Below are 288,358 nucleotides of genomic sequence, written 5' to 3'. Positions count from 1 at the left end.
TCCTGCCTTCCTTACAGGATTAGGCCAGTAATTTCTTCTAACAACCGGTTCTCCAAACTGCTTAGAATTTTAACAACTGGTTCTAGTGAATAGGTGTGAACTGGTAGAATCCCACCCCTGGGTATTACTAATTATGACTTGGAAGTTATTCTTCCATTGATCCAGTCAGCCTCAAATTGTATTTGTTAGTTTGCTATTGGTGCAGATCTGATGCTAACTCATAATACCAAAAACACAAATGAAAAGCACAGTGGGGGTGGAGGGTAGGAATTTTGGCCCATAATCTCTAGACCAAGGGTCTTCAAACTTGGCAAGTTTAAGATATCTGGACATAAACTCCCAGAATTCCTGAGCTAACATGACTGGAGGAGGAATTCTGGGAGTTGAAGTCCACAAGACTTAAAGCTGTCAAGTTTGAAGACCCCTGCTCTAGACAATCCAATAACTAGGCTTTGTTTATTGGAAAACTCCATTTATATGCTGATTAAAATTTAAATGGATTATCTTGTTAAATTGTTAAAATCAATTCAGTTTGAATTCCAATATTAAGGTCTCTATGTCATCTTGGTGTCCTTGGAGATGTATATAACTTGGAAATGTGTCATCCACTGACACCAGTTTTGAAGTAATGGAATCCAAAGAAAAATAGCTTGGGAGACCTAAAAAAAGACCTTGGGTCATACACATAAAGAAGTCTACAGCTTTGACCAATGTTCTTGAGGTTTTCATATTATTTATATTTTTGCATATGATTTCCCTAAACATGCAGCATGAAGGAAAGCCCACTTAACAAATGAATCTGTTAAATTTAGCCAGAAGACAAGCAATGGACAATTGATAGATTTGCTTAGCCTGCATTTTGTGTGCTTTGATTTGCTACTAATATTATTTCTAGCAGGCATGAAAGCTCTGTGAATGTTTTTTGTTAGTTAAATTGTTGCACTTTTTCTTATAATATGATATTTAAAAGGGTTATTTGTCACAGTCTGTTATTATAATCACCATAATGAAAAAAGTTCTGCTTTTATAACCAAGCCTATTCAGCAAGCAATAACGCACATAATGCAAAATGCCCATCATTACCACCAAAGTCTCAAGGACAGTTGACCATTGGCTTATGTCAGAGCCTAATCGTGGTCTACTTGATTTCTAGGATGTTTTCACACTTATTTTTACACACAAAAAAAATCTATTTTACATTTTTTACTCTGCCTACATGTTTAGCCTCTTTCTTTGATTTCGTTTGGTCCTCAGTAGCAAACTTCACTATGTTGCTCCCATGATAATAAGGGAAGATTGCTTTTTTCTCATTTATGATGAATAAAGGCATGTGAACACATGAACCTGATTCCATGAAATCCCTGATGCTAAGAAAGAAAATGTTTCAAATTAATTCCAAAAGCAGAGGATACACAGTTTGTATCAAAATCAGTTGTTTCAGAAAATTTTCTATTTCTCAGATCTATACATGATATTTCTGCATTTACAAAGTTTTATGGGAAAGTCAGATTGACTGACTCACTGTCTCTCTATCTCTCTGTCTCTCTCTTTGTGTATAAATTTTAGGTCATGGTTTACAGATAGTGGGCTGAAATGGTATCCAAAAAAAGAATATTGAACAATGGCTTGGTTTTTTTTTTAAATCACTGCTGGATTCTTTTTCAGATTCTGAAGTTAAGTCATGAGAATCTTTTCACCATCTGTCACTTATTTGAGTTAACTTTCTCATTTAACTTTTTTTAATTTTCTTTTTTAGAAAAACTCTAAACTATGTTAAATGTGTGAGCAAAAATATACTTGAGCTTATATTATAGGAACATTATTACTCTATTTTTGTTTCAAGAGTAGGAAATCTAATTTAATATATTTTGTTTGTTTAAAAACCTTTTTACCATATTACTTGCAATACTAATTGTATTTCTTTAAAAATCCATCCAGGCAAAGAAATCCTATCTATGCATTCCAGCAGAACAAAAAACAAGAAGATATTATGATGCTTCACTTTGTATTATTACTTTTCAACAGCACTATGGATTTCTGCTAAAGAAAGGTAGAACGGTATCTGGGGAAAAGAAGGGGGATCTGTATTACTCCAGATGAGGCCTGAAATGGCTATTAAAAAAATTGTGGCATGTAGTCAAGATATCCCATCTTTTCAATAATGTGTCACAGTGCAAAGGCCATCCATGATTTCAGCTCATAAAAAAGTGAAACAAACAGACATAACTTGAAGGTTTCAGTTCAAAGAGGAAATTGCAGAGGAATAAGAAATATTAGAGTGGCTACTTCTCACTTATGGAAATATAGATTTACATGGGGATGTAAATATAAATACATGAAAGGGTACAGAAACTATCCAACTATCCACATTGAGCGACCTGGATTGGGTCACTTCTAAAATGGTTAATTTTGAATCTAAACAAAATATGAAACAGGGAATTCAATTCTATAATAGCATGGTATCTATAAAAGCACCACTTTTTAAATCTTTCAGGCAAATCTGCTTGTTTTGAGGAAAGCTTGGTGTGATAGAAATGAGTGGAGGGGTTTCCAAGCTATATTTGAAAATAGAATAGAATAATAACTTTATTGTTACTTTGAATGTACACTAGTCGGCATACATTAAAATGAAATTTCTTTGCATACAGCTCTCAAAGGGTCATCACCTCCAATATACACTACATAAACATGACAAAATAAATATATACAAAATTATGTATATACCCATATTTAATATTTGACACATTGTGAAACAACACAGTCTAGTTTGGATGTGTACATGTACATGGTGAGAAAAAACAAATCTTGTGAGTTTACTAGACGGAAAGCACAGGGAATAAAGCTGTTACAGAATCTGGTAGCCCTGCTAGAAATACTTCAAAACCTCCTCCCGGAGAGGGGCAACAGAAACAGACTATAAAGTGAGTGTGTGGGGTCTCTAACAATGCTTTGAGCTCTAACCACACAGCGCTTATAAGCAGTATGCTGAATAACAGGAAGTGAGCTTCCTATAATCTTCTCGGCTGATCTTACCATTCTCTGTATGACTTTCTATCTGTGGCACTGTTGCTACCAAACCAAACAGTGATGCAGTTTGTTAAAACACTCTCAATTGTGCCTCTATAAAAATTGGCCAGGACAGGAGAAAGATGTGCTCTCCTAACATTGTAGAAGTACGTTCTATGAAGTGTGAATGCAGGCAGTAAAACATCCTGTCTCTACTTACAAAGACAAGTACACATACATAGGTTGGATTTACACAGAATATTTAACTATACTAATTAAAAACCCATTGGCCATATTTATTCAATATACTAAGCCTGGTTAATTTTAACCCTTAGTTAGCTTTTGATGGCCTATTAGACTAGTTCAATATATTGTGTAATGCCATATAGCAATAGCATTTAGATTTATGTATAGTGCTTTACAGCACTTTCTGAACAGTTTACAAATTTCAGCATGTTTCCCCCAACAATGTGGGTCCTCATTTTATCAATCTTGGGAGAATGGAAGGCCGAATCTATCTTGAGACAGTCAGGATTGAAGTCTCAGCTATGGGCAATACTGCATTCTACTGCCCCACCATGAATTAACTGGATAACCAGATATGAGGGTAAGCACAACCCACCAGCAAATTTCCTGAGTCCATCTCTACTGCCTTTTTCCTGTTCCCTTACCAATGGCTGGAAGTGAGGAAGGATTGTGATCCAGGAGATGCATATTTTGAAACTTACATTGCTTAGATATGGGATAATACTTATCTTTAAGACAAAGAGCAGAACTGAATTGGCCCTTAGGACCTCCCAACTTCTCATCTATTTTTTGAATATGTGACACAATTTTCATAAATTGAATGAAGGTTAGCTGATGGTTAGTGACAGTTGCTGAGTCCTAATTGTACCTCCTGAATTTTACAATTGTTCCTTCCCTTGTTGGCTGTGTTGTGTACACATGGTGTATCCTGCACTCTTAATTATATGCTTACCTTAAACATTACATTAGTTACTTTAAATATTAGATTTTTTCTGATGTTGAATTCATTGACTGAATCTGTTGGCTTAGGAGGGATATATCACCTTGTCTTTTGCTCTAAAGGCAACAAAGAAAAAACTGGAAAGTTTAGGAACATATAATCAGTCCTGCTAAATGAGAACAAAAACCTGTCAGGTCCAATATCCTCTTTTTTTTTTATAATGGCCAATAGATTCCTCTAGGAAACCCTGTCACTGACCTAAGGTTAGGATTTTTGAATGATATTTGGCAATTTTTTTAGAGAATAGGAAGAGCTGGGTGTAATCATGATCTACATATACAGTAAATGGTGATCCCTAAGTTGACTTTAAAATCATTCTTCAGGAACCTTTACTCTCTGATATCTAGTTTATTATACCAATGTGCATTTGGGAAATAAAAACTGTCTCATCCCATCCTCACTTGATATCAATGAGATATTTTCTTCTGAAATCAATGGAGGTTGATAGGCCTCATAAATCACCATCTCTCCACATTTAAAAATGCTCTCTATGGGTGGTCCCTCTCCCCCCCCCCCCATGTGTGTGCATGTGAAACAAAGAGAAAGATTGAGAGAACAGTCTATCGTAACTGAGTAATTATTCTAGCTGGACTGGCTTTATTTTTCCAGTCCAATTAGAAATTATATTTGCAATGAAATGCTAGAAGTCATTAGTCCAATAATGGGGCCTTAGGGTGCTTTGGTAAGGAGTATTATGAAAAATAAGAGTCAATACACGAGTTTCAAAATAAATTTATCTAGCAACAAACAAATACACAAATATTATTAGATTTCTCAGCATGCTGTGATTTAAGGAAAAAAAGCACCTCTCTTCTATTTTTCATTTCCTGTTTCATTGCCCATGACTGAATGCTCACTGTTGAATCCAATGTTCCCCTTCTCAAGTATTCAGCAAATTGGTGTTAAAATTATAATTACTGTACTTTATGGAATAGAAATTTTACCTCAGTTTTCAACTTCTTCAATGTATTGTCATAGGAAAGCTTTTTCCCAGTTCAGTATTTTATAGTCTTTTGGTGTAGGGCACATTCAAAAGCAAATGCATTAAAACAATAGCTGCAGAATCATAATAAATAATAATAAAAAAATAATTCATTCGTTTTATTTCAGTCACTGCCCAGTAGAAGAGACCATTTAAACTGCAACATTCTATAGCCTATGAGTAAAGTAACTAAAATATTAAACTAATAGGACAAAATCATTATAAGACTAAAACCACAAAGAATTACAAGATTAATTATAATTTATTGAGAAAAACTATATATAGGAATATTAATATTGATAAATCAACCAATTATATTATAATACCATAATATCATCATTTTTAGCCATTGTCCTGAACTTTCTTTTGCCAATTAGGCCTGCAATACTTGCTGATATTATTGATCCATCTTGTTTTAAGTCTCTTTCATGGACACTTTTTTATCAAATGAGATCCATTCTATGACTGCCTTGGTCCACTGGCCACCAGATCTTCTTGCTATGTGACTAGCCCATTTCAACTTCAGTTCTTTTACTCTCTTGATCGTACACTGTAGTTTGTTCTCTAATCCATGTGCATATCTTTCTATCTTGTCTTGTAATGCCAGGCATGTATCTTTCAATGGTTCTTTGCGCCACTTGTAGCTTTTGTACTGATTGTAAGGTTAGTGTCCATAGAACAGTAGCATGCACCAATAGAGCAGTAGCATGCACTGATTAAAAACTTTTCTCTTCATAGATATTAGCGGTTATACTCTCTTTAGGGGGAGGTTGGTCTTGAAAATTATGCTTAATTTGCTGATTGGCTGCCAATCACATTTAACACACTATTCAGTTTCGTTTATTCTCTCTTTCTCTTTCTCCTGCATTGGAGAGCATGGTATCAGGAATGTTTTATGAGTTGCCACATGAAAGATTATGGTATCTTCCTTTCACATGCCAATAGCACAATAATATTTATCCTATAAAGCAGCTATAATTAACCTGAAAAACCAGGTTATCATGGAAGAAATCATCATGGTAGAAATGAATGTATCTGGTTATTAAGATTTTGACACTGACTTGATGGCACATGAGATCTATTAATCATAGCACACATTATATAATGTTATTGTTTTTCTTAGAGTGTCCTGAAGGATTGCAAGTTTCTTTTTCTTGTCACATTTAGATAGTTCTTACAGTGACCCTATGAAGGCATAATCTGATAAGAAGTTGTATCAGTTGACATGTCACTGACATTGTTTAGGGTTGACAGGGACCATCTGTCTCAAAGTCTGCAAGTTGGCTTCGGTGACTAAGGGAGGCCTAGGCCCCGGGTCTCCCATTTCCTGGTTCATCACCTTAACTACTATACCATGCTTGATCTCTATATATTATAATATAATATAGTATAATTACATTATAATTATAATGTAAAAATAAAAATAAAATAAAGCAAACTATAAAGCAACATATATTTTGTTAAATATATAAGGTAATAAATTGTATACTGTTATTAAAGTATACTATTTGTTGATGTAGTGTTTGCATTTTAATCCTTGTATTGTTAATTACATAAAACACTGTACATAGATATATTGAAAATAATAAGAAATTCAACTGAAATTTTATTTACAAAATGTGCATAATATGTTTTATTGCTTAGCCTCAGGCCAATATAAAATCAACTGATTCTCTGCAACAGTGATTAAAAAGCAGCAACATATGCCAACAAAGCAAATTCTAACATGCCCATTTTCAAAAAGAAGCATTTGAAATGCCAAAGAAGATAACTTGATATTACTTTATCCTGTTCGACCTGAAATTAGATTTTCTGAAAAATGGATTAGGATTCTACTATAATAATACAATTGATAAAATGTTTCATATTTTTCCTGATCCTACAATTACAGTTTCTGTTGTAATCTAACACACAATCTGCTTTGAATTATACTCAAAGATTTATCCTTGACACTGGGTGCACTTGTTTATCATATTTTTTCACACACTCTCAGTTATAGGAACTATTAGCAATCATTCATGAGCTGGGATTCTCATCCCACAAAGCCATTTCAAGCTAGATGGCTCATATATGAATGGCACCTGTATGGGAGACTAGTACTACAGACCTGTGGTGCACAAAGGGCAGGACTGTAGGAACAATAAGGAAGTACCAATAGAATGGAATAAATGTAGTTCAAGGTTGAATTGTGGGGTCCTTGGTACTCTTTAAGCTTGGTTGTTTTCTTATAGACATTTCATTAATCAAGTAGGTAAAATTGTCAATGCCAGAACTGAATGGGGTTTGCCCTCTCTTAGGTGGTTTTCTCTCTCAATCTTCTGACTTAAATGGGTAATTGTGTCCTTTAAGCATGGGCTATAAGCAAGAAACATGTTTTTTTTGTGTGGGGGTGTCATTAGTATGATGAACCCATCATACCAATTCCATTCCACTATCTGGGGCTATTGGGACATATCCCAGGGTTGCACATAGCCCAAGCATTTCCATTGCAGGAAAATGGCATCTTCCCTTGAAGATCGATGGGTGAAGTATTATCAATAAAATTGTTACTCAAGTTCTTATTTAAATGTGACTACAGTCTTGCAATTTCTCCAATTAGGTGGAAAATGTCTTGTATTACATAAAACATTCTAAACTCCTCTATGTATTAAATGTGCAACAGAGAATGAAAAAGCCATTTAGGACACCTTCTATACAATAAACATTTTTTGCCATTGTGTATTATACTTTCTAGAGGGTTTCCTTTTCCTGGCTTAATGCACAAAACTATAGGTTTTGGGACCCACCCAAACATAAATTGATCATCTTATTAATCTTTCCTGATTTTTTTAAAAAGTGCATTTCTTGTGCAATTCCAAACAACAGAATGATTTATTTTAATTATTTCCTGCTTTTCTCAGGAAACATGAGGGAGCTTATATGAGAATCCATTTTGTTTTATTCTTACAACCATCCTATGAAGTAAATGAGAGAAAGAGGAAGATAGATAGAATCAGGCAGACAGAAAGACAGAATAAAATAACTCAGCAAATTTTCATGGCTAAAAGTAGTCTGGAATCTTGAACTATTTAGTTTTAGACCAAAACCTTAACAATCATATTGTCTGAAATAAACAACCCCCCGACCATATTTATCCACTTTTCTATGTTGTCTATATTACTTATTTCATTCTGTCCTGAAAAATCTCCTTCACTTCTGCCGCCTATATTGACACAACAGAACCTATGTTAAAGGATATCTGCATATTACATTTCTGTATTAATCAAGAACAGGATGAACATGACATCGGACAGGTCAGTGTTAACAGTGTTAACCTTCACCAAATTAACTCTCCCCAAAGTTATTTTCCACAATTTTTCATAGTTGGGTTTCTGAATTTTTGCATCTGCTTTAGTTGCACTGGGCAGGAGATGTGTTGTTCATACCATCATTGTTTCTCCAAAAATCTGCATCCTCTAAAATTTCACAGATTTATGTGCCAAGAAAAATGCTCATGGGAGGGAGGGGATTTTTCCCATTGGCCTTTTTCTGATTAGATAGTGTGGATCACTAGGAGGCTGAAAAATCATGATAAAATTATGGTAGAGCCAATTTGGTGTAGAAGCTAATGTGCTGGCTTAGAAACCAGGAGAATGTGAGTTCTAGTCCAATTCTACCTTAGGCATGGAAGCTGACTGGGTGATCTTGGGCCAATTCCTCTCTCATTCCAGGGTGAAATCTTGAAAGTTCTAAATTGTTACAAATCAAAAATTTATAGTAAATATCTCCTTTTATCACCTGATTGAATCCTGTTACAGTGGAATAAAATTTCATTACTTTATCTTTTTTGTAAAACATTCTCATTTTTGCTCCCATATTTCTTTTGGCCTTAAAACACAATACAGTGTTTCTCATCTAAAAATGTTTCAGTAAGCCAATTCTGTTTTTTTATATATATGTTGTCTAATATTGCCTACAATTTAGCAGTTCTAACAGTTTTGCTCACACACATTTTCTGAGGGGGTCTAGGACAGCATGCGATAGCCAACTCGCCACTGGACAATTCAACATTGTATTGTTTCATTCAATTATTTTTATTATTGACCAAGACCATGTTTTTGTTGAAATTATTATAATTCTTGTATTTCTGGATTGATCTTCTTTCTTCTATTATTATTGGCCATGGTTCTGTCAAAATTAATTTAACTTTTGTACTTGTTGAACGGTCCCATGGCAAGCTGGCTATGGTGCAATGTACTGCGGTAAGTTGGCGAGTTGTCCAGTTCTGTTTTCTGAGAGGGGCATTATACAGTATACACAAGGTGAATGCTGTTATAAGTGGTGAATTCTTGTAAACAATGTCTTTGTCCAGCTACAGGAGTAATATAAAAATGTTTACATTAAGTTTAGTTCTACTGTAATAAAACATTATATACAATTTTAGCATTTCATACAGAGACGTCTCTTAGCTTCAGTTCAGGCTAGTTTTTCATACATGTAAATGAATAAACTAAATTCCCATTGGCTCTTCTTCTGTACCATTCAGAAGTTGGGCCTGAGCGGAAAATTTCAAAATTTAGTATTTATAAAATCCTTTTGGGGAGATTCAGATGTAATTTCACACAGGAGCTTTGCCTATCTAAAGTAAAGCTGGCAACAACAGTAACATAAATTGTTACAAAATAAGATTTGTAGAATCTTTATAAGGGCCGCAAGCATGAAGATAGGAAACAGTGGGTTTGAGAATATTGCTGACATTTCTTTGCCTCAGAATTCACAGGAGAACATGAAGGGCATATTGAGAATATGTTTTCCTGAGGGGAAAGTGAAAATGTGAAAAGATTTTATGATTATACCAAAGCAGAAAGGCAATTAAACATAATAAAAGGCGATAGGCATCAGCTACCAATGATTTATGTCTCAAGATTATTCTGTAATATGTGCATGTGTGTGTGAGGGGGGGGGAGGGTTATTTTTAGAAGTAAGAAGAACTTTTGATGATTTTCAAAATAGGTCATTGAGTCATAGTAAGAAAAATATAATCTCAGCAGCTATTTGCTTTGCTTACATTGATAGCTATTTATTTGCATTTTACTACAATATTTTACTTGACTAAAACAAATCATACCTGACACAAGTAACATTTGACACATTCTTTATTTTGGAAGAGGGTTTTCTAATAAATATTTTAAAGAACCATACATTTTTGGATTAGGTTTTTTAAATGCTTTTATATTCACGCTTTCTTTATAGGTTGCCAATGTGGAAATTTTATTTTTCTGTTATCTTTTACTTTGTTACATTTTCTTACCTTTTAGGCTAATATATCTTTAAGAGAATCTTTATCTTGTTCCTATTTTCCCTTGTTTTACTCATGACCATCTTGGGTTTTAGAAAAGTAAAAGCCTATTGCAGTCTTTATAGTTGCAATGCTAACATGAATTATAGTTTAATATTATGCTAACTCTTTTTACGTTAACTCTTAATTATTTTAAGTTATTCCATAGTTTTATATATATAAATCCAAACTATATATAGTAAATCTGTATTGTATTGTACCCATTCTTGTCTTTAATTTTAATCTTATAGTGCTAGTGATATCAGTGTCATCCTTTTATAGTTTGCACTAGTAACAAATCTTAGTAATTTCTTAGAGTATACTGACTAGACCACAACCACATTGGGATGGCTATAATGTTAACATTGAATGTTATTTTATGCTGATCCATAACTCAGATGAAAGTACCTTGATATTTTTCTTCCTTCTTGTTCAACTGCTTTGAATATCCTTCTTTTTCACTGTAATATGTCTAATGTATCCTTAATTCCACTAAATAATTCCTCCACCACTTAAGAGGCACTGAGAAGATTAAGTCTCTCAACTGGACTTCTCTAAGATCAACTTTTGCCTGACCACAGCTATACATCATTTGAATTCCTTCCTGACACTCTTCAAGACTTTTGTTAAATACCTATGACTCAGTGAGCATGGTGGATTGCTGGGTCTAGTGCTGGTCCTCATTGATCTTGCTTATTTAATCTTCTGATCATTGAAAGTATGTTTCCCCTGCGATTATTTTTTATGATTTCCTCTCTTTTGTTTTTATTTTTCTATTGATTTTAAGGCTTACCTGTGTATAAGAAAAGTTTTAAAAACTTGTTTCAAAATGCTATAAGTGGGGAAAGTCGTGTAACACTTCTCCCAATTCTGGAATTTAAAATGAAAATGTCACTGCCTTTGACATTGATATGTAGACAGAGATGGTGTTCAGCAGGTTCTGACCAGTTCTGGAGAACCGGTAGTGGAAATTTTGAGTAGTTTGGAATACCACCTCTGACTGGTCCCATCTCTATCTATTCTCTGCCTCCCAAGTCCCAGGTGATCAGCGGGATCTTCTTTTGTTGCCCTTCACAGAAGTACAGAGATAGAAAGCAGGTTAGTGGGTGGGGAGGGAATCAGGATTTTGCAGTATCCTTCCTCTGGAGTGGGGTGGGAATGGAGATTTTACCTTCCTCTGTCATGCCCACCAAACCATGCCCACTAAGCCATGCCATGCCCACCAAGCCATACCCATAGAACCGGTAGTAAAATATTTTTGAATCCCACCGCTGCATGTAGACAATTGTCCTATCTACATTTACAATTAATTTTAATAACATAATTGACTTAGAGTGATGAACTTAATTCCATTGCCCAAAGTAAGACACAAACTATTCAGTTGCATAAGACTCAGTGCAATGCAATAAAGATAATACAAATAGGGTTTACCCTTTCCCCTGCACGACCTGGATGAATGTACCATATACTGACTAAAACCCATCAGCATTTTCACTAGGCTTCTGATAAGAAGGGTTCTTTTTCAAATTTTCCCCAAGATTCTAGATAATCATCAAATGAGGAAGGGAAAAATCCCATCCCAGAGATGTCCATCCCATTTGATACGATTGTGTCATGGGCCAGATCATGACATATTGCAATTTTTTTCCTTTGCTGAGCCGGGATGGGCGTGGCCCGTATGTGACAAATCTGGATTGTGGGCCACCAGTTTTGAAAGGCCTACAGGATATTCTCTCAGCTGACTATAAGACAGGAATCTCACTGTTATTTTTACCAGATTATATGATTAAACTTTATCTGCATTGTCCTGGGTGGGTCAGAAATAAGCACTCAGAAGTAACTGTCTAAGAATGCATCTTCTTTCTTTTTCTTTGTGCTTCTGAAATTTATTTGTCATGTCATTTTTTTTTTAAACAAATTTTATTAGTTTTTACAAAACAATACACAAACAAACAAAACATAGAGTATGGTAACATAAAGGATCTTTTCTGGAAAGACCACTAGAACATCTTATTTAAAAACAGAATAAATCCAAATTATTACATAAAAACACAATTTAATATATATATTTACGTTATTTATTCAACTTCATATCTTATCCCAGCTTCTCTTTATTTCTCCCTTTCATTCTATTATTCAAATTATATTTCTTACTAAAAATTTTTTTTATTGCTTTTCAAGGACAATACACAAACAAACAAAACATAAAACATAAAAACATAGAACATCTTTTCTGAAAGTTGCTTGATCCCGGGTTAAAACTCTTCGTACAGTCACAAATTCAAAAATCATATTCATTTTATATACCATTCCATATCTTATTACCATTTTCAATTTTCTATATAGCTTCTTCCCTCTTTTAACTTTCTTAGTTTTATTTTATTTATCTCATCTCAATTCAAATCATAATACTTGTCATTCTTTGTCTGTTCTGTTTCCAGCTATCCATTCATCTTTTCTCTTTAAACAAAACTTCTCCTGTACACTGATTGGAGTATGACGCCTTTAACTCTTTCCCCTAACTTAATAATACTTAATATAACACATAACTTGTATTGGGATTCTGTTTAGTACATTCTAAAATTACACAATGTATTTTATAAGAAAAAACAACAACAACAAAGGAACAAATTTATAGGTATATAATGTAACTAGGACCACTATCAATACCATTAAAAATTAATCATACATATTAACACTCATTAATCCATCTTAAGCATTTTATTCTAAAGACACATATAAAAACACAATCTTATGTACCTTACAGAATCCCTTTTTCATTTAAATTTACCCATTGTCTCTAAATGAATTTTGTTTCTTTAAATCTTGCTTCCCATCATTGAGGCTTCTCATCCCTTCCTTTCTCCCTTGCTTATTCTTCTCCTTACCCTTTTTACCCCTTTGTCTCTCCACCTCCCTTTTCTTCTTCTGCTTTCCCCCTTTCTGTTGTTTTCTAACCTTGTATCCACCTTTCAACTCATTTTTCTCTTTTTTGGTTGTTTTTTCAAGTCTTAAAGTCCCCTTTTTCTTTTCCTCTTTCTCCTCCTCCCCAAATAGAATCACTTGTTCATCAAAGATGGCTTCTTCTTTATCCCAATCGTCCTGCTGCGCAGTGAATTTTTCATAAGTACATACCGCCATTTCTAGAAATTGAAAAAGAGTGCCCAAAGTATCTTTCCCTTCTTGTTCTTCTTTTTTGTATTTTTGATATTCAATTTTTAATTCATCCACAAACAATGCCATTATAAAGAGAAATTTTTTTCCAAAACAACCACCCAAGTGCTTTTGATCAAGAATAATTCCCAAAGGTTCCAAAGTCACCAAACAATCCAAATAAACTATTTCTTTTAACACTTTTTTCTTACTTCCATTTCTCTTTCTGGGGTTGCTGTTTAATCATAAAGTTCCACTTAAGATATATCTTTTTGAAGTCTTATTAATGTTCAATAGCTCTTTAAAATTCTAGGCAGTCTCCTCCTTGTTTTTAAATTCTACTCCAATTTTTTTCCTCTCCCTTCCCACTTACAGCAAAAAAGATTTTTCTTTAAATATTCAGAAATCCATATCCCTTTAGCATTAGCATTTAGCATTTAGCATACCTCCAGTGCGGGTTTTCCGATTTCTCATAAAGTTCTATCGCTGTTACGTTTGGAAGGAGAGTGAAAAGAAAAAAAGTTTTCCCTTTAATTTCCATTCGCCACTTAGCACAGTCTGGAAACGATGTATCTTTAGTAAGTTTTAAGTTCCAGGGTACTTTCACTGTTACTTTGTCCTGGTCAGCAAAGATCACTTTCATTTCTTCACAGCTCCTCCTGCACTTTCTTTTTCCAGCTGAGCTCTTCTATGTGGCGGCCATTGCTGACCACCGCTCAGCTGCCTTTGGAAAAGGGGGTTTAGCCGGCTAGAGAAGAGAGGTGCGATGTCTCTCGACCCTGCCAGAGCCACCCTGTCTTCGCCACCTTCTACGGAGGTGGCTTAGCCCCCAAGCCGGATGGCTCGGGGCACTCGGGCAGTGAACACAGGCAGAAACCGCATACAGTTGCGGATTCCTGCCTGCTCCAAAGTGCTGCAGACCGGAAATCTGTCATGTCATATTAATGTTTCTAAAATTGATATAGATAAATCATGCATGCATCTGTGTATGTTATTCTGAGAAATGTTAATATCTGTCATACATAAGCTATTGTATGAATAGATTGATATGATGCATCTAGTGTATTTAGTACTTAGTAGTGACTTCCTTCTATATAAATTCATAGACAGAGGAAGCAGAAGCACATCTGCTGAATCAAGTTTGAACTTCTTCATGGAATCAAACACATTATTGGAAGGGATCTCAACCAACTGCAATTTGGCAGATTGAATCTCACCAGGCTCAAGGTTGACTCCCCTTTCATCCAGTGATGGAGTTGGATGCTACTGGTTCTGCCCAGTTCTATAGAACCGGTAGCTCTGAAGAGCAGCAGACACCAAACTGGTTCTGTGTTTGCTGCTGTTTAGCCTACCCGCCCGCCCAGGCTCTTACCTGTCCTTTATTTCCTGCTTTTTCAACCTTAGCTGCTTTGCATGGCACAGCTGAGGTTGAAAAAGTAGGAAAAAAGAGGCTTTTCAAATGCTGCTTTTTAGCTGTCCGGGTGGCACAGCTGATTTTTTTTTTTTACATGCATGCGCAGCATGTGCAAAATGTAGTCACCGAACCGGTAGTAACCCTGGTTGAATCCCACCCCTGCTGTCATCCTTCCGAGGTGGGTAAAATGAGGACCCAAATTGATGGGGGTAATATGCTGACTCTGTAAACCACTTAGAGAGGACTGTAAAGCACTATAAAGCAGTATATAAGTCTAAGTGCTATTGCTATTGCTATCTCTAATCCAATTCCATGTCATTGCAGGAAAACTGGTGCATGCCCAAAGTCTCTGCTTAAAATCTTCCAACAAAGAAAATGCCATTGATTTCCAAGTTGATTTTTTAATATGATAATACAATGCTTCCTAAAATTTAGTTGAAATTCCCCTTCCCTAGATCAGACCTGATTAATACTCACGTAATTGATTGTCAGAAAAATATAGTACTGTGGGCCATAGTGGGAATCCAAAAAAATATACTAAAAGAAGGCAGTAACAAATCAGATCTTTATTTTCATGTGTATATTTATATATTTTTTATTTATTTTTTAAAAATTAAACTTTGGGCAGCTTCTGGGCAACATGTACATATTGTTGCTAGGAAAGCTACACAAACATGAGGAATTGAGCTTAATCTTTGGAAGATTTTACCTTGAATGTCTCTTTTCAACATTTTCTTCTCCAGGCTATATTTGTACAACTCCTTTAACTTGAGGCCCTGGATCTGAGAATCTGCAGCTGGAACCTATAGACATATAAAATTTTCTTTATGCAAATGAATATATGAATGTTAGGAGGAAATATTCACATATCCGAGGGCTTTTTGAATGAACCGATCTTTTGAAGGTGTAAAATAACATATTCAAATATGTTGCTATAGAATATAAGCAGATTATTATACAACTAAAAGCATTTTATACAATATTGACCAGTGAACTTAAGGAGGAAAGTTGTATTGCTGTTTCTTGATGAATTGATTTTATAGATTATGTATTTCTTTTATGGAAATGATTGATTCTGCAATCCCTTAACTATGTTTGTTTCCGGAAGTGGGGTGGTGGTAGTAGGATTTTTATTACTCGAGGAAGCCTAAGGATACATTATCCATTTAAGTTCCTGCTCTTCTTTTACTACATCCTCTAGTATGTCAAAGTAAATTGTTTCTTTATTGAAACCAACATCAAGTAAATGTGCTAGAAAATGGAAAATACTTAGTTTGCTATACTGCCTGGAATGAAAGGTATTGATGAGCTAAGGTTAGCTCCATCTCCCTTAGCCTTTTGAAAATGTGGTTTTTCCACCAGTCTTGGAGATCCCATGAGAAGCCTCCACAGTGATTATACTGTGTTTAGATAGATGTCGTCCCACAATATTGTTCTTACTATCTTATGTTTATTTACTTTTAAAAGTATTTTTATGGTTGTGATATTGTTAACTATTAACAATTAGTTAATTAACTATTAGTTGTATGTATTCAGAGTTAAGTTCAGGAGGCTATATAGACATGTTAAACAAATGAACAGATCCCATATCAATTCATAAGACTAGAATTTAACAGATTAACTAACAAGGTTTATTTAACCTCCTCTAAAACTAGGTCTACCATTTCAACAACAATAAGATTATGGAGAAAGTCAGGGTTTTTTTTTTTTTACGTGCAGGCCTGGAATTCAATAGCACTTCGAGAGCCTCTAAGGACTTCTTTCCACTTCTTTCCATGATTTCACTCATTCTATATGGCAACTGGTCCAAGTTCTAACTTTATTTATTTATTTAAAACATTTGCATAGCAACCCATCTTAAAAACAACTCTGAGCCACCTACTATCAATGAAACAGTACAAAACAATATAAAATATGTTAAAATAATATTCAACAATATAAAACCAACAACAATAAAATGAGAAATAGAAAAATATGGTGCCACCTTGGCTTGTGTACCCATATTCTCCTTCCATCCTGATCTCACCCTATTCCAATGCCTGGGGGAAGAGCTTGGTTTTAATTGCTTTCAAGTATGGCCTGCTGGATCTTGGCTGTAGCGGGTGGGGAGAGTGTTCCATAGGGAAAGAAGGAAACAGAAGGGAAAGACGGCAACAGAAAAGGAACATTTCCAAGGACTCACAAGATGGCAATGTTTAGGATAATTCTGATTACCTCTTCATCTGGTGGAATATTTTCATTTTTCCAAAATTTTGCATAGCTAATCCTATGCATGCCTATTCTTAAAAGGAACATTTTTGGTAATTTAGCAAGGCTCAATTTGCTTCAGTGAACAATACCTTGCTCTGCAGTGTTCTGGCTTTTTAAAATTCTATTTTATATACAGTATATTTAAAAGGAGCAACATAGACTGGAAAATAGAAAACCAGCACAAGAAAAGATCAAACCTGACATGGTTTCCCATAATGACCAGCTTTCCAAAGGATCATAAAATTGTGCTCATGAGCAGAAAACCATCCAGCCATCCTGCTTAAGGTGCATTTCTGATAGTCAGTGATGGGAGCGCATTTTGCTGCACATTGTAATGACTTGCCTTCCCAAACCAGCTCCTCTTTCGTATCAAATTGAGGGGGGAAAACAGCAGAGCCTTGCTTAAAACGAATAGAAATAGGAAACCTCTGAGTCTGCAGTAGCATATTACGGCTTCAAAGAGAAAAAAACAAACAACTAAACTACCATTGTGATGCCTGTATCAATGGCATTTTCTTAATCTCTCATCTTTGCCAAGATGCAAAAGCCTCTTTAGTGAGAGAATGTCAAGTTTGTTCTGAGTATTCATTGTAATAAATTATGGTATCAACCTTACATTTTCTTTCATTTTTTTTCTTTTCTGTGTTTGTGTGAAGATGATAAAAGAAAAGAAAATTCAACCTTTTTCTATAGCCTTCTCATCTCATGAAAGTGATTCATGAGATGATACTTGACACCCAAAGAAACACTGCAGCTCAGTTATCTTATGTGATATCAGGCCCCAGTCTTTAAACATTTAAAGGCTACCTTCTATGAGCTGTCACCGGGTTTTTATGTTAGTACAATTCCACTGGGTTTAGTTGTGTTAGAAACAATCCAATCCAAATGTTGATGTAGAATCCTAGATTTTGCCTCATGCCTGTGCAGTCAGGTTTTATTGTGACAAGTTTGGCATAAAAGAGCAAGGAACTAACACCTGGCAGGACTAAAGTCCATATTTGGTTGATTTTGCAGAGACATTTCTTATTCTCCTTCTACTCTTCTAATGTTACATCCAGAGACATCTGCTAGAAAGGTGGGAGGATACACACACACACATACACACAATTTATATGGTCACCAATCTTCCAAAAGTGACAGGAGTTAAAAACAACAGTGATTTAACAACCATAATATCCAAGGCCAATAACATTAACCAGTATTAGTCAATACAGCTTGCCTAACCATTTAGTACAAATATTCACAAGAATAACTAGGTCTTCAATGCATTATGAAAAGTTAACAAACTTGGGGCCATCTTAATCTCTGGAGGGCTGCTGTTCTATAGGAGAGGCAATGTCACAGATAAAACACCATACAAGGGCATCACAAGGTGATGAGAGATAATTGAAGAGATCTGGAGCATGCCTTCTATGCCACTTCTAGTAGGGTGAGCAGAGACCATTGGTGGTTCTGTAAATAGGTTGTCACATTGACATGTAATGTTTTATAACATTTATAATGTTTTAAAAGCCCACTAATAGCCAGTGCAGATTGTGGACCATTATAAGAAACACCAGAAACTGCCTAAGCCAATGCATTCTGGACTACTTGCAACTTCTAAATGCTTTTCAAAGTGGCATTTGAAGCATGTAAAAGGCATTGCATCATCTAAATAGAAGGTAACTTAGGTACGAATCATTATGGGCAAGGCCTCTTCCAGGTTCAGGAATAAAAGTTGTTGCATCAGATGAACCTGTTCAAAGATCCTCCTAATCTTAAAGCAGGAGTTTGAGTTCAGAAGAAACGCCCCCCAAAAAAAAAAAAAAAAAAGTTTTCACCAACTCTTAAGGAAATATCCTTCCTAGACAGAATTAAAAATGGAAAATCTCTGGACTGGAGGCTATTCAATCTTGCTAGGATTGAACCAAATCTATATCCCCCGTCCAACATCTACACTCTCCAGGCTTTGAGAAAGAATCTTGTTGGCATTATCTGGTCAGTCAGAGCAGATGCATGTCCATCAAAACTGGCTGTAGTATTCCAGGTGTGGTCTTACCAAGGCTTTATAATGTGAAGTATTAGTACCACTTTATAAAGCCTTGGTAAGACCAGACCTAGAATACTGCATCCAGTTTTTGTCACCACATTACAAAAAAAGATGCTGAGACTTTGGGAAAAATGCAAAGAAGAGCAACTAAGATGATTAAAGGCCTGGAGACTAAAACATACGGAGAATGGTTGGAGGATTTGGGTTTGGCTAGTCTAATAAAAAGAAGGACTAGGGGGGACATGATAGCCGTATTCCACTATTTGAGAGGCTGCCACAAAGAGGAAGGTGTCAACTTATTTTTCAAAGCACCAGAGGGTAGCACAAGAACCAATGGATGGAAACTAATCAAGGAGAGAAACAACCTGGAATTAAGGAGAAACATCATAACAGAACAATTAACCAGTGGAACAGCTTGCCTTCAGACATCACGGGTGCTTCATCATTGGAGGTTTTTAAGAAGAGGCTGGACAGTCACTTGTCTGAAATGGTATGGGTCTCCTGCTTAAGTGGGGGGCTGGACAAGAAGACCTCCAAGGTCCCTTCCAACTCTATTCTGACTCTGATTCTCATTCTGTTGATTCAAGCAACAGTTTTTTTGGAATTTTTATGAAAGCCCTTTTGTTTCCACATCTTGTATTTCCACTGAAAATCCACATTATTTTTTCAGCCAGATGCAACAGGTGTAACTGATCTCACATTGTGTACATTCTGATCACTGTGATCTCATGCTTGTTTTGTGAAACTAATTGTGTTACACTCCGTGTCCTCAGCCACCCAAATTTTCCTGGTCAAATTGCCCATAATACAAACTTTACATCTGTATCAGGTAACATTTGGCAAGCAAGATAAGTGTGCTCATTAAGCTGAATGTCACAAAATGTGAAAGTTCAAAGGTTATTCACTCTGATGGATTCATTCTTTACAGTACATTTTCCCTTTACGTTTAGAAAGAATCAGTCAGATGGAAATCCCAATAAATCACTTCATCTTTCATTTCCCAATTCAGCCAGACTTTTAACATGGCTATTTAGAGAATAAATAGTGAATGGCTGATATCTGAAAGCTTGCCAGATAGTTTATGCCAAATTATTTTCAAGTGAAGTAGTAAAGCAAAAAGGCACCATTTTTGGGGGGGTGGGGGTTAAGCAGAATGTTTGTGGGTAAAAAATATATATAGGACAGCCACAACACATGCAAAAGGAACAGGGCCGTGCTTGTGTGTCTCTGACCACAATTTTGATTTTGTGAACATTCCTGGGCTGAGGTAGGCCTACACTTGTCTTTGGGTGACATGCCAGGAGGTACTTTCCAAAGAATACTTGTAAACTTTGATTTAAATTAATTATATGCAGGCTAGGTAAACCATTTTATTTTTTGCTCATTAAAAAGTACAATATGGTGGCAAGTTTTGGGAGGGTTACCCAAATTCATGTGGTACCCAGAGGGGCCTCACTTTACTGGCACCATAGAAAACAGTTTGGATACTCACTTTAAAAAGAAAAAGTTACTTGCTGTCTTTAAACAAATGGTTTTACGGAGAGTTATCAATGAAAACAGCAAAGAATGGATAACTCATGTTGCTCTTTCTTCCCGATTCCTATTTATTTTTCTCCCAAGTCTCTTTGAGATTTTACATTCCTTGGAGGCAAACAGCTCTGGATGATGGTAAGAACTCTAATTGCTGTTTATGAGGGAAAAAAATATAAAATTGCATGTTTAAGCAAGCTGACTTAATTTGCATTTCCCAGATCAACATGTTAATGAGAATGCAGCGATTCTTTGGATGACACATACTTGTAATTTTGGCAGTACATCTCTTGCTTCCAAGTATTGCATAAAATGTGCATATATTAGGAGAAGTTGTGTGCAAAACTGCATACTGTATCAAAAACAGCATACAAGCCTGTATGTGTATATCCTGTTCAACAAGAAGCAGAGGTGTCTAGCTTCAAACTCATCTTCAAAATCTCACCAAGTCACTTTTGGCCAGTCTGCTAATTTTTAGTTTAACCTATATTACTGAGTTGCTATTGTGAAGATCAAATGGAGGTGAATAGTTAGGTGCATTGCTTTTGCTCCTTTGTAAATGATGCAATAAATATCTAATAAAGAAATGAAAATATCAAGTTGTGTCCAAAACTGAATATGTTGGTAAAAATTGCATATAAAAATCAGTGTGCATTTTCATGGGTTCATTGTATGCAGAGAAATTTAAATGATGCAAAAATTGGCCATAACAGCCTTGCAACTGAACACATATAAAACTGACATAGGTTTGAAATATAGACCCATCTGTCTCTCTACCTCTACCTACTTACAATATCAGCAAAAAATGAACACTAAGCAAGATATTTAAAGAGCAACAAGCCTCAAGACTCAATTTGAATTAAACATTTTCCTTCCCCATTACATAACTCATTAACCATTACTCACAAGCTGGGAAAACAATGGAAGACTTGAGCAAAAGCGTTTAAAAATGTCACTCATGGAAGCTCATTTTGTTGCACGTGAGACTATTTTTAAAAACCTACAAAGCACAGAGACATAAAACTGCATATTGTCTGCATCTGAATGCAGAGAGATTTATTGTTACTGGGGATGTTAGAGAGGGGGGAGAGAGGAAGAATTGGTTTAGTGATGTTTGATGTACTTATCAATCCCTCCCTACAATATGTTCTGATTACCAAATAGCACAGTGTGTCTATCAATGGCTACAAGGAAAGGAAGATTTTTTTAAAAGAAGGAAAACTGATTGGAATTCCATAAATGATATTGCACAAGTTGTAAAGGACAAAGAGAACCCAGAAGCAGGGACACAGATAATTCTGGTCTTTGAAAAGATCGGGGAAGGGGAAGGGAAAGGGAAGGGGAGAGAGAGAGGCTCAGTAAATCATACAAATAAGGTCTCAGCTACAGGACATTTAACAGGCAAATAGAAGCTCATAGCAAGAGGCTATTATGCATTTGTTTTAAACTGGTCACTTCTTCAATAAACTCAGACCCATTTCCAGACAGAAGATGGTCAAGGTGCCCTTACACTTTAATCTTCTTGAGTTGACCATTGGATGTTTTTCTGACATCTTTTAAAAATATATATTTAGAGCTCCCACAATTCTAGAGTGTTCCTCTTCATTAGAAGAAAAATCATTGAGGTTGTCTGGGGTGAGGTGTGAACCTCTAGCACTCTGGGTTGCATTTTTACTTTTGTCTTATGGACTAGGTGGCCAAGTTCTTAAACAAAGCACCAAGCTGTACCCATCCCACCATATTAGTGCCTTATAGAGTGCCCTTGTGGAAATCAGATGATGTGGGTTGAGTTAACAGACAGCAATTGGCCCAAAGTCACCCAGCTGGCTTTCATGCCTAAGGCAGGACTAGAACTCACAGGCTCCTGGTACTAAGCCACCAGCTTAAACACTACAACCAACTGGCTCTTGTTATCTTTAGCTAATTGGGATGCTGGAAAAATGAAATATCTCCTTATTATACAGTTGAAAATAATTGCTCCTTTTTCACTTTTTTTTTACCTCAATGCTCAAGCATGCTAGAAAGGTCTCCAATTTCTCACCAAGCAATTCATTAAAACAATTCATTTCCTAGTTTGTAAAAAGAGGTTGCCTATTTCTGAACTAGTATATTTATAGATGAAACAAAGAAACAGTCACTCTTATCAAACTTTGCATGGTGACAGGGTCTCATTTCAACTGGAAAGGAGGACTCTGCCTTGAAAAAGGTCAATCTCTTGGGTTTGCCACACTGAGCTTTCAACTACCAATTTTCCTGAGAGAATTAGGGATGTGGTGGAGTGGTGGGGTGGGGTGAAGAATGAAAAACAAACTCAATTTGCAGTCTGTATTATTTTTCCATCTAAACAGTCAAGCACACACCCCTTTTGTTTCATATAGCCCATTAGGAAGAGGAAGCCCAGCCCTTTCCCCTCATGCCTTTTGTGTTCTGTTGTGCATAACATTACAGGTGCTGCCAAATAAATAGGTATCATTGTAGAAATGGGTCAAAGCCCTGCCCTGGAGGGACTGTGAAGGGTGTATGTGAAATAAATGACTCCTGGGTGCATTTGGATCACCACTACTTCAGTAGTGATGAGGAGAGAGAAAAAGCAAAGAGATTATCAAGGTTTATAGCTTGTCCCTCATTAACTCTTGACGTGTTAAAGCAAAAGGCACAATTGCTCTGTGTTACACCTGTTGGTGTATCGGTGGCTTTGCCTTTTGTTCAAATCAAGGAAACCATGTAAATGCCTCATTTTATTAACAATTGGCTAATAACAATATTGCATTTTAGCTGTATTTCTCAAAATGTGGAAGTTCACCATCACAGATTTTTTCAATGCTGACTTGAGGGTTGGCCTAGCTCTCAGGCAGGTGGCCCTGGTAGATGGAATTTAAGTTACATTAAAGGCAAGCAATTGTAAATGATTACACATCATCTCACATTGTTATGTCTCATTACAATTGTCACCTTGGTGTTCCTGCTACAGACAGTGAAATGACTTTGGATTCTCTAGCTTTAGTATCATTACAAATCTTATCTTTTATTGGTTCGTTCAGTAGAGCAAAAGGTAAATGAGAAAGGGACAAAAACCACATTTTTTCCTCTTACATTGCCCCTCACAAACAGACTTTGAAAAGAACAATTTATTAATTATATGAGGAATTTCAACACTGCCTTCTTAGGTTCTGGCCGAGCATCTGCATTCAACTGTATATATACTGCACTTTACTGTATATATAACTGTATGTAGAAGCAGTAATCCTGGCTGCCAAGGACTATTTACATTGCTATATATCCATTTAATGAATACCGACTGTCTTAATCAAAGAAGAATATAAGCAGAAGAATTTATAAGAAAGATTACTGTATGAGTTACTTAACTGATGCAATCAGTATGGACAGGATTCAAATCTTTTTCAATCTTAATACTAATTAAGTGGAGACTGACTATGGAATCTGCATAGAAGAAAGCAGTTCATCCATTTTTATACTATTGGCCAATAATACAAACCATAAGGAATTTATCATGTCTTACACATATCTTGGATTGGAGCTCCCTAGATTCAGTGCAAAAACCAATTGTTTATTTCAAGAATTTTAGATCATTCTAGACAATGTTCATTCCAGGAGGAACACTGTGATATAGCCAACCAAATGTAAACCTCCCATACCATTAAGGGGCTGCCTTTGCTAATATTACAATAAATGCTGCTTCCAAATATCATGTTTAACCTAGCCAGACGCTCCCATTCAGAACATCTTATTGAAGTTCTGGTGTATGTTATTTATTCATTTTTCATAATGTTTCCAGTATCAATAGGGATTTTTTGAAGCTGTATACAACAATAAAATTGAAAAACAACTATTAAAAGCAAAACCTAGGAGATAATTATTTCAACTATTCAATAATTGAAAAATTTTAATGCTTAATGCCTCTTTCCTAAATGTTGAATGAAATGAGAGCTTTGTTTTTTTTCAAGTTTACCACCTTTCTAAGTCAGCTTTGATTGGCAGCAGGACTTGGATTTCAATTCCAGAAACTGTGACTAGTGCAGAGCATGTATTAACCTTTGATTTATAGCCTTTCTTCTTACCTTCCACTGAGACGAACTCTGAAAAACTGTTTTGCTTCCGGCACGGATCAGTTGGAACTAAAGTAATGCCAGCCATGGAGAATTGCAACTGGTTAGAAGGAAAAAAAAAACCCACACAGAAATAAATAAGGAAGTAATGGCTGAGCCAACATTCAATTTGCTGGTGCATGTTTCTGCATCCAAATGCATGTTTCTGCATCCAAATTTTCACTACAAATAGAGGTGTGGTAGCTCAGTAGTTTAAAGATGCTGGAGATAGTCTCTGCTCCAACAGTTTGAGCGTTAGCATTGCGTGGAGGACTGAGCTCCTATCACTTGCCTCAGCTTCTCTCCACCTAGCAGCTTGAAAGCATGCTACATGTGAGTAGATAAATAGTACCACTTTGATGGGAAATGTGGTGATGTTTTATATAGATGGTAGACCTGCCTGAATACAAGATGATATTGGTGGTAAGAGAAGGCCCTGAACCACATGGCAGGACATCATTCATCTTTCTGTGGTGCATCCTGGATAAGCATGTGAGTATGAACTAAACAGACTAGCACTCTTTGGAAACCAAATAACCATTATGTATTAACACTGTAATCTCTTGGCTTATTATACCATCGCTATACACTAAATCAGTGGTTCCCAAACTTTTTCAGTCCACCGCCCCCTTGGTGCTACAAACTCATCCTCGGTGCCCCCCACCCAGGGATGGGATTCAAATTTCTGTGGGTGTGACCTTATATGAGGACGTGGCTTGCTGGTCACATGACTAGCTGGTGTGGCTTGCTGGCTGGGCGTGGCTTGCTGGTCACATGGCTGAGTAGGTGTGGTTTGGTGGTCATGTGACTGGGTATATAATTGGGGGAAAGTAATTTTTTAGGGTGGAGATCTGGTCCAATGGATCCTCAACAAAATGTGAGAGCTTCCTGATAGTCTTGACCATGTTTCGTCCACAAAATCTTTAATAGAAGCCAAAGAGGTTTCAATGTGGAAAAGGGCCTCAGTCTAAACTAGGCCTCATTTCAATCTGATGCATCAGGTTTCTCTCTCTCTCTCTCTATCTCTCTCTCTTTCTCTCTCTCTCTATCTCTCTCTCTCTCTCTCTCTCTCTCTCTCTCTCTCTCCCTCCCTCCCTCCCTCCCTCCCTCCCAGACTGGCTTTGCTCTACTTTTCTGATGTGCCTGTGGGCCCAGTGCTTCAAACATGGATGGATGGATGGATAGAGAGAGAGAGAGACAGATAGGTAGGTAGGTAGGTAGATAGATAGATAGATAGATAGATAGATAGATAGATAGATAGATAGATCTATATTGGTAGGTAGATAGGTAGGTAGATAGGTAGACAGAAAGACAGGCAGGCAGGTAGATAGGTTGTCAGGAAGGCAGGCAGGCAGGCAGGCAGGCAGAACTTTTGGATGGATGAACAGACAGACAGACAGAATGCGACAGTGGCGGCACTTTGGGAAAGTAGAGCAAAGCCAGAGTGACTTTCCCAATGTGCTGCCACCACTATGTTCGATGCCATTGAGCCCCTTGCACTGCTCCAGTGCAACAGTCAATGGGATGAGCCTGCGGTGCTGGTGCCTCAAATGCCCCCTGCCACCTCTTAGTGCCCCCCCCTTCAGCAGCTGCTTCCGAGCAGAGCCCATCCCACCTCCTGTAATCCCTGACATCGCTTTGCACTGACTTCTAAGCCTTGGCCCACCAAGCAAAACCTACTGACACTCGACTCCACCAGGAACGCTCAACATGCCAAAAGGCCCGCCGTATGTAATTCCTGCGATACAACTACGAGGCGGTGCATGCGCTTTTACCTCGCTTCCTTGGGGAGACCTTCCTCACAGCTGGCTTGCACCTGGCTCGTGTGGGGACCTGTTGCAGCTCAGTGCAGGCAGTGCTTCCAGGATGGGAAGGGTGAATCCCATCTGCAGCGCTGCACTGATCCCCTGTGCCTGCAAAAACTTCCAGCCGCCGTGTGTTTTTTTTGGTACGGGTGGACCACCTCTTAGTGCCCCCCTGCCAGCCCCCTTGCCTCTTAGTGCCCCCCTAAAGCATCCCCCCCCCATGGGGTGGTACCACCCACTTTGGGAACCACTGCACTAAATTAATTCATTACAAGTGTTTTGTCTTTTGCATGAATTGATTACCAATCCAAATGCTGTTTGGTAGACCTCAATATCAATGTGTCTCTCTGACTGTCAGACTTCCTGAATGCAACAATATGCACTGAGCAACTTTGAACTACTTACTACTAGAACTATCTACAATACCCTAATTGCATTCTGAGCTATTGTGGACAAATAATCACTGTACCTTCTTGGCTTGTGTGGCTGCTGGCCTGGAAGTCTAGGCATCAAAGGAATGATATGGGGGCTGAGCTATTTGGGACAATATTGGGAACAAATGCCTGAAAACTGCTTGAGTTTGCCGCAACAAATCCCTCAGCACTGCCTTGAGTTTAGTTCTAACTAGAATTTTGCACAATCTGAAGCTTTTAGAATGTGGATTAGATCTAGGTTTCAATGGAAAGTGAAGAAAAGTGTTGGAGAAGCATATTAAAAAATCATAAAATTATTTATATGATTTTTCTTAGTGGCAACTTATTCATCAGCTTGAGCAATAAAATCCAAAATTCCAGGTTTTATCTTCACTAAATAATTATTTCTCCAAATCCAGAGGTGGTGTTCAGCAGGTTCTGGCCAGTTCTGGAGAACATGTAGCGGAAATTTTGAGTAGTTCAGAGAACTAGCAAATACCACCTCTGATTGGAGATTTTACAGTATCCTTCCCCTGCCATGCCCACCAAGCCAAGCCCACAGAACCGGTAGTGAAAAAAATAATTCAATCCCACCACTGTCCTAATCACTCAATGCAACATGAGACATTGACATACAAGATGGCAGGCACTCACTCATCTCGTGTGGAGTTTTGGGGTTGGAGGTAGGTGCGACTCACTTAAATCACTCACGGATTGGATGCTGCTTGAGTCCTGGCTCATTAGCGAGCTCCCAGCCAGAGCTCGACATGCAGCCCCCTCTACCAGGGGCACACCTGGAAGATAGGAAACAAAACAATGTGACATAACCCCCCGGCAAGCATTGGTACCCCCCGCCTTGCAGGGATACTGTCAATGGAACCTTTTGAGAAGTCGAGGGGCCCTCACATTGGACCCTGCCATCCATGATGCTTTGGTGGAGGGGTACCCTTTCCATTGCACTAGATACTGAAGGTTTCCTCTATGAATTTGGGAATCTAATATCTTTTCTCTTTCATATTGATCCCCCTCTACAGGCCGAGGCAGTTCCAGGGCTGGACGTATGTCTGTAGCTTTTACTAGTTTTAGTAGGCTACTGTGAAACACAGGGTGAATCTTTCCCATGAGTGAGGGGAGTTTAAGCTCAATGGCTATGGGATTAATCACCTGTACAATTGGGAAAGAACGTACATACTTTGGACCTAGTTTTTTTGCAAGGGTATCCCAATTTTAAGTATTTAATGGACAGATATATCTTATCATCGACTTTGAATGGTTTATGATCTGCTCTCTTCTTGTCTGCCTTTACTTTATAGCTTTCCACAGCTTTTTGCAATGCCAATTTTACAGGCTCCCATGTACCCTGTATCTTGTCAGCCCACTCCTTAAGGCTTCCCTGAACCTGGGGACCATTCTGATATGGGCACAAATTCCACCCCATTACTCTAAATGGGGTGAACCCCATACTACTATGTACTGCATTATTATAGGCGATCTCCACGAATGGGAGGAGACTTACCCAATCTGTTTCTTGGTAGGAAACATAGCATCATAAATATTTCTCCACTGCAGTCTTTGCTCTTTCAGAGGAGATGAATATCATGGCATCCTGCTGGGAGTGGATGCCGACCTACAACTGATCAGCCATTAGGTGACGGCTGAGGAGATCGATGGGCTGAAATGTCTTGAAGCGATACCAGCTTGTTGGTGATTGCTCTGCAAGTTTCAGATGCTAGATGGTGGCTAATAGCAGCCAGGGCATGGTTGCTGGTGACATGTGGGGGTGGGACTTTTAAAGAGTGCTGGGAGGTGGACAGTCCCAGCACGGACTTTTCACAGGTTGCTGTTACTCATCGCCACCTAGGATTGCTAGTATGCCTAAATGAGAAAATTAAAGCCAACTTTGGAGACACTGTCTGGTCTGTGTCTTTTCTTTCTTGCAGACTTGCCTAGGAGTGGCTGAAACCAGCCCCCAAACTATGTTGCTGTATTCCCATGTGTAAAGAGTTCAGAAAAGAGATGTGGTAAGAGATGTTTCTGTAGTTCAAATGCATGTGTGTATGGACTGAGGAACGCAGCCTTTAGGAGTTGTTTGGGCAATACAATGGATGTTGCTTTGTATCGCTGTAGAAATCTTGGTACTCTACAAACAATGGCGTGTTTGTACAATGGCATTGTTCTACAAACAATGGCATGGGTCTGATGCCCTACAGAATGTAAACCAATTCTTTTCCTAATTCTCCACAGAGATTTTAATACAATCTTACCCAAGATATAATTACCAAACAGCAAATACAGAGATGCAAACAAAAAACTGTATGTGTATGTGAGAGAAAAATGTTTCATATTAAGCATAGAGGCTTGGAAAAATATGTATGGTATAAAATGCATTTTAAAATGTACATATCTTTTTTAAAATATGAACATTTTTTTATACCGATTGTTTTAGAAAAATAATGCGAACAGATGCAAAAACAGGATTGAAATGAGAAAATGAGCAAAACAGAACTTGACAGATTTCCTACAGGTAGTTCTTGGCTTACAACCATTCATTTAGTGACCATTCAAAGTTACAATGACAGAGAAACAAATGACTTACGACTAATAACTTTTCCATAATAACGTGATCAAAATTTGGGTGCTTGGCCATCAATATGAATTTATGATGGCTGCGGCATTCCAGGGTCATGTGATCATCATATGTGACCTTCCCAGCCAGTTTCCAACAAATAAAGCCAATGGGAAAGCCAAATTCACTTAACAACTACATGATTTGCTTAACAATTTCTTAACAATTGCTTTGCTTAAAATTGGACATACCTTCATGACTTTTTTTCCACCATCACTGTTAAGCAAAGCACTGCAATTGTTAAGCAACCATCATAAATGCATGCTGATGGCCAAACATCCACATTTGTGCTTTGCTGCTTTGTTTAAAAATGGAAATTCTAATCCCAATTGTGGTCATAAATTGAAGATTACTTGTATTCCTCATTTTAAGATATTTTTCGCCAGAGAAAGTGATCTACGAAGTTGAGGAACCTTAGTGAATTTCAGGTGACACCAAAAAGGTGTTGCAAACTATTCTTTCCCACCAGATAATTTAAAGGCAGATGTTCTTAGTCTGCTCCAGACTTATCCTCAATGTTACCCAGCAAAGACCAAGGACCCAAATCACTTGTGCTGGTTGAGGAAGCCTGCTCCATTGTAAAGCCAGCATCATCTAGAAGTGCCCACAGAATAGAAACCAAAACAAACAAAAGCATTAGTAATATTTCAAATGCTATTATTCTCTTGACTATAGTAACAATGGGAACCTACCAACTGGGTAGGATAGAACAGTCTCCACTGAATGTGAGCCGTAACTCCAGAGGGGAAACGTGACTTCTCTGCACTATGCTGGCCTATAACTGTAATGAAGATTTGATTTGATTTGACTCCCTTACAAAAGATAGGGGTACTCTCTGGCAAATGCTGTTTTTGTAAAGGCTCTGCATAGAACTTGAGAAAGACATGAACAAATAAGAGCAGCTTCCTCACAATGGATGGTGACTGAAAGATAAATAGCTAGCAGGACTTCAAAGCTGTCTGGACTCCCCATCACCTCCCTAACCATCTGACAGTGCCTCAGGCAAGTCAAAAGCTGGCTGGATTAGTGCCCATCACAAAGACTAGATGGGATCTAATATTCTATTCTCTTGGAGCTGGATGGTTTATTCTCTGCTTTAGAAATTACAATTCTGAAAGAATTGCTGGAGAGAATGGGAGGGTGAGAGAGTGGCAGCAGAAAGAGACAGAAGCTTGTAAAACAAAATGGAGTTGTGAATTTCATTGTTATTCTAGCTTTCGAAAATCTTTGATCCTTTCCTTTAACTCTTGCAGGGAGAAACACCAAAGCGTGAAGAATCTGTTTTGATCTGGCACGTATTGCAGCAAGGAGTGGCAGCCAGTGCACAATTGTGTGTTCATGGCAGCTTTCACATGTTTGAGGAAGTGTGAAATAACACTTACCTCATCTTTAGCGATGAGTCTTGTTCCAGCCATATCATTAAACCTGCTGCTTCTCGCTTTGCCAACAAAGGAGCCTGTACAGACTTTGCTATGGATGACTGGAGGTTTTCTTCTCCTCTTTTTTTCATTAACCCTTTGTTTCCCGAGTGGTGGCTTTAATTTTTTATTGTATAATGTGGCTATTTTGAGCAATATATATTTCTCTTATTTGTCTTCCCAGAGCATTTGGAATTGAAATACAATGTCTATTGGGCAGTTTGGACCTTGGAGATAAGTCCGACCACATCCCCTAGAGGTCCAGCCAGCAGTACTAATGACCATACTCTTGGAGTGTTAAGGGAAGACAATGAAACAAGAGTTCAAAATATATAAGCTCCATGATCTGTCCTGGTTTTATTTTTTATAAACATGAGTCAATCAATAGAAGCAATAGAAGGCAATAGAAGCCTTGACTGTCCCAAATATTCACCCCAGTTTTGAGACTCAGAAACATACATGGAACGTCTATTGACATTCTCAATAGATTCACTTGTTCTAGTAAAAGAGTTCTGTTATGAACCCTATCTGCCAAGAAACTCTCGTTGGTGCATCTAGAAGAAAGCAAATCTACATTTGCTTTCCGTAGCAGTGTGTGTATGTGTATGTGTGTGTGTGTGAGTTTGTTTGTGAACACACACAAAGAAAAAATACGGGAATGTGGTGGCTTGAATTTGAAATTGTGCAACAAAATTCTAACAAAAATCTAATATATCTAGATACTTTCACACTGAACTCAGCCAACACGACCAATGGCAATCGAGTTCTTGTGGAAAAGAACTAATTCCTCCTGCCACACATTCTTCCTGCTGTAATCAGGAGAAAATATTCATAGTCATAAATTAGAATAGGCTCTAGATAAAGATTAAAATGCAAAGGGGAACGCCAATAGAATTGGGTCCACATTCCTCCCTACCTGAGCTTCACCTGAGTTTTTTTGTTCATATAGGAAAAAAGGTCATTTCCCCTAAGACAGGAGTGTCAAACTCAAGGCCAGGGGGGCAGATCTGGTCTGCGGGCTGTTTAGATCTGGCCCACAAGCCCACCCTGGAAACAGCAAAGGACTGGCTTGTGGTGCCTCTGCCAGTGAAAACAGGTGCCATTGCAGCTGGAAATGGAGGTGAAAACACAAGGGTTGTGTGGCCCTCTCAAGCTCTGTTTTTGCTGGCAGATGGTTGCAGGAGGCCATCACAGCTGGAAATGGAGCTCAGGAACCCGTTTTCGCTGGCAGAGTGCTTGGGCCATCAAAGGCACCCCCGACACAAATGATGTCATCTGGTCACGCCCACTCTGGCCATGACCACCCCGGCCCCTTGAGGTAAACACAACCCAGATGTGGCTCTCAATGAAATCGAGATTGACAATGTGCTCTAAGAGATTGCCATTTTCAATGTACGATCTACAAAGCAGAAACCAAAACACAGTAGAGTTCCTGGCTACAAAGTGGCCCCTCTCAGAATACAAGCCAAAGTGCTTTCTTGGAATTTCTAGATGTCACGCTTTCGCACTCTTTTGAGGAACAAAAGGTTTTTCAATATAAAAGGCTTTTGAGAAAGACTGCCTCTGACAGCTGATTTTGTATATTGTTTTCTCAGAATAAACTTCACCTTTCATTCAAACATCTGCCTGGTTCTTTATTCCCAACTTGTACTTGGTAACATTTATTTCCAACAGAATGATGGGATTTGTAGCTCAAAATTGGAAATAGTTTCACGTTTTCCTTCCTGTTCTACCATATGTATTTGGCAGCTCTGAAACAAAAAACCTTAAATGTTCTGACGGACCTCCGTTGTTCATCTAATTGTACTGCTAGGCTAAACCTGCCTGCATTCTGAGCAATTAGGAAACCTGTTCCTGCTGTGTCAGAGATCTTCAGATACATTTCACATCTTCCTAGGTAAACAATGCTTCAAAAGTCTATTTTACTGTTACAAATTCTCCTTGTTTCTTGGCAATAGTTCCGATACCTGGAATTTAGTGATTCTTTGGCATGACAGAACAATGAACTTCACTGCCTCAGGAGTTATAATATTTGAATTCAGAAATGGTGAGAGATGCAGGACAGCATTTGAAATTTGTTCTATGTATCATTTTTAGAAACTAATATAAAAATACAGTTTATCCTGAAAATCTGCAATCCTTTCTGTTGCTGCCACCCATCTCTTTTAAACAATGAACACATGCCTGTGTATGGGGGGAGGGACGGGGGAAATGTAAGACTAAGTGTGACCTCACCATCTGGTGATTCTTAGCATAATAAAGATGTACTGTTTTGTATATTAAATGGATGGCGTGTGAATGATGGAAAGACACCCTGTCAGTTAAACTAGAGGCCTGATTTTTTTCCCCCTTCCATTATAAACTGGTTGGAAATTAAAAGCATCCTACCAAAGTCAGCACAGTTCAATGTGCCAGGATAAATGACAGAACATGCTATTCCTCTTTCTCCCAAACACCTCTTACAGTCTCTGTATTTGAAATGCATTCTATATTGCCCAAGAAGTATTCGATAATAGATATAAATATGCCATTTCTGTTACTGCAAGATTTGCTATAGTTCTCACATTGTGTGACACAAGAGTCACATTTTCTGACTCTTAGTTCATATATGTAGAAATGCCAACTTTGGGGTTCGTCTTGCATGCTTCTACACTGCCTGGTTTTGTAACCAACTGAAGAGAAGTACTAATAATTGTGGTATCCATACAGTATTCTCTAGGGATGAGGACAATTAGAGGAACATGTTTTATGTCAAATAGACAATGGAGGGGCAAGCTTCAAAACCAGCAATGAACAATTCAACATGGTCATTATCCTACTCAAGAATAAGATCTAGAACCCTGAAAGTACGATTTCATTTGTGTCAGTCCTTGGTCATAGCTAAACTTCTAATTGATGGCTATCAAGCAAGCCTGGCGTTAGTACTTAATACATTCAAGCACTGTAATTTCTGCCCAGGACAATTTTCTTCCAGATCTGTATTGGTTAGCTAGATGTGACCAATGGCATTTTAATCTCTTTAATATCCCCAAGATTTTTTTTAAATTGAAGACTAAAGTTGCTTGATATCCATGCATAAACGGGCTGGAAAGGAAACCAGTTGAAAAAAATCCCTTTCTGGATTTCAGTCCTATCCTCTGTTTTGGCCATGGAGATGTCCTTTCTTGGCTGTGCTTATGATAGCCCCTGACTTGCAATTATCCCAGTTTCTTCATACCTTATTCCCATGCCAGGAAAGTGAGCACTGATCACGTTCTTTTCCAAGGGCAGAGAACATGTGGCTTCCACTGATAGAGGCTTTGCATGATCCCCACTCCACTGACTTGTGCTGAACACTTTTCCATCTGAATCATTCACTGTTGGACCAGAAAATGAAAATACATGTTTTAATCCTCTGTTGGGAAGGGAAGAAAAGAAAAGAAAATTTTTTTTGCAATGTACAGAGAATCCCAGAACACTTGTGAATTTTACCCAGTTATAAAACAAAATCAAGCTCATAATTTTTTTCAATCAACTAATTTTTATTTTGGTCATAGGCCAGCATAAAACTAATAGCATAACAGTTACACTAAAATATGAAGTTTTAAATTTAAATTTTTAACTTTTAATTTCCCTATCCTGAACCCAGTTTGTTTTTCTGCAAATCTAATCCTCTTCCAATCAGTCCACTCATTTCCAATAAAGATGTCTACTATAGAGCTAAGGATGACTATAGATAATTCTTGGCAGCCTAATTGGATGATAATTGGAAGGGTCCAACCTCTCCCACTTTTTAAAGTATAGGTACAATAATAGAAGTGGTCCATTCAGGGGACATTTTTAATATACAATTTATAGCTGTAAACTAGAATTGCTAGAATTCATGCCTGCCAGTCAGTGTTTACTTTAATCAGTTTTGGTCAGGTGATGTTTCTCCCAGGAGCTTGGCAATTCATGTGATGGAGTGTAGTCTGGATTCCCAGGAGGAACAAAGTACATTCCAAAGGAATAAGAAATAACTTGGTTCAGATAGTTAGTGTGAGAGAAAAAGGGTAAAAGAAGAGAAAAGAAGAATTAGGGGTGACATGATAACAGTATTTGAGAGGCTGCCACAAAGAAGAGGGTGGACAAATTATTCTCCAAAGAAGGCAGGACAAGAAACAATGGTTGGAAACTAGTCAAAGAATGAAGCAATCTTGAATTAAGGAGAAACTTCCTAACAGTGAGAACAGTTAACCAGTGGAAAAGCTTGCCTTCAGAAATCGTGGGTGCACTGGAGGTTTTTAAGAAGAGACTCGACAGTCACTTGTCTGAAATGATATAGGTCCTCTTGCTTGAGCAGGGGGCTGGACTAGAAGACCTCCAGTGATCCAAAGGAATAAGAAGTAACTTGGTTCAGATAGTTAGTGTGAGAGAAAAAGGGTAAAAGAAGAGAAAAGAAGAATTAAGGGTGATATGATAGCAGTATTCCAGTATTTGAGGTCCAAGGTCCCTTCCAGCTCTATTCTATTCTAATAGTAAAGAATTCCAAAAAGTTCTCAGAGTAATATGCTTTATGGGCATGATAGCATGCTTTAGTTTGGCAAGATTCTGTTTATAGGTGTGGAACAACAATGAAATCAGCTTGGAAGAATAACTATGTGTCTTTCTTGGATTTTGGAGCTTGATATTTTTCAGATATGCACTTAATTTGAAGATTTCACTTGGGATGACACGAGGCCAATATGGTAGGTTCTCCTGAATCTCTGTAATTATAGAGTTACAACTTTCAGAAGTGATTGGTAACAAAGTTTCCATGTGGAAGCCATAATTGGAAACTAATTTTGGGCTTGCTTCTGTCATATGGTCAGAGACGATATACCAAAATATGGTTTTATCTGCTATCTTAAAAGCCTGAATCATTTTTTCAAAGAGAACTTTCTGCATATTCTTTTTTTCTTTTTCAGCATAGTTTTATTGCCCCCCCCCCTTTTTCTTTTTTTTTTTGCTCCTGAGGAGATTTAGGAATTGTGAACAGCTTTATTCTTATATGATTGAAAATATTCAGTTAGGGAGTGCTTGGCTTTCATCAAACCAGAGCTGGGATTTTCTTTCACTTCTTTCACATTTAGTTTTACTGACTAGTATATTTTTGAATATAGTGATTAGGCTATAGTACAAATTATAGATCTTTTCTTGGGACATTTCATTAACTAATGAAATATATAAACTATGAACCTTACCTGATTTATATAGAAGCTGTATTGCTCTATCCATCTCCGCTGTCCATTTTACACGAATAGAATTAGCAGTTTGATGGGAGTTCTGCGTAGTAACAAATCTTGCATTTATGTATCTTCCTTTTAAAGCTAGACATAGCTTGAGAGGAAAGTAATCACTACGCAGGGATATCCCCACATTAAAATTAGAGACCATATTTGTTACCCATAGGAAACTATGAAATAATCAATTATACTTCTTATGAGGGGCCCCCAATAAGTGAAATCTCCAGAGATATTGTTCTCCCAACTACCATTTAAAATACTTATCAGGTCTCAATTATTAACCATCTGGGTACATACCATCTTGCATAATTTACTTGTCTGTCTCTGCAGTTGCACATTAATGAGATTATGGGGGACACAGTATTGCTCATAAGGAATATAATCATTTTTGTCAAATCTGGCATTTAAGTCATCAGCTAATAGTACCCAAACCTTTGGCATATGCTCTGTTTAGGATTTATTTTATTTTATTTTATTTATTTATTTGTCAATCACTTACAAGATAATAGGTATAAGGATAAACATGAGTAAGAATACAGGAAATAGATATGAATAAATGGGGACAATAGGACAGGGATGGTAGGCACAATGGTGTACTTATGTCACATATACAGTAATTCCGACATAAGGTTTTTTTCATTTGCTTTTGTATACTTGTGGAGAGAGGTAGGAGTTTATAACAACGTGAACCCAAAGGCCTACAGCCATTGTAAATTAACTACATGGATTCAGGTTGGTCACCACAGGGTGGGTTTTAATTGAAATGCCAGTACATAGACCACCTCTTGACCTCCAATTTCTCACCTGATGCCTTAACCACTATACCAAAATGACTCTCTTTTTGCCTGAGAAATTGTTAATTTAGATAAGCTCCTTTGCCTTTTTATAAAAGTCTACATACACATGGATTCTCTTCCTAGCAGAATGCAATTAACTGATACTAGGCCTCCCTTTTTCTAAAATGTATTTACATAATTATTTTTAAATAATTATTTGTAATTGAGAAATGCATGTTATTTCTATAATTCTCATAAAATGTGTGTAAGTATTGCCCAGGTCAGATTCCTGCTCTCATATAGAGTGATCATATCAATCCTTTCCAATATTTGACAAGATGATTACATTCACTAAAATATTTAATTTATGTCCATGTTGGATTTGGATGTAAGTGTGCTTCAGATTATATTAAAATATTTGCAAGTAAAGTTGAAGCAGTTCCCCTTTGTACTGGCTTCTCTTTGTCCAGCTGTGTTTCAGCCATCCTCCCCCCCCCCCAAAAAAAAACAGCTGGATAGCATGAGTATGTATGTGAGCAAGAAAAAAAAATGTATTAGGCTTGTATGATTTTTTCTGAGACCTTTGCAACTACCAAATCATCAATGTAGCTCTTTTTAAAAGTTCTTTAGTCTCCCATGAGAAAGAAAAGAATAAGTTTTCATGTCTTTGTTTTATACTTCTAGTCTTTTACAGTTGTTCATGGAGAAACCAAAAAATCCCTTGAAAGCCTGCCATATACCACATCAACTTTTAGATCACTATTACTTTCTCCCTATTTTCACAAACAATTTTATAGGCCTCAATGGGTGCTTGGCTTTCTCTTTTGTGCCTGCCTTCTCCTGCTGCTGAGGCCATATTTTTCTCTATAAAGAGATTTGACCCAGATGTTGACATGTCAGCAACAAAATAATAATTGTAATGGTGACCGACTTTTTTTAAAAAAATGAAATCCCACAAGTACAATTCCATATGAAGATAAACATGGTGTGCCTTCTATTCCTAAATCAAAAGCTGACAAAGAAAGCAAATGTTTATATTTCTTATGATGAAAGAGAAGTTGCTTCTTTATATATTTCTTTTTCCTTCTTTTCTATTTTTCTTTCTATTGTTTTTTCTGCACCTCTAAATTTTTCTTTTTATTCTTATATTTTCTTACTTTGTGTTAGCTTTTATTTTCTCAATTGCAAACTTTAATAAAATTATTATTTAAAAAAGAAAGCCATATTGTTGGTGTTAAAGGGTTGTAAGATTGAGAGAGGGCAAGAACTCGCTTAACAGATTAAAAGGCGTACATGGTAAAATCGGTGTGCAAAGCAATGGGGCTGTTAAGATGGAGAAGTGATTTATACTGCCAGACATAGGTTGGGCTGTGAGTTTTCACTAGCTACTGTCAATAATAAAATATACATATACTGGGGACTCCTTATAACTAGAATAATACCACCACCAGTATTATTTATGTTCTATCACCAGAACAAAGTAGACTCGAGACCGGAGTTGAGTTCAGCTCTTTATTAAACTGTCAGTAACTTCAACTAAACTCGAGCCGTGGCAGCCTCTTTTATAGCGGCTGCTCATGGCTTGTAACCAATGGCATCATTTTAAACCTCCTGCCATTTAGGCGGCCAATCATAATCTGTTGTTAACCACCAATCGCTAGGCGGTAGTGATTGTCCATCGTATTACGAGTATGCAAATGTCTATATACAACACCCCTCCCCTCTTGGTATGGTCCAACCTTACGTGATGTAGCCATGCAAATAGGTGGGGCTTTTGTTGGTCTTACTTGACCTGCGCAGTTCAGTCGGTGTGGTGTCTTCACTTGGTTCGGACGGGATCGATGTTCCTCCTGTTCTTCTCTCTGGAACCTTCTGGAAGGGTAAGTCAGTCATGCTGCTCCCGCCGTGCTTTGTTAGGTTGGTTAAGCAGGTGTTGTCGCTCCCTTCTGGCATACTCGGGCAGGTAGAGTCGGCTCGGCTGCTTCTTCCCTGGTTCTCCTCCAGCTCTCTTCTTTCAAACTCGCCTAATGGTAAGTAGTTTTTCTTTGTTCTTGGGCTTTCTGTTGCTGGTTGGTGGCCTGTTTTTAATCGTGTTAAAAGAGGGTCTTCCATTTCTTTATTATTTAAGGGTTCCCCCCCCCTCTGGTTTTATTATTACTTATTGGCTGTTTTATATGAGTTTGCTCTATGTTTTGGGGTGTGTCGGTGTTGCGTTCGAGGTATCGAGATCGTAGTTGGTCTATATGCCTTTTCCAGGTTCTGCCACCCATCATTTCTAATCGGTACGACCAGGGGCCTGTTATTTGTGTTATTGTTGCAGGTAACCACAACGGGTCTCCAGTAAGATTTTTCGTGTATACCAGGTCACCTGGTATAAACGTGCGGTACTTACTGGAGGAGTCTGGTGGCTTCTCGGGGTTGTAGGTGGGGTGTAGTCTGTCCAAATATGTTTGCAATTTTCTGCCCATTAAAAGTTCAGCTGGACTCTTGTTTGTTGAAGTGCATGGCATTATATGTTGAATTATGAGCATTGTATTTATTTTGTCTTGCATGTCGCCCCCTTCAAGTTTTTCTAATACTTCTTTCATGTATCGAACCATGTGTTCCACCCATCCGTTCACCACCAGATGAGCTGGCACTGTCAGCGCATGTCGTATGCCTTGTTCTGCGAGGAATTGTTCAAAAGCTAAAGCTGTGAACTGTGGGCCATTGTCTGAGACTAACACGTCTGGTAATCCATGAATGGTGAAGGGTTTCTTTAGTTGCTTAGTGACAGCTTCAATTGTTGTTGAACTCATGATGCTGACCTCCAGTAGGCATCGATGATGATTAAAAATGTATATCCCTTTGTGGGTCCAGCGAAGTCTATGTGGATCCTTGCCCAGGGGCCCCTGGGTGTCTCCCAGTCAAGGACTGGTGCTAAAGGCAGGGTAGGTCTGGATGACTGGCATTTATTACATGTTCTTACCCAGGTTTCAATGTCTTTGTCTATTCCTGGCCACCAGACGTAGCTTCTGGCCAGGGACTTCATTTTTACCATACCTGGGTGTCCCTCATGTAACATTTTCAGCACTTCTTCTTATAATTTTCTCGGAACAACAACCCTATCCCCGCACAATATGCATCCTTTTTCAATTGACAGCTCAGTTTGCCTGGTTCTGAACGATTTGAAAGTCTCATTTTTGTCATTTTCTGGCCAGCCCCTCCCCACCCAGTTCAGGAGTCAGGCCATTAGTGCATCTTTTGCGGTTTCTCTTGAGATGTCCGATGTGGTAATGGGCAGGTTTGATATTGTTTCAATTTGCAAGGTGCGTGTGGTGGGAGCTGGGTCGTTGTTGTGGTCTGGTAGGGGTGAGCGGCTCAATGCGTTGGCATGGGGTATGGCTTTTCCTAGTTGATAGATGAGCTTGTAATTGTAGGATGCAAGAAATTCCGACCATCTTGTCATCCTTGGAGACAGGATGTTGGGAGTGGCCCTGTCTCCTGCCAGGATTCCTAGCAGTGGTTTGTGGGATGGTAATTAAGGAAAATGTCCTACCATAAAGGTATTCGTGAAAACGTTTTACCCCCGAGGTAGCAGCCAAGGCTTCTCTGTCCAGTTGGCTGTAGTTTCTTTCAGCTTTTCACAGCTTTTTGGAATAAAAGGCGATTGGTGCCTCTCTGCCATCAGGTAGCGTGTGGCTAAGTATTGCACCTACGCTGAATGGTGAAGCGTCGCAGGTGACAGTCAGTGGTAGACTGTCGCTGTATTGGATTAATACAGATTTGGATGTTATTAAGTCCTTAATTCTTTGGAATGCAGCTTCTTGTCGGCCCCATTTCCAGATGGCTTTTTTATCGAGTAGTCTGTGCAGTGGTTCTGCTATTGTTGCCTTCCGCGGCAAAAAGACATTATAAAAATTAATGAGTCCCAAGAATGCCTGCAAGTCTGTTTTGTTTTTGGGTCTGGGTGCTTCTTTTATCGCTCGTATTTTTTTTTCAGTGGGGTGGATTCCTGCTTCATCAATAAGATATCCTAGGAACTTGACCTGATTTGTGGCAAGTTGGCATTTTTCTTTTTTGACCTTGAGTCCTGCTTCTCTAAACTTTTGCAAGACTGCCCTTAGCCGGTCCTTTAGTTGTTTTTTATTTCCGGCGGATATCAATACATCATCAAAATAGGGAACCACCCCTTTTAGTCCTTGGAGGAGGTGTTCCATCAGGCTTTGGAAAACGCCAGGGGCCACGCTGACACCAAATTGCAATCTGTTGCATTTAAAAGCCCCCCTATGTGTTACAATAGTTTGTGCCTCTGCCATCTCGGAATCAACCAGCAATTGTTGATATGCCTGCACGAGATCGAGTTTTGCAAAAACTTTTCCTCTCCCCAACGAGTGCAAGAGGTGCTGGACTACTGGAATGGGTTATGCGTTCTGCTGTAATGCATGGTTTAGGGTGGTCTTATAATCAGCACAGATGCGCACGGACCCATCTGGTTTCACAGGAGTCACAATCGGGGTTTCCTATCTTGCATGGTCGATTGGCTCTAGCACCCCTTGTGCGATGAGTTTGTTCAGCTGCTCATCGATTTTTGGCTTTAACGCAAAGGGGACGTGTCTGGCCTTTAGCCGGATGGGGACTATGTTCGGGTTTAGGCTAAATGAGATAGGGGTCCCACAGTACTTGCCTAGTGTCCCATCAAATACGTCCTGGAACTCCTTCATCAGGCTTTCTTCCCAGTCTGTCTTGGTGACGCTGTTGATTCCTGTCACTTCGATCCCCAAAGGCGTGAACCATTCTAAACCAAGCAGGCTGGGGTGGTCTCTGTCGACGATGGTCAATGGAAGAATTTCAGTATGTTTCTTGAATTTTACCTTGAAATGTCCAAGTCCAACTACCGGAATCTTGTTTCCTTGGTAGTTTTTTAACGTCAGGCTTTGCTCTTCGAGTTCTTTTCATCATATGTCTGGTATCAAGCTTTTTATTGTGTTCCATGATACCATTGACAGGTATGAGCCGGAGTCCACTTGCATTTCGCATGGCTCTCCCTCTATTTTGATGTTTATTCGAACCTTTTTAGCATCAGTTGCTCTGGCATTTCCAATGATAATTGTCTGGTGTGTTTCTTCCTTCTTGTTGAGCCACTGACTTCTATTTTCCCAGTTCCATTGACTTCCGGTTTGCTTCTCCTTAGTTCTGGGGGGGGAGTACTGCCTCGTCTTTCTGGACTATAGCTCTTTTTGTTTCGGCAGACCCTTGAAATGTGCCCCCGTTTTTCGCAGTGTCTGCAGATGGCGTCCAAAAAACGGCACTCAGAACGCGGGTGATTTCCTCTGCATCCGGCACACTGAAAATCAGGTTTCCTTCCTCTTTTTTCTCACCGGTTCCATTCTGACTAGAGCCTATGTACCTCTTCATCTTCATCCTCAGAGTCAGTTGATGACTCGATGTCTTCATGGTGGGTGGTTGCAGTAGTATGTTTCTGGGTACCTTCCATTTTCTTTTCTCTGTTTTGGCTTGGGCTATTGGCCATATTCATTTGTTTCATTTTAGCCGCAGATTTTTTCGCTGCTTCAGCTGCATTTGCCTCAGCGATGGCTTCATTTACAGTGATGTTGGGTCGATTTAGTAGTTTGCTCTGCAGGGTAGTGTCTTTCAATCCAAGGACCATGCAATCTCTCATGGCTTCATCCATGTTGAGGAATTCGCATGCTCCTCCAAAGTCCCTTAGTGCTGCTACGAAGTCCCCAATACTCTTGCCTTCTCGTTGATCCCGTTTATAAAATTCATGTCTTTGAATGAGGTTGGACACAACAGGCACATAATGGGCTCTCAGCATCCGGTTCAGGTCCAGCCATGCCATCTGTTTGACATCGTGCGGTTTCGCCAATGCTTTCACCATTTTAAAGATGGTCGGTCTGCAATGCATCAGGAATACGGCTCTCTTCCTCTGGTCAGTGATTCCTTGTAATTCGTTGCTTTCCAGGAACATCAGGAACCTGTCAATATATGATTCCCAGTCTTCTTCGGCTGGGTTGAATGGTGAGGGTGGCGAGTTGTTGCCGGCCATCTCGTTGATTTCTCGGCTTTCATTGCCATGTGCTTATGGTCTTTGTCCTCTCAATCCCATCCTCGTTGCCAGTGTTCTATCGCCAGAACAAAGTAGACTCGAGACCGGAGTTGAGTTCAGCTCTTTATTAAACTGTCAGTAACTTCAACTAAACTCAAGCTGCAGCAACCTCTTTTATAGCAGCTGCTTGTGTCTCATAACCAATGGCATCATTTTAAACCTCCCGCCATTTAGGCAGCCAATCATAAACCGTTGTTAACCACCAATCGCTAGGTGGTAGTGATTGTCCAATCGGAACATAGTATTATGAGTATGCAAATGCCTATATACAACAATTTACATCAGAAAAACTGCTTCTTACATGCTGGCAAAGAATGAGAGAAAGGAGGAGTTAGAGAAATTTCATTATAATTTCTTGGATGAAGAGACTCACCATCAGCAATGGCAGGATCCCTACTTTCTCTACTCATCCAAGGTTGCTCTTTTTTCTGCCACTACAAATTACACAGCAAATGTGTTTGTAGCTTGCCCACCATTTTATACCCTCTACAATGAGCCAGAACTGGTATCATTTGATGGCATTATAGGTTTCTGGAGGACAAGGCTTCTTTTTCATATATTTTTGCAGCAATGTCTTTGGATTCTGAAAGTTTTGTGCATTGTTTATTAAACAGACTAGTATGAATTGCAAAGTGATCACCACAGGCAACAGTGGGTCTCTTTGAAGTCACATTTTTCTTTGTTGAAGACACTGAGAGAAACAACACTTTTGTTTGCTTGAAATAGAATAGCTGCTTTGACAATAATATTTTCTGTGTGAGGAGGATAAACCAAATAGGAATTTGTTATTTATCTAAACCTACTATCACTGAAGTGAAGTGGTTGAGCTAGGTAGATCAGCCATGCCTCAACTCTCCATTGTAGTCACGTAACATCTCTTTAAAGAGAAACATCCCATTGATGCAGGTCTCAGATATTCCTCATAATCCTACAAGAAAGCAGGTCTGATGATTCAGGAGAGAAGATGTAATATAGAAATATTTTGCATATGATATCCTTTAGCTGTTTTTCCAATCACATGGGAATCAATTGTTCATTAGCAATAGTAATAGCACTTAGGTGTATATACCATTTCACAAGGCTTTACAGCCTTTTTCTAAATGCTTTATGGAGTCAGCATATTGCCCCAACAATCTGGATCCTCATTTTAACAACATCTTAAGGATGTAACCTTGAACTGGTGAGGCTTGAAATGCCGAACTGATGGCAGTCAGCAGAATTAGCCTGGAATATTGCATTCTAACCACTGCACACCTATGGCTCCTCATTGCTCTCATACTAATGGGAAAAGAATTAGGTGACCCAATTACATGGATGTAATTCCTTGCAGCCATCTGGTCATTAGGACTATTTCTGATAATTGTTGAGGCCATTTGGAGGTTTATCTATGCCCTCGGGGTCACCTGAATAATGGAAATGGAGTGGGATATAAATCCTTCCATTGCCCACCATTCAGTCAGAACTGAAGAAGCTTCTTGGATGAGAAGTGAAACATCTTCAGGGAAAAACAAAGAAAGTCCAGTTGCCTCTTGAAAAAGCACTTTTGGGACAACCATGACCTGGATGACTGAAAATCTCCATAGACATCATAGACATCCATAGACATCCAAAGTTGTGAAGAATTATCATGTATCTGTCTCTCATGTATTTTCTAGGTCTGTGGAAACTCTTCAGGGATCAGGGACTGCGTTCAACTGAATGAGCACATCTGTTTTACTTTTATGTTTTTCTTGTGGAAGATTGCAACCTTAGTTTCCAACTGAAGATTTTTGGGTGTGTAGCAGGAAATCTTGCTTCCCAATCAGGGCACAAGACCACGAAAGGTTGGAAAAATAACCAAAAAAGAGAAGAATAAGATGAAAAGGGGACACTATGTTGGAAAACAACAGAAAGGAGGAAAGCAGAATAAAAGGGAGGTGGAGAGACAAGGGGGTAAAGAGGACGAGGAGAAAAATAAGCAAAGAAGGAAGAAAGGGATGAGAAGTCTCAATGGTGGGGAGCAAGATGCAAAGAAACAAAAGTTTTTTAGAGATAATGGGTAAAACTTACTGAAAAAGGAATTCTGGAAAGGTACACAAGATTGTATTATTGTATTTTTACATTTGTACTTAGAAATAATTATAGAAAATTGGAAATAATATGCAATTTAAAATGTGATGATATATTTAGTATAACTTAGTGAAATTTTTGTTAAGAAAAGGGGAACACTTTAATGAAACAATGACTTAAGATATGTGATATGGAGGGGAAAGAATCATGAAGGAAAAGTGTTCCCATAAAGGTATGGTATTTAACTGAAATGGGTAAAATGTTTAAGATTGTTAATATTAATGATTAGACTATGTTGTCCCAGTGGAATTTTTTTTTTGAAATGAGAGATTTGGAGTAGGAGAAGGGGGAACAGCCTAATGAAATAATGATTTAAAATATGTGATGTGGGGGGGGGGGGAATAATCTTGGAAAACAGGTGCTCCCATAAAAGTATGTTATTTAATTGAAAAGTAATGTGCTAAGTGTTTAAGATATAAATGAACATTAATATTAATGAATAGACTTGTATTGGCATTGATAATATTGTATAATTTTAGAATGTACCAAACAGAATCCCAATGTAAGCTATGTATTCTATATTAAGTATTATAAATGTAGGGGAAAGAGATAAAGGCGTCATACTCCAATTAGTGTACAGGAGAAGTTTTCTTTAAAGAAGAAAGATAAATGGATAGCTGGAAGTAGAACAGACAAAGAATAATATCATGATTCAAATTGAGATGAGATAAACAAATAAAAGAAAATTAAGAAAATTTAAAAGAGAGGAGAAGCTATATAGAAAATTGAAAATGTTAATAAGATATGGAATGGTATATAAAATGAATATGAATTTGATTTTGTGTCTGTACGAAGAGTTTTAACCCGGGACTAAGCAACCTTCAGAAAAGAGGTTTTTTATGTTTTTATGTCTTGTGTCTCTGTATGTCTTTAAAAATTAATAAAATTTGTGTTTTTTTTAAAAAAAAGAAAGGTTGGAGAATACAGGTTTTTATTTGTGCACAAGGTTCAGAGCATTAGAATGGCAAATTCTGAACCCCTGGCTCTTCCTGGGGCGTCACTTTTATACATGTCATGACGTCAGCTTAGCCCGGGGCGTTACTTTTATTAAACTATACCAAAAAGGGAGAATAACATATATACCAGGAGAAGAGAAGTACATATAATTACTCATTTTATCTTACACCACCTGTTATTTTCCATATCCACCCTTGTTTACTGTAATATGGTTAGTTCCTTGATTCAGTAACCTTGAGGTTTTATACAATATTGTATTAAGCAAAGCTTTCAGGAATTGGGGGACTTCTTGCTAAATATAAAAGTGCTTTATATGTAATTTCCCTACTGCTTCATTCCCCCCCCCCCCCTTGAAACTACACTCAAATCTACTGATTACTGTGGAGTTTCACACATGGGGAAATAATCTTCAACTGTATTCAATTTCTCATATTCCCATAATACCATAGCCTTGGCAGTAGCCTTCTTCTCTACTAACACAGAAAGACTATTGGAGATTGTTCTGACAAAGATTAATGCTGTTGCAAAAGTAGGCAATTACAAACCCTTCTCAGATGAGTCGAACTTGGAAAAACGAACTTTCTTTAAACAATACAATTTACAGTTTGTTTTCCTTTTGAAGCATATTTGCGGTTTAGGTATTCTATCGAGACAGGGAAGGTTGACCACACTGAACAGGAAACTCTTCGCTAGGCAACTGAGCAAGAAACACGTTGTGGTTTCTTCAACTCAGATAAGTACTTGAAACATATCAGCTTTTAAAATTTGAGGCTCCTCTAGGTCATCTAGTCCAATCCCCTTTTTGATACATAAAATCCTTTAAAAGAATTCAAAAGAATATATCTTTCCACCACACACACTATCCCTAACACATTAACATCTGTTTTACTTGTTCTTAATTTCAGCCGTACATAGAGGGTCAGCTTCTGGAGTGACACCAGTAAGGCCTCTTCTGCCCCGTATGTTGCCTGCCCATTTCCGGTAGGGCAGTTATAGAGGGCGCTTCTTCAAGCGTACCACTCATTAGACTCACCCATGAATCCCCTCATTGACTTAAATCCCCTATATTATTTCTCAAACTAGTACTTATGACGGGGGTCTTCCAAACATCATTTCAAAAGGAGATAACCTAATTCCTTTTATTACTTTTGATCCTTTAAACGTTGATAGTAATATATCTCTTATAAAGGGAATCAAACAGGAGAGAAACATTAGAACCCAGAATCCTAGTACAGCAGACTTTGTTTAACCCTTCACCAACCCAATTTGCTACACTCCAAAAATTTTATTAGGGCTAGCTGGTTTTGCACAATATTGTTTTCCACACTTTTCTTTTTCTAGGTTCCCAAGACTGCAGTCATCTCTTTTAAGTTTGTAGTCAAATTTAATGGTATGTCCATTAGCTCCCAGAGTGCCATCCCCCACCTACGTGTAGGCCCTTTTAGAGTTTCAAGCATCCAGGGGCATCACTGGTATCTAGGGATTAAAGGGCTCTTTGCTTTCCAAGCCTGAATTCATTCCTTCGATAGGGATCCCCCTATGTTGCTTTATGAATCTCATTAAACAGGGTCCAAACCACCCAGTGGGGAGGCTAGTATAGGCATATTTTTCACATTCCCTATACATAACCTCTGGGGTAATCCAATTGCTGTTATTTGCTTCATGATTCTTACAATAACACACTAGTCACATTTTTTATTAGAACTTCACTCAGTCCAGTCCCATTGGGCAAAACACAATAGCCACCCACAATCCAAATTTGTTGGATTCCATTAATCTCCCATATTTGATTCCACACACATGTACGCAAAACATACAAATGTCTTGTTGAAGCTAATTTAGACAATTTCTTCCTCCTTTCTTCCTGTTGCACGGTGTTAAGGTTCTTTCGACACCTAGATGACTTGCAGTAAGATATATCTATCTCTCTGCAAAAAATGCTTTTGCTTTTAATAAGTTACATAGAGAGCTTATATTTCTACTAGTTATATTTTAAGCTCAGCATTTTTCCTAAATTCTTATCTTTTGCTTTACAAATTAATATTCAATTCCCAACTCTGGCTATTGATACTGGAGTTAGCTTTTCTGATTTATTAGGGGCTAGTTGCAATCACACTGTTGGTCTTGGTTTTGGTTGTGTTGCTTTTTCAAGGTTCCCAAATTGTTCATGTGTTCGTAGGCCACTTTGGTCACATACAAAGTTTCTCTCCTTCCCTTCTATTGAAAGTCCTCACTCAATGTAATTTTCCAACTCCCACCATCCAAACATTCAGTCTGTGGCTGTTATTTTATGTTGGGGAAATACATCGGCAACTACTCAGTCCTAAATAGAAAAGGAATGTACAGTTTGTTCCTTCCAGGATTTTATCAAAACCCACTATCCTGCCTTAAATTTGTGTACAGCAAAGTCCAAGGTGGTGTTTGTGCAAGGACCCCTTTCTGTCTTAAAAGAAAGACTGGGACAATTCAAAATATATTTTCTCACAATTTTGTCTGTTAGCTCAGTTATAGGCAAACTCTCCTTCCCACAGTATGGGATCCAACAACATCTCATCTTTCCTTCCACTACTTTGGCATTTCCATCTATAAAGTAGTGCTACACAATCATGTTGGTCTCCTATGAGGATTCCCTCATACTTTAGGATACGAGAATTGGTTAACCATCCGTGAGCTCATTGAGGCAGGATGTTCCTGATCTGATGTTGGGTTGTAACCAACAAAACCCTCTCCCTAAATGTGAGGTTTCTTTTTTCTTGTACTAAGAGAGCTATGGCGGCAATAGTTTGAATACATACTGGCCAGCCCAGTATTACAGGGTCCATTAATTTGGATAGGAAGGCTACTGGTTTTAAGAGACTTCCCCATATTTTTTTTTCTTCTCAATTGCCTAACAGACCCTAAAACTTTCTGAAGTCTCTCTTAGTCCCTCAATTCTAGCAGGAGAAATGTGGCATCCCAGAGGGATTATTCTTCAAGATGTCCAGGATGTCCCAGAATACACTAAAACTTCAATTTCACAATTTCTTGGTCCCACTTGCAATTTTATCCAGTGTTCTTGGTGGAATCTCAGATGCAATGACTCCTGACATATTTTATTTTTCTGTCATCTAATTTTCTCTGTGCCTTCCTCTCTCTCTAATTTTAGTAACTCACACACATTTCTCCATGAGAGCTTTCTCATTTCCTGGTACATGCAATTTCTTTATATGAAAGTACTCCGCTTTTTAATCTGGGATGGGGTCAACACACAGACATTTACACCAATGTTCTTTTTTTCTTCTTCATCATCAACGTACTCACACATTTATACTGTAATCAGACTGCTTGCATAACCAATTTCTCACACAAAAATTTCATTTCATTCTTTCATTCTTTCTCCAAGCAAATCAATCATTACTTACAATTCTTTTCTGAGAGCTTTTTCTCACAAGCCAATGAGCTCCATTTCTTTCTTTCTTTCTTATTTTTTACTGTTGTTAGAGGGGCTTATCCTCCAGGTTTGGAAATGATTACAAACAGACACATTCACACACACATTTCCAGACCTGGGGAGGTTTTGTCCCTTTAAATCTCCACTTTTTCTTTCTTTAGCAATGGGTTGTTGCCATTTCCCTTCTTCTTGAGTCAGGACTCCAGGAGCCATATTATTCTTTGAGTCCACATACAAATTGAAAGATTTCTCAAGGTTGGGAAGTCCCATAACAGGAGCTTGAGATGCTAATTATTTTTAAGTCTCAAAAAACTGTTTTTGTTCACACGTCCAAACAAAGGGTTCCCTTTCTCCCCCCTTTGTGGACTCATAGAGTGATTTGGATAGCAGGGCAAAATTTTTACAATAGCCTGCTGCTTAAAAAACTCCTGTCGGTTGGTTCTGCAATTCAGCACACGACTTCCTTTTTCTCATGTCCTATAGCTCTGTGGCCTTAACTTATAGTATAACCTAAGTATTTAACCTGAGGTTTCACTAACTGGGCTTTCTTTCTTATTGTTTTAGTGAACTTCTCACTTTTACTTGAAGTTACACTCATTGTTAAGCACTAGATTTTTACTACCTGTCTCTGCCCTGGGTGTTCTGTCCCTTATCTTTCTAGTTTGGATCTCCCAGACAATGCTGGCTTATTTTTAAAGATCCAAATTGTTCTCTATCTATCTTAGAATCTCCCAGACAATGCTGGCTTATTTTTAAAGATCAAGATCTATAGAGACCTTCTTTCACACCTCGTTTGCACCTGGCCAGGGCTCTCATGAGCAAGTTTGAACTCCACTTTTCTTTTTAAAGACAACTTTTACTGTTTAACGTGTCCCCATAGGCTCCATAGAGAACACGGCCCTAATCATACCAGTTCCAGATAGAAATTCCTATGCCTGTTTCCAAATATAACACTAACCTTACCTATTTCTCAGTCCTTAAGGAGTTTCACATTTCTTCTTCTTTAGCCAAAAGCATTTTACTATCTGCCGGGGGATCAAGTATTTCCCAATTTACGAAATACCAGGGTTTAAGATACGGTATTTCAATTTTTTATTTTTATTTTTAAGGTAGGTCTCTTGATTAAGTATTGTTCTAATTTACCCAACCAACATTTGCTTGTTTCCCCCAGATGATCCTACCTGTATTGTGGTTCCTCAATTATGTATTTTGCCATTTTTCAATGCACAAATTTATCATTTTGTTCTTGCTTACACTTTTAATCCAGGGGAGTAGGTTTTCCACACTCCACTGGCTCAATAACTATTCTAAAGGGTATTTTCATGCCCTTACGTGTTAGAGTCACCCCTAAGGGTTCGCTCTACCTCCTGCAGCAAGAAAGTTAGCTGCAACAACTATAAGAATTCCACATTCTTGTCGAGATTCCCTAACCTGTGTAACTGTCCCACCTCTTTGTCTTGAATTGCTTGTGCAATGGAGCGAGGGTAACTTCTCTGCCGGAGACAAACAGGTACTGCCAGAGGCTTCACTTGAATGACTAGTGGTGTTTCTAATATAGGCCAATAATTTCCTGGATTGCCTGTATAATATGGCGGGGGTATACCCATTGTCGAATTCTCACAGGCACCTTCATTGGTAATTCTTCCACTATGATAGGAGGGTGGTGGCCAGCAAAACCCGGGGATTATCTTCAGCCCACAAATGGAGAACATGGAATTGCTTCCATTTATCCTCATTCCCCTGTCCCTTGTCCCTGGCGACCATAGGTTCTGGGAGGCAATCTGAACCCGGTCAGCCTCAGTCCCATTCTTCCACTTCCACCAGGCCTATCAGAGGGGTTCTCCCCAGGCCCCTCCTATATCCTTGCCTTCCCCGTCCTCCTCCCAGGGGTCTTCGGAGGCCCCTCGGAAAGTGCCCCCCTCTTCCACCTGGCCTCTCCTCCTTGTTCCTTTCAGGACACTCACCCTTCCAGTGTCCTTCCTTTTTACAGATGGCGCACTGGTTGCATCCTAACCCTGACCTGTTGCCCTTTGCCTGGTTACCTCCCCTATCCTTAGGGGTCCACATCATAGCAGCCACCATTAATTCGGCCTTTCATTGCATCTTTTGGTCTTTCTTTCACTCCTCCTCCTTTTCCCTATTCACAAAGACTTTCCACTTCCATGAGCTCACTCATGGGTTTACCTAGGGCCCCCTCAAGTCATTGCAACTGACGACGTATATCTGGGGCACTCTTCAAGATGAATGCCATGGTTAGCATTCGAGCGTTTGCCGGGTCAGTGGGATCAATGGGAGTATACATACGGTAAGTGTCAATAAGACAGGTATAAAATGCTTCGGGGCTTTCAGTGTGCCTATGGGAGGCCACCCCAACCCAAATGTTGGCCACTCTCCCTCACAGAACACCTGCAGTTTATGCCTACTCCACACAAGGCCATAATCCTGAGATTCATACGCTTCCTTGAAATGTTTTAACATGGACCCCAGTAGGGTCTGGGGCTTACTCTCACCTCCACCCATGAACCACCCAGGTCACCAGACAAGACAATTGGGAAAAGGGATTGGAGAGGAGGGTATGGGGTCCCTCCTCTTCCAAAAACACCAGGGATTTGCACACATTCATGTCCGACCCAGGGAGCCGGATGTGCATGGTCTCCGATAAGAACTGTGGACGCCACTCGCTTTCTACTGGCCCATGGCACTGGACACTCAATCACCAATGGGAACCATAGTAGCCATTCACCTCAACCATTCCTGACAATTCCTCCCACCTTTGTCTAAGAGAGGGTGATCAGTCCTCTCCTCCGTCCCTGCTTACAGGGAGGGATTATTTCCCAAATCCAATACTTGCCTGCAGGCATCTTCCTTCTCCACTGGCCAACTGGAAGATGTCCTGGTCTCCTCACCTTTCACCTGTGGTTCTTGGAGGTGTCAACCGCTGCAGCCAGAACAGGGCAGTCTCAGGAAGTCCCTCGGATTCAAAGGACCAATGGCACCTGGGTTGTTCCCTTCAACTTACCCAGTGGCTGGCACCTGGGGTGGACCCTCCAGCAGGCCTCAGGGCCCCTAGTGTCCCATCTGGGTCACCATAAATGTAGCAGGAAATCTTGCTTCCAAATCAGGACACAAGACCACGAAAGGTTGGAGAATACAGGTTTTTATTTGTTCACAAGGTTCAGAGCACTAGAATGGCAAATTCTGAACCCCTGGCTCTTCCTGAGGCATCACTTTTATACATGTCATGACCTCAGCTTAGCCCGGGGCGTTACTTTTATTAAACTATACCAAAAAAGGAGAATAACATATAGACCAGGAGAAGAGAAGTACATATAATTACTCATTTTATCCTACACCATCTGTTATTTTCCATATCCACCCTTGTTTACTGTAATATGGTTAGTTCCTTGATTCAGTAACCTTGAGGTTTTACACAATATTGTATTAAGCAAAGCTTTGGGGAATTGGGGGACTTCTGCTAAAAATAAAAGTGCTTTATGTGTAATTTTCCTACTGCTTCAGGTGCAGAGTGCAATTTAACAATACCTTACAAATCAGTGAAGAAAATAATAAAAATATACACCTACATACTCACACGTATGTGAAAGTGCAGTATCACAGGTGATGGAAAAATTTTCTGGAATATTTTATCAGTACAACAGCTTGGCCTTTTGCTCATAAAAGCAATACCAGTTTATGAAAGGCAAAACAACTTTAAGTGTAGATTGAAATAAGGCCCTAGAATATGTAATGGAGGAATCTGTTAACAATTCCATTTTTTTTCATGCTAAGAATGGAGGAAATACTTAGATATTACAATCTAAATTTTGGGACCCAATGGATGCAATCATCATAGCAAAATGGTATAAACTTACTAGAAATAAGACTGACTATTCCTGGAATATTCTGCATGTTGCTTTGCAAAGTAATAAGTCTCCAATTGGCACCAAAGGAACATTAAAAGCCATTCATGGACCCTTTTTCTACAGAACCATCCAGGTAATATTATACTATAATCATAAATACACAAACAAAGCAATTAACCTTTCATCATTCAGTGGTGTGCAACAGTTATATGACCTGAGATTGCCATTATATAATGCCACATGCCATTACCTATTTAAAGATGTGTATAGTTTTTTTAAAGTCATATAGATAGCCAAGGCAGCATAACTAGTAATCAGAGAAGGGAGAAAAACTACCAAATTTAACAGCATCACTTATTGAGAAACTGCAGCCACTCCTTGCCTTGGGAACTCATTACATGCATCTTTTATTGTTTGGAAATACTAGATCTTCCCAAACTGATAATCACTTTAATAGCTTTCTCAAATGCTGATCATCAGATGCATTTATGGATTATCCATAAAGAAGCCTGGGGATCATCTTAGAATATTCTATTCAGCTAAGAATTATCTTGTGATCTCTTTCCAAGACTTTGCTCATCCAGTCAGGAAACAAAACTCAAAAGCTACGCTCAAAAAGCTACCCTCAAAACGATGCTATAGAGCACTGAACATCAGAACAAGTAGACACAAGGGCAGTTTTCCCCAAAATGGAATCACTCTACTAAACAACTAATTCCCACAACACTGTCAAACTATTTACTAAGACTGTATTACTATTATTCTTCTCATCCTTCCTATTACCTGTCTCCTCCCACTTATGACTATAACCATGTTTCTTGTATTTTTACGATTTATATTGTTCTGTTGTTTCCTAGTATGATTTGATTACTTATTAGTAACCTATGACTATCACTAAGTGTTGTATCTTATGATTCTTGATGAATGTATTTTATTTCTTTATGTACACGGAGAGCTTATGCAACAAAGGCAAATTCCTTGTGTGTCCAATCACACTTGGCCAAAAAACAATTCTATTCTATTCTATTCTATTCTATTCTATTCTATTCTATTCTATTCTATTCTATTCTATTCTATTCTATAAATGTAGGAAATAACACAGCAATATATTAAAAAAAAAATACAAGTTAATAGCAGAAGTATACAATGCTATAACAACAGGAGCGTCTTTCAGTGACACTGACAGCTTTTTGAGGAAGGAAAATGTCATTGGGAGTCTGATATGAAATAAAGCTTATATTTCCTTTTTATGCTTTGCAGTCCTGGTCTCTGCACTCCAGGCCCTTTGATTGTCTTCAAATAGTCTAAGTACATATGAGATTTTTGTATGTTTCCAAAGTATTAAACAAATAAACAAACAAGCACACTCTATGGATTCAAATAATAAGCAGGGTTATTTATAAAAAGATAAATAGAGTATAGAGGAGGAAATATTGAATGAGACAATTTACAAAGTAAGGAAACTCTATATCAGAAAGTTTGTATATTTAGATTCATATATCAAGATAAGCTACTCTGCTCAATGACTTTCACAGAGTTATGGATTCAATAACATTTCACACATTGGTTTTGATTTATTCAAATAGTAGCCAAAAAGTCAGAATACCCTGGATACAGCTTGGATGATTTTCATTTGAAAAGTGCATTTGAAAAATGCACTAGCTTAGTTATTCCTAAAGAGGGGAAATAATGCAGAGATCTTGTGACAATGCAATCAGGGCCAACCTTATGGATTATAGACTTTCCTCCCTTAACTTAGCAGCAATGATAATATTTAGCTTTCACCCTGGGAGGATAGAAAGAGACATGCTGTAACTACCTATGTTGTAGCTTAATGGCTACATGTGGGGGTGAATGCAAGGTATATGATACAATATTATTAAGTGAATACAGTTGCACAGGAACATGCTTTGTTCTAGCTTCTATTATTAGCCTTGCTCTATACTTTTTTTTAATAAAAAGGTTTTTAGTTTTATATTTTAAGAACATGTCTTTTGGTGAACAGAGTGGTTTCAGGTTTTTACATTTCTATACAAACATGACCTTAGTTACATATTCATCTTTCACATTTACATTTCATATCACATCATTACATTACAAAATATTCTTATATTCTTCGCTCTTATTGTATATATTGTCTATTCATATCTTAGCTTATTTCATTTTTTTTAATATTATCATATTTTCTTTATATAATGTTTAACATTCTTATTTCTTGTTCTTTATTCGTTATACTTTTATACTTTTAGCTGTCACATTTGCAATTTCATCGCATAATCTTATTTCATTATTCAAAACATCTTCATTCCATCTTCATTCTAATACCAAAAAACCCTCCCCCTTTAATTACTAATTTGAGTGTACCACCCCTTTATCTTGTACATCATCAATTAATTTCCCTTTAATTCATAATAATGATTTATTACAATATGATCACTTTTTAGTTATCCCTTTGTAAATTAGTAACAATAATCTCCTAATTATTACATAACACATATACATTTTAAGCCAGATTCCACATGGTATTTCCCCCTTTAATTACTTTCTATTACATTTATTATTACAAATACATTAATCTATTCAATTAATCATAAAAACTGATGTTAATCTTTTTATAACAATCCTCACAGTTCATTTTAACTATATTCTTAATTATTAAACTTATTTAACATATTTATCATAACTTCCCAATTTCACATTTATTCCAATTATATCTATGTGTAATTTAATAATAACAAATAATCCAATAACAAAAAACACATCAGTTCCAAACTTTTCATTTTTAAAGTCTATATTTTTATATGTCACAACAAATTACTATTACTTCAAATACATTTATATTACAACACGTTACCTTACAGAATAGAATAGAATGGAATGGAATGGAATGGAATAGAATAGAATAGAATAGAATAGAATAGAATAGAATAGAATTCTTTATTGGCCAAGTGTGATTAGACACACAAGGAATTTGTCTTGGTGCAAATACTCTCAGTATACATAAAAGAAAAGATACATTCGTTAAGAGTCAAGAATCATAAGGTACAACACTTAATGATAGTCATACAGTACAATAAGCAATCAAATCATACTAGGAAACAGTCAATATAAATGGTAAGGATACAAGCAACAAAGTTACAGTCATACAGTCACAAGTGGGAGGGGATGTATGATAAGGAGTGATGAGAAGATTAACAGCAATAGTAGTGCAAACTTTGTAATAGTTGAACAGCGTTGAGGCAATTATTTGTTGAGTAGAGTGATGGCTTTCAGGAAAAAACTGTTCTGGTTGTTCTGTTCTAGTTGTTCTCATGTGCAGTGCTCTATAGCATCATTTTGAGGGGAGTAAAATAATTTATGTCCAGGATGTGAGGGGTCTGTAAATATTTTCACAGCCCTCTTTTTGACTTTGCACTATACAGGTCCTCGATTGAAGGCAGGTGGGTAAGTGTTTTTGCTGCAGTCCTAATTATCCTCTGAAGTCTTTGTCTGTCCTGTTGGGTTGCAGAACCAGACCAGACAGTTATAGAGGTGCAGATGACAGACTCAATAATTCCTCTGTAGAACTGTATCAGTAGCTCCTTGGGCAGTTTGAGCTTTCTGAGTTGGCACAGAAAGAACATTCTTTGTTGTGCTTTTTTGATGACGTTTTTGATGTTAGGTGTCCACTTTAGGTCATCTGATATTGTAGAACCTAGAAATTTGAAGAATCCCCTTCCTTATTCCTAATGTATCCATTATCTCTATGTCTCCTAACTAAACAATTTCTTTTCATTCTTGTTCGATTTCCCTATCTCCTTCTTTTCTGGTCCTTTCTCTTATTGCCTCTTTTTTCCTTCATTTTGTCCCTCCATTTCTTACTCCAGTTTTTATCCCCCTCCCTCTTTAAAGTTTTCTTCTGCAATTCCCTTTTCTGCTGTTTACTTTTTCTTTGTTTGGTTTCCAAACATTTCCCTTTTTAATTATCACCTCAAATGTTTTCTTTTTCATTCTTTTTTCCTTTCACTTTGGTGTTTGTTGGTCTGTTTGTTCATTAGAGTTGGTTTCTTCTTTAATCGGCTCTTCCCCTTCTGGCACTCCTTGTTCTTTGTTCTCCAAAATTCCCATTTCTATTGTAAGGCAATACAGCATGTTTAATTTATTTCATGTAATATTTCCTTTATGTTGCTCTTGCTCTATAATTTGATGATGATGATCATGATATTCATTCAGCTGTGTACAATTTGGTGATTCTGTGGGTTAGGTCTCTCCACATCTTCTGATCTTACACTGCTTCTTTGAGTTTTTCTATGCTCTGGCTGGACAGCTTTGATTATGTCCAGTCATTATATTTTTTGGTGGCCGGGTGTCCTTTTACTACTAACTTTTCCCAATATAATTGCTTTCTCCAGAAGTTCCTCCACATGACATGGCTAAAATAAGTGAGATGCAGTCTTGTGATTTTTCATGCCAGTGACATGTGCTCCAGTGCTTACTTGTTGGTTACCTTTGCTGTCCAAGGCATATAAAGGAGCTGTCTCCAGAGTCACCACTCAAATGAGTCAATTTTCTTCCTGTTTTGCTTTTTTAAAGTCCAAGTTTCACAACCATTTGTTATCCGAAGAATAACAAATTCTTTCAATTGTTAATATTCAAAGCAAGCATTCACAACAAGTTTAAACATCTGTGATATGAAGCTTAGTTAATCCCCCAAATTTAGGATCCTGAGTTTGTAAAGCCTGTAATTTCTGTTTCATTTACTGTCCAGACAAATTATCAAGAACTGCCACAGCAGCTCCCCCATATCAGCCAATTCCTATTTATGTATTCATGGATCGGCTTGATTAACAGTCTGGAAGCTAAGTTTTGCATTTTTTCCATTGAACGAGTCTAGTGTACTAAACACTTAATGTTTCTGTCCTTCTTTTCCAATGTGCTTCAACCTTGACATCTGTGGGAAACCTCCTGCCCTTTTCTGACACTGATAATTATCCCTAGTTGTGGGGGAAGGTGTGTGACATGAACTTTTTTGTCTGCCAGGACCTGATAATAAACCAGCTCATTTCCCCAAAGGGTATCAAGCAGCTCTCTGAGAATAATGACTTTTTGGAACTACTGACCTAAGTTGGACCCAACAGGATGACCTAGATTTCACTACTTATCCGTAGAGACATTCCAAGCATGAAAATTGTTCTTTGCAGGAGTATCCTTCCTAACATGTCAGAATTCTTCTCTTTTTAAAAAATTGCATTCCTTAGATTCTACTTGCCTAATTCTAAAGCTGGTTAACATGGAACACCAAACTGGGCAATCTAAGGTGATTCGCTTTTGGTCTAGTTTGATTGTTCATCCATTAAATTTAATTTTATTTGCATTTTTAAATACTTGCTTCTTAATGGAACTTTCTGAGATGCTTATTGTATAAGCAGACTATTTAAAAATAACTGTATAAATAGGATTTCTAATGTGGTCTATTAGCCTTCTGACCCTTCTAGGATAGCTAAACTATTTAATTTGATGCCCAAGGCTTTGATACTTAGATGGTGTTTAAAACAGAGGCATATTCATAGACAATAAGGTGACCAATGTCTGCTAGTTCATTCTGAAGATGATTAGAAGCAGATTTAAAATAACCCCCCCCCCCCCCAAAAAAAATACTTATCCATGCATTACATAATGATTATTACAAAACATGGTGATGGTCACTAAGATGAGTTTAAAAGAAGATTGGATAAATTAATTGCAGGCAAATCTATCAAAGGCTATTAGTCTTGAAGGCTTTGCGTTAACAATAGGGAATATAGAATATGTCTTCAAATATCAGTTGCAGGGGAAACAACAGCACAAAGCATCTGGCTGGACATTGTGTGAAACAAAATGTTGGGTTAAGATGGCCTAATCAAGCAGGACCATTCATATATTATGTAATCATAATGTACATTATATTCAATATCTTGTGATGTCAAAAAAATTACATGGTACAATTATGCAAAGCTTATGGACCTACGGAAAATAAAATACTGAATTAAGTGGGCCTTTTTCTTGATCCAGCTAAAGCTCTCTTGTGTTTTTCTTACAGGAAAAACTCTACTGTGATTTTGATGAAAGGAGTTATAATAATTAAAGGATATTGCCTGGCCTATGCCCACTCATAGATTCTCCTCAGGATAATCTGATAATAGAAAGCTATGTAGCCAATAGAAAGCTACATAACTAGATAGATAGCTAGATAGCTAGCTAGATAGCTAGCTAGCTAGCTAGCTAGCTGATAGATAGATAGATAGATAGATAGATAGATAGATAGATAGATAGATAGATAGATAGATAGATAAGAAATGTGAAAGGGAGAGAGACAGAGAGACAATGCTCTACTTTTCTACAGAAAGAAAAAGAGGAGGAAATTCAATAACATTTTATGATCCAGCAATTTGAAGAAGTGTTATATCAAATATATATAACCCAGATTTGTTTGCTTAACAGAATCAAAATTGGCTATTCTGGCCTGGTGTAAGTATTACTGGATTGACACTGGAATGCGAGCTACCTTCAAATGAAGGCTTACCATCTAGCATCATTTCCTTCACAGCAGTCAGAGCATTGACCTTCTGACCCATTGAATTTTGTGGAAAACAGGACATGGCAAACTATTGGTGCAAAGACACCCTTCTAATAGATAGACCAAGATCAGGAGCAACAGAAAAGTAATTTCTGGATTATTTATGTTATGTTATGAAACATAGAATTCAGGAAAAAAGTTATCTGGAACAATTTTGTCATTTTTTCCTGGTAGCATCCTGGACTAACCTAAAGACTCTAAAGATTGCTGATATGTATGCAAAAGGTGGTTAAGGACATTACACAAGAATTCCAGTGAATACTCTTATTTTCAAATGAGAAGTCAGTATACAGCCAATCTAAGATAACGGTTGTTTTTGTGATGCTTTTTGTAAAGGGAAAGAAGCTTGCTTCTTTTGTGAAAGCAGAATAGTTGGTACATGTGGATTTTGCTTTTGAAATTTGCTACTAGGTTTCTTATTATACTTAGAAACCAACTAAGCTGTCTGCAAAGCTCCCAAAGCACCATCATCCCTGTGCAAATGCCAAGGAAGCAACTAAGGTCAAATACACCTTTTTTTGTCCTGTTTAGCAGCATTCAATAAATACTATGATATGTTACATTTGTGTTAATTTATAAACTACCATTTAGCTGCAGAATGAAACCACTACAAGTGAATCAAGGGTCTAAAAGACAAGTCACGGCAATTAATCTTTTTCAAAATATTTATTTCTGCTAAGGGAATACCCTTTTCCTCTTCCAAAGCAAGAGATCTTCTAAACAAAATATTAGTAAAAGGAATGTACAAGCTGCAAGCTAAAATGGCAGCTAAAGCACAATGTGAGCAAAGATAACTCAGCATATTATGATATAAATTCCTACCACAGACAATTGAATAGAACCTCCAATCTGTGTACCCAATAAAATCAATATTTTAATGAACCAATTTTCTAAAAAAAGGGAATCCATCTTACTTTGGGGAAGCTATCCTTAACTCGCTCACTATTCAGATTGTCCCCTGACAGGCTACAACCCATTGTTTGCTTAGCTGCCTCTTGGGCTCCTATCGCCCACTGGTTCAATATTTTTGAAACCCAGTAAGTGATCCATTGAAAGGTACATACAAACAGACTAATTTTTCAGTCGGGATAAGCACAATAGCATCTTTCTAATTGTATTTGTCGACACCAGTTAATGGTCTTGCAGGCTTATGCATAACACACTTGTTAATTGTACCTGTACAGTCTTGATAACAGTACAGAATAGTAATTCTTCTGCAATTGTAGCACATGAGAGCTCATTTATTCTTGGCTTTTCAATGTAGTTTATTAAGTGGGCAAAATTGGGTAGCTGGAACCTTCTTTATTAAAGTTATTGGCTTCTTTGTAGCAAGTGGAATAAATTGTGATAATAGCCAGAACAAATTAGTTTGCATGTGAATTAGCACGTTTAGAAAAAAAGAGTGAGAAAAAGAACTTGAAGGCTGCATATAAAACATTGGAGTAGGGTGATATATTTAAGCCTCCCCAATGTCAGAAAGCATGAACTAATTTTAATTAGTGCTCATATAATTAAATTTCCAAGTCACTTGTTGAGTGAGATTAACTTTGCTTTACAATGGAAATCTAGCATCTCCTTTAGGTACATGTACACTATCACTCAATTAGATACCCTTAAAATGGGTTGAGTGTAACTATCACAATTCCCAACCAGGATGACTTCACACATTGCTGAATAGGAATTATTGGAGTTTCAGCCCAAAATATCTAAAAACAGCAGACTGAAAAAACCTGATGTACGACTTGAAGAACAGAAGGATATGTAAAAAAAACAAAAAAACCCAAACAAACAGAAATCCAAATAAAAAGTTTTCGTATGTTTTCCTTTTTTTCTTTTTTTGCATATAGGTAAAGGTTCCCCTCGCACATAAATGCTAGTCATTTCCGGCTCTAGGGGGCGGTGCTTATCTCCATTACAAAGCCAAAGAGCCAGTGCTGTACAAAGATGTCTCCATGGTCATGTGGCCAGCATGACTAAATGCCGAAGATGCACGGAATACTGTTACCTTCCCGCCAAAGCAGTTCCTATTTTGCTACTTGCATTTTTACATGCTTTCAAACTGCCATGTTGGCAGAAGCTGGGACAAGTAATGGGAACTCACTCTGTTATGTGGTGCTAGAAATTCAAACTGCCGAACTGCCAACCTTTCTGATCAACAAGCTCAGGATCTTTGTCTGTCCTGTTCGGTTACAGAACCAGACCAGACAGTTATAGAGGTGCAGATGACAGACTCAATAATTCCTCTGTAGAACTGTATCAGTAGCTCCTTGGGCAGTTTGAACTTTCTGAGTTGGTGCAGAAAGAACATTCTTTGTTGTGCTTTTTTGATGATATTTTTCATGTTAGGTGTCCATTTTAGGTCATGTGATATAGTAGAACCTAGAAATTTGAAGGCTGATACTGTGTTGTCTAGTATTGTAAGAGGTGGTGGTATGGGAGGGTTTCTTCTAAAGTCTATCACCATCTCTACTGTTTTGAGTGTGTTCAGTTCCAGAATGTTCTGGTTATACCACAAGGCAAGTTGTATAACCTCCTGTCTGTATGCAGATTCGTTGTTGTCTCGAATGAGACCAATCATTGTTGTGTCATCAGCAAACTTCAGTATTTTAACAGATGGATCGTTTGAGAAAGCACACAGCCTTGGTGGGGGAGCTGTGCTAATTGTAGAGGTATTGGATGTGATTCTGCCTAGCTTCATCTGCTGCTTCCTGTCTGTTAGGAAGCTTATGATCCACTTACAAGTGTGTTCAAGTACCGCTAGTTGGTTTAATTTACTTAGAAGAATGTCTGGAATGATGGTATTGAATGCTGAACTGAAGTCTACAAAGAGGACCCTTGCGTAGGTATTTGGAGATTCAAGTTGTTGTAGGATATAATGCAGAGCCATATTAACAGCATCATCTTGCTCAGTATGCAAACTGCATGGGATTTAACAGTGGATTTGTGATTGTTTTTAGATGGGACAGCACAAGTCTTTCAAAGATTTTCATAACTACAGATGTTAGAGCAACTGGTCTGTAGTTATTCAGTTCCTTGATGAAGGGCTTCTTTGGCACTGGGGTGATAGTAGGCCATTTGAAGCAGAAAGGAATATAGCATATCTCTAGTGATCTATTGAACATTCGGGTGAGGCAAGAAGGAGTTATCTTGTCCAGCCCTGGTGCTTTTCCTGGCTTTGGTCTGTGAGATAGATCTTGCACTTCTTTTTCTGTGAACCCAATGGATTGGGGCCAGTTGTAGGAGACTTGGCTGTTGTTGGTGTGTTTGAGATGGGGGTTGTGGAGATAGGTTGCTGTAGTTTCCTTTCAAATCTGCAATAAAACACATTCAAGTCATTTGCTAGTTGTTTATTTCCTTGTGCCTGGGAAGGAGGTTTGCTGTAGCCAGTGAGGTTTTTAAGAGTTTTCCACATATTTGCTGGTTCATTTTTTGAGAACTGATTCCTTAACTTTTCAGAGTAGCTTCTTTTTGCTACTCTGGGGTCCAAAAAGCAAGAGTAAGAAAAGGATCAATGAAAGATGCAACCAAAATAGAATCTGAAGCTCAGGGAAAAAGATTTGTAAAGAATTGAGAAAGGCTTTGAGCACTGGCAAAATAAAACATCTAACATACATTCTCTTTGATTATTTACTACAGTTAGAAGCTTGGGTATGCTATATATTTGCCTTCCTGAATTCAGGAAAATTTATACTTCACTGAAGAGGAATTAAAATTCTTTTCCAAAATCATGCTCCAAAATCATGCTCCTAGGAAGATTTAAAAAAAAGATTCCCTAAGGAAACTCCTTTCTAGCTACCGTATTTAATAACAAGGTATTGAGAAACTGTGCCTGTTCGGGAATGTAGTTGCCTGCTCCTCCTGGGCTTCTATACTAGATGTAAAAGGGATTAGGGTACATGTCAACTGGGTGTACATTCTGACTTAATGAGATCTCGGGAGCTTACCTTGCTAAAGGTGCCTGATAAAAGGGGGAATAATAAATGCTGATTTTTGGTTGAGTTATCTTGCCTTGGGTCTAGGAGAAGTGGAGAAATCAAACCACCGAATAAAATGTTGTTAAATAAATATATTAAGATATCCCAAACACACAGTATATGTTGAATATATTAATAGTTAAGTGACTAGAAACAGAAATTCTTGGGATCCATCACCTAAGAACTTGAAAATTGGAGTACAGAAATCAATGTATAGGGGGAAAAAACCCTGTCCCTTACAACCTACATGTAATATGTACTTAGTGATTTAGGGCTCAAAAAAGATCCTTCAATTTTTAAATCTATGGCTAAAGGACAAGGACAGCAAACAATATTTTCAAGGCCTGGATCAGAATCATCCTTATTTGCTATCTTTTTATAATGTCTGTAGATTATATACTGTTTTAGATTTCTCATTGTTCATTTAATAAAGTTTTGACTCTAATTTATTCAACCTACTTATGTCATCTCTGCTTTTCAACTGAAATGATGAGACTTAACAGCAGTCTCCCATTCCTTCTCTAATGCCTATTGCAATTCTGCAGGGATTGTGGGGGGAGGGGGAGAGGAAGTAGGAAAGGGAGAGAGAGGGAGAGGGAGAGGGAGGGAGAGTTATGTTTCTCTCCTGAATCTTCTTTACATTTTTCACATAGATGGATTTGCATTACTTGTAACTCCAGACACATGCCTGGACACCATTTCAGAAAAAATCAAAAGGGATTACAGAAACCTCAGACCTGGACAGAAAAGAGCCATTCGATCTCTACTGTATGTATCACTTAGCTTCAAAGGAGAGCAGATGCCTAATCTAATATCCAGAGGCCATCTATAATCAATGCCACCCCCCCTCCCACATTTCCCCCCTTTGATTTAGTTGCTTTTCACATTCTGGAAAGGGTGTATGCTAGAGTCTCCAGATGCAAAGGAGCCCAGGGGTCCTATACTTCTAATCCTGCTGAGGGGGGGATTTCTACAGGACTAAACTTCAACTACACCCACTAAAATTCTCTCTTTTTCTGCCATTGATTTTCCTTGCAAAATAGAAAATGTAGGTTGCTCACCTTTAAAGCTCAGGGGGGTTGGCTTCAGAGTAGATGGGAAAATTATTTCTCTTAGGTCACCCCCACCCGCAATCACTGAGATCACTGGAAAGCTTGACCACAATTAATGTGGATTCATCTCACAGGCAACAAAGCCAACATTTTTCTATAGCTGCCCGAATCTTTGAAAAGCATACCTAGCTGAGATGAGAGGATTAACCTCTGGCTCAACAAACATTTGTAAGAGAGAAAAACTCATTCTTAATTATTGTTCATTTAAACTGTTTTTTAAATTTTGAGCCTACTACCTCTGTTTTTATTTTGGTTTCATGTTACTATAAACTGTCAACAAACTTTGGAAGTCAGCGGTAGTAAATAAATAAGCAACAAAATATATAAGGTTCATGAATTCTCTCTGTCTTGCAGTCTGCCTCCTGGGTTTTCTCTTTCTCAATGGAATTGCTATTATAAAATCTATGCATTTCTGTGAGCGTATCTAGGCTGTGTGAGATTTATTGGTTCAACATAACTGTAAAATGAATTTTAAAATACAGTACCATGATTAGGCTGATCAAAGAAGAGCCCCATTTTAACATAGGTCTTGGAAAATAGAGCTGTACACAACTTGGAATGTCTGTTTTGTTTTGTTTTGATTATGCTTCAAGTGATTTACTCATTTAAATTTAATTTCTTGTTTCTAAATACAGTAGAATCTCTAGTCATGAATGCTTCTGACCACGACCAAAATCGGGTTCTGACCAAAAAATTCACAGCATTTTTGAATCTGGTCACGAACACATACTTGGATGGCGATCAAACATGATGCCTGACCCAGAAATTCCCGAAGACAAAACATTAGAAGACAAAGAAATTGCCAAAGTTATAGAACAGATTATGGTTGTGACCAAAGGTTTACTGTAATAAAATTTTTGCTACTCTGCTTTTCCTGGTATCTCGCTTAGCATATACAGTAGCTAGAAGAGCAGCCATGTCATTTAATTGGGGTGGAAAATATTTGGAGTATATTCTATGCATTCTTTTTCTAGCTGAGTAAGGAAAGGGGAAGAAACAAAGACATCTTCTCTGGAAAATGTTATCTTTGAAATTTTTCCTTGATCTATTGAATATCTACGTAATCAAGATGAAAGTAACTTAATAAATCAGATTTCACTGATTTCCCTTCTTCCTTGGCATTCAGAATTAATTTCACATGCAGAATAATGGCTGATTATATCCCATATAATTGGATAACTTGTCACACTATGCAGTCCTCTACAGTTCCAACCCATTAGGCAGCCCAGTGATATCTTCTTCCAAAAAAGCCTTTCTAAACTACTACATTTTTCCAGACTTTCACAAACATGTTTGGGAGAATCTGTATGTCGAACACAATGGTGGGTTTCAAATTTTTTTCCTACTGGTTCAGTGTGAGCACATGTGCCAAATGCATGCTTTGCATGTGCGCAGCATCTGCAACTCACCTTCTGCTGCAAGCCCTGTATGTAAAACAGCTGATGTGTGGCAATTGGCTATTGAAAAGCAGGAAAAGTTCTAGAAAACCTAGAACTATGCCATCTTCAGTCCGATCTAAGTATAGTATATAAAATCATATGTTGCAATGTCCTACCTGTCAATGAATACTTCAGCTTCAACCAAAACAACACAAGAGTACACAATAGATACAAACTCAAGGTTAACCGCACCAAACTTGATTTCAGGAAATCTTCAGCAACAGAGTGGTCAATGTCTGGAATACTCTACCTGATTCTGTAGTTTTTTTCCCCAAACCCCCAAAACTTTAACCTTAGACTGTCTACTATTGACTTCACCCCTTTCCTAAAAGGTCTGTAGGGGGCATGCATAAGCGCACCAGCATGCCTAATCGTCCCTTTCCTATTGTTCTTTTTATTTTTCTTATATGTATTCATTTCATGTATTCATAACCATGTCTATATTTATACCTATTATCTTGTAAGCGATTGACAAATCAAATAAATAAATAAATAAATAAATAAATAAATAAATAAATGTCAATATAGAGACTGGGCATGTGGGAGGATACAGCAGCTAATTGTCAGAGTGAACTGGTTCGCTCATGGATGATCCTTGGAGCTACAGGTTCAGCCAAACCGGGCTGAACCCGTAGAACACCATCACTGGTCTAACAAGTTTATTGCTTATTGTGCTTTACTCCACAGAGATTTGTTTATACTTCTGCAAAATACTGGATTTCCTGCAGTCCCCGGTAATTTTTTTTCCTCTAACCTTTTAGCTAAAACGATTGATTGGGCAGCTATTGAAATTAAATAAATAAATGGGATTTTATATTTGGAAACAATTTTTCTACTGATCCGTAGAATTGTTGTGGTTATCCGGCAGCAGGTGCGGATGGCTGAAGAGAGCGAGGACTCAGATGAGGGGCCAGGATCATTAGGGAGTGGACTGCTGCCTTCAGCGATTATAGGGACTGGCAGCAGCGATGAGGAGGTTCCCGAGAAGCCTGTGCCAAGTGCACCTGTGTGCAGGGCTTCTCGTAGGAAAGAGCAGCTGCAGCAGCACAGGCAACTCGGGAGTAATGCAAGGTAATGGTCCCTCCTTCAAGGAGATAAAAGCCAGCTATGAATCGGATGTTCTTTTTAGGAAGCAAAAATATTTTGAAATTCCAGCTTTGTGGACGTTGCAGTATCTTAAGTTGGTATTTGAAGACTCTTGTGTTGTAAAATATTTCTTATCTGTTATTCTTGGCAGCCTCGCACAGTTTTGGCAAGGCTTGTGCTTATCAAAGGTAATTACTTTGCAGCAGCTTTTTAACTGGGGATTCGTAAGAATCATTAAAAGGTTTCTGTTTCCTTTGGTTTGTGTTTGTTTTATTGGAAAAGTGTTTGGGTCAGAACAAGAATAATGGTTCATAGCAGCTGATAGGGAAGTCAGTTAAATTCTTTCTTAATGGAAAATTACCACTGTACAACTGGGATATCTGCCACTGCTCTGAAAGATTACTCTCAAATAGGTCTTACTATTAAAACTTTCTCCCCTAACAATCAGCTGGAATTTAAGTTCCTAGAATAAAACCTGTTATTCTTTGTTCTGCCCCTTATTGCCTAATCATGCTTAAATGCATACATACAAGTTTTTGGCTATACAGGATTCCTATAATTATTTCTTGCTAACAAAGCAAAAAAAAAAGGATCCTTTTTAATAGAACTTCCAGCAGATTTATGCTTAGACTTGTAGGTCAAAGTCCAATCAGTTTGTCTCTTGTTATACAACTTTTTTCCAATAAATTTTTTGGCATATTTATATTAGTCTCTTGTGCTTATCTATAAGATGACTTTATATGCCCTGAACCTGGGATACTTGCTTAATTCTCCCGTTGTTACGATTTGTTTGTTTTTATCTCTGTTCCAGAAGATTTATATCCTGTAACTCCTTTGGTAACACCACAAAAATTTGATAATGTTGGCGATAAACTGGGTAACTGCAAAGTTTCTTATAAAACTTCATTACAGATGAAATTAATCATGGCAGACTTTAATGTGTGTAGAAGATGGCTACAGCTGTTTGATAGGATGCGTTCAAAGACCTTAGATAAGTGTTATATCATTCTAGTTTTATGATAACTATAATAATTTAAAAAAGAGCAAAAGTCCTAGCTATGTCAAAATGCTATGTCACAATGCATACATAGCTTTCAGGGAATATATATTCCCTTGGAATGGCTAGTTAAACCATATTCTACACTGCTTTTGAATATTTGCAGAATGATATATTGCCACCAAACAGCTGATTATGTTTGGTGGCAAACATACCTCTGAACAGTTCTGTAGTTTAAATTAAGATGAGAAAAATAGTGTGATGTCTTTCTTAAAAGAAAGTACAGATACTTCTCGAAAAAAAAACACCTTTGGGAGAAAAATAGTTTGTTAATTCAAACTGGCTATCTTCTGTCTTTGGATCTGAAGAGTAGATAGCATGGACCTTTTAATATATATTTTCAATTGTGCCAGGGCTTAATAATTAATGAGGTGGGTTTTAACTTTATTCTTTCAATAGCCAAAAGCTTTCAGTAAGAGATTGGTTTCTCCTAGAAAAGAGAGTAATGTTGATTTGTCTTGGTCAACATTGTTGAAAGATTTTAGGAAAAGCAGAAGTCTTGCAGATTTTTTTCCTACATTTTTTTTTTATGAGATAGCTGCAATTTCATTTCTTAACATAATCCACTGTTTTCGTGGTCCTCATATTTCCCCTGGAATACTCTGCCAAAAATTTGTAATTTAGGTTATGCATAGCTAAAACCAAGAAGCAGAAGCTGAAACTGAAGCTCACTACAGATTTGGTAAGGTGATGCTATGAATTGGCAGTTTTACCTGGCTCCTATTAAATACTTCCGCTAGAGAATTATTGCCTTCACATTGCCTGGCATTTGGGAGTTACAAAACTGTGGGCTAAGTGGCACTAAGAATGCTGCTGCTGTCCACTGCAGTGATAATGATCCTCTTCCATTTAGAAATAAAAGCTGAGCTAGTGGCATGAAGAAGTGAGCTGAAGAAGAAGTTTTCTTCTTTCAAAAGAAAACAAAAAAGTCCAATTGCCTCCTGAAAAAGCACCTTTGGGACAACCATGACCTGGATTACTGAGAATCTCTACAGACTTTTAGTAATACAATTTGGGATGAACACCCTTTGAATGGTGTGGGAGTAGAAATGGATTTCCAGAGGAAAAATTGTAGACTACAGGACCAGATGACCCTGAGGAAACAGATGAATCTCCAAGTTCACAACGACCCTCTAAACGGATGCAGATTATCAGCTATCTGCTAGGAATATAAATCCTTCTATTCCCCACTATCCTTCTGTCAGAGCTGAAGAAGCTTCTTGGATGAGAAGTGAAATGTCTTCAAAAGAAAAACAAGAAGGTACAGTTGCCTCCTGAAAAAAACACCTTTAAGCTAGTGGTATATTTTATAGTGGCCCTCACTCCCAAGAAACTGTTGAATGTAATTCCTCCTAGAGATACATTATCAAATTGCCTCCCTTCCCCCAGTTAGGATGGAGAAAGACAAGAGGCTATTTGCACATGTTACCATCCTAAACAATATAAAAAGTCAAATGTAAATGTAACACATATTACATTTATTACTATTTATACACTGCTCTGAGCTCACTTAAATATGCTTTTATATTTTATATTAAGTTACATTTAAATATAAATTCTTATGTAAGATAAATAATAAAAATAAATAAAAAATATATATAAACAAAGGGCATGCAAACCAAACAAATTTTCAAACACTGCTGGCGTACAGTTCAGCTAGCAAATAGATTTATTTAGAAATCTCCTTGAAAATCTAAAAATTACCATTTTTTTCATTCTCTGAAATATTGACACAACAACTTCTCTAAGTATTTTGCTCAAACTTCTCTTCAAAATGTCACTTGAGGTGGAATTGTGCTGCATGTGAAATCCCCAAGGGACAATTCATTGATCTTCTGCAACCACTTTTCATTTTTTCTGTAAACTCAGATGTCTCCCCCCAATCACTTGGAGGCAAGTTGGTTTTCAGTATTGATTTTGACTGTTATTATTGTTGCTTGCTAACTTGTTCCATTTCCAAGTTTTATGTTTTCCTGTTATCCCCACCTATCCTATAAAGACAGAAATCACTTGGAGGAAAAACAAAAACCAAATAAAAACCCACAAGAGATGGCTACAGCACTTTGGAGATCAGCAATAATGATGGTGTCACTATGCATGATGCATTACCATAGATTACTGGTCTCTGCCCCAAAGGCTCTCAGGAAGGAAGGAAGGAAGGAAGGATAGGAGTAAATAGGTGAAGAATATGAGTCTTTCAATTAAATGCACTTCATCTTACTAACCCCCCTCCCCCGAGAAAGTATTAGGCAGTACATGTGTGAATATATAAACCCACATACAATACACTGCAGGATTTATTCTGACATACATCTTTGTGGAGAACATCAAATGCATAAAATGCATCGTTACTTGACAGATGGTGATGTGATCATTACTCAAACAATCAGAGGCATTTTATATGCTACTTCTAAAAATATTTATCCCAGGGCTCTTTATAAAGCAATCTAAATCCTGTGTAGCAATAATATAATTTACAGGGATAGATAGATAGATAGATAGATAGATAGATAGATAGATAGATAGATAGATAGATAGATAGATAGATAGATAGATAGATAGATAGATAGACGGACAGATAGGTAGATAGATAAGGTAAAGGTTCCCCTCACACATACGTGCTAGTCGTTTCCAGCTCTAGGGGGCAGTGCTCATCTCTGTTACAAAGCCGAAGAGCCAGTGCTGTCTGAAGACGTCTCCATGGTCATGTGGCCAGCATGACTAAATACCAAAGGCCCACGGAACGCTGTTGCCTTCCCAGCAAAATGGTCCCTATTTTTCTACTTGCATTTTACATGCTTTTTTACTGCTAGGTTGGCAGAAACTGGGACCAGTAACAGGAGCTCACTTTGTTACATGGTGCTAGGGATTCAACCCGCTGAACTGCCAATCTTTCTGATCGACAAGCTCAGTGTCTTAGCCACTCAGTGTCTTAGCCACTGAGCCACTGCATCCCTCAGCTAGACAGATGGATAGATAAATAGACAGACAGACAGACAGACAGACAGACAGACAGACAGACAGACAGACAGACATATTAATGTCATTCTATGCTACCTCATCATGGTGAGGGGGAGGGATGGCTGGCTCCTAAGAGGAATGATCAAAGAATACTGAGAGCATATATTCTCAGCAAAACCACCTATGGTGCAATTCCAACTGAACAATTAAAAAAAGACATTTGGCAAAGGAGTGACATAAGGCTATATATGTTATTTATCCTTCTTTGTTCAACCTATATCTGAATAATACCAAGGGAGACTGGGTTGGATGAAGATGTGTGTAGTTTTTTGTTTTTTACTCAAAAGCCTGCACTATACTGATAACACAACTCTGATAGCTGAAAATGTAAACAATTGGGAAGCTCTAGTGGTGAAAGTAAAAAAGCTCAGTAAAAGAAATGGGTCTATGATTAAATATAAAGGAGACAAAATTAATAACAATCACCGTACATCAACCAGCTTTAGCAGTGACAATGATGACACTGACGTGGTAGAAAATTTCTGTCTTTTATGATCAATTCTCCATACTGAGGTATTTCCTGTTAGGAGAATGAGTGCACTCATGGAAACATAGTGAGAGTGGTGATGAATAACACACAACCAGCACACAGATACACTGAATAGTAACATGTAAGTTTTATTTCCTGTAAACAGGTAAACAAAGTCCAACAAACAATCCAAATCATACTCGGTTAAAGCAGTTAGTATAAAAAATAATCAGTTCAGGGATAATCCAAAAACAAAGTCCTTTTCTTTACCAGTATCATAAACAAAGTTCAGTAAACGGAGTTTGCGAATAGTTGCAAGACTCACAACAATTCAAGCAGAATGACGATCAGGCAAAAGGCAAAAGGAAAGCAAAGGAAATGCAAAAAAGAACAAACCAGGTTTCTGGTTCCATCATATTGCCATTAGAGGAACCTCAGCCAATCACAATTACAACATTCTCTTAAAGATACAACAATATTAAATGACTATCCTGGTTTATATATTGCCAAGCCAATTGTTAGGTGACTATCATTCCTAACACTCCACAGTAAAGGAAAAAGAACTAAAGAAATATACCACAGACTAGCATTCAGTAGAGCAACCATGAAAACCTTGGAAAAGACATTCAACTGCCATGGCAGGTCTATATCTCCAAAGATCAGAATCATGCAGAAACTGATCATCCCTATAACACTCTAGTGAAAACTAGATGGAACGAGTATTAGTATTTTTGTACATTGGTGTGGGGAAATTTTTGAAAATACCATGGATAGCCAAGAAAACAAACAAATGGATCATAGAACAAATCAATGTTCTTAAATATCTGGGCTCAGATTATTGTGTCTTGGACACATTTTACAAAGATCCATGTCCCTTGAGGACTCCATAATGCTAGGAAAGGTGGGAGGAAAGAAAACAGGATGCCTAGCAGTAGGGTGGATGTGTTCAATTACAGTGACAAGGGGGCAAGCTAGAAGACTAAAAGGACAGAGGAAAAAAGGGAAAATTTACTTATGGCTTATTTTGACTTATGTTGTACCATGGATGCTGCAGAGATTATTCTTGATAGATGAATCAGAGATAGGTGAATCTGAATGATAGATAAACTCACTCAGGTTCAACCTGAACTAGGCTGTAGCTGGGCAAGCTCTATAAATTAATGGAGGTACTTTCTATAAATTATAGAACCTGGAGTCTACCCACTCTGCCTAAATGCACTGGATGGATAGAAGTAACTGGAAATTGGCAGTCCCTCAAATAACCAGGCTTTATGCCATCAACCACATTTTAGGGGCATCCAATTGGAGAAGGCTGTTTTGGAGAAAAGAGTCTTCTTCGTAGACATGAAAAGGAATGAGTCTTGCTTCTCTATTTGTAGCCATAAAGGAAAACCTTTTTAATGGTAGTCCCAAAGATAGTCCCTTTGGGACAACCATGACCTGGATGACTGAGAATCTCTACAGATGTTTAATGGTAGGATAAGAAATCTGAGAAATATACAAAGTATGGCATGTGGCATACGGGATAGAGGTTATAGAAATAAAACATACTAAACTCTCCTTTTTCATTTTTTATCCCAGCTTTCAATGGAGAGTTCTTTGTTACATGTTAAAAATTATCAAGGTGTTCTTGTTCTTGATATGTTAATTTCAGAATTTAATGTTAACACTGAACAAGTTGGCATTTATGGAAAGATAAAGAAAGGTAGTTGTTAAAGACTCTTCCTCTGAACTTAATTAACATTAAAAAGCCCTTAGGTGTTCCACCCAGTACACATTTAAACAGATGTCCTTTTGGGTGAGATGGAAGCAAGGGAGAAGTAAGCTTCAATAAAACCAATGGAGTATGACTTTTCTGAGCAGAACTATAATGAAATGTTACTGCTGTAATATTCAGCTAAATAAAGTCTGGTGGGATGTATAGGCCAGCTGCAACACCAGCTGTGGATGGGATCAGAAGCTTCACACACTGCTATTGCAGAGTAAATACTACTAGTAGATAACATATCTGTATTTCTTCCAGTTCCCATAAAATTAGGAGTTGGGGTTAAAAGTTAAGACTGTGATTTTTCTTATCCTAAAAACAAAAAGTGGTAATCTTAATGTAAAATTAGTGGCAGTAATTGGTTCATAACTGGTATCCCAAAAACACATTAGTCATTAATTAACCAGCTTTGGGACTACATGGTACTCTGATATGAAAGTTGCTATCTGCACTAATGCATTTTCCCCTCAAACCTGCTAATTTCAATTAAGGAATTGAAGATGTATCTTTGTATTATCATGGACCTATTGTCTGATGATTCTCAAAAGAAGCATTCTTCCTGCTTGTAAAATACCCACAGTTCATTTTTATATTCATCTTTTTATCTTTGTTATGTCTTTAGTTGCAGGTCCAATGTAATGTTTTCATAATGTTCATGAAGTGTAAAGGAAAGGAGAATAGAAAGAAGTCACATTTAATGAGGAGATATTCATTTTTCTCACATTTGATGTAGTTTGTTTATTTAAATGCATGCGTTTTAATATGTCTTTTACCCAAAATTAGCAGTTTCTTGACTCAAGAACTGCAAAATATTACTACTACTGCTGCTGCTGCTGCTGCTGCTGCTGATGATGATGATGATGATGATGATAATGATATCTTGGTTGGCACTCAAAAAATCTGTGCACTGACAGTATTTGCATCTGTCAATTACAAAAGGCCACGCTGCTTGAACTGACAAATATACAACTCCAACACATCATACAGTATTTTAGATTTTGGTAAGAACTTGATGCATACAAAGGACCATGCCAACCAAACAATTGGCAGCTATGATGTCACATTGTTGTGTATACAGAAGTGAATACATCAAGAGAGTAAAGACAATCTTAAAGTACAAACTCAGTGGAGAAAACACCTTCAAAGTATTTGGAGGTATTTCCTGGGCAATTCCAATCATTAGATATAGGCACTTCTAGTCATTAGATGCACAGCTGGAACAGTGGACTGAACTCGATATTGTCATATTGATGTTTCGTTTTACTTCCAGAGAAATTTCAGGGTGAATTCAATTCTGCAAATCCAAGGTGGGCATGCTCCTAGTCCCTTCCCCTAAATATTGCCATCTGATGGGAGCTAAGAAAGCATGACTTTTGTCATAGCCCCCTGCCCGATGGAATACCTTGCCTCATGAAGTTCAGCAGGCCTCTACCCATCAAAGCCTTCCATAAAGCTTGGAAGATTCTTGGCTATTTCCCCAAGAACTAGGATAATGACTTGGCACCAGATTTTGTTGTTTTTAATGAGTTTAGTTTTGAAGTTTAATAATGGTTTTTATGTTGCCTTTACTTTTAATTGGAAACCACTCAGAGTTAGTTATAAGATGGGCAGCTTTATAAATGTTTTAACTAAATAATAAATCAAATCCTCCAGGTTTTTTTTTTAAATCTCCAGTTAAAAATCCATTATTGGCTGAAGATTCAATAATATAGATGATGAAAAATACAAATACTGAAAAATGTACTATTGTGAACTATAGAGGCAGGAGAGATTGCCTTTCATTTTCACTTGAATGTCATGAAGCAATGGTTCTAAGCTTAAGGTTATTAGAAAAATACCTAAAGGATAAATTAACTTGATGACACCTTGGATTAACATAAGAGTAGTTAATCTTTTAGGAAAAAACTCTGGGGGCTGTTTTCAAAACTTCTCTAACACTCAATTATGGCAGCTCATATTTATCAAACGTATCATCTAACAGTTAACTATGCTTATATTAACATTATGATTTTGTAATGAATTTATCCAGGGGAGTAATTGCACAAAAATCTCTTTCCAGTGTTAGTACTATTTTCAGAGATGGAAAAGATTAATCAATCAGATAGATGTAAAAGAATGCAAGTAATTTTAAAACAACTTTTTCCTAATAAAAGGCAGGAACGCAACAGTACAGTTGGCTTCCTGATGGATCAGATTTGTTATAAATCTAGTAATCTAATATTTAATAAAGCATAAAAATATTGGCCTTACATTAATGCTGGTTGCTATCATCTGGCATACTGCCTGTATATGTGGAGATCCTACTTAGCCATCAGGGATACTTTCCAGGATTCTGACTAATCCTTTTAAAATGTCATCTAAGCCAGTGGTCACCAACTGGTGGGCCACGGACCACTGGTAGTCTGAAAGAAAATTTTAGTGGTCCGCAGAGAAATGTCACCCCTCAAAGCAATTACTGCAGGCTGTGCAGGAACACAAGGCTGTGCTGACCACATGGCCCATGGGAACACAAAGCTTGTATCACTTGCATTGCAAACAACATGAGGTAGTGAGGGGAGGGGGGAAAGGGTAGAGGGGGGTAAACTTGCCCCACGCACCTGGCTTGGCCACCGGGTTGTTCCTTTCCACTTCTTTCTTCTGCTTTTGGCTGCATGTAAGGAAAGCAGCAAAAGTTTTTCTTTCTCTCCCCCAAGCTCCGCCAGAAATGAGTCTGGGACCCTGCAAGGCATCCTGCTCTAAGAGGCTGGACCAGCAAAGACTCATTTCTGGAGGAGTTTGGGGGAAAGAAAGACTTCTGCTGCTTTCCTTGCATGAAGCCAAAAGAGTCTCTCTCTCTCTCTCTCCCACCAACATCAGCAAGCCACCATCAGTCAAAATTCATATTAGTGGCCTGAATGATTTAAAATTATGAGTTTGGTGGTCCCTGAGGTCCAAAAGGTTGGCAACCCCTCATAGTTTGACTGAACATGAATTTTGGAACATTTCTGTAATGTTTCTATCTACAACAACTCAAATGCCAAGGGTTATTCAGTATACATATAAGTGAAACAACCTGGTGCATGGGATTTTTTGTGGGGGGGGAAGGGTTAGATTTCAATATGCAAAGGTTAGGTTTCAATATGAGAAGCAGAAACAAATATGCCAAATGATAGAAGGTAATGCAAATGATTGCTATGTTCTTGATAAAGCAAATTTAGAACAAAAGCAATCTATGAAATTCTCAGAAAGTCCAACCAGAAATAGGAAAAATATTTTTTAATTTTTTTTCCATGACTTTGAAACATCCATCCCTCTTTTCAGGCAATTTGTTTTCACTCCACTGAAAAATTATTATAAAATAATGTACAAGAATTATGATCTATTATAGAAAAATTCATCATAATTTTCAGGGCCCTATTAATATTCTGCTATTATATTCTGCACAGCGGTTCCCTTTGGGCGAGATGGGCATGTAGATAAATTTGATTAATAAAAGTCAATCAATCACCATCACATATGTTCTTTGAAGTAGGAGGGAAAATATTTTTATACCTGTTTTAGGTTGTAAAACCGTACATTGTTGATCTCTTTAAAGAAGCCAATGTCCCTTTATTCTAAGTGTGTATGGAGACAGTCACCCCAATCATGGTTGTCCCAAAGGTGCTTTTTCAAGAGGCAACTGGACTTTCTATATAAATATAGTATAAATTCTTCCATTCCCCACCATTCAGTCAGAGCTGAAGAAGCTTCTTGGATGAGAAATGAAATGTCGTCAAAAAAACCCCAGAAAGTCCAGTTGCCTCTTGAAAAAGCACTTTGGGGCCTGTGTCCTAAGCAATAAAACAATATGAGTGTATCTGCAGGCAGAATAAGGTTAGTAAATGCCAGCATCTGAATCAGTATTCTGAGAATGTTGACATTCATTGACACTTTTCTGCAACTTGATTTTTTTTTTTTTGCTGCACATTATTGAGTTCAACTGGTACAAAGAAAAAGTACATAAAACATTGGAGGAAAAATATTTTTTATAATCTCATATCTAGTCCCTATAATGAGAAGACAACTAAGTCTTGTGAAAATTCAGCACAGTACTGGTTAAACTCAGAGCAGTGCCTATTGTAAAATCATGCCTTGAAATATTAGGGATGTATCATCACAAAGCTAAGATGACTTAATATAAAAAAGTGTTAGTTTAAGAACTCAGCACCTTGAGTAAAAGAATAATGAAAATATAAGCCACATGTTGCACACTGGGAGCTCATCCTAACATATTGGAAAGCTTGGTAGTTGCTTTGAAATGGAAGAAAAGCAGCCTTGTGGCTAGGTATTCATTATGATTCAACTTATTAAGAAGGGTTTTCCCTTAAAATGTATGGTTCAATGAATTCAATATTTGCTTGATCCATACAGATATATCCTGATCACTGATTTTACCTTTCCTCTTAGGGAATCAAGATGATTAGGGTGGAAAATGATTAAATTCAAATCAATCAAAAAAAAAAATCCAGCTTTTCTGGCATTTCTATTTAGAAAGGGAATATTGCTGATTAGGTATACTTATTCCATTCTTCTGGAGGGTAGAACTTTAAATGCATTGTCTTCTCTGAATCCTGTTTTTTTGTTCTAGCTCAAAGATATGGGGAAACCTCCTTGCACGAAAGTTTCTGTCACTTAAGGAAAGGAAGACGATTTCAATAATCTCTCCTCCAACCAGTCTTTGTTGGAGGTAAATTGGGAATCAAAGAAGTAATGGGCTCATTTTGCCTTCAGTAGGCAGTCTGAAGCATTTCTACCTCCGTGGGAAGTATTTCCCTGAGAAGGACAGATGACTTGTTTTTTCTTCTCTCGTCATGGAAATACAGTAAGATGTCAAATCAGGAATGGAATTATTTCAACTTCAAAGGGAAAGGAGGGGAGGAAATAGTTGGGAAGAGGTATCAAAAGAGTAAAAAGAAAGAGAGGGGAAAATAAGAGCAAGAGAAGGAGAGAGGAAGATAAAGTACAATACAACTAGCATTGGAGGCTGTCTTTTGTTCCTAAGGAGGCTCAAGCAAGTAGAATTAAGGCAGCTGGAACAGTTATGCTGAATTCCACAATACAGAGGACCTATATCTACTTTGTGCTTTCCAGAGTTTGCTACAGTTATATTAATAAACAGTGGCTTGATAGTCCTTTTGTCAATGCATTGTTATTTCTTGATTTCCCACCCTTTCAAATAATTATTCAGTGTTCCATGACCACTTTGGCAACTACATTGAATTTGGACTGTATTCACCCTTGACACACAGGTCATTGATATGCAGGAATGAAAGTGTCCCGTAGACAGAAGAGAGTTCCTAACCCAAGATTTATCTTCTCCTGCTTAATATATAGATGACCAAGGCTGGGTATAGCAATGCATCATTGAAGACAGGGTTGGATATGAAGCCCTACAGGTTCTTTTTATCTGACTTGTTCCTTTGTATTTCCCATACAGCTCATTAGCATTAATCAATTTCACAGTGAATATCTTCAAGGTAGCCTCCTTGGCTGGCAAAACAGCTCTCACTTCAATGTATGTTCAGCTCTATATATGATGCAGGAAGCCATTTTATGTAAATTAAGTCTGCCCAGGGCTCAGAAGGGATATATCTGAGAAGCTCATGCTTTGTCCACTTGAGCAAAGTTACAATATAAAAATATAGCGAAATATATTTGGGGTGAAATGGAAAAGGTGTTTAATTCTACACAATTTGATTGTAGGTGTTTTCCCCCCAAATTGCAAATAACAGTGGTTATTTTCTTCCTTACATTTTGTCAGTCAAACCTTGCCTTTGCATTCACCACAACTCTCTCTGAGTCCCAAATGTGCATTATATCAATACCAAAGCCTCCAACTTGTATTAAATCTCATACTAGAGCAAGATGATGTTGGAATCTTCCTGCAGCAGCATACAAATGGGTTTGGTGGTGTTCTGGGAAACCCTGAGCAACTCCAGTAAATCATAAGTTATCCACTTCCTTTCCAACTTGCAGCAAACAGTGCAGCTGAATTTCTGGTATTAAAACTGTTCTGTATTCTATTCCATTTTTCAATACAACAACCAGAGATGATTCAATAACATGCTCTTAAATCCTCTCCAAATTCCCTCTTCCATCTACTTTTATTTGTTCCATTCTTTAATTAAAAAAATAAAGTCTCAGGTAGCACCTGACTGACCTTACTTTTCAATGAAGCTTGGGAGTGTTACTGAGGAAAGGTATGATAATGCTACATCACTGATAACATGTGAACTCCCGATAAATAGAAAATACAGTATAACCTTGTCACTATGTTTTTCAACTATTGTCCTGCTTTTAATTTCATTCTCTCAAAGATTGTCTTGATAATCACATTTACAAATACTAAACAGCAATCTAGGCCAATAATTTAGTCTGGGACTAATACTTAAATATTGAGAGTCAGATATATGCACCAGTGGTGAGATTCAAATTTTTTTATTACCGATTCTGTAGGCATGGTGTGGTGGGCGTGGCAGGGGAAGGATACTGCAAAATCGCCAGTCAGAGGTGGCATTTGCCGGTTCTCCAAACTACTCAAATTTTTCTCTACCGGTTCTCCAGAACTGGTCAGAATCTGCTGAATACCACCTCTGATATGCACACATTAACTTTAGCTGAATTATCAGCACTGTTGCTATATGTTTGTTATGTGACACAAATGGAACCAGTAGCATCCATGGAGCATGTCAGAAAAAAAAATTGAATAAGAAAACATATGTACCAGACATCACTGTCTTTCAGTCCATCCAACCTCACAGGATGGTTGTGGGAAAAATAGGAGGAGGAAGGAGTATTAAGTATGTTCACTGCTTTAAGTTACTTATAATGTAATGAGGGCAGGATAAACATTTAATAAATATATGAACTTGCATTTTAGCAATGTTTTTTCCCATCTTCCACTTCTCTTGACCCCACCTGAAGCTGCTGTGTGGAACTCCTTTACATTTCCATTATGTTTTATGTTAAATACCCAAGTCATAACAGAAATAACAGTCAATTCAGTTGCTGTTGGAATTCAGTACTGATCAGTAGAACAAACCTGGCACCTTTTTTGCAGTTTCTTTAAGGTATTGTAAGAAGAAAAACAATCTAAGACAGGAATGTCAAACTCAAGGCCCATGAGCTGAATCTGGCCCATGGGGGTGCTTATATCTGGCCCATGGGAAACAGCAAAGGATTGACCCAAGGTGCCTCTGCTAGTGAAAATGGAGCTCGGGTGGGCCATGTGCGGCCCTCCCAAGGTCCATTTTCACTGGCAAGAGGGTTGCAGGAGGCCGCTGCAGCTGAAAAGGGAGATTGGGAGTCTGTTTTCACAGGGAGAGCCCCCAACATGAGTGATGTCAAGCTGGCCAGTGATATTGATAGATTTGGATATAGAGATATAATAGAGATATACATACAGATAGATAAAGATGGACAGGCAGGCAGGTAGGCAAACAGCTCTGAGGACATAGTTTGGAACTGTTTTGGCAAACATGGAAACTCTGAAACATACCCTGGAAACATTCTTTTTAAAAACTGTATATTGATGATGTTGCTTTCATATCTTGACCAGCCCCTGAGTGAGGTAGATTTAAGTTTTCCTCAGCTGAATTGGTATTAAACTTGCATTTTCCCCCTTCCCCTGACACCAAGGAAAATCTCAAGGTAACTAAAGTGTTTTAGAATTTGTCATCCATTACTAAGGAGAATGCCAGGTGACTGACATTTATTGGGTACAATGGAAATAGGGGAGAATAGCAGTTACTAAGGCAGGATAGGAATTGGCAATGGAGTCATAGAATCTCATACCAATAGTTTCCTGATATCAAGGATAGATAAATAATAGCTATCATTGAATAATGAAGAGAGTTTGGGGCTGTTGAGTAATGTTTTGCAGCATATGTTTGTAGCATGGGGTCCTAGTTTTATGAACCAGCTGATAGCATAGTGATGAATACCAAAAATATTTTGACCAAACCAGTATTTTCACCTCCAGAAATGCTTCCAATGTTAATAGAAACTAATGTTAATAGAAATTAAAATAGATCTAGCATCTGAATAAGATCAATTATTAAAGGAAGTCAGCCTTTCCATTATATCAAACACAACTTTGTTTAAATGTGCAAATAGAGGGGGTAGAGCTTGCACTGATGCAGCTACTTTGGTATTAATTGATTGGTTAATATGTGTCCAGATGTATCTTTCTTAGCAACCTGGCACAAAGCAAGTCCTTCTTTCTTAAACATTGTGTGCCAAGTTTTCTATCACCTGCTTCTGGAAGGGAAAAATTAGTTTGCCTCTAGAAGCAAGAATATCTCCAATTGATCTCCACTAAAGAAAGATTTAACTGAAGATTTATTACTGCTTTCTGCTTTGGCCTCCCATGGGAATGCTTACAAATGATGCAGCAGTCATGTTCCAGGAACACTGTACTTAAACATACTTCACTGGTTATTGGAATGCATCTAGTTTTTTATTTGCTAAAGGAAGAGACAGACAGACAGATGGACACACACAGAGAGACAGAGAGAGAGAGAGCGAAAGAGAGAGAGAGATTACCCACTTAAAACCTCATTGTGCTGTCACTAAATTGTGAATGTTTAATAAAATGTATTTCTTAATTTATTTTTTGTTCTAAGAGAAGAAGGACTGCATTAGTTTCTAAAAATTAACTTCAAGTGTCACACAGTCACATTTTCCTGAAATAATATTAACAAAGAATGTGAATACACACCAAATTCCAGCTAAGCCATTTTTAGCTTTTAGTGGAACTGTTTTCAGTTTGCCATTTCTTCCCCGGAAGTCCCCTTGACTGGATGAGACAGTTAGATGGTCACACTGATATTGCCCTCGGGGGCTGTTTCCTTTACATATGATGCTCTTTAGTTACTGGAATAACACCATGAATTACTTATAGGAAACTCAGCCCCATTACAACCTTCACAAAATTAAAAGAGTCAGTGTGTGTATCTGTGTAGAATAGTGTAGCAGGATTCTGGGAAATAAGTACTAAATTAGCCACTCAACATTCCTTGAAGCAGTAGGATAGGAAAAAATATATGGGGAATCTAAGAAAGACATGAGACGTAATAGACCTTTCCTAGTCACCACTGATCTAGCAAATATTCCAGGATACCAGTTGCTACTGATGTTTGCCCTGGTTATTTAGCAAGTTTGTAATTCTCACCTTTATGCTAAAATTAAACATTACAAGCACCCATGGATATTGCACCGAGAAAGATTATTATCAGCTGTATGCTATAGAAAAGTGTTTCTGTTTTACTGTTTATTTCAACCATTCCACTTTGAGAATATTTTGTTTCTCTGTACACCAAGTTTTCAATTTTCTGTATTCATCTCCTGCTTCTTAATGCCTTTTGAACTAATCCTTGTTGTATTCTCTCTGTTCTTGTTGCCAAGGCACTACTAAAAAGTAATTTGATATTATCTGGTTTAGTGGAGTTAATAAAATAGCTTAAATCTCCAGCAAAACTTGACCTCAGACAAAACTAGCATGCATTTATATTCTAACTTTCAATTAAAAAAGACCCAAGACTTTTAAAATTAACAGTTAGAAAAAAATAACAGGTAACAAAAGGACACCATCCCCTCTTCTCACAAAATGAAAACACAATTTGATACACAGAGTCGCCAAAAAGGCAAATAACAAACATCCCAGTATGATTCTAAATAAATAAAAATCTACCTATGGATTCCAACAAGGAAGATGTGATTTTGTGGATATCAATAAAAGATCAATAATAATTCAAGAGGACCATTACCTGAAGTTTGTTGTGAGATGATAGATGTCATCTGGTAGATGTCATCCAGATTGCTCTCACATCCATGTAGTTATAAATAGGAACATGATGATGAAGTGATGGACATAGCCATTCTTGCTAAGGAAAGCTGTTCCAAGAGCTCTGGCTTTAAAAGGATTTCAAAACATGGTGTTATTTGCCACTAACATACCTTCTTCCTGCTAAAGCAATATTCTCTGAAATGTTGTACAAAACCTGGATTGTGGTTCTGCAATCAGATTTCATTGTGCGTATCTTTGGTTTCAACTTCTGGAAGAGTACAGTGAAAGATAAAGCAGGACAATAGGCTTTTGATTTAATAAATATAGTTTTTTTAAAAAATAGGAGATTTTGAGTCAATAATATATAGAGCATCTGTTTAAGGATGAATGGGGTAAGATCTTGTAATGGAAATTGTGAGGTATCAATTCCTCTCCCTCTACCCAAGATCTACTCTCCTGGAACAGTCCAGGACTTAAAGCAATCCCATCATGTATATTGATGATTATATAAATAATACAAATAACATTCCTGTCTTTCAGAAGAGGAGGGAATTAAAGAGTACAGAAATATGTCAGAAGAAAAGATGAATTTATAAATGAGCCAAACTGCAGTATTTTAAGATAGAGAAAGGTATTTCTAAAAGCAAACTACTGTAGCAGCCATCCATGTTTCCCCTTGATAAGGTCCTTGGAAAGACATGTTTCTATATTATAATTGGCACTCCATTAACAGTGTTTTTGAGCATGAGCATTGCAATGCACAGCCACCACTCTTATTGAACAAAGTAAAAATGTACTGAAAAACAATTCCAATTCAAGACAGCAAAGCAAAATGCGACTTCAATGCAAAGCATCTTGGAAAACTGATGGAACAGAGAACCCTGTTCATTATACCATTCCATACCTACTTGATCTGGTTTATCCACTTCCCAAATTTCTCTAAAGACTTCAGGAATATCTGAGAATACAAAACCACATTTCTACACTTTCTTTCTTTCTTGTTCTCAAATTTCCCCTTTCAAGTCTTCTCCATTATCAAAAGCTAAATTAAACTACCTTGGACTATATTAACTGGGTGTATCTCAATCTGCTTTTACAACCTAGATTGCTATTTCTGGATTAAGGCATTAAAGGTCAGTTTTACTGTGATTCCAGACAGTGGTCTTTATCCAGAGCAGCCTGTTACTGATTATAGTAATGTTCTTCCCTAGAAATGGTTAAAATAATAATAAAAGTATAAGTAATCTTTGTTCATAAATTTGCATTTTCTCTATTGATCTATTTGCATCTGAAATGTGTAGGACTGAAAGGCCACAGAATTCAATATTATTTGGCATTTGGAGAATAAGCTTCCATGTGACAACCTAGAGGCAGAAATCTAATGAGAGTTACAAAACATTGGGTGGCATGCATGTTTATGGGAGAAAAGGTAGAGAGATATGAGAGAGTGCTGATGAGAATTGACAGTAACACTCCTTATATTTAGGAAATTTGCAAATGTACATTTTGAAAGGGATTTGAATTGTTAGTTGAATTTAATATTGTCTGATAATGTATAATGCATTTTTAAACTTTTTATATTTGACTTTTGTTTTTAAATTTTGTTATTGCCTTGAGCATACACTCAAGCAAAATGCAAGGTGTAAATCAAATTATAATATTACAGGTGATCATGAAAGAACATTTATACTTGTGGAAAAGCTACTCTATGCTAGCAAAAGCCCATTGAACTTATTCAGATTTTCTCACTTAAAATAATTACTGTAATTCTTGTATGTAGATGTGACTTTTGAACAAGTAATAGGCATGTATGTTTTAGGAATCAAAATAAATTTCCTAAGCCTATTGTTTTGATGCTTCAACTGTATCTTAGGCTCTAATTACTACCTTCTATCTTGTAAACATTTTTTTCAGTTGGCAGGCAACATATTTGAGCAAATTCATTTAAAAAGATGGTTTTCGTCTGTTGATTTATCAAGGATAGAAGTGTGTCTTTTGCTGTTGTTGTTGTTACTCACACTTTCTTCCCCAATAAGGAATAATGGGGTTCAAATTTAAAGCAAGTTTTCATTTATTTCACTCTACCAGGCCAAATTAGAGAAACCCATCCAGTTGATGGTTTTAAATTGTTATGGATGAATGAAAAGCCATGTATTCTATGAAAACCATCCAACATCCATAAATTGTTATCAAATTGCTATTTTAATATAAAAGAAAACAGAAATTTATTTCTTTGTTTGTCCCAATGATTTATATAGCCACCCAATTTAAAATTCTGGGTGGCTAACATTAAAATCAGAAAACATAAACTAATAAGATAAAACCAACATGACAGAAAGTATAACATAATCCAGGTCAAACCACAATCATTCAAGTTCAACCATTATAAAGAAGCATGTTTAACACTCTGGTCCAATACCTGAGGAAAAAGCCAAGTCTTCAAGGCCTTATGGAAAGTCAACCAGTGCTCTTGAAAGCACTTCTTAGTTGTAAATAGTAGAGATATATAACTAATCATCATCAACTCATTGATGATACTTAATCATGAGACAATAAATGACTTCACCCAGTGGTTTCATATAGATGTTAAATAGGAGCAGACAGAGTAGATCCCCAGGGATCCCCTACTTTGGGGAGCTTCTATCAGCTGATGTTCTATTGGTAGACTGGGGTATTCTAGCCTAAGATACCTGCAGGGCACTCCTAAAGGCAAGTTTTCTCCCCAACTGTCACCCTTCCCTCCTATTTCTCTTCACCTCGTGTAGTTCTAACGAATGATGTGAGAAATGGCAGGAAAACACATAAATTAAATAAGCCTAAATTTTGGGGGTTGGGGCTTAATTTCACCTCATGCCTAGAAATCATGCTGGGCCTTCCTATTGGTGGAGGCCGTATTGTTGGAGAAACACGGTACTACAAGGCCATTTTCCCATTTTCAAACTCCAAATTTTGTCCAAAAGAATCCCATGTTTGATATGTCTATGGAGATTCTCAGTCATTCAGATCATGGTTGTCTCAAAGGTGCTTTTTCAAGAGGCAACTGGACTTTCTGGTTTTTGTTTTTGTTTTGAAGATGTTTCACTTCTCATCCAAGAAGCTTTTTCAGCTCTGACTGGATGGTGAGGAATGCAGACAGCTGGTCATTTGCATTCTTTAAGAAAGTTATTAAGGTCACCTATAGATGACACAAATAAATGACCAGCTGTCTGCAAAGTGTATAAATCCTTCCACTCCCCACTATCCAGTCATAACTGAAGAAGCTTTTTGGATGAGAAGTGAAATGTCTTCAAAGAAAAATCAGAAAGTCCAGTTGCCTCTTGAAAAAGCATCTTTGGGACACCCATGATTGATAGTATTGATAACTGCTTGAGAAGCCAAGGAAGGCCTGGATAGATGCATTACTCCTATTTCAATTCCACCAGAAATATGTATGAGCACAATCAATATTGACTCAGTACTCCATACTGGGCAGAAACCTGAATGAAAAAGATCCAGACAATCTATTTCTTCCAGAAGTCTCTGAAATTGCCAATTGATAACCTTTTCAACAATATTCGCTAAAAAGGGAAAGAAGAAAAGTTGAAAATTGTCTGCCTCTAGTATAAAATTTAAGTTCAGAGCGCAATTTTCATCCTCATATTTATTTTTTATTTAAAGTAATTGATGCCGATTCAACTTTAATTTTCATCCTGATTCACTCATAATGGATGTGTATGGCCGTAAAAGCATCACTCAAAGGCCCCCAAATTGGGCACATTGTTTCTATTCCATGCCTCGAGAGGCAGAATTTTTTTTTTATCCCTCCCCTCCTTAAGTCATTGGGTTTAGTTTTGCTTAGCTTCAAAAATGGCTGCTACTTTGTATGGCTTCTGGCCATTTTTCCAGATTTCTTAAATGCCCTTGAGGCAGTATCCTTTGCTGCTCCACTCCACTTACTTCATTTGGATATCAGCAGGTTCATCAGAATGACTCTCAGTGATAATTCCAACTCTTTTTGAAAACATGCAGATGAAGTCCCAGAACTAAGTGGCCGCCTCTCCAAAGGCTGTTGTGTTTGACTCTGGCAAGAGGCTTCCTCATTATGATCTGGTAAATATATTCAGGCAAAGGTAGCAATCTGTCACTTCCTTCATTTTTTTTTTCCAGAGAAGCATTGGGGTGTGTTAATTTACCCTGAAACCCTCCCAGGAAGCAGCCTGGCTTGGAGAAGAGGCAGGGACTTGCCAAGGTATAATTGGGAACTGGGGAGGGTGCACAGCTTGGAACTCATTTGCAAGCATTGCCTCCCTCACCCATCCTGGTTTCTGTCCATCTCTCTCCACTTAACTTGGCAACATCAAGAAGCAGCTTGTCCTTGTTACAGAGCAGCCATTAACAGTGTTGACCTTTCTTTTTGAATAGACTTTCCCAGTGGCAAATCAGACATCTGTACCTTTCTGCAGCCTGTTCCTCAAAAGGCTGTCAGTGAAGCTCAGTGGATCAGGACCATGCATCTGCCACCCCCACCAAGCTGCTCTGCTTGATTTGCAGTCCTGCTCTCATTTCCTTATGCACGGGGAAAGAAAAATTGGCAAATTAAGGACTCATAATTTTGTCATGCTCACAGGAAGCCTATTGAGGATCACTGCTGGAAAGTCTGCCTCCTCCTTCCTTTCTCTCTGTCTTTGGCACTTATCTGAAGCTGATACAGAATAATGGGTTTGGGATGCGCAAAGCTATCATGAGTACTATGAACATTTTTTTATTGGTGCCTTATAGCCCAGTCCCTTTATCAAATTGTGTCACATCTCCAGTATACCTTCACTGCCAACAAGAGGAGGGGAGGAGGAGAAGGGGAAGGAATTAAAGTCTTAGTTTGAAGGAATCAAACTAAGTCTGCCTCGACTTATGTCTCATGACACTCAAGATGAGTCATTACCTCTAAAAGCTGAATGCCATTTTCAAGACTCTCTATATAACCTTACACAATCAACCTCCACATGATTAATGACACAGTTCAGATCATAATCCATCTAATCTACTACAATCAACTATCCAAAATTCTGAGCAGAGATCAGGCTACAAGTTCTCTTGTTTCTGATAGGTCCAGGAATACCATATTCACATGGTCAATGTCACGATTGCTGCAGATTGACACCTTTTCCTCTCAGCAGAGGTTTTTGGTTGTAATATTTGTCCTTCTACAAAGAGTAGTAGATGCCAGATGCAAACTTGACAGTCTTTAAGACTATTCTTAATAATTCAACTTTTTCCTATTTCTGGGAAACAAAGCTGTTTTTCATGTGCTTAGCCCTGATTTCTGAAACTGGGCTGTTGCAAGTATACTAAAGGAAGCTATTCTAACTCCAGAATTTAAAACTGCCAAACTAATTCAGAATTTGGGTTCTTTATATTAATGTTTAGAGAGGAAATTAAAAGCACAAAACCCATACGTATATCTTAAAATCTGTATTTAGCAAAATCTCTATCATCCCCCATAATATTTAATTTTATTGTAAAATTAGTGTGAATATTTATAGTTTCTATCTACTCATTGTGAGGAATATCAGAAAAAGTGGGCAGCAGTATCTGAAGCAAGGAGACAAAGTCTTTTATATAAAAGTCTTTTATATTAAACTTTACTATTAAAAAGATTTCAACTAATACAAACTAAAAAGATAAAAGAATAAAAGAAATATAATGCAGAAAAGTAGAAAAGAGAAAAAATTAGAAAAGAAACAATTTTCTTCATCATAACAAGCATAAACAATTTTAATAACTTAACACCTCTTAAAATACAAGTGATCTCTTCCTCCCATATCCCATCCCTTCTCTATGAACAAATCTTTAAAAACTAGTATCAGTCCTAGTATAAGCAAAATCCATTAAGTATTACTAGACATATCTTTTTTAACTTTGATTAAATAAACCAACTTTATATCCTGCCCTTCACATCTAACACTATTTATTTTTAATCCCTTCAAATAATCTTCTAGAATTTAATTGATTTTCTTTTTCTTTTTTTTGTCCCTCCTCGCAAAATCCTTCAAAACTTTAACTTTAACTATAGGAAAGTTATCCTATATCTGGCTTGTTATTTGTATAACTGTTTTAATTATTAAGACATCAGCTGATTTCAATTGTATATCCAATGAAATTTCTTTTTGCATATCATTCTTATACCCTGTCATTTTTAAATCCATTTTCAGATCAGTCTTATCAGGTAAAACTTATTTTTTCCCCATAATGTCTTTTAAACACAGTCCTGTCTATGATAACAGACACTCTTAAAATTAACTTTTAGACCTTTCCTTCAGTACATCTGATGTTAAAGTATTAACTATTAACTAGTTTATTACATATTTTGCTCCATGCTGTATTAATAAATCAAGTTTAAGTGTTCTTCTGCAACAAAAGAGTGTTCTTCTCCCAAAAACAAAATTATTAAATCTCTGTGTGTGTTTGTGTGTGTGTTTCCGAATATGTTTGGGGTATGTGCAGCTGTTGGAAGCTGAAACCTCCTAGCAATTTTAGACTGAGGAGCACAGAAATGAAAGTTGTAGAGAGTAAATTTCATGATTTTATTTGTTTGAACTGTCTAATGATCATACTAATATTAATATACTCTAACCAAAGACTAGTAATAAAAGCACCATCAAAGTTTGCTTTTCAATTTCCACAAATATAAATAATTTTCCCAACATACTTTATTCTTTTTCCCCTTTCAAATAATCTTTCTGATATCTATCAGTTCACTTTCAATATTTCAATGTGCATTTGTCACACCACCTGCATACCATATGCACGCACAAGAGTGGAGGACAAGTGATAAGTTGACAATGGGGGCCATGTGTGTTATGCTAACAGGAGTATGTTCATTAAAACAATTGCAGATTAATTATGTGAAGGATCTGTTCGAATTGATGTTTTATTCTCTAATTAGGCAAGGAATGCCAGAAGTCAGAAAGAGTTTTAGGCCCAGATTCAAAGGGTTGTTGATTCTGTGGTGATTGGGTGACATTTGCATCTTCAAACAATGACGCCAGCTGCTGGTGGGAATGTCTCAGTTGAAATGGAAGAAGTAGTAAGCCAACCGATTTTCTCATGTTGTCAAGTCATACCCTCTAGGTCTCTCTTTCTCTCCAACCATCCCCTTGTTAACAGAGCAAACTTAGCCATAATAGATTATTAGAATGACAATCCCCTGCAATTACCATGCAGGGAACACTATGTTATATTGCTGTGAGAATCAAATATCAGTTCTGTCTTTTTAATATTGTGAAACTTTGAAATCAGTAGCTTGATAATTTCTATATAAGCACATTATTTGGATAAAGTATAATGCACTTTATTTGATTTAAAGTATCATGTGAAACCAGCCTCTTAGTTTATAAGCCATAGTCCAGGGGTGTCAAACTCACATCATCATGGCTGGGTCACATGAAGTATAGGGACTTTCCCCCCTTCGCTAAATTGGGTGTGGATATGGACAGCCCTGCCATAGTCTATAGTTTAGTATATGAAACCTATCAATGGTTTATTGTTTATTCCACAACTGTAGTTGTACAACTCATGGCTTAATATAATGTAATAATACATTCTTAGATACTCTACTTGCATTTTCAGTGATTCCAGTAGGTCAAAAGAAACACAGAATTTATCATTTAGTTTTCTATGGCCCTTAATTCTTCACTGAGGTCTACATCTATTCAAAGGAGGTAGAGTTTTTGGAAGGGTATGATCCATATGTAAGATTATCTTCTCAAATTCAACTGTCCATCATTTCAGGATCGAACATTACCTTTTGAATGTTCAACAAGAAAACAAGTTCAATAAAATTGATTGTTTAATTTTAATTATTTTTCTGTCCTCATGGAGCACCCTGCAGCATATTAGGCTGTCATTGAATGTTTATGATTCCCAGATAGGTTGTGTTCATATATTTATAGGCATTGTTTGAGTTTTCTCTACTTATTACTACAGTTGATGGAATAATATGTGTAGATGTACATATATCAACTTAACTTATTGATTCATTATTATACATTTACTGAGAGTCTGTACACTGCATGAACCAGAAAGAGGGCTGAAAAAATATCTACAAACCTCTCCACATCCAGGATATAATTTGTTTCCACTTCTTCTCTCTGGATGCTGCTCTACCGCATTGTATGCCAAAACAATTAGACACGAAGATAGTTTTTTTCCCCGCGCCATCCCTCTGCTAAATGCCTAATTCCCACAGCACTCTCTTGGGCCTAAAGATATTTACCCATGTAGTAGGGCTGTATTGATATCATCCTTCTCATCTTTTCATGTTTCCTACTACCTTCTCCTATTGTATCTGATTTATCACTGAAAAAAGTAACATTTTTTTATTCCTTGTGACCATTGCAGTGTCCCTGTAGTCACATGATCACAATTTGGATACATGGCAACCATTGTGCATTTACAATGGTCCCCGTATCCTATGGTCATGTGATCATCATTTGTGACTTTCCAGCTGGCTTCCAACAAGAAAAGTCAATGGAAATGTCAACAGGATATTGCAAAATATGGTCATATGATATCTTGCTTAGCTATCACAACCAGACTGCTAGAACTGCTATTGTCAGTCAATATGGTTATAATGAATCTCTTAATGACCAGTTCACTTAGTGTTGGTGTTACTTGCCCTAATTAGCTAAAGCAGGCTGGTCAAACTGGCAGCCCATGGGCTGGATGCATCATGCACAGGCCATGCCTACCCCGGCTCCACAAAGGCAAAAAATGTCATGATACATCATGATACACCATGTGACACAATTGAGTTTGACACCAATGAGCTAAAAAAATATTACCTTTTACTGGTACTCAGTATCTTTGCCTTTTTAAAAATGTCATCTCCTAGCATAATGAGCTTACTCCTTTTAGCACGGAAAACTAAGTACTGGAAAAGATTGAAGTTTTTGCATTTTATAGCAATTACAGCTATTATAGGCTAGGTCCAGCTGTTCTATTTTATGATCATACCTGTAGATTTCATGTACATAAGTATTGGAAAACACAATGGAACCTTTAAAGGACATAATATTATGAGATCCATTTTGAAAGGAAACTATCTCCTTGTGACACCATATGAAGGCTATCTGAGAGATACAGTAGGAAGGGAATTTTTGAAAAGCAGGTTCTTCTGTCCTTAGAGCTCTCAGGTGATCCAGAAGGACATCATGGTTGATGGTATTGAATGACACTCTTGAAAAGAACTAACACAATGACATTCTGTCCTTCTGAAAAATCACCCATCCTGCTGATCAAGGCAGTTTCAGTCCTGTGAACATTCTGAAGCCACTTTGATCAAGACAATTTCTTCCAGCAGGAGAAAAAAAATGTTTTACTAGTCCCAGGTAGGATAATGTTAAGCTCTGGTTATACTATTTTCTATGTTCTGAAAGGATGAGAAAGACTCTATATAACAAAACATTGTTATCCCCTTTGGATTGCAATCCCCATGTTCACAGCTTTGCTGAAGACAAACATCCTTCTAATAACAAAAACAATCAATGACACATATTTTCATGCTTGACACTCAGTTCTAGTAAGACAGGAAAATACACAAGAGGCAGAATGGTTCATGTTTTAAGTTTGCATAGAATTTCTTGGTCGGGATTATTTTACCAATGGATATTAGAAATGGAGCCGTTATGTCCAGAGTGGCAAAATTACCATGGGCTTTCATTAAGACATGGACATTTTGAAAGAGGTGTCAATAGTTTAGAGGTCATCCAAAACTGCTCAAATGAGGGGGAGGTGAGTTGATTAACGACTATATTGCAATGCCTGTTCTGTCTTCAGAAAGCATCCTTCTATTTTTCATTCCCAGACCTGAGGGTGGGGGAGGGGGAGAGAGTGCAAGAGCAGGAAGGAGGATTAAATTATGTAAATCAGGCTGGAGTTGTTTAACCTTTGTATAATAGCACAGTCTCAGGAAAAAGGGAGAACTAAGCCCATTATCAGACCCAGAACAGCAAGACCATTTGGGGGAGCTTAAGGCTGATCCTTCTTAGCCCCTTCTGGGTTGTTATACAAAGAACTGTTTAGTTCCTCTTCTGGTTTTGGCAAAAGAGCTTTGGAGAATTATTTATGTATTGCATTTGTAACCCATTCTCCTTCCAAAGAGCTCAGAATGGCTTACATATGGTTCACAGACGGTCTTCCCAACCAAGTGATGCTCTGAGCCAGACATACTTAGCTTCAAAAGGAGAAAAGAATCATCTGCCATCAGGCCATTCTTCTGGCTTTCACACTGCAGCATCAGGTCCTTTTGTCTTGCACAGATTTAAAGCAGGAACTCCTCCTAAAGTTCTTGCCATATTCCCCATTATCCATGCTGAGAATTCTTAGTCGTTGTGCTCTACAGTATGAACTACTTGTATACTGGCAGCAATTGCCTATGTTGCAATCAATGCATTTGTGAAATAATATAGGAATAAACTCCACCTTCTCTGCATAGAAGATGCATAAAATCCATTTTAACTTACTATTTGTTTACTTCATTTGTGATTTTACGAGCACTATTTGAGTATATCAACTGGAGAAGAAAACATAGGGGCAAAACAGATTTGTAAGTGTTGCTCCAGAATAACAAAATATTTTGCTAGATATTATTCTTAGTAAAATAAATAGCTTGCTCTGATTGTAGCCTTGTGCATTGACATTTGAAATATTTATAAGTACAGTCATACCACCATATGGATCCTATTAGGGGAGGTGCATTGTGTAGCCTGATCCCATTTGCTGCTTCTGCAGCCTATTATGCATCCATATTATCAACAGATTAAGTGCAATACCAGAACAAGTCTTGACAATGGCTAAATCTAAAATTCTAGCCAACTGTCAAAACTCACCAGCTGCTTAGCCCCACTAAGGGTACCTTAGGAAAAGCAATTGGTAGCAATTAGTTTGCAACATTTAGTGGGAAATTAAACCAAGGGAATCCATCGTTCACCTCTCTTAACTTCCCCCATCTTAAAATTAGGATCACTTCTTGACCTCATAATTGAGACAAAATAGGGTTCAGCAATGGTGATGTAAAGTATACCAGCAAACTTTCCCATTGTCTCAGGAACTGGAGAAAAGCAATTTAAGACATGTTTGAGGAATTGTCAAATTCAGTTCCTAATTATACTGCAAAGAAATGGGTACTAATGGGCCAGTTGAAACAGACTTCTATAATAAGCAAAGCGAATTCTCCTAAGATAGTCCACTTGCAGTTTGTGGTAATCAGGTTTGTGAGAGTTGAAATTGAGACATAGGCCAGATTTGACCTGAATGCTGCTCATTGACCATACTATTAGAGAGCAGACCTTTGCAATATATAATATGTAACCTACTGAGCAGAACAGAGAACATCTCTTCACATGTCATTGTTTAATGTGTACCTGCTCTATTTTTTTTATTCTATCCAGAGGAATCTACCAGCAATCCAATGTTATAGATTCACTTTTAGGTTGCTGCAAATAATTCAGTTATTTACAAGGTGTTTAGGGAACAGTGGTGGGTAGCAAAGTAGGTTACCACCGGTTCAGTGGGTGTGGCATGGTGGGCACGCTTTGTGTGTGCATGCCAAACACACACTTTACACATGCACAGAGACTTTCCTACTCACCTCCTGCAATCCTGCACTCCCCCTGTAGCTTTAGCAGCTGACGTGTAGCAATCTGCTGTGCCACACAAAATAGCTGCGCTTCAAAACCTGGGAATAAAGATCAGTATGGGAGCCCAGGCACGTGGGTAGGCCCAACAGCAGCTCCTCAGAGAGAACAGGTTCAGTGTCCGCTGATCTTTGCCGCTACCAGTAGGCCAGAACCGGGGCGAACTGGTAGAATAGCACCACTGCTATGGAAGTTCTCAGTTACCCAGGTAATGGTTGTCCCAAAAGTGCTTTAAAAAACGGTACCTGGACTTTTGGATTTTTCTTCAAGATTTTTTGCTTCTCATGCAAGAAGCTTTTTCAGCTCTTTTGCTTCTCTTCAGAAGAAGCTTCTTGGATGAGAAGTGAAACATCTTGAAGAAAAATCAGGAAGTCCAGTCCTCCTTTTCCTCCTCTTCCTCCTTTTGTAAAAACAGCACTTTGGGGACAGTTATTTGCAAGGATTCATCTGAATAGGTTATTCTGTGACAAAGCTCTCAGCATCATACCATGAAATTGTACTGCCTAAACTGCAATCCAAATGATGCTTCCTTTCTGCCTACAAAGGCCAAAATATTAAATAATCATTACTCCTCCCAGGCTCTGGTTCCTGCGTTGATTGATTGTCAGCTTACCCATCCAAATGGAATAACTTGAAGTCATAGGTTTAACCTGTTATAAGAAAGCTGCATCTGAAGAATATACATTCATATATATATATATATATATATATATATATATATATATATATATATATATATATATTTTCTTAAGTTTTTCTTAAGTTTTCTGTAGCCTACAGAAGCCTGATGATGGCAGATGAGATTCTGCTGAAACGTCGCTACAACTTTAAAAGCACAACTACAATGACGTGGGAAAATACCCGAACAAAGCTGAATGCCATACATATATATATATATATATACACACAAACACACACACACACACACAAATATAACTAAAGTAGAGGAAAGAGCAATGGATGATGTTAAGTTTGAGCAATGAGAGGCTGAACCAGAGCATGAGTGCAACAGTACTTTATTTTACAAATAAAGGGCTGACCGTGCTTGCCAAGCCTGGAACTGGCTCGCAGCAATCAGCAACCAGTTGGACCCCGCAGCCTGCTTTTATAGCTGGCTGCTGGGGAGAACCAACCAATGGGAATGGTGGAATAACGCCCACACAAAGTGAGTGGACCTGAGTGAGAACTCCTTGAGTCCTCAGGACATAACACCCCTTCCCCCCAGATGCGAACACGCATAGTCCTTGAGGTAGATGGGGGGGTTTGTGTTGGCGCCCGGAGCGGCGCAACTCGGGAACATTGTCTGACTGTTCGGTATCAGTCTGTGACGGTTGAGCTGGCATAGTGTCGCCAACACTCTCTCTCTGGACTGGGCATCCTCGGAAACCACCGGGTTGGTTTCTGGGGTCAAGCTCTCGTGGGTTGGATCCGGTTGGTCAACTCTCTGGGTGCTGTTGTCTGAGTTTGGGCTGACCGGAACGACCGCTGGCGCAGACTGGTCACTGGGTGCGGTGTGGATGGGTGGCGGATGAGACGGTTCCCCTTCGACTGGAGACTCTGGATTCTTGTTTGCGAGGTTGCTGAGGCGCCTTCTGAGTTGGTCTATGTGTCTCCTCCAGACGCGACCATCCTCCAGCCTGACTCTATACGATCTCGGCCCGGTGACGGCGATGACCTCGCCCGGAATCCAAAGTGGGTCCCCAGCGAAATTCCTTGCGAATATCGGCTCCTGTAACATAAAATGTCTAACCCCGAAATGGAAGCGAGGGAGAGTCAGGGCAGTATTGTGGGTGCAGTCTATCTAATACAGTCCTCAGGCGCCGGCCCATCAGAAGTTCCGCTGGGGACTTATTGGTGACTGCACAGGGGTTGAGTGCTGGCTCATCAGGAACCGTGAGAGTTTGTGGTGCCAGTCATCTCTGCCAAACCTAGCGAGGGCCTCTTTGGTGGTCCTGACGGCCCTTTCAGCCAACCCATTACTCGCAGGGTGAAATGGGGCTGTGAAAATGTGGCGAATGCCTAGGTTGGCTGCAAAACGGCTGAATTCTACTGATGCGAACTGTGGGCCATTATCGGAGACCAAGGAGTCGGGTAGTCCATGTGTAACTAACAGGCGCGTTAACACGTTGGTGATTGCTAGTGTGGTGGTCGTGGATAGCTGCGCCACGTCTATCCATTTGGAATAAGCGTCCATGACCACTAGGAACATCTTTCCATGCACGGGTCGCCAGATCGATATGGATTCTAGACCAAGGGCGCTGGCGCTCTCCCATCTGGTAGGGGTGGCGATGGGGGAGCAGGACGGGATTCCTGGCAAATGCTGCAGGAACTTACCCAATTGACAATGTCCTCGTCTAGACCCGGCCACCACACATAGCTGCGTGCCAACGCCTTCATTCTCACAATGCCGGGTGTCCTCGTGCAACGCCTCCAGGACTCGGAGTGCAGCGAGGTCGGAATGACCACTCGAGTGCCCCACAGTAGACAACCCTGCAAACTGGACAGCTCCTGCATGCGAGTCTTAAAGGGTGCGAATTTGTTATCAACATTGCCTCCCGGCCACCCCCTCCTCACCCAGTCGAGCACCTGGGCGGCGTTTGGTCTGCCTTGGTTTTGGCGGCGATGTCAAGGGCGGTGATGGGCAGGTCCAACTGGGTGATTTCAAAAATGGCATTGACAGGAGCTGGGTCTTCAGCCGGAGCGGGTAAGGGGCAGCGACTGAGCGCGTCAGCGTGGGATAGAGTTTTGCCCGGGCGGTGGATAAGTTTGTATGAGTAGGCCGCTAGGAAAAGCGTCCACCTTGTCATCCGAGGGGAGAGGACTTGAGGTGTCTGTTTGTCGCCGGCCAGTAGGCCCAGGAGGGGCTTATGGTCGGTGACCAGTTCAAGAAGTGGCCAAAAGGAATTCGTGAAACTTTTCACGGCTGCAACAGCTGCTAGGGCTTCCTTGTCTATTTGGCTGTAATTTCGCTCCGTGGCCGAGAGCGTCCTGGAGAAAAAGGCGATGGGGCCTCGGCGCCATTGGCGAGTCGGTGACTAAGGACCGCCCCAATTCCAAAAGGGGATGCGTCTGCTGCCAGTATTAAAGGAAGGTTGGGGTCGAATTGGATGAGCACTGCCTCTGGCGTAAGTAGTGATTTGACGGCGTTAAACGCCTGGTCTTCTTTGTGCCCCCAGTGCCACGGTGACTTTTTGTCTAGTAATCTGTGTAGGGGTTCAGCTACTGAGGCTTTATGGGGCAAAAAGGATGCATAAAGTTTAGGAGCCCCAAGAAAGCTTGTAGCTCCGTTTTGGAGGTCGGTGTGGGAGCTTCGTGGATCGCCCTGACCTTGGACTCCAGGGGGTGAATGCCAGAGGCGTCAATTTTATAACCCAGAAAGTCCACCTGTCTAGTGGCAATGGCGCATTTTTCTTTTTTTTAACTTGAGGCCATGCTGTCTGAACCTCTCTAACACTGCTCGCACTCTCTGGAAGAGTTGGGGTCTGTCCCTGGCCGAGACCAAGATGTCGCCGAAGTAGGGTACTACACCAGGAGGCCCTGTAAAATCCGCTCCATGAGGGATTGAAAAATACCCGGGGCAACACTTACGCCAAATTGGAGACGCTTGCATCGGAAGGCACCCCTGTGAGTGACGATGGTCTGAAGTTCCGCTTGTTTGGTTATCAACAGGAACTGTTGATATGCTTGAGACATGTCCAATTTAGCAAAAATACTGCCCGGTTCGAATGTGTGCAATAAGTGCTGAATGACGGGCACGGGGTAGGCGCTAACTTGTAAATATTTATTGATTGTTGTCTTGTAGTCCGAGCAAATTCTCAGGCTACCATCTTTTTTGAGGGTGTGACAATGGGCGTCTCCCACTTGGCGAAATCTGTTGGCTCAATGACCCCTTGTTTTAGTAGTTTATCCAATTCAGCGTCTAGTTTTGGTCGAATAGCAAATGGAACTCTACGTGGTTTTAATCTGATTGGGACTGCCTGGGGGTCAACGGTGAACGAGATGGGGGTTCCATTATAACACCCCAGCTCCTCGCTGAACACATCTGCGTAGTCAGCGAATAAGAGTCAGTGTCTGAGGTTGAGACAGCATGGACTCCTGTTAACCCTAGGCCGAGGTGGGGAAACCAATCGAGCCCCAATAAGGTGGGTAGATTGCCGTTAACTACCACTAGAGGTAGGTGGCCTCTAAAAGCTCTAAAACTGACAAAGAACTTGCCTCTGCCGATCACGGGAATGGCCTTCCCCTGGTAGTCCTTCAGACCGAACTGGCATCTCTGAAGCCGGGTAGTAGATAGGCTGGGGTGGAGTCTCTTGAGGGTGTTCCACGAGATTATTGAGAGCGCTGACCCTGTGTCCACCTCCATGTGGCACGGTTTACCTTCTAGGAAAACGGAGAGAGAAATTTTACTAACAGTGTGGCAAGTCACGCCTGGCAAGGTGGTGTGTGCGACAGTTTAATACTTGCCTCTGTGGTCCCGAGTGCGAGGACGGGGTCTGTGTGCAGCGCTTTGGGGGGCTTGGCAGACTCTGCCAATGTGCCCCCTCTTATGGCAGTTGTTGCAAACGGCTCCTTTAAACTTGCAGGTGGCCCTTTGATGTGATCCCCACAGGCTAGGCACAGCGTGATGTGCTTGGGTGGACCGTGTATTCTTGTTTGGCCCCTACCTGCGACCGTCTGTCATTGGTGAGGCGATGGACATCGTTCTCATCATTGTGGGCTTCCTCCGCTTCCACCTCTTCGGAATGGACTGGGAACGATGCTAGCTTGGCACTTGGTCCCTGAATTTCGGTGGCTGAGTTCGTTGCTAGCTCGGCTGCTAGGGCCTCCTCTACTGCTTGCGCAAGGTTGAGGTCTTTTTTGGCTAGCAGTCGCCTCTGTAGGTTGAGATCCTTGACCCCACAAACTAATTGATCGAGGAGCATGTCCTCTAGGTATGTTCCAAACCCGCAGTGCAGGGCTGCTGTTCTGAGGGCGGCCATATATTGATTGATGGTCTCCTTACTTGATTGCTTCCTCATACGGAACGTGAACCTCCTGGCGATTTGTGAAAGCCTGGGAGCGTAGTGGTTAGTGAGGATCTCAAGCAACTCGGACCACGGAACGTTTTTTAATTCTCTCGGCGCTACGAGTGCTGCGGCGGTATCGTAAACGGTGGCTCCGCAGTAGATTAGGAAATAGGATTTTTTCCGATGCTCTCCCGCATCCGCCAGGCCGACCGCATCGATGTAATGATTGAAACGGTTCTTATACGATTCCCACTTCTCTTCGTCTGGTTTAAACGCTGGGAATACTGGGTTGGAACTCATGGTGCTGGAACGGCTGGGCTACCTGCGGAAAAAATCTCTCTGGGACTACGAGCGCTCGTGAGTTACTAGTGATATCAGCTCTGGAGAGGTTTTTTGCTAACCTCTCTCTCTCTCTCTGGGTTACCACGTTGGCTGCTAGCCGTTGGAGGTGTCTAGATTCGCGCCAAAAAGTGGGCGTTAGTGACTCTCTACAGCGCTGTGCTGTGATTCCTACTGGTTCGAAATTCAAATGACACCCGTTTGAATTTCGCGCCAAATGCAGAGCGGCTGCGGCTCGCAGCGCTTCACTTTCCCCGTAGCGGGGCTAACAAGCGGCTACAGACGCTTCTAACTTTTTGACTCAGACCGCTTTCTCTGGCTGCGGATCTGCGTTTGCTCTTTTTGATCGCTCGTTTTGTTAGCTGACCGCTCTCTCTGGCTGCGGATCAGCGTTCCCCTTATCGCCAGCCGATCGCTCTCTCTGGGCTGCGGATCGGTGGCTAGTGACTCAGCGGTTGCAAGGTGCATCTGGTAGCCATCCCATCCTCGTCGCCAGTGTTAAGTTTGAGCAATGAGAGGCTGAACCAGAGCATGAGTGCAACAGTACTTTATTTTACAAATAAAGGGCTGACCGTGCTTGCCAAGCCTGGAACTGGCTCGCAGCAATCAGCAACCAGTTGGACCCCGCAGCCTGCTTTTATAGCTGGCTGCTGGGGAGAACCAACCAATGGGAATGGGGGAATAACGCCCACACAAAGTGAGTGGACCTGAGTGAGAACTCCTTGAGTCCTCAGGACATAACAGATGAGGTTAGTGGATTTTGTGAAAACCCTTACTCCTTATATTTTTTAGCTCCACTAACAAGGTAGTTATATAAAGATGAACTATAGAAGACTGTTTAGAACAGTGTTTCTTCAACCTCAGCAACATTAAGATGTCTGAATACTATCTGGGGAAATTCTGGGAGTTAAATTCCACACATCTTAAATTTGCTGATGTTGATAATGACTGGTTTAGACTGTCACCATAGAATAGAAAGAACAATAGAAGGTTCTGTTCTCAGAATAATAAGATCTTCTTGACTCTGATGGGTATCTGGATTCTCAGCCCTTAATATTTTCTCTGTGTACTGTAACTCTACATTTTCTAAATTTTGGCAACTTTCTTCCATTCTGCCATCTCAGACTTTTGCCAGTGTGGTTTTTATGAGGCCAAAAAATGGATTTATCACAGTGTTCTTTCTCCTGCCACTCTAGATATGTTAGGGTACAATTTTTATGATCCCCACACAATATCCAGCCTGGAAATCTACATAAAAGATTGTCATCAGCTAAGAAACGCATATTTTAAGGAATAGGGATACTCTTTAAATTTAATTGCCTCAAGATGGAAGAGATTCCATAATGGCAATTATTCTGATATATAACCATTATCCTTGTATAACCATCCATTCTAGGGTTAGGAAGATAGTGAACAGGCTTCACGGATATCTCTCAGCTATGGGATAAAATATTAAATAGGCAGAATTATTTACTTCTAAAGCAGCAGTCCCTCTGTATGGGGCAAGAAGCTGATGCCTGTGTTGGAGAGAGCTACCAAACTAAATAATAAATACCTATCAATCTAAGGTAATAAATAATAGATTGCACATTTCTATTGGATCTTGCTCCTTTCACTAACCACTGTGGAAGGGTGAGGCTATTGTTTATAGAGAGTGGATTGGAAATTAGTTGCTTTGATGGTCTCTAGGCTACTATAAACAATTTCCCAAGTACCACTAAGCTGCAGGTAGAGGGGTGGTTGTGTGTTACTTAGATTTGATATTAAATTGATTAATCCACCTGACTTACTGTGGTGGTACAGTTTTGAGCCTGTACACAAGTAAAGAGGGATTAAATGGCAACAGAGTATATATGGAAGAGTGATTCCCTCCTATATCTTATTATGTCAGTTCCAGAAAATCTTTTTTGGGGGGGGAGCTGAGAGGCTGACTGTCTCATAATAATCATAATATGAATAAGTATTAGTTTGCATTTACACATAGAAAATCTTTATTCTGTTGTTTCTGAACCTGTTTGAAAACAGGGATGTAATTAGCTTTTAATATTTGTATTGTCTGGGTTTTGTTATGCTCTTTATAAAAATACATGGAAATATCCATTTATTAATAGAGAGAAAATGACGGAAAAGTGCATAGAGAAAAAATGTGCAAATTAGAGGATATATTAGAGGAAATTGTAAGAGTATCAAACTCAGAGTATCTTTTGGTATCCATAACATCACACAAGTGCCAAATGACAGGCGCATAGCATCATGCAAATTCTACCATCATGTTCCAATTGTTTGATGCAAGTTTCCTAGGTTGCAGCATTTTGTATGACAGTAATGCATATTTTATTATTTGCCTCTCTTACTCCCCTTGTGTGTACACATTTTCATGCAAATATTCCCCCCACCCTGAGAACTATTGAGGAAATTACACGGAACAAACCTACATTGGAAAAGAAAAGAGAAATGAGTAAGACCATGTTGTGATAAAGCTGTCCTTATGGATGTCCTCCTCACTGTATTTAGGAATCCTTCTTAATCAGTGGTAGGATTCAAAGATTTTTACCACCGGTTCAGTGGGTGTGGCTTGGTGGGAGTGCTTTGTGTATGTGCACACACTTTGCATGCACATACACGCCAAATGCTCACTTTGCACAGGTGCAGAGGCATTCCAACTCACCTCCTGCAAGCCTGCACTCTTCCTGTCTCTTCAGCAGCTGCCGTGTGGCACTCTGCTGTGCCGCACAAAGAAACTGTGCTTCAAAAGCAGGGAATAAAGGTAAGTATGTGAGCTCAGGCAGGCGGCTGGGCCCAACAGCAGAGTGGCGGAGAGAACCAATTTGGTCTCTGTTGCTCATTGGCAGTACCAGTTCGGCAGAACTGAGCCAAACCAGTAGAATACCACCACTGTTCTTAATAATGAAGAATGGATTAAAAACTGATGCAATAATACAACCAGAAAGTCACAATGTATGTGGAGGTAGAATGCTTGCTCTGATCAATCCTTGTCACCTGTTTAAACTATTTGGCAGTTTCTCAGAGATGAAAGGTTAATGCTTTTGCTCAAGACACCAATTATCCTTCAAAATGCTATGATTACCAGTGATGAATTGTCTACTTTTTACAGACCTCAAGATTACATTGGTCTCTCTCTTTTTTTTAACAGGGACAATCCTTTATTTTTAATAGTGCAGTGTTTACATCATTTGTCTAATTCAAAATTGCACGGCCTGAAAGCTCAGGGTGGTATGTTGTCACCAAATTTTATCTTTTAATAAGCTAAGAACAGAAAAGGATATGGTCAAAGAGCTAAAATATTTGTTGTATTTAGTTTTATTTAAAGTAAGCAAACTGTTCAAGCATGGTTGTTGATTTTGATCTATACATTGTGTTTTGGAGTGTGTCCTTTGGTCCAGAAAAAGTTGCACAATACTGATATTAGTAGTGAAGAGACATAGGAGCTTCTGCTGCCTGACACCCACTGATAAAATCCTGGTGTAGCTCAAATAAGCCAAGTGTTGCAGTCTGACAGGCTAAACATATATATTTTTTCTAAACAAGCTACCATTCTTCTGCATATAGTGTTAGTTTTACAGATTGCAGTAAACCAGCATTTGATTTGTGGTTTGTTTGCCGCTGCATAACTGATGGTATTTATACAACTGGGAGACAAAGAGACTAAGTGAACAATAATTCTGTTTCTTTGCAGAGACAGAGACTGTGAAGACTTTTTTTTATTACGTACAAGAATATTTGTAGGATTTAGGGAAAAACCAAAACTATTTATAGCATGTGTCCAAACTTCCTAGTAGAAAATCTTTCCTTCCCTCCTATCTGTTGACAGGGTCTAACTTTCTCTGTGCCAGAATTATTTGTTAGCAACTATCCACTCTATTGTTTAGCTACTGGCTCCCCCTTTCTCTTCCCCACCCTCCAGCTTTTACCTAAGGCCTTTTTTTGTGCTTTTCAGACCTCACTTTGGTGTGATGCAAGACCTTTCTCTGGGTCTTCTGTCCAGATCTTCCTACTCTAGAGTTTCCCAATATCTCCAAGCATTCTTCTAGGTTTTAGATAAAGTATGTCCTTCTTTTGTTGTTTCTCTTCTCCTAGTAAAGCCTGCAGCCAACATCTTCACCCCACCTTTCCCTCTTGGGTCAGAAAAGAAAAAGTGCCCATCTCAGTGGCCCAGCACAATGATGTTCCACATAGTTATTCCAAAGCAGTGGTGTGCAGTGGTCAAAGTGCAGTATTGCAGGCAAACTCCTTCCACAGTCTGGAGTTTGATCCTAATGGGGGTCAAGGCTGACTCAGCTTTCAATCTTTCTGAGGACAGTAAAATGAGAACCCAGATTGTTGGGGGTAATGTGCAAATAATGATTCTACATCATAAACCACCCAGCCTAAATGTTATTGTCATTATTATTACTATTTTGCCTTGATGCCTCAGATCAACATAGGCTCAAATGTGGCAGCTTCTCCCTCCCTCCTTCCCTCCCTTTTCCCCTTCCTTGCCAACAGCATTTTCCCTTTCTCATAGGGAACCCAGAACCCCAACACCTGCATACAAGGTTTGGTCAACCAGAATACTGCTCCATCTGCCCCACATAGATCTGGCTAGCAGCCAAGGCAGCACATCTGCCTTTCTGATAGCACAATTACATTTTAAAGCTAGAGCTGAGCTTTCTCTTCCATTTTCTTCTTCTTCTCTGGACTCACATCAGCTTAGCAGCAGTTCAGACTGGCCATGAAACCCTTATGCCACAGTGCTGTCCTCAAAGTACTCAGCTTTGTGATTTAAATTAATTTTGACATATACCCAGCTAGTGTTTTGTTAAATATATACATTCTGATAAGTTCTAGTATATACAGATAGTTGAGAATGCACTAACTCCTTGCTAGATGACCAAGGGAACCTTTTAATATTTATGTAATATTTATTTATATAACTAATTAATATTTATGTAGAGATAAGTGCTTAGAGCAAGGTGAACAAATCTCATGCATCAAAAACCTAGCATGATCTGCTAGATTGGTTAAGGAAATAATTTATCTTTGCATCCTTAACATTAAGAACTTGCCTTTGGGGAAAGTTGCTTCTTCTTAAGTATTGATGAATCTAGACAATGCCAGACTTGATGGATAATTTGTCTTATCTCTTATGGCAAATCCTATGGGCATTTGCAATAGGAAAAGTCAATTTCCTCCTGGACAAACAGCTCTCTGAATGTTACTTTACTCTTACAAAATAGCTTAGGAAATTATGAACTACACAAATTGAAATATAGCAGTCTATAGGATAACCGTTTTCCTAGAAGAGCTTGATATTTGAGCATAACTCTTTATTATATATTTGGAGTAGCTTATTGCCATTTTCTTTTTTTGTTGAATACTAATTTATCATGTTTAAAATGCAGTTAGTTACTAATGAAATAACTGAAAAGAGCAACTAAGCTTTTGAGTTCTTCACAATATATAAATTGCTTAGATGTTATGCAAAAAAATTAGGGAATGGGAGAGAAAGGAGAGACATTTCCCAAATTAAGTCTCATCCTGTTGGGGTTCTGAGATCTGCTGCTTCATGGTGTATAGTGGTTAGAATGCAATATTGCAGGCTAACTCTACCCACAGCATGTGGGAGCTCAATCCTGACCGGCTCAAGGTTGACTCAGCCTTCCATCCTTCAGAGGTCAGTAAAATGAAGACCCTGATTGTTGGGGGCAATATGCTGACTTTATAAACCGCTTAGAGAATGGTAAACCACTTTTTCATAAAGCACTGCAAAGTAGTATATAAATCTAAGTGCTATTGCTATTACTATCAAATCACACCTTAGATAAAGAAGTTTGTATATGTGTCTGCTTGTGTGTATAGTGTTAACCTGAATTTTTTAAACTCCAAAACAGCAAGGAATATTGCTTGGCTACTCTTATAACACTGTGTTTGTGTGAAGTGTCTCTTTCAAAGCCAGGAGCCTGTGGCCCATGGACTGCATCAGGCTCTGATCTTTTAATTCTTTATAAACTCAATTTCTGTAAAGAGTTTATTATTGAAAATTCTATTGCTGCTTTTAAAAAAATATATAATTGGGTGTGTAATATTCTAGTATCCAGAATTAATAAATGTCCAATGGCATTTCTCAGTGAAAAACAGACATAGCAATGTAACATTGGCCCAGCTGAAGGGATTTCTTGTTTAATGTTCCTTGACTTCTCAACGTTTGCTATGGTGAAAGGAAGGTACCCTTTCACAGGCTAGAGAGAAGGTAAGAACTATTACATGAGACAGTAACTACAGACATGGCTTAATAAATTTATGAGGAAATATTAAAGAATCTCTTGCTTAAAGAACTACCTGATGTCTGCTGACAATATAGTTTTGCAGAAAAGCAAAATATATTCCACTGTCACAGTATATATACACTGCTCAAAAAAATAAAGGGAACACAAAAATAAGACATCCTAGATCTGAATGAATGAAATATTCTTATTAAATACTTTGTTCATTACATAGTTGAATGTGCTGACAACAAAATCACACAAAAATTATCAATGGAAATCAAATTTAGCAACCCATGGAGGTCTGGATTTGGAGTTACACTCAAAATTAAAGTGTTAAAAAACACTACAGGCTGATCCAACTTTGATGTAATGTCCTTAAAACAAGTCACAATGAGGTTCAGTAGTGTGTGTGGCCTCCACATGCCTGTATGACCTCCCTACAATGCCTGGGCATGCTCCTGATGAGGTGGCAGATCTTCTCCTGAGGTATCTCCTCCCACACCTGGACTAAAGCATTTCCCAACTCCTGGACAATCTGTGGTGCAATGTGCTGTTGGTGGATGGAGCGAGACATGATGTTCCAGATGTGCTCAATTGGATTCAGGTCTGGGGAATGGGCGGGCCAGTCCATAGCATCACTGCCTTCATCTTGCAGGAACTGCTGACACACTCCAGCCACATGAGGTCTAGCATTATCTTGCATTAGGAGGAACCCAGGGCCCACCGCACCAACATATGGTCTCACAAGGGGTCTGAGGATCTCATCTCGGTACCTAATGGCAGTCCGGCTACCTCTGGTGAGCACATGGAGGGCTGTGTGTTCCCCTAAAGAAATGCCACCCCACACCATTAAAATTGACCTTAATCATCTCCCACAGCTATGAATCCTTCTATCTTGACAAATATCCCAGATAGAGCTAGATAGTTTTTTTGTCAACCCCATTGATGTTTTCTTTCGCTCTGTGCCTTTCCCATAGTGAAAAACAAAACTTTCAGTCATTATATAGCACTTTGTGGTGTGTGTGTTTGGAAACAGTTGAAATGAGTGAAATTAGGTCACCTGGTTTGCTTGGCAAATATATTCAGGCAGTTTACCCACCTTCTTTTGGAATGAATGGAACATTTCCACCTTTGAGAACATGAGATCTGAGAATATCAAGGCATATAACAAAGAGACTAAGACCAAACATGACTATTATGTAAAGATTATGCAAATGCTTCCACATCTAGTCAGTTGTCGTAGAAGGGAATGGTCAGGTCCTTAGGCCCTCCATTATGGGTTGCTTCATGTTGCTTCCTCACATCTATCCTGTTTAATACAAAAGCACTGGGAGACAAAGTACCCCACTAATTAAGGTGAGGCAATATCAATACAATACCAATAATACAATCTTCATCCCATGCCAAATGGGAAATGCAGGGGAAGATCTGATGCAGAGTTTGGAGGCTAAAAGAGTCTGGATGGGAAGAGTAAATTGAAATGCAATCCAAGCAAGAGAAAATAGTTCCTTATCCAGAAGTCAATTTATTCAGTGATTTTACCCTCTTTAACTTGACAGTGTGGTATTTCCTCGTGGAGACTAAGGGATCCTGCTGAACAAGTGAACCCCTTGCTAGGATAGCATTTAAAATTTTAACCAACTGGTACTTAAAGAAGAGGATACACTGATGTTTATAACTTACACCCTTGTCATTTTAAAAAAATTATTACCATAAATCACTTTAGTTGGGACTGCCTCTGAAGAGCACCTGGAAATTTCAGCAGCTGAAAAATGCAGCTACTGCATTTCTTATTATTGCCATGTACCACCACTGAATAGAACAGAACAGAACAACAGAATTAAAGGGTTCTTGGAGGTCTTCTAGTCCAACCTCCTGCTCAAGCAGGAGACCCTGTACCAGTGGTGATATTCTACCGGTTTGACCAAACCAGGCCATAGTAAAAAATGCTACTGGTTTCAGTTGAATCGGTATTTCTTCCCCCCTTCCAACGATCAGCTGTTCCGATGATCAGCTGTGCCAGGATCCCCCTCGCTGTCTCACTGCTTCCCCCAGGAGGCTTCCCTGAGACCCAGGAAGCAAAAAGGGATGCACGGGGAGGGGTGCTGCACAGCTCCCCGTACTCCCTTTTTTTGACTCCTGGGCCTTAAGGAAGCCTCCTGGGAACAAAAATGAGCTCCCAGAAGTGCAAGGGGGGGGGGGGTGCTGAAAAAAAAGAAGCCACACCCATCTAATCATATGGACATGCCCACCTAGCCACTCCCACCTAGCCATGCCCACAGAACCAGTAGTAAAAATATTTGCATCCAACCCCTACCCTGTACCATTTCTGACAAGTGGTTGTCCACTCTCTTCTTTAAAATAATGGGACACCCACAACTTCTGAGGACAAGCTGTTCCACTGACTGATTGTTCTCACTGTCAGGAAATCTCTCCTTAGTTATAGGTTGAATTTCTCCTTGATTAATTTTCATCCATTGTTTCTTGTCTTGACTTCAGGTTCTTTGGAAAACAGGTTGACCCCACTTCTTTGTGGCAGTCCCTGAAATATTGCAACAATGCTATCATGTCACCCCTGGTCACTAGACTAGCCATACCCAATGCCTGCAACCATTCTTCATCTATTTTAGTCTCCAGGTCCCTAATCATCTTTGTTACTCTCATCTGCACTCTGTTGAGAACTGCACTGGTTGCAGATACTGTATTGCAAGTGAAATTCATGATTCTGGTTTTCAATATCAAAGCATTATATAACTCAAGTCATGAATATCTCCCCATATAAGTATAAGTAGGTTCTACCTGTCCCAGGAACACAAAAGTGGAGGGAACCTGAAAATGGACTTTGTATGTGAGAGTTATTCTCCTCTGGAGCAATTGTGCCCTGAAGCAACTCCCTTAAATTTTCATGATCTTCTAGGAGCTTGTAAAAATTTACTGTTCTGGAAGGCCTTTGGGACCTGAGTGCTGCAGCACTCCAAGTGTCAGGGATGTTATTTTAATTTTAAATTTTAACTGTAATTATATACTATAATTCATTTATTATATGTTATTATTATCACTAGATGTAGTAGCTAGTGCATTTATAAACTGCTTAGAGTTGTCAAACATGCAAACTAGATGGACTGCTTTATTCTGCAGTAGCTGATTTTCTGCATAGATATGATTTCCAGTTTCCAATAAAACATTTCTCTAACTGTGATGAATATTATGATTAGCAAGTTACTTAGAATGGTGAGAGGTGGGTGGGTAAGGGTTAAGTATATAAAGAGTTGTGAATCAAGCTGTGTCTGCATGAAGTCTGACAATGGAGCTGGGATTACTATATATTCAGCATTAATTTAGGACTCCCCCTTAGGCAATTTTCCAAAGAAAGAATAGATGACCTTATTCATCTTGATTGGACAAAGATAACAAAAAAGCTATAGCAAATTGCTTCTTGAAGGCATCAGTATTCTTTTTTTTTCAGTATACCCTATTAACATACTCTGGTGTGCTTCCTATCTCCTTCTTCTGGCAGCAGCTATTATAGTTCCCTACCCTAGATGCTGAGTTTTTCTAGGACATTTTGGAGTCATTCCCATTAGCTGTCACCTTTCATTAATGCACAGTGCTTCAAAATGGCACAAGATTTGGGACCTTGGCTTTGTTAAATGGCAGTTCCTGGAGAAAGCATGTATTGTATTTCAAAACAGGTAGGTCCTTCATTCCCCAAATACCAGAAACAAAATGAGATAAGGAAGGTAGGTATTGTAAAGTGTGTGAAATAACTTCCAACAAAGATTGTCTTTGGATCACCTCACTTGGAAAGAAGCAGAAGAGGGATTAGAATGGAGCAGTCAACAACCTTGTGAGCAGTTGCACATCTGCCTCATTTTTAGGGCTACTTCAGACTTTCCCCCTGCAGTCCCTGAGCAATATTTTGTACTTAACCAATATTTTGCCTTGTTCTCCTAACACTTGAAATATTGTGCTGTTACATTCTGTTAATGGATGGACAGAACCCCAAATCTCTTTGCATAATTTCTACCTAGCATTCTATTACTTGGAAATAATAGCTAATAAATAAGTGCAAATAAGATTAGTAAGAACCTACACATTTGATCCTATATATTTTATCACTTTCAAAATCACAATACACTTTTACTTACTGTGTTTGTGATTTATGGTGTCTGCGGGAAAAGCTTTGAGGAATTGTTATCTTTTGATAAAATTATCCCATTGAAGGCTCATGAAGCAAAGTGAGGACCTAGTTCGAAGCATCTACTCCACTCACATTTCTTCAGAGTGGTTTGTGGCCCTTTAAAACACTGCAAAATCTGCACTACTTCTGGGCTATTATAAAAATAATATCTACATACAAAGAAACCTATGGGCACTGCAAGTTGTTCAGATTGAGAGTATGATAGGTTCAGGCCTAACCAGACCACTATGGACATGTGGATCAAAATTGGGCAGGCTTAATCTTCCAAAAACGATAGAATGGGTGTCAGGTTAGCACTTCTAGACATTGGCTTAAACTTTTAACTATTTTAAGGATAAGTGATGGCAAAACCTTGAACACATTTAGATTGTGTCTGACTTTCTCTTTGGATTGTTGGGAATCCCCGTGACAGATTATTCTGTGAAATAGTTATGCCACTTAATAAACTCTGGTGTTGAGGGGTTCCATAGGATTAAGGGATGATGGCATGCCCCTGTTGGGGTCTGAATCCAAGGAGGAAGATGATCAACTGACAGGGAGCAGGAGTGTGACTCCATTGGTTGTGGAGGAAACTGGGGAAAGGCAAAGTCCAGCTGGGCAAAGCAGGAGAGAGGTAGAACAAGGGAGAGGGATTTCAGAAGAAGACCCAGCCAACCCCCTCTTCATCCTAGGGCATGCAGGGAAGAACAGAGAAGAGAGCAACATGGGTTGCATGGCTTATGGGGGAGGAAAGGGTCCTGATTCCCTTCATTAGCCACACCTGGGAAGAGAGTTTAAAGGAGAAGCAAATGAAGAGCAGCATTTTATGGGAACAAATGTGAGTTTATCTTGTGTTGACAGTGGTTATCTGCATTCCTAGCATCCTCCCAACTGGGTTGATTTACTGCCAGTCCTTCACTTCTGGAATTCCTTTTCTTGCCCTGCTGGATTAATTTCTCCTCTTGCCTTGATTGGACTTTTAGTTAAAGTTTCTGTTGATGTTTTGGACTTGAATCTCTGGAGCCAAAGGCTGTTCCTGGAAGAGTTTTTTTTTCAGACCAGAAGGTAACCAGGACATTGGGGGGAAAGTTGGGGCTAATAAAGGCATTCCTACTTATTATCTGACTGTGTTGCCTTTGTGCCACGCTCCGAATCATCACAGGTGAATTGGAACTTAAACAGCTACCAAGTTTAAGATACTCATTTTGCCTCTTTGAGCTCTCTAACTCTCAAACTCAAAGAAAGTGCTCCATGTTTGAGACCTACCATTTCTGAGACTTTAGGGGGCCACAACAAAGGTGATGTGGCTTTTGCTCCATTGATTTCTTTAGGGAAGCAAAAAAAAAAAAAGGAAAGGAAAGGAAAGGAAAGGAAAGGAAAGAAAAGAAAAGAAAAGAAAAGAAAAGAAAAGAAAAGAAAAGAAAAGAAAAGAAAAAAGACAGCCTGGGGGCCAAATGATTCTATCTGAAGATGTTCCCAAGAGACTCTCCAAGCACCTTTTAACTTCTAAATTCAGCTGATTACTCCTTGGGGACTTTTTACTGGTAGTGTGCAAATTATGAAATGGTTTCCAAAGATTTGTTTGCCTTGTGTTTCATACAGCCATGAAAATTATACTCTTGCTTTTTAATCTATGGACTATAATTTTGGTGACTGCTTTATAAAATTGTCATCCTACCTATATAATCTGCTGATTTGTTTACTCTACCAGCAATATTCACGTGCTTGGATTGTTGCATTTAGTATTTATTCAGCTTGTTTAAAAGCTGGAATATATTTGCAAATATGTTAGAGATCATAAAAGCTGAATAAAAAGCAAGGTGTGATCATTATGACTGAATTAAAATGTCTTTAGAAAACATGTACAAAAATAGCAAGTTTCAATTTTCTTGTAGTTCATTTACATATATTTGATTCAGCATATAGTTAAGGCTAACATATTTTTTTTTAAAAACACCACTCTCACAGCACCAGAGGGGCAAGGGAGCTCATATTGTTCTGAAGAATTCTAAAATGGTTGCTCTGGCTGTTCTTCAGACCTGAATTATAAAGGAAAAACATGGTGGGGAGGGCGTCATTTCACCTCACTCAGGCCTTCTCTTCTTTATAAAGAGATATGTAAACTTAGGCATGCATGAATTCAGTGATCTCCTTTTTCTTATGCTTGGTCAAAAAGGAAAAGGCATGACAGGGATTCTGCATGCAAAGGGGGATTGATGTGGTTTCCTGCTTCCGAGTTAGTGTAAATCCTTCAGTTGGGACCTTCATTCATTTTTCTAGCCAGAGTAGTTATAACAGGCAAGTGGCTATGCTGTTGAATTTTGAGTCCAAAATATGGTTATGAGTGAATATAAAAGAAACACATTCTGACTAAGAGCAAAATTTTACTAGTGAGTCTCCATCCAAGCAAATAATTCATGAAGGGCTGCCCTTAAATAAACTAGACATTAAGCCATTTGATCTCTAGAAGTTAAGAGATCTACGCTATTAAAATATTTCAGGTGAAATTGTAAGCAACATTCTGACCTGTGTGTTTAGGCCTTCTTCTATATATTCTTCAGGATTCTATGATGACAATACATAAATATCTATGACATTATTGGACTGTGTGTTTAGCGCTTCTACCTTCGTAATAACAACTGAGATGGATGAATTTTAGGAGCTATATTTTGACTGCACAGAAATATGATTTTAATTTGTATATTTTAAATTGATTGTTAATTTTAATTCATGTTCTTTCCCATTTTAATGTCAATGACTACATTAAATATTTGACTTTTCTCCTAAGGGTTTATATTTCTATCAATAACTAACAGCTGCACTCCCGATCAAATCTGATGTCTATTCAAAGGCAAGCCCCACTGGATTTATTAAAAAGTGTTTCTGGGTTTTCAGCCTGAATAAAAACAAGCATCTTAGTATGGGGGCAGGAAAAAATCCTCATTATCCAACTCCCCTCTACAGCACTTGAAAGTTTAATAATTCACATTGACAATATGTCTACTATATGATCAATAGAATGCCCACATGTAGAGTCCTCTAATTATCTGAAGTTTGGGGTATCCTCTTCAACAGTGATCAATGAGAACTGAAGCAAAATACCATGGTGGGGGATCCTGCTGTTTAGTATTCTAGATGCTCCATTCCATTATTTCTTCCCAGACTTTCCCATTTTTCTCCAGGGGCCAATCAGAACTATAGTATATGATTGCTAAGCATATTCCTTCCTTCAGCAGTTTTTAACAAATTCATTTGCAGCCTCAAACTTTGGAGTGTCTTTAAACCTCATCATATTTCCTCTTGTATTTGAATGGTGTCATTCATTTTGGTTCACATAAATAACTAAGCAATAATACTACAGTACTTAATATTATATGGGATATATGACAAGATTACCACAGTACTAGTTTGTTATTATAGTAATAAACCTTTTTTTAGTCTTAGAGAAAGTCTAGATGGTTGCTAAAATTCAGTTATGAGACACCAACTTTGATGGATCCATCCATCCACTGTGCTGTAAAACATAAGATGCTTAACACCAAGAGCCCCACATGCAACAGGTTAAGTTAAAATGATAATGTAACACTTCATCTTGGATAGCAGTTTGGATACCAATCTAGAAATGAGATCATTAATTTGGACAGTTTACATCATCAAATTTTATTTGAACAAAAATGTCTGTAGTCCATCATGGGAGTAAATTCATGAATCAATTCAACAACTAGAAAAGATAAATACACTATCCTGTGGAAGAGTTATTAGGATCTTAGTTAAGTGTTAAAGAATCAATTAAACTACATTCAGTTATTATAGTAACCCTACAATATCACTATAGCCACCCATCTTTCCACAAAGTAACCCCCGGTGGCATATGTAAGAGGGTTACTGCATATAGCCCACTTAATTTTCTCCACAATTACTACTTCTGCTTGAAGCTGATTGCTTCCCCTTGCTTCACAGAAAGGTTAGTTCTACAGCTAGTACCAAGAATCAGATAGCAACAATTCCAGCAACAACTTTTAGATAACACTCAGATCCTTCTCCTTCCCCTACTTTTATTTGAAATGATACTTCTTACTTACTTACTTTCTGACAAGTAATAGGAGTGTGTAAAAATGAGGCAAAGTTTTTCCACTAAACTCATCTGTTCGCCAGCCACCTCAGAGGAAGAAAGTAGTGCATGTTGTTGCTAAATAATATTCAGGCAAGGACACAACAGGACAGCAAGCACAGAAGCAGAAGTCACTGAAAATAATTAGGATCCAGGCTAGAAACAGCTTTAAGAGTGGCTGAGTGCCAACACCTATTGGGGGTAAATTGATTTTTTCCTAAGTCCTTTGGAGTAATAAGACTGGAACAATAGTGTTAAGTATGGTCGGTGGGTCCCATTGAGACACGAGGCTCAAGTAGTGAACAACAGCTCTTTATTAAGGAGGCAGATTCTGAGACTAAACAAGCCTAGCTGCGGCAGCCCTTTATATAGAGCTGGCCGCGGCCAGGCAGCCTATGACGGTCTTTTAAGCTTGCCGCACTTGGTTTCACCCAATCGCGGCAAACCCCATACGAACCAATCAGGAATGCTTATATTGTCCAATCACGGCCCAGCTATTCCGGACCAATAGGAATGCAGGTCTACGAGCCTGCTTAGTATGGAACAAATCGGATATAAATATTGTAAAGAATGTGGAACATTCTAAAGGTCATAGAAGATTCTAATATTCCCTTATTAATCTTGTGAGTATCAATTAATTTATTTATCCACTATGCAAAGATGCACACTCAAAAGTGACTAAAACACAGTTTTCCAAGTATTAAGGTAAAGTCTAGATTCATTGATTATGTGTCACCAGGTAAGTTTTGAATCTTAGGGATCACATACATAATTTTTCCCCAGGGTTATCTGTCCCCAACCTGATATTCCAGCTCTTCCAATGATGTACCCATTAGTGCTTTTATTGGATCTACCCATTTGGCTTCTGGCCACCTTCTTTTCTCTTTCCTTCCTTCTTTCCCAGTACTATAGCCTTCTTCAGAGAACTGGGTCTTCACATAATGGGTCTAAAATATATCTGTCAACAACAAAATACAAAAGCATGGATGCTTTCCTATCTTGCATCTTCAAAATCAAACTTTTAATTTCCATTGTCAAAAGAAAAACCATTACCATCATGATTCTGATCTTTGTAGATATACTATAGATACATCACAGCATTTGCATACCTTTTCCAAGGTCTTCAATTGCTATTTTTTCTAAATGCTAAGTCCAAAGTGTGTTTCTTGATTGGTCATTTCTTTACAGCTGTTAAATTAATCAATCATAACCATAGAAACTATCCAACACATCTTTGTTATCAGTTCTAAAGCTGGTTGCCATCTTCTTTTTAATCCCATTTTTTTCACTTTGCTCCTTAACTTTGTTTATGCTTCTAATCATTTGGTATTCTTAGCTTGATCAGCACAATGCAGGTTATTGAATATTCTCCCTTAACTTTTAAAATGACACTCATCTTCTTCTAAAGCAGTTTCCAGATTACATATTCCGCATATAGTTTGAATATCCCATGTATTGAATTGCCCTATGCATTATTTTGAATATAGTTTGAATAAGTAAGGGAAGAGTTTATAGCCTTTTTTCACTCATTTGCCAATCTGGAGGCAGTCTGTTTTGCCATGTTCCGTTGTAGACAAAGCAATTTGATGTAATCGTTAAGGCATCAGGCTAGAAACCAAGAAACTGTGACTTAGTTTCTCCTTAGATACGAAGATAGCTGTGTGACTTTGAGCCAATCATTCTCTTTCAATCCTAGGAAGAAAGAAATACCTAGGGACTAGGAAGAAATCTTTCCAGGGACTAGTCCAGGTATCACTTGATGTAGTCAATTCAATGATGCACATACTGATCTTTTTTGGGGGGAGGTGTATTCTTTGGTTTCATAATTATCCAAAGTTTATCAATAATAATGTTTCGTATTGTTCTAGATTTTCTAAAACAAGCTAGGAAAACCTGGCATCTCCCTTCCCATGCAGAATTCCCAAGTATTGGATTATCCTATGTATTATTTTGCTAGCATATTGAAAATAAATATACTGAGTGCTAATTTGCACAGACTATTACATCTCCTTTATTTGGTATTATTACACAGGCTTGCCATACACTAAATAATAACCACACAAACTGACTTTTTCCAATCTATTGACCATTGTATCATTCTCCAAATTCCCTGGCAGAGTTGGTTAGAACCATTACATATTCTTCTTCTGTCACTTGCCATATTTCTGTAGATATTTCATTGACTAATATAGATAGAAGAGTGGCCCTTTCATTTAGAATCCTTAGAATAAGGTAATTGCATGACAAAAGAACTGTTCTCAGGTGGTCCTTGCTTAGTGATGGTTTGCATAGTGACTGTTCAGAGTTATGAAGATGAAAAAAATAACTTTGCTACCAGTCCTTGTATTTATGACCTTTGCAAGTCTGTAAAACAAAGAACTGAAGTAAGATCATAAGCACAGTCATGGTTTCACTTAGTAACTGCTTTGTTTAATGACTGAGTTGCTAATTTCCAGTTGTGATTGCTAAACAAGAACTACCAGTATGTAGGGCATCATGAAGATGTCAATTTAACAACAGTCACATTTTTCATTAGCTTAGAGAAGGTTTGGCATAATAGACTATTTTTAACTTTGTGGAACTAACATGCTAATGCAAATTTCAAGAAACAGTGTTAAAATATTATTTTTTCTTTTTTTAAATGTTGCTTTCAAGAATACATTCTTCATTATTTGTTTGACAACAAATCTGTAGTTTGATAAATACATGATGAAATCTCAGGATTATTTCAAGTAACTGTTTCTTTTCATGAATTTTAATAGAGCAGATGTTCTCATATATTCAGGTATATAAATATTGCCAACAGTTGTATCTGACAAAGCCAACATTAGACAATTCAAATTTGTAATAAGAGGATTGTTGATCTGGGGCCATAAAAAGAGGAAAAAAATTGATAAACTACTATCTTGTCCAATTAGATCAAGCCTTGAGCCAGCAATGCAACCTTCAAGCCCAGATAGAAAAGATATCCCAATTGTTTGGCATCATGGAAAGCCATGTGCTATTTAATCATCAATTCCCAATTTGTTACCAGCTGGTTATTGTAGCAGGATTCAGATGGAAAAGATGTTTCCCAAATTGTCATTGTCGTTGCTATTGATCTCATTATTATTATCACTATTATAAATACTACCTGGAGTATTCAGAAGCAATCCTGAAGATGAAATAAATGCTATACACAATTAAATGAAATATTTAAAAAATGAGTTCTCATACAAGACAGTGTATGCCAGCAAGTCACTAGTCTGTCAAATATTTATTATATAATTTACATAATTTGTAATGTAGACTGACTTACATCTAAACCCATAAAAGGGATAATCATAAAAACATAACAACAACAAATAAGTAATATTTATATCCCCAAATGTTCTGTGGAAAAGAATTGTTTTACCTTGTTTCCAAGAGTTAGAAGGGTAGGACCATCCTGATCTCAGAGACTGCCTCCATGACATCTCCCTCCCTCTCTCTTCCCACTCACATCTACACTTAGATAGGCAGATATTTGTGAGACCAGATTCATCCTCGGGAAATTAGGTGTCAGCTTTGGAAGCCATATTAGCACCAGAAGCTTCCACGCTGCCACATTCTTGAGTGTGGGAAGAGGGATTTCATGGAGCATATGTGGTTAGACATAATAGCATTCTGCTTTAAAGTCAAGGTCATGTTATTCCTGCACCTGGCTGAGGAGTAGTAGAGTGGAGTTTGATCTTGACCAGCTCAAGGTTGACTCGGCCTTCTATCCTTCTGAGGTCAATAAAACGAGGACCCAGATTGTTGGGAGCAATATGCTGACTGTGTAAATTGCTTAGAGAGGGCTGTAAAGCACCGTGCAGCAGTATATAAATCTAAATGCTATTGCTATCATACAGCTACAGTATATGTCTTCTAAGCCTGTATCTTGAAAAGTTGGTCAAACTCTTCAAACATTTCAAAATATCAGAGGAAAGACAAAGAGCTTCCAAAGTATTTGAACTATTTCAACTTTTTAATTATTGTTCAAATTAGCATATATAAGACATAATCTTTAGTTGCTAGTAACCACCACTTCAACATTCAAACTACTGGGTATTTTCTCCTTATGTCTTATTTTGACATTTGACCATTGCATTTCATTCTCTGATGTTGTCCTTGTGAATGACTCAAAAACTTCAGTTTGAATATTGTGTAGTAACTTGCTTATTTGAGCCTTCTCCCACATCTCCAAATGCTTCATTTGGTTATATATACACTGAGCTTGATATAACCACTTTCAAACAAGAAATGAGGGACAAATAACTCCTACATGAAGAGAAATACTTTTAAATAAAAGCAAGTAGGGCAAGTAGTTGAAAGAAGAATTTTACATGTTGATTCCAAGAAAATGTCCTGTTAAAACTGATAAAAGAAATTTCACACAGGTAGGGCTATTGTCCTCTATTTTCTATCACTTTAAATAGAATTTGATAACTACAATAGTTTCAATCATATGGAGTGAAGCACAGTCAACAGTAAGAAAAATCTAAACCACCCATACTGGGAAAACAATATATATGTATGTATGGTACCAATTTTGTTTACCAACAAACTTTTCTCTGGGCTTATTGAAAAAAACCAAATCCTCAAAGGTTTTTATTTTTCTGAAAAATGTCAAATGTGGAGCCCTGTGGACTTCAGGAGAAATGCTATTCAAAAGGGCAGGAGTTTGTCATAGAGAAGACAAACACAGAGAAGACACAAGACTACTACACTACTAACATGGGCATCATCCTGCCCATACACTTTTATCTTTCTTGGTGACTTTAAACTACCTCATATTAACTGGACCCTAAATGAATGTACAGCTGAACCTATACATGCAACATTCTACAATGCTATAACAAATCTGGGACTGGAACAACCAGTAACCAACAATACTAAACTTAACAACTGCCTCGATCTCATCTTCTGCAATAGTTTGAATTCAATTTACAGAACACAAATTAAAGAACCCTTTTCCAAAAGTGACCACAACATGATTGACTTTTGTCTCAACATAGGTCCATGCAAAAATCATCATAACAACGGGATCCCCAATTATAACTTCAAAAAAGGCAACTATGATCTTATAGACAACGATCTCTCATCTCTTGATTGGCAATTTTTATTCACTGGATGCAATACTGTTGAAGACCATTACAACATATTCTTACTAGAAATCAAAAGAGCCATCAAACTGTAGTTGTTATGTACCAATAACAACTCCCAAAATCAGGAAAAAACAGATTACCCATAACAATAAGGAAGCTTCAATCCAAAAAGAGATCACTTTGGCGAAAAAATAAATCTGGCCACGTTGCCAACTTCAAAAGCTGATACAAAAATCTATGCCACCAGATAAAAACTGAATTCACATTATCACAGTAAACAAGAGGAAAGCCTTCTGTGCACAAATTCCACCCGTGCTTTCTACAATTTGTAAACAACAAACTAAAAAACTCAACATCCATCCCACCCCTGAAAGGACCTAATGGCAAAGGCTGCAATGATGACACCATCAAAGCAAACCTCTTTAACACATTCTTTGGCTCAGTATTTCTAAACAGCAATGGATTAAGCCCAATACTTCCTAGTCGAACCACAGACAACTACAATGATCTAATACATATCAATTTTACAGAAGACATTGCTGAAAAAGCACTGTGCAATCTAAAACCATCTCTATCTATTGGACTGGACAGAATATGTGCCTACTTCTTAAAAAAGCTATCCGCTGCCATAGCCAAACCTCTAAGCATAATCTTTGAAAAATCTTTCAGGATCAGCTCTTTGCCTAACCTTTGGTCACAAGCCATGGTCATCCCCATCTTCAAAAAGGGAGACCCCAGCCTAGTTGAAAATTACAGACCAATCTCCTTATGCTGAGTCACCTGTAAAGTCATAGAATCAATTATTAACCAATCCATTACCCTCCACTTAGAGACAAACAACCTACTCTCTAAAAAACAATTTGGTTTCAGAAAAAAACTATCCTGTAATCTGCAACTCTTACACTGCAAAAACATATGGACTACACAACTCGATCAGGGCAAAACAATAGATGCAATCTACATAGACTTCTGTAAAGCCTTTGATTCAGCGGTATACGACAAACTACTCCTAAAACTAAAATCTTACAGTATCTCTGGACACCTGCATAATTGGATAGAAGCATTCCTGTCAAACAGACAACAAATGGTCAAAATTGGGAGCGTCCTATTAAATTCTGTACTTGTCAACAGTGGTGTCCCCCAAGGCAGTGTTTTAGGACCAACTCTCTTCATACTCTACATAAATGATCTCTGTGATCATATTAAGAGCAACTGCGTTCTCTTCACTGATGATGTAAAGCTATTCAACACCACATACAATACTACCCTCCAAAAAGACCTTGATTATGTAACAGAATGGTCAATCAAATGGCAACTTCAAATCTCAACAAATAAATGCTCTGTCTTACATATTGGCAGAAAAAAATCAGAAAATAAAATACAAGCTAAATAGTCAAGACCTTGTTAAGGATCCAAACTTTGTCAAGGACGTTGGAGCACTCATCTCAAATAATCTAAGTGCTAGAGCCCACTGTAACTACATAGCCAAAAAGGCATTAAGAGTTGTTAATCTAATCCTTCGTAGCTTCTTCCCTGGTAATATCACACTACTAACTAAAGCATACAAAACATTTGCTAGACCTATACTTGAATACAGCTCATCAGTCTGAAAACCCTATCCTGTATCTGATATTAACACAATTTAAAAAGTTCAGAAATATTTCACAAGAAGAGTTCTCTGTTCCTCTACTCGTTGCAGAATACCTTATGCCACCAGACTTGAAACTCTAGACCTAGAAAACCTAGAACTATGCTGCCTCCGGTCCGATCTAAATATAGTGTATAAAATCATACATTGCTATGTCCTACTTGCAAATGAATACTTCAGTTTTAATCATAACAATACACAAGCACACAATAGATACAAACTAAAGGTTAACCGCACCAAACTTGACTGCAGAAAATATGACTTCAGCAACAGAGTGGTCAATGTTTGGAATACTCTACCTGACTCTGTGATTTCTTCCCCAAACCCCCCAAATTTTAACCTTAGACTGTCTACTATTAACCTCACCCCCTTCCTAAGAGGCCTGTAGGGGGCGTGCATAAGCGCACCAATCGTGCCTGCCGTCCCTGTCCTATTGGTTTTTTATTTTTCTTATAAGTATCTATCTCATGTATTCAAAACTATATTTATTCTTATACCTGTATCTTGTAAGCGATTGACAAATCAAATAAATACTAAAATAAAATACTAAAATATGACAATATTGAACTGATGGGAGTTATGGGACTTGGAGCATCTCAACCTTATTATAGTTACTAGATAGACAGACAGTTGTGGAAAGGTGGTTCTATGAAGCATCCTGGCTTAATGGCATCATCATTTCACAATAGAAAAGGAACCTGGTAAATAAAGGTAAACAGTAAACGTGTCAAATGAGCAACATGAGATAAACCCATAAGTCCTCATGCTGTTACATTCTGCATCAATGAATCTTCCAAGTGATTTTATCTAAGGAAACAAAACCATTTTGATGAGCTACTCCATCTCAAAATGAACAATGCTAATTAGAAATTCTTGCTCTGATACAAGATAGCTTCATGTAGCGTTCAAAATTTTCCTTTGTTTCTGTGATTTGTATTGTGCACGAAGGAATATAAATAATCAAATGTTTTACATTGATTTCATTTTAGATGATGTGAAAATTTAGTATATGTCTATGAAGGAGACTTATATATGAGCCTTATCAATGTATGGTAGAAAGTTAAGAATTATATTGTTTCATTTTATAACATTCATTTTAGGGTAGTTTTATTTTATACTATTGAGAAATCTTGTTCAAATTCTTTCTTATCATTTTTCTCTACTATCGTCCTTCTTTCTTTGCCCTGTCTGGATATAAAACCAAAGGCAGTGATCCATCATAAGCCATCTGACACAAACAAATCACAATCTTTCTATTTCTGGTTTGCATAGAAATGAGTTGAAAAGTGACTTAGCATTTCAGAAGCAATTCACTGTTGATGATTATGAAGGGCAAGAATGTGTTTTTGAACATTTATCATTGAGGCCTCCCTCCCACTGACCTCCTTCTCAATTGTATGTTCACAGTTGGAGTATCTTAAATAAAGTTTACCCCTGTCAATTAATCTAGTTGATAATTCAAAGTTAAAATGACATACTGTAAAAATATTAAGCATTTTACAAAGCAGAAACTAATAAGTGGAGGCTTAATAATTTGAGAAGAGAAATACAAACAGTGTCAAATTTACCCACTGAGCAATTTAATATAGCTTCTGCACAATTTTGCAAGTAATTATTTATCCAGTTAATCTGCATAAAAAATAATAAATTATCTTCTGCAATATTGCTTTTGGTGTTTTTAGTAGCATAGGCAATTATGACAGTAATGTACAGAAAAATACCACAATACTTGCTTGCCAGACATAAGAATTCTGAATAAAGAGATTTTACAATAGTGCTTCAAAGTTATGCTGGAGTCAATATATTATGAAACAATCCTCTCGAGGTAAGATAACATTTAACAATACTTCCTTGGCAAATGTCTTCAATTAATGAATATTAGTGTTTATAAATTTGGAGTAACTAACTGAATTCCTAAAATTGATACTGATTTTTTTCAATTTCCTTTCCTCAATTGAAGACACCAAACAATGTCACCTGCCATGGGACAAGATATTAGCTGAGGTTCCCTGAGGTACTTCTGATATCTCCATCTACTGTTGGGAAAGAGAAATCTAATACATGAGAATTTCACACAAGACACAAACATGTTGTACTCAATCACACAAGTTTTTGCAGATTTCTCCCTGATAAGGACAACCAAACTAATGATAACATATAGAGCAATCAGCCTTAGAAGTGATAAAAAAGATAGTGATATGGTAGATGCTTTTTGCCTTTTAGGATCAACCATGAACAATAAAGGAACCAACAATTAAGAAATATCCTGCAGATTAACATTTGGTTGGGTAGCAATGAAAGCTTGAAAAAGTTATCCGAATACCTTTATCTACAAAGATCAGAATCATGCAAGCAAGATATTGTTGTGACACTCAATGGAGGTGAAATTTGAACATTGAAAAAGCAAGAGAGAAAGAGAAAATAATGCTTCAGGGTTGGATGAGATTGTAATCCTGAGATCAACATGGAAAGAAAAAACACCCTTTTCCCCAAAAATAGATTGTAGAACAAATTAATCTATGCTTATCACCTGAAATACAACTGAGCACAAATTATCATATTTTGACCACGTTATGTGAATACCCAGCTCCACTGAGATAATTCTGAGAAAAGTGCAAAGAAAGAGAAAATAACCAGCAGCAAGATGAATAGATTTGATTATGCTGGTAGTAGTTGCACCACTACAAGATCTGGAAGGACATCCTCACAGAACATCTGGAGGAGGTCCATTTGCTGAGTGTTAACACCAACATTATGGAAATCGATCAATCTTTGTAGTAAAAGCAATAGAAATAACCTTGTAACTTATTTCACAATATAGTGAAGAAGGTAATCATAAATCAATTAAAGTTGTTATACTATGAAGATACATAAACAGTATGAACTTTTAAGTAAGACGTTTAAAAGGCAAACTCTCCTTCAAGTAGACCTCTATTCTTGGTGATTTTTGGACATCTGTCTGTTCTCATAATTCTATTCTCAAGAGTCAACTGCATGGGTTTACCAGGAATAAAATCAAACTCTTTCTCTCTCCTGAATTATTCAGCAGGTAGACTAAATTTGTTAGGCTAGAAGGATATGTTGGAACTGACCAGAATCCTTTCTATATTCAGAATTGTTGCTTTTTTTAATGGGCCCTTCCAATGAGATACTACATATCCTGCATAATTGTGCAATCTCAAGGGGAAGTTCCTCCCTTTCTTTGTTTTTTTAGAATAGCTGATGCTTCCCAAGGTGTTAGGAAAAGTAATTTATACACAATTTGTCCTTTTTGCCAGCTGAACTACAGCCAATGACAGCGATCCTTCCTAACATTGCTAACATTATTAGTGCAGGCTGGGAGAATTGTGTGATGATTTAGTGACTTCAAAGATGCCAAGAGGCTGTATCTCTTTTGTGTTTCCTTTTTCTCTCTCTTGTTTTAGATTTCATAAAGTCTTTTATCATCCTGACATGTCACATTGTTATATAACACTTCATAATGACCTGTCATGTTGTACTAAAAAAGGTGTTCTTTTTCACAGTTTTGGTTTCCCATTGAATAATATGTGTAGGCACAAACATAGACATATACTCTGGCCTAATCTTTTCTGCTTCTTGCCTTTTGTCAGCATTGATCATTCCCCTTGGATTTGTGTCCTCGGAGAGGCTATTTGGAAGCATCCCAGTGAGGTTTGTTCTTTGTTTATATTCTAGTGGCTTGCCGTAGGGTGGTCTTAGAGGTTCTTTTGTTGTGCTGTTTACTGTTAGGCAAGACAAGAAGCAATGGATATAAACTAATCAAGGATAGAAACAACCTAAAACTAAAGAGAAATTTCCTATTGGTGAAAACAATTAAACAGTGGAACACTTTGCCTTCTAGAGTTGTGGGTGCCCCATCAAGAAGAGATTGGACAGGTACTTGTCTGAAATGGTCTATGGTCTCCTGTTCATGCAGGAAGTTGAACTAGAAAACTTCCAAGATCCCTTCCAACTCTGTTATTCTGTGTTCTATATTAGTGACTTGTTTGGCAGTTCCTTGGTTAGGATATTATTTACTTCTTGATTGTTGGTCTGATGTTAATTTTGGAGTTAATTTATACTAATCTGGGTACTGATTGCTAGTGGGGAGGTGTTTTGGTCTTTTTGTTCCCTTGTTCAAGAAGAAAAAAAAATCCCAACCAAGGAATTGCTAAACAAGCTATCAGTAAACAGCACAACCAAACAATCTCTAAGACCACCTTCACCAATATTGACATGGCAAACCATTAGAGTATAAACTGAGAGCATACCCCTCTCCTTACTAGCACTGATGATGTTATCCAGTTTGGGTAATGAAATATCTTCAAGAAAACAACCAAACTCAGAGAGAATCAAGGACCTTTCATTTTGCTCATAGAACAAAATTGAGAATTACAAATAGATGTAAATTTTCTGGTAAGTGCTTTTTTTCTGTTAATCTGTTTAAAAACAGAAAGCACGGAAAAATGAATATATTAAAAACTTGTGATACTAACACAGAGTATATTTATATGAATCTATGCAGCCTAATAAAAAATGTCATATACTGTATAAGCCTAGAGAGATGTGAATATGAACAGGATCATAATGTAACAATATATTTCAATCAGTGGTGGGATTCAAATATTTTTACCACCGGTTCGGTGGGTGTGGTTTGGTGGGCGTGCTTTGCACTTTGCGTGTGTGTGCATGCCAAGTACGCACTTCGCACAGGCGCAGAGGCATTGTAACTCATTGTAACTTGCATTGTAACTACAAGCCTGCACGATCCTGGTTGCTTCAGCAGCTGCTGCTCAACACTCTTCTGTACCACGCAAAGCAGCTGCCTTTCAAATTCAGAGGATAAAGGTGAGCATGGGAGCCCGGGCGGGCGGGTGGACCCAACAGCAGAATAGTAAGGGAGAATGGAATATGGATTTTGTACATGTACATTCATACATGTACATTCTTTTCTTCTCTAATGTTAGACCTCTGCTGGTAGGATAGAAAAAGTGGGAGTTATTGCTGCAGCCTTTACACTATTTCTGTCTTTACATTATTTCATTATGTTCTTATGTTTTGGGTTGTTGTGACTTTTTAAAACCTTTTAGAATCTGCAAGAACATAATGACAAAGAAATATAATCCTCTTGCTAAGAATTGCCTTTTTTTTTCTTTCATGCATCACAGCCAGTGTTCAAAACATCTGTAACACATATCTCCTTGAAGCTAGAATTTCCCCATGGAGACTTCCCCCTACCTAAAAAGTATTTATGAATATATGCACATTTATTACTCTGAACTTATTGGTCTTTGTTTCAAAATTCATTCATCTTCCTTTAATATTCTTAAGGATATTTTAATCCTTCCAGGACCTGCAAAATTCACACTAAATTTTGTTTGAAACCCAAGTTGGCAGCATCAGGTCTAAAGAAATCTGCCTGCCTGATGTGCTTCTTCATCCATTCCAAAGGGCGCCCAAGATATCTGGGGATGGTGTTGGATAATACAATACAGCTTAACAGTCAACTTGCCTAACTTATGTTTTGTAATCCCCTGTTGATTCCATACTCTTTGGGGCCTTAGACCTCATGGGCGCTTTCTCCCAAATCTAGTCAAAAGGTTGAATCAGAAGCCCAGCAAACAATAAAATTGTATCAGAACTGAACAATTTATTGAGTAGCTTCTCTCTCTCTCTCTCTCTCTCTCTCTCTCTCTCTCTCTCTCTCTCTCTCTCTCTCTCTCCCTCCCTCCCTCCCTCCCTCCCTCCCTCTCTCTCCTCTCTTCCTCTCCTCTCCTCTCCCTTCTCCTCCAAAGATTGTCTGTGTAATCAAGCATCATTTCTCTGGCTTTGCCTCTCTATTCTGAGGTCTTTAACATGTCTTTGTCAGTGAACCTGGCAATGGGAGCACATTTGTGATGAATTGCCTCCAAAGTGACAGCATGGGGCCAATCACTCAATGTTGTCTATATGATGATAACTACCAAGGAATATCTGAAGAGATACTTAGAAAGAGCTATTTGAATTCTGATGCTAATGAAATAATCAGACTTGTTTTCTGGTGAGGTACATGCTGCCTGTGAGCATCAGTATATATCAAATACAGTGGCATGTGTGGGTGTGGATATGGGTATTGCATGTATCTATAACCATAGTAACAAAAGCCCTGTCTTTAAAGTATGCTGTTTGTACATGCAGAACGTTTTGCAATGAACATTTTTTGTTGCAATGTTTCTTTTTTACTTTTGATATTTGTAGCTTCTTAATATATAGATAACATTGCATCTTTCTACTCTCCCTAAGCAGATTAATCTGCCTTATTCTAGGTTAGGCCATTAGTTCATCTACAATAATTCAGTTCTACACACTCTGATTATATCCTTGGGCAGATATTGCCTCTGCGCCCTACTCCAATCAGTTATCTCTTCCAACTACAAAGACTTTCTGCTAGAAAAACATATATAGTTCCAATGAGCTGATTCTCTCTCCTCCCCCCCCCCCCATTCTTTTGTTGTGGAATTTCCTTCCCTTCCCTTGCTCCTTCCCTTTCTTCTCTCCTGACTTGAGAAAGACACTCCAATTTTTGGTAAAATTAGCCTTCCTGAATTTTCCTGGTCTGCTGTAGTTATCTTGTCCTATGTTTTATAGCAGGGGTGTCAAACTCACACATTATCACAACTTTTCCCCCTTCGCTAAACTGGGGGTGGGCTACAAGTTTGGCCCCCTTCTGTTTTATACCTTTTAAACCAGCTTGCACTTATGACAGTTGCAGCAACCTGCCGTCATGTGATTACCATTTACATTTTTTGGGCTTCTGCCCCCCCAAAAAAGACAAGGGGGAAACTGGCAGAGAAGTTTGCAAGTTGTGGTCACATGATGTCTTGCTTAACAATCCCATCAATTAGCAACAAAACTTTCTGGTTCCAATTACAGTTGTAAGCTCAGGATTCCCTGTATATTTTAACCTTCTTTTCTGAAGTTGTATTGTGATTCTCTTATTTCTATAATCTATAATGTCTAATCATTAAAATCATAAATCATGTTCATTTCTTTTCTATGCAAAAAGCCCAAAAGAGGTTTCCAGTTTCCAAGCACATGCTGTCTTTTATCTAATCAAACGAGTCAGTCTAGCAATTTCAGCAAGTGGTTATCTCACCAACCATTCATCCATTATAAACATTGCTAATTTTTTCTGACTTTGTGCATATAATAATCCTATGTAAAAACAGTGTTCCAAGGCTCTTTTTTGTTTATCCATCAGGACGAGGAAAAGTTCTGCTTTCAGTTGAAAGCTAATCTTTACAATCCTTTGAATCAGGGTGTGTATTTGAATCCATTTTTTCTAGCTCTTTTACACATCCACCAAGCATGATAAAACAATTCTTCTTGCTCATATTTCCAACCTAAAGTTAAAGTACCTTTCTTTATCCATTTTGGATGATTTCTTCTGATGTCATATACCAATGGTATATAATTTAATAAAAAATGTTCTTAAGATTTTAATAATGCACATTTCAATCCTTTCAGCCACTATTTTTCCACTGTTCCACCTGCATACTGTAACTGATTTTTAACCCACTTTATTGTATGTTCTTTCACTTCTTGTGTGTCATATTTCAATAAAAATTATATATTTTAGTAATCATGTGCTCACCATTTGTACACAATTCTGTTTCAGATACTGACTTACATTGTCTTGTTCAATACCATGGACAGTTTTTTTAAAAAAAAAACTATTTATTTTGAATGAATTTGCTCCTTTTATACTCCTCATCTTCTGCTCCCATTCCAATGACCAATTGAAAGGAGAGCCTTTGAATAATAATAGCTTTTCTGAATTTGTTTCCAGCACCCTTCTTGGCCAACTTCACTCAGGTGGCAGCACACCAATCCCACTGGAAGTGTGTGTGACTGGTACATGAAGATTTACAGGGATGATCTGCACAATGTGTAGAAGCCTTATTTCATTAATTCTGCCTTATTCATTTCATATTTATTTGCCTTAATCAGCCTTGTTTCATTGATTTTTCCTAATCTATTTTTAAACACCATGTTAAAATACTCTCAATTACAGTTAAATCCATCCATCCACTTACTCATTCATTTACTCATTCATTCAAAATGTAGCTTTAATGGAAATGTAGCCAAGCAGAAATGTATAGGTTAGCTTTCCTGCATAAGAATCAAAGTGTAATGTTTGTTGCCTTCTTTTTTTCCATAATAAGCATCTATATTAGCTGAGAGAGAATAACTGCCGAAAATAAAGAATCACCACTGTGGTCTTTGGTGTCAAATAGGTACCAACTTGCAAGAAATGTTAACTTTGTGGCAAGGATAATCTAGCCTGAGAATGTAAAGCCCTTTAAGAGCATCTCTAAATATTATGTTACATTTATTACCAATACTATTTATTCTTATTAAATATGGGTCCATTTGGCCTTTTAATGACATAACTGTTTCTAGTGTACTAAAAGCTAATTGGTGCTATTATGAGCTTCCCTCCTCTCCCCAGTCAGAAGTTTAGAACCAAATGGTGACTTTTTCTTAAAAGGAGCTTAATTTTTTTGTTTTAACAAAAAGATTTGTATTTTGGAATGTGACAGGAATCTTTTTTCACTGCTGCAAGTCATTCTTTTTCCACATAAAAGGATGGCCTGGCCAAAATAATACTTCAAATTATTACAAGCCATCATAAGAGATTTCAGCACATATCAAATGTTCTGCTGATGGGAAAGCTATTACAGTAGTATTTCTCAATAAGTGAAGAACCAGTTGAATTCTCTGGGTGTTGGTAAAGGAGCTGCTGAACAGAGCATGAGGTTGCCCAATTAAATTGATTGGCAGTAGTTTCAAGACACCTGAAATGGACTCCATCCCTACTGACACAATTGCAGGAGGAAGTAAATTTATAGAAGCTCTCATCCAAACTGTCTTTATAGTCCCTGCTTCCATAAATACTAAGGAGGTATTTCAAATGTCTGTAAACATTTGCCTCCGAAGAAAGGAAAGACATAATTCCCCAGGCAAGATTCCTAAGCAAATTTTGCTATTATGGATGGCATAAGGGGCACAATTATTTTACAATATACTGCCTGAAGTCTTGGAATAAGTCAGTATCTAAAAGTTTACAATAAGCAAATAATAAAACAATACAATTTGTTATCCAATGAACAAAAAGCAGAAAATAGTAATAAATTTAAAGAGCATAAACTGGAGCATCGTATGAAGGATTAAGTCAACTGTACTGTGAAGTATCTAATTTCTTGATTTGGAAGCAGCATTTTAAGCACCTTCTTAAATTAAGTGGTGTTAAGGGCAAGCATTTAAGTAATCAGATGTACTCAAGGTAGCACATTATTTAAGATGCTTAGGCAAAAAGAGGACAGTGATGAGTGCTGAAAGAATATTATTGGATCTTGATCATGCAGGATGGGCAGGCACTGTACCATGAAGGGCTTTGGGGATAATAATGAGCACTTAAATTGGAAACCTATTTATGCAGCTTAAGAAGCAGATGTGTTGCCTGAACATGGCATGTTATGCCCATATCTGCCCTGGCCTGTACAATCTGGACCAGTTGCAGACACCAAGACCTCAGTTGAGTCCCTCATCAGATCCACTCATATCTTCCCAGTGCCCATTTGTCACGTGGGGTGAAGTCATTTAATAGGAGGTAGCATCAGCAAGCTGAAAAGCAATCAGAGCTTTCTTTGACCCTGGCAAAAGAATGATGAGAATATAATTCATTAGGTTACAGCTGTTTGCAGACAAAATGCAAATAGCTTGTATGATCCCTCTGGCATGTGGTCAGGGTCTTGATGATTTGGTTTCAGGTTTATGGCTGCTATTGTGATTATAAACTCATGAGCTTTTCTTAGACAAGTTGAACTGCCTCTAACTATATGCCTGAACAGGCCACTGCTAATACGATGATGGAATCTAGCATTTCAGGCAAGAATATCACTATGCAGCAGGAAGGCAACAACAACAACAAAAAACCAACTACTCCCCAAAGCTCAGCTAAAAGGTGTCTGTAAATATATCAATCTCACCTAACCCATGCCCTTCCACCTGGTATGGACTCACATCTGGTGTCAAACTTGAAACCCAAGTGGTCATATCTGTAAAAGGGAAACTCACCCACTCTGGGCCTACCCAAGTTTTGGTTATATATGCCACATCAATCAAATCATAGACAACAATGGTCTTATTACATATAATGGCATTCAGTGGACAACCAATCATTTTCAATACCCTGTCTTCTGATTTCTCTCCTGCTGGTCCTTTTCATCTTTCTGTTTTCTTCTTTTCCCTGTCTTCTGCTTCCCCCTTTCTTTTCTTCTCACTTCTGGCTACATTTCTTTTCTCTACTTTCATCTTCTTCATGTACTTCATCCTAATACTCTTCAGTGTTTCCTTTTCCTCTTTCCCTTCAAATTCTTGCTCTTCCTTTTTTTTTTTTTTTTGCAGTTTTCTTCCCTGAATACGTTCTCTATGATCTGCATATTTTTTATCCTGCTCTTCTTTTTCTTCTCCCACCCTTATTTTACTTTCTTTCATTCTATTTCTTTATTCTCTTTTTCAACCCCTACTTCTTCCAATGTTTTTAATTCTTTTTATTTTATTCTCTCTTCTTTTATAAGTGCTTGTTCATTTGTTTTGCTTACCTAAGTGATGCTATAAATGCAATAAAATTGTTTAATTACATTGCATCTAGCATCATCCCATTTGCTGTGAATGGAATTGCCTAGGTAGATATAAAATTTGCAGCTTTTAAAAGGACAATTAATCAGAGGCAATTTTAAGAAAATAAGATACAAAGCAGAGACAGGAAAGAGTATACATTTTAAATTAATTTTTAAAATTTATTTAGTATATATATAATGAATATATTCGTTATAGTATTTATAGTATTCTATACTACTATACATATAGAAGTATATATAATGAATATACATAATGAAAAGAATTTTCTTTTCAAAAGAACATTCTTTTTCAAAAAAGCAAACTTCTGCATCTCCAGCTAATGCCTTTTTGGCTTCCTAATTAATATTAACAAATCTTTGCTTTGATCATGAGAGCCAGTGTGTTAGCTGTGCTCCAGTGTATATATCTCAAAAAAAATGAGACCAGTCCCTGAGTAATTTGTAATGTGATAGAAGTAGCCAACATTAATTATTAATTAAAAATAATTTTGATGATTCATTTGTTACGCTACTTACTTTTGAGGCAAAAGTAAGACTGCTGTTTCCATCTGAGAATTAAGAGAGTTAAATTAAGCAAGGAAATATTTTCTTTATTGGTGTTTTAGAGTATTAAAAGCTCCACAACTGAACTCACTTCATTAGTGTGTGCTAATCCTAATACCTTTGTGGGTGGGTTGGGACACTGATAAGGAGGTTTTAGCATTTAGAAAATGCTCTCAAGTCAGTGGTGTCCCTAGGAAGATTTGGGACAGTGGTCCAGAGGTCCCATTAGCTGACTGATAGAAGGATCCTGGGATACAGCAGTGCTGGCTTAGCACATTTTAAAGTAACATAACTAATTCATTCCACACTACTGCCTAAAGAACATTGGAGCATAAATCCACTTTGTCCACAGTTTAAAATTGCCCCTTTGTTTAAAGGAGCAATAAACATTTTGGCCAAGAGCAAAGGAGTGTAGGAGCTGTCATATAAAACAAATGGAGGGCACCTGACTGTTAAATCTAATTTACTTTGTTCATTGTACTGCACATTCGCAAAGTGTGAAATCTGTACATTGTGAATTTTAATTGACTATAATGATATATATATATATATATATATATATATCTTTGGTTGTTCGGGTTTTCTCCCGCGTAAGATTCGAAGTATCTAGGCAACGTTTCGATGAAGTCTCATTCATCATCTTCAGGCTTCTGTCTCCGGCTCTGTGCTTCTCAGAGTAATGTGAGATTGCAGCTGCTTCCTCCTTTTAACTGCCAGTGGGGGTGGGACTTGATTGGGTGGGGGCTTGGCTGTGTTCTGATTGGGTGGGGGTATGTTCTCATTGGTAGGGGGTTTGGCTGTGTTCTGATTGGTTGGGGGGTTAGCCGTGTTCTGATTGGTTGGAGGCGTGTTCTGTTCAGGTGGGGGCTTGGTTGTGCTCAGGTTAGTCTTAGTTGCTGGGGGATTTGAGCTGGTGAGTTGTGATCTTGCTGTTTGGCTTCGAGTTCGTGGTCCTGCTGCATCTTCATAGTGGGTGTCGGTTTGCTTCATGTATGGCTCAGAGGGGTTTGAAGTGGGTAGTGATGCAGCTGCTGTGCAGCTTCTGGTCCATGGTCGTGTCTCATCTTCTGAGTGGGTGGGAGTCTGTTTTCTACATGGAAGTGTGGTGGTGGCATCTTGTGTGGCTCTCGTGGGTGTGGGTCTGGTGTCCTTCTTCATGTTAGGTACTTGTCTGTTCATGAGGGCGGGTTTCCAAATGGCTGGAAGGCGGGAGGTGTCATCTCGTTTGTTCATGCTGTGTGGGCATTTTTCTATCTCTATGGCTTCTCTGATTATTCTGCTGTTGAAGTGTTCGGTTTTGGCGATAGTTCTGGTATTTTTAAAATCAATTTCATGTCCTGTGGCTTTGAGGTGTTGGACCAGGAAAGAGGTCGTTTCTTCTTTTTTGATTGAGTTCTTATGTTCTTCAATGCGTGCACTTATTCTTCTGTTAGTTTGTCCAATGTATGTGGTAGGGCAGGCAGTGCAGGGAAACCAGCCTGACCAAAACCAACCCTGATGATGCTAACAAAATCAGACTCGAAATCACCAACATCCTCTGCACTAGCAAACCACCCAAAAGCAACTTATCCAAAGAAGAACAAACTGCACTACTTAACCTGAAAGAAGACACCAGCATAATAATCCTACCAGCAGACAAGGGCAACACGACAGTGGTTATGAACACATCTGACTACCAAACCAAGCTAATCAACCTACTCCAAGACCCCACATACAAACCCCTAAAGACAGACCCCACCACCTACCTAGAAAAAACTACCAAATCCAAAATAAAAGCCTCCCCCATCAGTGAAGAAATCCAGCAAGGAATCATACCCAGAGAAAAATCATCCAGATGCCCCAAGCTTTATGGTCTCCCCAAAATACACAAAGAAGGAACCCCACTCAGACCAATAGTCAGCTCCATAGGCTCACCTCTACAAAACCTGGCCAAATTCCTCGCCAAACAACTACAACCCTATGCAGAATCCATCAACTCACACGTAAGAAACTCATTCCAGTTCATCGAGATCATAAAGAAACAAAACTTACAACCTAGCGACCTACTAGTGAGCTTTGATGTCATATCCCTCTTCACCCAAGTGCCAATAAAAGAAGCCTTGACAGCCATCCAAAACAAATACAACCCCCCCAAGCACATCCTAGATCTAACCAACCACTGCCTATCCAATACATACTTCACCTACAATGGACAAAAATACAAACAAATAGAAGGAGCACCCATGGGATCACCCCTCTCACCTGTCATCGCAAACCTCTACATGGAACACTTTGAAACACAAGCTCTAGAAAAATACGACCACAAACCCAAACTCTGGCTCAGATATGTAGATGACACCTTCATAATCTGACCACACGGGAAAGAAAAACTGAACAACTTCCTCACATACCTCAACAGCCTACACCCCAAAATACAATTCACCATGGAAACAGAAGCCAACAATCAACTTCCCTTCCTAGATGTCTTGGTATACAAAAGATCCAATGGCTCCCTAGGACACACCATCTACCAGAAGAAAACACATACTAACCACTATCTACATGCACTCTCACACCACCACCCAGCACAGATCAATTCCGTAGCCAAGACACTCATCTCCAGAACAAAATGCTTAGCCGATGAACAACACCAAAAACCGAACTACACACTCTCACCAACGTACTTACAGCCAATGGATTCCAAAGAAAGAAGATTACCCACCTAATCCAAAAAGAAACCCCAACCAAAATCCAAGACAGAGAACAAGAAAACGGCAAAGCCCTCCTCCCATATATAAAAGGCACTACAGACAAAATTAGCAAGATCCTCCAAAAACACAACATCAAAACAGCATTCTGCACAAACAGAAAAATATCCACCATCCTAAGAAACCCCAAAGACAAAATCGAATTAGAAAACCAAGGAGTATATGAAATCCCTGCACTGCCTGCCCTACCACATACATTGGACAAACTAACAGAAGAATAAGTGCACGCATTGAAGAACATAAGAACTCAATCAAAAAGAAGAAACGACCTCTTCCCTGGTCCAACACCTCAAAGCCACAGGACATGAAATTGATTTTAAAAATACCAGAACTATCGCCAAAACCGAACACTTCAACAGCAGAATAATCAGAGAAGCCATAGAGATAGAAAAACGCCCACACAGCATGAACAAACGAGATGACACCTCCCGCCTTCCAGCCATTTGGAAACCCGCCCTCATGAACAGACGAGTACCTAACATGAAGAAGGACACCAGACCCACACCCATGAGAGCCACACAAGATGCCACCACCACACTTCCATGTAGAAAACAGACTCCCACCCATTCAGAAAATGAGACACGACCATGGACCAAAAGCTGCACTGCAGCTGCATCACTACCCACTTCAAACCCCTCTGAGCCATACATGAAGCAAACCGACACCCACTATGAAGATGCAGCAGGACCACGAACTAGAAGCCAAACAGCAAGATCACAACTCACCAGCTCAAATCCCCCAGCAACTAAGACTAACCTGAGCACAACCAAGCCCCACCTGAACAGAACACACCTCCAACCAATCAGAACACGGCTAACCCCCAACCAATGAGAACACAGCCAAACCCCCTACCAATGAGAACACACCCCACCCAATCAGAACACAGCCAAGCCCCCACCCAATCAAGTCCCACCCCCACTGGCAGTTAAAAGGAGGAAGCAGCTGCAATCTCACATTACTCTGAAAAGCACAGAGCCGGAGACAGAAGCCTGAAGATGATGAATGAGACTTCATCGAAACGTTGCCTAGATACTTGAATCTTACGCGGGAGAAAACCCGAACAACCAAAGATCCATATATATATATATATATATATATATATATATATATATATATATATATATATATATATATATATATATATTTTCTGAGGTTCTCGGGTATTTATATGTAGATCTTTGGTTGTTCGGTTTTCTCCCGCGTAAGATTTGAAGTATCTAGGCAACGTTTCGATGAAGTCTCATTCATCATCTTCAGGCTTCTGTCTCCAGCTCTGTGCTTCTCAGAGTAATGGAGATTGCAGCTGCTTCCTCCTTTTAACTGCCAGTGGGGGTGGAACTTGATTGGGTGGGGGCTTGGCTGTGTTCTGATTGGGTGGGGTGTGTTCTCATTGGTAGGGGTTTGGCTGTGTTCTGATTGGTTGGGGGTTAGCCGTGTTCTGATTGGTTGGAGGCGTGTTCTGTTCAGGAGGGGCTTGGTTGTGCTCAGGTTAGTTTTAGTTGCTGGGGGATTTGAATCTTACGCGGGAGAAAACCCGAACAACCAAAGATCTATCTATATATATATATATATATATATATATATATTTCGCGGGTACTTACATCTACGGTATTCAGCTTTGTTCGGGTATTTTCCCACATCATTATAGTTGTGCTTTTAAAGTTGTAGCAACATTTTGGCAGAATTGCATCTGCCATCATCAGGCTTCTGCTTTGTGTTCGTCTATTTTTCTGTCAGTTTTGAAGGCATCAACAGACCTATGGAACAGCTTTTCTGCCCTACATAAGAGGTACTACAGACAAAATCAGTAAGATACTACACAGGCATCACATCAAGACTGCCTTCAAAACAGAGTTCTGGTTTGTCAGGCTTCAGCAATGGCAGGAATTCGCGTCTGTGTGGGATTCCTGCCGTGCTCGCTGCTGGAGTGCCTCTGATCCAATTGGATCTGGAGGCTATAGTTATCCTGTAGGGATAACTGAAGACAGGGGAGATATGGACAGGGATCTGGGGCATCGCAATCCCCTTCCTCAGCCGGCTAAACTCCCTTTTCCAAAGGCGGTGGAACAGCGGTCAGCAATGGCCGCCTCAAAGAACCTCTCAGCTGGACAAGTTTTGTGCAGGAGGAAGTGGAGAAAGTGAAAGTCTTTGGCTGAACTGGGACAATAAGTAATATCTGAACACCCTGGAAATTTAGCTCTTTAAAGGATACATTGTTCCCAAGAAGATTGTAAAAAGCTGCGGATGAAAGTGAAAAGGGGAAGTTTTTTTCTGCTTCACTCTCCTTCCCTACGGAGATAGCAATGGAAATCGGAAACACCCTCTTTGGCAACAGAAGGTAACTAATTTTGAACATTAAAGCCAAGGGGACATTAAAGATTTCTGAACATTGATATTTTAAAATCAATTTCTTTTTTGCTATAAGTGGGAAGAGAGAGGCAAATGATTTATATTAAAATTCTGCTGGAGGAGACTGCTTGGAGTTTATAAGATCAGAGATTAAATTGTAATAAAGACTTCTAAGAAATCATTTTGGAATTGTGTAATTGAACTCTACCCCAGGAAGAGAAAGTATTAAAAGAAGAAAGTACTAAATGAAACAGTTTGGGTTGATTTGGATTGTTTGATGACTTTGGAACTTTTGCAAACTATTTTTTGAAAGTTTAAAAACACTTGGCTTGTTTAAAAAATTAAAATAAAACAATGGCATTATCTGTGGAAGAATTAAAAATGGAATTTAAAAAGCTAAAAGAAGAGAAACAAGAAGGCAAGGGCTCTTTTGGATCTGTTTTCTACTTCTTAGAAATGGCGATTTCTACCTATCAGGAAATACAGCAATCAGAAAGTTGGGATGAAGAAGGAGAAGCCATCTTTAATGGACAAACTATTTTAGTTGATGAAGAAAAGGGAAAAGGCAGAAAGAAAATGGAGAATTCAAGATTTAAAAAAAACAACCAAGAAAGGGAAAAAATAAGGTGAAACATCGATATAATGTCAGAAAGCAACAGAAAAGAGAAATACAACGGAGAGGGGAGACTAAAAGGGTGAAGATTGAGAGATGGGGGGTTAAAAAGGTTAGATTTGACAAGAAAGGAAGGGAAAAAGGAAAAAGAAATTATAAAGTCTTAAAACAAGATGCTAAAAACCAGGTTTTTTTAAGAGATAAAGGGTAAAATATGATTTAAAGAGATTCTGCAAAAGTACACAAAACTGTATTGTAGTATTTGTATTTGAAATAGAGTTAGAAAACTGGAATATTATATGTGTTAATAAGAATATTGTAGGGAATGTGTAAAATATCTAAGATTTAATAATACCTAATATCTATGTGTAAAATATCTAAGATTTAATAATAGAGTCTAACTAATTAATTTGTTATGGAACATTGTTTTTTACTATATTATAAGCTTATTATGTTTTTTTTTATTTTAAAATGTTATTTAGAATGTACTAAGCAGAATCAGATTGGAAATTATGTAGTATTTCAAGTGTTAAATTGGGGGAAAGATAGAAAGGTGTCATACTTCAACCACTGATTACAGGACAAATTTTGTATTAAAGAGAAAAGATACATAGACAATTGAAAAAGAATGGACAAAAGAGACAAGTATAATGATTTAAATTATACACACACACATTCATACATACATACATACATACACACAGATTTTTTCAGTGCTCATTGGGAATTGTAGGTTGGGGTAAAAGAGCAGCATTCTAGTAGTAAAGCTTCCATGTTCTTCACACAGAGAAAAAAACAACCTGGAAATAGGCAAAGCATTGTTTTGTTAACAGGGCTCAAACCAAACAGGCATCAGAGGTTTTCTATTTAACTTAATCAAGTTTACTTACATTTCCAAGCCAAAGAATTTAGGTACCACTCAGTGAAAACACTCTAGTGAAGAAATCCATGTTAGCTTTATTTCACCAGAAGAAAATTGCAGAAGTCAACTTCTCAGCATGTACTAACCATGGTTTTTTGCCAAGCTATGCCATTTTATACATGTGTACTGAGACAATCAACTGAATTCAATAAGACTTATTGCTAGTGAGTACTGGTCTGTTCCCTTAACCAGCTAGAGTGGTAAACTTCAGGCAACAAGTATACATTCACAACTAGTGGACAGAACAGGACTATTCTTTTTTTAAAAAAAGAAAAATGCAAGCTAATAACTTAAAATATGTCACAGTTGTTTTAGAAATATGTCAGAAATCCGATAAGAGGAACAATCTGAGATATTTAGTTGCCTGAGTTGATGGCAAGTCAAAATCTCCATTCCACATGCAGAAGCTGAAGACTTTCTTCAAAGCCAATGGATAGCATAGAATACTCTGTGAAATCTGAAGACAGCAAGCTAGCTTAGGTGATACAGGGTGGACAATATGTTTAAGATTATAAAAGCAGCCAGTGGATTTAGGAGGAAGTACTATGAGGAAGTAATATAACTGCTATTTTCCACAATATCCAGCCTTTATATCTGAGCTCACCAATTCATTCTTGCTAACGGTAAGACTGGTCTCAGCAAGCCAGAATGCAGTTGCTTTTGTGTCAGTAAATTACTCTGTAATTCCATCTTTCATTCAGGAGAATTTATGTTCCATCTTTGAAGAGGAACGTCTTTCTTTTTCACCTGCTCTTACTATAATGTAACACTCTCAAAAGTATTAAGAAAATATGGCTCAATCATCACATTGCTTTGCACTTTGCTTGATTGAGGGGTGATGAAGACAAATCTACCAACTTGTTTCCAATCTACCTAAGGATTGTCTTCCTAGTCTAAGCAACTTTTTGCTCATTGAAGCCATAAAGACTGTTTCAGTTCTGTTTACCTGTTCTTAGGACAGCGTTCTTTTGCTTCAGAGCTCAAGATCTAGTTCAGATATTCATACATGGTTTTGTAAGCCATAGTTTATGAATATAAACTATACCTCAGCTACAAAGCTACAAATATCTGCAAGGTGGCAGCAAAGAGATGCAGAGTTTGGTTGTCTGAATTTTTGCAATCCATTTCCCCTTTCTTCTTTGTTTTAAAGCTGAGGATGTATCAGCTGGAGAAGTCAAGTAAGCTGTTGATTAACTGAACAAAATAACACAGGCAGAAAACAAGCCAGGGAAGGATATGCTTACATGGCTAGGCCAGCTCATATCATTTGCTTCTGATCTTTTTGGATCCTACTAACAAGATTTTCAAGAGCAAATAAAATAGGCAAATAAAAAGCATGAAACTTTTATTCCCATCCTATTATTTGATATTCATAAAAGCAATTTCATATGTAAATAGCATTTATATATGTCCTAGATCAGGGTTGTCAAACTGGTAGCCTGTGGCCCGGATGCTTCGCACAGAGGCCACGCCCACCCCAGCTCCACAAAGGGGAAAAACATCACGATATGTCATGTGATGGCAAGGTGACATGGCAAGTTTGACATCCATGTCCTAGATTCTAAAAAAGGTTAAATAGATAAGTTCACCAAAAAACTAAAAAAGTTTCATAACCAGCCCTTCTTTCTCTTTACAGGCCTTGAAATGCTTTTTGAAAGCTTCAGAAGTATCTCCTAAACAATGTAGCTTGGAGTAATAAGAATTACTGGTACGGGTAATAATCGTTCACAATTGTGGTTATCTTAGATTAAATGAAAAAAGATTTAACACATTACAAATTTAAAGGTTGAAATAATTTAATCCAAAGAAAAGAAGCTTTCCACTCCCAACAATCTGCTATTGTTTATTCCATATTGCACATTAAGACCATCAATTCCTCACAGATAATTTGCCTTAAAAAAAAACCTCTCTTGACTTTTTTTTACATTGTATAATGCTATAGACTTCCATGTAAATCCCATAGATCTTCACTTGGATAGGAATACCCAATCAAATGTATATTTAATTTCCCTGCAGACAAATTTTATGGATGAATCTTAAAAGGTAGCTACCTGAAAAAAAAAACAGGTGCTTTAAAAATAAATAAATAAATCCTTGCAGAAGTGATGAGAATGTATGTATGGTTCTTCATGACCCCCCTTCACAGCTGTTGCAAACATCAGGCTTTCTCCTTGTAATTGTACACCAGGGGCCAGTAGACAGGAGACCAAAAGGCATGTTTCTCTTTTCTCATGCGTTCCTTCACGATTAGGTCTCATAAATCCATTAAAAAAAATCCTAGGCAAATGTGCTCTGAATATTAAAGCCCTTTGTTTTGCAACTGGACAAGTCTTCCAAATAAAGGCGAGGCAAACCAATCCCCAACTTGAGCTTATGCATACAAATAATCAATAAAAACTTGAAAGTCCTTTGAATAAATTACAGCTATTGAAAAACAGCTGCACTCATCTCAAGGACACCTGCAGTTTGCTCCCTGGTCATAGTGGCTTTGACTAGGGATTTATAGACACACAAGGGGGACATTGGTGCTCCCTGCAACTAAATAATACATTCACAGGTCAGACGACTGATAATCCAACATTTGCTCTAGCAGATCCAAACATGCTTGAAGAAGAAGAAGAGCAATGTCTTTTCATTAACTACATGCTGATGCATAAAACTTTTGTACCCACAGTTTTGATAGAATTATTATGGTTATAAACAAAAGTAGAAGCTCACGCTGCTTGACAATAGTTCTGAAGAATCACAACACTTTCCAAATTCAGAAGAATCTCTATAGAGTTAAATTTCTCAGTGGAAGAAATGTTTTAGATATAATCATATTCTGAGGAAAGTGACACAGAACCTAAAAATGGAACAAATGGAGCCCATAAGAAAATGTTGCTAGTTGTATTAGGTTATAAATATACCAGTGGCCTGCTACTCTGTACTAAGTAAGACAAGGATCATAAATACAACATAATGGAACCTTTCATAGATGTAATCTGGGACACTACGAGTGGGGTAAAGCTTTAAACCATGCATGTCTGAAGCTTGACTAATGTACTACAGAACAAATATTGAGCAAAAATATCCCTCCTCCCTATTTGAACATGAAAATGTTTTCAATTATTTGGAAGATGAGCAAAAGATAGGAGACACACCCTTTCATATTCCTGCAAGGGATAGTTGCTTCTATGTTTATTTTTCAATAGTGCCTACAATGGTATTACATCACATCAGTATCTTCTGAATGCCTTGTGGGATTATAGAAGCTCTCAACAAATATAAACATTAAGACCAGAAAACAAAGGAAGCATTGCTTCAATTTGTTTCATTTATAGTTTTGCACACCACATCATTTAGTTGAAAAATGCATCCCATTTGGTAGCAGGTAACATATTTAAGAAATTGTTGGTGTCCATTTGATTCTGTCCACATGTAGCTATAAAAATATCAATTAATTTAGGATAGGATAGAATAGAATAGAACTTTATTGTCATTTTAAATGTACAATAATCAGCATACATTAAAATGAAATTTTGTTGCATTCAGCTCTCAAAAAATAATGATTATGCATATGCCCACACACACACATATATATGACAAAGAAACAGCACAGTCTAGTTCAGAGAAAAGAGAAGTAAAAATAGGAAGGCACAGCTTAAAAAACATCTAGCAGATGCAATTGGTATTATAGTAGAGTTACAATATGGCTCAGTAAATAAGAGCCACAAGTTCTAGGTAGGAATGTTGGTAGTTAATATCAGAAAGCTTGGCTGCCTTTTCAAAGTATGGTGTATAAATTAAATCAAACAAGAAAGAATTCATCAAAGAATTCTAGTTGCTCTTTGGTTTATTTATTTTCTATTGATTAAATCTTTAATAAATTGATTGATGAAAGACCACTGGATCAGCACCTTCACAAAACAAAAATTGCAGAAAACAAGTACTGGTATTTCAGAATATTTGAAAGTAACAATCCTAGCAATGAATTTTGGGAAATAAGAACATAAAAGTACTAATCAACAAGTGACAATTGTTCAGGGATTGTTCAGATTGCTGGGAAGGTACAGTTATTAAAATCTGTTTCTCATTACTCCATAAAGCTATTATGAAAGAAGGCATAGATGATCACATCTGCTCTTATCCTAAGCAACTGGAATGATGGCCCATTTCTTTTCCCTTCGCTGTCCCAATACAAAAATGGTAAAGAAGAAATTGTACAAGTATTCCTTCATGTAATTTGCTAGCCTTCCACCATCTGCTCTCTTTGGCACCAAGCACTTTCTTGAAATCCCTTTTATAAATGTGCCCTCAGTCAGGAAACTGATTTAGATGAGAACCAATTAACATTCCCACCTCCCAAAGCACATGCCAACATATATGCAAGTGCACGTCCTCCTTTTGTTTCTATTTCAAAAATGTATTTTTATTTCAGAAACATGTATGTGTTGTGGAATTTCTTTGAATAAAATTGCACTGGGCAAATACAGCTAATAGATATGTCAATTTCTTTATGAATAACTATCAGAAACTAAATCTGGAGTTGTTGAGGCTGAAAATCAAGACACCAATGGGTAGTTGCTGTATAACTTTTTTCTCTATGTCCTTCATCTGTTATCAAGGACATTAAATGGGCTCCCTCTGTTCTTTATTACTCCTCCAACTGAAACAGACCAATGGTTTATTTTTAGATGGACTGGGCAAAATAATAATAATTTATAGTCATACTTCTGATTTTCTTTTTCTGATGCTACTTTTTTACAACTTAAATAAATACAAAAGTAGACTGATTAAAGGAGATTAATTCAGATAGAAAGTAGGAAAAATGGCTGTGACAAAGGCAGAAGAATACTACCTACTTTTCATGAAAGACACCTTCTTTCCTTAATTAAATTAAGCTTATATAAAACACAAGGCATACTGTATAATAATACAAAAACTCTTCAAACCAAAAATATCCAAAATACCTAAATCCAATAACAATAATTAAGTGGTATCATGCCTCAAACACCTCCAGAAGAATTCTGTTTAATGTTTTCTGGAAGGTAGAAGCTAAGCAACCTCCAACAGACTAACCCCCAGAAGGCTAACCCTGTAATGGAAAAAATTTTCTGATGTTTTACCCTCTTGACCTCCCAAAATGGGGAAGAACCATGTGTTTATTTCCATAGAGAGATCTTTACGATCTTGCAAAGAATTTGGGGAGCAGATATTTAAATCATTACTTTAAACTGTACTCCAAAGCAATAGGGAGCCAGTACAGCTCCCACAATATAGCTGTAATATGATCCCACCAGGTACTGTTAATGAGAAACTGGGTCACTGGATCTTGTACCAACTGAAGCTTTCAGATGCTTTTTAAGGTAGTCCCATGTAGAGTGTCCCATGTGGTAATATAAGCAGGTTCTGAGGAGGACATGAGTCAGTGAAGCAAGGTTCTCATGATCCAAGTACGACTACAGCTGAAGCACCAGGAAGAGCTGAGTCTTTTGCCTGCTGATTCAGCAGGAGCTATGGGTCCAGGAACATCCCAAGTATAAATCTAATCAGTGGTGGTGTGCTACCAGTTTGGACCGGTTCAGTTGAACTGGTAGTTTAAAAAAAGCCTCCCAGGATCAGCTGAGAAGAGGAAAAAAAGCCTCCTACATCAGCTGAGAGGAGAAACAAGAGAAAAGTGCAAGATCGGCCTTCCCACCTGCCCTTGCACTTTTCTCTTCTTTATTCTCTCAGCTGATTGGTGCTGCAGGCCTCAGCTGGTGTGGGGAAAGCTGCGTGCGCGGGTTAGGTGCATGTGCACGTGTGCACAATCACTGAACTGGTAATGGAACAGGTAAGATCCCACTGCTGAATCTAATCCTTTAGGGCTAGATCACCCTCATCCAGAGTCATCACTGCCAGAGAAGTCTGGTATAGAAACAATGGTTTCATCTTGCTGGGTTCAATTTCAGCCTATTCTTTTTCTCATCCAGACCTTCTCAGCCTCCAGGACAAGTTTTCCACAGAATCTCTAGAGAGGTAGAGATAGCTAAGAACATCCCAGAGAGCATCTTATCTACTTCCTTTGGGTTACAGGCCTCCAAAAGAATACCAGATAGGATGACAGGATGGTGCACCAATTACACATCATTCTACCCAAGTGGAACCTAGACTCAAGTGAATAAGAGCAATGTTGCTTACAAAATATTGCTCTAATTTGTCAGAGTGGTCAAGAAGATAACTGTTCTGGGCAACTCTTATCCATAAGAGTTAACTAGCTGAAAAGGGTCACTGGACAGCAACCTATCAACTCACTAAGAAAAGTAAATGTACTTATTTCTATTAATTTAGAAGATCTTTAAACTGTCTTCCAGTATTAACAGCAGAATAACAACATGAATTAAAAATCAAAATATCAACATAAAGTTTCTTTTTTACATCTCATCAGAAAAATAAATTGTTTTCATTAATGGTTTCCAAACTTTTGTTACGCGTGAGTATCTTGCAATGTAGAGTGGTAAGGTGGCTGTTTCTATTATAGAGAACAGTCTTCTATACTATTTCATAAACTATTGGCAGATAGTCCTCTATTTGTGCCAGCCCTACGAGGTTAGCCAGATTAGGAAACCAATTCCACAGAAAGATTTCAACTAAATTTTATTAAGATGGGCTCCAGTAACACAACCTTACAAGTCTGCTTGTATTTTCCTGCCTTCCCTCTTATATCCCACTGAATCAAGGAGGAGTCAGCTTGAACAATTTCCTTTCCTGAGGCTCAGGGCGTACTTCTGTTCTTGTTTTTATAATGGCTTCTGAATATTTTCTTCAGGCCATCTCCATAGCTCTCCACAGTTGCAAATATCCTTGAATTGGAGGTTAATCCAGTTCAACTCTAGTTTAAAAAAATAAAACTCATAAGAGGGGAGAGCAGGGCAAACATCAACTTGTTCAATTAATAGAGACCAACTGGAGAGCAAATTGAGCAAGTTCCAAGGTCAGCAGCTTATGGTTTTCCCCATTACAGTAAAGAGCACTGTATTTTTAAAATTAATCATGTTTTTTAGGCAGTGGGTGGTGGGGAAATAATCACTGGTAAATTGCACTTTTCTTAGATAATCTGTATTTGAAATGAGGCTTTCAAATGCCACAGATTCATACATGATTAACATTTCCTTCTATTTTTTTTTCCAACTTTGCTGCATGATTGTGAAATCTTTTGAAACAGATTGGGGGAGGGAAGTCATTCTAAGCAAACAAATAATGTCATATGTTCAAAAAAATAAGGATCAATAGTTTTTGATGTCTTCATCAAACAGCTCTGAAGTGAGTTAAGATATAACCTGAAAATTTCCCACAATCTTCTGGAATCAAATCAGAATATTTTCAACCTTCTCTTTTTTTTCATTTTAAGAATAAAATATTTATTTGTTTGACTTAAGACATTACCCAATTTCAACTGACTCTGGGGAAAACATTGCATTAAAAAAACAAAAACAAAGCAACAGCATTCAAGAAAAGATATCCCCAGGCCTATGTATGCTATGTAGATCATTATAGATTATAACTAGGACCTGGAATTGCACACAGAAGTAAACTGGCAAGTTTGTGAAGCACAGTTTGTGAAGCATGGTTGTTACATGGCCATGACTTGGTACTGTATCAGTAGAGCTTGTTGCATGAACATTTTTAATTCACTTTATGTTTTTGAAAGGCCAGATTGTTGGTTTCTTTGGATTGGTTTACATATATTGCCTTATAGCAATAACAGTAGCACTTAGACTTATATACTGCTTCACAGTGCTTTACAGCCTTTTTTAAGTGGTTTACAGAGCCAGCATATTGCCCTCAGCAATCTGGATCCTCATTTTACCCACCTCAGAAGGATGGAAGGCTGAGTCAACCTTGAGCCAGTGAGATTCAAACTATCGAACTGCTGGCAGTCAGCAGTCAGCAGAAGTAGCCTGCAGTACTGCATTCTAACCACTGCACCACCACAGCTGATGCATTCTAGGTAACTTGAAAGCTTATATATTATTTTCCAGCCTTTATTTATGAAATCAGGCTGTAACAATCAGATTGCTTTCATGTTGTATAGCGTCTCTACCTGAGCTCCTTGACTTTTGATTGAGTTGACCATGATCTTGGGAACATCAAGATTTACCTATATGGTACCACTGCTGCACAAGCTTCACTAGGTTTCAGAAGGTTTTAGAGTAAAATTCAAGGTGCTGGTTTTGCCTTGAAAGCTCTGAATGGCACAAAATCAGGTTACTAGGGGTGTCAAACTCAAGGCCCTTAGGCCGGATCAGGCCTGCAATGTGGTCAGATCCAGCGGGGCCATCCTGGAAATATTTGTTTCAGCACGGTTTACCCAATGTGAAAGGGAAACATTGGGCAAGTGTGGCTTTGGCCCAATCTACCCAATCCGAAAAGAAAACATGCCAGCAGTTTGGGGAGTGATGTCAAGCTGGTCATGTCCACTTAGTTGGCCATGTCCAGTGAGTGGCATCAAGCTGGCCACATCCACCCAGTTGGCCACATCCACCCAGTTGCCCATGGCCACCCAACCCACTGAAGTTAACCACAGCTCCAATGCGGTCCTCAATGAAAATGCTGTTTTGACAACTTTTGGATTTCTGCCTGTATCTCTGAAGCCAGTATAGAGATAAAGGCAAACAACAGTTGCAGAACTCCACTGGACCAAGAGGCCTGGAATCAATGATTAATATATATCCCTCAATTACATTACAGTAACATGCTCTACATGGGGTTGCCTCTGAAAATGATTCAGAAGCCATGTCTGATACAAAATGCAGTGATCAGATCTTGTAGGTGACAGTCCTCCCATGTAAGTATTATACCTTTTCTTTGGTTGTTACATTGGTTGCCATCAGATTTCCAATTCCAATTCAAAGAGGTGTTTTTGACTAATAAGATTTGGTTTCAGGATATTTTAGAAATCATATTTTGAGAAAATCTGCTCAGTCCTTAAGACCATGCAAGGAAGGGAGGAAACAAGACAATCTGGATCGGCCATTGGCAATCATTTATTATGATCTTTATAATATTGAACACTCAACTCTGGTGTCTCTAGTTTCTTCTATCAATCGATTAATTTTCACAGATTTGGTTTGTTCTTTCTATATAATCTAGGCCCTGTCCATCACTTTAGGCAAGTCATATTTAACTGGACATTTGAATCGCTAGCATCTAATAAAAACATTAGAGAATGCTCCCAATTCTACAAGCCACAAGCCATCCTGAAGATTCCTATGATTGTCAAGTCTGGGCTATTATATAAATTGTGATTATCCACTCTGTATCTTCTGCTTTTACTTAGATGATTGCTTATAATATTCCAATTACAGCCAACTATGTAGCTCTATCATTCCATTCCCTCAGCTGCTTTAATGAATAATTTAAGCCTCTCTGCTTCATTTGCTTCAGGATTATTTTATGGTGCATTTGAATGCTTTTAATGATATTATGAAAGCTTTGTAAAGATCCAAGTGGCTGGCTGCATAGACAATACATAGTAATAGTACATATGAAAATGATAATTTTAAGAGTTTGTCTTAGAAATGTGACAATGCACAAACTGTTTTGTGAATGGGCCCTTTTGAACGCAATATATCTTAGCTATCTATGCTATCAGAAGTCATTTGGATTTCTGATGAGGATTCATGCTGAACTAGGTGTCCCTGAAGGAGTAAGAACAACATTGTGATAGAGATTGGTGGGCAGAAGGTTAAGTCTGGCCAAAAAATTCTTTCCAGAAAAAGTTTGCCTATTTGTATTCCAAACAGCTGTTTCTCATGAGGGTCTTTCAAAATTACAAGGTTCTATTAATTTATCATTACAAATAAAGTAGAATAAGCTCATCTGGTTGCGTTTCCTATATGGTTACCTCAGAGAACTGACATCAATCTTGCAAGTACAAATCACCTACTGTCTTTTTTGACAGTCAGATCAATTAGCGTGTGTTCTTCTTAAGTTCTCTGACTATTCAGCAATTGTGGGCTCCTCCCACTATTGTCCAATTGTTCTCCTGGCAGCATTTCTTCCTCTTGTCCCTCAAGATCATTCTGATACACCATTATAGTAGACTGCAGGAACTGAGGTTGTGAGTTGAACTGCTGGGAGTCAAGGAATTTCAAGCAAGCTCGTAGCCCTAATGTTGTCTGTATGAACATAAGGTTTGCCAAGCCTCGTTTCTTAATCATTTTCAGAAATATAGAAATATACTTTCTATAGCTTTAGTTTTAAGAAGCTTTGCAATAACAGATTTTAGTGTAACAGATGAGTCGCCTTCAAACTTTAAGGGAAGTTTTAAATAAAACTTTAAAAACTTTAAAAAACATGGACACCACTGTCAGTTACCATTAGGAACTTATTAACATCTCTTAAATACAATAAATGTTTTCCCACGTTCCCATTCTGGAGAACTGGTAGCTGAAATTTTGAGTAGTTCAGAGAACTGACAAATACCACCTCTGACTGGCCCCACCCCTATCTATTCTCTGCCTCCCAAGTCCCAGCTGATCCGCTGGGTCTTCTTTTGTTGCTCTGCACAGGAGAACGGAGCTAGAAAGCAGGTTACTAGGGTGGGGAGGGAATGGAGATTTTGCAGTATCCTTCCCCTGTCATGCCCACTAAGCCACACCCACCAAGCCACACCACAGCCACCAAGCCATGCCCACAGAACCGGTAGTAAAAAATTTTTGAATCCCACCACTGATCTGTAAGCTGCTCAAAGTCACCATGTGTGAGTTCGGCAGCATATATTTGTCTAATAAATAAATAAATCATGTATGGTACTACTTTTGCTGCATTCTGATAGCAACCTTCAACTCACTACTTAAAACATTCAATTTAAAGATATCTGCTTTATCATAAAATTTCTCTGAATTGGGAAACATAAAAATGTTTTTTTCATACTCATATATCTCAATGAACTGTTAGGAAGTAAAAAATTTATCTGCACACCTCCTATTTATTACAAAGCCACACCATATTCTGTTTTTAAATAATATATTTTGATTGTTTTTGTATTCATGAGGGTAAATTATTTGGTTACTATCAACAGAGTAACATCATCCCAAAATAAGATTCAGAGTGTTCAGAATGGTCCAGTCCTTTTGGCATATCAACCAATCCAACAAGTTATTTTCTCTAACTCTGCATTCAAAACTAAATTAAGAACAATAGATGTGATGTTCTTTCATGACAATGAAAAGCTGCTGCTGGTGTAGGTTACATAATTCATAAGCAAGTGTTGTCTTTAAACTAATACCCACTATGTCATTATGAGAAGGACATTTGTATGATTTCTCCTTGTCCCTTTAAAATATATGGAAGTGACAACTAGGAAAAGGAACACATCTATGTTTCCATAAATTTTAATGACGCATCACTTGAAGCTACTGATCTTTTGCAAGCAGCACAGAGTCTTCTGTTTGTACCTTTGAAATGACAGGTAGCATTAAGTTGCCAAAGGGGAAAGGCATATCTGAGATCCTAATCTGTTATGAACCATAGTGTTTCATGAATCTATAGAGTGGACTCCAGGAGGAAAAGAGTTAACTGATTAAGAGTATAACACTTTTAATTCTACATTAATAGGTTAATTTGGAAAATAAATATGTACATTTACTTAGCTGTATAAATCTCATATGGTAGCACTGGCTGATGAGCTGTGCTATTGTCTTTTACTGCATATGTTACCAGTAAGTAATTTGTTTTGGAAGGCTAGTAGATCTAATGGGCCATGTCCAATAGTATTCAAAGGTTGTGATTATGTATACAGTAGAACCTCTGGTCACAAATGCTTCTGACCACGACCAATTCACTTTCCGACCAAAAAATTCACAAAATTTTTGAATTTGGTCATGAACACATACTCAGGTGGTGATCAAACATGACTCCTGACCAGAAATTCCTGAAGGTGAAACATTTAGAAGATGAAGAAAGTGCCAAAGTTATGGAACAAATTATGGTTGTGACCATAGTCCACTCAGTGGTGGGATTCCAAATGTTTTACTACCAGTTCTGTGTGTGTGGCTTATTTGGTGGGCGTGGCTTGGTGGGCATGTGACTGGGTGGGCATGCAACTGGGTGGGCATGGAAAACTCAATGTCACTCATATCAAGAGGTGCCTCACCTGGCCCTCCCCTCTCAGCCATTCCTTGTCACCCAGCCTCAACTTATCTACAGTTCTGTAAAAATGTTGTTCATCTTTTTTTGACTTTATTATCTACATATTGTAGATGTACTTTCATGGAACACTGAAAGGAGGAAATGGCTCACATGCTTTGCCCAAGAGCATGATAGGCAACAGGCTTTTAAGGGGCTGCTAGAAAGAGGAGGGGGAAATGTATTTTCCAAAGCACCAGAAGGCAAACAAGAAGCAATGGATGGAAGCTGAACAGAGACAGAAGCAAATAATAAGAATAAGGAGAAATTTCTAGACAGTGAGAACAATTAACCAGTGAATCTGCTTGTCTCCAGAAGTTCTGGGTGCTTCAACACTGGAGGTTTTTAAGAAAAGACTGGACAGCCATTTCTCTGAAATGGTATAGGGTCCCCCCCCCAACAAGATCCCTTCTAAGTGTTATTCTGACACCGTTCCCAGGACCTCTATTCAGAGTTTGGCATCCTCAGTTTTTCATGCCTGAGCAGGGGGTTGGAATAGAAGACCTCCATAGTCCCTTTCAACTCTGTTAAACACACATGTATTTATGCTCTGGACTATTGACATGTAAACCCTGAACAATACCTGGGCAAAAGAAAGGCAGTAAAACCACTCTAGGTGTAGGGACAGTGTAAAATATTAATATATGATAAATAATGGAACAATTAAAAATAATAGCACAGAGTTTTCTCTCTCTTTCCCCCTTTCCTTCCTATTTCTTTTTGTTTCTTTCTTCTTACTTTCTATTTTTTCTTTCTCTTTCTCTCTTTCTTTCTCTCTCCCCTTCCTTTCCTTCTTGCTCTCTTCCTATTTTTCTTTCTCTCTCTTCCTGTTTCTTCCTTCCTTCCTTCCTTCCTTCCTTCCTTCCTTCCTTCCTTCCTTCCTTCCTTCCTCCCTCCCTCCCTCCCTCCTTCCTTCCTTCCCTCCCTCCCTCCTTCCTTCCCTCTATCTCATACACACACATCAAACTGCCCCTCTCATCTCTCTCTCTCTCTCTCTCTCTCTCTCTCTCTCTCTCTCTCTCACACACACACACACACACACACACACACACACACACACACACCTGGTCTGGAAGAACTTATCAGGTGAACTCCAGAGCAGCAAGTGGCAGGACAACAAAGAAAGCAGCAGCCCCAAACCATCCATCCGCCCTCCCTTTCGGAGGACAAGGATGATGATGGAGGAGGCGGGGGCAGGGCAGGGGGGGCAGTCTGGCTATGGAAAGCCTCCCTTTTGAAGCACATGGGCGGCAGCTGTGGCGGCAATGGTGGCGGGGGGCAGCGGCGGTGACATGGCTATTTGAAGCAACCCCGGGAGTCCCCACCTTTCCTTTGGAGCACCTCTTACCACAGCATCGGACAGACATTCCTCCCACATGGAGTCATCTCCTACACAGCCCCACCTCCCAAAAGAGAGTCACCAGAACCAGTGCGAACCGCTGAATACCACCTCTGAGTCCACTATGAAAATTGTATTTCAAGTTCTGACTCCAGAATGGAGGTGAGCAAAGGAGAGGGAATCTATCTATCTATCTATCTATCTATCTATCTATCTATCTATCTATCTATCTATCTATCTATCTATCTATCTATCTATCTATCATCTATCTAGGACTTTTATGGCCACCCACTCACTCTCAGTAACTCTGGGAGGCTAATTTTGTTTGAATGAAATCATATCCTCCACTACTTAATCTTTGAAACTCAGACTATAGTAATGGAACAAGTTATATGCCAAATGTGAACCAAGTACACAATCTGCCTTGGACTTGTCTACTCACAATAGTGGTCTACTTTTTGTGAGCACCTATTCCAGACCACACCATCGGCTATCCAAAGTATGTATAATATTTGAAATGATTAAATAGATTGATATTTTTTAATCTATATGTTAAACATAATAACTGTAATCAGTTAAAAATATTACAGTATTTTGGGCTTTGTTGTGTATTTTTATTTATTAGGCCATTGGCTACAGTGAAAGAAAGCAACAGTGAGAGCAATTATATTGAGACTATATTGAGAAAACATTGGAAGGACTCAAAGGAAACTCAGTAGACTTTTTAAGAGGTTTTTTTTTAAGCCTGTTGTCTATTTCTTAATGTATCTACTATATTTTACTGTGCATTTTAAAATATTTACTGTATATATCTATAAATATCTATAGAAAAATAGAAACTTTCAATGAAAATATACAATAGTGCACACAGGTGGGGGAGATTTGAGGAAAGGGTCACATCATTCTGCCTGCCTTGTCCCCATTATCTGGATTGTTTCATTCCCTCTAGCTCTTTTCTGGTTACTTAAACATCGTCACACTTGTTAAAGATCAAAGGCTTCACAATATTGCATTGAATTCTGTCAAAGCATGAGTTGCTTCTTCTTAATCTCCAGAAAGATATGGTTGAGTAGGACTTCTCTTGAACCTAGCCTATATTGAAGGCTTCTAGTATGCCTTCACAGTATGGGTGGAACCATTAAGCGGCATTGATCAACCCAGATCAAAATAGGGTATATCTTTCTGTTGTTAAGTCATTAATTCCCATCATAGACTCTGGTTCAAGAAAACCAAGGCAGAAAATGGAATGTTATTGATATTTCAAAGAGAAGCACCATTAAGAAAAATAAGAGATTTTGCTCTGCTTTGAAGCATTTTCTCACATCAAAATGTTTTTTGGGGGAGGGGAAGGGGCTCAGAAATTTTTAATCAAGAATTTTAATCCTCTGCAGCAGACAGCAGTAAATACAGTGATTATCAAAGTGTCTGTGGCTAAAACCAATATAGGGTTTGATGAATTTTACAACATCCATTTCAATACTATACCCTTCGTTCTCAAGACAAGTACTCAAATGCAAGACAAGTAGTGAGTTTTTCTTCTAACTGTGTTACAAAAATGTCCAAGATAGGAAAGGACACAAAGAGACAAAAGAAATGGAAATGAAAAAGCACCATCTTCTTGTATATGTAATTTCTTATTTTCTTAGCTATTTATCCAATGTGTGGAGAGAGGGGCGAGCAGGGAGGGAGGGAGGGAGGGAGGGAGAGAGAGAGAGAGAGAGAGAGAGAGAGAGAGAGAGAGAGAGAGAGAGAGAGAGAGAGAGAGAGAGAGGATAAATAGCTAAAATAAGATCTGCACATCTAATATCCAGGAAAACAATTTAAGCAGTTTCATTGATGCACTAATATCCTGTGAGTTGCTCTAGAACTACATAACAAAAGTATAGATATTTTCTGAATACATTTGCAAGGGATTTAAAGTAAATAGAAAGACAGTAGGATAATCTCCCTTCCCCCTATAAACTCCTTAAAGAAATCTATCCCTTTTTTTCTACCGATTCCTTTAATTTATACCTCCAGGTTGAAATAAATGGGTGCAAATGAACATAAAAACACTAATATGTAGCAACCTTCCAATTCAGTATTGTTCCCCAAGTCTCATAATGCCCAGACAGCCCTGGAAATATGAAAGTCAACATTTGTAGAGATAGTAGGTTACAGATGGTTGCTATTTTAAGATAGACATTATGCACTTACTTTGGTAGATGTACTTACATTATGCACTTTGTTCAGTTATTTCTAAGGCAGAGATTCTAGTTGGCCTTCATAAGATATACACAAGCTTCTAAATTACAACTTCCAGTTGAGAAGACCAGCTGTGTTGCATATGCTAATAACAGCTGGACATTCACAAATGCCAATTTCACATCTGTATCATGAGTTTCATACAGTAAAATTCTTGACCAGACTTGACAAAATAGGAATCTGGACATTCTTAGTGCATATTTGGTCAAAGCAATTATGGAATAAGTGTATTTCACCTCTGTAACTTGAAGGTCTTAATAAAACATCCTTGCTACATCTCTCACATGTTTTCTAGAATTATTGCAATCTTTTCCTGGCTTCCTCATTAGAAATTCTCCACTCATCTTCAGCTAGCTAAAATGCAGGAATCTGTCATGTAAGGTGAATTTCTCTAATCCTTCCTTCCCCATAAAAACTATGAACCCATGGCCTTCAAGGAGATGAAGCCCAATCACTAACCTGAGACCAGGAAGTAAATATCCAAAGAAACCATTTTAAGCAGTTTCATTGTTGCACTGACACTCTAAGTTGCTCTAGGGTAATGTTTTGTCATTTCCTTTTTACACTTGACAAAGTTTAATGATTACATTTCTGGGATGGCTATCTATGCAGTGTTAAACTCCCACAATTACAGCCTTCCCTTCATTTTAAGCCTGCCTTGCTGGATCTTTTTAACTTACAGTATGTTGACCTTCTTCACAGAAGCAGCAAAGGTGGTATTGAGGAAGAAAATGAGAAAATGGGAAAAGTATACATAAATACACATGGTGATACAGCTGAATTAATAGAATGCTAAACTGATTCTTCAATCTAATTTATGAATAAAGACTATGAAGTAAGCATTCTATGGCATGGTATTCTCCTGTATTATACATCAGTTTCCATAATTCCCTGCCAGTATAGTTGGGAAACATAGTTTCCTCAATAGCATATCTCCCCTCTTCCCACCATAGTATTGCAATGAATAGGAAAGCAAAGTTTCATAGAATTGTTTTTCCTTGCAACAGATAAAAGCACAAAAATCTCAGAAGGGATGGACTTGACAAGCTCTTTCACTTCTTTTCACCTTCGATGTCGCTTCTCTGCAACTGAGAAATGTCAAATGATGCGCCACAAGGACAGCTCAGGAGGATATTTTGCTGCTAAAGAGAATGTAGAAAAAGCTACCTTCTACTCTCTACCAAATCAAGGCCAACTAGGTTATATTGTCACATAATTCAGAAAACCACACTGCCATCTTACTTCTTGTCAGGCAGTTGAAACATGATAATGGTATGCTAAATAACTGTTTACTAGGAATTTAAAATTACTTGATGGCATATAATCAATCAATCAATGCTAAATAATTAATATTGTGTTTTCCCCAAAATTAGATGTATCTCATGCTGGTTGTTAGTACTGCTGTTCTGGTTCAGATTAGTAATCTGGGGAAACAATATTTCCTAATATCCAAGATAGGAAAGTACCTAGAGAGGCAGGAGAAATGGAAAAGAAAAAGCACCATCTTTTTCTATTACCACAGTATGTCCTAAAATTGAAAGACAAAATTGGGAATAGCAGCTGATAGAACCTGAGAGAATTTACCCATCACTATGGAGTCTTTGGTACTTTCTGAGCTTTGTTGTCTTCTTGAAGATGTTTCATTACCTAAATAGATAACATCATCAGTGCTAGAAGGAAATAAGATTTGTCTTCTTTTTTATGTACTAACAGTCACCCCTACCAACACTGAAAGGGCAAGCCATAAGTTTATAAAAATAAAGAAAGCCCCACTCCCTTCTAGCACTGATGATGTTACCTAGTTAGGGAATTAAATGTCTGCAAGAAAACAACCAAGTTCAGAGGGCCGCAAGGAACACCCACCCCCAGTTCAACTCTGAACCACAAATATTCTCTTCTATCAGTTTCCCATCACTGTGTGTCCCCTATTACCATAGTTTTCTATTGTTTCAATATGTATATTGTTTGTCTGCTTCCCTTCTCACAGTTTTAATTTCTAACAGCCTCCCCCACCTATCTGCAGCACACAGTTGTGTGAGAGGACTAGGTTTGATCATGTGAATTGTAATTCAACAAGTCTCCAGGATTCCATATTCCTATAGGCTGTTTTATATCTACATTGAAATGGGAAAACCATAAGTTGTACAGCCATCTCAGCACATAAGTGTTCATTTCCCCCAACCAAATCTATTAAAGATGGTTGTAATTGAACTTTAAAAGCAACAGTAGACAATTAGTCAGCAAGATAATACTTTGTATTTAATCTCTGGTCTTTCTGCTGTCATATTAAACCATGTTGCTATAGCCCACACTAAAGAACATGATTAATCTTAATTCAGTTTTTATGTATTTTAAAATACAACTCACATCTAACCATGCCCACTGACTTCCAGTTTTTTAAATCATCTTCAGTTATCTTACCAAAATCGAATCCACCAGCCTTCTCCAGTATTGCTCACTGTTACGAAGTATTTCAATCTTTGGAGATCAACTCAATTATTCCAATCTTCTTTAAGGCCCGTATAATGAGTTCCCAAAGGCTGAACATAAGACCTTCTGAATACAAATAATTTTCTATGTCAATGAGTTATGGGCTCCTCCCTGGTCTGTATCTGCAAAAAGGAGCAGAGTCAAAAAAAATGTAAAAATGTTATAACATTTAGAACAAAAGAATTTGGACAGTGCACAATAATAATTTTCTGATCTGTTTATCTTTTTAAGTTTATCAGATATATATCTGTGAATGATGAGATGTTGCTTCATGCTTTATTTTGACATTTATTAAAGGATTTGGATGTGGACACTAATAAAAGGACAGTTTAGTCCAACATGAACATTGTTATGTCCCCAATACTGTAGTTTGCGTTAGGTTTCCAAAGGACAAACAAAACTACAGTCTCATAACCAGGAGCATGTGACTTACATTGGCTTTTCATAGCATGCATGTATGCGTGTGTGTTTGCATGCGCACATGCACACACACATTTTTCATTGGCGGGGAGTACAAAAGGAGTATTGGGATGTTCATGGACCTAATGTGTCCTGTGTCCTGTGCTTTCCATTGTTGTGAATTGCATTCACAATAATAAACTTAGTTATGTGGTTCATAAGGAGACCACTATCTTAATAGTAACTACATTTTAATTTGAACAGAGGAGTTATGTATGTATATCAGTGCCAGTATAAGAGAAGTCTTGGACCTGAGATTAAGAGAGTTCATGAAAGTATATTAAAATGTTTTGCCTGTTTGTTGGAAATGCACCCAGGAATATGGATCATTTTTCCACACATGGTGGTCATGTAAGAAAGCCCAGGAATTTTGGCATAAGATTCAGAGATGGTTAGAAGAGATTGGAGAGCTTAAGGTAGAGTATAAACTGGAATGTTTCCTGCTGGGAATCATTACAGAAAGATACAATAAGGAACTGACATATCTAATAATACATGTGATTATGGCAGCAAGGTTAGCTTATGCTCAAAAGTGGAAAGATAAAGAAATTCCCGATGAAAGCAAAGTAATTAAAAAATATGGATATGCACTGAAATGGACAATTTAACTTTGGAAATAAAAAATAAGGATGAGATTGAATATTATATGGGATAAATTCTACCAGTGGTGGGGAAAAAGGGAGGAATCAGAATTAAAATACGACAAGGTTGTTAGGATAGAAAACTATAAATATGGAAATTCGTTGAAATGTAAAATATATATGTTATGTAAATATGTATTATATGAGAGATATGAGAGATATATATGACAAACAGGATTGTCAGGATGATTACACCACATTCATTGTTTTTAATGCTTTATTCAATAAAAAATTAATTAAAAAAATTAAAGAGAGAGAGTTCATGAAAGATGCTTTTGACAAGATTCCACATCCTCTCAAAATACTAGTGTTGACAATAATCACAAAACAAAACTTTTTTCCTTTTTTTAAAAAAAAAAAGCATTATAAACACAACTCAAGCATCATTAAGATGCAGCACATAAGATGTGAACACTTTTATTCAAATTGTTCTGAGCAACATAGAATATAAACAGCCTGTCCTGATTCCTGGTGGTGCATCTTTCTTTTTCTCTTGTAAGAAAAGAAGAAGAAGGAGAAGAAGAAGAAGAAGAAGGAGAAGAAGAAAAGCAAAAATGGATCGAGGGATCCAATATCTTTGCAACATTCTTTTTATTTGATCTCTTCTCCTGCTGGACTCTTTTTTTTCCCCTGCAGTAAATGGTTCTGCAGTTTGTTTAAATAACAATGAAAGATAAGAATATATTGTCTTTGCATTTTTGTTACCAAATTGATGATCCACAAAGACCTTTTAGTCAGCCTTGTTAGACTGCTCTATTTCTCAGTGAAATTGGCATGGGGAATAGCCGCCAGGAGAACAAATAGTAGTTGATACACATTTTGAGCATTACTGAGTATATTTGACTTTTAGCACTGAAATATCCATTTCCCATTTCCTAAGCCAAGCAGAAGCTCAAACTTAATAGCTCTCTATTAAGAACATTAATGTAGAGTTGCTATCTTTGTCAGGTCTTCTTCTGAGGATCCAGCAAACCTGATAGAGAACAATGCTATTCTGATCCCTGGCTTGATCCAGAAAGGCAATTCTGAAGTGCATCCCATGAACATTTCATTAATCCCCAGCATCAGCACTGTTGCAATATGTCTCCCTCCTGTGTAGACTAAACACAATTGTTTTAGAAAAGATTACTCTTCTCTCCAGAGGCTGCGACACATCCTCATTCATCACCCTCAAGTGATGGCGACCGAATTACTCTTTGCCACTGCCATTCATTTTTCAGGCCTCCTGCTAATTCTCCAAGGCTCGTTAAAATGCTGCAAGCAAAGGTGCCCTTCTGATCTTTCCAAACATTCTCTAAATGGTTTGAATTTATTCATTGGACTATTCTCATCCTGGGTCATCTCTCTCTCTCTTCCCCTCTCTTTTTCAGTTTGTGTCTCATTGACTTTTAAATTTTCATTAAAGCTGTAACATTGCCTTTTGTCTGAAGCCAGTTCCATCAAGAGCAAATGTTGTTCAGAGAAAGGAAGAGCAACACAGAGTTGGCTGAGAAATACTCCCTTTACAAAGCAATCAATGTGGAAACAAAAGCCTTCCATTCGGGGGTAATTAGCATTGTGCAGGGATTTGGCACTAATATTCAGCAGAAATCTGAATACAGATTTTGAATTATTTCAAGTAGCGTTCCTGATAAATGAACATTCCCTACCTGAACTTGATCAGAGAGTAATGTGAACAGAAACACAGCATTATAAATCAAGTGTCATCATCATAAAATAACGGTTCATTACTAAAGCCATTCAATGGGCTACAATAGTAGATAGAGAAGCAAAAATATAGCAACATACTTAACAGTATTTATACATACTTAAAAGTTTAAGGAATGCTGGTACCATATATGTTATAAAACAACTCTTGCATTTTATAATACAGTAAATGCTTTCTCAGTCGTGGTAAAAAAAAACAACTTGTATCTTTTGAGCCTTAGTAAGTGATTTCAGCTATGAATGCAACTTTGCTCTTTTGTATTTCTATAGCTGCCCATCTTAGCCAAATGACTCTGGGTGACTTACAACTCTAAAACCTTAAAACTGCTAAAACAATAAAAACATCCAAAAAATAAATACATATTGCAGCCAAGATACTAAATCAACTAACAGTAAAGCCAAGAAATGGCCCCCTTAACACCAAGATCCAGGGGCACAATTTTAAAAACTTTATGAGAGTCCAACAGTGTTGGGCTCATTCTAATCTCCAAGGAGAGAATATTCCATAAAGCAGAATATTCCACCAGAGTCCTATCTTCTAGAGTGCCAGTTGACACACTTTGACTGATGGAATCTGCAGCATGTCCAATCTTGTTGGATTGAATTGTATGGGTAGGGACTCTTGGAAAAAGATGGTTCCTCAAGTAATGTAATGGAGACTTGGCTGGGAGAAATAGGTAGGTTGATACTCCTAGCCCGGTATACGTAGATAAAGCATAAGGAAATTGTGTGGTTGTGGTCCATAAGAAAATGTATACATACGGATTATAGCAGTGGTTGTTGTCTGGTTGCCCTTGTCTATAGTCAAAGGCAAGCAGAATCAGGCTGGTCTTATTTGGATGGGAGACTATCCATCAGATAATCCTGGTTGTGCCATAGAGGAGAATATGGGTTGAATTTTAGGGTTCTTGTTCTCCGAACTTGCTTCCCTTCCTACAGACATTTCACCAGACTAGCTAACATCCTTAGGGGCGGGGGGTGGTGAAGTGCAGTTTGTTGGCTGCTGATATGTGGTAGTTTATCAGACTAGCCTTAATTGGGCATTATTTCTTTCTTGATTGCTTTTTGGATAGTACTTGATTTCCTCTTTAATTGTTCTTGTTTATTTGATGCTGGTTTCTGCTTACCTGGGTGCTGGTTTTTGTGAAGATTTGTGAAGAAAAAACATGTTTGAGTCTGCTTGTCTCTTTCCTTTTCTTCTGGTTGCCACTTGAGTGATTTGTCTGAATGTTTGTTTATGACTGATTTGTCGAAATACCATGCTTCTAGGTATTCTTTTGCATTTTTGGATCTGGCTTGGTCCAAGATGTCTACAATTTTCCAGTTGAAATTGTAGTTGAACTTGTCAGAGTAACAGAAGGAAAAGCAAGCTCAGAAAACACCAAAAATGAAGGTAATCACAAATCACTTCCATATTACAGTCAACAAAATGTGTTTCCTGAGGTGAAAAATATATTGAAATGCTAATAGCCGTAGCATTTCTTAGGAGAAATATGAAAGAAATTTGAAAGAAAAATAGGAGGAATAGAAGTGTCTTGGAGCTGAACTGAACCTGACTTGGAGGCTTGAATATATTTGCCTCAGTATGAATACTTGAATATTTTTACTAAAGTCTTGGAATCAGGAGTAAAATAAGGATTTTAGTCATGGAAGAGGAAAGAAAGACATTATCTCCATCAACATAATGAGGTGTTCTGTGTTGCTTCAATCTTTTGTCCAAATGGTTGGTGTTGTTCTAGTTATTAGAAACCATAAACTGCTTATTAAAACTGTGAGCCTCTGCTAATATAAGTTTTCTTAGACTAGTTGCAGTTTTTTTTATTTTACTTTATAATCTAACTGAAATCTCCATATGGATTGATCTAAATATCCAGAAGAGGAATTCTAAAACTATTAGGAACTGATAAAAACAGCTTATCCTCTCCAAGTGCATAACACTTCTCGGTAGACTTGATGCCACTACAGCATCACACACATTTCAAGAATGCAGGGTGGAAGAAGTTATAGATGCTGGAGTTACAGGTTAATATGTTGATACTTGTGGGTGGTGGAAAAAATTTAATAAACAACAGAAGAAAAATGTGAAATTGATCTGAGCTTTCACTGGTCATGCTGCACTTCCCACACACTAAAAATTGACACCCTGCTGCAATAATCAGTAAAAATGCCCACAATATTTGTGGTCTTTAAATGGTATTTCAAAAAAAGAAAAAACGGAGGGAGGATTACCAACTTTAGTATTACAGTCTCTGCCATCCTTAGCATGTTTGGGCAGATCATCTAAGAAGCAATTTACACATTAATCTCAATTTCAGTGACATTTGCATTTAGGAGGCAGTTTTAATTAAAATGAGAAATCATTTTGGATTAATACAGTATTATATATACTACAGTATATATCTCCCTGACATACATGTACATAGACACCTATATAAATGGAAGGGGGAGAATAGATAATCTTGGCTGAAACAGTCTACTTCTTTTGGGAGAAGCTATTTCATTTAAGATTCAGTCTTTTGTATATTGGATTTCAGAGCTGAGGGGAACTAAAGGAGGAAGTGGTTGGCTGTTCTTTGTCAATAAATGTTAGAGCAAATGCCAGATTGACTGAAGGGCCTAAATGGTGTCAACCAAACACTGAAAACAACAGATATTAGACAAATTCTAATTAAACATTTGTTAATCATAAAAGATATTCCTATTCCCTTATCTAATTATTAAAGCTACTATTGCACATATTTATATTTTACACATATATTTTAGTGCATATACTTCATAACTATGAGTCTCTTATATGGATGACTGTGGGAACTAATAATTAACATGGGATGGACACAACTTGACCTTATATCCAGTGATTTTATATGCAGGATTTGTATGCAAGGTGACTTTGGTCCAGTCACTATCCATCATCTCAATAAAGCCTGCTTTTTATGATCCTGTAATCCCTTAGTTTGGGGTAGAGTTGGGGCAACTGGATAGAGTTGAGCATTTACTGGGCAGATGCCTTTCCTGATGCCTATGTGGAGTTCACAGGTATATATTTTTCTCTGTATATTTTTCTCTGCCTTTGGAGAGAAACATCTGCCACTACCTAGGCTTGAATTCTCAACCTTCTGAGTTGGAGGCAAGTGACTTCACCACCAGGCCATTACGCCAGTCTGATTCATCATCTCAGTATACCTGGCATATTCTGATGTGAAGAAAAGTTTTGAAAAAGACTTTGTCATATGCCATCTTGAGCTTCCAGAAGAAAATATTTCAATTAATAAAAGACACAGGAAAAAGACAATCAGACTGTTTGCATTGAAAGGAAGCTGTAAAATATATATAATATCAATTGCCCAGAGTCACTGTGTGAGGAAGGGGGGTGATTCTAAATTTGATAAACAAACAAACAAACAAACAAATAAAATCCTAGTCCTTTCTCCATTAGCATTGCAGAGATCACCCCTGAGTTAAGAGCTAACATTTCCTATTACAAAAGAACAAACATATAGAGATGGATCATACCTCATAGAGAAAATTTCTATGCATTTGAATTTATTGTGATTCTATGTTAATGGTGTAACCTTCTCATCTATCGGTCTGAATATCCATTCAAAGGAACAAAGAATTTCAACAAAAGCAAAAATGAAGTTTAGTTGACATGACAAAATGATTCAACTGCCCTCTTTCTGCAGATGACTGGCTATGGCTGAATGAATTTTTGGCAATGAATCATGAGGTCTTGACAATATCCATTTTAAAAAAAACCCACAGCAACATTGAATATTCTTTATACCAGAACCAAGGAAATCTAGCCCTTCCTCTGGAAGATTCTGGGTGCTCAGATGCACCCAGATGTGCTTCATTATTATTTAGAATATGCTTTCTGGAAGACACCATTGTGGGTTTCTGTTAGAAGTATATCACTTTGTCTCTTATTGGATCCAAGAGAAACAATCTTTAAGACCACATTTTAAAAGGTCAAGAAACATTTTTAAAAGCTCTTTAAAGTTCTTTAAAACTCACACACAGAGAAGATGAGAATATAAAGGAAGGAGGATACCTCCACTGTAATAATGGATGAGGAATTTTACACAGATCCAATTACAGTAAAACTCAGGCTAAATAGCTGCATCCCTGAATAAACGGTACTCAGTTGGAAACAATGCAATAATTAAACCATTGACATTTTGAAGGCAGTAAAGTCAGAAGGATCTTAAAAATTCTAATTCTGAGTTTGTTCATCTCTAATCGGATACTTAATTGAGGTGTACTCATTCAACCAGAAAAGTTCAGGCAAAGGATAGGGAGAAGAGATGTTCTTTTATATCTTTTCTGTACAAGCAGTGAAGATCTCTAAGAGAAAGTATTTACAATATGGAAATGCATTTTTATTCCATTAGTCTCTGCTAACAGTGTTTCCACAGCTCATTATTTCCAACAGAAAATAGCATCTAATGAATGCAGAGTGATGGTGGGATTGCTGTGGAAGAGTGTATGACATAGCCTACAAACTCCCTAATGAATTCTTCCTGATTGCTTGCCATTTGCTTTGAAATCCAAATGAATTCTTATTGATTGCTAGGTGACAGGCACTTTTCTTTCTAAACAGAGAAATGGAGCCAATTCACTCATCACCCTGGCTGGAAAAAAAACCCCACATTTGCATCTAAAAATCCCTGCCATATTTATAGGCGATGGAATTGCTAAATACTCAGGGAGGTGGGTATATTTGGTGATGGTGAGGAACTCAGGGGAAGAAACTTTCTCTTGTTCTAGAGAACTAAAATTAAAATATTAGTAAAACTGTGAAAAAATAATTAATATGTTAGAATAAGCTATAAACCACAAATATAAGACTTAGACAACATGCTAACAAAAACTACATTAAAGATAAATGTTATGCTCCTGATGTAAATGTTGTATCAATCAAAAATGTAGTTTATCAGTTTTATTTAATATGTTGGGCAAATATATTATTTAAGGCTTTGTTGTTGAATGAACAACAAAAATACGGAAATATACTTATTCCAAATCCTCCTGAGGCTTTCTTAATTTTACAGATAATGCTACCATATGCATTAATTGTTAGTTAAGCTACTTGATATAGGACAGAGTCACTTGATCATTGGGCAAATTTTAAAAGAACAAAGTAGGCAGGAAATATTAAGGACCACACATTGAGTGTGATTGGTCAGCAGTTATGAATCCATCGGGTGGTGATGCTGACCTACATTTTTCTATCTGATCAAGTATTAGACTCTGGACTACTTTATCAAATGTCTTACTGACATCCCAGTAAATTATATCCATAGCATATCCATAGTCAAAGAATGCAATAAGATTAGTCTTGTATAATCTGTTTTTGACAAATCCATGTTGGCTTCTGGTTATGACTTTGTTTGCATTCTATGTGTTTGCAGATTCATTGCTTGATTGTCTTTTCTTGAATCTTCCCTGGTATTGAGGTCAGGCTGATAGGTCTGTAGTTTCCTGGATCCATTTTTTTGGTCCTTTTTTGAAGATGGGAACTACATAGGCTCTTTTCCAGGCATCTGGTAGTTCCCTGGTGCTGCAGGATTTTGAAAAAAATAATAATTCAGTGGATCATGTCTGCCAGTTCTTTCAGAACCTTGGGGTATAATCCACCTGGTCCTGGTGATTTGAACTCATCTAAAGTGGATAGGTGTTCTCTTACAATTTTCTTGCTTATTTTGATCTACATTCCTATTTTGCATATCACAGGTTTGTTTGTTTGCTTGTTTTGATAGGTTGGACTGTTTTTTCCTTTTGTGTAAAGACAGATGCAAGAGGAGGAAAGAGTATTAGGTATGTTTGCCCCTTTGAGTTATTTATAAAGGAATAAAGATGGGATAAAAATGTAATAAATGACTATCAGACTACAGTCCTTTATTTGAAAAGTATCTTCTGTCTAAGTCTCTAGTGGATTGCCAGGCCTCTTAAAATTCCTGAATTCTTCACCCAAAATTGGACCTGGTCTCACTTCTGTCTGCAATGCAGCTCTCAACATGTCAGATGATCCCTAGTGTGGCTTCATACTGACAATAGCACACCTCTATTTAGAGTGGTGCAGGATTTTCAGATTGCTGAATACTCCATCTTGGAAAAGCTAAAAGGCAACGTGGACCATGAACCTGAGTGTACAAAAAGCTTATAGCAACTGCTAAAATAGTTACATATTTGACCTTTATAATGCAATACTCTGATTGTTCAATCCTCAACAGATTAAATCAAATACATAGACACCCTGTGGTATCGTGGGCTGTGACACATGATATGGATATTCATGTGCATGAAATATTTTTCTAAATTAGCCTGGGAAGCCAATTCATTTCCTGAGGTGAGAAATATATTGAAATGCTAATAGGCCTTAGCAGGTTGTTGGTTTTTTTTTTTTGTGTGTCCTTTGGGGAAAGAAGTATACGAGGAATTTCTTAATTGTGCATTCACCAATCTTGTTCAGAAGATCAAATAAGGGCTTTGATATGAACAAATAAACTTTGATAAGACTCCTTCAGCCCTGTTGCTAATTGAGAAAAAATAGCTTTGGTATGTGGGCTAAAGCCTTTGATTAAAAACATAATATTAATTTTAAATAGTTTAAATATTAATTTAAAGATATAAAAAGCTGTAATTGAAAAGAGTTCTACAGAATGAATGGAGTTGCTTTTGACAGCTGACTAAAGAAAGAAAAATCTTCAGGTATATATGCAGTGAAATTATAAAGTAGCACTGAAGTATTAGAGGGACTAAAGCAGCATGCTTACTCTCATACCAATTTATATTTGCTCAAGATAAAGATAGTTCACAGGAAGCATTATTTCATCTGTGTTTAAATGGCCACATTCAATAGTTGTCACCCACTGCAATGAAGTATCTGGTGACAGGATTACCAGATGTCCAGGAAAAGGAGGACACAACTTCCTTTTTGTCCTCAGGTCTTCTGTCTGGCAGCCTTAGCCTTAGCCTTAAAATCAAATATTATCTTAGCTTTTTGATTTTTTTGTTTATTGTTGTTGTTATTGTTGCTTTTTGCTTGCCGTTTAACTGGTTTCATAACAGTTATTATTCACACTTTTCTCTATGGTGACCTTGTAAATTATTTGGTTCTTTTCCTCCCTTATCCATGGACAGACCCAATCACCTCAGCTTTTTTTAATTTTACATATTATAATAAATAATAATATTTATTATTTATTTCCTAATTCCAATGATTGATTTCAATCTAGACCCTCAAATTTCTTATGAATACAATCTGTATGACTCATCATACACTTCTAGGATGAAATTTAAAAAAACATATTGTTTTCAATTCTTTATTACTTCTAGGATATGTTCTTGAAGATAGAGAGTTGTAAAACCAGGCTTTCTGATTTTGGAAAAGTAATTTTATATGCCTGAAGTTTTCAGTTGTTTGCAATATTTTTTTTTGTTATGAATACCAAGAAAGTCAAACAATTAACTCTTTTCACCCTTTGGTTCTTCTTTCTAATATCGATTTTTCCCTTTCCCTTTCCATGTGCAGATATTTTATGGTCCTATTCAGGAAAGATTAAAGGAAGTGTTTTTGTACTTCACCCATAGCTAAATTATGGGATTTACTGCCATCAGATGTGGTAATGGCCACATCTGTACTTTAGACAGTTTTCAAGGGATCCTGTGCAAATTAATGGACCAGAGAGATGCACTGGAGCTATATTACAACTGTCCATGCTTTAAATATTTGTGGGAGTGCACATGGAAAGAGGGCTAATGCCTCTAGTCTATATTCATGAGTTTTCAAAGTGCACAGCTGTGCTAGTGTGCATGGAGCTGGATTGTGTTCTTGTATAATTGCTGTTTTCCTCCTTTCCCTTAATTTGGATAGGATCTATGCAGTCAATATACAACAGGTATATTGGTATATACAGGTATCACAGGTGGCTCAGGCAATAGGACTTTGATGTCCTGATCAGGAAACAGGTTATTTCTTCTGTTTCCCATTTCTCCTCTATCCCAGACCTTCTTCCTCAAGAACATGAATTACATTAGAAAAAAAATTAACCAGAGAAGGCTTATGAATGGAACTCTAAGCATGGGAATAGCTAGAAATCTAGTACTTATCATACTCATTTACTTATTGGAGTTATATCCCAGGAGCTCAAGACATTTTTCATGGGGATTTCATTTCATGTCTACTACAAGAGTCCTTAGTGAGGTGGTAAAAAAACAACAACAACCATGATGGTAACTGCATTATGAACATTTATTTTTTTCTGTATATGATAACTAAGAAAATCAGATGTGAAATTTTACAATAAAGAGATGACAGTCAATACATATATTCTTTAAGTATTGTATTTTCTTTTCATACCATAAAACCTGAAATATATACTTCTATTTTTTCCCTAAAAGTTGTGAGGTGGACCATTCAGTATTCTTTCTTTAAATACTGAGGAAGAGTAAGTATAAACATGCTATTAACTCTTCTTCCAACTTTCAGTTCTAGTCTAATATGTGATCTTTCAGGAAAATAATTTGTTAATCTTAAAATACAAGACAATTCTTCTAATATGCTTTAATAAAATCTAATATGATTCACCTCATGTATTAATCAGCACAGTTGGTATGCACGAAAATAACAGCACTAGACACGAGACTCATTATAGACATATTTACAGACTGAGCTGCACATTTGTTGACTATGTATTTATTTATTTATCATCACCATAATTTTCAACATCCAGATTAGAATGAGTGTTTTCCACTCATCTTTTTCATCTTTTATCATCAGCCCTAGTAATGGGCAATGATTGTGTCTCCTATTGCTATTGAAAGTTATTTTAAAATAATTTCATCTGAAATCAGCAAGATCCCTGAATAAAAATTAGTTCATTCCCTTAGTGCGAACTGACATCATGGTATCACACAGCCAACTGGATGTGGCTATGTGAGGATATTTGAAATTAAATCAGAATAGAAGTTGCTTCTTGTCCTTCTTTTGAGTTCTTGTTTTGTTTCTTTGTTCTTATTGGGATCCAATAATAAGAACAATTTGGCTCAGACTTATTTTATTTATCAGTTTTGACAGTTGGCTAAAAGGATTATATCTTGATTCTTTTTTTTTTAATGCTGCCCTAAATTCAAAGATTTCAGTGCCCAGAAGGATTCTCAAGCTGCTACAAATCTGCAGGAAATGTTCTAGCAGGGTATCAGCAGCAAGGCAAGGCAAGGCAATGTCTGCAAATATGGCAAATTATTTTATGATTTATTTATGTGATTACTTTTAATCTTTTCTTTACTATTTTATATAAGTTACTCAAGGAGCAAACATACCTAATACTCCTTCCTCTTCCTATATTCCTATAATAAGAACCTTGTGAGGCTGGGCTGACAGAGAGAGTGACTAGCCCAAGGTCACCTAGCTGGCTGTCATGCCTAAGCTTCCTGGGTTACAGGCCAGCAATTCAAAACTCAGCTCATTGAAGAAGAACAAATTATATAATTTGATACATTAAAGTACTTTCTGTTATTTTGGGATCTTCTCTGGGACTCGCAATAAGTCACAGAAAGCACTGGAAGAAGCTCCATATTCAATGCAATATAGCAGCTTCATAGCTCTCTTTTAGAGGATGGGGAAATGTGCAACTTTTGACAGAATTCTGTAACCCAAGCAGCACTGAAGCAAGGCACACTTCAGAGCTTTCCATAGCTTCATTTTGCAGTAACTCAATAGTTGTGAAATATCCAGCATCTTGCTGCCATACCTGATATTGTACTTAAACAGGGAAAGTAACAATACCCAGAACTTTCTAAAACTTCATCCACTACTATGAATCAGCCATTTTGTTTGAATAGTTTAATTATGTCCCAGCAGAATTCTATGGAAACAGTATCACTAAGATGGAATCTGACAAGAATTATGTCACATTGCTATTTCTGTCCCATATATACAAATTACTAAATATTTTTTTTAAATTTTTATTGGTTTTTAAAACAAACATAAACAAACAAAACATAAAAACATCAAGCCATCTTCCATATATATACATACAGTGTGCCGGTTGGTTTACAAATTGTTTTGTGCTTCCATTTCATAATCTTCAATTACAATTACATTGTATATATTCTCATATTTTCAATCAAGTATTAAATAATTAATATCATTATTAATCAATCATTTGACTATATTTTTATTCATTCATGTTTTACTTAATTTGTTTTATGACAGTTCATATTATCATCTCAAATCTATTCTAGAATCATTTTGTAGATATAATAAGAAAAGAATACATCTTTATATATTTATTATTTTCTAAGTATCTACATAATTCATTACTATGTTTATTGTCTAACCATTGATAGAATAGATCCCAAATTTTATAAAATTGTTTATCATCTTGTTCTCTGATTTCAAATGTCAATCTACTCATTTCAGCACATTCCAATATTTTCTTAATGATTTCCTCCGGTGATAGTATTTTCTCATTTTTCCAATTTTTAGCAAATACAATCCTAGCCGCTATTAATATATTTACAAATGGGTATTTCAGTTCTTTACTATATATTTCAGGTAAAATTCCTAATAAAAATATCTCTGGTTTCAAATCTATATGCTTTTTTGTCATTTTTTCCAACCACATGTGGATTTTAGTCCAATATTTTTTAGCATCCGTACATGTCCACCACATATGGCAATATGAGCCAGGTGTCTGATGACATTTCCAACATTTTTCAGATTTATTCTTGAACATTCTTGCTATTCTTGTCGGAGGAAAATGCCACCTGTAAAACATCTTATACAAATTTTCTTTATATGCTGTTGACATTGTCATTTTATAATTTTGAGACCACAATTTTTGCCATTTCTCTAGATCAATCCCATATCTAAAATTCTTCCCCCAAGCAATCATACTTTCTTTAACTTGTTCTTCTTCTAGTTTAATTTCTACTAAGTCAGTCAGTTTATCATAAAAACCTTCTGTTTTAGAATCTTTATCATATCTTGAATGTATTTGTGCATATGAGAACCAATTCATCTTTATACCTTGTTCCTCTAATTTTTGTATAGATTTAAGTTCACCCTTTTCATTCAATATTTTACCATATCTAACTGTTTGTTCCTTTTTATATATTATAGGATAAGAAAATGCTTCAATAGTCGATAGCCAGACTGGAATTTTCAAGTAACATTGCCTTTTAATCTTCCCCCAGTTTAACCACAGAGACTCCCATATATAATGTCTTCTAAAGTACCCCTGTGTTTTAGTTCCTTTATACCATAAAACAGCATGCCACCCCAACAACAGATCATGTCCTTCTAATGTCAACAATCTAGTATTAATGTTATCCATTCCTTAACCCACATCAAATTTGTAGCTTGGTAATACAACTCCCAATTAGGCAAACCAAATCCTCCTCTTATTCTAGCATCTTGCAAGAGTTTTAACTTTATTCTCACTTTCTTACCTTGCCATATATATTTCAACACAATTTTATTTAAATCTTCAAAGTAATCTTTTCCAAGCCTAAATGGAATTGTTTGGAATAAATATAAAATTCTGGGTAGTATATTCATCTTGATTGTTGATATTCTCCCTATTAATGACAGTTGTAAATTTTCCCATTTCACCAAATCTAGTGCTATCTGCTGCTTAAGTTTGGTATAATTATTCTCTTTTAGTGTACTGCATCTTGCTGTCAAGTGTATCCCCAAATACTTGATCTTATTCGTGACCTGGATTTTCAATAGGTCTGCCAGTTCTTCCTTTTGTCTTAATAGCATATTCTTTGTCAAGATTTTTGTCTTATCTTTATTTATTTTCAATCAGCCACCTTCCACATGTCTCTATCTTTTCTATCAGTTTTGATGCTGTTTCTAGTGGGTCTTCTAGAATGAAAACCAGATCATCTGCAAATGCTTGCAACTTAAATTCTTCCTTTTTAATTTTCATCCCTTTTATATTCTTTTCATCTCTAATATTTCTATTTAGCACTTCCAAGGTTAACACAAACAACAGAGGTGATAGTGGGCACCCTTGTCTTGTTCCTTTTCTTATATCAACAGAGTCTGTCAGTTCTTCCTCTATCATTACCTTTGCCATTTGCTTATGATATATAGCTTCTTCTTTTTTTCATGAAATTGATTTATGAAAGAACTTACTGTGAGTAAGAGGCAGGTTAAAAAAAACACCAGCTGTTTTATTGCTTTCAAAGCGAAAGCAATTTGGAAGACTTGTAAAGTCTTCAACTAGACACCAGAACATTTTAATTAAACAAGCAGAACTCAATCCATTTTAATCAAACAGGGATCTAAATCTTTTACATTGTCTACAGGACATGTAGGACTGGAGATCTACAAATAGCAAAGAGAAGTTGTCTATTTTGTGCAATGTCGCCAGTCCAGTTTATCTGCCTCCATTTCTTATGTGCCCACTCACAGAATATAATAGGCACGCCTTTGTTGGGAGGCTATATATAGCTTCTACTGCTTGAATAATTTTTTTTGCAAAGCCCATCTGTTCCAGCTGTAATAACATGAATCACCAATTCACATTATCAAATGCCTTCTGTTCATCTAGAAATATCAAAGCCATTTGTTTTTCAGGATGTACCTTGTAGTATTCCAAAGTGTCCAAGATTACTCTCATATTATTTTTAATTTGTCTCTTTGGCAGAAATCCGTTTTGATCAGAATGGATAAATTATTTAAGTATTTTTTAAGTCTTTCTGCCAATATTGAAGCAAAAATTTTATAATCTGCGTTTAGTAAGGAAATAGGTCTATAGTTCTTGATTTGTAATGGATTGGCCTCCTCTTTTGGGACAAGTGTAATATAAGCTTCTGACCATGATTTAGGTATCCTCTTCTTTAACATAACTTCATTCATAACTTCTAGCAATGGAAGGTTCAGTGATTCTTGTAATGTTTCATAAAATTCTGCCGGAAGTCCATCAGGGCTTAGTGCCTTTCCATTATTTTGTTTCTTAAGTGCTTCAGTTAACTCCATCTTCGTTATATTGCTTTCTAACATTGTTTCAAACTCTTTAGGTATCTGGGGCAGATTAGCATTCTGTAAATACTGTTTAACTCTTTCCTCATCAATATTCTCTTGTGTGTATAGTTTCCCATAACGGTCTCATATGATTTCCTTCTTCTCTTTACTACCATAGCAAACTTGGCCTTCGTCATCTATTAATTGAAATATTTTCCTTGAATCTTTCTCCTTTCTCAATTTATATGCTAACCATTTACCTGGTTTATTTGCATCTTCAAAGTAGTTCTGTTTAGCACCTCTAATTTTCTGTGCTAGTTCTTCTTTTTCTATTAGACCCATTTTATGTTGAATGCTATCCATTTTTAACTTAATGTTCTTTTTCTGTGGCATTTTCTGTAGCTCTTTTTCCAGTCCTTTATACTCATCCGCTAATGCCTTAGAGGCTAATCTTTTCATAGTATTCCTTTTCCTTGTATAGTCTATTATCAAGCCTCTGGCATATGTCTTAATTGTATCCCATACATTCTGGATTGATGTATCATCTTTTTTGTTTTCTCTAAAGAAGAAAGTCAGTTCTTTCTCCATCCACTGTGTAAAGTCTTTTTCCTTTAATATAGTATTATTTAACGTCCATCTAGATCTTCTTTTTTGTCCTTTCCATTTAATTGTCATTGGATTGTGATCTGCCCAAGTACTTGTTTCAATATTTATTTCTTGAATATTAGCTAACAATTCTGTTGACATTCATATCATATCTATTCTGGACCATGATAAATGTCTATTTGAGTAGAAGGTGTATTGTTTAGTTTTAGCATTTCTTTCTCTCCTTGTATCTTTTAAGTTTATTTCATCTACCATTTTAAAAAAAGATTTAGGGAAAGTCTTTCTGTTTTGCTTTATTGTTTTCTGTGCTGTGTAGTCCAGTTTATTGTCTACAATTCCATTAAAATCTCCCACCATAACTATATTAGCATAGTCCAGTTCAATTATTTTCATATGTAATTTTTTATAAAATTCTTCTTGATTGTCATTCGGGGTGTTTTCACATTATTGTCCATTATTTCCACCATTAGTATTCTTCCGTCATCATCGATATAAATCAATTTTGCTGGGGTGGTCTCTTTAATATATAAAACCACTCCTCTTTTCTTACATTGTGTCAAGGAAATGAATATTTTCCCTAATTTTGGCTGTATCAACAATTGTTCATATTGTTTTTTAATATGTACTTCTTGTAGGCAGATTATATCAAATTTTAATTTCTCTAATTTATGGAAGGTTTTCCTTCTTTTAACAGCTGAGTTAAGTCCATTTATATTAATTGTAATCAGTTTTTTTTCTTCCATGGTTATATTTTGTAGTTAGGTTTAGCAGCTCTCATAGATCTTGGTTCACGTTGTTCTTTGGCTTCCACCTTTCCACCTACTGTACCTTCTTCTTTTTCAGTTGTCATTTGGCAGTCCTCTTGGAATTAAATTAGTGAAATTTCTTTTTCTGCCTCTTCCTTTTTCCCTCCCAAAAATGCTGTGTAAAATGATTCAGCTTTCTCAATTGAGTCATTTCTATATTTCTGTCCATGCCATGTGAACATTAAACCTTCTGGAATCATCCATCTATAATTCACCTCTTTTTTAAGTAGGATTTTGGTCAGGAATCGGTATTCTCTTCTCATCTCTCTCACTCTCCTGGGTACTTGTTTCAAGACCACAATCTCCTTGCCTTTATATTTCAATGTTTTCTCTTTTGCCACTTGCAATATTTGCATTTTAATGGCTTTCTTTGTAAATCTGATGTGAACTTCTCTTGGTAAGCTATTTCTCATTGCATATCTTTTGAAGACTCAATAAACCTCATCTATTCCATCCATCATCTTCTCTTCAGTTATTTCCAAAGCTTCAGCCAATATTTCTATCATTACTTCAGCTAGGTTTTGTCCCTTTTCTTCCCCTATGTTTTGGAATCTAAGATAAAATTCTGACCTGTTCATCTCCCATCTCAGCATACCACTTTTATCTTGCTTAACCACAGTTAATCTGTTATCAATATCTCCAGTCTTCTCGTCTTCAATTTTTTGGAATCTCTCATCATACTTCAATATCATTTGTTGAATGTTCTCCACCTTTTCATCAGTTTTCCCTGTTCTTTGTTTGATGTTCTCTGTTCTGTTTTCAATATTCTCTGTTCTTGTTTGAATATTTTGAATTCATTGCATAATCATCTGCAGGGTCACTTTTTCTTGTTCTTTTTCTTGCCATAACATTGTATTGAACGTTGTCCTCCTGATGGTGGAGAGGAAGAAGTAGAGGTTGAGGAACCAGGGTCTGTTAGTTTCCTACTCATTTCAAGCAATTAAAAATCTTCAGGTTCTTCTAGACCTTAATCCAATTGTGAAGTAACCAATGGCAATTCCAAATAAAAATAGCAGGAAAGAAAAGCCAAATAGTAACAACAACAGCAACAACAACAATAATAATATAAAAAAACAATTTCTTCAGGTTCTTGTATACCTTAATCCAATCGATTGGTTGAATAACAATAAAAATTCAAAAATGAAGGAAAAGACCATAAACACATACAAAAAAGAGAAAGTTGTTAAATCCTAAAAAAGGCAGAAAAGTGAAAAATTAAAAAATTAAAAAGAGAAAAGAAAAATTCTTCAGGTTCTTCAATACCTTAGTCCAATTAAGAAGTCTCAGATATGAAAAGATGCATAAGAAAAAAAAGAAGGCCAAAAAAAAAAAAAAAAACCAATATGGAAGGTAAATGGAAAGAAAAAAAAATACCAGGGAGGGAGAGAGAAAAAAGAAAAAAGACTACTCCCTTAAAAAGAAAAGGAAGGAAATCATTAATACTAAAGCTTTTCCTTTAAAATAAAAAGCAATCGTAGAAATTTAACTTCAAAAGACAAGAAAAAAATTACAAAGACAAGTTCCAAAGCGCCAAAAATCCAAATAGCTATTACAAAAAGTAAACTGGTGAGAAGGGGTAGTGCAGCTTAGAAAAAATAAAAAGAGCACACTGCCCTTCGTTTAATTATCCAAGGCTCTTGTTATAACTCTCTTCTCCAGAGACTTATCACCTTTTCTTTTCCTATAAGCTTCAACACCAGACTCCAGCTGTTGATAGAAACCCAGAAGAGCACCTGCAATAATACTCTCCCATGCTCTTCCCTCTATCTTATCAAATAGCAATGTCATTGAAAAAGAGTCTCAGTTCTTTCTCAGCTTTGTCTGGTCAAGAAAAAGAAATAGAATATTTCCAAGCCTCTAGTTGGCAGTGTTACAAAGTTTCTTTTGCTTTCACTTTCCCCTTCCTTTTCCAAGCAAGATATAATAAGAATTAATTAAAAAAAGAAAAAGATATTTTTAAAAAGTAACTAAAAGGGAGTCTCTAGCCTAGAATATTATAAAGTCAAAAAGGAGAGAAAGAGTAGATGAAAAAAGAGAAAATACCAGTCCTGTTTCAAAATGTAAGATCATGTGTAGAAAATCCAGCCATGAGAAAAAAAAATAAAAATATTACTTTGACATTCCTGTTTAAAATCGCTGCTTAATCATTTCTGTCAAAACTTTTACAGATTCTTTCTTTTCCTTAGGGTGTCCTTTCAAATCTTAAAATAAAGAAAAAGTTCTCACCAAACCAGCCCACTCTTTCCGTACTCTTTCATTTCGGAGCTGTTCCAACTTCAGCAGCTTTAATGGCTGCATCTTTGCCGCTGGCAAAAAGAGCTTCTTCTGGATCTACCAGGGACTTCGTGGTATCCCTGGGATCGACAGGACGCACTATTTATTTTCACCATCTCTTCAGGACAGTTTAGATCCAATTGGACAGTCCAGGAGCAAAGATATCAGCAGCGATCTCAGACCTCCAAGATCGCATGCCATATTGTAGCGACGTCAGCTCCGCCCTCCAAATTACTAAATATTAATAAAGGCTAAGAAATTCAGGGTAGATCAACAAGAAATGCCATTGCAAACGGCCATGTTATCCATCAGCAAACCTATTTTATGCCAGAGATACAACCTGACAGCCTCCACTTGCTGTTTTGAAGTTCAGCATCTATATACTCCATAAATAGTCATTGTCATGACTTTTAACTGGGCAAAACAGTGCATCATAGGGCAACAATTTTTGAACCAAGGTACCTCAAATGGGGGAGTTTACAAAATGTGTCCAAAATCTGTTACACCTTGCTACACCTTGTAGCATTTCTAGTGTACATATATACAGAGAGGGGGGGAGGGAGGGAAGGTAAAAAAAAATGGAGGGAAGAAAGGAAGGAAGGTTAGGGTACCATTGTTAAGCACTAGAAGTATGATTTAAAAATCAGCTGTATAAATTACTTTTTGTCATGCTATTTAGACCAATCATAGTTAGCTTGTTAACTGTATGTCATGGTATATTTTCAAATGCTTTGCTCAAGTCAAGATACACTACAGTTAGAGCATTCCTACATCTAACAAACTGAACGGTAGTAAGCAATTATTTTAACATACATTTATTCTCCTCTCCTTTTCCTATTATTCTGTTACAGCATTTTACAGTGAGATAAAACCCTTCAATTTTAATAGAGGGAAATATGAATAAGTTTCAAACTTGGCCTCACGTAGCATGCAGAGACTATAAAGAATATCTATAAAAAGTTATAAGTGCTAGAGCTTGGAAGCGTACATGGTTGGCTGGGTTTAATTTTTCTGCAGTAATTCCCATATCATAAAACTTTCATTTTCACACTGATACTGTACGCTGTTATTTCTGGTTGTCTTTGGTCTTGTAGAAGGATATGAACTGCAGCAGATAAGAAGATTTTGCTATTTTTAAAAAAGGAAGGACTAGTCACAGTGGAATCTATGGCTACCTACATTCCTTGAGCCAGATGTCATAATGTCTAGCTCATCTAAACTCAGCAGGAATGAATTGTAAGATGAGAAAAGTAAGTTTTCTTTAAGAATCTTATACTATGGCATTTATAGAAATTCCTAGGAGTTGGATAATGATATTCTTGCCCAACATTCTGCTCCGTGTCTGTGAAGAAATATATAGTGCCTATTTCATAACCAAATCAGTAGTGGTATTCAAAAAAATTTACTACTGGTTCTGTGGGCGTGGCTTGGTGGGTGTGGCGGGGGAAGAATACTGTAAAATCTCCAATCAGAAGTGGTATTTGCTGGTTCACCAAACTATTCAAAATTTCTGCTACTGGTTCTCCAGAATTGGTCAGAACCTGCTAAATACCACCTTTGAACCAAATGCTGTTCTTTCTTTAGTGAATTTAAGGACAGCCCAAGCTACCAATGAAATCCCACAATAGCTACCAATGAATTTCTAATGCTGTGTCACTCCACAATAGGTGATACAGCAAGAGCCCTTCCCCACTAAATTTAGATTTTAAAATTAAAAATTACTGATTACATTATAATAACACAGCAGTTTTTCAGCAACATGCAAGCCTCTAATAGTCCTCTTTTTTTTAAGAATATTTCCAAGTCCTACACAGGACTTTGAGGCATTCTTAGAAAGCAAAGAAAGTGAATGGCTAGGTTATATGCAGAATGGCAGCAAAATGAACAAAACCAAATGATTTGTAGAATGAAGTGAAGGAATTAAAAAATGAAAGAGGTGATTTATACCTCATGCCCTTAGGACATGAGATGACCTACAGGACACTTTATAACATATACAACAAGTCAAGAGAAAAAAATAATAATAATGGCAAACCACATATCTGTTAAAGCTCAAGTGCCATAGAATAAAATCAGCCTGATCTACAGTTTCCACAGACAACTTATGCACAAGTTTCCCTCTTGCCTCGCATTTCCTTCGGGCTGCTTTATAAAGATATAACAATATAAGAATGGAGAATGAGTAAGAAATTGGCATTTAAGATTAGTTAAGAAGTTTATAAAAAGTTCACTGTCTACCATCTGCTTCACTTAGACTACTGCCTAGGTCTTATTTGTTTATTACTAGATAAAATGAGAATAATCACAAATGTGTGTAGCTCGTATCTATTGCTTTTTATGAACCTATTCCCTAATGCTTTCTTGGAAATGAGCTGTTTTCCAGAAAAGTGATAAAAGTAAGTATAGGTGGCAAAAAGTATTCTGGGAGTATAAAGGATAATGGAGGGTTACCATGGTGGCCATTTTGTGAATATTGGACGTTTAGCATTTATAAAGTTTACAATCACAACATTACACTTGACTGTTCTATTTCAAAATATACTGATTGGTTTAGATGTGCCAGACAACTGTTTTCATAAACCTGAATATGGAGAAAAGAAATGCCCAAACCAAAACTTTTAAGAATTTGGTCAACTGGTTGTAACAATCTGGATGCCCACTGGATGACAGGAAAGAGAAAGTGTATTAAAAAATTACTGTATTAATTTTTTGTTGCCATCTAGTGGTCATTACAAATAATGACAGTGATTCAAATGATTTGGCTTCCCTACTTTCCATCCTTTCCAAAAGCAGCAAGACTCCATAGATATTCCTTTTAATCCTTCAGCTCTGATTTTCTCTTGTAATTCTTTCTACAGATCCATTCCAGCTAAGCAATGGTTATGTAATTCTGGCGGATCTTGTAACCATGCATTAAGAAATGCCCATAAAGACTTCCAATGCAGATATATGCTATGGTCAAAAATTTTATCATTCTGAAGATCTGCTTAGGAATGATTCATTCTACTCCTATTGGTGGGCTGGGAAGATTTAATATAGAAGTTACTCATACTTTTCATTCCTCCAGCCAAAGGGGAAGCAGTTTGGGTGCAGTTAATAATATGTACCTGTATTTTTCAGAAACATCCATCTAAGTTCTACCTAAAGCAGAAATTTTAAGGATCTGACAATACTACCTATTGCTTGCTTTGTTGCAGGCAAAAGAGGCATTCTTCTTTTAGGGAAAAATGTTTTACTTGCAATTCAACATTTTCAATAACCAAAGAATGTAGTTATAAGTCTGTAACTTGTTATCCCCTAGAAGGATTTCGTATGTTTTACAGTTTTATTAAGTCCAGCAGTTGCTTCTTTGTCCAGCATGGAACATTCAAGGACAGGAAAAACCGTCACTTGCTGAATTATGGGATTTTTTGAATTTGATCTGAGGCCTGACTGAATCCCCCATGACACAAGGGCCTTGATGTTCCACTCTATAGCCACCCCCCCCCAAGAGAAACTTCAATAATTCAGCCCTGACTTCAAAGAGAGCAGCAACATCCTTACAAATGGCTTTTTCCATGAATGAATCCAAAGATAAGAGTTTTATGGATGGAAACTAAGCCATGCTTTCTGAACAAAACTATTTGGCTCCTACAAATAATGGCAGAGACTCAAATGATTTGGCTTTCCTACTGTCCATCCTTTCCAAAAGCAACAATCTCAGATCACAAGTGAACTGTACAATGTACTTGTTAGCAGCATTTCAAAGCTGATTTATTGCTATAACTGCTATGTATTGATTTATAACATTTATACACCACTGTTTCATTTATAAAACACATTAAACAATTAAAAACAAGCCATTTAATTATACTACTTTTTAAGTAGCTATAGTTCAATGGCTTAGTTTTTCTTGGTAGGGTCCTTGATTTAGACTCTGTTGCTTACTTGTTCATTTCAACTATTAGCATGTTATTATACTTTTATTTCAGTGGATTTTTCATAATATGAACATAGAGCAACTCATACATTTCATAAATACATAAACAGCAAAGGAAGAAGCTAATCATAGACACAGCAGATGATTATCATCTAGATAGTTAAATACACACACATGTACTAAATATGAATATGAATACGATGAAGCTTTTATAAGGATTTGAAATAGTGATATGCTACTATTCAAATTCAAAGCACAAAACTTATGGGTGGTGGTGGCAGTGGCTTACTTATTACATCAATAGGAACCTCGTTAAAGAAGGCTATGCCTGATCCTTGATTGTGCTATCCCAGGAAAAGATCTTGGAAGTGGTGACTCATCTATCACATCTGTCAATATATCTTTAACACAAATGTATCTTTTTGAAAGTTGTATTTTATTTTTTTCAAGTAATAATTTTATTGCTTTATATATTACAGTGAATAAACTCCCTTTTTATGACCCCGTAATGCCTTAATGCAGGGTAGTGTTGGGTGACTGGATGGAGCTGAGTGTTTACTAGCCAGATGCCCTTCCTGATGCCTCTGTGGAGTAAGCAGCAGATATATTTTCTTTGCATCCTAGGAGAGAAACATCTGCCACTCCTTATGATTGAACTCTCAACCTTCTGAGCGGCAGGTGAGCAACTTCACCACTAGATTACCACACACTCATAAAATATGAATAATATATTACAAAACTAGCTTTATACCTATGCTCCGCTACAAAACTATGTGGTCGGGCTTAGTTTTGGGGGAGGAAAATAAGGGGAAAAAATTCTGTCTCTGCCTACTACATCCATTGGTATTCATCTGGTTACATCCTGTCAGTGTGTGAGAGAGTTGAGGGCTGTTTGGAAACTGAAAAAGTATTTTCTATGTGAGCAAGAAGGAGACAGCAAGGAGCCTGGGTGTGGCTTTGCTCAATTGTTCTGTACTAAAACTGCTTGGTGCTATGAAACTAAAACTGAAACTCCTCTCTTCTGCTTGTGTTTTTCAGCTCAGGAGGGGGAGTAGAACTCCTTAGCATCAGAGCGTGTTAATAATAATAAACAAAATACTAATGCTCTGATGGTCATTTCTAAAAATCCTTTCTTAGTGAGCACCTAGAAGCCAAGACGAACATATGTGCCAAATTTCAAGTTTCTAGGCTTTACAGTTCTGGAGATTTTGTGATGATGCATGAGTGTTATTTCATTTTCATATATATAGATATATACATATTAGCACAATGATGGTTAAGGTAACTTAAATCTTTAAAAGAGAAGAAAGTATATATCAATGTAATTTCTTAAAACATTAATGAACTTAAGATTGCTTGAATTGTACATTGTTTCTTGGGGTTGCATAGCTATGGGGCAAACCCAGGACAAAGTGTTGCTTCTTTAAGGAACTGCAGACAGTGCTATATAATCACCAATGATCTCTCTGAAGCACCTTTTCCACTTGAGATTTGAATGACTGCTTATCACCAGGCTGAAGAGATGTAATTCAGTTTCTACTGATAGATGCTTTTACTACTAGAACAACAGTTTTCCTTGCATGCACTTAGACTGAAAGCCACCTGGCCAAGAGAGTAAGTGGGTTTTTTTTTTATTGATATGTGTACCAGTTACTTACAAACTACTTTGACTCATTTTGATAAAAGTGAAATAAGAACATTTTCAATCACTTGAACTAGTCTCTGCATTCAGATCTTATACACAAAGGGAAAAGAACAATATAGCAATTTTCTTGCAGAATATATGAATTCCCAAACTTCTCAATTCCTTTGCTGTGTAAGATGTATAAAGGTACTTCAAATGTATGTTGGAAATGTAAATGTAAGGAAGGAACTTTCTACCATCTTTGGTGGACTTGTGACAAAGACATTCTGGGGTAAGATTCATATCTTAATACAGAAGATTCTCAAAACAGATATTCAAATTAAATCAGAGACTTTTCTTCTAGGTTTAATGGAGAAAGAACCTGAAAAATAAATTTGAACTTGACAGCAGCAAGAATGCTTTATGGACAAAGATGGAAAGATATATTATTTTCCACAATAGAAAATGCTTGGAGAAACTGATGGAACTAGCAGAGATGGCCATACAAACAGCTTTAATCAGAGAGAAGAATACATCTAACTTTGTTTCTATATGGAAACCACTTCTAGATTTTGTGCTTGAGATAGAAAAATATGAAACTTTGACTTTGGAATTTACTGATTAGATAAGGTTTCTTTCTTTCTTTTTGTGGTTATAGAAATGGCTAAGAAATCCTGACTAAGTAAAGTAAAAAGTTGAGGCTGTAACATTATGTTCATTCTTCTTCACTGAAAAGATTTAATGTGTTTTTTTCTATTTCTCCTTCATCTTACTTTTCAATCTTTTCCCTTTCCTATTTTCCCATTATTTTCATTTGTAGTTTATATAATATTTTTATACATAATATAAAATTATATTATTAAAAATCCTTTACAGAAAATTTCTATATAGAGAGACATCTAATAGAACAAGATCCATAATCACAACATTTATACTCTCAAGTTGACAAGGTCCAGAATACCCCCAGACAAGGGATGTAGGGACACTAGTCTTCAACACCAAGTCCTTGAGGGTTCTGAATGGCCTTTTCAGCTGGCTTGCCTTGAACCAATTACTCCTGGTATTCCTCCACTTTTTCAGGGCTTCCTCCTATCAATCCAGAATATAATTTCAAGGTGACTTAATTGCATAACATTTTCAAACAAGGTTTAAAATCTTTAATGTACTTCTCTTTCCTCTCCACCTCTTTTTCATTCTTATATCAGATCTCCAAAACTTTACTTTAAATTATAAACAGGCATAAGGCACAAAGGCACTACACAAACGTAGTCAATAAAATCCCAATACCACAAATGCTGATAATTACTTTTTGCCAGCAATGCAAATATTGAGATACAAGACATATGCCAACACACACACATATGAACACACACAAACACATCCCTCTTGGCCTTTAGTATATCACTTTAATCAGCCAAGAAGTATACAGCAATGATATGTGTTTGTTTTCCTGGAATGTATAATTAAGATTATTGTCACATCACAAAATTCAGGAGATACCTACAGAACTGCCTAATTCCTCTATAAACAAGCATTACTGCCTCTTGTCACTGGTTTTGCCCAGGTTTTGCATAGGAATTCTCTCAATCAACATTGCCTTTGGTACAGGCTTCAGCTAGCTGGCTAAAAACTATTTTAATATCTGATAGCCAAATTTTAACTTATTCTGCAGAAACTCAAAATGATCACCCCCCCCCAAAAAAAAGATTTATCTGAAATACTGAAGGCTGAACAGCATTTGTTTCACTTTTAATCCTTTACTACTTAAGCCTTTTTAAACTTAGAGGCTGATCATTTCATCCATTTAAACTGGGAGATTGCAGAAATGTCTTGGTTAGTCTAGTAGCTACTATTCCATAATATTTCTACTGGCTGACATAGATGTCTGCTAAGGGCAATAATGATATTATACACACCTTGATGTCACTGCAGAAATAACATGGGGCAAATTACTTATACTTTCTTGATTATATCACACCATGTGTGACATCTCCTGGTTACTTGCCCTGTGGCACCCATGCCTACCAACCAAACACTGTTAAAAACAGACCATTTATTTTATAAAAGAAAATATTCAGTGCTGACCTGGAAAGAAAAAAATCTAATTTGAAAAAAAAAATTAGTAAGCCAACTAGATAGTTATGCAATTGTGTGCATATGTAAGCTTTTGAGATTTCAATAATCCTCCATGAGTCAAGATTGTTTTAAAAAAATCATTAAACAGGTTAAAAGGAGGGAAAGAGGAAAAAACATAGGTGACATTTTTAAAATAATATCTGTCCTAATTTGCATTTCTGGAAAGTTGTAGACACTTCCATCGTTGAAATTCAATATTACCGGGAACTTTGGTAAGATTGAATTTCATGATTCTAATGGTTCCAGACTTTACTAAGGTTTTTACCAAAATGTTTATATGGAAGAAACCAGGAAATAGGTCTACCATGCTGAGAATATAGATGCACCAATTGTTAAATCAGAGCTTTTGCAGCAAATATATATTTCCTTTGACCAGTAAAAAGAGATCAGCTGAAGATAATTTAATCCAATGTACTATACTATCACAACCTTTCCCAATCTAGGGACTCTCCTGAGCTATTGATTTCATCTCTTAAGATGAGTGTTATTGAGCACTTTTGTGGTTGAATCTGCATCAAATGGAGAATTCCTAGATTGGGAAAGTCTAGGCAAAAAGAATTTATAAAAAATATTAAGTGGTAGACAGGCACATATTGATGTGGAATATTGCTCTGATTCCTATGTAGGGTATGCATAATATTCAGGACAAATCACATTTAAAAATGATCATCTAATAGGATCTAAAAGGGGATATGCATATGAAAATGTGTTTAACTGTCATGTAGGCTTAAGAAAATAATTTGCAGTCTGATATGGAGACAGAATGGAATAAATGTAGCTGAAAAACAACAAAATGTGAGCAAAATCAAACTTAATTCTGAGAAAATGAGCATGCTACTTCCATCCTACGGGAATCTAACCCCCACTTCCAACCACCATTACAAGGATTCCTCCCCCTCTTTGCCTCAGGCAGTGGATAGCTTTTACCAGAAAAGAATATGACTGTTAAGTTTGGGAAAAGAGAGGCTGAACAAGAGCATGAATGCAACGAATACTTTATTGAAACAATAAAGGGCTGACCGTGCTTGCCACGCCTGGAACTGGCTCGCAGCAATCAGCAACTGGTGGGACCCCGCAGCCTGCTTTTATAGCTGGCTGCTGGGGAGAACCAACCAATGGGTGAAGGGAAGGACGCCCACGCAAAGTGAGTGGACCTGAGTGAGAACTCCTAGAGTTCTCAGGACATAACACCCCTTCCCCACAGATGCGAACACGCATAGTCTCTGAGGTAGGCCGGAGGTTTATGTTGGCGCCCGGAACGGCGCAGCTCTGGAACACTGTCTGTCCGTTCGGGGTCTGCCTGGGAAGGCAGAGCCGGCAAGGTGTCATCGGTATGCCCCTTGGTTCGGGCATGCCCGGGGCTCGTAGGGTTGGTCTCTGGGGATGCGCTCCCGTAGACAGGATCGGGTTGGTCAACCGTCTGGGTGCCGCTGTCCGTGTTCGGGCCTTCGGGATCGGCTGTTGGTGTGAACTGGTCGCCGGGCATGATGTGGATGTGGGGCTGCTGATGAGGTCTCCCTTCATCGTGTGACTCTGGATCCCTGCTGGCGAGGGTGCTGAGGCGCCTCCGCAGTTGGTCTATGTGCCTTCTCCAGATGCGGCCATCCTCTAGTCTGACCTGATATGACCGCGGTCCGGTGATGGCTACGATCTCGCCCGGGATCCACAGGGGGTCTCCAGCGAAGTTCCTCGCGAATACTGGCTCCTGTAAGATAAAATGTCTAACCCCCGATGTGGAAGCGAGGGGAGAGTCAGGGCAATATTGTGGGTGGAGTCTGTCCAATACAGTCCTCAGGCGCCTGCCCATCAGGAGTTCGGCTGGGGACTTATTGGTGGCTGAGCAAGGAGTTGAGTGCTGGCTCATCAGGAACCGCGAGAGTTTGTGGTGCCAGTCATCCCTGCTGAACCTAGCCAGGGCTTCTTTAGTGGTCCTGACGGCCCTTTCAGCCAATCCGTTACTGGCAGGATGAAATGGGGCTGTGAAAATATGGCGGATGCCCAGGTTGGCCACGAAACGGCTGAACTCGGTCGATGCGAACTGTGGGCCATTGTCGGAGACAATGGCGTCGGGTAGCCCGTGCGTTACGAACAGGCGTGTTAACACGTTGGTGATTGCTGGTGTGGTGATCGTGGATAGCTGTGCTACGTCAATCCATTTAGAATAGGCGTCCACGACCACTAGGAACATCTTCCCATGCAAGGGGCCGGCCAGGTCGATGTGAATTCTGGACCAAGGAGCGCTGGCGCTTTCCCATCTAGTAGGGGTGGCAATGGGGGGAGCAGGACGGGATTCCTGGCAAATGCTGCAGGAACTTACCCAATTGACAACGTCCTCATCGAGACCCGGCCACCACACGTAGCTGCGTGCTAATGCCTTCATTCTCACGATGCCAGGGTGTCCCTCGTGCAACGCCTCCAGAACTCGGGTACGCAGTGAGGTCGGGATGACCACTCGAGTGCCCCATAGTAGACAGCCCTGCAGACTGGACAACTCCTGCATGCGAGTCTTGAAGGGTGTGAATTTGTTTTCAACATTGCCCCCTGGCCACCCCCTCCTCACCCAGTTGAGCACCTGGGCGAGTGTTTGATCTGCCTTGGTTTTAGCCGCAATATCAAGGGCAGTGATGGGTAGGTCCAACTGGGTGATCTCGAAAATCGCGTGGACAGGAGCAGGGTCTTCAGCCGGAGCCGGCAAGGGGCAGCGACTGAGAGCGTCAGCGTGGGACAGTGTTTTACCCGGGCGGTGTATAAGTCTGTAGGAGTAGGCTGCTAGGAAGAGGGTCCACCTTGTCATCCTAGGGGAAAGGACTTGAGGGGTCTGTTTGTCCCCGGCTAGTAGGCCCAGGAGGGGCTTGTGGTCCGTGACCAGCTCAAAAAAATGAGCAAAAAGAAATTCGTGAAATTTTTTCACGGCTGCAACAGCTGCTAGGGCTTCCTTATCGATCTGGCTGTAATTGCGCTCCGTTGCAGAGAGCGTCCTTGAGAAAAAGGCGATGGGAGCCTCGGCGCCATTGGGAAGCCTGTGACTTAGTACCGCCCCAATTCCAAAAGGGGATGCGTCTGCTGCCAGCACTAAAGGAAGGTTAGGGTCGAATTGAATAAGTACCGCCTCTGACGTGAGTAGTGATTTGACGGCGTGGAAAGCCTGATCTTCTTTGTGCCCCCAGTGCCACGGTGACTTTTTATCCAGTAATCTGTGTAGGGGTTCAGCTACTGATGCTTTATGGGGCAAGAAGGATGCATAAAAGTTCAATAGCCCCAAGAAAGCCTGCAGTTCAGTTTTGGAGGTTGGAGTGGGTGCCTCGTGGATTGCCTTAACCTTGGACTCCAGGGGTGGATGCCAGAGGCGTCAATTTTATAACCCAGAAAGTCCACCTGTCTAGTGGCAATGGCACATTTTTCTTTTTTCAACCTGAGGCCATGCTGTCTGAACCTCTCTAACACTGCTCGAACTCTCTGGAAGAGTTGGGGTCTGTCCCTGGCCGAGACTAAGATGTCGTCGAAGTAGGGTACTACACCAGGGAGGCCCTGCAAAATCCGCTCCATGAGGGATTGAAAAATACCTGGGGCAACACTTACGCCAAATTGGAGACGCTTGCATCGGAAAGCACCCCTGTGAGTGACAATGGTCTGGAGTTCCGCTGTTTGGTTATCAACAGGGAACTGCTGATATGCTTGAGACATGTCCAATTTAGCAAAAATGCTGCCTGGTTCGAATGTGTGTAATAAATGCTGAATGACGGGCACAGGATAAGCGCTAACTTGCAAAAATTTATTGATTGTCGTCTTGTAGTCCGAGCAAATTCTCAGGCTACCGTCTTTTTGAGGGGTGTGACAATGGGCGTCTCCCATTTGGCGAAATCTGTTGGCTCAATGACCCCTTGTTTTAACAGTTTATCCAATTCTGCATCTAGTTTTGGCCGAATAGCAAATGGGACCTCTACGCGGTTTTAGCCTGATTGGGACTGCCTGGGGGTCAACTGAGAATGAGATGGGGTACCGTTATAACACCCCAGCTCTTCGCTGAACACATCTGAGTAATCAGCGAATAAGGAGTCAGTGTCTGAGGTTGAGACAGCATGGACTCCTGTTAGCCCTAGGCCGAGATGGGGAAACCAATCGAGCCCCAATAAGGTGGGTAGATTGCCGTTAACTACCACTAGAGGTAGGTGACCTTTAAAAGCTTTAAAACTGACAAGGAACTTGCCTCTGCCGATTACAGGAATGGTCTTCCCCTGGTAGTCCTTCAGGCTAAACTGGCATCTCTGGAGCCGGCTAGTGGATAGGCTGGGTTGGAGCCTCTTGAGGGTGTTCCACGAGATAATTGAGAGCGCTGACCCTGTGTCAACCTCCATGCGGCACGGTTTACCTTCTAGGGAAACGGAGAGAGAAATTTTACTAACAGTGTGGCAAGTGTGCTTGGCAAGGTGGTGCGTGCGACAGTTCAATACTTGCCTCTGTGGTCCCGAGTGCGAGGGGGTGTCTTTGTGCTGCGCTTTGGGGGCTTGGCAGACTCTCGCGATGTGTCCCCTTTATGGCAGTTATTGCAGGTGGCTCCCTTAAACTTGCAGGTGGCCCTCTGATGAGATCCCCCACAGGCTAGGCACAGGGTGATGTGCTTGGGTGGACCGATGTTTTCTTGTTTGGCTCCTACCTGTGGCCGTCTGTCGTTGGAGAGGCGGTGGACGTCGTTTTCATCACTGATGGCTTCCTCTGCTACCACCTCCTCGGAGTGGACTGGAAGTGATGTCAGCTTGGCACTTGGGCCCTGGATTTCGGTGGCTGAGTTCGTTGCCAACTCAGCTGCCAAGGCCTCCTCGACTGCTTGTGCGAGGTTGAGGTCTTTTTTGGCGAGAAGGCGCCTTTGCAGGTGGAGGTCCTTGACCCCGCAGACTAGTTGATCGAGGAGCATGTCCTCCAGGTAGGTTCCAAACCCACAATGCAATGCTGCTGTTCTGAGAGCGGCCATATATTGATTGATGGTCTCCTTGCTCGATTGCTTCCTCATACGGAAGGTGAATCTCCTGGCAATCTGTGAGGGCCTGGGAGAATAGTGGTTAGTGAGGATTTCAAGTAACTCAGACCACGGAACGTTTTTCAGCTCACGAGGAGCCACGAGTGCCGTGGCAGTATCGTAGACGGTGGCTCCACAGTAGATTAGGAAATAGGATTTTTTCCGATGCTCTCCCGCATCCGCCAGGCCGACTGCATCGATATAATGATTAAAGCGGTTCTTATACGATTCCCACTTCTCCTCGTCTGGTTTGAACGCCGGGAAGACTGGGTTGGAACTCATGGTGCTGGGGCCGGTTGAACTACCTGTGGAAAAAATCTCTCTGGGGCAGCAGACAATGTTTTAGCGCCTGTGGTAGGCGAGTGATTTCAGCTCAGGAGAGGCTTTTCGCAATCCTCTCTTTCTCTCTGGGTTAACCACGTTTGGCTGTTAGCCGTTGGCGGCGTCTAGATTCGCGCCTGTGTGGGCGTCAGTGGCTGGACTACAGCGCTGTGCTGTGCCTTCTAGGTTTGAAATTCAAATGACAGCCGTTTGAATTTCGCGCCTAATACTGAGCGGCTGCGGCTCGCAGCGCTTCACTTTCCCTGTAGCTGGGCTAACAAGCGGCTACAGACGCTTCTAACTTTCGATTCTGACCACTCTCTCTGGCTGCGGATCAGCGTTCGCTTCTTATCGCTTGCTGGCCGCTTTCTCTGTCAGCGGATCAGCGTTTGCTCTTTTTGTTTGCTCTTTTTGTTTACTGACCGCTCTCTCTGGCTGCGGATCAGTGTTGCTCTATCGCCGGCCGATCGCTCTCTCTGGCTGCGGATCGGCGGCTAGTGACTCAGCGGTTGCATGGTGCTTCTGGTAGCCATCCCACCTTCGTCGCCAGTGTTAAGTTTGGGAAAAGAGAGGCTGAACCAGAGCATGAATGCAACGAATACTTTATTGAAACAATAAAGGGCTGACCGTGCTTGCCACGCCTGGAACTGGCTCGCAGCAATCAGCAACTGGTGGGACCCCGCAGCCTGCTTTTATAGCTGGCTGCTGGGGAGAACCAACCAATGGGTGAAGGGAAGGACGCCCACGCAAAGTGAGTGGACCTGAGTGAGAACTCCTAGAGTTCTCAGGACATAACAATGACCTTATACTAAAAGATGACATCTCACAAAACAAAGATTAAACATGAGGAAACAAAACAAAGTAAAACAGAATTATAAGAAGACTTTTCCATTGAAATGGTGAAGTATTTGGGGAGAAACTAAGAGCGTTTTCAAAGATCAGCCTTTCTATCATCCAAATCTTCTGATTTCAGAATCTAAACAAAACAAAATGTCAGTTCTCATCATTTTAGTTACTGGAATCCTGTAGTCATTTCTTCTCTATGATTCTAAAATAGTTATCTAGAATTAGCAACCAATATGATCTTCCAAGACAACCAATAAGAATTCTATTAGTTAATAGATACTTATCTACTAGTCAGTAACTGTTTCACTATGTCAGTTTCTCGAGCCCTAAAATTCTCTCCCCCCAAAAATAACAAAAAAAAGCAAATTTAACATGTATGGGGACAGGCTTCTGGCATGCCAATCCTCTATTTTTGCCCATTTATACAGTTTGTCCCTTGCTATTAAGGGACAAGACCATGAGTTGGAGACATGTTCTGTGTAGTGGGCCTGAAAATCTATTTGCTTGTAATCTTATAAAGAGATGGTATCCCCTCTTGCTATTCTCTTCCTCTTCAATTTCCATTGTGTCAAGGAAGGGAGAGGTCCTTATTTCCTTTTACCTTGGGATATGCAGCACAACCAGATGATTACCAGGGTGAAGAGGCATCAATATTTAATGAGTAACAAAGGCAGATGTTTAAATATAGTATAGTTTGACCAATGTTTTCCATATCAACATCCTGAAACACGCCCCCACACACACTCATTTCCTCTTGTTTACTTTCTACAGCTGAACCAAAATTGCAAATAATACCTTTTGAAGCATTTGAGTTTCACATCTAGCAAGACAAAGAAAAATATTCAACACCAGACTGCTAAAAAAGATGTTAAATAATGTGTACAGGTTGTCACAGAAAATGTCTGAGGTAAAATGTAATCAATCTTTCTCATTCCTTTGACCAAATTCCAAAAGTCAAAGCAAATTTTTGCACTCTATAGAAATGAGTGAGATAGCAATGAAAAGTATGGAATAGATTATTTCAATTTTTGGAGGGGGAACAAAGGTCACCTGGTAGCTGTTATGTTATTCATTCAAAAGTACAAAAATGTCAAAGGAAAGTAAATAAGCAATATAGTCTGAGATCATATTGTTTGAACTAATATAATTTAGCCCACAAAATAATAAACAAACCAGGATGCTATTCTCCTTTAATTTTCATATTTTTACAAATTTTATGATGCAGTTTCTAATCAAACAGTGCATACATAAATGCAGATGCTCAGGAAATTTTATACAAAATTGTTTACATTAAGGGAAATGCATATACAAAGGGATATGAATTTTCATGCAGATAATTTAAGGACTAAAATTTATGATGAAGAGGATTGAATGAATTTGTGCTCAGAAAATAGATTCATCCAGCCCCTGATCAGAATACTAAGAGTCTAAAATGCCTTAGGAAAATTATTCTCAGTGCTCCTAGTATGCCATTTGCTGTAATAAAATTGATTGAAGTAAAGTTTAGTAGAGAAAGAGACTTAAGGGAGGGTGTGAACTCCTTTGTTTTTGAAATAATATTGTTAAATCCTGATTAAAGATTCTAATTGGGCTTCAGATATATTACAAAAATAACAACTCAGGTCCTGATATATTTTGAACAACACTTTTTCTCACAGCAATATCAGTTCTTAAAATTGATATCTTCCTGTTTCCTGATAAGCCAAATATTATCTAAGTGATCTGAAGGTTTTCACCAAATCATAATCAATTGGGATCATAAAGAAAAGAATTATACCTTATGAATTTAAATTGTTGCCAAAAAAAGAATGTGAGCTCCAAATATATTTTTCTTATGATATAATTGTCATAGTTGAATTCCAACATATCTAAATTGCAGAAGGATATTATGTACGTTTCTTAGAAGTAAGTCTCATGAGTCAAGTCTCCTTTAGTAAGGAATAAGTTCAAAGACAGCATAAATAAGTCCACAGTTTGAAACAGGCTATAGTATACAACCTTCAGAAATCACCTGCAGACTTACAGTCTCAAACAGTTGCATTACTAAAAGGAGAAAAAAATTGATTATGTACTAGCAACATTCACTTTCCTGTCATTGCATAAAGCCAGATTTCTCCTTTGTGCAGTTAGTTCCTTGTTTTTTATTTTGCTTTCCATTTTCAGGTGGAAAATTACATTAACCAAGTCATTTTCATGGAACATGGAAAATTCCACCTGCAATATTTATAGTGTGCTGTTATTTAAGAGTTGGATCATAGTAGGGAGAATCTGCGATACTGTTTACAGACAAAAAAAAAAAGACTGTTTATTCAGCAGTGAGGAGCAGGCCAACGACACTTCCCTTAATTTAAAAAGGCTTTGCAATTCCCCACAAAAGCCAAAATGATTTATTGATAGAAATATGCTTTCATTCAGCAAATAACAAATCCTTTCCAAAGTGTTATATGGTTTTATTAATGTAAGAAGCTAGGAAGCTGTGTTTCTGTTTAGATGCAGGATATTGCTGTTGATCATTTCTTTGTGATGAATGTGATGGCTCTCACCTCTTTTTCTAATCTGAAAAGGGGAGACTCACAAACAGTTGTTCAAATGAAACAACCTGTGTATGCTGTAACCCATGTCTGTGGCACAGAATTCAAGAACTCTAGCATCCTATTAAATGCATGCAGCACTTCCCTCAGAGCAAAACTATCATGTGCTTATGTTCTCTGATTGAACACTGATGATGTTACCAAGCTGGGTAATGAAATCTTTGCCTGAAAAAAGCTCACAGAACATCAAGGACTCCCCAGTTCAACCGTGACTACATATTCTCTTCCACTGCAAGGTTCTAATCTAAATAAGCAGGAAAGCCCCAAAATACAAGAGGGCTATATTAATACCTTTGAAGAAAGAGAGTTAATATATAGTTGTTTAAAATAGATTGCCTGATTTCATTTTGATGAACTGTCGCTAAATTATTGCTTTAATTTTGTATATCTCCTTAATCATCCCATGGAAAGCACAAAGAATGTAACTAAGGAATTATACTCTCTCACACACACACAATTATCAAATGAGACATAGCACCATCCAGTGTAGCAATATATCTCAAAATAGACATTTCGGAAATGAACTCCAGAATATATTCATTACTAGCAGAACTCTCCAGCATCTTCAAGTAAAATAAAGCTAAGAAAATATTTTAGTCATATTCGTTTTTTAAATGCATCTATGTACTGCAGAAGAGTTCACAATAAAGACATGACCTCTCTGAACAAGATGACATTTTCATTCTATGGAAATTCTGAATAGTTCCCCAAATATAGAAAAGAGTTCCATCTGACTGGCCTTAATTTCTGGTCAAAATATTATAGATAATACTGGGCTAAATTGTCCCAAAGGTGCATTTTCAGCTGGACTTTGTTTTTCCCTTTTTAACTTGAAGACATTTTGCTACTCATCCAAGTACTTCCTGGATGAGGAGCATCTTCAAGGAAAAACAAAGTCCAATTGCCTTTTGGAAAAGCACTTTTAGGAGAACTATGACCTGGATGATTCAGAATCTCCATAGACACTGGACTAAATTATGAAAGTTAAACTGGAATAAGATAGCTTCCAACCTATCTTCGTAAGATTTAACAATCATGAACTGAGTTGCAATATTGATTAAACCTACTGAGAATACTGTTATCATGTCAACCAAGAACTTCCTTTGCTTAAGAAATGCTTAAAAATATATTAGTGTACTAGCTTCTAGTTCTCCAACATAAATTATACATTGTTTTGAGAAATACAAATTTTGGAACTGTGGAAATGATTCAATGGTATATAAATAAATAACATACCAAATATCCACATAACATAGTATCCTCACAGAAGCCTCTATCACTTCTAGCTGGAAAAATCCCTGACATCCCTGACATCAATAAACTTTCCCAAGCTTGTTTTCTACAAGCTGTCTTTACAGGGGAAATAAGCATACATTCACCCCCCATCCCTCAAAAAAAATGTTGAAAAGCTTTTGGCTTGCCTAAAATTTTCTCTGGAAACTGGTCAAAAACCTAATGTTTCCCCAGGGCATCACTATCCAAACAGTGTAGTAACAGCTTTTTCATTTCCGTTCCTTGCACATTTCTTTGTGTGGTCATGTGCCTTGTATCAGGTTGAACTCTCACCTCCTATTTGTATTTGGCTGAGCTCCTAGTCTGGGAACAACCCCTTTCCCCATCCATCACTGACAGCTCTCTGAAGACAACAGGCTTTTCAACTTCCATGGTCACTTAATTGCAGTTCAACTTGGAATCTGACAGCCATTTTAATCTGTGCTGATCTCAGCTGGTGTATGACAATATCTCCTATAAATTGAGAGGTGCAGACCTTTGTAACTATAAAGATTTGTTGTATATGGATCCATAGCATGCCATATTTTATTTGTTACAGTAAAGTCTGACTTGGGTTTTTTGGGGTGGGGGGGCGGGGTGGGGGGGGTTGGCATTGCTTTTGATTCGTGCAACCTGCAACTAACTTCTGGTAAGGAAATAAAGTTTTTCTGGATTTTAGGGAAGCCTCTAATGAAGCCTCTTTCTCAGCCTTATTGAAAGATGTGAGGGTCAAGAAGGGCTAAAAAAAACTTCCTCAAAGGGAAACAGGGAAGCAGCAGAGGTGGTATTCAGCAGGTTCTGACCAAGTCTAGAGAACTGGTAGCAGAAATTTTGAGTAGTTCAGAGAACCGGCAAATACCACCTCTACTGGCCCTGCCCCCATCTATTCTCTGCCTCCCAAGTCCCAATTGATCCCATGGGTCTTCTTTTGTTGTTCTGCACAGGAGAACGGAACTGGAAAGCAGGTTAGTGGAGTGGGGAGGGAATGGGGATTTTATAGTATCCTTCCCCTGGAGTGGGAAGAGAAGGGAATTTTTGCAGTATCCTTCCCCTGCCACACTTGCCACGCCATGCCCACCAAGCCATGCCACGTCCCCAGAACCGGTAGTAAAATTTTTGAATCCCACCACTGGCTGAATGGTTTTGTCAGGGATGTTGCAGTAGGATATGTCTATACTGGGCTGGGGATTAAACTGGGAAGCAGGACCTAAAATTAGAATGGGTGAACTTTTTCAAGGTCAGGGACTGTATTTAATATTAGTGGGGACTGAGGATTGAAGGGAAAAGGGCAATGCTCAAAGATGGTAGAGCTGCATCACATCAATGGGTGAAATTTTGTGGATATTAGGAAAAGCCTTCTTTCTTTCCTTCCTCCCTTCCTCCCTCCCTTCCTTCCTTCCTTCCTTCCTACCTACCTACCTACCTATTTTGAGTTATAGACCCTATTTTCATGGGTTTTCCACTTCAGAATAGAAAGAAAAAAAAAGTCACTTTTTGCCTTGTCAAATTTGGAAGCATAATTCTTGGTTGCAAATTTCCCACTGTCAGAGTTAGGAGAGATGGGGAAAAAAATGCTAGCATTGCCTCCCAGAAATTATATATTGAATTAACTGACTTTACTTCAAATTCCAGGTCTCTGTGGATGCACCACTGTAATGGCAAGTGGGAATAACCTTGAGACACACAGTAATGAGACCCAACCAAGAGAACGGTCAAATAAAGGTCATCTTAGCCCATAGCAGGAATGATGGTGGGGCAAGAGGCTAAGAAGGGATCATGTCTTATTTCTTGGGTTATAAAGGGGATGAGGGAAGTAAAGTATTTTTGGACTTGCAAGATTCTATTAATATAACCTCATAATAAAGTAGAATTAGTTCTGATGTTCATATTTTCTGTCTACTTCATGTGGCTGAAAATTACAATCTCCCTCAATGAAATGCTGGGTCCTATGTCCCTTATCCTTAACAAAAGGTAAAGGGGAAAGATGAGGCTAGTATACCTTGATTTTATATGTAATATGTATTTATATATGTGTGTAAATACACACAGAGAGGCACACAGAGTAATATTTTACTCTGTGTTGTTTGTATGTAAAATATTACTGCCCATCTCACCAAAAAGTGGGCTCCAAAAGTGCTCCAAAAGAGTTTCTCCTGCAAACTACATAACATTGTCACAAGATGAGAATCCAACTTGCAGGTCATATTCTATGAATGGAGAACAATCAAATCCCCAAGATGGAATGAGATGGACTCTCAGTACCAAACAATCAATCAAAATGAATATATTCCTTTGAAATAAATGGGAAAATATGTTCATGGAAGACTCAAAAACTTTAAATATTACATGGGAAGATATTGAAATACTTGCCCAAGACCAAAAATGCTTGAGATCCCTTACTGCCAGGTATTATTTATTTATTTAGCATGTGGCAAATACATAGACTTATAGTGGTTCAAATGTTAATGTCCAGGCCACCCAGGCATTCAAGGACAGGGTGGTCTATGTTGAAAAAATCAGACATTGGGCCAGTGTAAGATCTTGATTGACATTCGAACACAATGTCAAGGAGTACCACAGTCACACTATAAGGGGTAGAGACAAGATCCCACTTAAACAATGAGTCCTGGCAGACGCCATGTTGGGAATGGATCCTGTTCAGAGTTGTCCAATGCTGGTGAGGAACATCAAAACCTGGCACCTTTTGTGTAGAATCTTCTATGTAACTGCCTGTATCATATACTACATAGCATGAAAGAATCTAATGTTAATAAAAAGCCCACCTCATAAGAATCATTCTGGGTAGCTTACAATAATTAAAAACAATAAAAACCCCATAACATGTAACAAAAAGCACTCAAAGACTAACAAAGAACTGCGGTTGTGCAGTGATTTGAAAGCAGTAGTAAGCAGTAGTACTGCAGGCTACTTCTGCTGCCTGTTGCCTATCTGTGGTTTGGCAGTTTGAATCTCATTCAAGAATGACTCAAGATTGATTCAGCCTTCCATCCTTCTGAGGTCTGTAAAATGAGGACCTGGATTGTTGGGGGCAGTATGCTGATTCTGTAAACCATTTGGAGAGAGCTGTAAAGCACTGTGAAACTATATATAGGTCTAAGTGCTATTGCAAAGTGCCAATAACCCCATTCACAGGGAAAAAAGTACATAATCAACATCAGAGTCTTCTAGCTTCATGACCCAAATGGTCAGGAAACAGCCAGGTTTTCAATATCTCTCCTTGCCTTGATTGACTGCTTTGCTTTGGCAATACCACCATGACTATCTCACTATACTGATGTCATTGTGGCCTTGCTGCCAAAGGGACACTCTGCTTAGTTGTCCAATGAAGCAAAGTGCCCCTTTGAAGAACTGCACAGCATCATTATTTTCTGTTTCCTGAATCAGCAAAATGAATGCATTCTCTCTTGAAAGAAACTGAGGCATTCCAGTCCCAAAATTAAATAAATGCTTTATAAGAAGCACACCCTCATATACACACACCCAGTAGCTCAGAACCAGAATGACATTTCTCTCTTCCCTAAGTAATTTTGGCAGAATTTTAATGTGTATTACATTGTCAGAGCTGCTTACAAGTAAATAATAAAATATAATTCCATAACAGTAGCCTGGCTACTGTGAACTAATTTACAAAATTGCAGAACACTAATAACATTGTTAAGCCTCTTAAAAGGAGCCACGGTACTTCAGAAAGAATAGATATGACTTGTTTAACAACTGCCATTCATCTAGAATATGAACAAATAATCTTATAGTAATCGGTTTTTATCTATTTACAGCAAAATCTGCTTTGGTAGAGGGTAAGTGGCATCACTTTCTGTTAGCCTCAAGGCAAAATACATATTGGCTGTTTTGCTTTATTTTATTAGACTTCATATAGCTCTTTTGATACAACTGTGACTTTTAGTACTCCTAATAATGAAAATACTGAACAAGAAAAGAATGTTGGCAGATGTCATTATAACAGAATGAAATTTTGAATGTAAGAGGGGCCATCTAGCCAAAGATCTCTCCTCCAGCATCTCTCATCCAATAGTTGGACCAGTTATTTGTGTCTTTAGAACAACACAGATTTCACCTCTGCTCCATGACCTATGTGGTTGCCAGCCTGCTTATGAGTGCAGTTCAAGGTATTCTTTTTGACCTTTAAAACCCTACATGACTGGTGCCAGATTATTTGAAGAGATGTCTCTCTGATCATATCAGCCTGTTTTACCAGACCCAACGCAGGAGGTATGCTATGGAACACTTTTGTTAGGAAACCAGAGGTGGTATTCAGCAGCTTCTGACCAGTTCTGGAGAACCAGTAGCAGAAATGCCACCTCTGACTGGCCCTGTCCTCATCTATTCTCTGCCTCCTGAGTCCCAGCTGATCGGCTGGGTCTTCTTTTGTTGCCCTGCACAGGAGAACAGAGCTGGAAAGCAGTTTAGTGGATTTTGCAGTAACCTTCCCCCAGGAGTGGGGAGGGAATGGAGATTTTACAGTATCCTCCCCCTGCCATGCCCCCTTCAACCATGCCATGCCCACAGAACTGGTAGTAAAAAAAATTAAATCCCACCACTGTAGGAAATGATATTTGGTGAGTTCCCAGAGGCAGTTCTCTGCCACGGCACCCACCTTATGCATCCTCCCCCACAAAGTGAGGCTGATTCCATCCGTATTGATTTTTCAAAACTTCCTCAAAACCTGACTATGCTTTAGAGCTGGGGATCTCAGGGACTGATGAGGTACTGAAGTGGCTCCATTGTTATTAGATCTCCTATTCTGTCTTAGTCATTGTGATGTTTTCTTATTTTTAATACTACTTTTAAAAAAATATTAACTGTTTCACAGTGTTGTTGTAGGGGGCCCCAATGGCTCAGTGGTTAAAGATTCTGAGCTTGTCAGCTGAAGAGCTTACAGCCCAGGTTCAAGACCTGAGCTCTGTGCAATAGGGTGAGTTCCCATTACTTGCCCCAGCTCCTTCCCACCTAGCAGTTCTAAAGCATGCAAATGCAAGTAGATTAATAGGTACCACTTTGGTGGGAAGGTAACAGCATTCCACACACCTTTGGCATATAGCCATACTGGTCATGACCACAGAAATTGTCTTTGAACAATGCTGTCTCCCACGGCCAAGAAACGTAGGTAAATTCTATGCCCTAGAATTGGACATGACTGGACAGGGAAACCTTTACCTTTAGTCCTTTTTGCATGAGATGGGTGGCCATACAGATTTGATTGATGAGAGAGAGAGAGAGAGAGAGAGAGAGAGAGAGAGAAAGAGAGAAAGAAGAAAGAAAGAAAGAAAGAAAGAAAGAAAGAAAGAAAGAAAGAAAGAAAGAAAGAAAGAAAGAAAGAAAGAAAGAAAGAAAGATCAAATGGCTTAGAAAACCCATAAGCATAGCATCGCATAAACACAATATACCATTACTGGAGTAATGTCTATCTTGTGTTAGCTGAAGATTAGGGTTAAAGAATCTGATCCTAATAATTTGACAGCTTCCTTCCCTCCTCCAAAGTTAATGAGCAACAACATATATTTTCTCAATCCCACCCAGTCCAAACGATTTGAACATTTGGTAAGGTAATTTCCTACCTTCCTTCCTAAACTATGAAAGTAGCTTCAATCCCTACCCATGGCTCGCCCACAGCTTGATTTTCTTACTTTTATTTCTTTTTAAGCAAAAAAAAAGCAAAAACCAATTAAGGACAACAATGCTCCCAGAAGATGATCACTATTTTACCTAAAAAAAAAAAAATGAATAAGAGCTAGAAAGAAGCACCATTGAACTAGAGGTACATAGAAAAGAAGAATATTTTTAGTATGTTAAAATAAATTTGGAAGACAATGAAAATGGGTGAAATTTAGATTTCTGTTCCCTTTGATTTTTCTCTCTGTGTGGTACATGCAATAATTCCCCAAACCACCACCAAAAAAAAAAAAAAACCCTAGTCATCTTGCAATCTGGATAATTTCCCATTCTGCTTGATGATAAAATGCTTTTTTCTCAGAATAGCTCTGAATCATTTGGAACTCCTGCTGATAACATTTTTCAGCAACAAGGAGAAAGCTTTTTCTTTTCCTCTAATCTGCTGTTCACTCTACTGCCTCCTTAACTAAAGGTAGTATTTTGTGTATAATGGATTCTTCCTGTGTCAGATGATGCATTTTCTACCCAGTGCATTTATAGTTCTACGTATAGTTGGTATTAAGGGCTGGCTTCATCAAGCTATTGCTTAGTTTCCCCCAGCAGAAAACCGATTATTGGCAGAAGGTCTCTGGGCCTCTTTTCTTCTTTGATTTTTAAAAGTGTGCCTATTAAGAAAAGTTTGTGGGGAAAAATATACATATCCTAATGTATATAAAAATGAATGCACATGTTATTGTTTCTTTATTCATAAATGACTGTGAAATGATGAAAGAGTTTAGAAAAACGAGAGGCTGAGTAAAAGTACTTGAAAGATTGTATGCCCACCCTTTTGAAGAGTGTAGGCTGGATAAATGAGCATGTCTTATTTGGGAGCAGCAGCAGAAGAGAATGACCACCAGCAAAACAGGTGGACTCTACTAGATGGCAATGGGTCTACTGTTGGATGACTGAAAAAGTGAGTTTTCAGAGCAGGTCATCAAGATAGAAATCTATCTGGGTTCTAAGAATCAGTACCAACTTGATGGCATTAAGCTTGCTTAATATGGCACATAATCAAATTTCTAGTATCTCAGTAATGTTCATCTAAAGATAATCAATTAATTAGAATAAAGCTGGAAGGGACCTTGGAGAACTTTTAGTCCAACCCTCTGCTCAAGCAATTTCAAACAAGTGGCTGTCCAGTCTCTTCTTAAAAATCTCCAGTGATAGAGCACCCATAACTTCTGAAGGCAAGCTGTTCCACTGGTTGCCCTCTGAAGTGACTGAAGATATTACAGGAGGACTATTTCCCCCAACCATTCAGTAAACTTTAACTAAATTGTACTTCTAGATCTAGATTTACTATGGAAATTACTTTCAGACTGCATTGTGTTGGTGTCCTCTAGAAGGCGAGGCTGGGTGCTAAACTTCCATGTGCAGATCTTGTAAAGTTAGCTGGGAAATGAAAATTGTAGATTGCCTCTAACTGATGTTTCTAGAATCAACAATTCTCCAAATTGTATAGTCCATCTCCAACAGCTTTATGAAAAATATGTCTGTGAGGCTGAGCTTCAAACAAGAGTGGGATTAAATAAATAGAATAGAATGTTATTTCCAGTATTTGGAGGGTGGTAGTTAGGAATTTTACATGTGACCTTTTGCTCCATAAACCTTGTTTTTGTTTTATTTGGGACTTCGTGTGCTGCTAAATTCAGCTCAAGAGGGGAAATGGAAGAAATATTCAGTAGAACTCTATGTTAGAGGTTTTGTTGTTGCTCTGATTTGTCCTCTGTCACATTTGTTTCCTTCCATTTCCCATTAAAGCGGGATTACATAGGAAACATAATAATGACTCTAATAGAAAGAAATTCCCTGAATTGTTTTAGGAAGTAAAATGAGAGTTTTGGTCAGCACAATGTAAAAAGGAGACTCTAGAAAGAGTCCAGAGAAGAGCAACAAAGATGATTAGGAGACTGGAGGCTAAAACATATAAAGAGTGTTTGAGGAGGTAGAATGTCAAAAAAAAAAAAGTCAAGATGGCAGCTTGCACTATACAATCAAAGTGCACATAAAAAACATGCCATTTTGGCTGCCATCTTGCATTTTTTTCCTCCCTGGTTTCATTAGCAATACTGCTTGAAAAACCATCAAAACTGATTATATGGTTTCATGCAAGATTTTCTCTTGGCTCAAATAAAGAGCCTAATTCAGAGTCCAATTTTCTGCAAGGGAGAACAATTTAAGAATTGTCAGCAAATTATTTCCCTAATTCTCAAGAGTGTGAAGAAATACATAACTAAGGAAGTCACATAACTTATATAACAATATCATATACAGCATATGCAGCACAAACAACCATGCACATCCACACACATCTACTTATATTGACAGGGCTCTACAGCCTTCCCAACCCAGAGTTTGGGAGATCAGTCATGTTTTAGAGATCTCTGGAACCACATGGATTTCTGTGATGGAGTGAGGATATCATCTTAGAGGCAAGGTACTACAACCAAGAATATGTCTCAGCCCACTTTATCTGACAGGTTTTCTGTAGGAAAAACTGCCCCAGGGAATACAATGTATGGTACATTGCAGTAGTGGGATCTTACCTTAGTCGCTACCGATTTGGTGGGTAATTGCACATGTGTGTGCACACACACACGCTGTTCTGATCCAAGCCTCATTCAAAGCAAACAAACACCAAACAAAGATAAAAGCAAAACCTTTTTAATACTTCTCTGTGAATTCCGTTCATTCACAGTAAAATGCTATTAAAAACTAATTGTCCCAGATAAGAACAAACTTTGCCAAGATTGTTCAAGGCTGCTAAGAACACTAGATTAAATTGCAAGGAAATAATAAAAACCAAAAGTCTCCAAATACAAACCAGGATAGTTTCCACAAGACTTGAAGTACAAGAACTTCTTTGCTTCCTGCAAAGAATCCTACCTCTGAGGGCTGGCTTTTATCCCTTAAGGGAGGGCCATCACCTTGCAGCCTTATACTCCCGAGTCGCCCATGCTGCTGAAGCTGTTCTTTCCTTTGAGCAGCCCTGTGCGCACGTGCACAGGGCACAGGCTCCTCAGGGTCCTCTGCATCACTGCTGCCAGGCTCCACAAGCTTCAAAGGCAGCACTCCACTCTCTGATAGACCTTGCACCATTCCTGCATCACATATAGGCCCCTCATCTGAGTCTTCACTCTCCGAGACCTCAGCTGTCCGCACCTGCTGCCGGCGAACCACAACACATGCACCCCTAATGTGCAAACCCCTAACAAGGCAATCAGCTGACAGGATGAAGAAATGAAAAGCTAGGAGTGACCCTCCCACCCTCCCATGCACTTTTCAGTCTTTTATCCTCTCAGCTGATGTGGGAGGCTTTTTAAAAAACTACCGGTTTGGCCGAACTAGTCTGAACCAGTAGCATACCACCACTGGTACATTCATCTTCTGGAAGAAAAAATGGGATCTAAATTTAATAGAAGTACAATAATTTTATAATAGCAAATCAGTTTGCCTTGTATATTGGTGATTTGTTAGTGGTCATGACACCATGACAGACATTCTGTGTGAATAATCATACCATGTCTTCCAGATTCTTAAAGCTGGAGACTCTTTTATAAAATTGTAGCTTAATGGGTTAAAAAAAGAGTTATGAATAGAAAACTATAATCTCAACGGGGCTTATTTCTGAATACATAGCATATACAGTATGTGAATAATCATGCTTGAGTAAATTATAAAGCATATGAAAAGAAAAACATGGACCCTTTTTTTTGTTTCAGGCCCAGGCATGAGATAGAGATGACACCTGTCACTCCTTTTTGAAAGATAGTAAAGTCTGGAAAGCATTGATGTGACCTTCTTGGTCTTTTTAGACTTCTGAGCAGTCTTCAGTGTTGCCCTGCATTTGGCTGAGCAGCAAACATCCAGGAAGCAATTAGCATGTTTTCAAACAGTTGTATTAGTTTGGTCATAAATCACTTAGTAGATAATGGTAGGTCTGAGTAACTGTAAATTAGGCAAAGAAAGATCTACAGAGAAAGAAAATATTGCCTCTAACATACATCTGTGGCTTAAATATTACCAAGAAGAGCAGGTATTCTGCAGTACAAGATCTTACAGCCAAAACCATCCACTATATTCAGTCCAAGAGCTGCAAGCTGAAGGCAATAAATAAACAAACAAACGAATGAATACAAATCAGAGTTTTTTTTAAAGGAACGAGAGGCCAAAAATGCAGATCCAACAAAAGGAGGCAGTCTGGACCATGTCCTAATTAGAAAAATTAATGCTCCCTCCTATAGAAGAGTCAATCTCCACTGCTCAGCCCTCTCACTCTCCTTACTAGTGGAATCAGCAGTTACCACCACTGAATTTGATATATCACTGCTAGCTGGCCGCCAGCCAGTTATTTCCAGAAGTGCAGGCTGAGAGATCATATAATTTTTATTTTCAGTCTTAGAATCTGAGGAATCTACTACAGAGAATATTGACCATAACATTATTCTGGAATGCCTGCAAAGGTTGGGGATTGGAAGCTCTATTTTATGGGGTTTCTACTCCTACATTAGTGAATGGTTCCAGTTAGTTTTGCTGAAGTACAGAGTCAGCTAAGTAGACTCTGTCTTGTGTTGATTCTTTCTTCCTTTCTTTTCAACATCTACAGTACAGGCAGCCCTGGGGAAGGTCCTTTGTTGGTTTGGGCTATAGGAACATCAATATGCTGATATTTTATGATAAAGTGTCATCAGTATACTAATGATACTTTATCTCACCATTGCAGATCCTGCAAAAGATGCTACAAGTAGTCCTTCCTTAGCAACCGCAAGTGGGAACTGGCAACAGGACCATGATGAGTTTACGATGACACTTCCCATTAAGTTGCACTTCAGGTGAGACATCACATGACTACAACTTGTGATTTTAGTGCCAGCTTCTTCACTGACTCTGCTTTTTGGATGCTAGTTGTAAAGCATACAAATGATGATCCTATGACCATGGGAATCATGGATAAACATTTCATGGCCCTATTGGAGTCTGAATCTGAAGATGAGCAAGAACCAACAGAATTGAGAGGGCACCTCAATTGGCCTTGGAGGAAACTGGGGAAGGGCAGAGTCAGTCCGGGCAAGGCTTTTCAGGATAAGGAAGGCTTGCTGACAGGGAGGTGCAGGAGAGACAGAGATCAGGCAAAGAGAAAGGACCATCCCCTCCTGATCCAAGAGCACGGAGAGAAGAGAGAAGTTGAGAACAACACAGACTGAGCCGCTAAGAGGGAAGAGAGTGCCCCCCCCCCACAAGACACACCTGGGGACAGAAATGTAAGGAGGTGCCTGTGGGAGGGGCATTTTGTTGGGAGCCTGTGAATCTATTGAGCCTCACGTGCACTTGTCAACACCTGTAGATTACTGTGTTCTGTCTTGTGGAGCTTGCCTGGTTTGCCTGCTTCACTGAACTTCGTGCTCTGATTACTGTTTGGCTAACCTGGCTTACTGGACTGCTGGTCCTGGTTACTGTTTAGCTAAGCTTAGTTAATGGACTACTTGCACCCAGAGGCTGCTGAAGGTGCATGTGAGAGCTTTGTTCTAGGACTTGTAGTAAATGTGGGGATGTTTGGGGGCAAAGTTGGAGCAATAAAGGGGAGCTATACCTGTTCTCTGGCTGTGTTGCTTTCATGCCACGTCCCAAGTCATCACAGAACATAAATGCAAGGACTTTGGCTATCAACAATGATGGTTGATTAATCATTTATACACTATATTTTAGTTACACAAAGTAATATCCTCTCCATTATAATCTACGCCTTTTGTTGTCTTTCAGATCTTTCAACAATGCACCTATTGCTGCTAAAATTGAATTCATCTCTCTTGCTGGTAATCATCCTCTTCTTCTCTTTCCTTCCACTTCTCCCAGCATCAAAGCTTTCTCCAGACAAGTTAGTGCTTACATAATGTGTTTGAAATAGGATAATGTGCTCTGAGTGAGAACCGTAGGTTGATTTGTTCAATTATCAATTAGTTAGTTTTCTGGGCTATCCATTGTATTCTCAATTTTCTCCTAGACCAGTTTTTAAACATATCAATACTCTTCATCTCCTGTTTCTTCGGGATGATGGTAACTATGGATTTATGATTGTGTACTTCATTTTGTGGAGGCTATAGGTTTTCACGAGAAATCAAAAGGTGTCTTTATTCATGCGCAAACTAGAATGATAATGGGACTCCAGCTCAAAATCCTGAGAGCCCCAAAGTTACAAAGGAGGATATATGAGGAACTATAAAATCTATCTAATTAATATATTATTCTGAAATTGTGCCCTCATATCAAATAAGAAACAAAAATGTTTTTTTAATATAGTCTTATACTGGCACCTCCACAATTTCTATATTTTCATAGAGAGACTTCTTTTCCATGCTTCGGTTATTAACAATATAGCAAATATTACAAGATTATTATTCTCATCAAATGACTGTCACACCAGGAAATGCTAATGTGCTCTTCGTTATTTGAACTTCTTGCTCTCAGGGCCATCAGTTTTAGGGATTTTGGTTACACCCCTTACACCATTTACTAGCTTACAAGGCTTATTTATTATTCTAACATAAGGTTTGGTTTCTCTCAAAGACCTACCCTCTTTACATTTTTTTTACTGTGGATATTTCATTGCTATATCTTTTTATTGTCATCTACCAAGCACCTTCAGATTATAATGAGTAAGAAGTACATTAAAAAATACAGCTTTTCTTTCAGCCAGCTGAAACGAGCATCTAGGTTTATTATTATTAGAAAGGCAAAAAAATCTCAAACTGTTATAATTTAAATGGCTAAAAGAAGTATAAGAAAGCAATACCTCAAAACAAATTCTGCTTAATTAACTTCTCCGACTTTCCTCATTCAGATCCATCACAGACAATCATAAAACTTGAAATGTCCTTCATTACTTCATTTACTTGCAAAGGGATTCTGCCAATTTGGCACTCTAGAAAATGATATCATTGCTTTAATTTAAAAAAATAATTCCTGGAACAATATTCCCCTGCATTTCACTTCCAATTCCACTCAGTTTGTCTGTTTTATTTCAACCATGCTCGAAGAAGCTCATTTTCTTCCTTTCTTTCCCAATAATTTATGGTTGACTTTGGACAACATATTAGATTAGGATAAAATGAGATGAGATTATCTATGATTTGTGAAAATTCAACTATTTTCTTAGTATATTGCATGTTAACTATCCACCACATTATGCCATACTATGGTTCATTTGTTTGAGTACAGCAGATTTTGTGACAATAGTTATTTGTTTTTTTAAAAAAACAACAACACTGGATTTAGTAATCCATATAAATAAAGAAAAGAAAAGACCCACCCAATTTTTATCCTCTTTTCAATAATGTACCCAATAATGAGTCATCTATCCAGAGGTGATATTCAGCAGGTTCTGACCGGTTGTGGAGAACTGGTAGCAGACATTTTGAGTAGTTTGGAGAACCAATTGGCCCTGCCCCATCTATTTTCTGCCTCCCAAGTCCCAGCTGATCAGCTGGGTCTTCTTTTGTTGCCCTGCACAGGAGAACAGAGCTGGAAAGCAGGCTAGTGGGATGGGGAGGGAATAGGATTTTGCAGTATCCTTCCCCTGGAGTGGGGTGGGAATGGAGATTTTGCAGTATTCCTTTCCCTGCCATGCCCACCAAGCCACACCCACAGAACCAGTAGTAAAAAAAAAATTGAATCCCACCACTGCATCTATCTATTTTGGAGCCAAAAATTTCCAAGCAAGAATTTTGGATGGAGCCCTATGTCAATAATATGAATAGACCTTTGAATAATAAGACTACAAGTATTTCATATTATAGATGCATGAACGAAAGTTGAGCCTGCTTTTCAGATGATTCTCATCTCCTCTACCATCAGATGAAATCAAAAAGTAAAATACATATCTGCCTCTGTTGCCATATATTCAGTGCACAGGAGATAACACTCCCATTTTACAGTATAAAAAAACCTAAATCTTTTTTTCAGGTAAATAGTGCCTGTTAGAACTTGCAGCCAGCTCCGAGAATTCATTTCAGCTCCCCTATTTCAGGATAGATACTTCTTTGTTTTCATGCCCAACATTCATGAAATAAATGGCTTGAGTTTTCAACAGTTACTGAGCCGTGTGAACCTCGCCTAACATTTTACTTTCAATTTACCACCATTATGGTTTCATTTGACAGTCTCTATATGGTAATAACTATGAATTGGTTGGATATGGCATGTCAAACACTTTGTGGGGGGATAGCATTTCATTGTAATGTACAGGCCCATTAATGTACCAAAAGCTTTTTCAGAATTCATGCTTTATGTCTTTCCCCATCTTTTTTTCTTTTTCAGCACAATCAGTGTACTTCAAAAAGATCAGGAAAGGAAAGCTCAGATCAACCTTCATTTTCTTCTGTAGCTCTTTTTTCTGACCTTTAAAAGGGCTTGAAGATGGGATCTAGGCAAAACCCATGAAAACAAAATAAGATCCTTGCCATAAATACATATCATTTAGAGCAAGGGTCTTCAAACTTGGCAAGTTTAAGACTTGTGGACTTCAACTCCCAGAATCCCCGAGCTAACATGACTGGAGGAGGAATTCTGGGAGCTGAAGACCACAAGTCTTAAACCTGTCAAGTGTGAAGACCCCTGATTTAGACACTTTCTCAATCAGATGTATAGTGGCCTTTTCATGGAGATTATCATCACCAGTCTCTCTCCCAACTCATCTCACTGGGTTGTTGTGTTTGCCACCCTGAGTTGTTTGTGAAAATAATAAAGATGGGATGTGAACACTCACATACACATATACACAAACATAAACATGGCATGGTGCTGGTGGCCTAATGGTAAAGATGCTCGCCTCCCACTCGGAAGGTTGAAAGTTTAATCCTAAATAGCAGCAGATTTTTCTCTCTTAGGTGCCAAGAAAAAATATCTGCTGCAAACTCCACATGGCATCAGGAAGGGCATCCAGTCAGTAAATGCTCAGATCCAACCATTTGCCCCAACTCTACCCAAATTAAGTGATTACAGGGTTGTTTTGAGGGGTGGGGCTCAAATCAGTATTGACTCCTGCCAAGTGCCTGGATTACTTCCCATAGTTTTCTTGACAAAATTTTTAGAAGTGGTTGGCCATTGCTTTATCCTTAAGACTGAGATAGAGTCTGCCTCAAGGTCACCCAGCTGGCTTTGTGACTAAGGTGAGAGTAGCACTCACAACTTCCTGGTTTCTAGCCAGGAGTCTTTACAATTATATCAAATGAGCTCTTTTAAAAAAAATATTCATATTTACCTTTCAAAGAAGGAATAACAAATCTCTTGAGACATGCAGCTTGGCTAATTTACTTTAGATCTCTCTTTTTTCATGCACCTTGATAAATTTCTCTGGAGTGGAAGATGGTATTAGGTGAACTTTTCTGGGCTTCTTCATGGAAACCTATATGGAACATACAAAAAAATCATGTATGATCCAAAGCATTTTTTATTTCTTCTCATGAAAGCTGGGAGCCAAAGGATGATATATTTAGTCTTTTTCCCCTCTGCCTTTTGATTTCTCGAAATGACTACTAGAAGATATTAAGCAGCCTCTTCCCAACTTTAAGTTAATCTAAAACCCTTTACAGCTGCCTTATTAGATAAAAAAATAATTTTCAAAGCAACATCTACAGAGGGCTGCATTTTCTACCCTCAGGGGGCATCAAGCTATCTGTTTCACTTTCTCTTGGCTTCTCATTTTTCAAATTCTATATTTTGTTCCCACTTTCTACCTTATCTTATGTTTATTTCTTTAATGAATAAAAACCCATGTACTTTTTATGTGATTTTTCCTAATTATACACATTTTTCCTACCATAAGTCACTTGCTGCATGACTACCATAAATATAAAGATTCTGTGTGCATTTTCCCCTAACATGGGAAAATGTACATAAGAAATGGGCATGGGAAAAAACAAGACAACTATATAGAATAAGATTAAAATGCCAAACAAACTGTTCTTTCCCGCTTCTTTTGTCTTAGAAGCTTATCTGAGGAAACCTTAACATAAGCTTTCTTGTGTTCCGTTTGAAAAGTGATTGCCTTTGTTGCAGAAAACCAGAATAAATATTGACTCATGAAATATCAGGAGAATAAACAGATAAAGATTTCTGTCCTTCCACCACACAAGTGCTGGGCAAATGTGAGGCTAATGGAAATGTATAATTGCCATCTAGACCAAAAAGTCAGATATACTTTGACCAAACATTGATTTAAAAGTCAAGATTAGTATGCTTTAGTGTCATCCTTTCAAATAAAATGCCTACTTGGATTCTATTTCAACACACTGAGGTTGTTCCAAGCAAGCTAAAAACAAACATCCCTGGGATGTTTATTATAAAAGATGCAATATAAATAGGCAAGTATGCATCATGCAATATAACTCAGAGCAACCTTGTTAGCATAAATAGGTTTATGCCAGGTTTACAACTTTCAGGCATGGACTATTTCATAGTTTTAAAGTGCTGGAGGATTTGGTACTTCAGATTCCAATACAAATTTATCTAGTTCTCAATGGGGATTTACAGACCAAAGAAGGAAGGTTCTCTTTAAGGTTCAGGTGTTTGATCTGCACAGGGGTGTCAAACTGGCCATGCCTATCCCCACGAAATGGAAAAAACATTGTAAAACATCATGTGATGGCAACGTGACACCATGAGTTTGACACCCATGATCTAACATATTATTCTGATTTAAAGTTACAGGAAAATTCTGAAATATAAAACTCTCCTTTATAAATGTTACCATGATAGGATCTCTTTAAAAAAAATAAGGAAAATGAAGCACTTAAATCTACTCAGAATACTTCAAAGAATTCTAATCTGGCATTTCCTTAAATTGCTACAGAATAATGCAACACTGTGCAATCACATGGTTAATCTTAAAAGCTAAAAATATTCTTGTTGACACTCCTGGCTTTTAGAACATCTAAGAAAATATGCTTATGGCTTTTTTCCCCCTTACTACAGATCAACAGATTTAAATTGCCATGGAAGACTGAATAGAAAACTGCATCCCGCATCAGCAATAGATTTCAAGTGTCTGATACTCTCCTGCCCAGCCATTTTAACTCAGAAGCCTTATTGGCTATTTTATAGGAAAGCATGCTTTGTAATATGGGCATGGGTGCTTTCCTTCAGTTTAAGCAAAGTCACATATTCTGGTGGCTTACCAGATAGCTTACCTATCATATAGGGACAAAAGAAAGTAAGGATTCATCTGCCCATGTGTTGTCTTTTGGTGGATTGTGTAGGGTCATCAAAGAACAACCATCTGCCAGATTTCAGCTCTTTAATCTCTCCTTCGTTGAAGGAAGCAGGAAAAATAAGAGATACCACAGTGCAAACTCATAGCCATGGCAATCTCAATAATCCAAGTCCATTTCCTTTGAGACCTGCATTGTTTTAAAATTATTTTTATTAAGAGATTTTATACAATAGTAAAAGCAAACAGACAATATAAATTTAAAGAAGAAAAAGCAAGTCTATAAATAAAAATGTAAATAGAAGAAAATAGAGGGAAAATAAAGAAAAATAAGGAAAGGATCAGTTCCTGATCTTTTTACAGCAATTACAAATACATTTATTGTCTATCTGCCTTCTTTGTTACATCATATTTCTCTTTTTTTCTCATATTTTTCTCTTTCTATCATCAAATCCAGAAATCACCAGTTCATTTTCTTCATTTTCAGCAAACAAGGGTTTCCAGTCCTTTTGAAAAATATATGTTGCCAAGTCAGAATTGCAACACTACTATCATGGTTCCAAACCAAGCCAACAAAAGAAGAAGCCACACTGTGAGTAGAACTAGTCTCTTTATTAGAGTCTCAGTTTGGCACATCATGAACAATACAAGTAAAAGGGTTTCTAGCTAGCATTACTGGCTTCTGCTAGCCAGCTGGCTTTATGGACTCAGCACACCCTGCCCTCCTGTTCCCGGTTGCTCCCTGGCTGGCTCCAGAAAATACTTTTTGGGCCCGGCTCCAGCAAGTACTCTTTGAGCCTGATCAGCTTCAGCAAGTACTCTTCAGGCCTGGATGGCTTTTGAACAGACCACATCTGGCTTGCCTTCCTGGCTCTTCTCCCAGCGTGAGTCCCATCACCTGATACCCAACTTTGCCCCCATGCATCCCCTTCCCCCTGAACATATGTGGCAACTCCAAAATCATACATTGTGGCAACTTTGAGTGGTGTGCTGTCTCCAATGTTGACAACTACTAGATCAATTGTCTGGTTACGGATTGAGATATACAGTTGGGTATCATCAGCATACTGCTGATACTGTACCCCATACTGGTGGATGACCTCCCTAGCAGTTTCATGTAGATGTTAAAAAACATTACAGGGGCTTAGGGCTTGACCTCTTATCTCCTACCAACAGTGAGTGGAACCATCCAGAGAGGGAGATTCACTATAACACAAGATCTCCCTCTCTCAGTTTTAGTTTGTAAGATTATTTAATATGTCTTTTAATATTTGATTGGGAGTTGTCCAGAGCTGGTTGAAAGATGGGTGGCTACATAAATGTTTTAAACAAATAAATAAAATTAGTTTTTAAGTTAATATGAAAGGTCTATGGAGATTCTCAGTCATCCAGGTCATGGTTGCCCTAAAGCAGAGGTGGTATTCAGCAGATTCTGACCAGTTCTGGAGAACCGGTAGCAAAAATTTTGAGTAGTTCAGAGAACCGTCAAATACCACCTTTGAGATTTTATAGTATCCTTCCCCTGCCATGCCCACTAAGCCACACCTACAGAACTGGTAGTAGAAAAAAAATTGAATCCTACCAGTGTCCCAAAGGTATTTTTTCAAGAGGCGACAGGTCTTTCTGTGTTTTCTTTGAATGTCTTCAAAGAAAAAACAGAAAGTCCAGTTGCCTCTTGAAAAAGCACCTTTGGGCTAATATGAAAGGAACATCTAAAATGCCCCAAATAAATAATGAATACCAGAACTCATACCTCCTATGCGTAAATTTAGTCATTTGAATGAATAATGTCAATCTATACACACTGTAAATTTCACTAGTATGCAAATAACAATTTTACATAAATGACTATGTAAATTATGCATGCACCAATTTAATAGATCTTTTGATTTATCAGACTTCTCTTCCCCAAATTCAAAGATAAAATCAAGATTCCATTGTAGCATGAAGGCTGCACCTATACTTCCTGCTACTTTGTTTCCCCTGTACTATATCTAATCATTTATTATTAATTCACTGAAGAATTCAGCAAAAATCAAATCCTTAATGCCTAAGGGTGAAAATCAATTTTTTGTTTATAGTTCCTAATTTTCAGCATAATTTATAAACAACCCAGAAAACAGGAAAATAGATTCAGAGATTATTAAAATTGATTATCCAGATACATACATACATACATACATACATACATACATACATATGTATGTATGTATGTATGTATGCATGTATATACACACATATCAGATTAACCAAGAGTTAAGTATTTTTTGCACATAATTTTAAGAATCAACTTTTAAATACAATTCACTATAGAGGTTTAAAGAGTCCTTTAAATGCACATTAATCTTAGCATCTCAAAATATGCTTTAAACAATTATTATAGTGCCTCAATTATTTTTAATCCAGTACTTACATGCTTCCTACACAATCTAGATAGAAAAGAGAGAAAGAAAATCTTATTGCTGACTCTTAGACCCATCTTTCTGAGGACAGGAAGTTATTCTGATCTGAATAGTTTGCTTCAGAACAGACATTTTAAGTATTGCACTATTGATTTGCTTTAACTCGTGCATTGACTAAAGGGAGAACTGGCAATTTTCATTTATACTTTTTTAAAAAAAAATAGCACAGATGTGAACATCTAGTGAAAGTATGGAAGTAATTTCTTGACAGATATTCTTCATCTCAAAATGGAGCTTTTGCATGAAGAATCAAATAACATGAAATATAACACTAAGTCCTGTTCCTGATTGGATTTTGTTTTAATAGGCCAACACAGCTGCCTACATTTTTTTAAAAAAAATGAAGTCATTTAACTTCTCTGCAGTAAGAATGAATCCATCAGTGTTCCTGGAAATGGGCATCTTACAGCTGGGTTTGAATGGGCATCTTATAGCTGGGTTTGCTGTCTGAACAGTTTTATATTCACACAGAAAAATATCAGCAATAAAAATTGCAACTAAAAATAGAGATTCCTCTGGTACCTAAAAGACTAAACCTGATTACTTTAGTCTTTAAGATGCCTCAGTAGCCAGGATTTGTTTCTCCTGCAAATACCAACTTTTCTGAAAAGCCATGTTTAATAGGTTCTGTTAAGTATGGTCGGTGGGTCCCATTAAGACACGAGGCTCAAGTAGTGAACAACAGCTCTTTATTAAGGAGGCAGATTCTGAGACAACAAGCCTAGCCGCGACAGCCCTTTATATAGAGGTGGCCACGGCCAGGCATCCTATGACAGTTGTTTAAGCTTGCCGCGCTTGGTTTTACCCAATCGCGGCAAACCCCATACGAACCAATCAGGAATGCGTATATCGTCCAATCACGCCCTGGCTCTTCTGGACCAATAGGAATGCAGGTCTACAAGCCTGCTAGTATGAAACACCCCTCCCTTCTTGGTTCCGTCCAAGGGGCGGGGTAACGTAGTCGCACAAGTAGGCGGGTCTTCATACCTGCCTACTTGACTTGCGCTGTTCATAATGTCTCTGGTCGTTATCAGGTTCGGACAGGCTCCGCGTCGCTCTCAAGCTTCTTGATGGAACCGCCTGGAAGGGTGAGCCAGGCCTATAGCTGCGACTCCCGCCTGGTGACTCCGGGTCGATTGAGTCGTTTGCTCTGTTGCTCTCACCTGGGCTCTCTGGGCTGGTGGAGCTTGTCCGGCTGCTGCTTCCAGGTGAAGTACCCATCTGCCATGGTTCTCTCTTGGTTGGTAAGTATTGTTGGATTGGTGTTTGATCTTTATTTAATGTCTGTGGGGGGTGTTCTGCTTGCGTAAGTGTCAGTTCTTTTCCAGAGTTTGGGGTTCCCCCCCCCTCTGATTTCTTGGGTATGGTCTGGAAGAGCCAGCCTGGACCTAAGCTGGTCAATATGTCATTTCCAACACCTACCATCGGTAGTTTTGAGGCGGTAGGAGCGTGGGCCCATGATTTGGGTAATTTTTGCAGGGAGCCATAGTGGGTCCCCTGTAAAGTTTTTGGCAAAGACAGTGTCACCTATTTTGAAGGCGCAGTGCTTGCTGCTGGAACCGAGGGGTTTCTCAGGGGTGTAAGCTAGGTGCAGGCGATCTAAAGGTGACCGGAGTCTTCTGCCCATCAGCAATTCTGCTGGGCTCTTGTTTGTTGTGCTGTTTGGTGTGATGTGTTGTAAGAGCAGCATTTTGGTGACTTTTTCATGGATGTTGCCATGCTCCATCCTTTGAAGAGTTTTTCTTTTGTAAATTGGACCATGCGTTCATCTCTGCCATTCGCCGCTGGGTGAGCTGGCAAGGTTAATGCGTGTCGGATGCCACGATCTGCCAAGTATTGTTCAAACACCAATGCAGTAAACTGGGGTCCATTGTCAGATACTATCACATCTGGCAGACCATGCGTGGCAAAAAGTTTATTTAATTTTTTGATGACAGCTTCCGTGGTGGTCGATTTCATTTTGCTTACTTCGAGCCAGTTTGAGTAAGCATCAACAGTTATTAAGAAGCTTTGTCCCTTGGTTGGCCCCGCGAAGTCAATATGGATGCATGACCAAGGGCCTCTGGGTGTCTCCCATTCTAAAGGTGGGGCTTTTGGGGGAGGCGAGCGAGTCTCTTGGCATCTGTTACAAGCAGCGACCCAGGTTTCAATTTGTTTGTCCATGCCTGGCCACCAAGCGTAGCTCCTGGCGAGGGCTTTCATACGTACGATGCCTGGGTGTCCCTCGTGTAGCAATTCTAAAACTTTTTTCTGTAATGTTTCCGGTATTACCACCCGGTCTCCCCACAAAACGCAACCCCTTTGTGAGAAGAGTTCAGTTTGTTGGTTTTTGAATAGCTTAAAGAGTTCGTTTTGTTTGTTGTCAGGCCAGCCCCTCTCCACACAGCTGAGAACTCATGCCAAGTGTTTGTCCTTCCTTGTTGCGTGGGCAATGTCTTGTGCAGTTAAGGGTGGCATGGGCAACATTTCAATTTGCAAGATTGGTAACGTGGGAGCTGGGTCATCTTGCACGTCTGGCAAGGGGGAGCGACTTAAAGCATCGGCGTGCGAGATAGTCTTGCCAGGGCGATGTATTAATTGGTAATTAAAAGCGGCAAGAAATTCAGACCATCTTGTCATTCTAGGTGACAGGATGTGTTGGAGTGGGTTTGTTACCCACCAAAATGCCAAGCAGAGGTTTATGGTCTGTAATAATTGAAAATGTCCTACCATAAACGTATTCGTGGAATCTTTTTACTGCTGAGACGATGGCGAGGGCTTCTTTGTCCACCTGGCTGTAGTTCCTCTCCGGCTTGGACAGGGTTCTGGAGAAAAATGCAATGGGAGCCTCTGTTCCATTTGGCAGGGTATGGCTTAAAATTGCGCCAACACTGAAGGGAGGTGCATCACAAGTGACAGTCAGTGGTAGGGTTTCGTTGTATTGCATTAGGACTGCGTCTGAAGTCAAGAGGTTTTTTATTTGCTGGAAAGCGTGTTCCTCTCGCCGTCCCCAATTCCAGGAAGCCTTTTTGTCGAGGAGTCTATGTAAGGGTTCTGCGACAGTTGCTTTCTGGGGTAGGAAAATGTTATAGAAATTAATAAGTCCAAGGAATGCTTGGAGGTCCATCTTGTTTTTTGGTCTGGGGGCTTCTTTGATGGCTTTTAGTTTTTTGTCGGTGGGGTGAATTCCCTTTTTGTCAAGGAGGTATCCGAGGAATTCAACCCTTTCAGTACATAATTGACACTTTTCTTTTTTAACTTTGAGGCCGCAGTCTTTAAATTTTTGAAGGACTGCTCTGAGTTGTTTTTCCATTGTTTCTTATTAGGGGCTGCTACTAAAACATCATCGAAATAGGGTATGACTCCCTTAATTCCATGCAGTATTCTTTCCATTAAACTCTGGAAAAACCCCGGTGCGACGCTGACTCCAAATTGGAGTCGGTTGCATTTAAATGCCCCTCTATGTGTCACGATAGTGGTTACCACAATAGTGGAAACCTCAGCGGTTTCAGCATCAACTGGCAGTTGTTGATAGGCTTGTGCCAGGTTGAGCTTTGCAAAGATTCTGCCACCCCCCAGTGAGTGTAGGAGATGTTGGACTACTGGCACGGGGTAGGCACTTTGCTGCAAAGCATGGTTGAGGGTGGCCTTGTAGTCTCCACAAATTCTCAGGGAGCCATCTGGTTTGATGGGGGTAACAATTGGTGTTTCCCATTGGGCATGGTCGATGGGTTCTAATACGCCTTGCGCTATGAGCTTATTTAATTGCTCATCTATTTTCAGCTTGAGTGCAAATGGCACTCGGCGCGGTTTGAAGTGGATGGGAGCGATGTCAGGGCTAATATTAAAGGAGATTGGGGACCCTTTGTACTTGCCTAGGGTGTCATCGAAGACCTCTTGGAAGTCTCGTACGAGTGTTGCTTCCCAGTCTTCATCATCTGTGTGGTTGATGCCTGCCATCTCGATCCCCAGGGGTGCAAACCATTGCAAACCGAATAGGCTGGGGCGGTCCTTGTCAACAATTGTGAGTGGTAGGATGCTGGTATGGTTTTTAAAAGAAATCTTGAAGTGTCCTGTACCAGCGACTGGGATGCAGTTCCCTTGATAGTCTCTTAAAATCAGTTTCTGGTCGTTTAGTTTTTCATGGCGTATGGTGGGTATCAGGCGTTTTATGGTCCGCCAAGATACCATAGAGAGGTAGGAGCCAGAGTCTACTTCCATAGTGCATGGATGGTTCTCGATGGTGACCTCAACACGAATATTCCGTGCGTCTATTGGTGAAGCGTGGCCGATGATAACTGTTTGGTGCGTTTCTTCCCTTCCTGGTGCATCTGTGAACTTCTTAGTTCGACTATCCCAGTTCCATCTGTTGTCAGTTGGGCGGTCCCGTTTTTTGGCAGGGGTGCCATCTAACCTTCTTGGGCTGTTTCCTCAACTCCGGGGGCTGAAGTCTCTTTTGTTACAGCATACTTTGGCGATATGCCCTCGTTTCTCGCAAAAATGGCAAACAGCGTCCAGGAATTTGCATTCGGAATGCGGGTGATTTCCTCCACAGCCGGCACACTGGTACCTCAACTTACGACCGTGCCAGTCTTGCCCTTCGCGATCTGACTGAAGTCTGTGGATTTCTTCCTATTCGCTGTCAGAAGGGGATTCGATGTCGCCATGGTGGGTGGAGGCTGTGAGTTTTTCTGTTGTGGTGGTCATCTCACTGGTTGAATGGCGGTCAGTTCCATTTGAACGCCGCATTCGCGCCGCTGACTTTCGGGTGGCTTCGGCTGCGGTGGCTTCGGCTAAGGCGTCGGTGAGGGAAATGTCCCCTTTGGCCATAGTCTGCTTTGAAGCATCGGGTCTTTCAGGCCAAGGATGACCTGGTCACGCATGGCCTCGTCCAGGTTAGTGAATCCGCACAGGCCCCCTAGGTTCCTCAGGTCGGCTACAAACTCACTGATGCTCTCACCCTCGCACTGGTCTCACTGATAGAAATCGTGCCTTCGGATGAGCGCCAGTATGGCTGGGGCGTAGTGGTTCCAGAGGATGGGAGCTAAGGTGTCCCAATCCATCGTCTTGACATCTGCGGGCTTCGCTAATGCCTTGGCCATTTTAAAGACAGCGGGCCCGCAATGCGTTAAGAAGACTGCTCGCTTCTTGCTGCCGGTAGCTTCTTTTAAGTTATTGGATTCCAAGAACATTTGGAAGCGATCGATGTAGGACTCCCAGTCCTCGCTGGCTGGGTTGAATGGTGTGGGCGGCGCGGTGCTACTGGTCATTTCGCTGGTTGTCTTAGCACTGTTTGCCACGTGCTAATCAACCTTGTTGTCTCAGAATCCCATCCTCGTCGCCAGTGTTAAGTATGGTCGGTGGGTCCCATTAAGACATGAGGCTCGAGTAGTGAACAACAGCTCTTTATTAAGGAGGCAGATTCTGAGACAACAAGCCTAGCCGCGGCAGCCTTTTATATAGAGCTGGCCATGGCCAGGCAGCCTGTGACAGTTGTTTAAGCTTGCCGCACTTGGTTCTACCCAATCGTGGCAAACCCCAGACGAACCAATCAGGAATGCGTATATTGTCCAATCACGGCCCGGCTCTTCCGGACCAATAGGAATGCAGGTCTACGAGCCTGCTAGTATGGAACAGGTTCCATGCAGGGCTAGTCTATTTCACCAAGAAAATTAATACCTCAGCAAATATGAGGAGATAGTGAAGAGTTGGTTGCTGGAGGACAATATATTCTACATCCCCTCAGACACACACTAATGTCTCAAGCATGATGGAAGACACAATGCTATTATCAGTGCTAAATAAAGTTTCAACTGCCAATCCAGCTGGATTCAGTAATTGGTAGTAATAGTTTAGTAATTCAGTAACAGTTGATGTGCACTTGTTCTTTGCCTCAGGCAACAAAATATTTTGGACTATACTTGGTTTCATTTAAGAGATATCATATTTACACTGAGTGAACCTGCTGGACATAGCTATAGAATATATTCTTTGCAAGCCAGGTGAGACTGGCCAGTGAAGAGAAGCATGGAAGAAATTGTGGGGACAGCAAGATGGAGAAATAGGATAGATCATCATAATAACCATAATGGAAAATATTAGAAGGAGAAAAGTAATTAAGGACATCTTCAAAGAGCTTGTGAGAAAAAAGAGATGAGCTCTTGATTAGGTCAATCGAGTGTTGTGATATTCTTGGTTAATGTCTTTATTGTTTTGCTTCATTGTCTTGCTTTATTTTATTATTTGTATGTTTATATTGTTAACCACTTTATATTATGGAATTGTGGTAGCATACAAATTTGAGAGATATATTAATTTTTTTTAAAAAAATACATTAAATTATATTATTTCTGTTGCTAGCCAGAGGGCCATTACACTTTTGTAATTTGCTAATAGCTTTTTAAAAAGTATATACCCAATTGTCTGGCCACAAAAAAGCCTAAAGCAAATCGAGTTTCCAATTTAATATATTAATTTTTTAAAAAATCTAGTGGAGAAGAGCGAGAAATTATGATTTTCTATTTAAAGTAAAACACCCAGAAAAAAAATACTTTGTTAATTAAACATATCAAACAATTAGAAATCTTTAACTTTGAGGATATTTGCAGGTCTGTTTCTTGCTACACCACAGCAGAGTCTGACCTTTCCTCAGCTTGCTGTTTAAAGTCAAAACAAGTTCCTCTGAGAAAAGCTTCCCAAATATGGGAGTTGTTTTTAAGAAAGGACATTCAAAGTGATCAGTCATGGAGATTTAGGCAGCCTTTTGGACCTGACATGAATGAATACAATTTTTATTTGAAGGAATAGTTTAGAAAGTGGTAAAAGGACACCTACTTCTGCCTCAGAAAGTTATTTTGAAGGGACTTTTCATAAAATCAATCTCCACTTCATATAGAGCACTCCAGGAAGCTATCTGCATATAAATAGCTGTAAATATTATAACAGACAATATCAACAAATAAAACACATCTAAAGTCTAACTGAGACTGAAAAGGATGGGCTCAGTGAAGTTATAAAGAAAGGCCTTGCAACATCATGGGATAGAATTAGGTTGCCATGGGTACTTACTCTTTTAATTTTTATCCCACCTTTCCTCCAGTAATTAGGATAGAATATATGGGATTTCTTACTTCAATTTTGTCTACACAATTCTGTGATGTGATTGAATGAGAATGACTGCCCCTGAGTCATCCAGTGAGCTTCTATGCCATAGGGATTCAGAGGTACCCTAGATTCTAAGATTATTCACAATTAGTCCTACAAGATAATCATAATACCCAAATGGTCAGAAGTTCTTGATGGAATGTTCATGATGACCAGGTCCTCAAGAGGTTATGCTCCAATATAAGGAAACAGAAACATTGGTAATTAGTGTTACATAGCCTAGTGTGTTTCACAAGCCCAACCTGTTTATAGAAAAAAATAACAATCCTAAAGAATTCAAATCAAGAAGAGTTATTAACATAATGTTCAAGATAAAAGCAGCCTTTAATAACCTTTTTAAAAAATAATATGAGCTGAATTTCATATGAACCAAAAGGAAGATTTTATGAATGCCACTCTTTGGAGTTGTTAGAGTTACCCTACAACCAGAGAGAACATTCCTGAACTCACTGAATCAGCCTACCCTTTTACAACCCAACAGATCTCTGAATGTGGGACAAAAATTGAAGATGCTGTCTTGAATTTACAAAAAAAAAGCAAGATATAAATGTAATGCATACATACATGTAATACAAAGATAAATGGAATAGAATGTAAATATTCCAAAAAAGGCTCTCAATAAATATATGAACAAAAGATAGTCACAAAAAACTTGCATTAAAAATGTCTGAACCTGTTTTCTAAAGAACCAATAGATTAGTCATTATAGGCATAATGACTCTATAAACAACTCTATAATCTTAATCAAAAGCATGGAGGAGAATTGGAAATCTATCTGCCTGGCCAGTCCAATATTATGTATCCCAATGAATCACTGATGAAAAGTCCCGTAGTATGATATTGAGCATAAGGATATCCAAATTAAGCTCAGGAAGTGTCATGTGAATGCCACTTTTACCTGCCACAGAGTTGTGATGGAGAAGGTCAATTAGATATTCTTCAAACAGCCACAAGCATAATTACTAATTTGGGTGGGAATTTTGTAATTCCAGTAAAAGACCTCCTACTGCATATATAGAAGGTCCACATTCAGTTCCTAGTTCTACAATTTATTGTAGATTATGAATATAATTCTGAAATCATATTTCAGAAGTAAGATCCATTGATTTCTAATTAACTAGTCCACTTACAAGTATCCTTTGAAATCACGGGAGCCGTTTGGTTAGATAAATGAATAGCCTGGTTCCAAAAATGACAATCTTTTCTTATTCTGCCTAGCTAGTCTCGTTGTTTCAAAGAAAAATATTCTTTTTCATTCCGTATAGCATTTTTATTATCAATCCAAAACTCCAAGTAACTAAATCTAATATTATTGAATACCAAACCAATATATATTCTGATATAACTATTGGGACCAAGCTAGTTGCCATTTGAACACTATAGGTTTTCCATTTTATTTGCCAGTTGTACATACTTGAAAGCCCTTTGCTCTCCAATTCTGATATTATTGTCAGCTGTGACAGCAATTCTATTAGCAACTCACAATGGTGCTCCCTGTTAATTAGCATGGCATCCAGTGAGATGCAGACATGAGTTTACTAGTAAATGATTCCCTTGATTCTGGTATAGTCAACCTTTCATTTTTCATAAATGCTTTTCAATGGGGAATCTAGAAATTATGAAGAGAAACAATTATTACAGCTGTGTCATCAAACACAATAATTGGTGAAGTTTTTCTACTTCATATTTATTGTTTTCTGAGCTAATATAGAGAAGATGCATCCATAATAGGTATCATTACACGTATGTCAACATTATATTGTATATTTAATGCTCTGTTTTCAGTTATTTATGGACATTGTCTTTCTGCTGATTAACAGCAAAGGAATGCAGTCTGGATGTTTGATGTTGATGCATTTATGGAGTCATCATTTTAATAGAAGAAAGCAATTTTTCAATATATGTTGAATGCAAACAAGAAATAGTTCAAAGTACTATATTGATTAAAGTACTATACAGATCAACATACTAATCAATACTATACAGATTTAAAGGATGTATGATTGCCTCTTTAGTATATTCTATTAATTTGTTGATATAAAGGGAATTTATGTGACATTTTAGCTTAGTTTATTAACATTTGTATTATAAAGAAAGATTAATGTCACAGACCGTACACTCCAAATTTCAATTAAAACAAATCAATACTTTTAATGTTATGAACTTGAAAGAGGTATATCAATATTATTATTTAGAAAATACTATAAATGGTTAATGGGAGGCTTTAGAAGAGTTATCAGTAAACTAATAACAATGCATTTATGGAATAAAAATAGTCTAAGAATGGGAGTAGATTACAAAACAATCAAAGTTATCAACTGTAGTTTTTTTTTCTTTTAATATAATCAGATCTGATGGGAAAGGATTGTGTATTCCAGTATTCCATTTTTTAAATACTTCCTTGCAAAAATCAGCCCTAGATAGTGAACAGGAGATAAAAGTGTAATAAGAAATTCAACTTGAAAGAATAATAAGTGCTACAACTGTTTCTCAGTACATTATGGCTGTTATTCACAAAATACTCCCGTTATGATTGTTATGACTGATGCAGTGAATTATAGCTGGATCTTTTTCTTTTAAAGTCAAAAGTACAGAAACTGTTCATTTCATTACTTATTTTCAAGGAGTGTGAGTTGTCAAGAAACCCAAGCCCCAATTTTTTTTTTGACAAATTCTAGAAACTTTCTCAGAAGTTGCAGAAAATGTATACTGTCAGTCAGACTATATGTACAAGAGCAAAAAGTTTGGGGAATGGTTATCTAGAAGCAAACAAATTATTACCCACCCATTCCCCCCAAAAGAAGAAAAGGAGCAGTAGCAGTTACTACTGTTATCAGGACTTCTAGCTGGTGGATGTGGAGGTGGGAGGCTCATTTGGTAATGAAACTTCTGCAAGAAAAGTTAAGTAGTAACGAGTGTAAATGGATACACATTGGGGTAACTGCACCCCCCAATTCTCCTCCCATCCATTGATGACATCTGAGCCCCATTTAATGGACAAAGAAAATCATTTGGTTTTATAGATAAAAGCACAGTGAAGACATCAATGCAACAGGACAGTGGCTGCAAAAAGGCGATTTCAGGCATCTTAGAAAAGGGGTTGAAAAATAAAACTGTTAACTTTGTACAGGTGGTCCTTACAACCACAATTGAGCCCAAATTTTATGTTAAGTGAGAAATTTGTTAAGTGAGTGAAGTGAACTCCATTTTACAACTTTTCTCACCACATTTCTTAAGTGAATCACTGCAGTTGTTAGGTTAGTAACATGGTTGTTAAATGAATCTGATTTCCCCATTGATTTTGCTTGTCAGAAGGTCACAAAAGGAGATCACATGACTCTGGGACACCGCAACCATCATAAGTGTGAATCAGTTGTCAAGCATCCAAATGTAAATCATGTGTCCAAGAGGATGCTGCAAAGGTCATAAGTGTGAAAAATTGTCCTAAGTCACTTTTTTCAGTGCCATTGTAACTTTGAACGGTTGCTAAATAAATTGTTGTAAGTCAAGAACTATCTCTAATGCCCTTATACAAACTTGTAGTATATCCACAGCTGGAATGTTGTGTTTAATCTCCAGCCACCACAGTTGAAAAAGCATATAACAAAGCTGGAAAAAAGAGCACAGATGATAACCAAAATTATTAGACAACTGTATAAAATAGTGAATGGATGGAAAGGATAGACAGGGAGGAGTATGTCTTATTCTTTCAAAATATTACCATGTTTCTCACAAAATAAGGCTCGGCCTTATTTTTTTTTTGACCCCCGAAAAAATGGCTAGGCCGTCTTTTCGGGGGTGACTTAAATCTCCCCACTTGCATCCTTGGGTGGGCAGCGACAGCTTGGATGTTGACCTCGGCATTGGTGGGGCACTTTGTATCGGGAGATCTTCTACCACCGTTGCTTTCCCTTCTCCCTGTGCTGCCGCGGCATTTAGAGCAATGCTGCGGCATTTGGCGCAGCCATGCACAGCCAGCAAGGGCTCCTCCCTTCAACCGGAGCCCGGCGGAGACAGTTGGCGGGGAGGTGCTCGCTGCCTTGGCAAGAGCTCCGCCTCTGGGCAGGAGGGCCCACTTGTCAGCTGCGCTCTGCCCGGTGCCAGGCAGGGATGATGGCTGGGCACTTCTCCCGGGATGGACCGATCCTGCGCTGCAGCCCCGGGAGATTCACCTCCCCATGTGGGGTCTCAGACAGAGGAGGCTTTGTTGTACCGGTAGTAGGGTGTCATTTTTAAAAGAATTGGCTTTGCCTTCAAAGGAGAAGGGAAGGCGGCGACAGGAGTGCCTGAAGCCGAGTGTCTCTGCCAGGCTCTGGTTGCAGGAAGGAGCCCTGGCTGGCCATGCATGGCTGTGCCAAACGCTGTGACGTTGCTTTAAATGCTGCGGCAGCATGGGGAGAAGGAAAAGCAATGGTGGCAGAAGGTCTCCCGATACGAAGTGCCCCACCAATGCCGAGGTCAACACAGGCAGCACCATATCCAGGTATGCAACCAAAGTACTTCCTAACGGCAACCCCCCCATTCCTCCCCATTTCGCATGTTTAATATAGGCTTTAATTCGGGGGAAGGGGCTTAATTTGATTTTATGCCTATAAAACATACTAGGACTTGCTATTGGGGGAGGCCGTGTTGTTGGAGAAACACGGTAGAGTTAAGCTTCACCCAATTAAATTGACTAGAATGACATTTAGAACAAACAAAAGGAAGCACATTTTTGTATGGTGCATTATTAACCTGTAAAATTCACTGATGAGCACAAACATGATGATGGTCACTAGCCTTGATGGCTTTAAAAGAAAATTGGATGAGTTCATGAAAGACAAATCTATTGAGGTCTATCATTCTTGAAGATTTAATTTTACCTCTGGGATGGGATCAACTTGTCTTCAAGTAACACCTGTGTGCATGTCCATCTCAGAGGCATTTATGAAAAGCAAATTGCTGGATAAATTGAACCAGCAGTCTAGTTGTATATGTTCTGCGCAAGAGGACATTGTATTTTATTGTTCCCTTAGAAAATGCTGGGTTTCATATTATTCACCAGACGTGTAAAAGGGACAGAAAAATGAAGTGAGAATGCCTTGATTCAGAATTTGAGCATGTAACCAATCTAATGACTGAAATTTCCAGCTCAGTCATTATTAATGTCCCTCACTTTTCTGATTTTCTCTGAAGTGCAGTAGCTATTGAGTATTCACAATCTACATTGGATTGTTTTGTAGTGCTTCTTCTAGGAAAAGACATTTTATATCTATGCAAACCATGCCTCTTGATACCTCTCTTTGTATATGCAGACATGTACAGGAGTAGATTTGGCTGCAGAAAGATCCAGGATCCAAGTCTGAATATGGTAATAGTTATTCAAGCCTGAAATCGAAATAATATTTTTTCACCAAGAAATTCTGATTGCTGAAAAAACAAAAAAATATTCAAGCCTTGGGGGGAGAAACCATGTGCAAACATAATATTCATTCTAAAAGAATACATAAAAATGAAAGCCTCTTCTGGCTGTTGCTTTGTTGGTTTGTGTTTTCAAGCTCAGAAATAATACATGGCAATTTCCAAATGATATAAAAGCCTGGAATAAAAATTGCCAAATATGGGTCAGTTGTTAAAAAAAAAAAGGAAGCACAGGGCAGAATATCAAATGTCTTATAATAATTTTGAGGAGCTGATGGAGTTATGATTCGAACTATTGATATTCTACAAAGAATTAGGATATTTTCATGTTTTAATGCTCCAGTTCTTTTGTCGCTATTGTGTCAGTGTGGGCCACTGACACAAAAGTTTATGATTGAGAAGGTAAATACATTTTCTGCATTTATATATATATTATTATTCTACGAACCTTGTTAGTCATTTCAAATTTCAATTGTGCAAGAAAAGTAAGAAAGCAAGAGTGCTATATATACTGAACGAGTTTGGAAAAATCATTCTGAGACATTATGGGATGTTTCTATTTTAACGCCTAAAGGAATGAAGCCATCGTGAATGAAAGATATACAAAAACACAGTTAGAACAGTGAAGATTATTTGCATTTTCCATTTAACTTAGACTGCTCAGTTCAACTGATTAGTCTTCTGTTCAGGACATAGCAGATAAGTAAGCTTGAGTAGGGTCCGCAGTATCATCAGGGATGCTACACATCCTCTTCATAACCTATATGGCACACATATGTATGCATATAGCATGATGATAGATAGATAGATAGATAGATAGATAGATAGATAGATAGATAGATAGATAGATAGATATTTGTTTTCGTAGATTTTCACGGGTACAGGTATGTAGGTCTAGGTGTGTTCGGGTCTTTTCCTGTGTAAGATGAAAAGTATCTTGGCGACGTTTGAGCGAGGTCCCACTCGCCATCCTCAGGCTGGTGCTTTCGGCTTCGTACCAGTGCAAGCAGTGTGTGATCAGAGCTGCCGTCTCTCTATAAATACTGGTGGTGGGGGTTGGTGTGCTGGGCTGGTTGGCTGCGCTTCTGCCTCTTGATTGGTTGATGGAGTTGATGTTGGTATAATGGGTTGTGTGATGGCCTTGTGAGTTTTGTTGTGGAGATATCCTGGATCTTGTGCTGTAATCTCCTGGGTCATTTGTTTTGTAGTGATCTTTTTTCCATTAGCCTCTCAGGTCTTAACAGCTTGGGTAATGGATTGTGTGATGGGCTTGCGAGTTCTTTTGTTGTAGTATCCTGGGTTCTGCGTTGTAATCTCCTGGGTTGTTTGTGTTTTGAGCTCTTTTCCATTAGCCTCCTGTGTAGTAACAGCTTGGGTAATGGGTTGTGTGATGACCTTGTGAGATTTATTGCTGTGGTATCCTTGGTCTTGTGCTGTGATATCCTTTGCTGTGTTGCAACTTCTTGAGTTCTTGTGGTGTAATTTCCTGAGTTTTCTGATGTGATGTCCTGAGCGGGTGGCTGTGATGTAGCATTCTGGGTTTTAGTCTGGCTTCAAGTTTGGGGTCTGGGTCTGTGTTCTTGGCGTGTGTCAGCTTGTTTGGTTTTGGGGTCAGGGTGTGTGACAACTGGCATCAACTCCCATCTTTTAACGATAGAAGTAGAACAGTTACAAGTCCATGAGTTCAGCCAAGAGTGAGGAAAACCTCTCCCAACCCCTCAAGGGTCAATTTAGTGACCAATCAGGATTACAGATGTGGTCACGTGACATGGACTACATTTCCCAGGTTGCCTTAACTATATTTACCATGATGCATTCCCTTAAGGGGACAGCTCACAATTGCTTCCTAACTATCCAATTCTCATACACTGGCTGGACAGCAGTCACATTCAATAATCTAATGAATTTTCACCTGGTCTAGGAAAAGCCCTCTCCTTTTACCTGCTGATCTCAAGCATTTAGTAAACCATTTCTATACATTTGGTAAAATGATCTATTAGATATTTCTTATGTAGTGTAATTAAGCAATCTTATTGTAAGTAAGTAAAGAATTTATGATTGATTGTTAAGTTTGTTAGAAATGAAACTATCATTCTTTCTGAATACAAAACTGGTTTCAGTTTCAAGAAGGAATATTCTTGTTGGTTCTATTATTGTTTTCATGTATTCTTATTTTCATTCATCTAGCACTGATAGTTACCTACTTACCTACCTACCTACCTACCTACCTAGTTCATTATCTAGTAATGAAACATCTGTAAGAAAACAACCAAGCTTTGAGAGCACCAAGAACCCCTTTTAATATACCATTTTTCCAAATTCATGGGTTTGACACTTTGAAAAATCTCCATATTGTAATGCACTTTTATGGAATGATCTGACGTATTATAATAGTGGCTTTATCTTTCATTCAAATGTTTTATCAGTTGTGTCCTGTTTTCTGCATCATTGACCATTGTGTTCAAACTTAATCAAATAAACTCTACTGTATTGGAGATTCATCCAAAAATAACAATATCCAAAATCCTCAACTCTGTTTGCATCATTTTCATCCTGCCTCAGATTAATCTATTTGCAAACAAGTTTCCCCTGAGGAACCATTCACCCTTTGCTAACTTGGATACAATCAATAGTGAAGTTTTAAAATGGCAAAATAATCGAATGATAGCAGCAGGTTTGAACTGAACTCTTACATATAAATGGCCAAATTTCATAATATTAAAGAGGACATAAATAAGATGGGGGATATCACTTCTACCTGTATACCAGTAGAAGATTCATAATTCTTTTTCCATATTTAGACTGTCAGGTTAATCAAGCTGATTTACAAGGAACAGGGATTATTTTCTTTATTAAGCACATTGATATGGCCACCCAACTGACACATGAATGACTCTAAGCATCTTATAGCATTAAAGATGCCTCTTGAATCCACCTGAAAAACTTCTGTGTACTTTCATGGTTCATTTGCTAGTGAACTTATATCCTGGAAACTGGTTGCCTGAAATTTCCTCTGCAATTTGTAATCAATAGTTCTCAGGACACCTCTCTTGCAGGCAGAACCGGTTCACAATATTTTTTTTTTCACCAGCCAAGCTAACTATATAATCCTTATTCCCCACACCCACCCCATTTCAATGGGAATCCATGCTTTCTTCTTCAGTTTATTGGTCAGGCTAACATAGTGATGTCTGTGTCTTCCTGTATACCCCATATTGACAGCAGTTCTCCAAGCTTTGTGAGGCAGAAGCCTTTTCAAACACAATCAAGATACAATACAAAACCCAGATTTTTTCGTATCCAAAACAAAGTATGTGTAACCAATATTTTACATACTTAGTAGTCCGATTTTTCCATGCTTCAGGAGATTTATAGCTCAGACTACTTCTATTCCAAGAAATCCATAAACATATGTTCTGTCACTAAAATACAACTGAATTTTTAGCTAGCTAAAAGGATCTGTCAGAAACTGCCATAACAATGCACATTATTGATTTTTAAAAGATGTACCAACAGATATGGGATATGGCTCTGTAAATCCTGCTTCTGCTACTTCATCATGACAAGAATGTTCCTGGGAGAGATGAACAAAGAACACTGGGGGCATATGCTTATAACCCCAGCAAAGTTTGATTTAATCCAACATACATAAACAAATGTGAATAAAATTTAATGAAGAGCAAATAATGTCAGCAGGTACAAAAACGGCCCTAGAAATGACTAATTTATTTAAGTGGTAGCTTCTTTTAACTTTTAGGATGAAATATCAAGAGTAGAGAAAGAAGCAAGCAAGAATATGCTACAGACTACCACTTGGTAGAGTAGATACATGGATTGTGGAAATATTCAGATGCCATTATGTACTTGTAACTACAAGAATCAGAATAGTGCAAGCAATGATATACTCTATGACACTTTATGGAAACAAAAGTTGGACTTTGAAGAAATCAGACAAAAAGAACATTTATGCCTTTGAATTTTGGAGAAGTTCTGGAAATATCATGGACAGTCAAGAAAACAAGCCAATGCATCATTGAACAAATCAACACAGATGTTGTTGACCAGGTACAAATAATCCAGATAATGGTTCAGATTATTATACTTTAGACACATTATGCAAAGACCTAATTCTCTGGAGAAGGTTCTAATTCGTGGAAAAGTGAAAGGAAAGAGGTGATTGATGGACCGTTCGAACACTTCAATGGGAAAGGACCTGTTTAAGAACAGATAGCCATGGAAAAAATCTATATATCTGGTTGTTAAAAGTCAACACCAACTTGATTGCACATAATAAGATCTAGGAGGATAAATTGAACCTTTAGCACCAGAGTCACATTTGGACTATGCCAAGAGATGGTTTGCCATTACATCTTATTTACCAGCAGGCTTCACCTAGCTGGAGATAGAATTCTATACTAATCTGACATTTGAGGTTGGATTTACCTCTAATGATAGCCTATTAGTAACTCTGATTCTTTGTCCACATACTACATACTCAGAATTGTCACTTGAAATGTTTTAGATGAATTACCAAAGCAATCTCCAGAATCTGAGAGATAGAGTACAATATTTTTTTCCAGTGAATACTGAAAACTACTGATTAGTTCTATAAGACAACGGAGATAACTCTAGCACCCAAATGTTGTCCTGTCACATTTCAAAGGATCCTGGATTGTACTTCTTACAAAGCATGAAATAACTACTTAGGGAGAGCAAAATATGCTGAGCCAGCCCTACTAGCAAAGGTCAAATAATTTAAATTGCTCTGTTATCTTCTTATCTGCATGCATCTAGTCATCACAGGCACATAAAAAAAATAAAACTTGAATAAATAAAGCAATAAAAATGACTTTTCTCCTTCAAGTTAAGTGTACAAGGAATAAAATGAAATGTAAAAAACATAAAGTGGCTTGCTATGTAATTAACTCAAAATTTAATGAGCAGTAAAAAACAATTAAGCTGCTGTAATGCATTCAACCTGTATTTCCCTTTTATCCATTTAAAAGGACTCTATAGGTGTGCAGTTGGCCTAACAAATAAGCCATAAATTATACCTATTATGTTGCAGCACATATTTGCCCACATATCAGTAGAAGGGAGACAAAAGGCATGAAATGGATTTGGCTAGGATATAACTTCATTTGAGCAAAACAAAGTCTTCACTGCTCATCTTATCTCTGTTTTCAGCCAATTATTTGGTAAAAGCCAATAGTTCATACCCTAAAGTTTGTTTAAAAGTGGACTGATACAGCAGGCTGCTTAATAATGATAACTATTAACATCCTCTATAGGTGGAAGACAACAAATTGAAAAAGACATTATTTCCATCTTTAACTTTAGAAGAAAATCCTTTTCTCCGACAGTGTATATTTTCCCCTATTGTAAGTGTATATGTGAGTGTTTGTGTGTATATAAACAAACATATATGGGGGTTGTGTCAAGGCACCTGAAGGGTGTTGCTTTCATCAGAATGATAAAAGCAGCATTGTGCCATTAAGATCCAGTCACTTTCATACATGGGTGCCCACAGACCAAAAGGTGCACCCTTACAAGAAGGGCAGAACTTGAATCCAAATGGCATAACATTGCTTTCATCATTTGCCTCCCATGACCTGTGCTGCAAAAACCTTTGAATTGTGCAAAGCCATGAAAAGATGCTTGGCTTCCACAATGCACGGATTGAAGCACTGCCTCAAAGCTGCTTTGTGTTACTCTGATAGCTTTCCCACTAATTCCTGGAACCTGAAGTGGCTTCTGTTCCTGTACTGAACAAACCATATGCTTTGGCTATGGGAATGAAATAAAATAATTAGACCAAGACAAACCAAGTGTGGTTATCTTCTCCAAAACCTACCATATAGAACTGACTCTATTATTTGATAATAAGAGGCAATTGACTCAACAATATAGTAGTTGTTTTATTTATCATTATTGTATTTACTTATTTCACTGTCAGGCAGCAGGAGAGACAATAACAAGAATATACATAACAAAACAATTTGCCTGACATAAGTTATACTGTACCTTGATTTGGGTAGCTTATTTTACTTGGGAAAGGGGGAGGAATATTTTGGACCAGTTCTCTGAATTCTAAATAAATTTACTTAAATTTCATCCAGTCACTTCCTCTAGGATTAAGGCACAATCTGCGATCACAGAAGTAAAATTACAATTCTGCAGTATCCTAGAAGAGCAAGAATTAACCAAATTGATTAGAACCTGAGACCAAACAAGGAAGCTCATCTTGGGAGATAATCACATTATGGTTTCTTCATATATCATGAATAGATTTTGGGGGGAGCTGGAGCCAATTTGAACACCTCTCAGCCAACCAAATTATCAGACATTAAGGCAAAGGAGAATATAGAAAACAGAAAACACTAGATCTACACTAGAAGCAATTCTAAACTGCAGCTTGTTTCGTAAATCACCTTCAGAAATTCCAATCCAGTTTACAAGGGGATGGCAACAAGGTTAGGTTAGTGTTTAGACTTGACTACAGCCACCATACAACCTTCTTGATTGTTTCCCTGCTTCTTGCCCTTTCCATCTGATTGGGACTTACAGACCAGTGTGATGACCCAGGGCATGGTACAAAAAATCACACAAACAGCTGGCAGTTCAAACTGCCCCTTTATTGCTTCAAAATTCCCCAAACATTCCCACGTTTCTGGTAAGTCTCAAGCAGAATGATAACAAAACCCCACACAAACCTCAAGCAACTTCTGGCTGCAATTAGTCCAGCTCAGCACTTTCTGCATCAAGGCTGCTCAGCAATATATCCAAAGGTATTTGGCAAATCAAGGAGTTCAAGGAACAAAAAATCCAGGTAATTAGTCCAGAACATCCATATGTTATCTTGGCCAGTTCAAACATTGGCATGAACACTTCAGAAATTCAGTGTTTATGCCCCACAAATGCCCCTCCCCACAGCATCTCAAGTCTCATCCTCCCCCCTGTGTACCTTGTAAAGATGGGCAGGGCACTCTCCTCACACGTAGACTGCTCCATTTGTGCTGATCATGCCTCCTCTCCACTCGCCGAGCCCTTGGATCAGGAGGGGGTGTTCCTAGCGCCTCACCTGAGCTCTGTCCCTCATGTTCCTCCTGCCTCTGTTCCTCCCTGCCTGCAAGCCTTACTATTCCAGAAAAACCTTGCCTGAACTGACTCTGCCTTCCTCAGTTTCCTCCAAGGCCAATGGAGCTGCCCTCTCAATGTCTGGCATTTCTTGTTCCAACTCATCTTCCCCTGCAGATTCAGACTTTAATGGGGGCATGACAGACCAGCCTGCAAATGCTTGCCTTATTCAGCTTCATAAAAATTAAGTAATCATAGATAACCAGCACATAGATTTGAAACCAGAGATCTTTCTATTGGGACTCTTACCTGATACATATAATAAAGATTTGAAATACCTGATTGTAAATGTATTAACAGCGGCTAGGATTGTATTTGCTAAAAACTGGAAAAATGAGAAAATATTGAAATTATTAAGAAAATATTGGAATGTGCTGAAATGGGTAGATTGACATTTGAAATTAGAGAACAAGAGGATAAACAATTTTATAAAATTTGGGACCTCTTCTATCAATGGTTGGATGATAAAATACAATAATAGAATATTTAGAATTTTAGATAATAATGAATATATAAAGAGATTTTTTTCTTTTTTATTTGATATCACATTTATAAAATGTCTTCAGGATAGAGTTGGTATGATTATATGATTTGTTATAAAATAAATTAAGTAAATTATAGTTATCTCGCAAAGTATGAATGAATAAAGTCATAGTCAAATGATTGTTTAATAGTGATACTAGGGTATATAATTTTTGATTGATAATATAAGTTATTATGTAATGTAACTGTAATTGAGACTACAAAATGAATGCACAAAAACTGGTAAACCAACCAACACACTGTTTGTATATTTATGAAAGAAAGCTGGATGTTTTTATGTTTTGTTTGTTTTGTTTGTCTTTAAAAACTAATAAAATTGTTTTTTTAAAAAAAGTTAAGTAACCATATTTTTACTTTGCAAGTTAAATACTTTTTTTAAAAAAACAACAAATGAAGATAAGGAAAGGAAAAAGTGACAGTAAAAGAGGAATATACTTCACCCTTCCTAGAAAGAAGCAGAAGTGACATCCACTGGGAAATGTAAAGACTGAATGGAACATGAGTGTCAAGGTTGAGAATGGTTCATTGACTTAACAAGCCATTATTGGCTCACACTCAAGAATATATTTAAAACAGTTATTTCTAACCAGCAGAGAACATCACAGCCCAGGAGCCCTAGATGAGATGGTTGCCCAGGGAGCAACCAGCTGTTAGAGAGGAGGGAACATGCCAATCACTGTAGCCAATTGGAACTGGAGTTGCTAATACAGAACAAAATACTGGGGATTTTCTGCTCTAAAGGGCTTAAGAGCACTGGGGTCAGAAAATAATATGTTTTAATCAAATTAGAAAATACAGGTCCAGAGTATATGTGCCATGGGTGGAATAAAGAGGATGAAGTCACCCATTGCAGTACTGTAAGAGCATTGGTGATGAACCAAGCAGAACTTGCAAAACTGTGCTAGTATTATCTGTCAGAAAAATCTTTTAGATACCGTTGGTAGAAATGTAGAGATAACCTTTGGAAGCTGAATTACAACTGAAACAATCCTTAAACATTCAGGTTGAGGATATAAATAATCCTTTATTTTAAAAACAGTGTTTTGTATTTTTAAGTGACCTTTCTATTCATGCTCAGTTGACTTCTTGTTTATTTATATCATTCTATCCAGCTTCATTGTGTTTTTTCCCAGGCACTGATGAGATCTTGGTTTCTAAGACACTTACAGCCTTTAGTAAAATCCTTTCCTCAACCAACTGACAGTTTAGGTAGACCTTGTCTTTAGATGATGAAGGAAAAGAAAACAATTGAACCAAGTCAGCCTATAGCTGTCACTGATGTTTACACAAAGAAGTGAGGAAAGAGTAAAAATCCAACATTGTTGACTAAGTTGGCTAAGTTGCCATCTCTTTCTCCTCTGATTGGCAGAACCAAATGCCATTTCACACTATACTTTTCTGTCATATGTCAAAAACAACTCAGATTTCACAGTGAAATGGGGGCATTCTGGAAAAGAAGGAATATGTTGTGGGTTATTTATACATCGATCACTTACTGCCCTCTGAAATGCTAAATTTTGCAGTGCACAGGGTTACCTCAGAGAAAATGTGTAAATAGATTACTCCTGTCCAAGCTTGGATTTTTGTCTTTTAAGTTTTCACAGACCAAATACTATATCATAGGAGAGTATGCAATGGGCAAATTTCATACACTGAAAATGGTTTTCAATAAATGTTAGGAATATGAGTCACCTAATAGGTATTTGGGTTAGAAATATATAAACCAGGATCTAAAACTATATCTTTAAGAAAATGCAAAAGTGTAATTAGGTGTGGTTTCTCAAACAGCCATAAGATGGATCTAGAAACCTGGGTTGTTTAATCTGAGTCTCAGAAGAGAGTTTGAGTATATCTCTGTTTCCTTCTTTTAGAAAGTATTGCTGTTGCTCCATTTTTCTAATTGACTGATATTCCTGGATTTGATGTAAGTCTGATACTGAACTGGTTTTTTTTGACACAGGACTTTGTTATTGAATTATTCCTGGATTGAAAAACTGACTGATTTACCTGTGAATGACTTTAGACTGCCTATTTTGAACTTTGCTTAAATCTTTCTGGAAGTAAAAACCTACATTTACTGTACAGTGTATCTGTGTGCTGTGTGTATATTATTCAAACACTACTCTCAAATATGTCTCCCTGTATGTGCTCATTCTCCTAATGGGGAATTACCTCAACAATATCTTTAGACATAAATACAATTGAGCGAGTACAGAAGTATTTTACCAGAAGAGTACTACATTCCTCTGTTTGCAACAGAATACCCTACAGCACCAGACTTGAGATTCTAGGCTTAGATAACCTTGAACTATGCCATCTAAGATTAGACTTAAGCATGGTACATAAAATCATATGTTACGACATCTTACCAGTGAATGAATATTTCATCTTTAACAAGAACAACACAAGAGCATACAACAGACAAAGAGGTGAAACTCGAAAAATTAGAATATCATGCAAAAGTTCATTTATCTCAGTAACTTAAAAGGTGAACCTAATATATGAGATAGACTCATTACATGCAAAGCAAGATAGTCCAAGCCATGATTTGTCATAATTGAGATGATTATGGCTTACAGCTCATGAAAACCCCAAATCCACAATCTCAGAAAATTAGAATATTGTGAAAAGGTTCAATATTCTAGGCTCAAAGTGTCCTACTCTAATCACCTAATTAAGCCATAACAAAGGGTTCCTGAGCCTTTAAATGGTCTCTCAGTCTGGTTCAGTAGGAATCACAATCATGGAAAAGACTGCTGACCTGACAGTTGTGTAGAAAACCATCATTGACACCCTCCATTCCCCCTTTTGAGGGAAAACCTCAAAAGGTAATTGCAAAAGAATTTGCATGTTCCCAAAGTGCTGTATTAAAGCACATTAATAGGAAGTTATGTGGAAGGGAAAGGGGTGGAAGAAAAAGGTGCACAAGCAGCAGGGATGATGGCAGCCTGGAGAGGATTGTCAGTAAAAGGCCATTCAAAAGTGTTGGGGACTTTCACAAGGAGTGGACTGAGGCTGGAGTCAGTGCATCAAGAGCTACCACACAGAGACAGATCCTGGACATGGCTTCAAATGTCGTATTCCTCTTGTCAAGCCACTCCTGAACAACAAACAACATCAGAAGCGTCTTACCTGGGCTAATAAAAAACAGAATTGGTCTGTTGTTCAGTGGTCCAAAGTCCTCTTTTCTGATGAGAGCAACTTTTGCATCTCATTTGGAAACCAAGGGCCCAGATTCTGGAGGAAGAATGGAGAGGCACACACTGCAAGATACTTGAAGTCCAGTGTGAAGTTTCCACAGTCTGTGTTGATTTGGGGAGCCATGTCATCTGCTGGTATTGGTCCACTGTGCTTCATTAAGTCCAGGGTCAACACAGCCATCTACCAAGAGACTTTGGAGCACTTCATGCTTCCTTCCACAGACGAGCTTTATGGGGATGCTGACTTCATTTTCCAGCAGGACTTGGCACCTGCCCACACTGCCAAAAGCACCAAAACTGGTTCAATGACCATGGGATAACTGTGTTTGATTGGCCAGCAAACTTGCCTGACCTGAACCCCATAGAGAATCTATGGGGCATTGCCAAGAGAAAGGTGAGAGACATGAGACCGAACAATGCAGACGAGCTGAAGGCCGCTACTGAAACATCCTGGTCTTCCATAAGAAGTGGTCTTCAGCAGTGCCACAGGCTGATAGCTTCCATGCCATGCAGCATTGAGGCAGTAATTGCTGCAGAAGGGGCCCAAACCAAGTACTGAGTACATATGCATGCTTATACTTTTCAGAAGTCTAATATTGTTCTATGTACAATCCTTGTTTTATTGATTGCATGTAATGTTCTAATTTTCTGAGATTGTGGATTTGGGGTTTTCATGAGCTGTAAGCCATAATCATCTCAATTATGACACATCACGGCTTGAATTATCTTGTTTTGCATGTAATGAGTCTATCTCATATATTAGTTTCACCTTTTAAGTTGCATTACTGAAATAAATGAAGTTTTGCACGATATTCTAATTTTTCAAGTTTCACCTGTAAACTAAATGTAAACCACTCCAAACTCGATTGCAGGAAGTACGATTTCAGCAACAGAGTGGTCAATGTCTGGAACTCCCTACATGATTCTGTTGTCACCTGCTCAAACCCCCACTCCTTTACCCCCAAACTAACCTCTATTGACCTCACCCCATTCTTAAAGAGGTCTGTAAGGGGCGTGCATAAGCGCACAATTATGCCTACCGTCCCTGTCCTATTGTCCCCAATTATTAGTTCCTATTTCTTGTATTTAAACTTATGTTTGTTCTTGTTTCTGTTATATTGCAAGCTCTTGACAAATAAATAAATAAATAAAATAATAAAATTTCTTGGAGTATGTAGAGCTGGCATATCCCAGCTCTGACTGAAGGGACACAACAGGTTTCTCCCCAAGATGCTTCCCAACTATAATTTTTTAATGACAGAGAAGAGAAAAATTATAAATATATGGGAAGAAGTGATAATAATGAAGTGTTGTGGCCTGTCAGCTGCCGGTCCCTTCAGAAGCCGAATCAGATGAGGAGGAGGTGTGTGAGTCAGGGTCAGCATCAAGGCAACCTGAGAGCTCTGAGATGGAAGAGGGAATTGATATTTAGAGTTTTGCAGCAATAATTCAGCACCAGAAAAATAAACACAGATGGCTAATGCTTCATTTAACATCTTTATAAACATAAGTAGATTTTACAAACCAGTTATAGATTTCTCCAACATGGAGCAAACTCAAACAGAAACATGTTGCAAGTTCAGAGCAGAGCTCCAGTCTTCAGCAAGCAAGTAAGTTAGTTTCATCTTCAATAGACAGACTCAGAGTTTAACATAGCTTCAGAGTTGCAGAACTTAACATAGAGCCACGCCTAAGCTACTTTTAGTTTCAGTTTCCAGCCTAGGTTACTTTGAGTTTCAGTTTCCCAAAACAGTCCTCATTGGCTGACTTAGTTGCTATGTCTATTCATTGACTGACCTTGTTACCAAGCTCTATTCCAGTTCATGAATATACTCTGACAATGGAGCCATCAGAGAGAGAGAGAGAGTCGGAGCCTGGCCCATCCATCAGCCTTCAGGTGGAGAGTCAACAGCCTCCAGGTCTGGAGGTGGCTGATGAGGAAGAGGATGAACAGCTGGGTCCAGTGCCTGACATGCAGATTCGCATAAGAAAGAGGAAAAGAAAGCAGTGGAAATCTGTGGGCCAATCCTTGGGTTGGAAGAGCCACCGCTGTTAGCAAAGCCCCACCCTAGCTCTGGGATAAAAGGCAAGGGGCAGAGATGAATAGTTCTGGCAGACAACTGTTCATCTCCCTGCCAGACAGATTTGTTAGCCTGCAGTGAAATAAACTTTTTGCTGGGGCTGCTGGGGCTCCTAATAAAGGAATCATTGATTTAACTACAGAGGGTTTGCTGTGTTTGGGGAGCTGGGTCAGAACACAAAGAGTAATTAGTTTGAATTGAATAAACTTTTGGGAGCAGTGCCCCAAGTAGGGCGCTTAAAGGATAAATGTGGGTCCTACCTGGTGAAAAGGTGTCCTCCTGTAGGGAAAAAAAGAGATCTTGCCTAAGTTAAGAGATTGTTGGTTTGAGCAAGACCTGCCTACTGAACCAGAGCTGCTTCAGAACTGTCATTCAAAGGGATGAATGGAAATAGCTGGAACATCTGCACATATCAGTGCTAAGAAATAAAAACCACAAAGATTGAAATTGAATATGATTTCTTTAGTCAGTACCGAAGATTTCTATAAAGCAACAGAATCAAACGCAAAAGCTTTCTACCAATTTGCAGTATTGCAGGGTCTGTTTTAAACCCCCACCTCAACCCCAAAGTGCCTTTTTAGCAATCCTCCTTATCCACATGAGAAACTAGCAGGTTTTACTTGTTTGCAAAACTTGTGCCAATGTTATCCTATTTCATCAAGGTTCCTGGGGTTTCAGATAATCTCCAGACATTTCTAGCTTTGGGCAACAGGGCAACAGCAGCAGTGGGTAATTCTGTATATAAATTGAAGCTTGAATTCCATAAATATGACAAATAGCAGGGTTACACTGATTGCTTGTCCCCTTCCCGTTCATCAATCTGCATATGTTAATACAGTTTACCTTACACAAGATGATAAAATCTATTACTTCACTCTCCAATGATCATATTAATTCAATTCCTTTCCTCCAAATGTTCCCCAAAGGATGATTCTATCACTTCAGACTAAACCAATTGATTCAATGGGGTTACTTAGTCACTCCTCCATGCACATACACCCCCATGTTTCTAATGTATAGTATATGCTGTTTCTTTTGCACTTATCAAGGGAACCAAAACTAGGAGGCACAGAGCATTGGTCTCTCATTTAGGAATTTCAAGAAATTCAAACATGAGTGTTCAGTATATATTTTCAAGGAATATTGCAAGCACCTCAATCACTTTCCCTGGTTTATAGCTCCCCAAACTTTCTTCCAATTAAAAAAAGAAAGTGATATGGTCCATGCTCAAAATGGAATGGCTGTTTCTGAAATGACAGTGTGAAAATAAGTCCAAGAATCTCTGTGGCAAATCTGTTTGTTTGTTATATTTCTAGGCCACTTCACTGCAAATTACTCTGGGTGGCTTCACAAAATTAAACAAACACGCACACACAGGGAGAGAGGGAGGGGAAGGAATGGAGGGAGGGAGAGAGAGAGAGAAAGAAAGAGCGCTAATAACAATACAGTATCGAGCTCTTCTGTTAATCTTGTCTCTAATCCTTTCCAAGCCAGGTGACAACCAAGAGTACCCAGAACCACCTCTTGGGCACCAAAAGATTCTGTTAATGTAGCTATCAAGTGCCAAGGAAATCAGGAATTCAGGCAATTCAAATGAGTATAAAGATTAAGCTCTCTACAAGAATCTAACCAACTGGTCATTAAGGGAAATGAGCAGGAGATAAGAGAGGCCTTTAATGTGGACTAGACTTAGATCTCTGCCTGCACGCAGGGACTCGTGACTTATGATTCATTTGACCCTTCCCTTGGGCTTAATTGGTCATCTTCTACAGCAGCCTTACAAGTGGAATTAGCTCAAGACTGTTAGTTGGTTTAAATCTTCCTTAGACAAAAAACCACTTTGTTGCCTTCTCTTTCCCCTTCCATTTGTCACCCCAACAATTTTTCTTAGAAGTTGTTCCTTCTTCTTGTTACCAAGAAAACGATAATCATTAATTTATGCTGATTCAGTGCAACTGGGCCTATGTTTGTTAAGTTTCCTTAATTTTTCTTTCCCTTCTTGACACTTACCCAGAGGGAGGGGGGGGAGGGAGAGGAGAGATGAAAAGCTATCTAGGAGCTATTTGAGAAAATATCATGTGGTAGAGATACAGATAGGTGATATTTAAGCTAGTATAGCCCAAACATCAAATACCAAAAGCATTCTATTTCCTGATTTTTTTTAACATGTCAGGGAATATGTGCAATCTTTTTTGGGCTGAGGCCACACTTGACCTTTAAGTCTCATGCCAGAGGCTGCACTCCAAAATATAGATGGGGCCAAGACCATAAAAGCTAAATTTGATTTAATCCACCGTTCATTTAAATGCAATTAAAATTAAATTGAATGGGTTAAATACAGTTAATATGACTATTTCTCATGTTCTCCTTTTATCGAATTAAGTATTACTTTTTGGCAGTCCTTCCTGGATGGACTTTGAAGAGTATAATCAAGGCTTTTCTAAGGAATGTATGCAACTCTGTGGCTTATGTTGTGTATACCTGGAATAACAAAATAAGAGTTAGGAAAATGTTTGTTTTTGTTTCAGTGCAAACAACTACACTTTTGAGAACAATATGACCAACTTTTCTTCTAAGAACAAAGAACAAAGTCACCATGTTGCTTCACTTTGCATTGTTGTAGAAAAAATGTTGTGATGCACAGTCCATTCCCAGCTTTGGTGAATTATGTTGGAGAATATGCTTTTCTACCATCTCCAATATTTTGAGTTTTGAATAAACTTTTGACTTTGGTAAATAGGTCCAATAGAAAACAGGGAGGATTTTTAAAGCAAGCTGAACTACTCCACAGAAAAATATAGTGTCTTTCCTTTATTGAAGAGAATCATGTGGTCTCCACAGCATTAATCTCACAATCAAAGATCATCTAGGTAATCTAGCAAAATCCTAGCTAGAACTAATGCATTAGTTTCACTCCATACTGTATATCCCAACTTTTTGGTCTAGAAAAAGAGTTGAAGAGAAACCAATCCTATGACAATATTTATTGTTATTTTATTTGAAGTGGGGGTTTATTAGTTTATAATATAAGAACCTCAGTGGCACAGTGGTTAAAGTGCTGTACTGCAGGCTACTTCTGCTGACTATCGGCTGCCTGCAATTTGGCAGTTCAAACCCCACCAGGCTCAAGGTTGACTCAGCCTTCCATCTTTCCGAGGTGGGTAAAATGAGGATCCAGATTGTTGGAGGCAATATGCTGACTCTTTAAAGCAGGCTTGTCCAACCCGCGGCCCACGGGCCGCATGCGGCCCAGGTCGCCTCGTAATGCGGCCCAATGCCCACCCCAACCATCGTGCCACAGCCAGCGAGAAGGAGGAAGAGAGGCAGGCGCGAGGCAGGGCGAGGCGAGCGCCAGGCCAAGCAGCAAGAGAAAAGGCGGGCGCCGTCAGAATGCCACCTCCTGCTGCCCCCGCCGCCGCTGCTGCCCCCGCCGCCGCCGCTTCTGCCCCGCCACCACCCCTGCCACTTCTGCCCCGCCGCCACCCCCGCCGCTTCTGCCCCGCTGCCACCCCCGCCGCTTCTGCCCCGCCGTCACCCCCGCCGCTTCTGCCCCGCCACTGCTGCTGCTTCTGCCCCCGCCGCCACCCCTGCCGCTTCTGCCGTGCCACTGCTGCTGCTTCTGCCCCTGCCGCCGCTGCCCCCGCGGCGGGGGAAAAGCGGCGGCGGTGGCGAGGATGGTGGCGAGGGCAGAAATGGCGGCGGCAGAAGCAGCAGCGGGGCGGGGGAAGAGGCGGCGGCGGCAGAAGCGGCAGCGGCAGCGGCGGGGCAGAAACGGGCGGCGGCAGAAGCAGCATCGAGGGCGGGGAAGAAGCAGCAGCGGGGCGGGGGAAGAGGCGGCGGCAGCAGAAGCGGCGGCGGCGGGGGCAGAAACGGCAGCGGCAGAAGCAGCATCGGGGCGGGGAAGAAGCGGCGGCGGCGGCAGAAGCGGCGGCGGCGGGGATGGTGGCGGGGCAGAAATGGCGGCGGCAGAAGCAGCAGCGGGGCGGGGAAGAAGCAGCGGTGGGGGCAGAAGCAGCGGCGGCGGGGCAGAAGCCTTCCCCGCCGCTGCTTCTGCCCCCGCCGCCGCTGCTGCTGCTTCTGCCTTCCAGTCCTGCTCATCCAGCCCGGCTATTTGCAGGAGGAGAAGTAGGCGTGAGGCAGGCGAGCTCCCCCGCAAAATTTGGCCGGAAAATAAACTGTGATAAAAAAACGGTGATAAAAATAAATAATTTTAAATAAATAATAAATAATAAAAACATCTCACTAACTTTATTTCCAAATAAATTTAATATGTTAACTATGTTTTCTATGGTTTTTGGGGATGATCGGGTATCGTTACTGTTATTTTATTTTATGTGCAGCCCAAACCAAATTTTCATCTTCTAATGTGGCCCAGGGAAGGTGAAAGGTTGGACACCCCTGCTTTAAAGCCACTTAGAAAGGGCTGTAAAGCACTGTAAAGCAGTATACAAGTCTGTGCTATAAAATACAAAAATACAAAAGCAAATAATAGGAACAATAATGGAGGAAAAAGGGAAGGGAAATGTGTAGAACAGAAGGGAAGAAAAGGTATTGATTTCCGACTCTCTTTGGTGCAGTAAAATAAGATAGTAACATCAAACCTCAACTTTTTACTTTTACATAATAGTATAAGCTAGCCATTTCTAGAAAAACAAATCGATCTAATCGATAAAATCCAAAATCAAAGTTTCATTTTTTCCACCTCAAGCACAATATTTGATGGAATTAAAGATTAAAATCATTAAAAGGAAAAAGGAAAAAATATCAAATTGTTTTATTTGATCAAGATTAAAATAATATATTTTTGCAATCTTCTGGCAACTTTTTGCGGACTTTTGGCTAACACCAGGATTGAAAAGTTAATATTTTATGGATTTTCTGACACATAAAGGATTGCATATGGGAGAAAAAGATACCTATTTAACTTTATAAGATGTGGTAGAAAGTAGTTCAGATTCCCAGGAGGAAGGGAGCGAGGGCATTCCAGTCAAGCAAAAAATAGCAACGTTTTGATAGTCTGAGTAGGGGAAAGAGACTAGAATTGTTCTTAGTTCACAGATTACAGTATATGCTTAATATGTCAGTAGTTTGCTTTAGTTTGGCAAGACCTCTGTCTATGGGCAGACACAATAAAACAAACTCGAAAAACATCAGCATGTCTTTCTTGATGTTTGGGAACCTGACATAAACTCTGAAAAGTTATTAAGTTGCTTATTGTACCCTATGACTATTATTAAGTGTTGTACCTTATGATTCTCGACTCTTGATGAATGTATCTTTTCTTTTATGTATACTGAGAGTATTTGCACCAAGACAAATTCCTTGTGTGTCCAATCACACTTGGCCATTAAAGAATTCTATTCTATTCTAAATTAGATTACACTTCTTGTCATGAAGGTTGTAAGTAACTTTTTTATAGTTTTTTTCCTTTATTATATTCTTTTTCTTCCTTCTTTTTCTTTTGTCCTGTACTTTCTATTCTTTCTCTTCATGCTATTTTCTTTTAAGTTTAGTTTGTATCAGTTTTTACTACAGTAATTAAAATTCTTAATAAAATATATATTTAATAGAAATAGCCCCTGCAAAAAGCAATTTTGTCTTTAATATCCAAAACACAACATTATTGCCAGGGGTGTGCAACATTTAGCATGGAGGCTGCACGTGGTGGAGGCAAAGTATTTCATCTCATGAAGGGATTGGTAGCACCAATACAACCTCAGAGAAAATGATTTCTGACTTTGGCTATGCATACATCTGCACACTTTCTTGATCATTCTGCTGCTTAGACGCAGGGAGGGGAGATCTGCTTTTGTGATTTTATTTTTAAGAGAGATGTTGTCAAAAATTCACTAAAGTACATATTTGATGCTTGATACAACTAAGTATTTTATTGAAATTGAAAATATTCCTACAGGAATCAAAACATATTGGTATTAGCATTAGTAATCCTCATCAAATTATCATTACAAGATCATCCATGTGGCAAGCAGAAATGTTTAAAATATTTCCTCAGGGGGATTTTAACAAAAGAAGAAAGATCATGAGAATATGAGCACAAGCAGCTCAGGTGATATATTTATTACCTTCATAGACAGCTTTGTCTTTTCAACTGCCGTCATGTTAAAATCAACAAAGAATTAAGCTGAACAGACTCATGATATGAGCTATGTATTTTAGTGAATTTTTGACAACATCTCTCTTAAGCTGTCTTCTGCAGCTTCTTTCTCCTAATATGTGTTATATTAGTCTGATCAATTAAACAGCTCTCCCCCCTCCACCATCCTTCTTGACAACTTCAATGAATGTGTTTAGTTTTGTTTAGCTGTGGTTCATTGATCACTTTTATCGTTTTAGCATTAGGAATGCAAAGCTTTTTTATTATTATTATTATTTGAGATTGATTTTAATGAATTTTGTAATTAAAAGATTTTTGTTTTGTTTTTTTAATCATGGGTCTTCCTTCATGCTTGATGGCAAAAAACCACCATGTGAATATAATGTTTATTTATCAAAGTGGCAAATTGCTAGTAATATATGCAGGGTGTTACTATGCACAATGAGATTCGTGGCACAGTAACAAATTTTAATTAAGCAGTGATAAGTTGGGGACTGAATGTGTTGCAATATAGGCTGTATGAGACCAATATTTCACTATACTCCTGACAATTGTTGATGTCACTTGGAACTGGTTGAAAATTAAAATTGTAAGCATGTGTATGGTGGGACTTGTGCCTAATTAAAGATGGAAATAAGTGATATTTGACCATGATGTGAAAATAGGAAATATCTATAAATAGGTGGTGCATTTAATGTATAAGCAAAATGGGAAGCTATCATTCTTTGATCCAGCATCAAAGCCTAGAAGGCAGTGGGTGTAGCTTTCCTCCGTGTCTCCCATCTCCCAGCATTCAAACCCAATTTCCACATTTTCAGACATTCCTGCCAAGATCTAACATTTTAACCCAGTCCAGAGGCTCTTTTTAAGCATTCATTGGAACACTCCCCTATTCTACATAGAAATACATTTTACTGCATCTTAATTCTTTTTCTCCATTGTTTTTTCTCTCTGCTGAAATCAATTGCAGAGTAATTGACCTGAAATACTAAAATGACTCTTGCTATTATATTCTAACTAATCAATTTTGCTGCCTTAAAAATATTGATTGTATTAAATTACATTTGAGATAAGAGCCCCTCCATTCATGAGCCTAGGGCAATTGTGCCCCCACCCTGGCAATCTCCTCTTTGAAAAAGTCCAGCATATGCATTAAAACACAGACAGACATATACATGCTTAGAATGCATAGCAAATCACTGGATTTTATCTAGGAAATCTTCTATACAAATGTCTGTATTAAGTTGTTGGGAAATAAAGTACAGGTCAAACCTTATATGTTCTTGATCTTTTCCAGGACTTTGCCAAAACACATAAACTAGAGGTTGCCAGTATAGATATAGGTGTAATATAGGTATAAGGATAGGTATATTTAACAGCATCAGTTATACATTAGAAATCCTCAACATTACCTTTAGCTCACCTTTCAAGTGGCATGATTCTTTCATCCATCTAAAAGAATGATCAACAGAGCTACTTTTTAAGGATAAGAATTGAGATTGTGAACCTATTGAATTTAGTGCTCCTCAAACTGCTGTTTTAAAAAAAATCTTAAATATGTTTCTCATTTCAAGTTTGCATTTTTAAGCAAATAAAAATTTGCATTCATTTTTGTATGCATTTTACTTAATATACATTTTTCCATATTCTTTCCTTCATATGCATATTTTAATGATATTATCTCTCAGATTTTGTGGTGTTTTTTTTTAACTGAACACAATTGTATACACATTTTTGGCTGGCAATTTCTATAAAACAGGCATTTTTGCATGCACTTAACTGTAAACCTCATTGTAAAATTCTAAACAGAAGAGCATATTAATGCATTCCATTTTTGGTGAAATAAAAACAGGCAACAATGTATAAAAATGTTTGCATTTCTTTTTTTCTTTTTAGTGCTTGTGCCACATGGTTTCAGGGTCCACGTATTTTTACACTGCTCTGAATTATGCTACAGTAAGGGAATTCATGTACCTTCCTCTGCAGAGCTGACACTGAATAAAGATTAGAAGGAGCAACTGGCTCAAGGTCACCCTTGGCCTCCATGCCTATGGGTGGATCAGAATCTGGGACTCTCTGCTTTCATTCCAGAACCAGAACCAGAACCATTTTACTGTGCTCAGTCTCAAAATGCTGCTTCAATGCAAGCATCATTTTACCCAAAGAAAAACAAAAGGGCAAAGAAGCAAAACAGCAAAAGCCTTGGAGAAAGGCCTCTAGAACTAATTTCAGAGATTCAATAAGTTCACCTGAGAAAAAGTGATTTTTCTCTCAAAGCTTTCAAAGATTAAAGCCAGCACATGATCCAGAACCATTCTTTAAGACAGGGGTGTCAAACCCAAGACCCATGGGACACATTGGTCCAAAATGGCCACAGGGCCATCCTGGTCTACCCGCATCACTTCAGCCCAATCTACCCATTGTGAAGAGGAAAATTGGATCAGCTTGGCTTCGGCCCAGTCTACCCAATGCAAAGAGGAAACATGCCAGCAGTTTGGGGAGTTGTGTCAAGCTGGCCACACCCACCCAGTCAGTCATGCCCACCCAGTCAGCCATGCCCACTCGGCCCCCTGAGGTCAACCACAGCCCTGATGAAATGAAATTGAGTTTGACATCCCTCCTGCTTTAAGCAATAGAGTGCTTACGGAATCCATCTAAATCCATGTGCTTGATAAACATGTACAGAATATTAGGGGTTCCCCCCCACCTTCTGTTCAATCTTGTCTGATTCTCAGAGACTGCCAAGACAAGCCCTTACAATTTTCTTGGCAAGAGTTTTCTGAAGTGGTTTGCCATTGCCTCCCAATCCTAAGGTTAGGAGAAAATGAGAAGTTCAAGGTTATCCAGCTGGCTTCATACCAAAGATGGGACTACAATCACAGTCTCCTGATTTGTAACCTGATGTTTCAACTTCTACACCAAACTGGCTCTCTGGTTATGGTTACTGATTAGATATGTTGTGATCTTGCATTGTTCCTGAATTAGCTTGGCCTGCCCTCCTGTCTGACACTAGTGATTTGTGCTTGAAAAGAATTGTTTATCATCTTTAGGTCTGCTAGTAATGTAGTCTTCATCCCAATTCATAAAATAATGCAATCCTTCACAAGAGTGTCAACTTCGAGATAGAACAAAGATTTTTCCTTTAATTAATTGAAGAAAGCAGGATGTGGATTTAAGGGAAAAACACCAGCTGTTTTTTAACAGCTTCCAGAATTGGCTCAGGTATATTTCCATTGCACTCCAGGTATATTTCCATTTATGTCTATTTATGTAGTAAATATAGTAGGTGTGAGCTGTCTCCTCCCAAATTTCAGTTAAAATTGATTGTTCGGAGTCTGAGATAGTTCAGGTATTGTCTTTCAATTTAATGCATTCACAACTGGATTTTCCATTTGGTAAAAATATTTTAAATAAATAGACAAGAAAAATATTTTAAAGGGTTCTGTGTGGTATCAAGAAAAGAACTAAATCTTGACTTTTTCAAAGCCTGTATATTGAAATTTCTATAAATAATTATAAATCATGTTTAACATTTTCCCTTTTGTCTCATTAAAAATTATAGTATTCTTGGGGTATGTGAATAGTTTGAGGGAGGTGCATGAGGATATGGGGTCTCAGATGATGTACTTTTACTCTGACATATGATTTCCCTCTATATTGTCCTTATCATTTGTATGCTACTGTACAAATTGCTCTTTTCTTACCATTCTTCCCTTCTATTCTATGAAGCATCTTTTACAAGTCTGATTTGCTACAAAGTAAGCTGTAGTTGGTAGATCTTCTGCATGTCCTATATATATAGATGCAGAATATCTGCATAGATAAATGATAGATAGATGATAGATGTAGATGATAGCTACATAGCTAGACAGACAGACAGACAAATAGACAGTTGATAGATTCTTTTTCTGCAATAAAGCATATCTACCATATCTGTAGTAAACTTTGAGGCTTCTTGTATCAACTGGTTTACTAAAGGTAGGGTTGAGTTTCTGGAAAATAATGATTTATTGTTTGAGCTTATATGAAGTCTTTTCCTTTTATTTTTTTGCTTGCATGATTTACTCAACCAGTTAAAATATGTTTTTTTAAAAAAAATCAAATTTTAATATTTTACATTGCATATTTTTCAAAAAGATAATTGTCAGAGATACAGTAAAAGTATTTGTTATTTAAATATTATTTTACATTTGGTAAAAAAAATTACATGCATTAACTCAGCTTTTAGATTTAATATTTTCAGATGCTTATATTCTTTTGAAGTTTATCTCTATCACATAGAAGTTTATTTACTTAACAAATAAATGGACTTATAACCAAAATATTTACTGTTCAACATCAGAAAGCCCAAGCTATTCAGTGGTTTGCAGCAATTATTAATCTAGATCATCTATGGGTGACTGCAATGTATCATTACTTCAATTTACTAGTATCATTCAAATATAGATCTTGTAAAAAGGAAGGAAGGAAGGAAGGAAGGAAGGAAGGAAGGAAGGAAGGAAAGAAAAAGAAAGAAAGAAAGAAAGAAAGAAAGAAAGAAAGAAAGAAAGAAAGAAAGAAAGAAAGAAAGAAAGAAAGAAAGAAAGAAAGAGAAAAAGAAAACTGTACAGGATAAATATTTCACATAAATATGGCAAAATGTTTATGGAAATGTAGATACTTTGGGTGTAGAATGAATACAGAAATGTCCACAATTAAACCTTAATGTGAAAAAAACAAGCTGAATTTCAAAGATGACTCATTTAAGAATTACAGCAGGGGTCAGCAGACTACTTTTATTTTTTTATTAGAACCTGAAGACTCAGCAACCAGATATTACTAAAAACACTCTGTATAGCTACAATCTTTCCACAGTCCACCTGGCATGTCCACTTCATAGTTATTTAGAAGGCTGAGAAGAAGTCTTATAATTCTGCACCATTGTTTCTACAAAAATTGAATTACTTGGGCTGGTGTGTCACTTTTGTAACAAATTAACCAGAGTGTAACACAGCAATCTTGAGGGATTTATCCTCCCTTTTTTAGTACAATTATTTAGCAAGATGAGCAGTGATACACCGTAATGCATCCACAATCGTACATTTTACTATCTATGATTAATTAGAACTGGACAAAATATCAATCAGCTTGGAAGAGAAGAGGAAGATGTTATAAAAGGCTGAGTTTATAGAGCATATTTAACCATGGCTTAAGAACACTTGCATGCATATATCATCCTATGCCCAAACAAATTAATTGTATTATAGCTTATCATAATAGCTCTGTTCATCAATGTGCTAAGGCAATAATTTAATAAAATGTTCTTATGATAGACCAAGGGACAATCTGGAGCATAACATGTGATCTTGTGAAAATGTGATAAAGTTACCAGGAATATTGCAGATCTGAGAAGGGTTTTGCAATGGTTTAGGGGTATCCTGTGCTGTATCCATTGCCAAATACAATCTCTTAGATGCCTCTTCTTCTCAGCCAAGGAGCAACTTTTGAGATGGAAAATTAATTAAAATGGTAATGTTAAAAATAAAAAAAAGCAACTGGATTCCTCATAAACCAGCCATGTTTAGATATGACCTCAGCTACTTTGCATCCCTGAGCTCTATTCTCCTGATAGTTAAGTGCACTATTGTCCATACTTGCTACTATATGATCTGTATGTCTTCCCTTTCCCTTTCTACATCACCAGGACTTGGTGAGTTTAAAATATATGTTCCTTGCTATGAACATTTAAGGAAAAATTGGGATTCTATTGGTGGCTGTGCTGCCTAACTGAGCTGATACATGGAGTTGTAACTGAACTAATTCCTAACTGAGCTCATACATGGGGCTATTGGAGACTCCAAGTCTTTTGGTCTTGAGGTAATTCAACAGTCATATCAAGACTACCTTAAATAAGAATGACTCCGGAGCACATGACTTCCATGGATTTTGTTTCAGAACTACCCATAAGACAGGTTATAAACCTAATCTGGTTTTTGCTTTAAATGGGACTGTATATTATACAAGAATTTTTGCATGATTCTGTTGCCATGGACAGGTTCTTACCTGGTTGAGCTATTGCAGTATGTTGTACCCAGAGTGCAAATGCATGAACTCTTCTTTGATTTCTGGTCATTCAACTCACAAGTCAAATGCAAGAACCTCTTGTTCTTGTGATCTCTTCATGAAAATCAGCCATGCAGAGGGCAGGTTGGCAATTTTACAGTGTCTCCTTGTCTAGAGAGTAATTGTTGCAATGCCATCATTACTTCTTTAGAGACATCCTAGTCTATCGTGAACCTCATCCAGAAATTTCAAAAAATTCTTCCTATTATCACCAACTTACTGGACATGTGATATACCCAAATATTCTAGACACCTATTTGCTGGCTCATAATGGCCTCTTCTTTCATAACAAAGTTTGTGATATTTCATAATGCATTAAATAGTTATGAGAAAATTGGAATATGACAAGAACTCAAGAGACTATGTCATAATTCTAGAGTCAAATGCAATCAGAGGTGAAATGTTGTTATTAAACCAATGTTGTGGAGGTAGAGTAAAAAAGGAGTGACAGGTTTTCTCCTGTTTTTCATCTATGGAGAACTGATTGACAAAGATCTTCAAAGCTGTTGGGCCATTGGTAAGCCTGCCAGCATGATAACTGAGATCAATTGTGAACATTTGCCAGTTGTTTAGTTGTGATTGAACTTAATGACTCTTTCAACAAGACCTTACCTTGAGTGTTCATTTGTCCAATCCAAATAGTTGCTTGTTTCTTATTTATTTTTTGTAAAATGTACAGATAGCATCAATTTTCAAAACTCTAAGCATTGCACATACTATAAAGCCACAGCAGGAAACAAATGCAAACAATAAAATGCCTGCAAGTGCAGTATACTTACATAACATTACAATTCCATTGTGAACGAATACATGTCTTGATGTAGCAGATATGTTTCTGGGATATATTCAAGCCATTCGTTGTCCAGCACTTTCATCAGAATGAGAAAATGTCATTGCACTTTTGCAATATAACTCTACTTTCATGCGTAAGTGCAATACCACAACAAACAAAAGGGGTGGACATGCATCAGGTCAGTGCAAAACTGCTTTATCCATATTTTTTCCCCACTGCTCCTCTCTCTGATGCTTCTGATTGTCTATTACATGCTTCTTGGTTATAAAAGTTTCCATGTGTACTATTAGGCCAATGAATTCTAAAACTGGAATTCCTTGCCACCTTAAAGAATCTGCCTTGGATTGCCTTTAGATACTATTGTCTGATAATCAACAGTTCATATTCATGTGTTTATGCATCTGTGTATTTTAATATATGAAGAAAAATAGAAAAAAGGGATGGATGGTGGAGAAATTGAACATAAACATTGCTCCATTGCTGGCCTTCATCTTTTGTCCATTGCCCCACATAATCCTTGGGAATAGTAAGGTCACTTCTGTTAATGTTAATTTTTTTCCCCTCAGTGTGGATTGAAATGGATTTTGACTTTTAAAATCATGTTTATTTAGGATCTTTTTTTTCATGCCTATGTGTTATTTTTTCACTCTCTAACATGTGAACATTCTTGGAATGTTGCCAGAAATTCACCATGAATAATTCAGTATTGATCAAAGGGAAATACAAGCTTCAGTCAAGCAAAACTCAGATTTTCCTTTATTATGAAATCATTTGGAAAGTTACATCTGAGTATTCTTTCATTCCAACCACATATATGATGTCTCCATAAGTGAGAATATGTGAATATGTGAGAGACAGACTGTGATTTTGAGGGTGTGCTGCAAAAGGCGGAGGAAGGGGAGATAAAAAAAATGTAAAGGCTGTTATTTTGCATTTTGTTTTTTTCTAATTAAGGATTGTGGTATTTTTCCTTAAGAAAATCAACTGCTTTTAACATTGCTCTAATTAAATTTTCAGATGATATTTTTTTTGCTTGTGCAAGAGAATTCAATTAGGTTTTAATCTCTGTAATCAAAAATGCACTGGTGCTTTGAGTATTTGATTTTTAATTTAAAAATTTGACATGGCATTCCAATTAAAATGTTCAACAGTTGCATTGTAGCATAAAAGTCTATTACATTTGGTAATCAGGAGAAACTGGAGACCATTAAAAAAAAAACAAGTAGCATTCAAAGGAACCTTCAGGTAATTGCAATACTTAGCCCATCTTAAATCTTTTCTTTGGCAGTAGAGCCCCCGTCACTTATTTTCAACGTTTGAATGGAGATTATGGTTATCTATCTTGTTATAAAATGCAATTTTCTGATTCAGTAAAAGGGCCATGAAGCACATATGGGCTTCTCAGTTTATATTAATGAATGGAGGCTTGAAATGCTATTGGTTAGCATATTGAGAGGTGCCCTTTCCATGAAAATTAATGGGAAAATAAAATGTTTCTATACAATAACATGCAATTGTTTTTATATATTCCATGTTTAGCTGTTGTACACAAGTAAGTGTTACTATTAGTGTTGGATAAACATTCCCCAATGGAACTTAAGCTGTTGTATAAAGTACAGGAATTTTTAATTTCAGATGTTTCAAACTTCCAAGAAAGTTGTTTATATGTTTATTGTTGAAAAAGTAAAAAAAAAAATCACAATATGGAAAGCTGTGTCTTGGTTCATTTGTACAATATTTGTCTCAACAATGATAAGTTTACATATTACATTACATATTTTATATTATAACTATATAATTTATAATTTGAAAATATGACCTTAAATGTAAGCAATTTTTTTTTTAATTGCACGCTTCAAACAAAACACTAGCTTCCAGAATTTTCATTTCCAACGGATTCCACATAAACTTTGTGGCATTATTAAGAAAATAGAAATGATTAATGGCTATAGTGTAATGTTTTGTTCAGAGAAATATCCATGTGTCTGAGGGAGAAAAACAGCTTACATTGGCAAAAGTTTTGTGTGGAAACTACATGCTTTAAGAAAGAGTGAAAAGGGCAAACTCTTGCATATAATATCATCTATTCATATCATATTCACATCAGTAATATTCCTACCTTAATGCAATGCATTAAGGAAAGAAACATGTTAAATTTTTGTTGAAAAGGAACCTAAATTAAATGACATAATCAACTAGAGATGCTAATAAAAAACAACAGCACAACTTTTAAGCTGCATATTCAGCAAAGGAAGCTCCAATAACAATGCATTGTTATCCAGAAAAATGGGCAGGAGAAGGTGACAAAGCCTGACTTGGCTTATCTTATCTTTTGGGATGTTTTGCATTGTATCTTTCATAAACATACAATGCAAAACATAGCAATAGAACTTATTTACCACTCCACAGTGCTTTTACAGAATTCTCTGAATGGTTTACAGTGTCAGCATATTGTTCCCAATAATCTAGGTCAGTGATAGCTAACCTTTTCAGCACTGAGTGCCCAAAGCCCATGCGCATACACACCAAAAGAATGCAATATGACCCCTCGCATACAGCCCACCCCCACACATGCACGACAGAGACCCAAAGACCAATTGTCCAGCAAGAAGCATGCACGCGCATGCATGGCACAGATGAACGGGGGCGATGGCTCACATGCCCAGAGAGAGGGCTCTCTGCATGCTATCTCTGGCATGCGTGCCATAGGCTTGCCATCATGGGGCTAAAACATATAGAATAGTGATAGCTAACCTTTTCAGCATTGAGTGACCAAAGCACGCATGTACATGTGCATCCCAAATGCAATATGTGCATGTCCTCCTGCATGTGCGTGCGTCCCCACACACACGCCCTGCCCTCTGCATGAACCCCACCTCCACACATGTGTGACAGAGACCCAAAGACCAGCTGGGTGGTGAGAGGCATGCACATGTGTATGCACGGCAGAGCTGAGCTGGGGCCACAGTTGAGTGCCCACAGAGAGAACTCTGCATGCCACCTCCGGCACGCGTGCCATTGGTTCACCATCACAGATCTAGGTCCTCATTTCACCGACCTCAGAAGGATGAAAGGCTGAGTCAATCTTGAGCTGGTCAGAATCGACTGCTGGCATTGAGCAGTAAGTTAGCTTTCAATACTGCATTGTTACCACTGTGCCACCATGGCAAATCCTGTGGCCTCACAAAAAGTCCATGACAGAAATGCTACTAGGTGAACACATTTGTTTATATTTCCCTTTTTATGTATATGATTTCTTTTTTTTTTTTGGCTTTATTTTTTAAAATGATCCTCACGATAGGTTAATATCCCTGATAGTTATTTTGGGTAAGTATCAATTTCTTATATGATGTAAATTTTTCAGTGTTGACCAATGCACTCAATGACAGCCAGCTTTTTATGCAAAAATGTTCACACAGTACCTTTATACTTAAAAATCAGATGGTAACATGGATTTGCATTTTTCTAGAAAAATAAAAGAAAAAGAAAATGCCTTATAAAAGAGAAGATTTTATAACTCCAGAAGGGTATTTCTTGAAGAAAATTTCTGCCTCAATTGGACAGTCCTTGTACTAATTGGATGAGTGTTACAATATGTAATTTTTGTTGCGAATATAATGTAATGTTGTTTGTCAGGAAGTCAACATCACTTTTGAAAATGTTGTGATGGGTGTACTCATAATAGACTGTGATTAAAAGATGAATATGTCAGTCACTTTTTCCCATTACCAACCTGATTGATTGATTGATTGATAATGTGCCATCATGTTATTTTTTTTATTTCCAGCAACTACCAAAATCTTCTTTTCTCCATGATGATCTACTGTTGGTTTAATCTAAGCTTTCAATCTTTCAAGAGTGAGCTCATTGTTATTGTACCTGTGTCCATCTGCCTTGCTGCTGGTTATCCTTTTCTTCTGTTTTCTTCCACCTTTTCCAGTATTAGAGCCTTTGTCATAGAGCTGGGTCTTTGAAAAATGTCTCTGAAATAGGATTTTTTGAACCTGGTCTTTTGTGGAATTCTGGGTTGATTTTTTGCTGATCTGGGTATATCCAGATTGATATATTCAAAAACAAAAACTAAAATTAGAATTTTAAAAATATAATTTACTAACACAGTATCTCTATTTCTGGATCACTTAAAATATCTTTTGAAGTGGGGTCCTATGTTAATTTGGGTCATTTCATAAGAATCGTACTTCATCATGTGGAGCTACATTTTTGTTCTAAATGATCCAATCTGAATTGGAGTTTGGCCAAACACAATGCATCCCAATGGCTTTCACCTGTATCCAGTCAAACCGATACTGCAGTTTCTGTATTCTGCACTCTGACACAATTTTTCCTCATTTTCAACTTGAAATTACATGCAATTAACACATTTCTAAAATTTGGTCAGGCTTTTTTTTTTATTTCAAAATTGATAAACTGGAGCATTTGGCCAGATTGTTTGAACAACAATACAACTTATCCCTCTTTCCTAAGCACATGACCAGAGCTTCTTCTAATAGGTAAGAAGATTTGAGGATTATATTCCTTTATTCATTTTGGGAGATCTCCAATCTATCTCTGAATGCACATTCTTCCTTAAAAAGATCAGTGATGGTCTTTTTATATATAAAAAACATTTAAAAACAGTGAACATGGTGTCATCATCCTGACACACTAAGTTGTGTTACATAACTAATTAATATTATGAATAGTACATATTTACATAATATACTGTATTATGTACTATATACATAATATATAATACATACATTAACATTACTCATTTTTAATAATCCTGATCTATCATTTTAAATATCCTTATCTTATTTTCATTTACCTTTTGCATCCTTCCTTTTTTCCAACCAATGATAAAACTTTTCCCATACTTTATAGAATTCACATTCATCTTTATTTTTTAATTCTTGCATCAATTTGTCCATATCTGCGCGTATTCATATTTTTTTTAATGATCTCTTTTTCATCTGGAATTTCTTTACATTTCCATTTTTGGGCATAAACTAATCTTGCAGCTGTAATTTCATGTATATTTTTGTTGTATCTCTCTACATTGATTCCCAATTAAAAAAATTCTGGTTTATATTCAATTTTAGTTTCACATATTTCTTCTAACCAACTCTGGATTGTATGCCAAAAATTTTGCCTTTCCTACAAGTCCACCATATGTGATAATACGATCCATTTTCTTTAGTGCATTTCCAAAAATTGGGGATAAATTTGAGTACATTTTAGTCAATTTTGTTGGGGGAATATGCAATCTATAAAACATTTTGTAAAATCATGGCAAGATCTTCAAGAACAAAGGCTACAAGTTGACCGGTGGGCTTATTTGCAAATTCAAAATAGATATAGCCAGGACAAGAAAAATTTTGGAATTTCTACTAAGGCACAACAATTAGATAAAATCCTATTAGGTCCAGATAAAAAAATAATAATTAAATTTTATAATTACTTATTAGAGATGGAATTAGAAGAGGAAGTAGTCAAAGGCAACATGATAGCTTGGAGCAGAAACATAGGACGTAGCATTACATTATTAGAATGGGAAAAGGTCTGGACAAGGAATAATAAAATTACAAAATCAGCAACATATAAAGAAAATGCCTATGAAATGTTTTATAGATGGCATCTCTCGCCCTCAAGAATAGCGAAAATGTCTCCTAACATGAATCCGAATTTCTGGAAATGTAAAAAGAAACAGGGAACATTCTTTCATATGTGGTGGTCCTGCACTGAAGCCCAAAGATACTGGCATAGAATAAAAAATGGTTAGAAGAAATAACGGCAGAGCAAATTGAATTAAAACCAGAATTCTTCCTAGTGGGGATATTTAATAGACAAATTCCTAAAAATGTTAAATATATAATACTGCATATTTTTACTGCAGCCAGAATAATCTTTGCACAGTGTTGGAAACAAGCAGATGTTCTAACAGAGGAAATGGTTATTCAGAAGATAACAGCCTGTGCAGAGATGGATAAGTTAACCTTAGCACTTAAGGAAAAAGAAACATCAGAATATTATAGAAGCTGGGAATGCTGGTATGACTGCATAGAACAAAAATATCTCAAAAAAATCAATTTCTTTAAAATGATTAATTTTTATCAAATGATGATTTTTTTTGTTTTTTGCTTAGTATGATTGAATGTTTAGTGCATATAGTGTAATTACTGAATATCTGATCAGTAAAATCAGTGATTTAGTGAATTTAATTGACCAGTGTGTTTAGTAAGTACTATAATAAATTAGGCTATTTGTTGCTTAGCAAAACTTGATTAGAGTGATTTGAATAACCAATTGATTGGTTGATTGATTTTTAGTAATAAGCAACCTTACTTTTGATTTGTTCTCTAACATATCAATTAACATTTATTAATTACCAACATTCATTAAGTAACTGTCTACCTATCACATTAGCTAGCTATTGTAATCGATTACTGTACGATTGCCATTGACCATGCCAGCCAAAAACTCCAAACCAAAACAAAAGAAAAATATCTCTACCAATGACCTCCCAGACTCCTGCACATGTTTCAAATGTCTTGAAACCATCAATGAAAGTGAAATTTACATCAAATGCCGCCTATGCAATAATCAAGCCCACCCTGCCTGCTTAAATGCAAACAAAAGCCTAGCTGATATGGTTAAAAATTCAGATACATTCTTTTATCTATGTCCTTCATGTTCTCCTAAGCTAAACAAACTGAGTACCCTACCTTACAGAGTTGAAAGCATAGAATCACTCATTCACTCAATAGAAGAACACTTAGCAACATGTTTTGAAACAACTATACAAGCAAGCCTAATTTCTCTTGGGAAAAAAAATACAGCACAGATAAGTGAGTACCTATCAGCTCCAAATCAAATCCCAGAACAACCATAACCACTACCTCAACTACAATCACAACTACAACCAAAAATAACCACCAAACCACAGCCACAAACAATTACTATCCCTTCAAATAATTCCACAAATAATATCTCCTTATTCATCAGAGACACCATGGAACGTGAACAGAAATGTCCAAATGCCATCTTATTTGGTCTTGAAGACACCAACGAATCAGATGGCATCACCAAAGTTCATGATATCATAAGCAACTCAAATACAAAAAACATCTCTCCTGAAGATACCATTGAAATAACCAGAGATGGCCATGGCTACAAATACAATGACGGCTCTGTGGCCCCAAGATTTCGTAGAGTTGTATGCAAAAATGAGTCCAGCAAATGCATATTCATTCATACAATAAATGCCATTGCAAAAGCCAATCCCAACCACAAAAAACTTCGCTCAATACCAGACTTATCCATACTACAAAGAATACTCTCCTGAGAACTCCGTGCAGAACTCAAAAACTGTGTAGACAATGGAGAAAAGGATCTATACATTGACTACTGAGCTGATTGCATCAAAAGAAAGTCACACAAACCACACCTCCGCATCCAACCCCACCCCATCCACTCCAACATCACTCAAAAGTAGGCACGCGTGCCCCTAACTACCTCTGTTCCAACCACAACTGGCCTTAAATGCAAGCTACTCAATGCAAGAAGCCTTATAAATGAAATACCTGAATTTCTCCTTTTACTAAATACAGCTAAATTCGACATTATATTTGTCTGTGAAACATGGCTCAATGCATCTCTCCCTGACTCCATTACCACAGTAAGAGACTATCATGTTTACCGATCAGATCATGAAATCCGTAGACGAGGTGGTGTTGCTATCTTCTATAAAAAGTTCCTACATCTAAAAAACATCCAAGTTACCCAGGAGCTTGCTATTCCTGAGACCATCATCTGTGAACTGTCCTTAAATATCGCATTTCGATTCTTACTATGTTACAGAGCCCCTGATTATCACATCGAACATGCAAACAAGCTAAATTCACTACTAACATGGGCAGCATCCTGCCCACATGCTTTTATCTTTCTTGGTGATTTCAATCTACCTCATATTAACTGGACCCTAAATGAATATACAACTGAACCCACACATGCAACCTTCTACAATGCAGTAACAAATCTGGGATTAGACAACTAGTAACCAACAACACTAGACTTAACAACTGCCTCGATCTCATCTTCTGCAATAGTTTGAATTCAATTTATGGAATACAAATTAAAGAACCCTTTTCCAACAGTGACCACAACATGATTGACTTTTGTCTCAACATACGTCCACACAAAAATTATCACAATGACAGAATCCCCAATTATAACTTCAAAAAAGGCAACTATGATGTTATAAACAATGATCTCCCATCCCTTGATTGACAATTTCTATTCTCTGGATGCAATACTGTAGACCATTACAACATATTTTTACTTGAAGTCAAAAGAGTCACCAAACTATATGTACCAATAACAACTCCCAAAACCAGAAAAAACAAATTACCCCAAACAATAAGGAAGCTTCAATCCAAAAAGAAATCACTTTGGCGGAAAAACAAATCTGGTCACGTTGCCAACTAGCCGATACAAAAATTTATGCCACTAGATAAAAACTGAATGCACCAATTATCACATTAAACAAAAAGAAAACCTTCTACTCACCAATTCCACCCACGCTTTCTACAATTTTATAAACAACTAAAAGACTCAAGGTCCATCTCACCTTTGAAAGGACCTAATGGTAAAGACTTCAACGACAATACTATTAACACATTCTTTGGCTCAGTATTTGTAAACAGCAATGGATCATACCCAGTATTTCCTAATCAAACCACAGACAACTACAATGATCTAATATATATCGATTTTACAGAAGACATTGTTGAAAAAGCACTACGCAATCTAAAACCATCTCTGTCTTTTGGACCGGATGGAATATATGCCTACTTCTTTAAAAAGCTACCCACTGCCATAGCATAATCTAAGCATAATCTTTGAAAAATCTTTCAGGACCAGCTCCTTGCCAAAACTATGGTCACAAGCCATGGTCATCCCCATCTTCAAAAAGGGAGCCTCCAGCCTAGTTGAAAATTACAGACCAATCTCTTTATGCTGCATCACCTGTAAAATCATGGAATCAATTATTAACCAATCCACCATCCTCCACTTAGAAACAAACAACCTACTCTCTAATAAACAATTTGGTTTTAGGAAAAAACTATCATGTAATCTGCAACTCTTACACTGCAAAAATATGTGAACTACACAACTCAATTAGGGCAAAGCAATAGACGCAATCTACATAGACTTCTGTAAAGCCTGATTCTGATTCAGTGGTACATAACAAACTACTCCTAAAACTTAAATCTTACAGTTTCTCTAGACACCTGCATAATTGGATAGAAGCATTCCTGTCAAACAGACAACAAATGGTCAAAATTGGGAGCGTCCTATCAAATTCTGTAGCTGTCAACAGTGGTGTCCCCCAAGGCAGTGTCCTAGGACCAACTCTTTTCATACTCTACATAAATGACCTCTGTGATCATATCAAGAGCAACTACATTCTCTTTGCTGATGATGTAAAGCTATTCAACACCACAGACAATACTGCTACCCTTCAAAAAGACCTCAACTATGTATCAGAATGGTCAAACAAATGGCAACTTTAAATCTCAAGAAATAAATGCTCTGTCCTACATATTGGCAAAAAAAATCAGAAAATAAAATACAGGCTGAATAGTCAAGACCTTGTTGATGATCCAAACTCTGTCAAGAATCTTGGAGTACTCATTTCAAATGATCTAAGTGCTAGAGTCCACTGTAACTACATAGCCAAAAAGGCATTAAGAGTTGTTAACCTAATCTTACGTAGCTTTTTCTCTGGTAATATTACATTACTAACTAGAGCATACAAAACATTTGCTAGATCAATACTCAAATACAGCTCATCAGTCTGGAACCCACATTACGTATCTGATATTAACACAGTTGAGAAAGTCCAGAAATATTTCACAAGAAGAGTTCTCCACTCCTCTACTCGTTGCAGAATACCTTATGCCACAGACTTGAAATTCTAGATCTAGAAAACTAGAACTATGCTGCCTTTGATCCAATCTAAGTATAATATATAAAATCATACATTGCAATGTCCTACCTGTCAATGAATACTTCAGCTTCAACTATAACTAGAGCAAACAATAGATACAAACTCAAGATTTATTGCACCAAACTTGATTGCAAGAAATACGACTTCAGCAACAGAGTGGTCAATGTCTGGAATACTCTACCTGACTCTGTGGTTTTTTTCCCAAACCCCAAAAACTTTAACCTTAGACTGTCTAATGACCTCACCCCTTTCCTAAGAGATCTGTAGGGTGCGTGCATAAGCGCACCAATGTGCCTTCCATCCCTGTCCTATTGTTTCTTTTTAAAAATTTTCTTATATGTATCTATGTATTCATAATTATGTTTTTACTTATACCTATTATCTTGTAAGCAATTGACAAATAAAAATAAATAAATAAAATAAAATAAATAAAATGTGTATACATCAGAGCTTCCAGTGTGAAACACATTGGTGTTTCTCCATATAGAGTGATGGTCTTAAAGCCTTTCTGTTAACCATGCTGTTATGTACTAACACCACTTTTAGATAGGCAAAATAGAAGGTGAGACTGGAAGACAAATTTCAGATTGTCAAAAACGAAGGATGGGACAAAATCTATTATTTTTATTAATATACCCCTGTGTGTCAGATGTGGCATTTTGAATACATTCTGACTTTTGTTCTTAGATCAATTAGATTTTAATTATACTTCAGTCTAAAATATGATACTATGTTGCTGTTCATTGAGTTATGTGGTGGCCTAATGCCTCCCACTCAGAAAGTTGAGAGTTCAATTCTAGGTAGTGGCTGATGTTTCTTTCTAGAGTGCAAAGAAAACAATATCTGATGCAAACTCTGCATATCAGAAAGGACATCTGGCCAGTAAACACTCAGCACCATCCAGTCATCCTGAGTCTCCTCCAAATTAAGGGTTTACAGGATCATAAAAAGGGAGTTATCACTGTTGTTCATTCTCTAAATCATGTTCATGGTTTGCAACCCCATGGACCACAGCACGCCAGATCCCCCCTTCCTTCATTGTCTCCCAGAGTCTGATCATTGTGTCAAATATACTATCTAACCATTTCAACCTCTGCCATCCCCTTCTCCTTTTGCCTTCAATCTTTCCCAACATCATGGTCTTTTCCAATGGAATCACAGTTAAATATTCAAACAAGTAACTTATTTTTAGCTTTTATCAAATATAAGTTTTCATATTTATTCCCCTGGAACCTTTGAAAATGAGTGGTCCAAACATGTGAATATTAATCTGGCCCCATCAATAAATTCCTACTGGAGAAGTGAAATGAATTGTATGGAATATCGACTAGTTAAGATTTAGGATGTACTTTCTGCTCAGGGAAAGTCCTGAGCAAGTCTCCTGCAATGCTTAATTGTTATATGCTAAACCCACTCCTGTACTAGCATGTTGTGAAAAGGAAAGGTATGCTGTGTTAATAGATAGATAGATAGATAGATAGATAGATAGATAGATAGATAGATAGATAGATAGATGATAGATAGATAGATAGATAGATAGATAGATAGATAGATAGATAGATAGATAGATAGATAGATAGATATAGAGGTGAACTTCTGAAATATCACCAGGCTTTTATGGACACTGTTTGAGAGCAACTTTTAGTGACCAGTACTTAGTGCTTAAAATTTCTTTAATGCACTCAGTAATGCATGGCTTGAAACTGCAGCTCAAACTCAGAGGCCAGACATAATTCAAGGTTGCCAGAAGCTATATTAGAAAGTGCTGACCTTTTCTGTTTACTTACTCATAGAGTGAGGCATCGTTTTCTGAGCCCATAAAACTATGTCAGACAATATCTTCCAACCAGGAGATTGCAGACACTGCTTAGCAATCTGATACATTATCATGCTCTGTTTATTATCCAATTTTTCTGTCTGCTTCAGGGTGCTTGCTAGCCAGGTGATTACCACCTCCTGCATTGAAGATATGCAGCCAGATTTGTTTCCAAACAGCTTAAGAATCCTGACCTCTGCCTTCCTTACCTGCAGCTGTTTCTTTGCTCATCAAGGTCTGTGTTTCAGGCCATTTTGTTAGTTGATTAGAGTCACTGTGCTGTTGTTGCCTCTGGTAAGCTTGGGTTAGTTTATACCAGCCAGAGCTCATATTAATTATCTTCTATTCTGTACCAACCCTTTAGCAGTCTAGAAGCCTGTGCAGTCATAGGTCCAAATTGCTTACCATGGTAGAACAGTTTTCTCCAGTCCATTTTTTTCCTGAATTGAATTGCCCACCTCAAATTTAATTTCACCCATGAATACTGGCAAGATATAGAGCCAGCAATGTTAAGTAAATAAAATAAAATAAAAAAATGCTCAACGATAAATATTATGGGAAACTATGTTGTTTGGCTCTGGTTGTTCCTATATGTTAACATTAATTTCTATCCTTGAGCATCTCTCCGCCCTTCAAATATTCTTGCCTGTTGGGGAATTAGAGTATAGATTGGCAAAATGTAGCTTTTAGATCTCTTTGTTTCTGGCTGCCACTTTGCTCATTCCCTGAGCACCGAAGGATTCTGGAGAAGGACTGAGTTTTACAATCTGGATACAATTGATTAAATATTTAATTTGGGTGAGATCCCAGTGGAGATTAATGACATTTGTTGTACAACTTACTGATTTAGAAATAGAGAAGACAAGTACAAGCAATTGGTTCTAACTATCAGATCTATCAAATTTGGAGACAGAAATCCTCCTTTGCATTTCCATATAGCCTACACAGAGAAGAGATATTTAGACTAACAATGTTATTCTAAATATTATACATTATGGCCCATTCATATGCCATACTAATAGATCCTCCCCCCCCCCCAAAAAAAAAGATGAACTATAGGATTACAGCTAGACCTCAACATATGGCTACACTTGGAATCACAGTGACTGTTGGTAAGTGATGTGGCCATTAAGAAAGTCCTGCCCAATTTTGTGAACTTTTTTTTCCCATGATTGTGAAGTGAATCACATGGATGTTCACCAAATCACACAATTATTCAGTGACTCATGTGGCCATTAAGTGTATCCAGTTTCCCCCATTGACTTTGCTTAGTTGGGAAAGTCACACATGGCAATCAGATTACCTCAGGATGCTACAAATGTTGTAAATAAATGCTGGTTGCCATGGGACTCTGAGATGCCGCGATGGTTGCATGTGAGAACTGGTTGTAAGTCACTTTTTTCCAGTGGTGTTGTAACAATAGAAAGAAATAATAGAAAATGAAATAGAATAGGATATCCTGCCTCGCAGTCCTCCATTGTACTGCTTTTTGTTATTTACAATTTGAACAAGCTTCCTCTTTTAGATACTTCTGGGATTGGCTAATGGACCCTCTGCTCCAATTACTAATGGTCCAATTACCAATTACTAAGTTACTAATGGTCACAGATATCACAGGATGGAGGAAGTAAAGCTATATCAATTTTTGTTTTTTGTTTAAAGGGAGGGAGCAATAGGTTTCTTTGCCCAGTTTTTTAAAAACTTCATGAGGACATAAACTTAAATTATGCCAAGAGGACTCCTGAAAACCAGGTGCAAATATCAGAAGAACCTATAACATGCTATTATGAAGACATTTATTGATTGATGAACTGCCCTTCTTAGACCTTCATCTTGAAATCACTCCATATAGGGAAAAATCCTTGCAAAAGAGGAGAGAGCAGAACTCTTCTGACTCCTGTAGACATGTAGAAACATCACGCCTTCCATCCATTTCTTTTGCTTCAAAATGGTTGGTTAGGGGAGAATTGAGACTCACTGGGCTAGGTATGAGTTTTGTCCTTCTGGCTGATTTGCCTTTGATATTTCTAGACCCTGATCTAGTTTAAAAGCATTTGTTACAAAGCAAAAAACAGGCTACTTTGGTGTCAAGAATAAATTGCCAGGATGTTTAAATCAAGTTTGGAAAAAGCAGTCAGAAAAACGGAAAAAGAAAAGATCAAGCCATAAAATCAGTTACATGCTTAATTAAGAGAGGGAAAGATATAATCTCAGGCTATCAATGAGGCAGAGGGGAGAAATGGGTTTATTTCACCACAGGCAAAAAAAATCAGAGCTTCCCAATCTTCCTTCAGCTTCTGAAGTTAAATTACAAACGTAAAATACATCTTGCTGTAATCTGAATTGGGAAATCTCTCCCCAAGCCACCCACATGGTAGTTTCAATTTGAGATGCCAGAATACCAGCATGTATATGATCTCTTGAGGGAAAAAAAATCCCTCCTGGTGATTCTCAAAGTTTTAATCTGTGAAGAGTGGAAGTTAGGGCATGAAGGAAGGAATTGGCAGCAAACGGCAATTGAAGAAACAGGAGAGGCAGCTGAGAAATTTGAGAAGAAAAAAAATGTAAAATAAAATTCAAATTGCTTTCAGCAATAACTTTGCTGTCAGATTTGGCACTGAATGTGTTACAGAAAGCTGCCAAATCACATTTCTGAAGTGTTTCTTACACTTTTATTTAAATTGCTATGCATGAAAACACACCAAAAATTTATATTTCCATCGCAAGAAAAAAAATCATTTAATTGATTGGAGGGGAAAGGAATGGTTCTTGCATTATAGTGAGATTAAGACAATGTCTTCATCTTTTTTTTTTAATCAATAACCTGATTATATTTTGTTGCCTTTCATAACAAAGTTAAGTAAGGGATAGAAATGACAAGGACACTTTGCAACTAGGTGTCCCCTACATGGACCCTGGTGAAATAAAGAGCACAGATAAAACTGGTCTAAGGCAAAATATGGCAAATTGAAGGTCAGCAGAACCTGACATTTCTTGGTTCTTAGATGTCAATACTCTTGATTTACTCATTTTCTTATTAAGATTTGTATTATGTTATATTTCAAATGCTTTAAATGACCTAACTGCAGATAAAATAAATAAATCAACAGTAATAAGAACCTCAGTGGTGCAGTAGTTAGAATGCAGTACTGCAGGCTACTTCTGGCAGATTGAATCTCACCAAGCTCAAGGTTGACTCAGCCTTCCATCCTTCTGAGGTCAGGAAAATAAGGACCCAGATTGTTGGGCCAATATGCTGACTCTGTAAACTGCTTATAGAGGGCTGTAAAACACTGTGAAGTGGTATATAAGTCTAAGTACTGTTGTTATTGCTAAGTGCTAATAATAAACCATTAAACCATTATTATATTATGCTCAACAAGGCAATTAAAGGTTGAAAAACAACCCTATGGATCTTTAATCTTCAAATGCTCTTAACAAAGAGATGGGTTTTTATTGCTGCCTGAAATGATATAAATGTAGGAGCCATACAAGTTCCTGGGAGCAACATATTTCACAGGGGATACAGCAATCAATGAAGACATGCTTTAGAGCTTAACTTTCTGAGGATGAAGAAGCCAGAGCTTTGTCTTAAAGGTCAACAAGGTTGAGCAAGTAGGTTCATTCTAGAGTAGGCATTTCATGGGCATCTGCAGGAATGCTCAAAATCTGCAAGATTTACAAAATGGGCTAGTTTTTAATCACAACACTGTGCCCACCACTTTTTAGATTTTGACCCCTCCTGCAGATAAACTGGACATATGACACTTAAAGCTTTGTAGGCAATCACCAACACTTTAAATTTTATCTAGAAACAAATGTGGGCAATGCAGTATCAGAATTAAACTGCTAAGGTGCCCTCACTCCAAACATTTTGTAGTAGTTGAAGTTTCCTAGTAGCCTTCCCAAGTGAAGTATATTGCAGGGTCCTACTTCAAAATAGGAAGGACATAAGTGACTGTCAATATTGTCTTCCACTCCAGAAATAATTGCAAATGATGTGCCTGCCAGAGCCAGACAAAGTCCTCCTAGCAACAGAGCCCATTTGTTTCTTCAGAGCTGATTGTAGTCCTATTAGGAAGCAGAACTTGCTTTAGTATCAGATAAACCTAAGAGACTAACAGCAATTATAAATTTCCATACCTAATCTATTGGGAGGAGAGGCAGTGGCAAGTGTTAGAATAGCCAGCATAAAAAACATGGTGAAACTGTCATTTTTTGTAAGAAAAATGTAATCTACATACAATTTAAGTACTGTTGCCACCATTCCCTCAGGTTTCTAGAAATCTGGTTTCAAATTTCTTTATTTTTGGTGGCTAGTTTGGTTCTAGAGCTATTACCAATTACCATTTTCTTGGGATGATTTTTTTTAATACCTCTCACCAATATTACCTTCAGCACCGCCAGACCCGCTTCTCGTAATTCATAAAAAGGGGAATGGAAAAACAATGGTCTGCTTAATCAAATAAAAAAGTAGAAAAAAACAGCAAATTCAGTAGAAAGGGAAATGAATGGGAGGAAGCAAGTCATATGAATGTACAATTTAAGGTTTTTCCAGTAAGAACATAGGAAGAGAATCCATCTTCTGAGGAGACCTTTACGTGCACAGCTCTCTATATGAAGTTTCTCCCTTGGCAGATTTCACACTGCATGCATAGACAGTAGTGCAAGTGATTTTTCAGGATGGGCAATGTCAAAATAAAGTTGGCTGACTCCTTTGTTTGTCTAGATAATGCAAACGATTTCTGAATATATTGATATATAAAAACACATCTCTGACACTAAATCTTGATAATTAATTGCAATTGGAATTATAGAGATATAGTATTTTTATGCTTAAAAAAACCATTTTTAAAAATTGAAGTAATAAAGGTCATTCTCATCTAAGGCACACAGGCGGTATCATTTAAGAGTTTTATTTTCAGGTTTCATTGATGTTACGCTGAAACCTAGGAAAATTTATTGTTTTCTATTTCCCTCTTTGTTGAAAAGTGCCCCGAAGGAAGACATGGGGAGAAAACTGCTTGCCTTCTCAAAAACACAAGACAATGTTCATAGTGTTAAGTATTCTAGATGTCTATCTTCATTTCTGTTCATGTGGCCCATTTCAGGAAAAGCCTGGAGAAACTGTAAATATTGAGGAACCTTTGAGAGCAAACTCCAGTGAAACAAAAAATGCTGTAGCATGACAAATAAACCTGGAGAGACTTGATGCAAGGTAAATTGATTATGCAGTCAACTTGTTTGATCTGAAAGCATAACATTCTTCTAACATGAATATACAGCTTCCTGCATATTTTGGATTTATATGACCACCCATGAAGGGATCACAGGCTGATACATAAATACAGCTCAGGACAGAACTAAGAAGACTGAGGTTGATAGAATGGGAATCTTATGCACCAGGAGAGGAACAGATTGCAGAAGGCTGTTTTGATAGTCCATTTTTAACAGGTCTTACATTATCCTCTCAGCTTTTTTGGCATTTAACATTGCAGATGCAACAACTGTGACAGTTTCTCTGCTGAAGAGTGGGGAAATGCTGAGTTAAGCTGTGTAATGACATTTACTATTTTGTCTGCTTCAAATGCAAGAAGTTATCAATGTTTAAATCCCCCTGGGGAGGACTTTATTTTATTTTGTTTTGTTTTGTTTCATATAACAACCAAACTTACCAAGGGCTTCCTTCCTCCAATGCCTTTTACAAACCTCAACTGTGCCATGCTGCTTTATGAGAAGAATCTGAAACCAAAAACAGACTACAAATGAATCTAAATAAAAGTGAAAGAGGCAGCATCTTTATAGCACTGAAGGCAGGCAATGGAGTGAAGGAAAATGCAACAGAGACTAATGAAAAATAAATTAGGCCACTAATGTTCTTTCTCTCTTTCTCTTTGTTTTTTGTTTTTTTAGGAAAGTGAGAAGCTTTCTTTAGTATCATGTCTTTAATTACATTTTGTCCTTTAATCCCAAACAGATTCCATAGATTTAGGTTTGACATCAGGAAAAATATCCTAACAAAGCTATTAAGCAGTGGAAGAAATGACCTCAGGAAATTATGGACTCACTTGCTATAGATGTTTAAATGAAATCTGGATGGCCATCTGTCAAGGATGTTAAACTAGTGGATCCTGACTGGACAGGGGTAGGGTTAAGTGGTCCCCAAGCTCCATTATTTTCTGTGTTTTTATGATGCATAGCTATTCACACAGTAATACCATTTATACTTCTTGTACCTAGTGGTTAGATAACAATTGTTCTACAGGAATGTACAAAAGCAAGTGAAAAGTCTCTTGGATGAGAAGAGAAATATTAAGAAAAAACAAAACAAAACAAAACAAATCCAGTTGTCTGATGGAAAAAGCACCTTTGGGACAATTTTGACTTGGATTATTGAGAATCTCTATAGACACTCATCTGCACTCTGACAGGGCAAGGTTCACAGTAACAGTTCAGTGCTTTACCTATTGACATAAAGTAAAAGAAAAAAGAAATAAAGGGATACATGAAAAGAAAAAAGAAAGAAAAGAAGCTAAGTTATGAAATATAATGATTTCTGAGTGTCTGTTCAACAGATAATTATAGAGAACATAGAACCATAGGCCCGGAAGGGACCTCAGAGATCTTCCAGTCCACTCACCTGCTAAAGGAAGCACAACATATATCATCAGTGGTATATAACCATTACACAGACTAAGCACGTGCTTAGGGCACCAGGCCCAAATGGGGTACCACAAATTTGACGATATGGCTTCATTTGTACAGTACGTACAAAGGAGGGGGCCACCAAGATTTGTCAGTGCTTAAAGTAACAATGAGCCTTAATCCACCACTGTATACCAACCTGGTCAAATGGTTGTCCAATCTATTTTTGAAAAACTCCAGTGATGGAGCACTCAGAACTCTGGAAGGCAAGGTATTCCACTGATTAATTGTTCTCAGTGTCAGAAAATTTCTCCTTACTTCCAGGTTGAATCTCTCTGACAAGTTTCCTCCCATTGTTTCTTGTCCTGCCCTCTGGAGCTATGAAAATAAATATAATGCCCTCTTTCTTGTGTCAGCCCCTCAAGTTCTGGAAGACAGATATCATGAGCTCCCAATCTTTCTCTTCCATAGGCTAGATATATCATCAACCGTTCATGATAATCTCCTGATACTTTATGATCTTTGCTGCTCATCTTTGCACACTTTCTAGGATCTCAACATCATTTTGTGCCATGGTAACCAGAACTGTACACTGTACTCCAGGTATGGCCTCAACAGTATAATCTTATAATTACAACCTTATAAACACAACCTTATAATTCCTCTTTCTCCTTGGATATAAATCCCTTCAGCTCCACACTTAATCCCATTTTATAAAAATTTCAGACCTATAAATCTTATGATTTTTTTTTCTTCTTTCAGCAAAAAGTCAATATAAAGTTTTCAGTCTTTCAAGTCTTTTTTTCCCCCTGACTAGGTAGGTCATCTCTGCCTTCCTAGAAAATTGTGATATGTTCATTATCCATTCCTCCACTGTGAAAATTTCATGATTCTTTCATCATAATATATATAATAATATTGTTGCAATTACTGTATACAAAATAACTTTGCCAGGAGTCTTTTATTATTCACTGTTCATAAGTCCCATTAAAAGGAATTTTGGTTATTTCATTATATTTATCTAAAAATTCTTTTGCATTAACAGATGAATTTGTACCCAAAATTTATTAAATTTTTCACAAGTATATCATATGTGCCCTTGTGTTTTCAGTTTTCCAACATTGCTTTGGAATCTCTGTGTGCATTTTAGATAATTTCTCTGGTGTCATATACTAATGCCAGGTGCAAGAAATTAGGAGCCAGAATAGAGTTCAAAAATATTACACATTTATTTCATGCTATTTCTGCACAAGAATCTGATCTACTAATGGTCAAGGCAAATTGGCACCAGATAAGAGTCAATGGACTTCAACGGGGGGGCTAGACTTAGATCGCTTATGGAGGCATAGAAACTCCAGACTGATGATGCATTTAACCCCACACTTAGTTTATCCTGGTCATCTCCTATATCAACATTTTATAAAAGTTTTATTTTAAATTGTGACAGAATGTCAATTTAATATCAATTACCTACATTATCTCCCAAGTGTCCATCTGTATATTATACTATCTCAGTGCTTTATCTTCATTGGCTTACAAAAAATAGTTGCATGAATGCTGGCCAGTCTGAAGGAGTACAAACAAGAATCCACCAAGTCTTTAATTGAAACCTTGTACAAACCTGCTTTTCAATGAGTTGGTTGAATGTAGTTTTTCCCCCAAATACCCGTACTTGAAAGATATCATAAGAAATTATTTAATTTCATAAATTAACAGAACTATTTATATCATCGTGGTGAATGTAAAACGGTTTGAAATGTTCTGAGTGGGTTGCTCAAGGCAATGATAATAGCCCTAGCTTGGGAAAGCATTCATTGATGAACAGTAATTGCTAAATCTAATTAAAATCACATATTATTACAATGATTTAAAGCACATTAATGATACTTTGGTTATTTGGCACCCTGTAGAATACCAGCATGAATCTACTTGAATTTTGTTGTCATTGTTTGAATGAATAAAGACTTGTGTTTTTCTTTAAGATTGCTTCTTAACAGAAAGTGGGAAGGTGAATCAAAATAAGTGAAACAGCCCATTTCTTCCTTTGTGGGCAATTTGCTAAATCCATTTTGCATTATTTTATATTACTGTATATCTGTCAATTTGCTATGCTATTTTCTAAACAATCCAGCTTGAAGAACAAGTCCTGCATTAGGTTGCTAATAACACATGAAACATGACTTCTCTGACAAATCTGGAGGAATAGCTTTATAGAAAACTTTGAAATAAAGATCTGGCAGAACAAGAACCAACCATGAGCACCATCAGAAGGAAGACAGTATCACCTGGAAGATTTTGTTTTATCAATGAACCCTTATTTTATAAATAAGAAAGTAAGCATAGCATATACAAGTGCAACTGTGTCAATTTTGCCTTCAGGACAATAAAACAACATGTCTCAGTTGGTAGATTTACAAACAGCTTGAAAGGACATCAGATTGACTAGTATTATGAGGGCCCCTCTTATTTAAAATAATGGTGGCCTCTAGATTTCTTTTAGGCATCTTCACAATCCCTTATAATTGCAATTGCACAAACTCAACAGGATGACTTCCTGAGCAGTTAGAGATAGGACAACATCAAAACCCAATATGTAATCTCTACAAAGTTGCTTTCCTTTTGTGTAAGTGCATGCGAGTGCATGCATGTCTTGGAATCAGTCTTGAATTCTGGCATCTGCCTGGAAAAATCCATGCAGTTTTTCTAGCAATGTTATTTGGAAGTGGTTTGCCATTGCCTTCTTCCTAGGGCTGAGAGAAAATGATTGGCCTAAAATGAGATTAAAACTCACAGTCTTCCAGTTTCTAGCCTAGTGCTTTTAACTACTAAAATAAACTTGTTGTCTAAAGATAATTAGTATAGTTAAAAATAAATGTGAGCAGAAAAAAACTTACAGAATTTGCCTTACAAGTGGAGCAGTATAATTAGATTTGTGAAATCCAAATTTCTCCAGGGAAAGGAAAATTCTCCAACAAATTATCAGAGGCATTAATAATATCACTTAGTAATATACAGTATTACCATCACCACCAAACACTCCAACAAAAGGATTTTCTTTAGAAATCTCTTCTTGAGTGTCAATTGAAGCAATAGAATCCAGGAAAGCTGCAAATCACAACATTCACATGCCTTCTCTGCCTAAATGAATCCAAACATGTCCTACTCCATCCATAATAAATCCCATCACTTCTTGTGATATGCAGAAGAATTGAGCTGGGGAAGATGAATTAGGAAAAGAGTCATCTAGAACATCATTGAAGTGCATCAAAGGATGAATTTGATTGAACACAGGTAAGAACTGCTATTAAAGCCTCCTTCAGGGTGTCGAAGTAGCAAAGAGAGAGTGCTTGGAATATATAGGGATCTGCACGGGGAAACCATAGGTTTCAATGGAATCCTAGCTCTAGGCTTGGGGACCTACTGGCAGCTCTAAAAGACCATTCTGGGATTATGTCATCTTTGGTATTGAATGGGGATTGCACTGCCCCAAACAGACTTGGCACACAACTTGGGGATCTTCCTAGATTTGCAATGCCTGATCAAAGCACAAGTGGCAGATGTGACTAAGAAGGCCTTTGCGCAGCTTTGTGTTGTGTACCAATTGTACCCATTCTTGGATTAGGAAGCTCTGCTCTTAGTCACTTGAGCTCTGGTCACCTCCCAGATGAGCTACTGTAATGTACTCTACATGGAATCATCTTTGAAGAGTATCTGGAAGCTTCAGGAAGTGCAGAATGTGGTGATATAGACAGTCACCTTGTCATCCCTATCAACTGGACTTTATTCATCTGGCTTTTTGCATATGTTCTACTCAGTGGTGGGATTCAATTTTTTTTTACTACCAGTTCTGTGAGCATGGCTATCTGGGTGTGGCCAGGTGGGGCATGGCCAGGTGCTCATGTGACTGGGTGGGTGTGGCTATGTGGTCATGTGACTGGGGGAGGGGGTCAAAAGTCTTTTTTCTTTTTTTCTTTCACAGCACTCCCCTGTACCCCATTTTGACCTACTGGGCCTCAGGGAAGCCTCCTGGACACTGAAAAAAGAAGCATTTTGAAGCCTTCTGAGGTAAGTATAACAGTGAGGCGGGATCAGCTGTGCCGCGTGATTTAGATTAGCTAGAAAGCAAGAAATCTGACAATTTCCTGCTTTCTAGCTAATCTAAATTGCATGGCACAGCTGATCATCACCCAGCTGATCATCAGAAATACCGGTTCGCCTGAACCTGTAGCATTTTTTACTACTGGTTCAGGTGAACTGGGCTGAACCAGCAGAATTTCACCTATGGTTCTACTTCATTCTTTTTTTTTTAACAGAGTCTGAGTCAATTTAAAAAGGACTGCAAGATAGCTTTGCAAGGATGCAAGTATTGGATTTATGGAGCTAATCTGTAAAACAAGTGTTATAGAACATTTTTTTCTAATAATGAGATTTAAGATGTATTAACTTATTGCAGCATCTTGGAATTTTGAACTTGAGTGTAAATTGGAAGCATCTTAAATTCTTATCTTCAACCAAAGATTAAATCATCAATAAAGTAATTGATCTGATTTTATTTCCATATTCTAATTCCTTAGGGATTGAGTATGGTATTTCATTCTATTACAAACATCAATCATGGCAGCTTCACCCTACTTGGAAAGGGAAGGGAAAAAACTATTCAGATAAATGTGATTTGGTTCAAAAGTGCAACATTTTGTAAATTTTTGATTATAATGGTTACTTGACAAATGTCTTCTACACATACCTTGCACGTTGTAATTCCTCCAGGAACTTGCAGGGTAGGCCAAACTCACAAGTACACTAAAGAAATAGTACTATTATCAAGCCAGTTCTGGTTCCAACTCTTTGTTTTATTTCTACCCAAAAGTAGACCTTATATAAATATAATTTCTTTTCACAAGTTATGTAACTCATGTAGCTCAACACTTAATTGTTGTCTTCTCCACCCTAAAATAGGGAGGGAAAGGGAAGCTTTTTAATGAAGACATTTAACTAAGAGGCCAGACTTCGTTTTATTTTGTCATAGTTATTGTGGGGAAGGGAAATTCCTTTGTAAGACAGTTTTTTACTCTAAGAAATAAAAACAGAATGTCAGCAGTTTTTATTATTATAGCTCTGGGGAGCTAAATTGCAATCTTTTAAGGTAAAGGCATTCGACCATTAAAGTGTATCTGTTTATGGTTATAGAAAAATGGAATAGGAGATCTTTAGCATATACTGTATTCATGGTGTCATCAAAATGTTCATTTCAGGTCCAGGAGGTTTATTAAGTTGCTTTTATGAGTTAGGTTTCAGAAACAAGGTCATATGAGAAGCTAAATAGCTCTGAGAGGGGCATACCAAGCTTTTGGGATAATTTTCTTTTATGCAGTATATAATGTGGAGAGATTATCCTTGGGTTAACCATAAGACCACTTAAATATGCCTTTTTATTCTATATATTTTTAAAAGGAGGAAAAAAACCCAGATTATCCAGATATATTGTATATATCTCTATAAGAGTTAGCAGTGATTTTAGTTCTTCTACTACTACTTTCTTTTGATAGATAAATATATTGTCCCTTCTGTTATCACTATGTATATAGTGCTATTTTGTAATATACAGAAGCTATAGATTAGTCACACCAATATATAGCTTCTCTATATTACAAAATAGCACTATATACAAGCCATATTGATTAAGACAGAATGGTCATGGAATATCTGTGGGTCTATCAGTGGAAGAACATGGACTATGCAAGCTAGAATGCAAGAGGAGTATGTGATAAATTAAAAATAAAATGAAAGAAATAATATACTGAAACTGTAAATTTGCCCAACTAAGAGAAAAGAGGACAGGTGAAATTGATCCAAATGGGAATAGTCTGATTTTATGGAAGTGATTTGATAAATATATTCAGGGAAGGGAAGAGGAAAACTTAATTGTGAATGAATGGGCCCAAAAATACTGTATATCAGAAAGTATACATTGGTGTGATTTATTTCTTTATTTATTTATGTATAAAGGTAAATGTTCATAGATCAGGGAAGGCTGCGTGTTACATTTCAGTGAAGGGTGATAATGGAAGAACCAGAAATGAGTTCTGGGGGAAAAATACTCTGAATAAATACAGTCCAGGGGGCGGGATATGAAGTCCCATTAGGTGACATGAATGAAGGGGTGGAAATGAGCTGAGAGAAATAAAAAATGATTAAGCCATTCAGAGATCCCAGAATGAATGTTTGGTGTTTTATAAAAAGATCTGCTTGTTTCACAAGAGCCAACACAATGTAGCATTAAAAAAAAAAGGACACACAGTCATAGGCTGCATCAGCAGAAGTATAGTGCTAGATCAAGAAAAATCATCCATTCTCTCCATTCAGCTTTCGACAGATAATACTGTGTCCAGGTCTGAGCACTGCACTTTAGGAAGGACATTGACAAATTGTACAATGTCCAGTGGAGACAACCAAGATAAGATGCTGGGAAAGAAAAATCTATGAGGGATGGTGAAGATATTGGTTATGTTTAGCCTAGCGAAGGTAGGATTCAAGAGGAACTTAATAGCTGTCTTCGAGCTACTAAAGGGTTATCATGTAGAAGCAGGGGACAGAATTGTTAAGAGTATATATTACAAGGGAGCTGATATGGGGTGGACATCAGGAAAAATGTCCTAATCCTATGGGCAGTTTAACTTGCCTCACAAGTAATGGACTTTTTTGCTGGACAATTTTAAACAAAAACTTGGTGGTCATCATTTTTTGATTCTATATTACAGCAGTAGATTTCTCCACTGAACAGGAACTAAAATAGCTAATTTCTAATCCTTACCTCCCATCCCCAGTCCTCATATTTTATTATTATATTAATGAAATTCTCTTCGTGCTTTAAGAAAAAAAGGAAGCCATAAATACTGTGAGAATGTTGGCCTACACTAGTATTTCTTGACCTTGGCAACTTTTAAGATATGTGGAATTCAACTCCCAGGATTCTTCAGCCAGCATTAGAAACTATAACTGAAAAAAATGGGTGTGTTTTGCTTATGCAACTTAGCTAATGCATGTGTAAAGGCTGTTTCAGTATCTGAACAACATTGCTCTTTCTTTATACAAAGAGAAGAGTAGCAAGACAGAATTCAAAGATAAAAGGGAAATTGGTTTGTTAATTGTACAGTGGTTCTCAACCTATGCCACAGCTGAGCCCAAAATTTCTGTTGTTAAGTGGGACATTTGTTAAGTGAGTTTTACCCCATTTTATGACTTTTCTTGCCACTGTTGTTAAGTGAATCACTGCAGTTGATAAGTTAATCACCTGATTGTTAAATGAGCCTGGCTTCCCCATTGACTTCACTTGTCAGAAGGTTGCAAAAGGGGATCACATGACCCCAGGACACTGCAACTGTCATAAATACATGTCAGTTGCCAAGCATTTGAATTTTGATCACGCGATCATGGGGATGCTGCAACGGTTGTAAGTGTGAAAAATGGTCATACGTCACTTTTTTCAGTGCTGTTGTAACTTTGAATGGTCATTTAATGAGTGGTTATAAGTTTGAGGACTACCTGTATACAGATTCTATTTTCATGTCTGTCTTATTACTCATAACTAATATTTTTAAAAACTTATTACCAGAAATGTTGTAATGACGAGGCAGTCGAGTTGTTTGATCATGAACAACTGAATCATGATCAACTTTATTGGAGTCTAGTCTTGCATTTATTCACATTTTTAGTTATCCCCCATCATTGGTTAACTTTGGTTACTGCTTAACTTTCGTTACTGTTTAGCACAGTAATTAATACAATTACTTATCTCTAGTTAAAGTCTAACATATGTTTACTTCCTCTCTCTAATCCTCCTTTAGATTAGTGACTTTGTATGCCTGAGTTGTATTTGCTTGGAAACATTATTTATCTGAGGTTTGCCATCCGAGATTGGAACATTCCTGCAATTACAACTCTACACAGAAACTTTTGAAAAGGTCTATGTGATGACCCAGAGTGGGATACAAAACAAACACAGTCACAGAAAACAGGTGAAGCCCCTTTTATTCCTTCACTTTGCTTCCAAGCTCCGTATATTCTTGACGGTAGCCAAAAAACTCCCACACAAACAGTTACAAGAAAAAGGGAAAAAGCAACACAAACCAGGCAAGATAGGGCTGGAGGACATCCAAAGATAACACACACTGGGAAGGACGCCAAACTCAGAGGGCAATCATAAACTAGAGATATTTCCACATTTTGTTTCCAGCATTCACCCTTACGCAAGTCCGTCCTCTTATTCAGTTGTACCAGCTGCAGCCCATGAAGAGAATCAAGACCCTCTCCTCCCGAGTAGACCACGTCTCTCCCTTATCCTCTCCTCCCTGCGTGCCCTAGGATGGATAGGGGATGGGCCTGGGTCCTCCTCTGACTGCTCAGCCAGCCTCTGCCCTTCCCCAGCCTCCTCCACAACCTCCAGAGCCACACTTCCACTCCCTGTCAGCTGTTCCGCCTCTCCCTCTCAGAGTCAGTCTCCACCAGGGGCATGACAGTCTAGGACCATATCTAGGGTTTTGAAAAACTATATCTTGTACACTAAATCCATAAGTGGCAGGACTTCCAGTTACAGGGTTTTAAAGGTTGCAGTTCAGTAGAAATATCTATCTGGTTCAGTTCCAAGCTGGAGACAAAATGGAGGCTGGAGGCTGATTGGAAAGATGGTTTAATGGTGAAGCAGAAGCACATGGGTGGTTCTGGGCAGCTGACCACATGGAGTTGAGAGTTGATATTTATACTTTCTCTAGGGGCTTTGCACCTGAGCTTCCTGTTCCTGCAGAAGAACATGTATTCTATTGGCTGTTGTCAGACTCCCATGGTGCTATGTCCTAGATGTTTGTCTGAACTAAGTTTGATTGAAGTTTGGAGGGTGATGCAATATCCTAACTGTGAAAAATAGTCACTTATGACTATTGTAACTTTCAGTGCCTTTGTAACTTTGAATGGTCATTAAATGAACTGTTGTAAGTTGAAGACTCCCTGTACATGAAACACATTTCACAGCTTTTTGATTAAGGGGTATGACAGCTGACACAAGCAAAAGCTGAGGATTGTACAGCAATTTTACACTAGTCAGAGAATGTGCAGGCCAGATTTTTCTTCTTCAGTACCTCACTGAAAAATGAATGAATGTGATAAATAAAGTTTGATAGAAAAAATAAATGATCTGCAACACATGGTAGATCGATTGTATGATGCAGTGAGATTGATGGTTTAAATATTAATGTACTAAAGACCATGTTAGTTGTGTTTGATAAAGAAAATGGAGTTATACATAAATGATGAAAAATTAGAACAAGTAGATTATTTTTTGAGTATCTTGGTAGAATATTTACTAAAGGTGGAGAAATGGATGGGTAAATTATAAGATGTACAGATAGCAGTAGAAAGGTAAATGGATTGCCCATGGCTTGATTCAAGAAATGTAGATTTGTTAATGGAATCTAAAACAGTGGAGAGTAACAGCATGCTTCTGGCCACATTATTTTATTGTGGATATCAGAAGAAATTTAAAAGTAAGTTGAATGCAGTTGAAATGGGCTGCATAAGAACTGTGCGTGGAAGAGAAAGGGTCAGCAGTGAATGGATGATGAATTAATACAGATTGAATTGGGTGTTTTATATGAGGTTTGGTAAGACCATACTTGGATTACTGTATCTGTCATGCCCCCATTGGAGCCTGAATCCATGGAGGAGGATGAGCCAGAGCTGGGGCCAACAGAAGTCAAGGGGATGGCCTCGTTGGCTTTGGAAGTACATGGGGAGGAGCAGGACTAGGTAGCCTTGGGCCCCTTGAGTTTGGAACAGCTTGTGAGTAGGGAGGAACTGGGACAGGATGACCGAGAGGGAGCAGGCAGTGGAGATGAAGAGAGATGGAGCTCAGGCAATGGGCAAGAACTGCCCCCTCAGAGAGTGGAGAAGAGGTGGGAACAGCCCAGGCTGACCCTACAACTCGGGAGGTGAGCGCCTGACCCCTCTTCATAAGGCACACCTGAGGACTGAGACTTAAGGAGATGCTGTGGGTAAGGACGTTTGTTGGGAACAAATGCTGAATTTGTGGAGTTTTGTGTACCGTTGCTGACATCTGGAGTTCTTGCCTTGTTCCTTGCTTCATGGACTCATTGCCTTATTCCTTGCTTCATGAACTCATTGTCTTATTTCTTGCTTTGTGGACTCATTGCTTTCTTCCTTGCTTTGTGGATACATTGCCTTGTTCCTTTGCCTCACTGGACTTCCTGCTTTAAAGCCATTGTGCTAACAGCATCTTGCTGGATTCCTTGTAGCCAGAGGCTGCTGTGTGTCTGTGTGAGCACTTTGCTCCAGAACTTGCCATAAATGTGGGGACTTTTAGGGGAAAGTTGGAGCTATAAAGAGAAGTTTTGAACTATCAGCTGGCTGTGTTGCCTTCGTGTCTTGTCCTGGATCATCACAACATCCATTTTTGGTCACCATGATACAAAAAAAGATGTTGCGACTCTAAAGAGAGCCCAGAGAAGAGCAACAAAGATGATTAGCAGACTGGGGCTAAAACATATGAAGACTGTTACAGGAATTAGGAATGTGTAGTCTAATGAAGAGAAGGACTTGGGGTGTCATGATAGCAGACTTCCAATATGTAAGAGGCTGTCACAAAGAAGATGTGACTGATCTTTGCTCCAAAACAGGATGAGAAGTGATGTATGGAAACTTATCAAGAAAAGATCCAACCTAGAACTAAGGAGAAATTTCCTAACAGTGAAAGCAAGTAATTAGTGGAACAATTTACCTCCAGAAATTGTGAGTGCTCCATTACTAGAGATTTTAAGAAGAGATTAGACAGCCATTTGTCCGAAATGGTATATGGTGTCCTGCTTGAACAGAGCTCCAAGATCCCTTCCAACTCTGTTATTATATGTTCTATTATCAGTATATTAAGGTGGATGTTGTACAGTGCAAATAATGTGGATTAAACCATATAACAAATAAATGAAGAATGAATGTTTCAAGGGAAAAGGTTAAAAATATCATGATTTTTTTCTGAGACAGAATTGAGATTGTGAAAACAAAAGAAGGGGAGAATTTTAAAGCACAAAAGACTATACATGGAATGGTATGTGGATATGATAGAAGAAAGAAAGGCTTACAAAAATAAAATGGGGAGGTATAATAAAAGGTATTAGTGTAAAGTTAATTTAGATATATTTCCCTTTCTTGTCTCAGCCCTTTAATGTAGTTGGTTTACTATTTCATATTCCTCTTCTATCTGATTAATAAAGTTGCTTACCTCAGAAAGTGATCATGTGATGGATATATATGTATGAATTTTCACACAAAAATTGAAGTTTTGGGTCCAAATATTTCAAATACATTACACCATTTGTAAGAGGTATTAAATATTTACAATATGCTCATGTGAATGGTTATGAAAATTAAGCAAGTCTTATTTCCAAATAATTGTGCAGAAAAATCAGAAAAAAACACGAGGAAAAAAAACAGAGGGACTATTTCATAACAATTTCTCCTCTAATTTCTAATCTACTTTATAAATCATTATCATAAATACCATATCATATCATAATTATAATAAATATCATATCATAAATTTTCAAGTTATTTATACATATATGCATGCAATTAATCTTTTGCCTCTAATCTAATAGACTTTAAGATGGTTATTTTAATTGATTTTATTCTATCAACTCTTTCTCAACTTGTCCTTCAGGTCTCCCAATCATGCTCCCATGTCATTGTAATTGAGTCAATCCACCTTCCTTCTGATTCTATTGGTCTGTTTAGTTCCACTTTCCCTATTCTCTTTTGTTCTATCATTATAGACTTATTCAGCCTGGTCACTGTGTCTGAAGTAAGAATTCTGGGTCAATTTGCTCAATTATCTCCTTATTTGATTTCTTGGCTATCTAAGCAGTTTACTAATATTAAAAATAGCAGTACAAATAAAAAATAGCAATAACATAATTATAACAAGTTATATCAAATAACCAGAAACACTTTTTATTTATTTATTTTATTTCTTTATTACATTTTTGAGGCACCTGTCTCCTTCTACAACTGATGACCAAAGGCCCCTCAGAAAAGTCAATTTTGTATTATCTTCTGAAGGCATAAGCATGGGGATCATCATTTAGTCATCCCTTTGCCTACATGGGTATCATATATTGCATTACAATGCCGTAACCTCCATCTGCTGCAAGAGGGCAACTTTGTAAAAGTCAGAACTTTCAGGATCAGAGGGGGTATTCAGCAGGTTCTGACCAGTTCTGGAGAACCAGTAGCAGAAATTTTGAGTAGTTCAGATTTTGCAGTAACCTTCCCCCAGGAATGGGGGTGGAATGAGGATTTTTCAGTATCCTTCCCCTGGAGTGGGGTGGGAATGGAGATTTTACAGTATCTTTTCCCTGCCACACCCACCAAGCCATGCCCACCAAGCCACACCCACAGAACTGGTAGTAAAAAATTGTTAATCCCACCACTGTTCAGGATGGTCAGTTGAGGGAACAAACACACAAGAAAGACTTCAACTCTGTTGTTGAAGAATATAATAACAAGATTTTGAAAACCTATCAGCATTTACTAATCTACTGTTTTACTCACTCTTACACAAAAGAGAATCAATGCAGCGTAATGTTGAATTTTTTTCTCATCCTTCCCTATTTCTCAGGGTGGAGCTGATGTTTACCTAACCATGTATACATTCTTTCTCCAATATTATCTCTGTATTCAGCTACAGTGAGCCTCTGAGATAGGCCTCTCCACCTTAATTAAAAAGATTCAAAAACATAGAGTGAAGAAAAATCTCCCATCAGCTATGTTCCATATACTAAACTGGATTAATTGGTAAAACAATAATCTTCTTTTGGCAGATACCCACCCAGGAGTTTAGGAGCATGACTTATTTGTGAATGTTGTATTGCAGAAACATGGCTCAACTGCCCTTTCAAACAACCTTCCCAAATACATGAAATGCTAAGTATCCCCAGATGTATAATGAACATCTGTGATAAAAACTGCTTTATTATGGTTCATTATACATTTTCAGTTGTTTGAAAGTCATTACTTAGCTTCATTTTTAAAAATCATTTGCTAAGTAAGCTTTGCTTAGTCCTACGAATATCATCAGTTCAACAATTTCAAAAGATTTTCTTTAGAATTTATAGACCTCACTGCAACAAAGGGAATTCTGCAAATCTTTCTATTGGATTTGACTGTTATGGAATTTTCTTACAATTAATTATATTTTCACCCTAGTGAGTACTATACACTGGGTCTTCCAGAGCACCCATTTTTGTTAGATTTTTATACTGTTGGTTATTAAACAGGTAAAGGTATTCACAGTGGCATTAACTGGATGCCCCCTTTAAACATGTCACTTAGATTAACAAACAGTTTCTAGGGAAGAACAGATGAATCATTGGCAAAAAAAATCTTATTGTTCTAACTAACAGAAGGAATGATTCAGGAAGTCTTTATGGCTCCTTTTACAGTTATCCTTTTATTGGCTACTTTTTAAAAAACCAAGATTTAGAAATCTGGAACACAAATAGTACGAGTGGGATGGCTGTTCAATTTTAGTTTTGGGGGGTTCTTATTTTTTGATAGATATTAAAGTTTGACTCTAGTATTAAGTTTGTACATAGTTTGAATCAAATTGGGGATATAACTTAGAAGGGGGAGTAAATAATCTAACTCATCTAAAGTATAGACATGCATTCCAACATCTTACAAGTTATCTCATCAGTTAGTCAGATACTGTAGGAAGAAGGGTCTGGGGTTCACTAAGATTCTTAAGAATAATTATATTACTGCATTCTTTTAACATCCTTCAAACATCTCACTCAGATTCTCTTCAGTGTTCCAAGAAAATTGGCATTTTTCTCTAGTACATTTGTATTTCCAGTTTATTGGAAATAAGATCAAGAAGGGATGTAAACCTTGACTGAAACTGATGCCTACTGTTACCATTTGGTTTCGAAGAGCAGTTTGCTAGAATCTAGATCAGATTGACCAAAGGACCCCTCAACAATTTTCATCAAGTGACTTTTTATATGACATCCTTCTGCAGAATTAATCTGTTCCCTGGATTCATACAATATACTGAACTGTAAACTGTTGTAGAGCAGCGGAATAACCTGAGGCGAACATGGAGTGAACTTCAGCTTTTACTTTATTGTAACAATAAAGGATTGCCGCAGCTGCCGCGCTAACAAGGCAGCCAGCTGGCGGACAACAGATGATGCCATTTGACAGCTCCCTTTTATAGCTGGCTGTCAAACGGTATCAGCCAATAGGAACGGTCCATGTTCCCACTGGAAACACAGACCGGAGTGAAGACTTCAGCTCAGTCTTTTCTGAATGACACACTCCTTTCCCCCAGAATGGAGCATGCGCCATTCAGATAATTCAGGTGCTTGCGCAGGTGGCCAGATCTTCTAGGTTCTGACGAAGCTGCTGCTGGAAGGAACTTTTCTGCTTGTTGGGCAACTGCTGGTGCTGACAAAACTGGTGTTTTAGGTTCAGGCGTCTCTGGGCGAGGGACAGATGGCTGCTCAGGTAGGCTTGCGTTCCTGTCAGATTTGCGGGAAGTTTCTTCAGGTGCCAGTGGTTTCTCTGTTGCAGGAACGTCTTGAAGGCCATCTGCAGACGAACTCCAATGCCTTCTAAGTTGATCGATATGGCAGCACCAGATGCGACCATTTTGCAGTTGGACCATGTAAGACTTAGGACCGGTTACTGCCACAATCTGCCCAGGCATCCAAAAGGGTGTCCCGCATAATTCTGGGCATAGACCTGGTCATTTTCAGTGAACTCCCTTGCCTGGCTATTTGATCCTAGGGGCGTGACTGGGGCATAATATGGATGGAGTCTGTCTAAAGTAGTCCTCAGACATCTATCCATGAGAAGTTCAGCTGGGGACCTATTAGTGGTGGCACAGGGAGTCGTGTGCTGGGTTAGAAGATACTTCGCAAGCCTAGAGTGCCAATCAATGGGCCCAACCCTTTCCAGGACCTCCTTAGCAGATCCGATTGCTCTTTCAGCCAGGCCATTACTGGCAGGATAGAAAGGAGCTGTAAGTGCGTGCCTGATTCCCAGGTTAGCTAGGAAGACCTCAAACTCACAGGAAGTAAACTGGGGGCCGTTATCAGACACGATAGTGTCAGAGAGGCCATGGGTAGCGAATATCCTTGATAGAGCCTTAGTGATGGCTTCTGAAATTGTGGTGGTCATCAAGGTCAGCTCTACCCATTTAGAAAAAGAATCAACCATCACCAGGAATGTACGCTCGTGAAAGGGGCCAGCCAGATCAATATGCACCCAGGACCAAGGGGTCCCAGAGTCTTCCCACCTTCCTGGAGTGGTTGTGGGTGGAGCAGGTCTGGTAACTTGGCATGGTTGACAAGCATTCACCCAACTTGTAATCTGAGCATCCATGCCCAGCCACCATACATAACTGCAAGCTAGGGCTTTCATTCTGACGATGCCGGGATGCAGAACCTTTAAAACTGAGGCTTGCAACTTGGAAGGGATAACTACCCTAGTTCCCCAAAGTAAACAGCCTTGCAAAGAAGACAGTTCTTGCTGGGGAGTTTTGAAAGGCACGAATTTGGTGACATAAGGAATTGCAGGCCACCCCCTTCCCACCCAGTCAAGGACTTGGGTGATTACCTTGTCCCTGGCAGAGTAGGCAGCGATATCGAGGGCAGTGATGGGAAGTTTGAGATTGTTGATCAGGAACACAGCATTAGTTGGTGCAGGATCCTCCACAGGAACAGACAGGGGGCAGTGACTAAGAGCATCAGCGTGGCAGAGACTCTTGCCAGCTCGATGAACCAGTGTAGAAGAATAGGTAGCCAGAAATAAAGTCCACCTGGTCATCCTTGGAGACAAAATCTGAGGAGTTTGTCTATCGCCTGACAGAAGACCTAACAGAGGCTTGTGATCTGTGAATAGCCCTTACTTTGGATTCGATTGGGTGAATGCCAGAGGCGTCAATTCTGTATCCCAAAAATTCTACCAATGGAATGGCAATAGTGCACTTCTCTTTTTTTTAGCTTAAGACCATGCTTCCTGAAACGGAGGACTCCTCTGACTCTTTGCAGTAATTGAGACTTGTCAGGGGCAGATATTAAAATGTCATCAAAATACGGAATTACACCTGGTAATCCTTGAAGAAGTCTTTCCATTAAAGATTGGAAAATTCCTGGGGCCACACTTATGCCAAATTGGAGGCACCTACATTTAAAAGCGCCCCTCTGTGTTACAATAGTTTGTAGTTCAGTGGCTGTGTCATCAACAGGGAACTGTTGATAGGCCTGTGACACGTCTAATTTCACGAAAATGGTTCCTGGCTCAAAAGAATGTAGTAGGTGCTGGATAACAGGGACTGGATAAGCGCTAATTTGTAAATATTTATTCAATGACGCCTTGTAATCTGTGCAGATTCTTACACTACCATCTTTCTTCAGGGGTGTCACTATTGGGGTTTCCCATTTTGCGA

Source organism: Pseudonaja textilis, chromosome 1 (genome assembly GCF_049901715.1).
Source record: "Pseudonaja textilis isolate UNSWEBS1 chromosome 1, rPseTex1.2, whole genome shotgun sequence".
Taxonomy (NCBI): Eukaryota; Metazoa; Chordata; class Lepidosauria; order Squamata; family Elapidae; genus Pseudonaja; species Pseudonaja textilis.
Note: the sequence above shows the minus strand (reverse complement) of the source record.